The sequence below is a fragment of the Pyrus communis genome, chromosome 10 (genome assembly GCF_041283825.1).
Source record: "Pyrus communis isolate YQ-2024b chromosome 10, ASM4128382v1, whole genome shotgun sequence".
Classification (NCBI taxonomy): Eukaryota; Viridiplantae; Streptophyta; class Magnoliopsida; order Rosales; family Rosaceae; genus Pyrus; species Pyrus communis.
Window position 1 is genome coordinate 25,826,132 of NC_142574.1, and position 256,985 is coordinate 26,083,116.

At 36.6% G+C, this 256,985-nt stretch overlaps 22 protein-coding genes, 4 long non-coding RNA genes and 2 pseudogenes across 57 annotated transcripts; 10 read left to right on the top strand and 18 right to left on the bottom strand.

Annotated features, from left to right (window-relative positions):
* The first annotated feature begins 2,529 nt into the window (after window positions 1-2,529).
* On the top strand, window positions 2,530-7,459 carry LOC137729671 (ABC transporter D family member 2, chloroplastic-like). Its single transcript, XM_068468674.2, has 10 exons — window positions 2,530-3,125; window positions 3,214-3,403; window positions 3,511-3,578; window positions 3,976-4,302; window positions 4,394-4,558; window positions 4,791-5,019; window positions 5,682-5,920; window positions 6,020-6,344; window positions 6,436-6,707; window positions 7,091-7,459. The coding sequence occupies exons 1-10, from the start codon at window positions 2,985-2,987 to the stop codon at window positions 7,265-7,267; spliced, it is 2,133 nt and encodes a 710-aa protein (XP_068324775.2). The 5' UTR covers window positions 2,530-2,984; the 3' UTR covers window positions 7,268-7,459.
* A 4,514-nt stretch (window positions 7,460-11,973) lies between these two features.
* Window positions 11,974-18,217, bottom strand: LOC137727784 (uncharacterized). Its single transcript, XM_068466599.2, has 22 exons — window positions 17,799-18,217; window positions 17,351-17,550; window positions 16,585-16,664; window positions 16,378-16,464; window positions 16,206-16,256; window positions 15,995-16,112; window positions 15,827-15,883; window positions 15,619-15,683; window positions 15,355-15,438; window positions 15,216-15,266; window positions 15,069-15,131; window positions 14,910-14,956; window positions 14,697-14,766; window positions 14,541-14,603; window positions 14,342-14,431; window positions 14,180-14,218; window positions 13,840-14,067; window positions 13,662-13,747; window positions 13,468-13,516; window positions 13,269-13,349; window positions 13,074-13,167; window positions 11,974-12,548 (listed from the first exon to the last, which is right to left on the bottom strand). Exons 2-22 carry the CDS (start codon window positions 17,466-17,468, stop codon window positions 12,358-12,360), a joined length of 1,812 nt encoding a protein of 603 aa, XP_068322700.2. The 5' UTR covers window positions 17,469-17,550; window positions 17,799-18,217; the 3' UTR covers window positions 11,974-12,357.
* A 20,698-nt stretch (window positions 18,218-38,915) lies between these two features.
* On the bottom strand, window positions 38,916-41,433 carry LOC137728466 (protein SOMBRERO-like). 3 transcript variants are annotated; one of them, XM_088677419.1, is made up of 4 exons: window positions 41,300-41,433; window positions 40,598-40,811; window positions 40,147-40,427; window positions 38,916-39,836 (listed from the first exon to the last, which is right to left on the bottom strand). In XM_088677419.1, exons 2-4 carry the CDS (start codon window positions 40,767-40,769, stop codon window positions 39,171-39,173), a joined length of 1,119 nt encoding a protein of 372 aa, XP_088533545.1. In that variant the 5' UTR covers window positions 40,770-40,811; window positions 41,300-41,433; the 3' UTR covers window positions 38,916-39,170. The 3 variants fall into 3 exon arrangements, with proteins under 3 accessions (XP_088533545.1, XP_088533544.1, XP_068323347.2); XM_088677418.1 differs by lacking the exon at window positions 41,300-41,433 and adding an exon at window positions 40,963-41,193 and having other exon boundaries at window positions 38,916-39,839; XM_068467246.2 differs by having other exon boundaries at window positions 38,917-39,839.
* Window positions 41,434-46,483: 5,050 nt separating this feature from the next.
* LOC137730306 (uncharacterized) lies at window positions 46,484-51,612 on the bottom strand. Of its 8 annotated transcripts, none has more exons than XR_015952627.1 (8): window positions 50,953-51,523; window positions 50,807-50,859; window positions 50,624-50,683; window positions 50,441-50,518; window positions 49,197-49,326; window positions 48,936-48,998; window positions 47,826-48,011; window positions 46,484-46,868 (listed from the first exon to the last, which is right to left on the bottom strand). XR_015952627.1 is itself a non-coding variant. In XM_068469374.2 (8 exons), the coding sequence occupies exons 1-8, from the start codon at window positions 51,275-51,277 to the stop codon at window positions 46,713-46,715; spliced, it is 1,041 nt and encodes a 346-aa protein (XP_068325475.2). In that variant the 5' UTR covers window positions 51,278-51,612; the 3' UTR covers window positions 46,484-46,712. The 8 variants fall into 8 exon arrangements, 7 of the variants coding, with proteins under 7 accessions (XP_068325475.2, XP_068325476.2, XP_088534646.1 ...); XM_068469374.2 differs by having other exon boundaries at window positions 48,936-48,988; window positions 50,953-51,612; XM_068469375.2 differs by having other exon boundaries at window positions 47,812-48,011; window positions 48,936-48,988.
* Window positions 51,613-54,866: 3,254 nt separating this feature from the next.
* Window positions 54,867-61,191, bottom strand: LOC137727727 (uncharacterized). The gene is made up of 22 exons (XM_068466545.2): window positions 60,781-61,191; window positions 60,436-60,606; window positions 59,954-60,033; window positions 59,395-59,481; window positions 59,144-59,194; window positions 58,929-59,046; window positions 58,756-58,812; window positions 58,601-58,665; window positions 58,384-58,467; window positions 58,254-58,304; window positions 58,079-58,141; window positions 57,945-57,991; window positions 57,761-57,830; window positions 57,606-57,668; window positions 57,378-57,467; window positions 57,195-57,233; window positions 56,889-57,116; window positions 56,723-56,808; window positions 56,470-56,518; window positions 56,308-56,388; window positions 56,117-56,210; window positions 54,867-55,437 (listed from the first exon to the last, which is right to left on the bottom strand). The coding sequence occupies exons 2-22, from the start codon at window positions 60,551-60,553 to the stop codon at window positions 55,127-55,129; spliced, it is 1,932 nt and encodes a 643-aa protein (XP_068322646.2). The 5' UTR covers window positions 60,554-60,606; window positions 60,781-61,191; the 3' UTR covers window positions 54,867-55,126.
* A 42,773-nt stretch (window positions 61,192-103,964) lies between these two features.
* LOC137730006 (Peptidase M50 family protein) lies at window positions 103,965-108,273 on the bottom strand. 2 transcript variants are annotated; one of them, XM_068469065.2, is made up of 7 exons: window positions 107,780-108,273; window positions 107,521-107,668; window positions 107,355-107,435; window positions 106,762-107,211; window positions 106,348-106,671; window positions 104,950-105,115; window positions 103,965-104,490 (listed from the first exon to the last, which is right to left on the bottom strand). In XM_068469065.2, the coding sequence occupies exons 1-6, from the start codon at window positions 108,220-108,222 to the stop codon at window positions 104,957-104,959; spliced, it is 1,605 nt and encodes a 534-aa protein (XP_068325166.2). In that variant the 5' UTR covers window positions 108,223-108,273; the 3' UTR covers window positions 103,965-104,490; window positions 104,950-104,956. The 2 variants fall into 2 exon arrangements, with proteins under 2 accessions (XP_068325166.2, XP_068325167.2); XM_068469066.2 differs by lacking the exon at window positions 104,950-105,115 and having other exon boundaries at window positions 104,353-104,490.
* A 776-nt stretch (window positions 108,274-109,049) lies between these two features.
* On the top strand, window positions 109,050-112,624 carry DIS2 (Arp2/3 complex, 34 kD subunit p34-Arc). The gene is made up of 10 exons (XM_068468424.2): window positions 109,050-109,313; window positions 109,401-109,467; window positions 109,546-109,753; window positions 110,225-110,394; window positions 110,520-110,597; window positions 110,824-110,956; window positions 111,028-111,119; window positions 111,546-111,602; window positions 112,155-112,226; window positions 112,323-112,624. The coding sequence occupies exons 1-10, from the start codon at window positions 109,252-109,254 to the stop codon at window positions 112,353-112,355; spliced, it is 972 nt and encodes a 323-aa protein (XP_068324525.1). The 5' UTR covers window positions 109,050-109,251; the 3' UTR covers window positions 112,356-112,624.
* A 618-nt stretch (window positions 112,625-113,242) lies between these two features.
* Window positions 113,243-116,517, bottom strand: LOC137729464 (receptor-like protein EIX2). Its single transcript, XM_068468423.2, has one exon. It carries the CDS (start codon window positions 116,394-116,396, stop codon window positions 113,439-113,441), a length of 2,958 nt encoding a protein of 985 aa, XP_068324524.2. The 5' UTR covers window positions 116,397-116,517; the 3' UTR covers window positions 113,243-113,438.
* Window positions 116,518-117,475: 958 nt separating this feature from the next.
* Window positions 117,476-121,000, bottom strand: LOC137729967 (receptor-like protein EIX2). Of its 2 annotated transcripts, XM_088677268.1 has the most exons (2): window positions 120,480-121,000; window positions 117,476-120,197 (listed from the first exon to the last, which is right to left on the bottom strand). In XM_088677268.1, exons 1-2 carry the CDS (start codon window positions 120,820-120,822, stop codon window positions 117,607-117,609), a joined length of 2,934 nt encoding a protein of 977 aa, XP_088533394.1. In that variant the 5' UTR covers window positions 120,823-121,000; the 3' UTR covers window positions 117,476-117,606. The 2 variants fall into 2 exon arrangements, with proteins under 2 accessions (XP_088533394.1, XP_088533393.1); XM_088677267.1 differs by having other exon boundaries at window positions 117,476-121,000.
* A 13,691-nt stretch (window positions 121,001-134,691) lies between these two features.
* LOC137729878 (uncharacterized) lies at window positions 134,692-165,538 on the top strand. Of its 5 annotated transcripts, none has more exons than XR_015952162.1 (3): window positions 134,692-134,901; window positions 135,138-135,224; window positions 165,135-165,538. It is a non-coding gene; the product is annotated as an uncharacterized LOC137729878 (long non-coding RNA). The 5 variants fall into 5 exon arrangements; XR_011068050.2 differs by having other exon boundaries at window positions 165,143-165,538; XR_015952164.1 differs by lacking the exon at window positions 165,135-165,538 and adding an exon at window positions 142,413-142,682.
* Window positions 137,471-168,406, bottom strand: LOC137729877 (uncharacterized). Of its 9 annotated transcripts, none has more exons than XR_015952149.1 (7): window positions 140,504-140,812; window positions 140,122-140,232; window positions 139,965-140,036; window positions 139,776-139,876; window positions 139,498-139,557; window positions 137,928-138,526; window positions 137,471-137,857 (listed from the first exon to the last, which is right to left on the bottom strand). It is a non-coding gene; the product is annotated as an uncharacterized LOC137729877 (long non-coding RNA). The 9 variants fall into 9 exon arrangements; XR_015952156.1 differs by having other exon boundaries at window positions 138,481-138,526; window positions 139,498-139,567; window positions 139,798-139,876; window positions 140,504-140,796; XR_015952151.1 differs by having other exon boundaries at window positions 138,481-138,526; window positions 139,498-139,567; window positions 140,504-140,792.
* On the bottom strand, window positions 142,788-144,279 carry LOC137730111 (uncharacterized). Its single transcript, XM_088677545.1, has one exon. The coding sequence runs from the start codon at window positions 144,244-144,246 to the stop codon at window positions 142,900-142,902; it is 1,347 nt and encodes a 448-aa protein (XP_088533671.1). The 5' UTR covers window positions 144,247-144,279; the 3' UTR covers window positions 142,788-142,899.
* LOC148693785 (uncharacterized) lies at window positions 148,258-152,188 on the top strand. 2 transcript variants are annotated; one of them, XR_015952161.1, is made up of 4 exons: window positions 148,258-149,208; window positions 149,397-149,432; window positions 149,655-149,741; window positions 151,950-152,188. It is a non-coding gene; the product is annotated as an uncharacterized LOC148693785 (long non-coding RNA). The 2 variants fall into 2 exon arrangements; XR_015952160.1 differs by lacking the exon at window positions 149,397-149,432 and having other exon boundaries at window positions 148,258-148,557; window positions 148,851-149,208.
* On the bottom strand, window positions 152,289-155,452 carry LOC148693786 (receptor-like protein EIX2). Its single transcript, XM_088677543.1, has one exon. It carries the CDS (start codon window positions 155,083-155,085, stop codon window positions 152,401-152,403), a length of 2,685 nt encoding a protein of 894 aa, XP_088533669.1. The 5' UTR covers window positions 155,086-155,452; the 3' UTR covers window positions 152,289-152,400.
* Window positions 168,407-169,963: 1,557 nt separating the features above from the next.
* LOC137728467 (receptor-like protein EIX2) lies at window positions 169,964-172,844 on the bottom strand. The gene is made up of 2 exons (XM_088677542.1): window positions 171,716-172,844; window positions 169,964-171,619 (listed from the first exon to the last, which is right to left on the bottom strand). The coding sequence occupies exons 1-2, from the start codon at window positions 172,796-172,798 to the stop codon at window positions 170,111-170,113; spliced, it is 2,592 nt and encodes an 863-aa protein (XP_088533668.1). The 5' UTR covers window positions 172,799-172,844; the 3' UTR covers window positions 169,964-170,110.
* Window positions 172,845-173,201: 357 nt separating this feature from the next.
* Window positions 173,202-187,969, bottom strand: LOC137730086 (Serine/Threonine-kinase, putative (DUF1639)). Of its 3 annotated transcripts, none has more exons than XM_088677546.1 (5): window positions 187,630-187,965; window positions 186,379-186,906; window positions 184,978-185,425; window positions 184,810-184,887; window positions 173,202-173,348 (listed from the first exon to the last, which is right to left on the bottom strand). In XM_088677546.1, the coding sequence occupies exons 1-5, from the start codon at window positions 187,638-187,640 to the stop codon at window positions 173,241-173,243; spliced, it is 1,173 nt and encodes a 390-aa protein (XP_088533672.1). In that variant the 5' UTR covers window positions 187,641-187,965; the 3' UTR covers window positions 173,202-173,240. The 3 variants fall into 3 exon arrangements, with proteins under 3 accessions (XP_088533672.1, XP_068325252.2, XP_088533673.1); XM_068469151.2 differs by lacking the exon at window positions 173,202-173,348 and adding an exon at window positions 182,849-183,414 and having other exon boundaries at window positions 187,630-187,969; XM_088677547.1 differs by lacking the exon at window positions 173,202-173,348 and adding an exon at window positions 184,318-184,463 and having other exon boundaries at window positions 187,630-187,963.
* On the top strand, window positions 176,301-179,414 carry LOC137730084 (uncharacterized). Of its 2 annotated transcripts, none has more exons than XR_015952158.1 (3): window positions 176,301-176,480; window positions 176,920-177,004; window positions 178,165-179,414. It is a non-coding gene; the product is annotated as an uncharacterized LOC137730084 (long non-coding RNA). The 2 variants fall into 2 exon arrangements; XR_015952159.1 differs by having other exon boundaries at window positions 179,176-179,414.
* LOC137729876 (receptor-like protein EIX2) lies at window positions 179,466-182,483 on the bottom strand. The gene has a single exon (XM_088677544.1). It carries the CDS (start codon window positions 182,267-182,269, stop codon window positions 179,627-179,629), a length of 2,643 nt encoding a protein of 880 aa, XP_088533670.1. The 5' UTR covers window positions 182,270-182,483; the 3' UTR covers window positions 179,466-179,626.
* A 1,212-nt stretch (window positions 187,970-189,181) lies between the features above and the next one.
* Window positions 189,182-192,158, bottom strand: TAF11 (TBP-associated factor 11). Its single transcript, XM_068468355.2, has 5 exons — window positions 191,735-192,158; window positions 190,994-191,081; window positions 190,779-190,878; window positions 190,529-190,692; window positions 189,182-189,615 (listed from the first exon to the last, which is right to left on the bottom strand). The coding sequence occupies exons 1-4, from the start codon at window positions 192,094-192,096 to the stop codon at window positions 190,565-190,567; spliced, it is 678 nt and encodes a 225-aa protein (XP_068324456.2). The 5' UTR covers window positions 192,097-192,158; the 3' UTR covers window positions 189,182-189,615; window positions 190,529-190,564.
* A 4,356-nt stretch (window positions 192,159-196,514) lies between these two features.
* LOC137729218 (uncharacterized) lies at window positions 196,515-201,337 on the top strand. Its single transcript, XM_068468079.2, has 2 exons — window positions 196,515-199,376; window positions 200,591-201,337. Exons 1-2 carry the CDS (start codon window positions 196,751-196,753, stop codon window positions 200,926-200,928), a joined length of 2,964 nt encoding a protein of 987 aa, XP_068324180.2. The 5' UTR covers window positions 196,515-196,750; the 3' UTR covers window positions 200,929-201,337.
* A 2,518-nt stretch (window positions 201,338-203,855) lies between these two features.
* LOC137729006 (pre-mRNA-splicing factor ATP-dependent RNA helicase DEAH7 pseudogene) lies at window positions 203,856-207,843 on the bottom strand (annotated as a pseudogene). 2 transcript variants are annotated; one of them, XR_015952188.1, is made up of 2 exons: window positions 207,714-207,843; window positions 203,856-207,375 (listed from the first exon to the last, which is right to left on the bottom strand). The product of XR_015952188.1 is annotated as a pre-mRNA-splicing factor ATP-dependent RNA helicase DEAH7 pseudogene, transcript variant X1 (transcript). The 2 variants fall into 2 exon arrangements; XR_015952189.1 differs by having other exon boundaries at window positions 203,856-207,400; window positions 207,714-207,836.
* An 88-nt stretch (window positions 207,844-207,931) lies between these two features.
* Window positions 207,932-209,689, top strand: LOC137729613 (uncharacterized). The gene is made up of 2 exons (XM_068468591.2): window positions 207,932-208,068; window positions 208,564-209,689. The coding sequence occupies exon 2, from the start codon at window positions 208,576-208,578 to the stop codon at window positions 209,332-209,334; it is 759 nt and encodes a 252-aa protein (XP_068324692.2). The 5' UTR covers window positions 207,932-208,068; window positions 208,564-208,575; the 3' UTR covers window positions 209,335-209,689.
* Window positions 209,690-209,805: 116 nt separating this feature from the next.
* Window positions 209,806-214,421, bottom strand: LOC137729611 (transcription factor GTE1). 2 transcript variants are annotated; one of them, XM_068468589.2, is made up of 9 exons: window positions 214,281-214,421; window positions 213,849-213,956; window positions 213,380-213,583; window positions 212,067-212,144; window positions 211,468-211,692; window positions 211,188-211,286; window positions 210,948-211,006; window positions 210,475-210,625; window positions 209,806-210,314 (listed from the first exon to the last, which is right to left on the bottom strand). In XM_068468589.2, the coding sequence occupies exons 2-9, from the start codon at window positions 213,954-213,956 to the stop codon at window positions 210,102-210,104; spliced, it is 1,137 nt and encodes a 378-aa protein (XP_068324690.2). In that variant the 5' UTR covers window positions 214,281-214,421; the 3' UTR covers window positions 209,806-210,101. The 2 variants fall into 2 exon arrangements, with proteins under 2 accessions (XP_068324690.2, XP_068324691.2); XM_068468590.2 differs by lacking the exon at window positions 212,067-212,144 and having other exon boundaries at window positions 214,281-214,406.
* Window positions 214,422-215,510: 1,089 nt separating this feature from the next.
* Window positions 215,511-217,223, bottom strand: LOC137729977 (plasma membrane-associated cation-binding protein 1-like). Its single transcript, XM_068469030.2, has 5 exons — window positions 217,059-217,223; window positions 216,731-216,874; window positions 216,499-216,588; window positions 216,226-216,310; window positions 215,511-216,126 (listed from the first exon to the last, which is right to left on the bottom strand). Exons 2-5 carry the CDS (start codon window positions 216,842-216,844, stop codon window positions 215,771-215,773), a joined length of 645 nt encoding a protein of 214 aa, XP_068325131.2. The 5' UTR covers window positions 216,845-216,874; window positions 217,059-217,223; the 3' UTR covers window positions 215,511-215,770.
* A 2,915-nt stretch (window positions 217,224-220,138) lies between these two features.
* On the bottom strand, window positions 220,139-225,163 carry LOC137729794 (DNA replication licensing factor MCM6). Its single transcript, XM_068468816.2, has 18 exons — window positions 224,755-225,163; window positions 224,535-224,657; window positions 224,277-224,439; window positions 223,968-224,161; window positions 223,667-223,862; window positions 223,489-223,566; window positions 223,034-223,263; window positions 222,835-222,949; window positions 222,531-222,605; window positions 222,307-222,447; window positions 221,938-222,141; window positions 221,698-221,859; window positions 221,563-221,618; window positions 221,393-221,433; window positions 221,124-221,249; window positions 220,701-220,831; window positions 220,388-220,587; window positions 220,139-220,206 (listed from the first exon to the last, which is right to left on the bottom strand). The coding sequence occupies exons 1-17, from the start codon at window positions 224,982-224,984 to the stop codon at window positions 220,435-220,437; spliced, it is 2,418 nt and encodes an 805-aa protein (XP_068324917.2). The 5' UTR covers window positions 224,985-225,163; the 3' UTR covers window positions 220,139-220,206; window positions 220,388-220,434.
* Window positions 225,164-234,801: 9,638 nt separating this feature from the next.
* LOC137727355 (putative purine permease 4 pseudogene) lies at window positions 234,802-236,240 on the top strand (annotated as a pseudogene). The gene has a single exon (XR_015952053.1). The product of XR_015952053.1 is annotated as a putative purine permease 4 pseudogene (transcript).
* Window positions 236,241-247,232: 10,992 nt separating this feature from the next.
* LOC137729312 (ycf3-interacting protein 1, chloroplastic) lies at window positions 247,233-249,668 on the top strand. The gene is made up of 6 exons (XM_068468224.2): window positions 247,233-247,651; window positions 247,728-247,772; window positions 247,867-247,980; window positions 248,817-248,897; window positions 249,217-249,387; window positions 249,501-249,668. The coding sequence occupies exons 1-6, from the start codon at window positions 247,271-247,273 to the stop codon at window positions 249,588-249,590; spliced, it is 882 nt and encodes a 293-aa protein (XP_068324325.2). The 5' UTR covers window positions 247,233-247,270; the 3' UTR covers window positions 249,591-249,668.
* Window positions 249,669-249,821: 153 nt separating this feature from the next.
* LOC137729311 (uncharacterized) lies at window positions 249,822-251,175 on the top strand. Its single transcript, XM_068468222.2, has one exon. The coding sequence runs from the start codon at window positions 250,062-250,064 to the stop codon at window positions 251,022-251,024; it is 963 nt and encodes a 320-aa protein (XP_068324323.2). The 5' UTR covers window positions 249,822-250,061; the 3' UTR covers window positions 251,025-251,175.
* The last annotated feature ends 5,810 nt before the right edge of the window (window positions 251,176-256,985 follow it).

A 256,985-nucleotide genomic window follows, 5' to 3' on the forward strand; every position in this document is an offset into this window, starting at 1 on the left:
TTGTCCTCTAAAGCTACACTTTTCGTTTTGTAATCCATTTTTTGTGACAGTCTCGTACGTACCCTCCTACGATCAGGTTTCGCTTCATCATCGAATTGATTCGTGAACAGTTGCTCCGATGAGAATTATCAGCCTCTGTCGACCATTTCAATTGAACTCATCCACTATGTGAAGGAGGGAAAGATAAAGTTCAAGACTTTGTAGGCTACTATATGAAACACAAAAAATGAAACCTCTTACAAATACACAAAACTCTATATTTTAATTCCTTCGACGGTAAGTTAAGCACACTTGGTGCGAGAGCTACCACCTAAATCTCGAGCTAATTTTCTTCATTTTTAACGTATTACTTGAGGTTTGGGCCTGGGCTACATGTGGTCTTGAGCTTTATTCGACCTAAATTTCTTAGAAATTCGAGTGTATTCAATTATGATTTTAAAAAAGTTTATAAAATCCTAAGTGTTTTAAGTAGGAATTTTTCAAAGAATATTAAAAAGTTGAGAAATTTGAGAGATTTTGAGAGATTTTGTAGTGTATTTTTAGCATTCACAAATCTTATCTCTTCTCTTGAGATGTCCATGGAATTGAATCAAAATTTGACTTGAAATCTTTACAAATCAATTAAACTATAAGAACAAAACAAAACACATGAAAGGGAAAGGTGGGGATTTTTTGGAGATTAGCGGCCAGACTGAGTACAAATACGCACTGTGTCTACATGCTAATAAGGACGACTATATATTGAAGCACCATGAAAATAATAAAGAGTCCTTATACAAATTCGGAAGAGAAAAGCAATACCTTGAGGAATGGAGGAAGACTGTTCTTCTTTTGTTTGAGAGAGGAAGACTGTTCCTCTTCTATATGATGAACGTGAAAAGAAATCAAAGGAGGTAGAGTTGGATTCATGGCATTTAGTATTTATACCACACACCCTTAAATCTATCAAAATTGATCATTCATTAAAATCCTAAAAAATGTTTGGTATTCTCACTATTCGTACAATTGGGTGGATTTTTTAAAAAACGTAATTAACTAGCCATAGATTTGGATGTATTATTTAAAATCCTCTTAAATTTCAGCCGTAAGCAACATGAGAACTACTTATCTAGTCCGAATACTGGTGAATCAACACTCACTCACACACCTTTTGCCCTTTCCACTATTTTTCTTTATATTTTTATGCCTCGATTTGGTAAAGGGTCAGTTAAACTCATTGAATCTACCATGGAAGTGGTTGGTTTGTCAACAGAGTTGCAGATTGACTTGAGCTATGAAAATATTCCATTTCAAATCAAACCCAGAAGTTTGGTAACCAATTCAATCGGCAAAGTAAGATCAAAATTCAAAACCCATAATCTATAACGTAAGAACATATTGACCCACGGTAAAAAATCAAAACCAAAGAAGAAGAATTTGAGTTGCACCTGAAATCCAATTGAATCACTCGTCCATGCCCCGAAATTGAATTTGAATCAAAACCAATCATTCTTCAGGGAGACAAAAAATGGATAAAAAATTAAAAAGTGCGAGCAGATGCAGAATCATGTTTTAGCGGGCTCGAAGGGAGAAATTTTTTTTTTCTGTTGTTATCTAAATAAAAATAAAAACAATCTAAAGATAAATGAAAAGAAAAAACTATGCAAATCCATCAAAATCCACAAATAAAATCTATACAAATTCATAAAAATCTATATAAATCAGTCAAAACCTATATAGAATTGTAACTCCATTAAAATCTTTTGAAATCTATCACTTAAAAAAATCTATTAAAATCATTTGAAATTCAAATTGACTACACCCCTTAACTACCTACGATTTCAAACTCCTTTAAAATCCTTTTTTTAAATATTAATTGACTAAATCCAAATTTTAAAGTCTACCAAAATCCTACCAAATTCTAATTTAACTACACCTCTAAAATCTCTCAAAATCTCAATTGAATACGTCCTTCTAAGATAGAGAGCAGAGAAATAGAGGGAGGAGTGGACAAGGTCAACAGAGATTGACGGAGAAAGAACCTGGCTTCTCTGCCCTCCCAATTCCCATACACTCTTATTTTCTCCTATTTGTGCGGTCACGGTTAAACCATGTCAACATTTTATATCACTATTGTTTTTTGTCTTATTATTGCTATAAAAAAATTAATATAAAATGTTGATGTAGCTTAATTATGACCGTACAAAATAAGAGAGAATAAAAGTGTATGAGAACTAAAAGGGCAGAGAAGCCGGGTCTAGAAAGAAAACGAGAAGAAGATGGTGAGGTCCATAAAAAGTCATTAGATACAGACAGAGAAAATATAAGATAATATTATTTTATATTATATTTTATCTATTTTTGTTAATATAAAATAATAATCGTTTAATATCAATTGCTCGGACAATTTAATATTATTGTATATCATATTTTATCTATTTTTGTTAATTTAAAAGAATAATTTTTTAACATCAATTGATCGGACAATTTATTTTACGGAGGGGAAATGCACCCGGACAAATTACCGTTAGCGGTGTAATTGGTTCATTCGTACGACGAAAACTGCCGAACAGAATAATTCACATTTTCAGAGAATCTGCACTGCGGTCTGCCGTTAGCGGTGGCGCTGAATGATTGGTTCATTGTTACGACGAAAACTGCCGAAAAGAATAATTCATATTTTCAGAGAATCCATATGCAGGAAAACACTCATTTGACATTTTGCAATGCTAAACAAACTGTCACACAAGAACTTGTTTGGACGGAAGGAAAATCCCAGGGAAAATCAGTTCAATCACCGGAGAATTGAACAAAAAGAGAAGACAAATGGAAAAAATGATAATGCAGGCATACTCTGTCTCATTCTCCTCCTCCTCCGCCTATAACTCCCCCAACTACCGCCATTGCCGCCACGTTGGAGTGAGACTAATCGTCGGAGTCGAAAGAGGAGCAACACCTCAAATGCTCATTGGCTCATCTTCTCCACATCTCCGTCATTGTCCACCATGTCCACCACCACTAGAAGCGGCTGCAATTGGATGACGAGGAGGAGAGAGAGAAGCAAAGACGTCGAATCATCACCTGGGCGCTGTGCAGCTGCCTCGGGCGCTGCATTGCCGCCGCCAGTTCCGCCAGCTACAGAAAAGGTCCGCTCTCTCTCTTTACTTTTTTCTCTTTGATTTGATTATCTTTCTTCTTCTTCTTCTTCCTAATGAGCTGGTCGCATTATTGCAGCAAAGCGAGGTGCCTAAACTGCGGCCGCTTCTCCGAAGATTATGGAAGGTGGCGGCTCCCTATTGGTCCTCCGAAGACAAGGTGCAAGCGAGGATCCGGCTCGCCATAGTCTTCGCTCTCACTCTCGCCACCACCGGCATCAGCGTCGGCTTCAATTTCCTCGGCCGCGACTTCTATAACGCCCTTTCCGGTCTCTCTCTAATTTGTTAATCTTTTTGGTAATTAATTAAGTTAATTCTTTTACTGAAATTTGTTTCCTCTTTGCTTCCGTAATTGGATTTTGATGATAATTTGAAGACAAGAACCAAAAACAATTCACGAAGCAGCTGCTTTACTACTTAGCTGCATTTGCTGGTGGAATTCCGGTGAGTACTTCCCTCTGCTTAGTTTTTTTCCCCTTTTTTCGGGTCTTCGCCTTCATCCTTCTGTAATCACAAGAAAGGAAAATACAAAAAGGCAGTCGCTAAGATTTTGTCCAAAAGAAGACTACAAAAGAACAATGAATGATGAAACTAATGCCAGAGGTTTATGCCAGTGAACTGCAACCCACAGTGGAAAAAACTTAAAATTTGCTCGACGAGTATTAGCTTTTCGGGTATTCTGTTCACAAGTTTCCACTTCTTTGCAATTTGATCGTCGCCAATGGGTTCATATTCGTATGATTGTTGTTGATTCGTTTGCCTACACAGTTATGTGGACATGGGAACAATGACCTGGTCTTACTGATATATTTGTTTCCTGTGTTAACGACTTTTTGTGCAGATTTTTGTGTTGCGATATTATGCAAGACAAACTCTTTCTTTGAGGTGGAGAGCTTGGATGACAAAACATTACATGGACCGTTACCTAAGCAACCAAGCCTTCTATAAAATTCAATCCCAATCAATGATCGATAATCCAGATCAGCGCATTGTTGATGATCTAAATTCGTTCACAGGGACTGCCCTATCCTTTACTGTAACAATTTTCGATGCCGTGATAGATCTCATCTCGTTCAGTAACATCTTGTTCAGTATCTATCCTCCGCTGTTTGCTGTTCTATTTGTATATTCAATTGGTGGAACAGCCATAAGTATCTATCTTGGAAAGGTAACTCTACCTCTGTTTAACCAATAAGTATTTCCCATGTTGTATGCAATTGAAACTCAGTTTAATGAAAACGTTGTACCCGTGTTTTCAGAATTTGGTTTCTTTAAACTTCATGCAAGAGAAAAAGGAAGCTGATTTTCGTTACGGACTTGTGCGCGTCAGAGAAAATGCTGAATCCATTGCTTTCTATAGCGGTGAAGCAAATGAAATGCAACTTTTGCTACAACGCTTCACAAGTGCTTTCAAAAATATGAGTGTATGAATAATTTTATCTTCTTCTGTTTTCACTTCTCTGCATGCAGTTATGCTTAAGACTTGCTGTTTTTTCTAAAGTTACCTTTGGTACGCAGATGCCCACGAGGTTTGATCTAGAGCATGATGTTCTGTTTGCATTTAATATTTTTACTGATTCAAAATTACTATGCATGTAGATTGTTATGCCATGCACATCCAACTGATTGTGTTTTACTCATATTCCAACCTTGCAGAAATTGTTGATATGTTCAAGAAATGTCGACTTTTTCACCAGTTGGTACATCTATCTTGTTCAGATTCTTCCCGCTGCTGTTGTTGCCCCTATGTATTTCTCAGGCAAAATTGGGTTTGGTGTCATTAATCAGTCCACATCTGCTTTCAATCATATTCTTGATGATTTCTCCCTTATTGTCTACGAAATTCAGGCTATCAGTGCATTTGCAGCCGTAATTAATCGACTTGGTATTGCCTCTGTATCTTTATTTATATATTTGCTATAACGAGGATCTGTTACGTAACTTTGATTTGACCAGATAGAACTTCATAAGGAAGCTTTCTAATTTGCGTGATATAACGGGGTCTTAAGATTGAATGAATATGGATTAGAGTCTCACTAGAAAGACACGGACAAAATAATGGCACGTTTTCTTATCGATATTTTAATTTCTATTCATGGTTATTGCCTTCCTAGATTCAGTCAGAGAGTTACCGACATCATTTGCCCACATCGTATAACTTTTTGTACTTGTTGAGGCCATTTGAAGCCATCTTCAATAATATTTGTTATGACTAGGGATGCAGAAACTACTAGAATGTGACCAAAATTTCAACTCAACTTTTCTATTCTTCACCACAGCTTTTATGTTGCACTTACCACTTTTTTAAAACAAATCTTTTATACTTGAAGTTATGAGGTTAACTCTTCAAGTTAATTAGATTTATTTTATTGTCTACAGATTCATAATAATGTGTTCTTGTCATTTTGTCTGACCCTGTTAATATTTTTATCTATGATGTTCAATATGGCAATGCTCTCTTATGTCTCCGTTCAAGGAGATCTTTAATGGCATAGATGTATGTTAAATTTGAATACTTATTTGCCTAGTGATATCCGAAACATACAGGTGAATTTGACGATCTGTTGGATAGGAGCAAGTCGGAATGCCATTCTGACCCCTCAGAAGGGATAAGTTTAATATATAGTAACGTCAAAAGTTTACCGGAACCGGAGTCAAATGGATCCATTCCCATAGAAAAGCAACAAAAGTTGGTGGATATAGAACACTTGACTGTGGAGACTCCAAGTGGTACTGCATTGGTTAGGAATCTATCGTTGGTAATCAACAAGAATGAGCATTTATTGGTTAGTAACTCCATTGTTCTATTGAATTTATCATTAGTTTAGTAAGTATATCTTGACTGGGAGCTGAAGAACTTTTCCCGTATATGATCATTTGAACAGGTAACAGGACCAAGTGGGAGCGGTAAAACATCTTTGTTGAGAGCTATGTGTGGTCTTTGGAGTACTGGAAAAGGAAAAATTATATTCTATGTGAAGGACGGAGAGGATAATCAACCGTCCATTTCTTCTGGTGCAGTAGTTCTTGAGGTAGATACTGGTAGTGATAAATGTGGGGAACTTGGAAGGCCCTCGAATAGGAATTATGAAGGCATATTTTTCCTTCCCCAAAAACCATATATGGTATTGGGAACACTACGCCAACAGTTGCTTTATCCTACATGGGCTGAGGATGCGATTTCCACAGCAGACGGTACTAAACCAACTGGTATGTACTTCCACTCCTTTTGCCACATGGTATGCGCTGACTGCTGAGGAAGCCATAATCAGCAGTGACAATTGTTTTGTAATTCTTGCAGGGTCACTTCCTTTCTTGAAGCAGGCACCAAAATCAGAACATACGAGTGAAAAGCCTAGTAAGCCCACAACGGAGGACCTGATACAGGTTTTGGAGGATGTCCGACTTGGCAATTTATTATCCCGATTCGGCAGTTTGGATACTTCAAATGACTGGTCTAGTGTTCTCTCCCTTGGAGAGCAGCAACGCCTTGCTTTTGCGCGCTTACTGCTCTCCAAACCAAAATTGGTTCTACTGGATGAATCTACCAGTGCTTTAGATGAAGCCAACGAGGTATTACCACGCTCTTTCCTAAGACTTTCAAGATTCATTTGTTTTTCTCCCAAGTCCTTTATAGTAAAACCTTATTACCCGTTTACTGTCATGGAATGGATGCATGCATGCAACATTTAGCCAAATTTCGCACTATGCACACGAACACCTGAAACGAATAATCTGGTCTGTAAAAGTTGATACGCATAGGCTAATGAACTTGTTCCAAGTCTTTTTCAAGTATTGGTGTTGTACCACTCATTTGATATCATATGCATACATTGTCCACCTGCTTCATTTCTTTCCCATGAGGCCTAGAAGAGTAGTTGTTGAATCACTACGAGATAACAGGATATAATTCCAAGTTCTAATGACAATCTCCCGGTTATGCTTTCTGTTGGCAGGCTCATTTATATCAGCAGGTTGAAAAGGCGGGCATAACATATATAAGCGTTGGCCACCGGCGAACTCTGTACGACTTCCACAAGAAGAACTTACTGATATCCACCGTGGATCCCAGCAGCGCCGAACACAATTGGAGCATTGACTCCATCGATCGGGAAGCATCATGCAACTTATGAAACCTATAATTTTAGTTGCCTTTTCTTACATTATGTCACTTGTTTGTCCTCAAATCTGGAAGTTTTTTGCTTTCAAATACTGCAGAAGATGTATGAAGTTATTTTGATGGTAATGTACTAAATTTTATGCTCTTTTGAATTTCTTTCAGGGTGATTTTGTATAAAATCAATAAAAAGTTACAATATTAACAATTTATCAGCCATTTAGTACTACGGTCTAGTGCATTCCTCTTCACTTGTAAGTCAGAGGTTTTAGGTTCGATTTTTGCTACAGGCGAATTTGAACCAGCCCATTGTTAGGCTTAACCTACCCCTCTCTCTTAGTGTAGATAATATCATTTGCTCAAAATATATATATATATCTATTTATAAAGCCGGCAAAGCTTTTGAACAGTGGTTTTTGGAGTCACATGCTTCCCCAAAAATAAGTGGATAAAAATGCCCCTCAATCAAAAAAACTTTAAAAATAACCCAAAATAATGCATCAAATTTGGCAGAAGTATTTTCGTCATACAAACAATGATAAACATTGTTTTTAATATTTAACTATTTACTGTACAGTGATAAACAGTATTTTTAATATTTAACTTTTTCTTGTACAGTGTTTTTTTTATTTTTTATAATTAGTACTCACAATGGGTTAGCAATAATGTGATTCAATCAGTTGTTTATTAAATATTATTTTCTCTATTTTTAATGTAAATTCAATAGAATGTAGATCAAAACTGAAAGACTAATTTTATTATATGAATTCAACAGCTTTGATTGGTTTATGAGAGGTTTCTTGTAGCATGGTCTAATATTATTTATTTAAAACATGTAAGTCGCGCGTAGCACGCCGTAATTTAAAAAAAGTCTTCTGCACACACGTGAGCACGTGCATGAAGGCTAGTATGCATGTATGTATGTATGTGTGTATGTATATGCCTTTAAAATAGGTTAATCATATATTGTGATACTTAAATGCCTTTAAAATAAACAAAACTTACAAAATCTGCCACAACAGCTGACACCCACTCCAACTGACACCCCATTTCTCATTATTTTTTTTATTTAAGAATAAGTCAATACGGATCAGGCACTACGTTGTAGTATCTGTTCCTAATTCTGTTTTTTACATTTGAATTTAAACAATGCGTTGCAGTGTTCGTTTCTTGATTTCGTTTTTTTTTTCCATCACTCACACACCTCCTACATGTCCTTTTTTACATTTGGATTCAAAAACTACAATGCAGTTTCTATTTCCTGATTCTGTTTCTTACTTTTGGATTCAGATGTTGTGTTGTAGTGTCTGTTTCCTAGTTCTGTTTTTTCCATCACTTACACGTCTCGTACCCTTCACACCGCACGTGACTGTTGACTTTTCCATTTGGATTCAGACACTGTAATGCAATGTCTGTTTCTTGGCTTAGTTTTTTTAGATTTGGATTTAGACACTCTAATATAGTGCTTGTTTCCTGGTTCTGTTTTTTTTTTTTTTTTTTTTTTTTTTGTTAGTCTCAAAGATAGAATTTATTAGATTCCAATTGAAATGTTTACATCTTCCGTTCAGGATATTGAAAATAAAATCTGGGCCAATACAATCCCATAAATGGACATCTCCATACTTAGAGACATAAGAGGCAACAACATGAGCAGCGTGGGCACACTTGAACGTTGCATTTTGGAATGTTTGAGCGAGATTCCAGAGGTCGTGAATGACACCCTACAAAGGTGCATCTGTTCCAGTTTCCTTATTGATCATCATGCACGATCGGCTTTGCATCAGTTTCAATCTCAATAGACTGGGTATCTTCCCTTCACGTTCCAATGGCTCTCCCTTCAATGCAGTAGCTTCAGCCATTTCAGCGGAATGGAAGTACAAGTTTCCCATGCAATCCTCCTGCAGAGTGCAGTAGACCGGTAAAGTCCTTTATAACCCATCCCACTCCACCTTTATGTGATTGTGGATTCCAAACTTTATCACAATTCACCTTAAGTGTCATACACACTGGTATTTTCCATCTCACCTCAAATTCCAGTTCATTGACTCCTTCCATTGCATTTGTGGTTGTTGTGCTTCCTTATATTCAGACATTTGGATTCAGACACTACATTTGGATTCAGACACTACAATATAGTGTCAATTTCCTTGAGTTGAGTACACTCCTCCATGTAAAAGAAGGGCACGAGAGAGAATGATAGAATATTCATGTTCTAACTATTTATAATAGTTAAAAGCTTATATGACATTCATAAAGAGAGAAAGAGAAAGAGAGAGAATAATAAAAGAGTCAAGTTCAAACTATTTTTAATGATTTAAAGTTCATATGGCATTCATCATTGACTTATGCGTAATTAATAAAAATATATCATTGATTAAGTCCAAAACAAAAATGTCATTGATATATAGCTAAATAGTAAAGCTTTTATTGACTTTCAGCTTAATTACTTTTTTTTGTTAATTAAAAGAGAAGAGAAATCGATTCCTAGTTTTGTTGCTCATCTATTCTTTCGGTCCCTTCCTCTCCATCTCCCTTCCACTTCTTCCCTTGAAAAGCGAAAAGTAAGGAAAAAAACTTATCGAGTCATTTGATACTTGTGCACATGGCGAGGCAGGATTTTAGTCGAGAATGGTCTAAAAGTTCCAATATGAATTACTCTCTTATCGCACAAAAATAACTCTATCATGTGGTGAGAAACTGACCACCGTCATTTAGATCTTGTATGGTGTCATCCTCATTATCCTTTTCCTTAAACCTCAAGCCTCTCTAACTTTCTTCTTCTCTCTTTCCACTGATCCGCAGATCAGAGTTCTCAAAGCTTTCAAGCAATAGATAGACTGCCTGAACTCCATAAGAGTCACCAACCTCAAATTAAACCAGATGAACGAAGTTAAAGTAAAAACGTTGGTTTTGGATCCTGAGTCTACAAAAACCTTGAAAATCATAAACATAACACAATTTTTTTACGTGGAAAAAATGTCAAGATGGGGCCTGGGACTATTCTAGTCCCTTCATGACTACGCATTTGTTTATGCAAAGAAAATGCTAGGTGGGACCTAATTATAATAGCAGGTCCTCAACTCTATTAGAGAGGTGATACAATTGGATCCATCGTGGTCACCTTTGCAAGACGCTATATACAATGAAAGTAGCTTGGGGAATATGCTTCTTGTCTTTTTCTCAATCGTAAATCGTTGTAATAAAAGTATGGTTGGGTTGCGTACGGTTCGGCCAGTAGGCTAGGGCGATACGTTCACATCCTTTGCACTTGAGTTCAATCTCTCCGTAAATGACAGTTGTTTCAATTTTCAAGTTACTACTTTGCATCGTTCAATCATTTCCCTTTCTTTTCTGACACTTACTCTTAGAAGGTTTATGAGGCCTTTGAGCTTGTAAACGGACTTGAGAAGACAATACTTGGGAAGACCTTGGACCTTTTTAAAATGAAACCAATGGATGATAAGCCATTGAACCTTATGAACTAAAAGCTTGAGATTACCTTAGAGCTTGTTATTGTGGTTGTGGTTGTGGTTGTGGTTGTGGTTGTGGATTAAGAGTAAGAGAGGTAATACTTGAATTTGAATTGGCCAACTGTACACAATACAAAACAAAAACAAAATAAAAAATAAAAAAAATACTACCTTAGTTGTTATAAACTTTAAAAAGCCTGCAAAAGCAACAAAACACATCAAAAAACAAAAAAGAAACAAAGAAAGTTCTTTTACTTGAAATGATTGACTTGCCCAATTCAATCTTTTCATAGAAATTGTGGTCATCATCCTCCAAATTAAATTTTTTTTTTTTTATTTGCAGTATGATTGTATTCCAAATGTTCAAAATTGAAACTGTTTCAAAACCGCAAAAACAAAAATGTTCAACCCAATCTGATTTGGTCTATGTTTCAATTTCGGTTCCAAGTGCCCATCCTACTTTGAGATGGTCCTAGCTTGGAAATATAGAACAAGTAACAAGTCATTAGCCAAACTTGTCACACAATTAGACGAGAAAACGTGTAACACAATCCTAGTGACAAGATTGTCAAAAGACTAGTCTAAAGATTACTTTTCTAACCACAGATCCCCACACTATCCAATTGATCTCAAACAAAAAGGAACATGAGAAACTATCACAGGGGAACACAGCTCTTTGGTCTTAATAATTATTCAGATTAAACAAAACATGTTAATTCTTTAAAAACATATTGAAAATTGAAAATGTTGCCTGTAAACTCTTTTGCCAAGGCCAACACTGTCAATAGTCCTCAGATATATTGAAAGAAAACATAATAAAAAATAAAAAAAATAAAAAAACAACGAAAGTTCTTTTACTTGAAATGATTAACTTGCCTAATTCAATACTTTCATAGAAATTGTGGTCATCATCCTTCAAATTAAATATTTTTTTTATTTACGGTACGATTGTATTCCAATTGTTCAAAACTGAAACTGATTCCAAACCGCAAAAACAAAAATGTTCAACCCAATCTGGTTTGATCTATGTTTCGATTTCGGTTCCAAGTGCCCATCCTACTTTGAGATGGTCCTAGCTTGGAAATATGGAACAAGTAACAAGTCATTAGCCAAACTTGTGACAATTAGACGAGAAAAAGTGTAACACAATCCTAGTGACAAGATTGTCAAACGACTAGTCTAAAGATTACTTTTCTAACCACAGATCCCCACACCATCCAATTGATCTCAAACAAAAAGGAACATGAGAAACTCACAGGGGAACACAGCTCTTTGGTCTTAATAATTATTCAGATTAAACAAAACATGTTAATTCTTTAAAAACATATATTGAAAACTGAAAATGTTGCCTTTAAACTCTTTTGCCAAGGCCAACACTGTCAATAGTCCTCACATATATTGAAAGAAAACAAAAAAAACAAAGAAGAGTTCCATGGAGCAACATCAAACTTCAAGCCAAATCTTCTTTGGAGTTACCAGCTGTGTCATTCAAAAACTCAAAATCCAGCTTCCTCCCCAAGACAAGCCCTCTAGCACTACGCCATCTACCCATACTCAGCGTCTGTACACATAACCGACACCTACCAAAAGCAGTTCCGGAGAAACCAATACCACGAGGCCATCACCGACTTTTCTCTCAAAAGTGGACGCCATTACCGTTGCTATACACACCATTCAGGGAGCCATTGGATGGTTTGAAAGCGTGTCCATTTTGGTGGGCTTTAACCGTCCTGTGTCCATTACTCGTCCCATTTGCAACTGGCTTTGGTACATGGCCATTGATTTGTGGGATTGTATTTGGATGCCTGCATGCTGCTGCTATTAGTCCTGTGACAACAAGAAATTAATCCCGTTAGCCAAACTAAACGCAATTTAAAATCAAGCTTCCTTGTCACTGAAAACAGACAATAGTCAATGCTACAACCATTGTGGTTCTCTGACAATGAACCACTGTCGTACAAAAAAAGATAAAGTGAACTCTACACTTCATCCTCAGTGCATCCCCCATGTGCTGAGGGTTGATGTAAAGCACAATTGTCCTCACTGATGGCCAGCTTAGCGACAGAGCGGTCACCAGGACCGACGTACCCAAAATTAAGCATCTGGAGACTTCCACAAAGATGTAATCAAAATGCCACCTAGCCTCTCAAAATTGACCTATGGATGTCTTACTAAATCATCCAGAAAAGTTAATTACATAACAGAGTAACTAACACTTGACAAAAGAAATTTCTCGTTCTTGCAACTTTTTATCGATAGATTACTTGTTTCATAAATGTAATGCGGCCTGACCAAAAAATAGTTCAGAGCAAAGCAGAGGGAGGAAAAGGGAACAAAGAACCAAAAAAATACCTAAGAACAGAGCAGAAGGTTTCCCTGGCCTTGACTTATATTCAGGATGAAACTGAACGCCAACAAAGTATGGATGGGCAGGCAGCTCAACAATCTGCAGTTATTAAATAATTATATGTTCATAATTACAAGAAATGGAATAAACTAAATTGTTCAGCCACTTGGATTCATATACAGCTATCAACATATACTTACCTCCATGCGCCGACCAGTTTCATCTCTGCCAACAAACGATAAACCAGCATTTTCAAGTTGTGATATCATATCAGGATTGACCTACACATAACACAAAGTCTGTTTCATGAAAAAGAAGACAATTCCTTTTCTTTATCATTGTACGTGGGGTCTGTAGAATGCATGTAAATTACATGTGCTGACGATGAACTAAACTTACCTCATATCTGTGTCGATGTCGTTCATCAACAAACGCCACATTACCATACCTAAACATGAACCCAAACCGTATTGCTATGTTAGCATGACTTGAGAATGTACAATGGGGGCTCCATGAAGTTTATAGAAACACATACATCACATATATGTACTGTATATATAAGATGTTAGCTTAAATCAATTCAAAGTGCTCACAGTTTTGCAGATTTGCAGTCAGTAACCTTGAAGTAAGTCCTCCTAGAACCCAGACGCATAGTTCCTCCCATATGAGTTTTTGAACCCTTCCAGTTGAAAAAGGACAGTTTTAGAAAAACTAAAGCCAATTCAAGTATAAAAGTTATATCACCTTCTGAACGAGTATAAAATCGCATACCTCTGGCATAAATATGACACAAGGACTTGTAGTTTCAGAATCAAATTCTGTGCTGTTAGCATCAGCGATACCAAGAACAGATCGTGCAAACTCAATGACAGCAATTTGCATTCCCAGGCATATGCCAAGGTATGGCACTTTGTTTTCGCGAGCATACTTGGCCGCAAGAATTTTCCCTTGCACTCCTCTATCTCCAAACCCTCCTGGAACTAGAACACCATCAGCACCCTGTAATGAAGAGCATTTAGAGGATCAATGAAGGAACTACTACCTGAATATACAGCCATTATAACATTATGAAAAAGGACCATCCAACGCAAAAAAATTATAGAAGGATCACCTTCAATAGATCCCACGCAGCCTTATAAGCCTCAGGGGCCTGCAAACATTAAATTAGTAAATTAATAATATTAAGAAGGGAGCGGACAAAAATGCTATTCGTTGGGAAATGTTTAACTATACTAAATTTATGGCAATATGGTAAGTTAAAATTAGTGCTAACCTCTTCAGCAGTAACATCTTCAAGGTCACCTGCTGCAACCCAATCTACAACAAGTTTGCGGCGGCAAGCAACAGAAGCATGTAAAAGAGCCTGGAACAAGAAGCTAAATATTAGAATCTGATCTCATATTTTTATACTATGCAATTAATGTTCTAAGAGGTCTGAAATAAAATAAAAATGAGATTACAAAATGATTTACCTTTAAAACAGAGAGGTAAGCATCTGAAAGACCTGTGTATTTTCCAACCATAGCAATTCTGACCTGTAATGCATATAAACAGTTAAGATCAAGATACTGGTATTACATACATAAAAGAAATCAAAATCCAAAATTGAGGAAGTCTTGAAAACTCACAGGATCATGTAAATTGGCAGAAATTTCTGTCCTGGCTGTCCATTCCCTCAAATTTGGCTCTCTAGCAACACTGTTAATTAAGGGAAGGTTAAAAGGTAGTTTGAAGCAGCACAAAATTGTTACTGGAAGACCGTGGAATGGGGAGCATCCATGCAGCAAAATAAGAGAGCAAGATATTATATAGAAAACAAATAATTAGTTTGCAAGACAAACCCAAGAAGGTTGAATCCTTTCAAGATTGCTTCGTGCGCATTCTGATCCTATTTGTGACAACAGAAGAACAGAAGATAAGAACACAGAAAAAGAAAAACGAAAAAAAATCTTGCTGTAAATAAGTACAGCCAAATTTTGTTTCAAGAGCATTACACTTACTCTTAAAAGCAAAGGAATCTGCCAAATGTTTGGAACATCATAAAGAGTGACAATATTTTCAGCCTGCATAAGGTCGTTTCCTAATTAGTAAATTACAGTTAAAGTCAAGGGAAAAACATTAGCATTCATATTATATCGTTATGGTACCGGCACGTGGCAAAATTGAGCGAGTTTTGCTTTAACGTTATCCTCAAGTGGCTGTCAAAGACAAAGAAAGCAAACTTGAGATTCTGCAACCACAAACTACTAGAGAAAGAGATCAGCAGTGGAAAGCAGAAGACAAGACCTTTGTACTCCTACAAGCTAGAATATTAGGTGTCAAACCCTGTCCTCGGAGTACCCGAACGCTGTGCTGTGTAGGCTTTGTTTTCTACAAATTCAATATTTAAACAAAAAGTTAACTAGAGCAGGTATTTGACTGCAAAATTTAGTCAAAAATACGCATGAGTCATAGACTATGCCTTGACAGGTTCCATATTAGTGGAACTGACAACTACTATTGACCTGCACAATGTTTATAATACAGCACAATAGACATTGTTTCGATTACCTGTTCACCAACAACATTGAGAACTGGCACAAGACTGACATGAATCAAGCAGAAATTTTCAAGTCCTAATACAAGAAACATTTGCAGAAAGAACACCAGTTAAATAAAAGAGATAACAAATTTAGGTTACATATCCGTATCCGTGTGTCCGTGTGTGTGTGTGTGTGTGTAATACAAAAAACTAAGCTCATCAAGTTCGTGGTCTTACCTACACGATATGAAAACTGGCCAAGGGCCTCAATAAAAGGCATTGATTCGATATCCCCTGCAATATGGGAAGTGAAATGTTAATTAATCTATTTCGATCAGATTGTATTTTAATTATTTAGCAATAGGAAGATACCTCAACCTAAACAACTAACAGATTTTAATGTACCTATAGTTCCGCCCAATTCAATGACACAAACATCAGCTGGACCTTCTTTTCCATCGACAGGTACCATTGCCACACGCTCAATCCACTCTTGGATGGCATCTGTAATGTGTGGAACAACCTAGTGTGAAGGGAGAACCAAAGTCAGGTACAACAGGAACAAAAAAATTTCAAATACTGGAAAGATAAAAAAACAAAGAGTGTTCATATTAACCTGGACAGTCTTTCCAAGATAATCTCCCTTTCGTTCTCTGTCAATAACAGACTGAAAACAACCAAGAAAATAATAAATGAAGAAAGTGGTTTGGCATGGCTTTACATGATAATTTAGTTATATCAAAACATCAAACATGGCTACACAAAAAGAAAGCAGCAAGTAAAATAACCTGATAAATTTTTCCAGTCGTGATGTTGTTATCGCGGGTCAAGGTCAGATCTAGAAACCGCTCATAGTTTCCGAGGTCCAGGTCCACCTTCAAAAACAAAACAAACCGGTCATGACCAAAGATTCTACCTTAACAACAGAAACCACCAAAACCCACAAAAGTTAAACAAAAGCATGAAATATTAAATCCATTTATCAGGTAATCTACCTCACCACCATCATCTAAGACAAACACCTCCCCATGCTCAAAAGGAGACATTGTCCCTGCATCCGTGTTTAAGTAAGGATCTGCATACGTAGATAAAACTCAACATAAGCAAATACTGATGCATGAAGAAACACTAAAACTTATATTTCCATGTAAAATAAAAATACAAGTAAATTGTATTAAGGATGTGTGGTAGAATATCCAGTAAGTTTGACACATCATGAGCACGAACACTTCGATATAGGGCTGAGACTGAGGTGAAGTAGATCGTGATTGACTAATATAATTTCTCTATCAGAGAAATTGACATCCAAAATAGTATCACATAACTATATTCAAGAAATTAGGGTCTGTTCGGGATTGCTTCTTCAGAAAGCACTTCTAGCATATAAACACGTTGAAATTTTATTAAAGATCAGAAGTGCTGCCTGGAAAATCACTAGGAAGTGCTTCCTAAAAAGCATCTGGCAGGTGCTTTTGCAGAAAGTACTTCTATGATATTAAGCATCTTCAAAAAATGTATGCCTTCTGGCTGTCAGAAAGCTCTTTTATCCCTTCCAGAAGCAATCCCAAACAGGGCCTTATGCTAGTGGAAGAAACTTGTACTGTGACAATGTCGGAATTGATCGAAACGACACCGGTCCTAGTACAATAAAAAAGAACCTTGCAAAATTGTTTTATACGCACATCCAAAGGATAAAACAACACGAAAAGCTGCTTATTTAAACCAAAACCAGCTGAGAAAACACTATAAAGAGAAAAGTACCAATTTTGATGGATGTAACACGAAGGCCGCAGGCTTGGAGGATCAATCCGATACTACTGGCTGTGACCCCTTTTCCGAGTCCACTAACAACACCACCCGTCACCAATACGTACTTCATTTTGTCTATTTCTGTCAAAAAATTGTATCTTTTTCCACACACAAAAAAGGAACCTCTCTCTGCTGACTGCTGCTATCAAAATCTGAGAAAAACCAACTCTCTAAGACTGAGACAAACCCATAAAACGCAGAATACATGTAGTAGCAAGAACAAGTAAGACTAGCACTACTTATAATGCTTATCAGTTATAGCCAGCAAGACCCAGTTGTCTGACAAAACCAAAGAATAATAATTAAATTTTTCAACCAATGAGAGGCTAATCTGCCTAGCTATTAAGGGTACAGGCTAGATAATTAAGGAGGGGTGAAAAAAGAGAGAGAGAAATCAAACCTTGTTAACAATGGCGGTGTTTACAAAGGGCTCTGTCCTCTCCTACGCTTTGCTCTCTGGGATTTGATGTGGGTTCACAAACTATCAGATAAATACTCAACTGGGTATCACCAAAAATCTACACAGCGTATGAAACCAAAGCCAAAACCAGAGAAAACCGCAAAAGCAATGCAACTTTTTCTTTTTTGCTTCTTCTCTTATGCACTTTTTTTCTGTGGAAAAAATGGAAACAGAGGAGAGATTGGTATGGTTATCGTTAGTATAAACGCGAAAAGGAGGACTTTGGAATACAAGATAGACCCCCAAGGCCTCTCCTTTGTTCTCGTTTCACCAGGCGGCGGGTGGTGGAAACCAAGCGATTAAGGAGCAAAACGACCTTGGCTTTTAACTTGGGCAAAAAACCCAACTCACCCCATTTCTTAGATTTTTCATTTTCTCTCTTCTAAATAAAATAATTAAATAAAATAATTAAATAAAATAAACCTAGCAGTTATACATTTTAGGGTTTTCAAAGTGCTAATTTGGTATTCTTGTGCTTCTAAAAAAAATTATTTTTGTTGTATTGTGAGAATAAATAATTATAAATTAAAGTTGTTAAGTGTTTGGTAAACTTTTTTCTTATATTTTACAAAAGAAAAATAGTATTATAAATTGCTATAAATATATTAATTAACTAAAAAATATATGGCATTTAATATGAATAATAATTGACCATGAGAATAATGTAAAGGCAACGATTGTAATTTTGTAAAATTTGTAGAGGTATAATTACCATTTGAACATTTATTAAATGGCACTAATTACTATACTTTAAAAGAAAAAAAAAAAGCATGGTAGACCTTGTTTCTGTTTTTCTATGATTTTCTACTACTATTAACAGTAGTTTCTTTTTTTGTTTTACCAAACATTTAATGTTTTAGATTTTTTAATAAGCTTTTTTTTTATAAGCACCACAATTCCAAACCAAGGATCAAATTGGTATTGTTGTGCTTTTAAAAAATAAAAATAAAAAAAAAAACTTATTCTACTATGTTGTGTAAATAAATAGTTGTAAAATAAAGTTGATGCATGTTACATCCCACATCAGTCAGGGGAGTGGATCATGTAAGCCTTATATGTATATTATCATCTCTACCTAGCACGAGGCCTTTTGGGAGCTCACTGGCTTCGGGTTCTATAGGAACTCTGAAGTTAAGCGAGTAGCGCGTTAAAGCAATTCCATGATGGGTGATCCACTAGGAAGTTCTCGTGTGAGTTCCCATAAACAAAACTGTGAGAGTGTGGTAGGAGCACAAAGAGGACAATATCATGCTACGGTGGAGTCGAGTCTGGGTTGTGGTGGGGGTTCGGGCTGTGATGTGACAATTTGGTATCAGAGACAATCCTTTGCCGGAAGTGTGCCGACGAGGACGTCGGGCCCCTAAAGAGGGTGGATTGTTACATCTCACATCGCCCAGGGGAGTGGATCATGTAAGCCTTATATGTATATTTTCATCTCTACCTAGCATGAGGCTTTTTGGGAGCTCACTGATTTCGGGTTCCGTGGGAACTCCGAAGTTAAAAGAGTAGCGCGCGAGAGCCCGGGTTGTGGTGGGGGCCCAGACAGGGATGTGATAATGCGTATTTGGTAAACTTTTTTTTTTATTTGTAAAAATGCTTTTAACAAAAAAAAAAAAAAAAACAAAAAACAAAAAAAAATTAGCGTCTGATTGTTTGATAAACTTTCATATAAATTGTTGTGAATATGTCAAATGACTAAAAAATATATAGTATTTAATGTAATGTAATAATTGTCAAAGAGAATAATATAAGGGCAAAGATTGTAATTTTGTAAAATATGTGAGGGTATACTTATCGTTTGAAATTTTCTTTAAATGGGCACAAACAATATTTTTTTCAGAAGCATGGTAGACCTTGCTTCTAATTTTCTACTCTCATTGACAACCTTTTTTGAACCTTTTTTGAAAAATCACTTTTTTATTTTATTTACTAAACATGTTTTATGTTTCAGATTTTTTTAATAAGTTGTTTTTTTTTTTTAAAGCATCGCAATTTCAAACCAGCTCCAATCCTAAGAGGACCCTTGTGCTAATTGTCTCTAATCTCTATTTGCAGGTAGAAGGTATAACGTCCAACTTTATGTGAATGACAAATTCGTTATTAAATTATTTTACTAGTTTTCTCATTGTTGTGATTTAGCCTAAATCTTCAACTTTATGTGAATGACAACTTCAAGCTTTCTCATTGTTGTGATTTAGCCTAAATCTTATATATTGTCGTATAAAAAATAAATATTTTGTAACCATGTAGGGGAATTGAATTATTCTCACGTCCAATTCTTCCACATTTATTAAGACATAACAAATAAAAAAATGGAACAAAAGAATAATAATTCTACTTACTTATCACTAAAATAAAATTTGAAATCAGTTCAATGCCAATCAGACCAATTTGATGACTAAAATATTCTTTTCCTAAATTGTAACATCCCACATCGCCCAGGGGAGTGATCTTTAAATGTATATTCTCATCCTTACCTAGCACGAGACCTTTTGGGAGCTCACTGGCTTCGGGTTCTGTAGGAACTCCGAAGTTAAGCGAGAAGGGGGCTAGAGCAATCCCATGATGGGTGACCCACTGGGAAGTTGCTCGTGAGTTCTCAAAAACAAAACCGTGAGGGAATGGTAAGCCCAAAGCGGACAATATCGTGCTACGATGGTGGAGCGGGCCCGGGAAGTGATCCGCCCTGAGCCGGGATGTGACAATTTGATATCAGAGCCTATCCCTGGGCGGAAATGTGCCGACGAGGACGTCGGGCCCCTAAGGGGTGTGGATTGTAACATCCCACATCGCCCAGAGGAGTGATCCTTAAATGTATATTCTCATCCTTACCTAGCACGAGCCCTTTTGGGAGCTCACTGGTTTCGGGTTCTGTAGGAACTCCGAAGTTAAGCGAGAAGGGGGCTAGAGCAATCCCATGATGGGTGACCCACTGGGAAGTTGCTCGTGAGTTCCCAAAAACAAAACCGTGAGGGAATGGTAAGCCCAAAGCGAACAATATCGTGCTACGGTGGTGGAGCGGGCCCGAGAAGTGATCCGCCCCGGACCGGGATGTGACATAAATAATTTTTGGAGTAATAGTTAATAGTTAATGAGAAAGCTTGAAATTTCGAACATATTGTGAAAGCATGATGTTTAAAACAAATGAATTATTGATGGGTCATCCATGAATTAGAACATTTTGGAGGAGCAACTTAGGCCATCTCCAATCAAAGGAGGGCTAGAGGGTTAAAAGAAATTAATATTTTAATGAATAGTGCAGGGCTATATTTCTTACCATCTCCAACCGAGGGCCAAAAGGTCATAGGGCTCGTTGTAGCTCTGTCACAAAAAATCACCTCTAACCGAAGGTCAAATGGTCATAGGAACAAACATAATTTATCATTTAAAAAAATAAAAAAAAATAACGGTTAGCTGATGTCAGCTAGTTACCATTGGAATTCAAATTTTGGCCCCACCCAGGGGCGGCTGGATGGCTGGTTTGGGCCGGCCGATTGGCCATTTGGCCCTTTTTGTCCAATAGGGCCCACGAGCCCTTTGGCTTGGCCCTTGGTTAGAGACGGCTTTCGGGCTATTTTCAACCCTCTTACCCTCAGAATCCTTCAGTTGAAGATAGCCTTACCTGCACTTGATATGTCGTTATAGTAATATTTCAAGTTAACAACGCATTGTTTCGTAAGAAATTCATAACACATAACAACACATTATCAATTTGCAATACTCCCACAATAGCTCACCGGTTTAACTAATCATTCTCAAAATGAAGAGTTGAACTCCTGAAATTTTGTGGCCCCAAATTTTATTTATTTTTATTAGTTATAGTTGCATTGTTATATGTTTTTTTAGTATAGCGATAGTATTAGTAGGTGAAATAGTTAATAAGGGAAGAAAAAATGGTTGGGGTTAAATTCACACTAAGATATATAAACATGATTATTTTCCGTCATTGCTGTAAATCATCATCTACTTGAAAAAATCATTATCATATGGTTGGTGATGAGAAAATTAAGATTTTAATTTTTCACTTTATCATTTTTAAATAAAATTACAAATATCTAGCAGTTAAACATTTTAGGGTTTCAGGAGGAACACTATAATTGGTGGTCACTATAAAGATTTAGGGCTTTGAGGGGAATCAAATCAAGAGATTAAAGATAAGATAAAAAAGAGCCGAAGAGTATCACATCTTTTTATTTTGTTTCTTTCTTTTTACCATTTTAGCCATTCATTCACACCAGACAAATTAGGGATTTTAATACTAATTAACACAGAACCATACACGTGGCACTGACCATGTATCTAGGGTTCACTGAGTCACTGACAGTTGCATATGCTGCTCATGGAATTGGATCCTCCTGAGCAGGAGATCAGGATCCTTTGGATCCATTAACACGGATTGTTAAATTTTGATGTAACAGTTACAATTATTATAACTTTTAGAGGGGCCCCATATTTGTAGTCGTTGGATCAAAATCCAACGGCTTGTGTTAGTGGATCAGGAGGATCCTGATCTCCTGCTCAGGAAAGGATCCAATTCCTGCTGTTGATATACACCCCTATAGCAATTAGCAATGAATATGAGAGATTTTTCAGTATTCTAGAAACACGGCACGATACATCAAGTGCAATATTACAATTAATTGGACATTTAAAATAAAATAAAAAAACTTTAACCAATTGTTTTATAACACTTATATAGCAAACATGTTCTCAACACACTAAAAAATTTCCCGCCGTATAGGCCATCCCGTGTGCAGAACGAGTCCCTACTCCTTGTTGAATATGCTCTTTTGCTTAATTAATCTACATTATCCCTTACTTAGGTTACATCTTAGGTCTTTATCTTAATCCCCCTAATCACTTTTTATTTTTAATATTCCTTTGAGATTTGGCTTTTCCTATTAATCCAAAGCATGCTTTCAGACTGTCCCTAATTTTTAATTATTTTCGTTAGAAAAATTTAAACCCTTGGTAGTTATGTTAGGTTGGATGCGATGAATGATGCTCGAGTGTTATCTAGTCAAATTTTATCCGGTTTTCTTCAACGTATTTTGTCAAATACCTTTAATACTAATAAGTAGCACTCAAGCCTATTCCCCACTTCATTAATATAGATAATATCGTTTTTTCAAAAAAAAAAAAAAAAAAAAAATTAGTACTGATTTGTGATGTAAATTGGGTTTATATATATGGATTTGATATGAATTGCGGAGGCCCTAGGAGACCCATATTGAAGTCTAATTAAGGTTTTCCATATTTGTGCGACAAAGGCAAGCACTCAGTTTGATCAAAGCTTATAATAAGTTAGAAGGCTGGAAATTTTTCCTTTTGGCATTGTTTTTAATTGGAAAGTTTGATTTTAAAAGAAATTGTGGCGAGCAATTTTGCGTAGTTATGTATATATTCACTAGTTTGTGCGTTTTTGCTTTCTTAAAGTTTGTAAATCCACTTGAAGAAACTATGTAATTTGAGGGATTAGTTTTTTTAGACGAGCGATGCCACACCACCGAATTAGAAGATGATGCCCCTACTTAAGCTAAAGCATCCACAACAAAAATTAGCCTCACATAACATATGAGAGAATGAAACACTTTGAAATTGACAAGCCAACTTTTGGACATTATAGATAAGAGAGAGATGTCAGGGAGAAGATCTATCATTAATGACACCTATAAGGATCTTCAAATCCCCCTCCACCTCCTATCGCAAAAATCCCTTGTCTAACGCAATCTTAAGACCATCCACCAGAGCTTGTCCCTCAACCACAAGAATGTTAGATTTCTCAATTCTCCTAGCAACAACTACTAAAGGAATCCTTACATCATCATGATGACATAAGCACAAGCAGCTCCATTGTCAACAATAACCGATCCATCAAAATTGAGCTTTCTTCACAACACTATCAAGTAGGGATGGGCAAAATACTCATGGGTTTGGGTAATTGCGGTTACCCGCCCATTTAAAGTTCACGGTTACGGTTATGGGTAATGATTTAGATGAACAAACGGTTATGGGTATAACCGTTTATCCGTGAAATTTAAATGGGCAGTTTTGGGTATTACTCGTTGTTATAACGGGTATCCATCGGTTATGGGGATTACCCGCAGTTATAATGGGTATCCATTTACCTATTTAATTTAATATATGTAAAATTTAAATAAAATTAAAAAATTAAAAACCCTAAATTTTCAATCTCTAGACTCAGAGTTTGTCTCGTCCCCTGCTCATCTCTCCCTCCTTGCTGCCCTCTCTCTCATCTTCTCCGCAAAGCACAAATATACTAGGGAAATGCTTATAGAAAGATCAACTGGTCGGATAATGTGTCCAGTGCGCTTGACATGCCCATCTGTTTTGAATCGAAAACCGGAAAGATTATGCAGGGAGCAATATATGTAACTTTGTGGTCCAACTGCTGTGTATGCCAATCAGACGGTACTGCTTTGCACGGTTGCAAACTATTATTTTTGTAAGATTGTTTTTGTGCTTAGGTGTCGCAGAAAAATATCGTTCGTGAACTATTATTTCAATTATTGGAATTGTATGAGGACTTAAATTATTAAAATAGGAAAATGCATACTTATAACGGTGTTTAATTGTCAGAAAATGAAAATTATGACAAATTTTTCTTTTGTAATTTTCAAGTTGTTAAAAAAAAAAAAATAAATAAAAAACATGTAGACAAGTGAAAAAATGGGAAAATGGGTAAAAAAAAAGATAAACGGGTTCAAAAATGGGTAAATGGTTATGGTTAAATGGTTAAACTGTTATGGTTAAATGGGTACACGATTATAGGTATGGTTAACCATTTATAAACAGTTATGGGTATGGGTATAACTGTTTATGCAATTACCCAATGGGTAAACGGTTATACGGGTATGAACATAAACGATTATGGGTAAATAACCGCGGTTACCCGTCCGTCATAACCGTTGCCCATCCTACTATCAAGAGGGCTCCACCTAATCAAGGGGTTTAATTAATATACCAGAAGAAAAATTACAATTTCAAAAAGTAAAACCATTCTAGAAATGGAAGGATAACAACCACGAAGATTAGGTTCAAAAGAGAAGCAAAGGAAGATCACATGCTTTGAAAATTGTTTCTCACCTGAGTTTCTGTCTTAAGTGAGAGCCCTTTTGTCTATGTCTTTGAATTAATTTATTAAATTCTTCACTCTTATCCAACTCAATGTTGAAATTTGTTAATTAGTAGCTCTAACTTTTAGACTTTTTTCTCCCAACGTACTCTTTAGCCTAAAATTTAGGCTCCTAATCGGGAACAATGGTTCTGGCCACAACATGCTCTGAGCTGATTTCGAACCAGAAAAGCACCAGGGAATCCGCCAACTGAAGGTGGCAATTTGCCAATCGCACTTAACCTTGTGGTTTAACTTAAAAATATTCGAATTCGAACGAAGTATGAAAACACAAACAATCAACCCGTTCTAAGGCACACTAACCACATCAAGTTCATCCTACACCCACCATATTGGGTGTTCAAGACTCATATAGATGAGTTTTAGCTTCAAAATCCGTGCGAAGACTTCACATAGATAGAGATGTATGCTGCATGATGCATGCATTGGATAATAATCTTAAATTTCTAAAGGGTTATGTCCTTAACCCCATGGCGTGTCCAAGAGTCATATGGATAAATATATGCCAGCCACGATTTAAAATACACTTGCATATATAACGTGTGGAGAATCAACACACTCAACTCAATCACTAATCAACGAAAGAGAGTTTAATCGTAATATAAGGAAATCTATTTATTAATTAAAGTAAAGGGGTTGAATATAAAGTTGAAACCAAGAAGCCTTCTATATCGATGTCAATGGGGGATGGCATGCTTGCTTGGATTCAACAGAACCTAAACAAATATTTTCTTACCATGTCCACAGGTAGGCAAGATTAAGGGACGTATATGTATGTAATACATGTGGTTCCTGTTCCATAACTATAAGATTTGTAGGCAATATACATATACAAAGTATCAAAACAACAAAAGCCAACAACAAAAATTAAAACTATATCGTGCTTCTGAAAAGGCTAAAAACGCTTTATGACAACTAAAAAAAGCTTCTAACTGCGTTTGATGACATAAATACTTAGAAGTGATTTTGGCTCTGCATTTCTAGCTGGAAGCACTTGAATTTTTTTTAAAAAAATTAAATTTATTTATAATTAAAACACTTCTAACAGAATTACTTTCTAGAAAAAACAATCCCAAATAACCTTATTAAATACATGATATAACATACGTTTTGTCTAGAAATGATATTACTATTTAGCCTATCTTGTTAGCCCTAGCTATATTTCAGCAACTTATATAATTAGTCGAACATATGAGAGTTCCCTTCTGTTCAAAGGGAAGGAAAACTAGGAGGTTCAATTATTGTCTCTGGGAAATTTTGACCCATAATTGCAGAGAATTTTAAATAATGGAGTCAATGGTCGACTAAAAAAACCTTCATTGGGACATTTCTTTGAACACCTAATGGGCACTACTAATACTTATGTCGATAATTATTATTATTTGTAGGCTTGTGGAGGGTAGAAAGCATGGACGATAGAGGAAAGTAATATTAGACGAAGAAGGATGGAGTTGTAATTTGATTTGTCATAACTATTTATATGGGTTAACACAAATACAGAGAAATATACATGAAAATTTTAATGCTGTTGAGTTCATGATAAGCAACCAATGGCTCCATGCTGCATAATTGGTAACCTGGGTTTCGTGTCAACACCGCTGGCAAAATGCTCCGTAGGGACCTTCTACTCGACACATAATATGGGCAATTGCAACAAGATATGCAAAGACACGAGTACATATTCTGTGCCTATGTCGTATCATATTAGGCACGTCATCATGTCCCACTGGCATGCGTATGTCTGTTGAAAAAGTGAAAAAGAACTCAATTTCCCGTAGGGAACGTGGAGAATGTTGAAACCAATAATTTTTCATAGGATTTAAAAGCCTAACAAATTTAAAGTTAGTTAAGCCAAATCAAGCAAGAGCATCGGATCAGTTTGGGTGAGAATTCAATTCTCTTCCGTCGTAAAATAAAAAAAGACGAATCCTGGAAAGTTTTTTATTGGACCTTCTCGTTTTTCTTTCTCATTCTTTAACGATTATTAGAACTGTTTATTATCTTGATTACTAGTTAATTGGTCATCTCTGCAAAAAGTAAACTAAGTATAAAATTATTTAGTCATCTAATGGTTATCTAATAAATAGATAAACCATGCTTCTCACTTGAACACTGAAATTTGGTCAATGTTAATCGAACGGTTAAACAATTTCTGATTTGGTAAAATTTTTACAGTATTGATCTTTAAAGGGTGGTATAGAATGGTATAGACCATCAACAACATTGCATGATAAGAAGAATAGCCAAAAAGATAGAACAAAAAGGATGATATAGAATTTTAACACTGTTGATCTTTAAAGAGTGCTATATAAAAAGTAAAACGGTACAAATCATCAACAATATTTTATGATTAGCAGAATAGCCAAAAAGATATACAAAAAGTTCAAGCGAGAATGTTACCAGCTTCCCAACAAAAATGAAATTGCAACTCATCATAAAAATGAAGAGAGATTTTCACATGCATATGACCAAGTTGTCATTTATATTGTACACCTTGTCACAACTAGGCAAGATATACAAGAAAGTATTGCGATTCATGAAATGACACGCAAAGTAACAAAACAATTAAAGCTTTTCGTAGTGCAAAAGCATTCCTGGACCGAGCAAATGATGAACCCTAGCACTAGCATGATCGATGAAGGCTCAGTATGGAGACACACACACACACACACACACACACACACACACAGGGACGGATTTACTAAGGAACCAGGGTGGTCTCGGGACCACCCAGAAATTTGGATAAATGACTATGAGAACCTCCTAAGACCACCCAAGTCTGGGCAGTGGTACACACACAGGGGCGGATTTATTAAGGAACCAGGGTGGTCTCGGGACCACCCAGAAGCTTGGATAAATGGCTGTGAGAACCTCCTAAGACCACCCAAGTTTGGGCAGTGGTAGAAAAAGGCAACAGCCATGGCTGCTGCGCTGTGTAAAATTGAAGGAGGAAGAAGAAAGAGGGGTTTTTTTTTTAGAATGACTTGACCATAACGATGTCGTTTTGAGCTAAGTCATTAAAAAAATTTTAAAACCCACGTGATAGCAGTCACCATCTTTTATTAAAAAGTCAAACAATTTGAAATTTAATAAAAGCCCATGGATTTTCATTAGTCTGCTTTCAATCAAATTCAAAAATATAATATACTTAATTGTTTGCCGCTCCTATTCCTCACGCCACCCGAGCCAGCGAAGGCCATCAACAGCAATTTCAGAATTTCTATAAGTTTCGTAGTTTAGTGTTAGTTCATACTTATTTATTATTAATTTGTTAGGATTTTTAGTTTTAGTTTTTTATTTTGGTTTTTAAGAACATTAATTAAAAACAAAAGGCTGAACAGTGAATACATATATGTAAGGGTCTTTGATAATGGTTTTTGGTAAGGGTTTTTGATAAAAAGTCAAACAATCACACACTAACGGGTTTTAAACTAAGTTCAGCCTTATTCGTTGTTAATTTCTTAGGATTTTTTCATATCTATTTTAGTGTTAGTTCATACATATTTATTGTTCATTCGTTATGATTTATTTTCTGATATTACTTGAATTGTAACATCCCACATTGCCCGAGGGAGTGGATCATCTAAGCCTTATATGTATATTCCTATCTCTACCTAGCACGAGGCCTTTTGGAAGCTCATTGGCTTCGAGTTTCATCGGAACTCTGAAGTTAAGCGAGTTGGGAGCGAGAGCATTCCCAGGATGGGTGACCCACTGGGAAATTCTCGTGTGAGTTCCCAGAAACAAAACTGTGAGGGGCATGGTCGGGGCCCAAAACGGACAATATCGTGCTATGGTGGAGTCGAGCCTGGGAGGGGATGTGACATGAATTGTGTTATAGTGTTTTTTTTTTTTTTTTTTTTTGTCAAAGTTGTAGTTTGCCATTTATTTTTCAATGTTATTTTCGTTTTTTTTTATTCTGCAACTTTTATATTAGGACCACCTTATGTTAAAATCTTGGATCCGCCACTACACACACACACACCTAAAACTGTGAGGGGCATGGTCGGGGCCCAAAGCGGACAATATCGTGCTATGGTGGAGTCGAGCCTGGGATCGTTGGGGCCTGGGCAGGGATGTGACATGAATTGTGTTATAGTGTTTTTTTTTTTTTTTTTTTTTTTTTTTTTTTTGTCAAAGTTGTAGTTTGCCATTTATTTTTCAATGTTATTTTCGTTTTTTTTATTCTGCAACTTTTATATTAGGACCACCTTATGTTAAAATCTTGGATCCGCCACTACACACACACACACCTTATGTAACAGGCAGCTTCCACACACACATACATACATACATACATACATACGTGTGTGTATATATATATATATATATATATATATTCCCATATATATGAGAATATGACTTTAGCCCCTAAAACTTAATTTTCTCTACATAAAACCCGACATAAGTTTTTTTTCTTGACTAAAACCCATTGACTAGATTCCACATCAGCAAATTTATTAATTATGTTTGACTTCACACATTAAAAAAAAATGGATGCCTAAAATACCCCTATTTGAATTTTTTATTATTATTTTTTTTTTTTATAAACCCTATTTGAATGTTTGATGTACATAGTTAATGCCATGCAAATGAATGGTAAGGGAGAATTAATGATTTTACAAAAAAAAAAAAAACAATAATATTATAAATTCATTGCCTAATAATAATAACATACAACATGTCTAATATATGTTATTATACATGCTTAATTAATTCAATAAAATTATATTTTACATATTAATGTAGGTAAATTATTTCTCTCTCTCTCTCTCACACACACACACATATATAAATGCATGATATATGTAAATTCATGCAAAATAATTTACCTACAAAAAATAAAATAAAAAACATTTGATTCGAATAGTGCACCTACTATTAAAATTTTAAAATGTTAGACTGCTTAAAAAAAGAAAAATAATATACCCAGTATATGTAAAATACAAGAAAAATAATTTACCTACATAATAACAAACCCATATATGCAAAATACATAAAAACTAATTTACCTTATAAATTCATTGTTTAATTTTTAAAAGAAACTAATTTACCTTATAAATTCATTGTTTATTTGTCATAACTATTTATATGGGTTAACACAAATACAGAGAAATATACATGAAAATTTTAATGCTGTTGAGCTCATGATAAGCAACCAATGGCTTCATGCTGCATAATTGGTAACCTGGGTTTCGTGTCAACACTGCTCGCAAAATGCTCCGTAGGGACCTTCTATTCGACACATAATACAGGCAATTGCAACAAGATATGCAAAGACACGAGTACATATTCTGTGCCTATGTCGTATCATATTAGGCACATCATCATGTCCCACTGGCATGCGTATGTCTGTTGAAAAGGTGAAAAGGAACTCAATTTTCTGTAGGGAACGTGGATAATGTTGAAACCAATAATTTTTCATAGGATTTAAAAGCCTTACAAATTTAAAGTTAGTTAAGCCAAATCAAGCAAGAGTATCGGATCAGTTTGGGTGAGAATTCAATTCTCTTCCGTCGTAAAATAAAAAAAGACGAATCCTGGAAAGTTTTTTATTGGATCTTCTCGTTTTTCTTTCTCATTCTTTAACAATTATTAGAACTGTTTATTATCTTGGTTAGTAGTTAATTGGTCATCTCTGCAAAAAGCAAACTAAGTATAAAATCATTTAGTCATCTAATGATTATCTAATAAATAGATAAACCATGCTTCTCACTTGAACACTGAAATTTGGTCAATGTTAATCGAACGGTTAAACAATTTCTGATTTGGTAAAATTTTTACAGTATTGATCTTTAAAGGGTGGTATAGAATGGTATAGACCATCAACAACATTGCATGATAAGAAGAATAGCCAAAAAGATAGAACAAAAAGGATGATATAGAATTTTAACACTGTTGATCTTTAAAGAGTGCTATATAAAAAGTAAAACGGTACAAATCATCAACAATATTTTATGATTAGCAGAATAGCCAAAAAGATATACAAAAAGTTCAAGTGAGAATGTTACCAGCTTCCCAACAAAAATGAAATTGCAACTCATCATAAAAATGAAGAGAGAGTTTCACATGCATATGACCAAGTTGTCATTTATATTGTACACCTTGTCACAACTAGGCAAGATATATAAGATAGTATTGCGATTCATGAAATGACACGCAAAGTAACAAAACAATTGAACAAAAATCAGCAGCAGAAAATAATATTCTAAAGCTTTTCGTAGTGCAAAAGCATTCCTCGACCGAGCAAATGATGAACCCTAGCTCTAGCATGATCGATGAAGGCTCGGTATGGATACACACACACACACACCTTATGTAACAGGCAACTTCCACACACACATACATACATACATACATACATATATATGTGTGTGTGTACTAGGCAGCTTCCACACACACACACATACATACATACATACATACATACATATATGTGTGTGTGTGTGACCAGACACTTAATTCAGTCCTTGTTTAATTGTCTGTGGAAAAGAGATCATGCTCAGTATGGATACACACACACACACACCTTATGTAACAGGCAGCTTCCACACACACATATGTATACATACATATATATGTGTGTGTGTACCAGGCAGTTTCCACACACACACATACATACATACATACATACATACATACATATATGTGTGTGTGTGTGTGTGTGACCAGACACTTAATTCAGTCCTTGTTTAATTGTCTGTGGAAAAGTTTGACACATATATAAGGGAAAGTGCGGGAGTTGGAGATGGCGAGACACTTCCATATTTCCTCATACATATATAATTATTTAATCTTGAGAGTAAGGAGATGGAGATATCTGATATCTGACCTTTCCTTATATAGCTTTATTTTGGGGGCGGGCTTCCAGGCCTTAACCATCAATTTTGGTGGACCGTTCCATTGAGCCTAATTGGTGACCGAAGTTTATGCCTTGTCAATGTACATTTGTGCGCGTATGAAAACATGCTGTTAGATTATAGGTTTGTGCAGTGAATCAATGGAGATTGTATGAATTTCTAGAAGAGATGAAGAATCGCAGAGAGCATTCACTGTGATGATTGCACAACTGATTTCATTTCTCCAATATCTCTCTACAAAAGCAATTGGATATTACCGTTGCAACTGAACCACTCTCTCTCCTCTAATAGAAGGAAATGATCTCAGCCTTCCATGTTATCTATCCTATGAGACAGCCTTCCATGTTACCTATCCTATGAGATAGTTACATGTGTCACACTACATCACTTACTCTAACTTAATCTAGATCATCCATTTGGAATGTAATACAAGGGCTCTGATTTAAACAAGTAAAACAATTAAATATATTTTCTGCTAATACACTTATACTCTAACACTCCCTTCTAAGTGTTTAGCAGAAATCACCCCCAAAGCTTTCCTCAAGCATTCAAATCGATCCCTTGCTAAGGCCTTTGTAAATATATCTGCAATTTGCTTCTCAGTGCTGCAATGCACCAGATTAATCTCACCATTCTGCAGTGCATCTCTGATAAAGTAAAATCTTCGATTGATATGTCTTGTCATGTGATGTGCCACTGGATTCTTCGAAATTGCTATGGCAGAAGTGTTATCACACAAAATCTGAGTTGGTTCCACTTGTTCCTCACCAAAATCTGATAGGACAAACCTTAACCAAATAGCATGTGCAATTGCTTCTGCAGCACTCACATACTCAGCCTCTGCAATGGATAATGCTACACTACTTTGCTTGATTGAGGCCCAAGAAAATGCTTTAAAACCAAAACTGAAAGCATAACCAGAAGTGTTCTTCATGTCATCTTCACTTCTTGCCTAATCATTATCACAATAGCCAATAAGCACATCATCTTTTCCTTTCTCATCTGCAATTCCATAATTCAGTGTTCCTTGGATATATCTCGGCACCCTCTTTGCAGTTCCCATATGTTTTCTGGTTAGATTGCGCATGAATCGAGCTAGCAAACTTGCAGCAAACATGATATAAGGTCTTGTAATTGTTAAGTACAACAGACAACTATCTTCCTGTGGAGACTTTCATCAGCCATCTCACTCCCACCAACTTTCCTTAGCTTTTTATTTGCTGCAAATGGAGTTGCAACAGGTTTGTAATCCTTCAATCCAAATTTCTCCAGCAAGGTCTTTGCATACTTCTTTTGATGCAGAAAAATGCAGCCTTCTGTTTGAATTACTCCAAGCCCTAAGAAGTGATACAATATACCTAAATCTAACATCTCATACTTTTCCATCATTTCTGCCTTAAACCCACCAATCATTACACTAGAGCTTCTTGTGTATATAATGTTATCTACATACAAGGACACAATGAGAATTCCTGCCTCAGTTGCCTTGATGTAAAGAGTTGCCTCACTTGGACTTCTATGAAAACCAGAATCACAAAAATAGGAATCAATCTCTTTGTACCAGGCCTTTGGTGCCTGTTTCAAACCATTCAAAGCCTTCTTAAGCTTGTAAACCTTGTCCTCCTTACTTATAATTAGAAATCCAAGTGGCTGGTCCACATACACTTTTTCATTTAGAACTCCATTCAAGAATGTAGATTTTACATCAAGTTGGAACATTTTCCAACCTTTCTGTGCAGCAAGTCCAATTAGAGTTCTAATAGTGTCAAGCCTTGCCACATGGGCAAATATCTCATTAAAGTCGACCCCAGACTTTGAGAGTATCCCTTAGCAACCAGCCTTGCCTTATTCTTCTGTATAGTTTCATATAGGTTTAATTTTGTTTTGTAGATCCACTTGACACCCACTACTGGCTTATCAAATGGTATGTCAATAAGTTCCCAAGTGCAGTTCTTCTATATCATAGCAAGTTCTGCTTTTATGGCCTTTTGCCATGACTCATCTTTTGCTGCCTCCTCAAAGTTCTCAGGCTCAACTATGCATAAGTTGCATTTTGCATACACTTCTGTCAAGCTTTTGAACTTCAATGAAGTGTGATCATAGTCTTGGAGACCTGTACTATTCTGCATTGGAACCAATCTTGAGCCATTTTCAATTGATTCATAAGTTTCAGATGCTGGTATCAGAGACTCATCATTTACATCACATGTGTCACTTGAACTCCCTTCTTCCATTTGTTCACATATTCCCACTTCAGGCATTGGTACACTGATGTTCATCTCAGATTGAGATTTCAAATCCCAACAAGCATTTTCATCAAATATCGTATCCCTTGACACAATTATCTTCTTTGAAATAAGGTCATAAAGTCTATAACCTTTCTCACATATGCCACACCCTAAGAAAATGTATTTAACACTGGTTTCATCTAGGTTATGTCTAAGATGACTTGGAATGTGGGCATAACATATAGAACCAAAGATCTTCAAGTGTTTGATTCCTGGTTTCCTCCCACTATATGCCTTAAATGGGGTCTTCTTATCAAGAGACTTAGTGAGACATCTATTCAAGATATGCACTGCTGTGTTGACAGCTTCTGCTTAGAAATCAAATGGAACACCTTTCTCAACCATCATACATTTTGCCATTTCCACTATGGTTCTATTCTTCCTCTCAGCTACACTGTCACGCCCCAACCCCGACAGACGTCCAGAATTAACACGTGACGTCACCAAAAATCCATAACTATCATACCCCACCTCTGGGATATGTGCAAGCACAACTCAATAATCGAATCGTATAGTTATTTTTCATATGCATTATGGCTGCATCTAACCTCCCCGTTAGACTGCCGACTACATCATAAAAGTTGTCACGCCCCAACCCCGACATATGTCCAGAATTGACACGTGACGTCACCAAAAATCCGTAACTATCATACCCCACCTCCGGGATATGGGCAAGCACAACTCAATAATCAAATCACATAGTTATTTTTCGTATGCATTATGGCTGCATCTAACCTCCCTGTTAGACTGCCTAGGTACCCTAAACAGGGATCAAGCCATTCGTAGTTCGTCATGCACAATAATTGACATATAACACAGTCCGATTAAGTTGAGAGGTATAACATTTCTCAATCAATCAATAGAACTTGACAAGCATGAAATTACTAGACTCAGGGTTACATAACAAACCCACCTGAAAATCATGATTTCCCCTCCATTAATATATAGGTCATTATGTCGCAACATGATACAGCAATTCACAACATATATCATTTCAAAGAACCAACGATGTACAATACCATTCTCTAGCCACATTTATCAACAAGTCTAATCATAACAATAACAATGATATCCAACATAACAATCCCACATGACGATTAACATTTCCACTTCATCCATCACATAAATCATCACGTTTCCCACATAAAATCGCATTTCATAGCGTGTAACATATTTAAGAATTAAACAAAGTACATATTATTCTCTAGAAATATTAATCAACTAAAATACTTTTAATAACCACACTCATATCCAACGTCATTCCACAATCCCGTCAATTAATAATGTCAACCATCACATCATCAATAACACATACAACATGTCGAAACGCGTGGGCATCAAAGGGAATTTCGGCCGAAGACTACATCTTTGAAAAAGGGAATTTTGGATCACCCAACGGAACCAAGGCATCAAAGGGGATTCCGGACCATCACTCAACGTAATCCAAATCAGGATATGATTCTGGACCATCACTCAACAGAATCGCGGAGTAGAAGGGATTCTGGACCATCACTCAACGGAATCCAAGCATAATTCAGTTCCGGACCACACAACAGAACTGAACGGAAGTCCAAGAAGCATAAGAATGGCTCGAATGAGCAAGACATGATTCAAGTTACTCAATTCACGAAAACTCAACGAAACGAAACAATATCGAGCAACAAATCCACATCACAATGGGTTATCGGTCCATTACTAGACCTCATATCTCCCAAGTAATTCAATATGCATTACAATCATATGTCACAACCATTTCCAATACCCAAGTCAAATCACATTTCACTTCATCATACCAATCATTATGCTTCCAACATTATATCCCAATCCATAGCTTGTAACATATCAATGAATCATGAAGCACAATAATAATATTTAATTACGTTAATCAATCAGTGAGATAACATATCATTTCATGAATTGAATTAAAGAACTCTACATACACCATTTTGTTGTGGTGTGTAGGCCACTGTTAGCTGTCTTTCCATACCCATTTCTTCACAAAACTCTCTGAATTCAACAGATGTATACTCCCCTCCTATATCACTCATTAACTTCTTCAACTGGTAACCACTTTGTAACTCAACTGTGGACTTAAACTTCTTGAATATACCAAACACCTCAGACTTGTTTCTCAAGAAATAGACCCAACACATTCGAGTGCAGTGATATATAAAGGTAAGGAAATACCTATTCCCAGCCTTAGTAGGAGTTTGCATAGGCCTATAGATATCTGAGTGAATGAGTTCTAGAGGAAGAGAAGCCATCCATGATGCTTCCTTTGGAAATGCATCTTTGCAATGTTTCCCAAGGGCACATCCTGCACGTATCTCATCTGTCAACTTGAGATCAGGCATTCCCAATACCATATCTTGTTCTTTGAGTTGCTTCAGACTACCCATATTTAATTACCCTAACCTCTTGTGCTAGATCATAGAGGATTGGCGCACACTAACTTTTAGATCAATATGCATCTCAGGTTGAAGTTTCAAGGGAAAACTCCTATTTCCTTTCATTGGTATCTTGGCTACCAAGTTTGACAGAGAGCAATCATTATATATCTTTGCATTTGTACCACCAAACACCAGAAAGTAACTGGTCCATCATTTGCCCTACACCGGGCAAATTTTCTTTCAACCCTGGAACTAATATTACCTCTTTGATATACCTTCTCCCCATTTTGGTTTCAACCACCAAATTTCCCTTGCTTGTGACATCAATGAGCTGATCAGTGCCTATTTCAACTTTAACAGTCATTGTTCTGTCAATGTCAACCAATAAATCCTCAATTCCAGTTATGTGGTTGCTGCATCCACTATCCACATACCATATGTCTTCACATTTCTTCACAATGACATTGTTACAGGCATAAGACATTGTATGAGTGTCATTGACTTGGTTAACAAAGTTTACATGTTGGTTAGCTTTCTCCTTTTTGCCACGACAATCTTTTGCAATATGTCCCAATTTATGGCAATTATGGCATCTAGGCTTATCCTTAAACCAACATTCACCAAAATGCAATTTATCACTGTGTATACAAGGATTCTTAGCTCCTTCAGAGGTACCTGCAACTCTTCCAGCTTGATTTGCATGTCTATTATCTCCTTTATTCCCATTTGATTTCCAATTTTTCTGTGGCTTGAACCCTTAATTCCCATTATACTTATTTTGTTTTGGAGCAATATTGAGACTAACAAATGCCTTCTCAGTTTGAATCTCATCATGCCTATCAATCTTTGTTCATACCCATTTAGTATAGCCACAACATCTTGAACATCAACAATCTTTAGATCCTTAGTATTTTCAATCACAGAGGCAATACTATCATAAGATCTAGGTAAGCTTATCAGCAATTTTTGAACAATTCTTTGATTACTAATATCTTCACCATAACTCCTTATTTGACTGAACAAATCAAACAATCTAACTAGATATGCAGAGAAAGCTTCATTCCCACCCATTCTAGTATACTCAAAATCACAGCGTAAGCCTTGGAGTTTCACAACTCTTACTTGTTTATCTCCCACAAATTCTTGTTTCAGGACATTCCAAGCAAAATTTGCAGTCTCTTGGATGGCGATTCTCGGGAAGATCTGATCGGAACCCACCCCTTGGATGATTCCAAGTGCCTTTGCATCTTTGACGATGTTCTCCTTCAATAGCTTGCTCTTAGCTTCTATGAGTTCTTCATCCTTCTTCGCGGAAGTAGCGAAACCCTTCTCGACGATGTCCTAGAGTTCGTGAGACCAGAATATGGTCTTCATCCGAATCTACTAGAAATCAAAGTTGTCTCCATTGAACATCAGTGCTCAAAGATCAGCACCACTCGATCCAGCCATATGAGACATGATTCAAGGTCACTAAGATTTCTTCTCTGAATTTTCTTCAGCAATAGAGCTTGACGATCAATTCGAGTTCTTCGTGCAAGCTTCATAGATTCATGCCCAGTTGCAAATGATGCAACCTGGCTCTGAGGTGATGTTAGATTATAGGTTTGTGCACTGAATCAATGGAGATTGTATGAATTTCTAGAAGAAAAAGAAAGAGATGAAGAATCACAGAGAGCATTCACTATGATGATTGCACAACTGATTTCATTTCTCCAATATTCTCTCTACAAAAGCAATCGAATATTACCGTTGCAACTGAACCACTCTCTTTCCTCTAACAAAAGGAAATGATCTCAGCCCTCCATGTTATCTATCCTATGAGATAGTTACATGTATCACACTACATCACTTACTCTAACTTAATTTGAGCATCCATTGGAAATGTAATCCAAAGGCTCCGATTTAAACAAGTAAAACAATCAAATATATTTTCTGCTAATACACTTATACTCTAACACATGCACATGGACATGGTTCGAACTTCAATCCGCAAGTTATGCCCGAATTTGACAAGAAATATATCGAAGATCGTGTAGAACCTAACACTAGCTACCTAAAAGAAAAGAATGTACATAAATTTATATTCACTAAAATAAACTAGCAGTAGTCACTAATTATATGCACTAAAACAAACTAGCAGTTGTCACTAATATTAGTTGTACATAATAAGGTGGGTTAGAAGACAATCAGTAGCCATTGATATGTCTTTTAATTACTTGATTAGCTATTGATATGTCTTTTATACCCACCTCAATTTGTGAATTTTAGTGGTTTTAATCTGTTTTTCTTGTAGTAATGGAAATTTATTTCAAACGAGCTAGAATAATTAAATTTAAAAAATATATATATTGGAAGCTACCAGGTATTTTTGAAAGAGAATCTTGTTCTTCTTTGAATTTAGTTATATACATTTTGATGCCAAAGGAGAAGTAATAAATTAATTAGGAAAGGTATAGAATCTGAGCCAAATTTGTAACATAACTAACAAACAAATTAAGACTGAAAAAGACTGCCGCACAGCTTAATGACATAGGATGGACATCCATCCATGCATGAAGTGACTGTATCCATCGATCCGCGACTTTGCGGGTTCGTAGAGCCCTAGCCGCCTTAGCTAGCTACTTGGAAAATTTTAAGAAGTCAGTTCCGCACCCAAGGTATTGAAATGGGAATCTCTGCTGCGTTGATGATGAAGTACCCACATGATCATGATCATGAGAGTTACTAAGTTGTTGAGTCGATGAAGAAGGGTTGCATTTGGTTTGCGACGTTGAGTGATTAATATCAAGGTTCTGATGAGATGCAAGGACCTTGTCCAAGAATGACCAATCACCACCACTGATGAAGGACCTCTCCTGCTGTTGCCCGAGTCCACAACTACCAGATGCTGCTGCAGCTGCCGCGGCGGCGGCGGATGTTAGCCTTAACAGGTTTTGGGAACACTGAATGTCCATCGTGTTCAAGTTGATATTGTGTGGTGATACAAAGGATGAAGCAGCGACAGCCGACTCTGGACTGAACAGCTGTGGGAGGTGCATGGATCCAGCGTGATCAAAGCTACCAGGATAATCATATAGTCCTTCCAGATGATGGTGATTTTGTTTTTGCTGATGATAATCGTGATGATCTAGTAGTATCGGGACATGAGAACCACTTGCCTTCATGTTCGTGAAGTGATCGTGGTCTTGATGATCTTGATGATCTTGATGATGAGCAAATTCTGGTTGATAACCTCTGTTGTGATTCTTCTTCTTGAAAACCCTACATACCACCCACCCATCTTCCTGCTGAATCAAATTAAAGTATAACATATTAGTTATTTCGAATATCGACACGAGTAAACCGCATTATTTGATGTGACATGCAATCAGATTCACTTGTTGCATCAAATTAACATTCGATAAATTGACACATCATGTATCACATAAGGGAAATGGATTTTCACACTTTTTTAGACGCACACCTTCTTCCATTCGACATATGAACTGAAAAACTGTGCAGAAATTATTCTCCATCTCATATATAATGTGATTCAGTCAAGCAGTCTAATAAAAAATGTGGTGTTTAAACATTAATTGTACTTAAATATTTTACCTGAACTTGATCAGCAGTAATGTTGTCATCTTCGAGGCGATACTCGTGCATGATCCAGTCGGTCTTTTGGCCATGGGGAGCACGGCCAGTGTAAAAGACTAGGGTTTTCCTCATGCCAATTCTCTTGGAACTGGTGAGGTGGATCGCTTTGTCTCTCCCAGTTGCCTTCCAAAACCCAGCTGTGGTTGCGCGGTTTGTACGAGTTCCTGTTGGATATTTCTTATCCTTGTGGCTGAAGAAGTACCAGTCATTCTGAGGCCCTGACCCTATTCTGCATTTCTCTGCATGCACAAAATTAACAATTATTGCCAAAATTTACAGTCATATATGTCTGTGTAATGAGCTCAGGATATGTAGAAATATAAGAAAGAAATTGCATTTGGACATATGGAGTGTACAACGACTTTTTTGAAGTGTTAAGAACAGCTTATTTTGTGAAAAAACATCTCACCTTTGAGGTCCCAGGGTTCGAGTTTGTTGAGATCCACCTCCCTAATAACATCAAGGTCGATGGCTTCATAAGACACTTTCTTCCTGAGGTAATAGTAGAGAAGCTCCTCATCTGTCGGATGGAATCGAAACCCTGGAGGAACCGTCAATTGTCCATTTCCTGCAGCCATCATCCTCCTCCTTGATATATGCAGATTTATATGTAAATTTGCACCCTGAAAAAGAAAGGCATGCATGATATTATTTGTAGAATTTAAAAGGAACTAATTAATTGCACTCTCGTTCAAACAAATTTGTTCAGCTTCCAAGGATTTTTATCCCCCAAAGTTAACAAAATCCCTAAAAACCTTTATAATTAACCCTTACATCATATTCTATGGAGTTTCATCCCCCAAAGTAAACATGTTTGTTTTTAGATGTATGTAAGCAAAGGAAATTAGTTACGATACAACCTAGAAGTCCCATGAGATGTAAGACCTAGAAATCCAAGTAAATACTTATTTATTAATTTATCACTAATATTAGGGTTTAATTGGAGAAAAACTTCACATACATAGTTGTAAACAAGACAAAATAAGCTTCAAACGTAATCAATAAGAGATATAGGTCGAAATAAAGCTGGGAAAAAAGAAAGAAAAGAAGAAGGGAAACATATAAAGTGTAAAGATGCATGAAGAGAGAGAACAAAAAGCAGGTAGCATACCTTTTTGCGGTAGCTAGCTAGAAAGGCTTCCCAAATTCCCTCAGACACAAAGAAATGAAGACAACCGGTAACGCAGCAGACAGCTGAGAGAGCAAGCAATACTGCAGATTTCTACGCTTCAGGGCACGATGTCGTAGCTAGGTAGAGAGAGAGAGAGAGAGAGAGAGAGAGAGAGTTATAGATGAGTTTAAAGCCTTCCTTCTGACAGAAGAAGACGGGCACAGAAATAAAGAAACAAACAATAAACAATATAAAAACTACTGGTATTGTTATTGATACTTCAAAAATTTTATTTTACACTCCAAATTTTTAATAATTAGAAAGAAAAACATATTTGTCAGGAGTGTAAAATAAAATTTTAGAGTGCTAATAATAGTTTTCTTAATTTATTTGCATACACAAAATTGACATACTTATTGACACACTAGCAATACATGTGAGTCTTCCACCTGTATTGGAAGATGTGTTAGAAAGTTTGTCAATTTTGTGTATCCAAAGGTGTTAGCCCTCATCTATTTACAACTAGTGTTACTGTTATGAAATACGGAATAGAAGAAAATGAAAGTAGAAAATAATTAAGTTAAAGATTAGTAATGTCAAGGAGATAACTTTTTTGTACTGCATGAGGGGACAAATGATGCAAAACATCTAATAAGATAAATATATCGATTAACATGATTTGTTTACATAACTTATCACAATGGAATATCTATGTGGTACCAAAACACGATCTCTATATCATTTCTCTTAACTTAGGAAATGTTAGGGAGGTTGCATTTTTGTATCACATTGGTGTACCATGTAATGAGCCAAGTGATGTATATATATCATGTTAATTAATGAATTTATCTGATCGAATATTAGTTGTAGTAATTACTTGCCACATCATTTAATACACTAATATGATATAATTATGCGGTATTCCTAACATTACTATTTAACTTAACGTATGAAATGAAAAAAGGGTGTAAATTTTGGTAAGTTAATAATTTATGAGGGGGGCGGTGTCTTGTTTTCTCGTGAGGGTATGATGTGAAGGGGATTTGGTAAATGTCCATTGAACGGGAGACCTTAATCCTCAATATCGCCTCATTCAGATGAAGAAAATCTGCAAAACTGTCAATTTATTCCCATTTAGTACAATCAAATTTTTCTTCTTTCTCAATTTTAAATAATATTTTTCGTCTTTTTCAATCCAGTTTTATCCATTTGTCTTCAGTTACACATGCTTATGTACAGTACTTGGTCAGAGTCAAAGAGGAATTACAGAATTCTTTCTTTCATTCCTTTATATTCCAAACCTTGTTCATATCTGATCTTTTTTAAAACCATGTGACCCTTTTGCCCAAATATTGTTCATAAAAATACCTTATTTATAATTATATACATTGCACTAGTTCCTTTCATGCTCCATTTAATTATTAGTTTAACTTATAGAAGCTAGAATTTTTTTTTTAAAGCTGCGGTCAAACTCAAAGGATGGGTCATCGACTGAGTGCCCTGAAACGCGTTCATCAAGTGACAAAATTTGCATCAAATTCAGTGCAAGTGAGAAACTTGATAGGTTCCTAATTTAGTTGTTCAAAACGTGCATACATGCCATATTACTTATTTATCCACCCCCATTGCCATATTGGCATTGTTTTAGGGTAATGGGGTGCCGTGCTGCGTGCAATCGACGACCGTGATCCAGAACTCCGATGCATATAATGATCCCGGATCCTAGGCAGAACTATAAACTATTAAGTGTTGATCTGTAAAAGAAACCATAAAAACCACCCGAAACTGATGAAAATATATGGTGTGTCCTACCGATTGCAACCAAAGCCAAGGCTAGATACATATATCTCCGGTGATCCACTTGACCTGATGGTAATAATGTACCACATCACTTAAATCCTACTAGTGCATGTCATTCACAGTTTAACGTCGGTTTTTTATTTTGTTACAAGTTCCATGGAGAATGGAACTTCTCCTTAAAGAGTATGAACTCTATATATATATACAGTGCTTATATCTTCTATGTCACATTGTGATCAACAGTCTAACTACGTCGGTTTCTAATTTTGTTTAATATCTCAGTTTCTATTAATAACCTATTAGACCATTGACTCTTTCGTTCATCTAACTATCAAGTTAACAGTTACTTTTTTTATATATAACACTCGTTGGGTTTATTCTTTGATCATATTATTCTATTTAAAAATTAAAAGTCCTTGTATAATTGAATGAATAAATGAAGGTTCTATTACTAACTCGACTCATTTTACGAGACTATCTATATTGTTAGATTATAAATTTAAATTACATATTCAAATAAAAGGTAAAATTGATTAATAATTTAATAAATTACCAATTCATAATCTAACAACACAAGAATATGAGAAGAAAATATTTATCTAGTACGTATTCAATAAGAATGGAAAAAGCTCCCCCAATGGACCGGTTCCTGGCCTTGTGGGGTGAGGAGGTAATAAAGTTTCAAAAAACTAAAACATATAAAACAAAAAGAAATGAAGGAATATCATATTTAGTTATATATGAAGGATTTGGATCCTCTCCTGAGCTAATGGAGAGGATTATCCTCATCAATTATCGTGGACCGTTGGATAAAAGTTTCAAAAAATTAAAACATATAAAACAAAAAGAAATGAAGGAATATCATATTTAGTTATATATGAAGGATTTGGATCCTCTCATGAGCTAATGGAGAGGATCCTCCTCATCAATTACCGTTTGCCGTTGGATAAAAATCCAACGGCTACAATTATTATAACTTTGAAAGGACCTTCCTGTTTGTAACTGTTAGATAAAAATTCAACGATCCATGATGATTGATGAGGAGAATCCTCTCCATTAGCTCAAGAGATGATCTAAATCCATATATGAATACGGCCGATAAGAAAGCAGAATCCTTAAAGTCCGTGGCATTTACGCGTGCTTGTTCAACACATAATACACGATTCAAGGCCTCGATTAGCTTAATTTAATACCAAATGCAATACGTGGAGCCGGGATTCGGATGGCTTTGTTTCAATACCATTCAGACCCAAAGGGATTCCCACGCAATCTTCCATATGCACATATTTCCTGGTCAAACACGCTGAATGGATGGTGATATTTTTCAGTATTTTTAAAACACAGTCATATACGCTATATGTTATTATATAAGTGAAATAATACTTAAAAAAAAATGCCTCCACTTATATAATGATATATGCCGTACAATGTTGTGTTTCGAGCACATTGAAAAATCTCTCAAATGAATGCTCCTCTATTATATAAATACGCATATTACTTTATGCAGTAGAGGAGTACTACTGGTTTTGTGTATACCGATCTTGTATGTATTGTGTGTGTATATATATTGTATAATTATATATTGTTTACATACAACAACACAGCTGGTGCCGTTGCCTTTACGAACACTGCTACAAACTTCCCTCGCAGCATTAAATTCATCAAATATAGAATGGAATCCTATGGAGCATGGGAGCTTCTATTCTCCTCGCATCATGAACCCTAAACGCTCATTTCCATGATGCTTTTGGACCTCCAACAATCATTAATTCATGACTCTAGAGCTCTGGTCAGCACCCAATTAATTTCGAACAAGATTTCGCTGCTGAAATTTCGACAGGACGTCATGCTTACACCCAATCTCAAGTGAACACGTGTCATTCGGGATTGAGTTTAAGCAGGAATTCCTGCTGAAATGTTCAACAGGGAAGTTAATTCCATTAATTTCCATGGTCTAACCCCATGTGCATGCAAGTATGTATAATGCTAGGGAGATTAAATTTTTTAAATCAAATTACAAATCAAATGATGTATCATCAATAAGAAATAAACACGTTAATTGACACTTAATTAATAATTCAATCATCTGCAACCACATCGTTTAATTTACAAATTTGATTTAAAAAATTTGTTCTCCCTAATATTACTCTACAACTTCATGTATATATATTTTTGAGAAGTTTTGTATTCGTCCAATTAAACCACAAAGTTATTATCCACGCTCAACATGTAAATTTGGATATGGCCTTTGGAAATTGGGTTAATTATGAAATTTCCTGCTGAACTTTAGGTGTTGTACCACTTTGGTCCTTGAAAAACAAATTTTGGTTCCGAGTTGATCCCTTAAATTCTTTAAAGTGTTTCTAATGATGACAACAATAGTGTTAGTTACAAAGCTAAGGAGACTCTCTCAACTCAACTGTACGACTCTTCCTAAACTCTTTGTCATCTTATATTTTTTACATAATATTTTATAATATTGGTACGACAATTAACGTTAAACTATTAGGTGACTGAGAATCTATAAAAAGTCCGACTTTGAAAGACTCTCCTTAGCATTTCTGTTAAAGAATTATTGTAATTACGATTTACATGCAACAACGTACTGGCGCCGTTGCCTTTACGAACACTACTACTTTTATAAGTGTTGCATTAATTTCATCAATAAATATGTTATAATATGGGAATCCTATGGAGTATGGGAGCTTCTATTCTTCCTCGCATCATGTTCCACACACACACACACACACACACACACACAAACACATAGTACGCTCATTTCCATGATGCTTGTTGTAGCTCCAACTCCAATACTCATTAACCACTCCACTCTCTCTGCTCTGCTCTAAATTAATTTGCATGGCGACCTAGATGCATGCAAAGTGAATACTCTTATGGCGCGTTTTGTGCTCGTCCCTCTTTGGATATATCTTCTGAATTTAGCATAATCAAATATACTCGTCATTAGCATTACAGTCTAATGATATATGCCGTATATATTTTTCTTCACTTATAAGTGATAAAAAATGTAAAGTTTGACTAAATGAATAATGCATTTATTATCTAATTATTATTGCTTACTTTTGTTTGTCTTAGTCTTACTCTTCTTAAGTAAAAATATCGTTGTATAAACAAATTAATAAAAACTTAACTTCAAAAAACGAAAGGGTTACGTGTCATGATACATCTGAGATTCTGAATGTCAAACAGAGCTGTACTCCAATGACAAGCATGCAGTCAAAATATGGTTTTGCATATGAAAACTTGGAAAGGGACAGGAGCAACATGATTTTCTCTTCGCCATATGTATCTGCCGTATCTTTGGTTTCCAATCATATTGAAGAATCTAAATTTTGTGCAAAATTCAGGGACATAAAAAAGGTGTAACACTAACACTTGATCTCATCTTGTATATTTCTGATGCATGGAGCAAAAACTGATACATTGGAGCAAATCTTCAATTGACCAAGTTACTACAATCAAACAAGTTGTAAGCTTAAGATACAGATAATGTATACATCTTGGTATAGGCTGTTTCAACCTTTGCTTGTCGGATTAAACCTCAGCGGATGCAGCGTTCTTTGTGATCGTGCGATTTGGGGATGCACCGTAGTTATCTCCAAGAACAAGGTTCGCATGGTCTCCATTGTTTCACACTGTCTGTCAATGGACCTGTTACTGCAGCAGACCATGAAGTCACCTCTGGCAAAGGTCCCGTAAGTGCAAGATAATTTTCACCAAAAGTTTGTGGCATTTTCTTCCAGCTAACCTGTTCAAACATCAAACTCTGAGTTTTCTTCTTTATAAGAGGCATTAACCTATTAAATGAAACAAAAATATGATTTACTCAGAGCAGAGCGAAGACAATGAGAACCACGTACGGCTTGGAGAATGCATGCACAGAAAAGCCAAGAAGCGCAAATTAACGGTTAACAAATTGGCACCCAAAATTCTCATAAACATTTGCAGAATTGAGTGTAAGGAAGAAGCTGAAGTTGATCATATATATTGTGTAAATACTAGCTTGTTTTCTCTGTTTCATGTTTAGATATTTAGCAGCAGAGGACACTTCGGATGTTCAGTGGAAAGTACCTGTTCTAGTTAAGTGTTACTCAAAACTTAATTCCTTAAACCAAGGAAATGACCAACCACAACGAGATTCAAACACAAGCACTAATCAGACAGATAATCAGAGCTTCATTACCAAGCTAAGTAACCATTGACTAAAAAATGCATTTAAATTTGATCTAAAAGTTAACCGAACAACACAAGCTCAATCGTTATTATAATTTATAACAACACGACACACTAACAAGTTCATTGAGCTTTGTGCTTATGCACACACGCAAATACAGAGACAGGTGCATGAACACCGAACTTGTTAGTTCCAGCCATGATTGCAAATAACAGTTGAAAACTTTGAAAGAAGGTGCTTAAGAACTAAATTAGGATTGCAGCCATTCTAGTTTCACTGAACAGAAAAACATGCCCATTATATTTTCAGACTTCAAAATTTTCAATAGACAAGAAAAATAGCTCATCTTTCTCAAAGGCATTTGCATTTTAACAGTAGTTTTGTATGCTCATGTTATAATTAGTATCTAAAATTCGTACTTTCAGTTTGTAAATATGGTAAAATAAATAAATTAGTGCAATAATGATAAGTAATTAGATGTTGCAAGCTGGAAATACTTAATCAAAAGATTATCAACCTAACAAGCCCTACTTGTCCAGGGAATGCTTTAGATAATGCCTTGATAGTAGAATTTTGTAGCCAACTTTCATCGGTGGATATATGTTTTGGATGAGCTGCTTCCTTTCTGACATCAGATGCTTCATCTATGCCACCACAATTCACCATTAGGCGCCCATTCGGCATCAATTTATTCTTTATTTCCAACCAAGTTGTAACCTTTCATATAAAATACAAAACAAACATAACTTAAAACACAAGATAACGTGTGATGTGGTCATAATGGATGACAACGAAAATATCAAGGCATATAGGCAGTTGGATACAACATAGCTTACTGTGGAAGAAAGAACAGCTGTACGAATAATAGCCAAAATATAATTAGCAACTATGAAGGTACATGGTAGTCATTCCTAGCAAACTTATTAGGTAGAATAAATTCTAGGATCTATATTCTTACTTACCAAGCTCCTACCTTAACATGTAACTTGAACGTACATAACAGCTGGACATTTTGTTGGTTTCAATCTTCATTAGCTGTATTAAACCCTAAAGTCAAACCTCTGCAAAACGTCCTTAACTGTGTGAGCCTGTTGATTTTTGTAAAATTTACAATTTAATTGATCTTAAAACTTCGATGCCTTGTAACTGAGCTTTCAACTAATTTTGATCCTAAATTAAACAACATTTAACATCACTTTCCTATGGGTCCTTCAAGGTTTCCCTTTTCAATCTCATATCCATGTTTACAAGGGTTGTTTTCTCTGGCCAAGTCAAAGCAGTATTCTGAATGACATTTGAGGCTGGCGAAGTCAAGGCAGTATTCTGAATGCCATTTGAGGATTTCTTCTGCACATTCAAGATGACTAGGAGACTCTTTTGAGTCTAAATCCATAGGTGTTTCTCTCTCCTTATTTCCTTGCTCCTCCCATTATTCCTTGATTAAATAACTGCATTCTCTGCATAATTCTCCTTGAAATTTCACTACACCCTTTCAAAAACTACTTCTAGGTCTTTCTAACGAAACTCAGAATAAGGTTGTTCAAGTGGATAGCATTCTCTATATGTTTCCAGAATCCAGATAGCTATGCATAAAAAGTGGGCTTGACAACAAGATGATTGATAAGATAGCATTCTTCATACCTCTTGCAACTGTGACAAAACATTTCCATCAGAAAACAAGTCAACGACAATGCCTGATATTTACTGCAAGAACAAGTTAGTAATACACTAGGGACGGAACTATAGGGAATTGCAAAAAATGAGGCATAAACAATGTATGTACTTGGGAAGTATGCATGAGTACAAAAATTACAAAAAAACCCTTGAATCTGTGCACAACATCCAAGAAACAGAAGAATGTGCTCCAGGTAATACAATGAGCCATGTAGACAAGGATCTCACCAGCATATCCTCCAGGAATATTAACTGAAGGAGAAAGGGCATCGCCAATATGAATGTTAAGTGTGCCACCAGCTTGAGTATGCTTCTCAAGATCAGACAGCCCAAGATATTCTCTTGCTTTATCAATCAACTAAAATTTTTAAAATATTGAGTAAGGAAGCATTCACAATGAACACATCCTAGCATATAGCAAATGCAAATATGATTTTACCAAGATTAAACATATGGAAAAACTGAAAATTATAACCATGACGAATCCTACATATTAGTTTAATCATGCTAATCACACGTCCAAGTGCATATTCAGTAACAATGCTGCATAGCGACTTTAGCTGTCAGAGCTAAACAGATGAGATAGTACAACTTCGGAAGGTAACATTTTCAAGAAATTATTGCAGACCAAGCAATTTTTTTTAAGTGATATTTTTCTTGTCGGTGACCTTTACACTGTTAATCTAAATGTTGTTGACCTTGTGTTCATGACTTCTTGAGTAGTTTGGCATATTTTTCAGCTATTTGAGATAAGAATTATTTCCATAACTTATCAAGTTTCAAAAGGAATCTCCTTACAGCTAAATAATTTTCAGCACATGATACTCTGTTTCTGTATTTCTTCCAGAAAGAATTTGTTATGATTACTGTTCTTATAAGGTGCCGCTAAAGGCTAAGACCTTAGATCTCAGTGCCACTTGTTTAGTTTTCCATGAATATATGATTTTCAAGCACCAGTTAGGGAACAAGGGTGAACAATGAACTGCCTTACATGTTCTCTCCTAAACAATGGACAGAAAACTGTCCATTAGCAGGCCCACACCTTCAACATGATTTCATTCCGGTGTACACGATTTGAAGATTGCCACGACCTAGTCTTATGATTCCCATGACCTATAATTACACTAAAAATGCCATACAAGAGAATATAAGACCAACACTAAAGCATCTTGGCATTGCTGTAATAGAATTGCAGCCACCGGACAAATTACATCAGAACTGAAATAAAGATGAAGCACATAGAACTGCTTAGTAGTAGAGATGTCTTGGTAGATAATGCTTTAAACTGAAGGGAAGCGATTTTGAGTCCTTTGGTCAATAGTCCCAATGTGTTCTTTAAGTTACCATACCCACATGATATTAATTCAATGTCATGAATAAGCTTTCATTTATAAAGTGTAGTTCATGTGGTGCAATTATAAAAGATAGTTCAAACCTATGAAGTCAAGTCAAATACTTTTCAAAACACTCACAATTTGATCAATTTCCCAACCTTCAAGCTGCAATGACGGCCACAAGTCGAGCATCAAATGAGCAGCTGTTCCACCACCCTGACTTGAACAATTCAACAACATTTGTAGTCAGGAAATCACTGGTTACAATACAAAAGCTATTTCACAAGATACCCAACATTTGTTCAAACTGAAATGAATTACCAAACCAAGGATGGCAATAGGACCTTTCGGAACAATAGCAGGCAAGCTAGCAAACTCATCCTGCACAATGCAACACAAATACAAAGACTTTCTTTCACATATTCGAGCGATACTCTAATCAAATCTAAACTACGTGAAGGAAGATTCGAACTTGGGTGCATAAACACATTTAAATACACCTACCCAGTAGGAAGCAGTCCACTTCTGGTCCTTGTAAACAATGCTATGCACATTATCTGCACGAACCCAAAACAAAAACAACATAAAAATGCAGAACAAAATAATGGGTACTAATTGGATTGAGTTAAAATATGTAAAGAAACACATACGAGAAGAATCGAGGAGCAGCATTCTCGATTTCGGAGTGTCGACGATCACAATGTCGTTGAAACCGCTTTTCATGGCCGTCAGTACCCGAAATTCTTCTTCTTCTTCCTCCTCCTCATTTTTCTCTTCCAATTTGACTTCTTGGTTATCTGCGTTGGAGGCTTTGGTCTTGACTTTTCGGTTCCCATGACAGAACCGAAGCGAAACGGAGGATGTTGCTCTGCAGCGATGTGAATAGTTGAGATAACTCGTAGCAGCGGAGTGAGTTCGACTCAGACCGAGTTGTTGCGCGGGTAGGACTAGCAGGCTATTTATTAACAGAGCCATTGCTGTCTTCAATCTTCCAGCCCCAGCAGCTTCACTTCGCTGTTTCTTTATCTGTTTGTCTATTGGGGTTTTGGTATTTTTAATGGATGTGGTCACTCAGAAAACTGCAGGGCCACCTGCCGAACTGTTGTAAGGAAATTGTTCGGCTGTATACCACCGAACAGACTTTTATTTAGATTATTTTTCTATGTTCGGCAGGGGGCAACCGAGGATATATTAAATATTCGGGTGCTGGTTTGCTGAACATTTCAGCGAACCCAGAACTAAAATGTGGCAAGCAGTTGGATTGAGCACTTAAAACATTTAGTTTCATTCTGGTATGTCATTTAGTGAATAAATTCAAGCAACTTAACACCACTGTAATTTTAACATGCTTTTTTTGGAGTTAGGATCATGTGTTTTTTTTTTTTTGGACATATGTTTTTTCTTTATTAAATGACATATTGTTGATAACATGTCAATAACATAACGTATTGATATGTTATCGATATATTATCTTCAATATTGATATGAAATCCGTGATCTATGAAAGGACGAACATCGAGTACAAAACAATCCAAGGTATTATCTTCTGATTTAGGTTGTTGCAAGCCATGGTTGATTACAAAACGCACTGATCCAGAGAAAATAGTAGGCAATGGGAGTGCTAACTTGGGCAGAACATCTAACCCTATGGAGTTCGAGAAATTTTTAGAGTTACCTGACATTGTGTCAGGTGGTGTTCCCACTAATTGGAATTTGATACTTCGATATTCTTTTCTTTCATTTTAATCAACTAAAAATTGGTGTTAAGTGGGGAATATCACCTAACACAAGTGACGAGAACACTTAAAAATTTTATGTGTGCAATAAGGATGGCAATTCTAATCAAAACCAAAAACCATGGATAACCGTCCGAATGGATTAGATTTGGGTATGAAAATTCAGGTATATTTTGGGTATGGGGAAAAACTGTGAATATTATTCGGTTATGGTTTTGGATATAATTATAGGGATCTCCAATCCATATCCGTACCCAAATTCGAACCGAATAATATATAATATAATTGTATGTAATATTAAGGTATTATATAATATATGTATATGTATATGTGTGTGTATATATATATATATTCATTATTCACCGAATTCATTATCTTGAGAATACAAAAATTGTATTGTGTGAGTTGCATTTTATGGCAAAGTTCAATAGTTTTGATATGAATCAAAATCTATGAGAATTTAATGGTATTTATGTTCAATATCAAAGATCAACCAACACTATCAATGTTTAGCTTTAATTTTCATACTCCACAAGATCCATTAATTAAATCATTTCATACATCAAATATTTAATGACGAATTAATATTTACTAAATTATCATGTGTCAACTGGGCGAATATATTTTTTGTACTAACGAAGATGAATATAACTGTTAACCGATGTGAAATCCGTTATTTGGTGAAGATGAATATAACTGTTAACCGATGTGAAATCCGTTATTTGGTGAGTATGGTTATAGATAATACCTGATGGTTAATTTATGGTTATAGATAATAGCTGATGGTTAATTTATAGTTATAGATATGGTTAATTTTTGTGATTATAGAGATAGGTATAACATTTTCGTTCTTAAACCGATCCATTGCCATCCAACTGTGCAATGCATATATATAAATATATTTATTACTGCATTAAAATCAAGACACAAACAAAGGATGGAGAGCTGCATGGAGGGGGAAGGGGGGAAGGGGAAGAAGGGGCGACGGGCGACCCCTGCACAGTTCATCTCGATTCGATTCCTTCCCAAACCCAGCTTCCTTCCTCTGACCCCACTTCGAATCCGTCGACTCGTCACCGTTGAAATACCGGCTGTTTCCCTGATCGCTCTCATAAGTCTTGAACCCGCCGCCGAGCGGATTCCGATCAAGCTTCTCGGCGATTCGCTCGAGTCAATCAAGATTCAAGGAGCACCTTCAAAGCTTCCCCGACAAGCTTTGTGTTGCTTTGGCGCCCCTAAAACGCTTTTTAAAATACCAATTCCCTCCACCTTCTTCCCCATTGTTTCTGCTGTTTCTCCTTCTGCGTCTTCGCGTCAGTAGACATCGTCGTCTTCGTCGTCGCGGAGCTGCAATCAGCAGAGCAATGGAGCAGCAGAGCAATCAGAAGACTGCCCAACAACAAGACGAACTCGAAGAAATGCGGCATGGCCCTGTCCCTGTCGAATAACTTCAGGTGAGCCTATTTCGACTTCACACCCATTTTGAGCAAGTCAGCGGGTTCCCCATGCGGGTTCTTCTTCAATCTGCTTCGGATGGGGTTTTCTTGTTTAGATTCTTTGTTCCCTTCGAAATTTAAGAAATGGGTTGTCATTTTCTATGAAATTAGGTTCGAATTTCTGTGAATTGTTGTTAAAGATTCTATATTTCATATGGGTTTTGCGATTTACTGTAAATTATTGTTGGGCTTTGTTCTTTACCCACTAAGAGAAAACCTAGCCAGCAACAGACCTGATTTTGGCCACCAATTTCATATGGGATTGGTCATTTTGGTTATTTACAGATTGGTTGTTCCAAGCTTGGAAGAAATTGAGAATCTGGATTGTGTACCTTCACTTTGTAATGATAAATTTTGATCAAAGCAGCAATCTTTTTGCTGATGAAAAGTTTTAAATTTAAAGTTTTTGTATTCAAGGTGTATTTATCATAAATGATAACTCATATAGCAGTTAGAATAATTAAATGAAATCATCAGTAAAACAAGCCAAAGAGCTCCAATCAAAATCCTATGGGAGTTTCTTTAGAATTCTAAGGTTTTAGTCAAATTACCCCTACCAAGTTAGGGGAATTAGAACCCATGAAAGAGGCGTGGCTACTGTTAGTATTTTAAGATATTTCCATGGTGTTGAAGCTTACTTTCCGTTAGTCAAGTTAGTCTTTCTTGGTGACAACCAAATAGTATGGGAACTTCAAGGATTTTTGTTGTAGTGTAATTTGGTTTTAAAGTTTTGGGGCATATAAGTCTATTCAAGCACATTTTCTGTTATAATTGATAGTTTTTATAAAAATGGACATTTTTGAAATTGAGGGATAAGTTTTGATTATATATGATAAAATCTCGTGTCTGGCATAGCTTCCATTGACGAGGAAGAAAAAGGCACACGTCAAAGTACAATTTTACCCATGTATTAACAGATAGTTAACGGAAAAATCACTTTTGAACTAAATTTGATTACGGAGTATACTACAGGGGTTTAAATCAGAGTTTTTTTTAGCACAGGACTATCTTCCAAGGGATCATTTATCCGATTTGGCCTATATATGAATATATTTATTACCGCATTAAAATCAAGACAAAAACAAAGGATAGGGAGCTGCATTGGGGGAGGAGGAAGAAGGGGCGACCCCCTGCTCATCATATATATAAATATATTTATTACCGTATTAAAATCAAGACAAAAACAAAGCATGAGCAGCTGCATTGGGGGGCGGGCGGGCGCCCCGGGGGGGGGGGGGGGTGGGGGGGGTGGGGGGGGGGGGGTTGGTGGAAGAGGAGTGGGGTGGGTGAGGGAGGGAGGGGGAGGAAGGGGCGACCCCCTGCATACATAGATTTTGACAAGCTGAAGCCTGTTTTCCAAAAAACATCACAGGATTCAGCAGCTCTCCCCTCCATTCTTTCTAAAGTTTGTCTTTGGATGGCTATATATATCTAACCATGTCCCAAAAGACTGTACAAACCAACACTATCATAATATTATATATCATCTAAAGTCCCCTGTTAATTAGCAATAATAATCATCCCCTAAACCACACCACAAACAAAAGATTATCTCCTACTAATTATATTATATATAGAGGCATCAACTGCCTTCACAAGTGCATTCCTTTGAAAATGCTGTATTCACTGTCTTGTGCTCGATTGGCAAACTTCGTTACAGCTCCGTTTTGGTATGCTTTTGTTGCTCCTTTTGGGACATTCCTCCCGCATGCTGCTGGGAACACATGATTGCTTGCTGCATTTGGAACAGTGGTCCTTTGGGACAACATGTCATTGCTTGCTCCATTTGGGACAATATTCCTTTGGGACAACATGTCATTGGCAGCTACATTTGGGACGTTTCTTTTGCTTTCGGAGCCCGGAAAGAGATTGTCCAACTGTCCACATGCTGCAGCTATAAGCCCTGCATGATATTACAAAATCGATGGTTATTTACAAGCTTTTGTGTTACTTCTGCAATCTGATGCACAGGTCATGAGTAGAGAAGAGTTTTGAATTCGGGTTCTCAAAAACAGCATGAAGTAAGATTCGAATGATCAAACTGCTAAAGTAAGATTTGAGTGATCAAACTGCGGCAATGAGGTACACAACCTAAAGGCCCATCTTCTAGCTCAAATATGTGACAACACTTTTAGCTGTAAATTGGATCAGGCTGGTCAACTTCAGAATTTTTCACCTTATCATGTTGAGAGTGTGAATCCCACATCGAGGAACTAAAGTCTCGTATAGCGATTTAAATGATCTTGGGCCTCTCCACCTATAGATTCTTAAAGGAACAATTGAACTATATTGCAAATTAGTTAAGCTTGGCCTAATTTTTAGAGGAACAATATGTAGCACTCTTAGTTTCAAGCTAAGTACCAAGTTACGAACTACTATGAATAATCAGTTTTGGTTTATCTCTATCTATTTTTAGAATCTGAAGTGTAGAGATTGGATCCAACGGTTGGAAGGTTAGCGATGATCACAACTTTCAACTATAAACTAGTAGTACGCGCGGTGTAAGTCTCAGGTTTATGTAACGTAGTATAACTGAAACACAAAGCTGAGTGTACAAATTTAAGGATAAATGAAGCATGTACCTAAGAACAGAGCAGAAGGTTTTCCTGGTCTTGATTTAAATTCAGGATGGAACTGGACACCGATGAAATATGGATGATTACGCAGCTCAACAATCTGTAATGTCGATATACCAAATGTTACCTCAGAATTACGACAATATACCAATCCATTTTATTCTAAAGTTATAAAGACAAAGAATGAAAGTTTATACTTCCATGCGTTGGCCAGTTTCATCCTTGCCAGTAAAAGAGAGGCCGGAATTTTCAAGGCGTGCTACCATTTCAGGATTCACCTGGACATCCAACAGAATTAGTCGTCCCGACAAAAATAGTGTCATAGAATATACAACCGTTTGCATTGGGATGTTATGTACCTCATATCTGTGCCGATGTCTCTCATCAATGAAGCGTTTGTTTCCATATCTAACAAAACGGAAATTGCAAAAGATTAGCCAATATAGGCATCTCATCAACATGCTGGTATGTGTATCAAATCAAGTTACTGATTGATCCTTGCAGATCAATAAATTTTCTCAGAAGCTTTGATTCTTATGATAAAATATGAGTGAAGATACAAATAAATGTGATCTGTGAAAATCCAGTGCGTGTATTTCCTTCAATACTCACAGTTTAGCTGATTTGCAGTCTGCAGGCTGAAAGTAGGTTCTCCTGGATCCAACACGCATCGTGCCTCCCATATGTGTTTTCGAGCCCTGCTTACATGGTACGGAGATCAGATAATGGGAAAAACAAGATAAAGTTCCATTCGCTGTCAAATTCAAGAAATACAGACCTCAGGCATGAATATCACACAGGGGTTTTTAGTGTCAGGATCAAATTCTGTGCTATGAGCATCTTTCAGACCGAGAACAGATCGCGCAACCTCAATCACAGCAATCTGCATTCCTAGACAAATGCCAAGGAATGGAATTCTCTTTTCCCGGGCGTATTTTGCAGCAAGAATTTTCCCTTCCACTCCTCTGTCACCGAACCCTCCGGGAACAAGCATACCATCTGCACCCTGAAGATATAGACCAGTCAGAGGGGTAACAAAGAAAGCAACTACAACTTAAGAAGGCTATTAAACATCAGTTAAAACCTTCAATAACTTCCATGCAGCTTTATAGGCATCAGGGTTCTGCAATATGCACATTTTTTTGTCAAGTTTTTATCTAAGGTAAGATGTACATAAATTTTACGAATGAATATAAGAAATAAATAAATTTTATGAATGAATATATGATATAAATAAATTTTACGAATGAATATAAGATATAATAACCTCTTTTGCAGTTGCTTCTTCAAGGTCTTCAGCCGACACCCAATCCACGAAAAGTTTTTTGCCACGAGCAACAGAAGCGTGCACAAGAGCCTGCAGAAAGTAGTACAGATTTATATCCAGCACCATCACCAATTTGCAAACCATCCATATTATTTCAAAATTAGAGTGTCAGAATGAAAACAATACAATTAACACTTGCTAACAGAATTAAGTGGTAGCTAGGTGCACCTTTTGTACTGAAAGGTAGGCATCTGTAAGGCTTGTATACTTTCCGACCATGGCAATTCGAACCTGTTACACAAATGACATTGGAATTTCAAGTTTCCACCAACAGACAAAACTAAAAGTATGACATTAGGAATTGCTTTGGATTTGTAACCTACCGGGTCATGCAACTTGTCACAAGTTTCAGCCCTAGAAGTCCACTCTTCCAATTCAGGTTCCTTCGTTAATCTGCAAATTATGGATGAATGTTACAAAACTAAATGCGGCAGCAACTGATCCATAGGATTACATCCCAAAATTACATGGCAAAAGAAAAAATAGAGAAGAGTTCATGGGACAAACCCTTGAAGGTTGAGCACTTTGAAGATTGCTTCATGAGCTTTCTGATCCTATTTGAGAAGAAGCATGTGACAATTGGAGATTCAAAATGATTTAAGAAAGTTGATAAATTTCAGAATTTGTTGATAACAACTTACTCTTAAAAGTAATGGAATATGCCAGATGTTGGGAACGTCGTAGAGAGTGATGACGTTCTCTTTCTACAAAATATTTGGTATTGCATCTTCAGTAAAGTAAGCATCTTGCAGCATATTTCCAAGAAAGATAAAATTTCTAGTAAAATGCTTGAACTAAAGTTTTTCTAACATTTACCTGTACATGGCAAAATTGACTGATTTTCGTCTTCACGTTCTCTTCTAGGGCCTGTAATTCAGAACCTTAGGCCAACATGACAAAGAAAAAAGTCTGTATGTTTGATAGAGAGTGAGTGATATAGACAGACCGTTGTACTGCGACAAGCTATGATATGCGGTGTCAAACCCAGACATCTCAGTCCACGAACGCTGTGTTGCGTTGGTTTTGTTTTCTGAACATGATTTGATACATCAATTAGAGCAATTAAAGTAGTTTTTTTTTCATGACAGAGAAATTTAACAGAGGTTAGATCATATTTCTATACGAAAAAACTTGTGAACACAGAGTTATAAAAGAAGCTTTACCTGCTCACCAACAACATTCAAAACAGGCACAAGGCTCACATGAATCAAGCAAAAGTTGTCACTACCTGAAATGAAAAAAAGAAAAAATCAACCAAGTTTTCAGAAAGAATGTTACATAATTGTGCCATATGAAGTTTGCTATACAATTTGCTTACCGACGCGGTATGAGAACTGTCCTAGTGCCTCAATGAAGGGCATGGATTCAATATCACCTACAACCATGAAATTTTTCAGTTACTTGAAACAGCTTATGCTGCAAGACATCAAGAACCCTGTTGTGAATATATATATATATATATATATATATATATATAAAATGTATGTATACCTATAGTTCCACCCAATTCGATGACACAAACATCAGCTGCACCTGACTGTCCATCCACCGGAATTTTCGCTACACGCTCGATCCACTCTTGGATTGCATCTGTGATGTGAGGGACAACCTGCAGAAAAACGAAGGAAGAAACAATTATTAAAAAAAAAGGGGCTAAATAAATATAGTACAAGGGAGTCAGAAGTCAGAGGTACGTAGACAAAAACCTGGACAGTTTTTCCCAGATAATCTCCCCTTCTCTCTCTGTCAATAACATCCTGTGACACAAGAAAAGAAAAATCAACTCTTTGCTACTTGGTCATCAAGATTATGCAGAGATTTTTTGGAATATGGACTAGTAGGTATTATATAAATATAAAATACACACACACACACACACAAATATACATACATACATACATGCATACATACATACATACATACATACATATATATATATGTTTTTATATTGACTTGCCTGGTAAATCTTTCCAGTAGTAATATTATTATCACGGGTCAGCTTGATATCTAGAAATCGTTCATAGTTTCCAAGGTCCAAGTCCACCTGTGACATTGAAAAAAAAACAAATTAGCAAATTGAAAGTCTGTGAATCGCTCACATTTGTTCCAGATTTTGACACTCGAGTCCAAATTTCATATTTATAACTTTATTAGTTTTGAGTGTCACAGATAGCACAGATGTGAGTTTATAATAATTAGATTAATAAACAACAAATATTTCTCAATAATAAAGTTTCCACCTTATGCAGACGTATGTTAGGTCGGTTGGATAAGATAGTGTGCCTACCCTTTTGTACTCAAGTTTGAATTAATCCCCTCCCAGTAAATTAGAGTAATTTACAATATCCCTTAGTTAAAAACAAGTTTTCTGCCTTTTGATATCCAAAAATAGATTCATCAGCTTTTCTTCAGAAGATCCAAAGCTTCTTACAAATCACAGTTCCTCTCACAAACTGTCCCTAAAATGAAGGGGAACAAAATTATCGAGAAATGAGAAGGAGAGTAAGCGTATGTACCTCACCACCATCATCCAACACAAACACTTCCCCATGCTCAACTGGGGACATAGTTCCGGCATCGGTGTTTAGGTAAGGATCTGAATGACAAAAGAAACAGAGAAATCATGAAATGAAAAAGGAGAAATAAATTCCCACAAAAGACAAACAAATCCATATGACAATTGATTAGAGAATTGCTGCAGGCATTCAGTTTTTATCACTGAAATTAAACTAAAAATTTTCATACTCCCATTAAAAAAGAAGAATGTTTAATTAGCAGAAAAAGCTAAATCTGATACATCTTTTTTCCCTTAAAAAAAAAAAAAAGAAGAAAGAAAAAAGTGGATGAGCTTTCCAACAAAAAGGGCATAATGGGTTGCCTCAAAAAGTTAAAACAGCAGGGATTAGCAACATAAGATTAATAAATAAAATGAAACAAAAATAACAAGAACAAAAAGAAGAACAACAAAAGAAGAAGAAGAAGAACAGAAAAAAGAGACCAATTTTAATGGAAGTAACTCGAAGTCCGCAAGCTTTGAGAAGAAGGCCAATACTGCTAGCAGTCACTCCTTTCCCAAGTCCACTTACTACTCCTCCTGTCACCAAAATATACTTCATGCTTCTTCTCCCCTTGTTCTTTCAAAACACCAACTTTTTCTGTGTAATTATTCCTACACAAAAACAAACAAATCCCATCACCCCCAATTAGCATTTTAATCTCCACCATTGATCCTGTAAACCAAATGAAGAAGAAGAAGAAGAAGAAGAAGAAGACGAAAGAAAAAGTTGGATTTATTTATTTCTTTTCTTTGCTATGAACTTTCAACTCTGTAACAGAAACCCACCAGCCAGTAGTGCTTGCTAAATCTTTACTTTAAATTCTCCAGTTATTTCTTGGTAACTTTCAAACGTTATCTGATTTCTCTCTCCTTAAATCCAACAAAGAAGTTCAAAGAGGATGTGTTGTATCATACAAAATCCAAAGCAAGAAAAGACCAGTCACCAGCTTGTTAACAGCAACAGACGGAAAAAAAGGGAGAAGAGAATAATGTGGTAGTTAATTCAATGGGGAATTGGTTAGGCATATGACTGCCTTTTATAGACAAAGTGGCAATCCATCATAAAATAAAAAAAAGAAAACCATGTTCTTTTTCCCCTCTAAAAAAGGACTAATTATTTATGCTCTTCCATTTTATCAATTTTCATTTATCACGTCACAGCTACTGCAACTGAGCACCCAAGGTATTCCCCATCCCACCAGTAACTTGCAAATGAACTATAAATAAAACCACGACCAGTTATCTCCTTATTTTCATCAAATTAATTGTAATTTATAAGAAATTAAAATAAATTAGAAAACTGGTCGGTTGTGGATAAATATTCTTGATTCTTTTTCCCTTCAGTGTATGCACTTTTCTCCGGCCAACAAAATGTTTACTCTTTTCTGCCAACTAGGACAAATTGAAGGCACTAACCACTACTAATAACTATAATTAATAAACATATCCTCTTTTTATAACCACTTCTTTCCATTTGTATGTGTCAATCTCAACCTTCCATCTTGCAACCTCCTCAGATTGTTACCAAATATATGCATATTTACATGACCAAATAAGAGTTCTCCCGTCCCATCCATCTTCAAATTTAATTATGTATATATACAGTTACATGTACGTATGTATAAACGCACACCCACTGCGAGTACTTTTTGTTTACTTCTTCTAAAAGATATAAAACAACATAATTACAAATTAAACTTCAACAAGAATTTGTGATTAAACTCTCTATAATCGTAACATATGCATCTTTTCCATCTCCCCCAAATAAAAACAAAAAACCAAAAACCTAACTATATCCGATGTTCTTAATTACAAACTAAACCTAACTAATTCTCTCCCCTAAATAAAAAAACCAAAACCTCCCAACTATATCCGATGTTCTTACATATTAAACCTAACTAATTCTCCACTTCATCCATATCGAAGGTCTATTCTGTGTATAGTACAATAACATTAACATATAACTAATACCGTAAAAGGGAAGACGTAATCTTAGTTACAAGAGGACAATATTGTTTTACTACCAGTAAAATTAAATTATCCTTGTAACTTGGATTGGTTATGTATTTATTTTCTAGACACATAGAGATATTAATATATATATATATATATATATATATATATATATATAGATAATGTTATCATCTGTAATATTGTATTAGGTTTTCCTTTTTCGTTTGTCTTTGGTAATTTGCCTTCTTATATTTTCTTGGAAGAGGCCTGAACTTATTTCTGTTGTCAAAATCAAATATGCTGATACTATATAATAACAGTTGAACAAGACAGAAAGGGTTCCGGCGAAGATGGAGATGGCCAGCAATTTTTTTTTTTTGTCGTGTTAGGAACTTGGAGCTACGGTTAGTTTATGGAAAATTTTATTTGAACCCATATAACATCTTCCTACACCTAACTTACTTTTTACATCCATATTACTTTTAATTAAGATACCAGTATCTCTTTAAACCCAAATTTATTACCTAAACTATCCTCACAAATCCAATTCAATTTGTAAATTTAGCTATACACCCATTTATCTACAATGCAATCGCCAAAATCTCTGCCTTCAATTTTGCAAAACCTATCAATGTAGCACTGCCTCATGCCCAATATCTGCATCTACAGGCAAGGCAACCCCAAATTATTTCAGAAATCAAACCCACAACAAAACCTCAAAAGGTCCTCCTTGAAAATTTTGAATTCTTACAACATAATGTCATTTTAAGAGTTGGAGGATCTACGGTTCTATGGGTTTAAAATTTCTTTGAATTTTTTGCTCTTTAAAAATAGAGATTTCTGCTTTTTTAAATTTTTCTATCAATTGCTTCAATGAATTTTTATTTGATCTTTTTCCTAAAGTTTCAAATTTCCAAATGGATTTTGAAAATCCAACCCAACAGAGACCAGTGATGTAGAAAGATTTCCTGATTTGATCTTTTTCTTAAAGCTTTGTTTTTATTATAAGAGCTATTAGGGGTTTCGCCGGAATGAATGTAGAATAAACAATGAGTGATGGTAGAGTTTAATTATAGGGTGTGAGTTTATTCATAAATTTTAGTTTTATTGTTAACTTTATCTTGTACTTTATGGTAATTACGTAATAGAGTAAAAAAAACAATTTACATTTAAAATTTAAGTTGAGTATAGAGAGAGGTTATGTGAGTTTAAATAAAATTTCCCTTAGTTTATTCAGAAGTTATTGAGTGGAGAGGCCAACCTCAAAGTAAAATACTTTAGAATTATTGATAATTTTTTAGGGAATTGTTATTAGCACTCCAAAAATCTCATTTTACACTCCAAACTTTCCATATTAGGAAAGAAAAATACACTTGTAAGGAGCGTAGAATGAGATTTTTGGAGTGCCAATAACACTTCCTTTTTTTTATTGTTTTAATATACTCTTTAACATGAAATGAGGCTCTATTATATATACAACTCATGTGAGGGAACATGGGATTATATTCAGATCAAGTTAGGTACTTTCATATAGTGCGAAATGTTGTATACAGTTAAAAGTAATTTTTTTTGGAGTATGTAAGATAATTGGGCCAACTATGAAGGTGTGTACGCAGTGCCACCGCACAGGGTTTTTAATTTTTTTTCTTTTCTCCACATGTATATTAATATGAGTAATGTTATTCTTATCACAATTTTATATCATATTTATTTATCATATTAGGTGGCAGATGAGTTGGACAAGTTACATCATTTAATTTCAATCTTTTTAAATGATGATTGTAGTATACGAGAAATCTCCTTCTTCAACCTAAGATTATTTAAGTGTTTTAATTAATAAAAAGATTGAAATTAAATGATGTAAGTTGTCCAACTCATCTGCCACCTAAAATGGTAAAGAAATGTGGTATAAAATTGTGATAATAATAGTTTTACTCTATTAATATGCTATATTAATACATGTCATTCTTCACATATTTAGCGCCCGACGCAAATGGTATAGTGCTTCCTGATCGTTGCATGAGCTATGGGATCGATTCTTGCCTTATGCACGAAATCTCAAGACTTTTTAAGGGCTTCTAATTTAATATTGCACATAACTCTTAAAATCTTAGAGCCGATTCTGCTTTTTAAAAGCTTCCAATTTATTTCGCACATGACTCCTAAGATTTCATAACTAATCACGTATCATAATATAACATGTCAAATATGTGCTAGGAAACACTAACGTTTAAATATAGCATCCTTCTATCTTTTATGATCTAAAGATGACCGGTTTGCCATGCTTGAATTTGATGTTACAAAGGATGCAAATAAGATAGAAAGAGGTGGCAAAATTGGATGGCGGTGATACTGCTTTAGCCTTTAGTTTTTAGCCACGCGAGGTGTTACTTCCTTTTTTTGTTCCTTTCCATTTTAGTTCCAGTAAATAATGCTTTCACTTTTGCAACATCAAGTTCAATCTTTGAGGAGAAAGAATATTTCCCTTAATCATGTATCTTCCATGATTGGATAACAAGATTAAGAAACAAAATATAATTAACCCACTGCAAACCGACCCAAATCAAATTATCAAAATATAATTTGATAAAAAGACCTATTCCTTTTCCTTTTATATATATTTTTTCAAATATAGCAACCATGAATAAATAAGAGGTCCCGACCACCCACTAGCTAATTCCTTTCCAATTAATTAGAATGTCACCCCACCACGTAAGCCCTAAGGTATCTCCCGTGTAACATATCTATCATATGACAACAAGGGCTCCACCTTACAATTTCTTTATTTTTATAATTTTGTGACGAAAAATGCTAATTTATTTAGATGAGTAATTAAAAGTAAAGAAAAATGCTAATTTATTTAGATGAGAAGTTAAAGGAAAAATAACTTTGAGTTCAGCGTGGAAGAAAAGGATATTTTTCCATGCATTCACATTCACTTTCCGAAAGTGCCAAAATGATGATATAATAAAGAAAAACAAAGAACAAGAAATGGGGTCAAAATTCTTAGGATAAAAAGAACTTTGTGGAAAACTCAAAGGATAAAATAGCAGTCCAAAAAGGAAATAGAAAATCAAACAAGCATCCTTATATCCCAAGAAAACTACCTGCCAACTAACCAACCAACGGCCAACTAACCAGTCTACCACTCTCATCTTTTTTTAAGGTATATTCAGATTTTAGGATAAAAAATGATAAGACGACTAAATTTTCAGATCATCTTTTGTAGATTACATGATATGACGGGTAATGGTTGGGCTCATTTTTTAATGATTTTTTTTATTTTTTTATTTTTTGCTATATAAGAAAGAAACATTTTTTTAATGATTTAAAGAAGGAGTCTTTTGACCAAAAGTGTCACATCCCGCCTTCCCTCGCAGAGATATTGTCCGCTTTGGCATTCCCTGCCCTGGACTAGGTCGCAGACAGCAGGGCTACCGCACGGTTTTGTCTTTGCAAGCCGCAGCTCCAAAAGGCCTCTCTGAAAGGTACATGCAGGCATGGACATATAAGGCCCAAAGACCACGCCCTCACGGGCGATGTGGGATACTACAATCCACCCCCCTTAGGGAGCCCGACGTCCTCGTCGGCACACCACGACCGTGAGTCTGGCTCTGATACCAAACTGACACACCCCGACCGAGATCGGAGCGTGCTGGCCGTCACACAAAGGTGACGAAGCCATGTGCACGTGCGGAAGCTAATAAAGTAGTAATATAAAAGTACGAGTAATAAAAAAACTAGCATACCAGGTACTAAAACAAGTGCTAGTAAGTGAGATACAAATTCAGAGCAGGTCTATAGCAGCCCAAACAAAACGACAACAGTAGTACGCCCGAAGGCGACCCTACAATGTGGAGTGTCTGTTAGAACGCCGGAAAGCCCTCCAGGGAAAACCACCGCAACGGCTAAGCAACTAGAACCTGGAGGGGCGCAAAACAAAAGCGTGAGTGGGCAAAAACAAAGCTATTTGAAAACCATTTAGCAAAATACATTCTAACCCCTCGCCGTAAAACTTGTATACTTCCCAGAAAATAAACATATAAACGTATGTATAAATATGCCAAACATGCTCAAGGGTATATCATTCATGCTCAAGAATATGCCATGCCAAAGCCTCATAATGAATGTGAGTGCCCAGGTATAAATCATATCAACATCATAACATCTGGCAGCCGGAGTCACCTAACGTGACCTGTACGGCTGCATCTAGAGCTCAAATCTCAACTCTATAACTGAACCTGCCCACGAGTCGGAACCACTCAAGGTGGTCTGTACGACAGGCCTGGGTGTAACATACATATACGCTCTAGTGCTACGATCACGTGAAGACTGTGCGAATAATTGCGAGTCACCTACGAGTCGGAACCACCTTATGTGGTCTGTACGACAGGCCTATGCACCTAACTTGGATCCAAGCTGAGCGTGTGGTGCGGGAGGTGAACATCACGTGAAGGACTGTGCCCTACTCAGGGCGGGAGCACTAACACCGGGGGTGCAGGTTATGAGCTCTCTAGTCATCTCAAACCACTACTGAAACATAAACGTGAATGTCACTTACCTGGCACTTACCTGTGCGTCCACGGCACCCAATATGCATATGTATATGTATGACACCAATAATGCATGCAATGATGCGTAAACGATAATAATAAAGTGCATGGCATAATGTAAATAACCCTTTTTAATCAATTTCTGGGAATATAAATGTATATAGGTATATACGGAAAACAAAAGCCCACTCACTGGTATGTAGAAGGGTCGTAGCCCCCCTGTCTCGCGTGTGCACGCTCGTCCTCGGGGTATGTGTCACCTAAATGCGAAACAACTATAAAAACGTTAACTTTAAAGCACATAACCCATTTCTCGTAATAATTTCTCATACGTTGTTCAAAATGGACAAATGAATATACCCACGTGCTCTACACAACCTCAGGATCACAACCATATTTTTAAAATAATTTTTGGACCTCACACGCGCCCCCACGCACCAGAACAGGCACGGACCCACGCGCCCCCACGCGCGGCCACGTGCCAGGCACACTGACGGTGTCAACAAACGCCGTCAGGAATATTCCGTTAAACTGACGGAATATTCCGTTAAACTTAACCCCTGCCGTTAGGAATATTCCGTTAAACTTAACGGAATATTCCTGCTTCTTTTCCGATCAGTCCCCGACGCCGGCGCCGTCGCCGTCTCCGGCACCGTCGCCGGAAAACCTGCAAATCACTATATCTCACTCGTTTTTCCACCTTTTTCCACGTTTCTTGCACCAAAATCAACCCTAGAGCTAGTAGAACATGTCCCAACAAGTTTTAAGGCCTAAAATTACGAGATTATACTTGTCCAAAACTTCAAAACTCGGCCAACTCCACAACCAACGATCCTGACGTCCAAATTCAACCAACGAGCCACTCCCAAGCTCCTGGGAACCTCACAAACACAACTACAAGCTCAGAAATCCCAAAAACTCAATGTATAACTTTTGCATGAACAGTACTCGAATCGGCCATCGTCGAAACGACGTGAAAACGAAGGATTTCTCACCTGAAAAGGGTATGGCTGAGCTTGCCTCGACCTCACGAGCTCAAATGTGTCCTTGGTTTCCTCGATCTGCAAAGGTTTGAGGGTTCTTGGTGTGTGTCCGTACACTTACAGAAGGAAGAAGAAGAAAGAAGGGAGAGAGAGAGACACGGGATAGGGACAGAGGGAGAGGGAGAGTAAGTCAGTGTGTGTGTGTGGCCCTCCACTTGCCAACACCACCCAAGATTACCAAAACATCTCGAAAACCAACTAGGGGTAAAATTGTAATTTCACACGTACAATCTAAAAATCCCGGGATGGGATGTCACAATCTTCCCACCTTAAAAGAATTTCGTCCCGAAATTCAAAACAATCAAATATAACCCCTAGTGGTCAAAGAACAGTCGAGGATACAAATCCCTCATCCGATCTTTTGTCTCCCACGTAGCTTCTTCGACTGAATGATTTCTCCACAAAACTTTCACTAAGTTCACCGTCTTGTTCCTCAGAACCTTCTCTTTCCAATCTAGTATCTTCACCGGCTCCTCGTCGTACGTCAAATCTGGATTAATCTCAAGTGGTTGAGGAGGTATCACATGAGATGGATCAGCAACATAGTGTCGGAGCATAGACACGTGAAAAACATTATGCACTCTAGCCAACTCCGGAGGCAACTCCAACCTGTAAGCTACCTCACCAACTCGTTCTGTGACCACGTATGGTCCGATGTACCTGGGACTCAACTTCCCCTTCTTTCCGAACCGCACAACACCTCTCCACGATGAAAGCTTCAGAAATACCCAATCTCCGACCTCATATGTTCTGTCCGTAGCATGCCGATCCGCTAGACTCTTCTGCCTGTCCTGAGCTGCTTTCAGGTTAAACTTGATTACCTGAACATTCAGAGTAGTCTCCTCGACAATCTCCGGACCCACTAAAACTCTCTCGCCAACCTCTGACCAACACAACGGTGTGCGACAAGCTCTGCCATACAAGGCCTCAAATGGCGCCATGCCAATGCTCGAATGAAAACTGTTGTTGTAAGCAAATTCCATCAAATCTAACCGCTGGTGCCAAGCATCACCAAACTGCAACACCGAAGCTCGCAGCATATCTTCCAAGGTCTGAATAGTTCTCTCTGACTGTCCAACTGTCTGTGGATGATACGCCGTACTGTAAAGTAATCTCGTGCCCAAAACTTCCTGAAAAGCCACCCAGAACTTAGATGTGAAACGTGGATCACGATCCGGGACAATACTCACAGGGACACCATGGTGCTTCACAACCTTCGAGATAAACAACTCCGCTAAACGGCTCAAAGAATACTTCTCTCTCACTGGAATAAAATGAGCCGACTTAGTGAGTCGATCAACGATCACCCAAATGCCGTCAAAGCCATTTTGTGTGCGCGGCAACTTGTACACAAAATCCATGGTGATATTTTCCCATTTCCACTCTGGAACGGGAAGCGGCTGCAACAACCCAAACGGCTTCTTTCTTTCTGCTTTAACTTGCTGACAAACAGCACACCTGCGCACATATCTCGGCTTATGCCATGCATCCAGGAGCTACTAAAATGTATCATACCATTCGACCGTTTTATTATTGGCCGGGTATGAAGAGGGAGATAGCCAAGTATGTGAGCAGGTGTGCTGTTTGTCAGCAAGTTAAAGCAGAAAGAAAGAAGCCGTTTGGGTTGTTGCAGCCGCTTCCCGTTCCAGAGTGGAAATGGTGGACAAAACCGTGCGGTAGCCCTGCTGGCTGCGACCTAGTCCAGGGCAGGGAATGCCAAAGCGGACAATATCTCTGCGAGGGAAGGCGGGATGTGACAAAAAGGAAAAAAAAGTTCAATCATCGACCGTCACATAATGTGGTCTACAAAAGATGGTTTAAAATTTTGGTCATTTCAGCATCACCCTTTTAGGATAATTTCTGAGTAATGCTAGGTAAACTAATTTTTTAAATCATATTTGCAAACCATGTGATGTGTTACCAATAGAAAATAACTATGTTAACCAATAATCTAATCATCAACAACCACGTCATATTTACAATATATAGTTTAAATAATTGGTCTCTCTAACTTTGCCCATTATTTATTGTCCCATATCTAAATACATGATGTGATTACAGTAAAAAGTCAAAATAATTGTTTGTTAAGGCACTAAACTTATGATTAGTGAGCTAACTAAGTTGTATAAGCTAGTAAGGTACTGATAATTAGCATGCCATAAAAAGGAGATTATAAATGATTACCTGCAACTATATTGAAATAAACAACCCACGCCTAATTAGTGCACCCAACTATTGACTAAGGAGACTAAATTTGTAAACAAAATTTTGTAAACTAAGTAAAATGGAAGTTGATGATTGAATTATTACTTAAGTATTGATAAACGTGCTCATTCTTGTTTGTGCCACATTATTTAGTTTGCAAATTTCATCTACAAATTTTGTCTCTCTAACATTACCCTTTAACCAAGAAATCCACACTCTCTAATACAAATTAATTAAGCTATAATTTTAAATTGTTTTCCTCATACATGACGATCAATACCTCCAAATCATATGCACTGTTCATAGAAGTATGCCTAAGCACCTTTTGTTCATGGTTTATTAATCTGCATTGTCCCGTTCCATCTGTCCTAAATCTCTCTAGTCAATTTATGCTGTTGGGATGAAGGGAAACATCCGAATGATATATCCTATCTTGTTTTGTTGTTTTTCTTTCTTTAATTCCCCTTGTTAATTTGTTTTGAAAAAAATATATATGTGCACAAGAACGTCAACAAACTACTCGAATATACGTACAAATCGTAATTTAAAACAAATTGTCTCAGTATGGTCAGGTTTTGCAAGCTTAGTAGTACCAAGAGTTTACCAGACTCATCATCTCATGGTTCAAATGCTTCATTTTTGAATCAGCATTCATATATTGAGATGTAAGCATTAATATTATTTATTTATTTATACAAAATAAGATACTTATAACAATATTGTTAGGACGAGTAAGCAAATTAGACAACAAAGGTATACACTACCACAATGTGACCATTCACAATTAGCACTAAACTCATCACAAATTTATGTAGTCATCGCATCCATGTGACTCGAACCTAAAATCATTAGCAACCAAGTGAAAACAACTTTCATATACCAAAGCTAATTATTAATCAAGAAACTTAGAGTACTTATTATTAATGGAAGATTTTAGTCATAATTCTAAAGATTACCAGTTTCATCAACAATCACATCATATGGTTTATAAAAGATGGTCTATAATTTAGTTTCTTTAGCATTTTTCTTCACCTTATGTCACTCAACTTAGAACTTATTTATCATGCATTAAACTTGTGGGCGTTACTTGTTGGATAATACTCAAGTACTCACTAGCAAGTACTTTATATACTCACCTTTTGATTTTGGCCCAATGATATTTTAATACATGTTTCATTGTTTTATAAAATAATAGACATGCTAATTAATTTTTCTTGAGTTTTAAAAAGCAAAGAACATGTGACATTTTTTAATTGGGTCAAATCTAGAAAGTGAGTATGTAATGCCAGGGAGACCAACTGTTTAGACTAAATTTTGTAAACTGTCTGACATAGTTGTTGATGATAAGATTATTACTTAAGTATTGATTAATGTGTTTATTCACTATTAGTGGCATCATATGAATTTGGTCTAAAAAATTGATTTACCTAACATTACTCATATATATATATATATATATATAAAGTACTCACTAATGAGTACTTAAGTATTCTCCCTACTTGTCTAATAAGTTTCGAAATATACACACTAGGGAATAGGACCATTAAAGTGACTGATCATATAAAGTACTCACTAATGAGTACTTAAGTATTCCCCCTACTTGTCTAATAAGTTTCGAAATATACACACTAGGGAATAGGACCATTAAAGTGACTGATCAGTTGCACATATATATCCACTACATTGATCCGCAAATTAAGTAATGAGTAAAGAGAGTAACTGGGGGATTAGGATTGACGGGTGACTTTGAAGAAAGTTGAGGTTCTACCATAAAACCAATTGGCAATATAGAGAGTAGTCCAACCTCTTATAATCCCATACAAGGTCCCTTCTACCATCAATGTGGGACTCATTCTCAACATGCTCCCTCACGTGTGGTGAATTTTCGAGCCTAACACGTGGACAACACAACGGGGTGACGTGGAGCACATGTGGCTGTTTGGCTTCACACGTGGGACAACCTGCTCTGATCCCATGAAGAAAGTTGAGGTTCCACCATAAAATCAATTGGCAATATGGGGAGTAGCCTAACCTCTTATAAGCCCATGCAAGGTCCCTCCTCCCATCAATGTGAGACTCATTCTCAACATACCTGACTTGAGCAGGAAAGAAGACGAGGGCCATAGAGAAGAGGTTGTTGAAGGCCGGTGACGTAGAGGGAGGCAGAGCCAGTGGGTTTGAAGCTGGCGTATGTTTGCATGCATGCACAGATATTAACTAGCTTTTCTACATGCTCTTTTACGTGCTCAAAAAGTCTTTATTTTTATAACACACATGTGAGATACAGTTTTTTAGTGCATTAATCTATGCCGTCATTTATATGCACAAATATTAACTGATTGAAATTATGGTAGTTTTAGATTCAGTCTTAACTATCTTATTTTAAAGAATGATTTGAGAACAATTCCAACTTATATGTATACAGTACACAATGCACGACATGTAATACTAGAGGAATGTCTTTCTCATTTTTTTCTCAACGGTTACTTAACTAAAATCCAATCCAACCAAAAAAAAAAAAAAACCTACAATCCAAGAGGAACCGTATAAACAATGAAAAATTAAAAAAATAGAAGAAACTCAGTCGGTTCTTGTTTCCTCACTTGCTCCAAAACTTCCAATTGGAATGCATGCAGGCCAAACAACAAGAACGAGATTCGTCGTTATTATATTATTACTTCGAACTCATGCGTGCAGATGTTTGTTCCAATTTATATTGTGAGGGAAGCCGGATGTTAGACTGTATTTCCCAAAGACTCATTAGAACTCGTCGAGAATAAATTCTACGTTCATGGAAAAATGATCTTGCATAGGTTTATAAGTTAGTGGAATACTCTCTATATTGCTAATTAGTTTTATAATGAAACCTCAACTTTTCCCATGATATCAAAGCAAGTTGTTCCACGTGTGAAACCTAATAGTTGCATTGCTAGCTCCACGTCATCCCATTATCTTGTCTACGTGTTAGGATTGAGAATTCGCCTTATGTGAGGGGGTGTGCTGAGAATGGATCTCATATTGATGAGAGAAGGAATCTTGCATGAACTTATAAGTAAGTTAGGTCCATATTACCAATTAATTTTGCAGTCCAACCTTATGGGAAAATCAAACCTTTTTACGTATGATCAAACCATGTGGAATATTCTTAACAAAGAAATAAAAAACATGACATTTGATATTAAAACAATGCTGCCACAAATTTACGTGCAATAACCAGCAACACATTAACGTTCCAAAACAAACAAATGAAACATTGTTATATCGTTAGAGTTTATTTTAATTTTTGTAAAATAAAATTCTTTATTAAACGTAATACGATAACATATAGAATAACACCTATCAATAAATTTTTATTCTAGAAAAGAATAAACTTATATAGCCAATAAGCATCGGAAAAAAACAAATTATCAGTTTAGGGTTTTAAATTGATTAAGCATAACTAAAATCCTAACAGGTTGGTAACATAATTTAGAATGACGAAAGATTTGTATAATACGAGTACACTTCTACAGTAGTATCTCATGCTAGTGAATTATAGACGTGTAAGATTTTGTCCAAATTCATTAACACAAGACGTCAAGTGACAATATACATGTTAATTATTTTTTTTTCCCCTCTATATGGCATAAGAAATAGGTACTCGTGGTGCTGACTAAGCTTATCCTTCGTTGTAGGCCATGTAATACTCAAGTTGGGTGGAATTGTGATAATCATATATCTATTTGGGTAGGTACGGTGAGGGATACTCTCCGGATCCCTTCCTTCTAATCCATCAAGTTTAGGGATCTGTGCCGTTGAAATTTGATCCAACGGCTACAAACAGATGCCCATTTTAAAAGTTACAATAACTTTAACCTTTGGATCAAATTTCAATGACTTGAATCCCTGAACTTAATGGATTAGGAAGAAAAGATTCGGAAATGATTCCTTTCCGGTACGTACGTATATATGGTATGGTACTTTACTGTTGGACCCTTGAAGAATTGGACACCTCAAATTTACATGTCACCACGTCAGCGTTGACATTAATACGTGACCGACTTCATCTCCTCCTTGGGAGGCACGCCCTCCACCATGCATGCCCTGTAATCCATTGGCCTCCCTATGCACAACATAAAAACCATCACTTCTCATGCCGGCCAAAATTGCAGATGAAGTGTTCGTAGAAAGGCGTTAATGAGAATCTCTCATTGGCACCAACCATTTGGTCACTGTCTTTATTTTTGTGTCTCCATTGTATCTTAATTTTTCGACACTTGTCTATGACTTAACTGAGAGATAATTTTGTTAACTTTTTTATTTGTTATTTAAAAATTAAAATAAAAATTTTTAAAATACAGTGAAATATGAGAGCATATTCTTAATCGAAGTCAATCTCCTTCTCGATTCTCATCTCTCAAACCTTATCTGAGCGAGAAAGAATATTATGACGAGGTGACCGCAACTTGTACAATTGCAATCGGCGGAACCTTAGGGGTTCCGTCGGGACCGCCAATATTTTCGGTGAAGCACGTGCGGAGGTCGTCATCAGACTACATGGTAGGGTTCATAAGAGTTTCATATTTGTACAATCAATATGGAGTGTATTGGATTGTCTACTCTACTGGGTGAGGGGTTGAGTAGGAAAATGGAGGGCTTGACAATTATCGAAAGGGCAAATCGCCGAAGCTTATGCCTTCTCAATTGTTGGAATCAACTTGAAATCCTTGTTCTAAGTCAGGAGAATCCTAGTGGATATCTAGAAGTAGATATTGCATCCTCTTTAGGAAGGTGATTAATTGCGGCACACGCAATCCCTAGATCGTAGGAACTCCAAGACATATCAAGATCTGGCTGATTCCATACCAAATTAGATCTCATGTCTTGCAAAACAAGCATGCTCATTTTAGTGAAGTCACTCAAATTTCGCCCACAGCCCTAGAATAGGATGATAGTGGAACCACTGCTCCGTTAATCTGGCTCTGCTCGGAGCTGTTGAGTCCATGACCGAACTTTTGAGGTAACCATATTTTGATCAACCTTACTCCGGCCCTAGAAAATTATGGTCCCACATCAATCAATCAATGTAATGGTTCATGAAGACAATAATTTTTTATCTGACCTTTTATGTATTTTTTAGTTTTGTTTTTTTAAACATTATTGAATAATTTTTTTTTTTTTTTTTTGACAAGAAACTATAGCATAGTCTTTCATTAATCAACATCAAACAATTACAGAGTGTCATTGGGTACATAATTCCAGTGACCAATAAATTGATTTGGAATGAATTTTCACAAAACAGACAAATAACATTAAACCCCTAGTAGACACTCATAAGCTCAACCACACAGTCGCCAAGCGAACAAATCTACCAGTACAGATTTGTCACAATAAACGATAGCCACAACAGAAAGATACCGGCAGACACAACGGTGATTGTTGAATAGCGAGGCCATAAAAAGTCATCGCGAAAGTGCGAGACCACGTCAAAATCATCGTTAGCAAACGAGACTCACAATACACAACGCACAAAGGTGAAGACCAAATTAGCCAAACACCAACGCCACCGCGATGCATAAGGGTGAGAGGAACTAAACTACACCGAGAAAGATCCGATGTACAACTTAAAAACATGGGGAAAGAGGCACCCATGCCTAGGCCTCCTCCAAAATCCGGACAGTGGGACGCTGGTTTCCACGCTCAAGCCGAGCCGAGCAGCACTTAGACGAACACGCCAAGCTCCCAGACCAAGCCTATCCTTCAGAGCTGAGAGCACAGAAGCTATCGAGGAGGGAGACACCACCATGGAGCTGAGTTGATGATAGGGGGATCTAACTCACCTGCAGCACAAATCTAAACCCCAGACAAGGAAAACAAACGCTAAATCGAAGAGAATCTTGAAAAGGCATGGCCCGAGTCAGGGTATAGGGCATAGATCCATGGATATTTGCACCCAAAATGGTGGGAAATAAGCAAGGGAGGGGAGATGAGGAAGGGAAAGGACGAGAAAGAGGGGTTGACGTGAGGTGGTGGGAAGAAAAACGAGAATGGCAAGAGGTGAATGATGGCTAAGAGGGGGAAGAGGAAGGGATGAGGAGCTAGGAAAGGGAGGAGAGAGGCTGTGACCGGCCCCCAGCCATAGGCAGAGGCCGGTGGCGAAGGGGTTGACTGCTAGGGTTTGCTGGAAGAGGGAAAGCTTTTTGGGAGAACTCCCAGACATACTTGGAAGTCTTGAAGATATTAGGAAAACTCCCAGACAATTGAGATTTTAATTACTATAAAGAAAATAGCAGTGCATCCATGGAGAACAAATTGGGGCAGAGTTTTGCTTAATGTCACCTTTTTAACCAATAGACAGGGAGAAAAAGGGAAGATGGGTTTTGAGAAAGAAAAAGACAAAAATTATACAAGATTAATGGTGTTGTTATTGCAGTTATTAGGAGGGCAGAGATTCTGATTTAGAAGGTTGAGTTTTGCTAAGGTTTGAGAGATAGCGTCGAGAAGAAGATTGAAATACGCTCGTGTATTTTATTGTATTTTTGAGTTTTATTAGAAAATGTTACATGTCAAATAAAAGTGTATATCTATAAATTAAGATTATTAAATCATGAAACATGTGTCTAAATATTAGCAAAGAGCTATAATGTAGACACAAAAATGAGGAAAGCAGAACCGTGATCCAACCATTTGGGCATTTGAATTTTAACTTGTTCTCATTAGTTAGCTAGGATGAATTTTCCCACCGTTCGTGCGAATTTTTTTTCATTAGCAAATAGTAATTGCATTAGGCAGCCTTTATTTGCTTTTATTTGTTTTTTCTTCGGGCTATTAGAATTTCTATCCACCTGACTATATATATTATAGTATTCTCAAGTCAAAAAAAAATGTAGAATTAGTCAAAGCTTACCATTTGAGGCATGGGTTTTTGGTAGAGACGTGGAGGCATACTTAGCAAATTCCGTGACTTTAAAGGAAGAGGGAGTCAAACCCACCAATGGCGAGTGGTACACCCAAACGAGGAAAAGAAACCCCTATGGTTTTCTGTTTAAATTTGTGTGTGTGTGTGTGTGTGTGTCTCTCTCTCTCTTTCTGAAGAGACTCCATAAGGTGCTGACAGTGAAAGGTTTCCACATGGTTACGTCCGCGAAGGTGGTTAGAAACATAAAGCAACCAACTTGAAACTACGTGCGTACAGTTGTTTTACCCTAACGTCATTAGGGCAACCTTAATTTTTGGAGAACTGCTCCACAAAACACGCAGACGTAGTCTGTGACATATAGCTTCTTATCATGTTTATTGCGAAAGTACTGCACCTTAAAACTAACTAATCATACGGTCCCACAGTGTACGTAGAGAGGCAAACATGATAAGTGACAAGTGACAGATAGGGTCTGGACTTTGGATTTTTGGAACCGATAACCTCATGTAATTAATCAGAGCTGTTTGATACCATTTAATTGGACATAAATCCCAAAAACTTTAAGCTATCAGCATCCATCGCTAACGGGAATATGTTCACATATCAAATACCAGCAAACTATGATCAGATCTTCAGTAACACATACCTGTACCACAAAAGCAATTTGAATTGCGGAAACAGGTCATTTCCCGCGATGATAAAATGCTAAGATTGAAGAAACGGGAGAGAAAGAAGATTGAATTTCATTGACCAAGTTTTCTGAATGCCAAGAATATTGTGTCGAGTAAGTCGCTGGTATTGCTACAGTACTCAAAACTCTTAACAACTTAACAGCCTTGCTTAATTAACTCTATGAGATTATGACATTACCTGTCAAAATCTCAGCAGTACATTTGTCATAATTAACAAAATAGACAGGCACAAGCTCAATTAGTGTTATGGGAACCTGAAACAAAATTTCCTTAATCTGACCATCTTAGACCATCTCTAACCGAGGGTTGACCAGAGGTTAGCTCTCTGACCCTTCAAGATATTAATATTTTAATGAAAAGTACATGGCCATATCCAACAGAGGGCCAGAAGGCTCGTTTTAGCCCTGTCACAAAAAACCGTCTCCAACCGAGGATCATAAGGCCAAACATAATTTATTATTTAAATTTAAAAACTACAACAACTTAAATTTAAAAAACAACAACAACTTATATTTAAAAACTACAACTAAAATTTAAAAACGACAAATTAAATTTAAAAACTACAAATTAAATTTGAAAACAACATTAACTTAAATTTAAAAACTTCAACAACTTAAATTTAATATCCATAATCAACATCATCAGTCATTGTAGGAGTATAAAAAATATGAAGTTATAGGAAAAAATGGAATTTAAAAAAAAATATGAAAAATAGAAGTTATAGGAAAAATTTTGTAAATAAAAAAAAATAATAAAACTAAAAAAAATAAAAATTCAAATGCAACGGCTAACTGACGTCAACTAGCCGTTGCATTTGAATTTTTTTCTTAAGAATTCATGTTGGTTATATTTTTCTAGCCAGCCCCGGCAGCCAGCCCTCTCCAATTCCGTGGGGCCTTCTCAGATTCCATAGCCCTCTGGCCTAGCCCTCGGTTGGAGATGGTTTTCGAGCTATTTTCAGCCATCTGGCCCTCTGGACCCTTCAGAGAGATGGCCTTACTTGTACTTAACAAACAGTTATTGAATCAAAATAATGGAGGTAGATTGTCTGCCCTCTTGTGCCCTTCCCATCCTCTTTTATTTATGCGGTCACGGTTAAGCCACGTCAACATTTTATGTTCCTATTGCTTTTTGTCTTATTATCTTTATAAGAGAGGATGAAAAGGGCACCCAAACAGGAAGGCAGACAATCTGCCTCCAAAATAATAACTAAAAGCATGCTTTTCAAAGCTACATACACTATACAACAAACTAACTAGCGAATGAACTAATGGTAGCTAGTTGTCTGTTAATTTGATTGGACAAGATCAAATTCGATTAACTTGAATGTAATCACAATCAATATTTTCTAGTCCAAAAGAGAATATGTTGCACAACATGCATGAAACATAATATTATGATTCTGGAGATTAGCACAACTCATTTATTTGAATTTGTAATTTTTTCAATTTAACAGAGATTTTTCACAGGATATCGAAAATTATTGATAGTGGACATCTCAGAAAGATCATTTCAAGGTAATTTTGAAGGCTGTTGCCGGCAAGCCCTATGGCATCAAATTTAATTTCAAGGTAATTTTGAAGGCTGTTGCCGGCAAGCCCTCCCCACTCAACGTGGTTTATACTTAACAAATGTATCGAACATGAAGGAAACTTGATGTCTTTAAAGTCGTGACGTTACTTCTCATGAAACTAATTTCCCATTTCAAGAGTCCAATCGATCACATCGATAATAAACTCTTATCTTTCCTGCCCACGTCAACAATTGATGTTATTCCACATCTCCTAATAAACCTAGTACAAAAATTAATTTCGGCTTGTGTTATCTTTTGGAATTCATACCCACGAGTAGCATTTGAAAAGTTGACTTGAGCTAGAGAGTGTTTTTGCAAGCACCAACCTTTGTTTTCTTCAGAATTTTGGAATGGAGATTGGTAGTTGTAATATATTAGAATATATGATAAATGAGCAATACTTATTATTCAAATAATGTATATATTAGAATAATACAATTTGTATCACATTTACTGATAATTTTTTTTAATAAAAATGGATTCTACTTATATGCAGAGAGACCATTGTACTATATATTAAAATGATAAGGACGGATTCGTGGCACTACTCTTTTTTTTTACACATCTTTTGACACAAGTTTATGTAAAGACCACTACGTAATGTATTTCAACGATCTAAACTGTCTATATTTTAGAACATCATTCATAAATCATTCTTGCAAAACAATTAGAAAAATTCTTAAACCACTAAGGCCATCTCCAATCGAAGGAGGGCCATAGGGCTCGTTTTAGCCCTATGGCTCTCCAAGAAATTAATATTTTAATGAACAGTGCAGAGCCATATTTCTTACCATCTCTAACCGAGGGGCCAAAGGGCCACAAGGCCAAACATAATTTATTATTTAAATTTAAAAACTACAATAACTTAAATTTAAAAAGTATAACAACTTAAATTTAAAATCTAAAATCATCATCATCTTCATCATCTGCCATTATAGGAGTATAGTCGGAGGTAAACGACTACCGTCGAGCCATAATTTTCTTCTTTTTCCTATCAAAATAGGCCTTACTTATTGGAGTGTAATTTGAAGAGTTCCTTAGTATATTCCTATCGTCCATCTCTTCTTGTATTTGTTTGGCCCGTTCTTTATGCCTACGGTTCCTTTCTTCCATGACGTGGCATTTTGCTCTGCCATGAAATGCAAAGAGGCCATCATTTCCTATTGAAAGGCGATATCATCCTTCGCCTTGCCATTTTCCTTCAATTTTCAGTCTTTGTTTCGTCCCATAGCCCTAGGTATGGAACCTTCACCCGAAGACGGATTTTCTACCCTTGTTTCTTGAATGGTAGGAGATCCATCTTCATCCCCATCTACAGCTGAGGATGCAGTTCCGAACACTGGCGTAGGACGTACTCTATGTTGAGGTGGATCTTCAAATAACACCCACCATTTACAAATTTGCTAACAACTGTGATGCTGAAAGGGTTTCGAGTTGCCCTTCATATACAATTCCTCTATTTGGCGTACCTAGAAAATATAATTACAAAAATTAAAGGAAATTAATTTATGAAATTAAATGTACTATAATTAAATATTTAAAATAAATTGTGAAAACACTTACTACATCGTAGTAATTGGCGCCGCTTTCATGTCTACTTGTGGCTATTAACAGTGCTTGATGTCATTTATTCAAACTTGGATGAAGATGTTTCTTCCATCTTGAAGAATAACTCTCGTGGTTTCGGGTATTCGGTGGAGTGGTGCCTTCGTAGAACTCCAAGTATTTTTTGGACACACGAGTCCAAACACCTTCACTTGTTTGAGAAGTCCCCCTCACACTGTCTTCCAAGACCCATCTATAAGCCATGCAAAGAGCTTCATGTTCTTTTTGGGTCCAAGCCATACCCTTCATTGCAAATGCAGTCATATGAAAATTATTGAAAAAATTGAAGGAAAGATTATTGAAAGAGTTAAGAAAATAAAATGTGAAGAATTGAAATAGAATGAAGTGAAATAGTATGGAATGGTGAAAATTATGTGAGAAATGGTGTAGGAATGGCTTAGGCGTTTATAGGAAAAAAATAAAATTTTTAAAATTTAGTCCAAAAAAAAAATCCAATGGTATCTGACGTCAGCTACCTTCGGATTCAAAATTTCTGGCCAGCCTGTTGGGCCTTTTCTCTTTTTTTGGCTTGATGGGACCCACGAGCCATTTGGCCTGGCCCTCGGTTGGAGACGGTTTTCGTGCCATTTCAGGCTATTTTCAGCTTTCTGGCTCTCTGGCTGAATCGGTTGGAGATGACCTAAGACATTCATTTGTTATGAAGAAAATAGTTAAATACGTTTCTACAAAAAATCCTAAACCCTTAATCCAACGTTCTTATATTTTCAGATTTGGATGATAATTGGTAGACATGATCTTTTGGTGATAATCTAAAAGATAGACAGTTCTGATTGTTGAGATACTTTATGAAGTGGGCCCACAAAAACTTGTGTAAAAAATTCTATAAAAAAAGACCCTGATGCCATGAATTCGTAACTTTGTATATATTATCACATTTACTGATTACCCTTCTATATATTATCACATTCTTGTTCCAAAAGTATCTCACGTATTTTTGAATTGGTAACTTTGTGCATGTGATAGCACTCTATACATGGCAAATGTCGTCCTATTAGTTGAATGGAACAAGAAAACCGAAGTACTCATGAAATAGAATAATTTTGAATCTTAATCAAAGAATATCATCAACATTTGTGGTTAGGAGGGTTAACAGAGGAACGAATAATTAGGGGATTTCCCTTGTGTTTTTTTCCCTCTCTTTTCTACTTACGTAGGAATAAACCAATAAATGTTAGGGAAGAAGAAAGGAATGGATAAATTTGTTCTTCTTCTCATTTTTTATTGTAAAAAATGTTACAACATTTATACTATTTCTTTAATAAAAGTAGCCCCGCACCCCCCCCCCCCAACCCCCAAAAAAAAAAAAAAAAAAAAAAATTTTCATTACTAGCATTCATGCACTTGTTGAATCACGGCGTGCTACGCATGACTTATACTTTTTAAATGTATTTATATGCGTAAAATGACAAAAGAAAAGTCAAATATTTGAAGTAAATGAATAATTTTAGATCATGCTAGAAGAAATCCCTCATAAACCAATTAAAGCAGCTGAATTCACATAGTAAAATCAGTCTCTATAGAATTTACATTAAAAATAGAGAAAATAATATTTAATAAGCAATTGATTGAATCACATTATTGCTAGCCCATTGTGAGACTATGCCCATCCCCCTTTTAGTGTAGATAATATCGTTTGTTAAAAACAAAAAAAACAATCATTTGACTAGGGATGGGTGAAATACCCATGAGTTTGGGTAACCGTAGTTACCCACCCATTTAAAGTTTATGGTTACGGTTATGGGTAACCATTTAGACGGACAAACGGTTATGGGTATAACCGTTTATCCGTAAAATTTAAATGAACGGCTATGGGTATTACCCACGGTTATAACGGGTATCCATTTACCCATTTAATTTAATATATGTAAAATTTTAAAAAAAATATATTAAAAACCCTAAATTTTCAATCTCTCTGCCAGACTTAAAGTCTCAAATGCCCCGTCCCATGCTCATCTCTCCCTCATCGCTGCCCTCTCTCTCATCTCTGTCGCTTGTTTATCTCTCCTTGCCGCACTCTCTCTCATCTCCGCCACCATCTCTCTCATCTACGCTGCTTATCTCTCTCATCGCCACTCATCTCTCTCTCATCTCTGCCGCTCATCTCTCTCCTCACCCCTCAAGGTGCATTTTACCCTTCCTATTTCATACTTATCTGATTAATTATTGATTTATTTGTTTATGAATGCTTATAAGATAGTTTCCTTGGTTTTTGCTGTATGCAAATGAATCCATTAGAGAGGTGTAAACCTTCTGTGATCACTTATCTCTGTTGGATTCATGCTAATTGGTGTCGGTGTTCCTAAATGAGATACTAATTCGATTTATACATTCTTTTGTAGGCATCTTTTGGTGACAATGAGTCGATGAGACTTTGTGATTGAACGTACTAAAGCATTAGCGTTCGAAAGTGTTTAGTTTCGGAATATTTTGGAGCTTTGAATCATCTAGTATTCAAGATAATGACTACCTTTTGTTTTTAGAAGCTTTACTTTGTAATCATATGGATTATAATTAAAGACTTGCTTGGGTGTAGGAGAAAAATATCGTTAGTAAACTATTATTTCAATTATTGGAATTGTATGAGGACTTGAATGATTAAAATAGGGAAATGCATGCTAAAATGTACCTATAACGGTGTTTAATTGTCAGAAAACAAAAATTATGACAAATTTTTCTTTTTTTTTAAGTGGTTAAAAGAAAACAGTAGACGGGTGAAAAAAAGGGTAAATGGGTCGGAAAAAAAAAAAAAAAAAAAAGGATAAACGGGTTCAAAAACAAGTAAATGGGTAAACGGTTATGGTTAAATAGATACACGATTATGGGTATGGTTAACCGTTTATAAACGGTTATGGGTATGAGTATAACCGTTTATGCAATTACCCAAGGGGTAAACGGTTATGCGGGTGTGAATATAAACAGTTATGGGTAAATAACCACGGTTACCCGCCCGCTATAACCTTTGCCCATCCCTACATTTGATAATTAATTTAATCACATTATTATCCACGTGCGAAAGACCTTTTTTTATAACCGGTATTACACACCTTTTAAGATGTTTTGAACGTGTTTAAAAATAGAGAAAATAATATTTAATAAACAACTAATTGAATCACATTATTGCTAGCCCATTATGAGGCTAAGTCCACCCCTCCCCCTTAGTGTAGAAAATATCGTTTGTTTAAAAAAAAAAAAAAAAAAACAATCATTTGACAACTTATTTAATCACATTATTATCTGTATGCGAAAGAACTTTTTTATAATCGACATTACACGTCTCTTAAGATGTTTTGAAAGTGTTTAAAAATAGAGAAATTGAGTCACATTATTGCTAGCCTGTTGTGAGGCACTAATTATAATATAAAAAAAATTGTACCAAAAATTTAAGAGTGCTACTAGACCCACCCCAATGTCTTATTTTCCCACCCACGTTATAACCCCACCCACCACTAAAGTCAAAAAATTGAAACCCTATTTCCCCATCCACTATTATTCATAAAATAACCTTGTTTCATATAACAACAGCTTAAAAAACTCTAAAGCTAAAATCTTGAGCTTCATTATACATATTTGACACGAAGTTGTTATTGCTTGAAACTGAAAGACTTGTATCCTAACAAACAATCTTTCTCTCAAATTTGCATCTCAATTCCCCCATCTGAGCTGAATGGGGTTTTGAGGACATACATCACAACTACTGAAAAAAGGACTAATCAATTAAGGATTTCCAATTAGTGCATATATCCAAAAGCTATTTTTTTGAAATTGAAATTGAATAGTAAACTTAATCCTAAATCAAGTTATAAATCCAAACCAATGGTCTGCTAACTTGCTTAGATTTGTATGAAATATAGATTGTGTGGGAAAACCCAGCAAAAAAGTGCTTGCTATCTTACTGTTAACCAAAACAGACAAAATCCACAACCCCATAACCATCACCCAGTCTACCATCCATAATCATCCTCAGTGTTGCCACAACTAGCAAAAACCTAAATCCAAAACTTAACGAATCGGGTAGCCAACAAGCATAAAAAAGAAATTAGAAAGAAAAACAAATCGGATAGGAAATAGAAAAAGAGGATAATACTGTGCGGGAGATGAGGAAAAAGAAGTTGGAGAGAGCAAAGTTGTTATTTGGAACAGTGAAAATCAAAGTGTTGCACTTGGCCAGGCTTCTAAGTCCTTATACGTCATTTTCTCAATGGGTAAACTTGTGAATAAAATCTTTATTAAGAAGGGAGTGAGGAAATAAGACACAGAGGTGGAGATATCAACACTCAAATTTAATTATTAAAAAAAGTACTGTTAAAATGATAAAAATGCTCCTATCTTATTTGATGCATTATTTTGGGATGTCTTTGAAGTTTTTTGTCCAATTTTTTTGCTGAAGCTTGGTGACACCAAAATCACTATTCAACTTTTCCATTGGCTTCATATATAGATGTTTGGGACACGAGTTGTATACCACATGTTATTATATAAATAGAGAGAAGTTTTAATTTTTAAGTTAATTTATTTTTTAACATAAGTATCTCATTACTTGTATAATGATACGTAATGTATAACTCTATATTTTGAGCATACAAACTTTTTTTTCTTTCCAAATGTTGCATGAACGTTGCTTCACTTTTTATGCTTTAGTCTTTAATGTAAGCCTAAAATATTAAAGCAAAAAACCAACATAATAATGCTACGAGAGATTACCTATTTAAATCATCTTGATGTGCAATATAATATCTAAATATATAAATTTATATTAAATAATATAAATTTATTAATTAACATAACATATACTTATCACGATGGATAATACATAAAAAAAAATGGCATCCTAACCTTTACCAATCAAATATCTCTCCCACCGAATTTCTTTATGGCCCTTTTTGTTTAGTCGTCATTTATCTTTTTCTACTTTCCTTCTATGAGTCGGCCAAGCGTTGAAAATTTTATGTAATTAAATTCTTTTTAACATCTAGTTCTTTTGCTCTTTTTCTCTGTTTGTTTTTTTTTTTTTTTTTTTTTTCAAAGTACTTTTTCTCGTTGACAATAAAAAAGCTTTTGACTGAAAAAGAAAGCTTGTTGAATGTGGTTGGCAGAGCTACACGTGAGCCGACGCAGAGGACGAAGTCACGGTTATTGTCGGTTATGGCAGTTGCCACGTCAGGGACACGTGCTATTATATTCTGGTGTTGGTTAGGTGGTCCACCGAGCTTGACGGTTGACCGTTCCAATGTACGGCATTTGGCCGACTAATCCCAACTGCTGCCGACAACAGTTCTTTAATCATATCTCTCGGAATTTGTCAGGTATAGTTGTATTTTCTATACATTGTTTAGTACAGCAGGGTATCCCATTTGATTCTCGTATAATTTATTAATTTGGATAACAATAATCTGTTAACATGTTATTATGCTAAAATTATCGTGTTTTGTCATGGACTGGGCCACGAGGATTCAAGAATTGTTAGGTTTTTAATAGAAGTAGAACGCGGAACGCATAAAAAAAATTTTGATTTATTTATTGAAGTATTTGTCGAATGTTTAGTAAGTTTGTTGTCAACTGTCGAATTATGTTGTTCATATGTCAAGAGATATTGAAATATGTCAAAGCATCTGATGAGTGCTATCGAGTGTTATCGACACAATCTGTCGAATACTGCTAATATACGCTAACATGCATTACATTGAGAGGAAATGTAGCAATGGTCCCTCAATTTTAGGAGTAATGGTTTCTCAACTTTAATCCAATTGAAGTAATGGTCTCTCAGCTAAAAAACTAACCATTGGTCTTAACTCATTAAGACGTGTAGCTATGATCCTTTTTGTCAACTCTGTAAGAACTTCCATAAAAACGAAATGAGAAAAATTGTAGCACTGATTCCTCAACTTTAATCCAATTGGAGAAATAGTCCCTTAACTTTAAACTGATTGGAGCAATGATCCCTTAACTTTAACCTAATTGTAGCAATGGTCCTTCTAACATGACTCATTTTGACGAAATTATGAAGAAGTTGATGAAAAGGACCGTAGTCTCACATTTTGAAGAGTTTAGGGACCAATGGTCATATATTTTTAGTTGAGGATCAAATTAATCCAATTCAGTTAAAGTTGAGGGATCGTTGCTACAATTTTCTCTTATGTTAAACACTTGGTTATATAAAAAGAGCCATAATAAACATTCGTTAGGCCCTCTAAAGACCTTCACACACATATATATATATATATATTTTTTTTTTTTTGACTGCAACCACTTTAGTCCCAACAATGGCGGAGCTACTAAGAGACCAGAATGGTCCCTTACCCATCCTGCCTTTTTTTTCTTCTTCTTACTACTATAATAGCTGATGTCATTGCATATCAATCCAATACCCTTAAAATTGAAGTGTGTTCTCCATCCAAACTTTTTTCCGTTCCAGGCCAGACCACATTTTTCTTTTTATTCCTCTTATTGTAGTGTTGTCTTCACTTCCCTTCCTTATTATATCATCTTTTCTTTGGCTTTTACTTTTTTTTTTTTTTTTTTTTAAATTCCTACTAACTCCTTGCCTTATATTCGAGTTTCTGGTTTGTGCAATGTGTATAGTTTCCTCTATTGAATTTAGGATCTTTCAATTTTTATGCAAATTACTCCAAGCTCTCATGTTTTGATGAGTTCAAATTATCTATGTATGTGCAGGCCTCCCACACATAAAATTTTGGCTCCACCACTGAGTCCCAATATGTATCCACCACAACTAGTTGCCTTTTCTTAATGTTTTAAGATATTTTATCGAGCAAAAGATATTCGTAACTCAAGTTATTAAAAGTATAATCTGACACGAAAAAAATTGTGTTTTGATTCTTTTCCCTACTATTGTTTATAAATACATAAAATTAAAAAAAAAAAAGAAAAAAAAAAAAAGGTATTTCATTGATCACCTTAACCTTCTAAGTCAAAGAAAATATTAATACAATAGTATGTTAAATATTTCTTTACTTGGGGCCAACAAGATACTTTTGTTTCTTTTGATCGGTGCAATTACCTTATTTTTTGTCACAATTAAAGGAAGTTAAGAGTCCACTTTAAAACTAATAACATTTATTTCATGATCGCATTTTTTTTACGTGAACTTGTGGTCAATTTTAACTTGGTGAAGGCTTCATCACTTGACAAATCTACTATGACATCTTGAAGAAAGATGAAGCTTCATTCAAAAACTGATTGACGATGATGGCCGTATACCATTTTCCTGAAGAATATATTAATCAATCACAAACATTGAATCAGTCAATACATCGATGTTAATAAAAATAAGAGTTTGTTAAGATGTGCAGTTTGTAAGAGCTTTGATATGGTGCATCTTTTGTTTACATGTAGCCACGTTAGTTGAATTAGATAAGTTTTCTTTGTCGTTAATTGGTTCTTATATATGTCTAATCTTATGAATTCATGCAAAAATTTTTAGTTCTGAAGACTTTAACTTCACAACAATAATGTTCTATGCTGTAGTGAAGTTAGGATTTCATGTGTGAAGGGGTCTTTCACATATATAGGTAATTTAAACCAGACATGAGAGATTTGAATAATTTGCATAAAAATTGAAAGACATTCAAGATAGAACTAAAAACATTACACAAACCCAAATACTCGAACATGTGGGAAATAGTAAGAAAGAAATTTTTTTTTTTAAATATATGTTCAAGCCAACGAAAAGTGGATCGAATAAGGAGAGAAAGTGAAGATTGCACCACGGATGAAGAGAAAATAAGGCCTAGCTTGGAACATGAAAAAGTTGAATTGAAAACACACTTGAATTTGTACTAGACTGATATGCAGCAACAATATCTACCAGAGTAGCAAGAATAAAAAAAGGCAATTAGAGACTATTTTAGTCTCATAGTGGCTCCGCCACTGGTTCTATGTTCGGTCACAACTTGTATTAACTTTATCTTTTCATACAAAATTACAGTGACTTTTCAACTAATACTAAAACCTTTTTCCAAAATTTTTGTTTATTAAAACCTTAATTTAAAAAAGTTAAGTATTTAAAATAAAGTAAGTGTTGAGTTTTCGTCATTACATTGCATACGCATCACATGACATATGCACGACATCTAGTTCATATTATAAATAATATCATCTAGTTAATATTATAATAATAAATGAGTACGGTTTTATATTTTTTCATAAAATGGATAACATTAATTTTTAACTAAATTGGTTGTTTAATTTATACAATATCATACGTCACATTCATATATATCAGGACGTGATTTTGGTGAAGCTTACCGAGATGGGTTGACGATATAATTAAAAAAATTTATCTTTAGAAAGTAAGGAAAATTAATAAAAATAGCTTGAAAACTTTGAGTTTTAATGATAAGGACAAAAATAAAGGGTAAAGTGAATAGTACCAGGATTGACTTTTTAGTGTAAAAATGTGATTTTTTGTTAAAGTAAACAGTACCGCGGATTTTTCGTTAAAACTTTGTATAAAGTATATTAATAAAAAAATGAATATATACACATTATAATTTAAGTAAAAATATAATATGATAATATTTCATGTAGACCTTAAAATCTCTATCATGGTCTCCATCCTCTATTCTCTCCATGCAATTTGCAGTCGATTAGTCCAAAAGGGGTGGGATTAACTAATTGGTTTGGCTCAAGGCTCGATCAGTGCTCAATATATAATATGTTTTTGTTTCGTTTGTTTTGTTGGTTTCTTACCAACCTCAATTAGTCACAAAGCAAATAAACCACCTAACTCGTTTGGTCAACTGAAAATTTTGTATGCCAATACGTATGTATAGATGTAAAAATTACAATAAATCAATCCACATAAGATAATATATAAAGAGGCAAGTGGCTCTCTACCACAGTGCTAAAGAGGAGTGTTGCTCTTGCACTCTGGTGTGGGTTCAAACCATGTTAGCTCTCTAATCTAATATTTAATCGAACAAATTTATCGTTTGACAAAAAAAAAAAAGAAAAAAAAAAGGATAATATATAAAGAGATAAAGAGATTAAACTTTAAAAGAGAAAAGATAACATTCAGTACTACGGTCTGGTGACATTCCTCTTCACTTGTAAGTGAGAGGTCTTAGGTTCGAATCTCGTAGATGGTGAATTTGATACCAAATTAGGTTGCCTATTGTGTGGCTTAGCCGAACTGTTCCTCTCCTTAGTGTAAAATATGACCTCGTTTAGATGTGTTTTTAAAATTACTGAAATCGCTTTTGGTAAAAATATTTTTGGGTTTCAAAAGCACTTGAAGTGCTTTCTATAAGAAGCACAAGTTATATGCTTTTTTCAGGAAGCACTTTAAGTGTTTTTTTATGATTTACTAGCATTTTTTTTTAAATTATGTGATATCTTACGAGTGAAGAGGAATATCAAATTAGGTTGATATCTTTTTCCCCTTTTTTTAAGAAAGAAACACATATCTTATGCGCATAATTTTTACTAAGGATATCTTATTGGCAAACTCGTTGCACTTAAAAAAAAAAAAAAAAAAAAAAAAAAAAAGGGGTGGGGGTGGGGGGGGATATGAGCATAATTTAATTGCAAGGGTACTATCTTTTGTTGGAAATCAATTTCACTTTTGACTGCCCAAAAAAAAACCATCGAGTACTTTTTTTAACGGTAATAATTAAAGATGTATTAGTCTATTAGAAAAATATCATGAACGTATATAAGATATGCATGTTAAATGTAGCCAAAGGGTCACACATGTCAATAAGCACCACAATCTTACAATTACAAACTCAAAAAATACAATACAATTCGTTAATCGGTCTTGACTCGTATCTAATTATGTATAGGTCATAAACACTATAAAGACTTTCCTGATAGAATAATTGTCACATCCCGGTTCGGGCTCCCCCACCACATCCCAGGCTTGACTCCACCGTAACACGATATTGTCTGCTTTTGGCCCTTATCACGCCCCCTACCACGCTCTCATGGTTTTGTTTCTGGGAACTCACACGAGAACTTCCTAGTGGGTCACCCATCATGAAATTACTCTCGCGCACTACTCACTTAACTTCGGAGTTCCGATGGAACCCGAAGCTAATGAGCTCCCAAAAGGCCTAGTGCTAGGTAGAGATGAGAATATACATATAAGGCTTACATAATTCATTTCCCTGGACGATGTGGGATGTTACAATAAGAAAGTGACCACGGCAAAAAAAATAAAAATAAAAAAATAAAAATAAAAGAAAAGAAAAGAAAAAAAACTCTTCTCTTCTACCTAAAGTACAACAGAGACCGCAACTGGAGAATAAAAATGATTTGAAGATCAAAAAAACAAAGAGGCAAGAGACCAATAAAGATCGTCACCAACTATAGTTTTTTTTTTCTTTAATTCCCAAAAATTCGACATCGAGCACCTATTTTCAAAGATTACTTATAGTAAAAATCAAATATTAAAATTAACGCATGACTCACATCTAATTATTTTGGTCATTGGTGGTAGAATTGAAGATGAAAAACGACATGTTCATGAACTGACTTTAAGCTATCAATTGTGTACAATTATGTGATTTTTTTTATTTTTGTACTTACAATTGCCATAACTAATTAGAAAAAGAAGACGAAGAAAAATTCCTACGAAAAATTTAATATGTATACCTCTATCAAAAGAAACTTTACACTATGTTTGGATGAGGAAAATAAACTTGGAATTTGGATAAATTTCAGAATTTATAAATTTATAAGCACCATCTCTCTTGTTTGGATTCATAAACATAGACATTTAGAATTTCCTCGTGGAAAAAAAAAACTTGGAATTTGGAACCTCTAATTCTTAGTTTAAATTCCATGTAAATACACGTAATTTTCCAATTTCTATGATTGAGAGTTTAAAACTAACAACTTTCGTATTCAATTCCATAGTTCTTTTAGGTTAACCAAACAAGAAAATTTACAAATTCTAGACAATAAAATCTCGTCATTTCAATTTTTGTCATTTTAAAATTCCTTAATAATCTTAAATTTCTTCATCCAAACATAGCGTTAGTATATATGTAACCCAGGAAAAGCCAGAAAACTGATTCCGGGAGATCTTTATATAATGATTGGTCAACTTCACCACATGATCGGCTGCTTCTTTTGACTTGTCCGATTTGCTTTGGTTTGGTCAGTTAGTGTTTCTACGATGCATGAAATACATATGTATTTGATTACTCATGGCAGCCATTCATGTCGTTGTGCACTAAGACGCAGTGCACAGATGAAGGAGTCTCACCCTTAATTCAAGGATCGAAGAACCCCAGTTTGTCCGGCATGATTAATGATTTGTGTTGGGCATGCACTTGCAACTTTGTCAATACACATAGGCTGAAATTAAACAAAAAGGACAAGTCTTTCTTTGACTGCCATTTAACTGAAGTTGAACATTCCATTTCATGATCTAGAAATACTTTGAAAGTGTTAGTTTATAATGGTATCCAAGGCAAACATTTTGTACCCGAATTATAGTTGAAATGGTCACAAATATTCACCTTTACAGGTTGGATCAAGTGTTTGTTGATTTAAATGGATTAGAATTTTCTCTTTTATAAATAGAGAAAGGATAATAGCTCATCTAAAGGATAGTAGCACATCTCAAATGACTTTGTATCTCTTGTATAAATCAAGTGTATGTAGCAGTTCTAAATACTCTCTTGTAGATCCCAACTTCAATCCACATGAATAAGTAGTGACCATTGGTCTTGGGGCGGTTCTACCCATGTCTCTTTAGTTTCATAGTGTTTCATGTTCCTTTTTTACAGCTTTGATTGTATGAAAAAGGACGTTGATCGAGTCAATTTTGTCCTATAAAAAAGATGTAACAGTGTAAGACATAATTTCATAAAATAGTACTCTCATATATTACGTTACCAAATTGTAAAGAGAAATTTTATTTGAACCCATGTAATCTCTCTCTACACCTAACTTAAACTATAAATGTAAAATTACTTTATTACCTTATTGCATAATTACCATAAAGTACAAACTAATAATAAAAATAAGATTATAAACCCACACCCAATAATCAAACATAACCATCACCATCACGTATCATTCTCCTATGTTCTATCATGACAAAAATCATAAGACACTCTCATAGTGAAAAACAAGCCCTTTTGTATGGATGGATAGTAATTTTGAACCATCGACAATCTATACTAAGCCAACTACTCCTTCTCTGATACCCAGCTGAAATGGAAACCCATGGAGTGGATGGGAAAGGGAATGAGTTTTCTTTTCCTTTTATGTATAGAGGAAGAGTGGAGTGGCATGCATGTAGACACATCATATTCAACCCCTTAAAAGGTGGACAAATTTGAGGGAAGAAACAAATAAAAATCTTAATAAAGTTTAATGCAAGCTCAAATCGTAAACATGGGAACATAAACTTGTATGCAGCACATATGATGCACGTGAGCCTAATTTCAAAAACATCTTTAACAACTTAAGTCTTTAAATTCTACCCAGGATATGTCAAATAAGAACATGCATTGTGCAGCAATTATATTAGAAATTGGCTCGTGCAGGGAAACGAATGATTAAGCAGCAATTCAAGGACTCCCTTCAACAAATCTAATGAGAAAATTGACCAATACTATCAAGTCTTGACAAATACGAATTAAGTTGAGAGAGCAACGCTGTAGAGGATGATGGAGACTCCATTAAAAACAACTGTTGGAAAGAAAGAATGTCAGAAAAAGATTGCTTTGAATTTTTGGTTTTTTATTTTTCATATGGGTGTAAAAGATAAATTTACATATTGAATTGGACTTATAAGGGTAGTTTAGGTAGTAAATTTGGGTTTAAAGAGATATTGATAGTTTAATTAAAAATAATATGAGTGTAAAGAGTAAATTCGGTGTAAAGAGAAGTTAAATGGGTTTAAATAAAATTTTCCAATTGTAAATCAAATCATTAAACAAAATCGCGTATAAATAATTTTACAATATAATTACATGAATCTTTTGAGAGAACTAATAAATAACTAAATATGACCAAGCTAGTGACCCTCGAAATAAGTCAATGAGTAGGGAGATGAAGAAGCAAGCCCTTTTTGGAGGTGAGCAGTTAGCTTTGACTAAAGAGCAATATTTTGAACTCAAATGGCGATCAGGCAAGCCACCTCGTTGATGCGTGTCAATTGTACCAACGATCCGAACGAAATATATCACCAGTCATTAGATAATTTGTATCTTACAGACTTACAGTCACAGAATATTCTATTGGGGGTCAAGGCTTTAATTAGTGGAAGATCGATGGAAACAAGAGAGAACACGACAAAAAGATCGATGTATAAGAGAATTAACATCCATTACGGTATTAACTGTGACATGTGGGCATTAGACAAAGATTTGGATCCTGCTGCCCGCAGGAGCACAAGACAAGTGTACACATAATCAAAACATAAATATTAAAAAATAATTTTCTTCTTGTTCCATAACCATTCCGAGATTTAGACGGGTCCCATAACCATGGTCATATCGTTTTTTATAAGTACCATTGAGAAAGATTATACGAGATTAACTCTTCGGAAAAAAAAAAAGTAAGAATCGTGGTCATATATAAAAATTTATTACAGAGTTTATGTGACGCACAGACTAAGCAATTAGGGTTCTGCTAACATGAAATAAAGTTACGCCTTTTGTTGCGAAGTTCAATAACCGTTCGGCTTTCAATGTGTCAAACACTAAGTAACCTAGGTAACACCTTCTTTTCCTTTCGTCAGGGAAGCGAATGAAGTAACCTTGTCCAGCTAGAGAATCAAGGACTGCTCAACGACAAAGACTTGGAAAGGAAACTAACTAAAATAAAAGTAGTGTTGTTTAACCAAACTGAAAGTATTCCTAGGCCGATTGATTCTATGTCTCCAATAATGTTCCACCGAACTGAAGATAGCACCAATTTGTCAATCCAAGGTTGTGAACCTAATGATTTAGTGGAGTGGTTAGTGTTTTTCTTAGGACCTGAGAAATTTTCGTGTAAAGTTTCTTATAAAGCTTTTGTTTGTGTGTTGAGATGAGAATCCTCTTACGTTGCAAAACCACTTATATTTGCTTCGTGTGGCTTGTAATAGGGTTGGGCATGGGCCAGGTCGGGCCCAAATTTGAAAGAACAGGACCCTACTCGTTTTAAAATGTAACGGGGCGGGGCAGGTCGGGTAGAGTGATTTTGAGTTTAAGAACTGAACCTAACCTGGTTCGAGGCGGGTCTGCGGGTAGAAGCAGATCTGAGATCAAAATTTGAGGGCTTTGACGAAGAATTAGCAGAAGAAGCAGACATTGGGGCCGATTTGCCAGAGGGCTTGAAGCCGAAATCAGAGGCCAGGAGACCTTTAAAGTCATTCATGGTGATTGGAATTTCTGGGTCTCATTCTTTCTCTTTCCTCCTCCTTGTGTTATTGGTTTTTGGCTGTACAAAAACAAATGGAAGGATCTCTGAATTCTCTTAAAGGGTAGATGTGGAAATATATGAAAAGTTAAAGAGGTGATCTTGTTGCAGAAGAGAGCAGGGTCTGTGTGGGGATCTAAGGGAAAAAAACTTTGAGAGAGAGACATGAGGTGAGGGAGGAGGGTAGAACATGTATCTGGGATTCGATGTGAGGTGAAAGAGATATGGTAAATTTGACGAAATCAAAATCGTAAAATCAAGAAGATGGGTGGTGCGAGTGCCTGGGTTCTGAGATGTCGTCGAGGACTCAAGGAGGACAATCGAGGTTGTTGGGCCATCGTGGTGGTCGCCAAGGCCCAAACTCGCAACGGCGATGATGTCAAGGTGATAGAGGAAATAACTAACGGAGAGTGACAGAGTGTGGGTGGAACCGTGGAGGGGAGAGGACAACGCGCGAGAGACGGCAAGAGAGAATCAAGTTCAAGGACTCGAGTGATAGAGTCGAGGTCGAGGATGAGGAAACCTAGGGTAAAACTAACGGATAAAATTGGATGGAGAGATGATCTCTTCAATCTCGTCCGTCCATTGTAATTACAAATGGGCATGTCCAGGGCCCCATTTTTCTATACATCTGAAAACAAGCCGCCCCTAAAATTTCATCGACCTGCCTCACCCCGCCCTGTTTCTCTTATTAAAAAATTAGAAACGGTCCGTACCCATCCGGAACCTTGATCCCATACCCGTTTGCCCACCCCTAGCCTGTATAGTCGAATTGCAATTCTAGCTCGTTGAAAACCATTACAATATATTGACTCAATCTCTGCTAAAGTGACTTGAAGGTGCCCAATGACTGCGTGCTATATCCTTCAGTCGTCTACCCATGAGTTTTTTTCAAGATAGGACAAAGCTTATCACTCCGCATATTCTTTGAGGTTGAAGCTTATCACTTTGTGTTGCTAATTTCAACATAGGACAAAGCCTGTCATGTTATCAGTACCACGTGCCAAAACTCCCAAATCAATTCCAACTATACTGCTTGCTTCCCGTCTGCATTTATCTTGCATAAGAAAATGTCAAAGATAATTTCAAGATCATTTCAATAAATTTCAATAGTATAATATTATGATAAAAAAATACAAATATTATCTGTTAATAATAACGGAAAGTTATCTTAATATCTGAACAATCATCCAACGGCTTAAATCACATAAATAGATAGTGCAAAAGCGGATTCAAAATAATATCTAAATCCTATATAAATAGAGAACAACTTACATGATAGGGTACTCCATCACAATGATTTTCTTTGTCAATAAAATAAGATACGGAGTACGTGAACAAAAATATACACATGCTAGCTCTGCTTAAGCCATCTCTAGTCAAGGACTAGGTCATCTTTAGTCATGGAAGGCTAAACATAGCCCATGACCATATATAGCCCTCGAAAATTTAATATTTTAAAGACTACTTTTAATGCTAATTTTATGATCTCTAATCACGGCAATATATTTTATTTTCCTTCGCATTTTATCACTTATTGGTTGGAGATTAATTTTGTCAATTCTAGAACTAAATGTGACCTGTAATGGAGATGACCTTACATACGTAAGGGTCTTCAAAACCACAACAATTAAGTCAAAAAGTTGAACATGCAACGAGAGTGAATAGAAAAGCGCACACACACATTATCCTGCTTCTTTTTAATAGACAATGTAGAATAATTTTAATTAGAAAATAAATAAAATAGATTTAGTCATATCTTTCTAAGTAGATTCAATTTGTAGACTAAATTTTGTAAACTAAATGATATAGAAGTTGATGATTGGATTATTATTTGATCGTTGATAAACATACTCATTTTTTATTGGTGATACCTCATTTGGTTTGCTAATTTAGTCTATACATTTGGTCTCCCTATCATTACTCTATCTTTCTAGACTTGTTTTTTCTTTTTTTGTTTCTTCGAGAGGGTTGATGTGCTTTGTCAGTGACAACGCAGATTAAGGATAATTCAACGCTGATAACTGCATGCGCGTGCTTTGATTAACAAAATTATCGACATAATTAATCAATGCCGTGCTTGACTCTTCTTGATCAATTGAGTCTCATCAGTCTCACCGCGTTTAAGGAATCTAACTAACGTTAGTGTAAAATTAACTATTCAGAAGCGTAGAAAAACATGCAGATCAAAATTACCAACGGCTCATAAACAATTATTATACATCTACGGTATCAAAAACGACATATATGCATTTTAAAAGTTAAATTTTTTTGAACTATTCAGAAAAAACTATATCGTACTAGTGCATAATCATATAATATCCAAAACCAAGTGATAGAGGGAATTGGACTTTGTAAAAAACGTACCTAACCCTATCTATCGGTTGAAGATTTTATGCCTTGTGTAGGCAAAGCCATGTGGGTACTGGGTAGTGGTATTAGTGATACCCCATGTACCTTGTTTTGTTTCTAATTATTTTCCTGTCTCAATACTATCTCCGAATTCACTTGTGTGTGTGAATGATCAATATCTGCGGCTATCCTCTTTTAATTTTCATCAAACACCGAATGCTGAGTGTTATAGTTTTATGTTGATACCAAATTAACTCCTAGGTTGAAAAGTGTTAGGAATTTGGCTTGTCATGTTAGTGTCTTATTTTGTTTAGAATTGTCTTAAGAAAGCTAAGGTGCACAAATTCTTTTCCTAAAAAGCATTAGGAAAGAATTAAGTTTTCTTGTACAATTTAAATTTGGAATCCTCTAAGCTTAATTGGGATAGGAAACTACTTTCCTATCTCATATAGAATAGGAAACCCAATCAAGTTATAGGCATGTAAACTGCACCTTATACCTATAAATAGGGTGCAGCAAGGCTGAAAACATAGAGAAAAAACAGAGACAGCCGATAGAAGAGAAATATTAGTTATAGGTTTTGCAAAAGTACTGTAACTTTATTGTTAATCAAAGAAACTATGGTTTCTCTATCCAGATAAATCACAACCACAACTGAACGTAAGCAAAAGTTATGCCAACCCAGTGTATTTAAAACTTGTGTATTTCTAGTTATTCTATAATTTGCTAAATTTAACCTTTGCCGGATACATCAATAGAAAAATTCACTAGAAGAGAGCCAAAATTGTAACAAAAAGACCATTAAAAATACGTTGCAACATATTTAGGTAAACTATGCACAGAGACACATATTTGCCGTTTGTTATTGTCCATCAATGATTCAAATCCAGTTATTTAAAAATTATCAGATTACATATGTTGCGCTTGATAGAAGCCAAACTAGAAGAATAACTACGTATTCAACTAGGAAATCCAAAGAACCCACATGGAAAAGAACACTTGTTTTTTGTGAAGGGAAAAGAACACTTCAATGAGACAAATTGAGATATATTATTCACTGATAGATGAAAAATGAGAAACTAAGAATACTAGATGATTCATGAGTATGCTACGTAAATGTGATCCATATATGGATCCTGGATAAATAAATGCATACATCAACTGAGAGATACAAATGTGCGTACTTTATTTAACACGAAAGATGAACCTAAGCTGAAACTCTTAAGATTTTATAGATTGGCCAAGGATCTATCACTAATTATATCAATATTTTCCAGAATTTACACATCTCTCAATGCAATTAGAAGTTAAACCATTTAATATAAGTTGTAATAGTTTATTCACCACGCCTCCTCATGTAAGACCACTATTTAGTGAGCTAGACATGAAGCCAATTCCACATTAGTCATCTAAGGTAAACCCAGTAGTACGCTCCGATACCATATTGTTAAGATTCAAAGAGACGGGTCAAATGGTCCAACACAAATATTGTTTCCAGCTTAACCATCTACTCACCTAACATGAATATGAAATTTATCCTAAAATGACTCGGTGTAATTAAAAATAAAACCATTTGTTTGTACGAACAAAAACGATGAACTTGACTACAAATCATATACAGGCATTAAACCTAAGTAGATAAATGTACCAAAGCCTAAATGTGGAATGCATTAACCATGTGATAAATTCCCTATTAGTATTGTGTTTATTTACGAACATAATTTTCCTTTCTTAAACATTTTCATTTTAATCTTGAGTTCGATATTATTTCCTAATATCAAGTTGTGAATTATATACAATTTTTGTTTGTTTGTTTTGCAAGAACACAAGCATTGTTCTTAGAAGAAAAAGCTCACATGAGTGAGTTTTTTTTTCTTTGCAATATAAGTAGTAAAATTTCACTTGATGGCAGACAACTTGTTTCAGAATAAAGTTTAGTAAAAAAAAAAAAAAAAAAAAAAGATATTTTGGATGCGGTCTCTAATCCTTAACATTTTTTTTTATTAAAACCTTAATAATATTCAAAGTTTAATCAAGGTCCCTTGACTTTGTACACCTCATTATATTACTATTAATATTTATATTTTTATAGTTTTGACATTAATTGTTTGATATTTTATGAGATTTATAATCCTATAAATTTAAAATCCCTCATTATAATACTATTAGAAACGGTTACAATAAAAAAATTCAAACATTTTGATTGAATAAATGGATAAAAATTATGTAAAAATAAGAAATAATAAATGGCAAAAGAATGTATCCATAGTGTTAAAAAAAAATTAGTATACTTCACATATAACAAAGTGGTACATTAATAAAGAAGAATGGGTACATTATAAATAAATTAGGGTACAGATAAAAGATTAAAAATTATGAGTACAAATGAATTTTTAAAAATATAAGCGCTGAAAGAAATTAATACATGGGTACAAAATAAAACTAAAAAGAAAATACTTCAAATTTAAAAAAAAAAATGTTGCAAATTAAAAGTGGGTACAAACTAAAATATAAATATATGATACAAAGTTTAGGCATAAAACATAAATATACCATATGTAATTTTTCTATTATTGATTAAATATACAATGTCATGTGACAGTATACACATGGGTACAAATACAAATAAAACTTTAAAAAATATGGGCACAAAAAGAAACTAATATATGGGTACAAATTAAAAATGAAAAGAAAATTGGTACAAATTAAAAAAAATATTTACAAATTAAAAATAGGTACAAACTAAAAATAAAAATATATGATAAAAAATTTAGCCATAAACATAAATATACTAATTGTAACATTTTTAACACTAAAGGAATATATTTAAAATTAAAAATATTTTATTATTCAAATAATTAATGATGTTATTAATACCCAAGGACCTTGATCAAAAATTGAAAATGAATAAGATTTTAATTAATGGAGTAACAAAAAGAAGGATGTGAACCTAATTTTCCCAAAAAAAAAAAACTGTCATCTTGTTATATCTTGAGGTAAATGAAGGGGTTGTGATTTTCACACACCCTTAACTACTTTTCCCACACCCCTCCATATTTTTAATACTTAATTTGTATCCTACTATTTAATCTTCCATATATACCCTTCCCTATTTAATCTTTCATTAATTACCATAAAAAAGTAGGAAGGGTATATAAGGAAGATTAAATAGTATGATACCAATTAAGTATTAAAAATAGGAAAGGGTGTGGAAAAAGTAGTTAAGGGTGTGTGAAAATCACAACCTAAATGAAATGATGATTTCTTAACGACAATCGAATTCACAGTAATAAAAGGAAGATATATACATATATATATATACACACACACACACATGTATATTTGCACTGTATTTAGTATATTATGTTGCCGACCTATTAATTTGTTAACATAATATGTTGAATGATAGTATTATTCACACACCTATTTTTACCTTCTACACACCCTTGTTAACTATCTTCTTCAATTCATTTGATTCAACAACCCGAAAATTGAGAGGGGTGTGTGAGAATAAAAATGGGTGTGTGGGTAACACTAGTGTTCGATGGAAAAATAATAATATAATAAATGCTAAGTCCGGATAACTATCTAACTTTTAGGAGTAATTCTAAATTGGTCCTAACCTTTAAAAACATTGCAAATAACTACCTAAAGTTTTGAAAAATGGATGTCTATTAGGTTCACTTACGTTTAGTGATAACATAGATAAATATTAAACCTATCAAATGATCTATTTTCAAAATGTTAATCTGAAAATTACTTATATACATCCTATAAAATTAGGTAGTTTTTTTTATACTTAAAACGAATAATAAATATACATATTATAAAATTATTATAGTGAGTACTAACATGTTTGGTTTATGATATGATGAAATTTAAGAATCCAAAGTACGTGGCAGCTTGGAAGCGGAAAAATGATGATGAAGACCACATATATATGCCTTCCCCGTTTTCAAATCAATCAAGTAGTTAGTTGGGGAATCATGAAACCCTACTTTTAATTCGGGATTTTGAAACCAAAATAAAAGTGATATGATTCTTGTAATAACATAGAGGAACACATGGGGGAGAGAGAGATCTAGAGAAAGAGAGAGAGAGAGAGAGAGAGAGATCGTATATTAGAACTGTTCCAGAAGGCAGGTATGAATGATGGTGATAGCGTACTACTGCTTGCATATCTCTATATATTTAGCTCCATATGAAGGACCATGTGAGTGCATGTTACATCTGCTACCTAGTCAAATGGGTAACATGCCGACAACGTACGTGGCAATGATTCACCAAAGCCTTCGGATTCAATGATACTAGCTAGTCGGTTCATTGATATTGATATCATAACCTACATATTATGAGAGGAATTATATATAATAAGTGTCAATAATCACTTATTATCTGATAGTCTTTGAATTTTACTTAATTAAAATAATGTTGATAGTATCTAGTACTGAATACTAGATGACTAAAGATGTCTTTTTTAAGCGTCTAGATTTCTATTTCCGTATAAGAACGTAGTTGAAAATTTACTGTATCGATTAAGTGTACAACCTTGATAAACACATATAAAAGAAATGTGATTAGGTAAAACAGAGGTAAGCACCTAACCGACAATGACCTTATACAAAATAATAAACACAGATTTGGTGTATGATAGTTGGGGCCTCTCCTCTCTCCAACATGTTGATTTATTGATACTCTGTGCGTAGGGCGGGCGAGAGACATTTGAGGGGGAAGGAGTCAAATCTCAAAGACCCCATACAAATAATGGAAGGCTGTTGCATGTGATGGTTGGTGGGGAAGTTACGGTAGTTATGGAAGTTAAAGTGCCAGAACATGTCATGATAAAAGCAAACGCAATGCCTTCCCACCAACTTAATCCGGGCATGCAATTTTAAGGATGCTTGATATAAGCACGAAATTTCGAAACTTTATCCATCTTTCCCATAATTAATGGCTCAATCATCGTTTGTCTGTAAATTTGACATACACAGCTCGATTCATTACCTATTAACTTAAATCTTTCGAGACAACCAATTAGTTATCTCGTTCTATACATTTTTGTTAGTTTGTCAAGTTAAGCGACATTATCAGTTAAGTCGTTTAACACCACGTGTTTAATTGTCTGGTAAAATTATAAGCGTTTTTTCGGATTACATTAACTAAGATTACATGTCATCACTTGTCACCATTAGGGTTAATTGATTTAGTATTGTTGCGTAAACCACCAAATTATTAACCTATAAAATAAGTTAAAAAGTAACTGATCATATAAAATTAAGATACGAATCAATTGTTAATCGATCTGAGGGGAGGTCTAGTAAGGAGCATGATTAAGTACTGGACCACAATACCTTTAAAAATTCATACCAATAGGTCCTCCTCGGATTCCATCCGGCTCTGTGTGAAATATGCACATATAAACTGATCGAAATATAAAAGTAATTGCAAAAAAACTATAAAGTTGGCAGTTAAAGTTAGGTGGTTTTGTCAAATTTTAAATAATTATTGGGGTCGGAATGGAAACAGAAGGTTGAAGAAAGGAAATCTCCTTTGAGCCTATTGAAAGTCTAAAACCCCTTCACGTGTAAAGAGGGACAGATGAGTGCAGCAAATGTAAAAGCCTTATCCAGAATGCATGCCTATATTAATCAACTTGATGGTGACCCTTAAGATGTTTAGTGAGTAAATAGTCTTAGGTCCAATGGGGTGAAACCACTCAGCATCCTTACAATGAATCCACGTGCACTTTTTGTATTAGGGAGTAATTGTCCTCGTCGTTTTTCATTTCTACACCCTTCTTAATGTTGGTCCTTCGTTCTCTTTTGATTGTTCAACACAGTTGCTGGAAAAAAAAGGTGTACATGTGATGAACAAGAGATCTGTAGAAATCATTTCCCTTATTATATGGTTTGTTTCGATCATTTTTCAATTTTCCCTACTATTGGATTTGATTAAAGAGTGTATTACTCGGTTTGATTAGATTAAAATATTGCTTCAATAAAGGCAAAAAATTAAAATTTCTCTCTTTTTCAGTAATTATCTTATGTTTTATTTTATCATTATCTTTTACAGTTGAAATCCAAGGTAGGTGGTGGTGTCAACCCAGAATAGTGGCCTGCTGCTTTCATGCTTGATGACCAAATTTAGGCTTAACAACAAGAAGCACAACAATCTCTACTTCTGTTCATGAATAATTAAATATTTATATGATTTGAATCATGAATAATTAAATATTTATATGATTTGAAAAACTTGACAACCTTCTTTATATCTTTCAAAAGGTTCATTGGATTCCCACATTTTGCAACCCCTACAGCTTTACAGCTTTTCCCACCATCTGCTTTTGCCTGGGTGGATCCATTGGTGGGCTGAAAACCAATACCTCTTATCATTTTGTTGGGAGAAAGGCATGTTCTTTTGGGCCTTTTTCTTCTTCTTTATTTTACTTCCATTGGCTGAATAACGTCCTACATAACAACTAACTCTTAGTCTAACGGTAATTATCTTCTCGTTCATGAAATTTCGATCAAATTGTGAATGTATCAACCAACTCTATCAATTTCGTTCAAAGGCTGTAAACCCAAAAAAAAAAACAAAAAAAATAAGGCCCTCGTTAAAGTCTGAATGCACAGCTGCATCCATAAAAGCAAAGCCATGCATCAAATGAAAACTTGGGCTCTGCCTCCAAATGCATCACATAAAATTTGGGATTTTATTGGAAGCAACCAGAATGTACAAACAAGGTTCTTCATTATATTGTTCCAGAAAAATGAAAACCAATAAGCTTAAATCGTTTTACGATCTATGTGTACAAATTGATCGTAAGCCACCAAAACTGAACTGGGTTGTTCCCAGATAAAATGACAAACGCACCAGCGTTTCTTCGTTCTATTGAGGATCCCACAGACGGTTGAACAAGTTAAATCCTCCGAGTAACCTTGATCTATCTTCTAGACTACATAACTCACGGATTTGATGGAACAAAGTGGAATACCAAGGCCAGCCGATGGTTTGATGCCCCCCCGCTCACTATTCATCAGGAAAGGCTCAGCTTCAGTAACTTGTTTCTCATAGCCTGAAGCACAACCTTCCTAGGTAAAGTGTGAGGCATCAGAGAAAATGTGTTTTGCTCTCTATAACGATAATGCCATTGAAAATGGACATGCAGCAACTTCAGGGATTTTGAGCTTCTCCGTGCTTTCTCTAAGGCCAAGGGTCACTGTGTATGAATGAGAAATAAAAGTGAGAAATGGAAGGCACATACCCTAACAAGGATAGCCTTCCCGACATGTATTTCATTGTAAACAGACTACGAACAAGGAGAAGTTGATGCTCCAATTACATTGAAAGCTTAAGTAAACTTAGTATAAGTTGCCCCTGGTAATTAATATTCACAAGAATGCATATCACATCCACCCAGTCAAAATTCCACATCCATTAGAAATCCATTAGGTCAACTAGTTAGTGTACTGTATAACTTTATCTTGTAAGCTTGTATCGTAACAAATGTAATTTTATAGTCCAGATTGAGTAACAAACTTTTGTCACATGATAGATAATGAATTACATTCATCCTGAAGCTCATATGTCACATAAACAACATTCTATAATATAAAACGAGCATATATAAAGCTACGTGGTAGTTTTCACATTAATAAAAAAATATCACACTGCTTACCTATGGCTTACAAAGTATACAAAGCGATCCTAAAGAAGGCTAGGACTGAAACGAGTGTTCCCATCAAAAGGCAAACTTGAAGAACTTTCCTTCTCTTCCTTTGGCACAGAAAAGCAAAGTGACAAAGAGTCGACTCTAAAATAGATTCTCCATCCAGAAAGTACACCTACAAAATATAATTTTAGCAAAAAACACTTGATGACTGACGAAATAGCACAACTTGTATCGTTGTTTATGTACCGACCACAGACAATGTAAGTGGTTCAGCTGAATAGACACTACGCCAACATTAATTCACTCCCAAATTGTACAAACTTAGGAGGTACTAAACTGAATGAAAATGATAGCAATACTAAAGGCTAAAGCATCCCAAAACCTATCACGGGACAAGCAGAACTAAACTTTAGTCTTGAACTGGCTTGGTCATGCTAAGACCACAAAGAAAGATCTCAGCCTAGAGGTGGCAAATCGACCCATTGGGTTGCTAATGAGTACCCATTGAGACCCATTTAGTTTGATTTCATCTTACACTATCACCACCACTACCAATCTCACCTCTATATTAAGGTGATATCAAATTAAACGGGTCTTAACGGGTACCCATTAACAACCCAATGGGTTGATTTGCCACCACTACAGTCAGCCCATGGTCAGCTTGATGGATTAATCAGGGTAAAAGTTGGAGCAGGCTTATAACAACTGAGCTAGGCTTAGCCCAAGCTCATCGGGATGAATTTTGGCCTCACGTACATGAACAACCTCAGCCAGATCATTCTCAAAGTAAGCTCAACTAACAGCATCTTAGGCTGCACAGAATAGGACCACCTTAACAGGAAGAATATGAGACCAAACTTGTTTCTCTTGGGGAATCTTTTAGGCTAAATTTACAATGTTATGGCCGACTAAGGGTGATAGGAAGGCCTTAATTTCATAAAAAAAAAAAAAAAAAGTCTATATTTGCATGGATCTGATGTGGCTAAAAGCATTATTAGATAAGCACGGGTATTGTGTTGTCTTTTCTCTGTTTGGAGCAGTCTGGGTTACACTCAGGTTCTATTGATGGTATCTTTGTATATCTTTTGGTGCTTATGGAGTGGAAGAAAGAGCAGGGCATTGATCAAATAGATCTCCATGCTCTTAGCAGCAAATAAGCCTACTGCTAGCCATGTGAGGTAATTTCGCAGAGGAAATGTGGAATTTGAGGTTAATATCTACGTGATTAAATACTATTGGTTCCTAGGCCTTACAAAACCTTCCTCAAATAATCCCTCTGCAAGCCAGACGGTATGCATGCATGGACATTCAATTTTGATATCCATGGTCATGCAGGGTTCTGATCAGGCTTGAAAAATCTTAATAAGACAATAGTAGAATAAATAAAATAAATAAAAAACTTACGGGCAAACTGTTGAGAAGGGCAAGTGTTAGAGAGACTTGGAATGTGCATATCAAAATCCTCTCTAGTACATTTGGAAGATATGTAACCAAGGGAAATGATCGGCGAGGTCGATATGCAGTTAACTGAACTGAGCGTGCCATGAAGATAATGTCCCCAACAAACACAAAAGTCCCGCCACAGTTAGATTCCATGCCTTCAGATGTTCTTGAATCCACAAAAGATTTTCTTCTAACTCGCAAGCATTCCAGAGAATAGGGCCTTGAATATGTGACCTCAACCCATACCAAGCCTGGAATTGGAATTGGACTTGAGCAGGACTCGTCCTATAGGCATCAACAAATTGAATTTATTTGCATTGAAACAAGTGACTGAATTCCTAAAATTGCATCTTTTGCAAACAACAAGATACCGACCTCTGAACATATGCAGTTGCTGCCATTTGTTATAATCGCCGCCCATCCGTCACCGCACTTATTAAGTTTGATCACATCCTTGGCATTCAAGCAGTGGGCTTTCTCAATACTAATTGGATGATCATCACCTAACAAGCTTGCATAAGCACAGGGAACAGTTGTAAATGCAGTAAGATCATTGGGACAAGAAGACTGGTTATCAGCTATGATAATCTGCTTGCTTTCTTCCATCATAGAATTAGGCACACAGTACCCCTTCCTTCTATTGGCTGTCCCAAAGCCTGGGACATCTATGGAATGGTTTCTATCTCCAAGTGCCAATTGATTTATCAGAGATGTCATCTCCATCCATTCTTGGACATTATGGATAGGTACACCATCCACCGACACAATCACATCACCAGGTGACAAGTAACCGGACAAAGGCGATGTAGAAGGTACACCCAAAACCTATTTCCAGACAATCACAAAATATAGAAACAAACAGGTGATCAAAATTGTATTCCTTTCGGACCATTTTGATATCGACATTGTCACAAAAACATAACATGAATTCATTATACAATTCAATACGCTAGTAGTCAGTGATGTACCATGGGGCTGTCACCATGTACGTAAAACGGAAACAAGATGAAGGGCAGGAGTAGTAAGGCGAACCCACAAGCCGCACAACACTGCGAAATTCGAATACAAATCAGCATTCAATTCTGCAAACAAATTAACCCTTTCGATAAATAACCAAAACGCAAGTAAGCATACCACTGCGTTGTGCCAAATTCCAGCACAATATATCCGCAGAGCAGCAAAACAAGACAACTGATGCAGAGACTCCGAATCGAAAGCCACCAGAGCACCGGGAAACAGAAACGCAACGAACACAGCAACATACTCCATTTGCAGGCACTCACTGCTTGCAATCAAGCCTACGTTTCGCTTCAGAATAATCAAAAACAAAAACCCAAAAAGCACCAAATGCATAAAAGGTTAGGACTAAGAAAGAAACAGGACAAGGAGAGACCTTGCGGCCGCGAGAGCATGACCCAGTTCGTGGACAGCGACTGAAATCACGGTGGCGGTGATAACATAGGCTGCGTCGGCGATTGAGGTGCCGAAGGAGGAGAAAAATCTCGCTGCCAAGTCGACGAAGAAGCTTCCATGGAAGAGATTGAGAGCTCTGCCGAGCTCCCATATGAGGAGGAGGGAGGCGGAGAAGAGCAAGGTTAAACCGAATCCAACACCGACGGAGAACCAAGCCCTGAGAATCCGGCAATGGGTCTTGCCGAAATGGAAGAGGGGTTGGTTGAAAGCCCAGAATTTGAAGTCGCAGTAGCAGCAGGAGACGGTGGTCGAGGAAGGAGGAGGCGGCGGAGATGAGTTTGCGGGGGAGTGAAGGGGTAGAAGACTGCGATGAGTGTGAGGTTGTGATCTTGATCTGAACCTTCTCACTCGCCTCCCTTCCATTGTTTTTCGGTTCCTTTCACCTCTCAAAGACCAAGTTCCCCCCTTTTGTAATTTGGTCAACCTTATTTATTTACGGTGGTTGGATTAAATAAATGGAACAAAATTGACGATTAAAATTAAATATGATTGTGTAAAAAAATTAGAAAGGTGTGTAAAACTCACTCTCATTTTTTTTAATTTGGTGATTAAAATTCTAAAATTCACTCAATTTTTCCCTAAAGTCCTTTATTTTAGATGGGATGCTCTGCTAGTTTGTCCCTAAATTTTATAGGCATTTTCAACTTACCATTAACTAAGTTTTTGGAAAATTACATCATTTTCTCAAATCAGAAATTTAAAGTTTTTTAAATTAAAAGAGTGGAGGTTTTGACATTGAGAAGAGATGATATTACTAGACGAGTAACTAATTGGTGAAAATTTCACAGTTTAATTCATTATAAGATCTATTACTAAACGGCAAAATCATAGATAATCACATGTTGAAATTTGAAATGTCACAATTTTAGGTAAAATAACAAGTGTTTTGTTCTCATAAATGCTTGAATTCTATATATCTGATTAAATTTAGTAGAAATTATTGTAAATTCAAAACAGAATTATTGAAAGCGATGTGTTTGAAATAATGTTTGACAAGAATGTCTAAAAGAAAGAAAATGTTTGACAGAATGTCCCATGGACATATGAAGCCAAGAGCAACTGCACAAAGTGGCATAACGATAAGAAGAGAGGGTGGGAATTTGGAATATAGGAAAGAATTAGGGTACCATTCCGGCATCCAAATTCCAAAAGGACCAAATAGCAAAAAAAGAGAGGTAAAAGTTGAAGGAAAAAAAAAAGGTAAAAGCCAAAGACTTTGACGCTGTTGGAACTGCAGACTCCCTGAGCGACACGCCATGTCAAATTCTCAAGTGCAGATCCATCTCGGCCATTTCTGCATTTTCTGAGCTCTCTATCCCACGCACAGATACTGAGAGCAGAGGCCACAGACGTCACAAAAACCCTCAAATCTTCAAACCCAATTCAGTCCCAATGATTCTGTTGCAGTCCCACTCAAGATTTCTCCTCGACACCTTGCTCAATCGCCTCCAAAAGTTCGTTCCTTTTCCCAATTCAACGGTCCAATTTCTTCCTTTTCTTCTTCCTCATTGTCACCCTCTCATTTTTGTATGGTTTTGCAGCATCGAGAAGGCGGTGGAGGCGGACTACCACTGGGCCGAGTTCGACGACGTTCGTTACCACATTCAGGTGATAACCCAGAATTCAATTTCGGATTTTGAACAGTTTTGGTTGGACGGGTTGCGTAATGGCATTGATGTTATGCAGGTGACGATGAAGAACCCACATATATTGTTGCTTTCGGTATCGCTACCGACTCCGCCTCCGGAAACTGTGTTCGTGGGCGGCCTTCCCTCCGGAGCTATAGAGGCTATAAAGGCTGCATACGGCTCGGTGGTTCAAATTCTTGACCCTCCAAGAGATGGGTTTAATCTTACCTTGAAGCTCAATCTCAACAAACTTCCTCCAGATGAAGGTTCAACGAATTCCTTTTCTAAGGTCATTATAAAGCTTGCCATTGCCATGGATATATGTTTTCAAAACATTTATGAGATCTTGTTAAAGCCAGTCAAGGCAATGAATAATAGTCGTCGGGGTGTTTTTTCTAGTTGCTAATATTATTTTCGAAGTTTTTGTGTTTTAGTATGCATTTAGCTTGTTGGACAAGATTGGCTTGTTTCCAGATAACCTTAGCTTCTTGGACTTGCTTGGTTCATCGGTATAAAACCCTTATTGGACTGCTTGGTCCATTGGTGTAAAACCGAACATTGTCTCGCTTTATTTGGGTTGCTTTGGATTCTATTCTACTAGATTATCCTCTTTCGGGCGTTCCTTTTTCTTATACATTCCAATTTTATATATTTATCTATTGATTTTTTTGGCTGACTTCCAAGTTTTCCTTTTTCTTTTTTTTTTCACTTTGTTATGTGAATGCGATTTTGCGTAGAGTACAGACATGCTCTTTTGCTAAAGATTGCATCTGTAAGAGAAGTGGTGCTAGGCGCTCCATTGCGAGGGGTTCTGAAGAAGCTTGGTGCAAGGAATGTTGCGTCCAATACTGATGGGCTTGTCGCTCTTTTGCATCGACCAAACGAGTCCTTTTTCCTTATTCCTCAGGTAAACTTACATATTAAGGCTAACAAATTATCATTTTGCTCTTCGTTGCTTTTATGTTTTGCACTTTAGCTACTTAGAGAGCTGTTGAAACCTTATTCTGATAAACCTTGCGATGTTTTTTGCAGGTAGACAAAGTCACTGTAGTGTTCCCGATGAGATTCAAGGACTCTATAGATATTGTTCTTGCAACTTCCTTCTTGCAGGTTTGATAAGTATATGATCTTAAATTGGAAATATGAATTTTTTACCCGGGAAGAGAATGTGAAGTCTATTAATTATATGTTGATGAAGCTAATAAGGTTTGCTAGATACCTTCGATAATGCTAGCTTGTTGAAGTCTGCTACCTTCAAGCTATGCTGCCTTGGATCTATACACTCTTGTTTTGATGTGTTTTAATTGCTAAGTGTGATGGCTTTATTACCATTTAGGAATTTGTGGAAGCAAGACGTGCTGCTGGACTTAATAGCGCCCCTCCTTGTTTGTGGTCTCCTACCCCTCCTTTAGAACTAAAGGAAGCTCCCACTGAAGCACTGTCTGCCAATGCAGGATTTGTCACTTTTGGTAATGTCAGGGAAATGGGCAGTTTGTTTTTTATTTTTCACTTTAATAAAATGTACGGTGTACCAATGCAGTTATTTTCCCTCGTCACGTGGAAGGCAAGAAATTGGATCGAACAGTTTGGAGTTTATCAACTTTTCATGCTTATGTTAGTTACCATGTTAAGGTGACCTTTTTCCCCTAAACTTGTTACTTCCACCTTTTGTCCTCATCAACTGAACAAATTATGCCATACTACTTTCTATTGATAACTGGATATGGTATGATCTGGAAATCTTATAAAGTTAGTAGCTTATGTGCAGGAAGTAAGATTTTTTTTCTTTGTTGTACATGTTTTTGCTTTGTCTGATTTACTCTTGTTTGCAGGCCATCGTTCTTGTTTACTTCATTTATTAGTAATGTTGGACCAACTTTTTCATGCTATTAGTGCTTGTCCTGCACAACTTTTTTGTCTGTCCATCTCTGTCCGTCTATAACATACTGACTATGATTGCTGCTTGGAAGCGCACTATGTCTTCACTGATTAATATGTATGTATTTCTTCATTTGATATGTTTGATCTCAATCTCCTTTTGTGCATATTCTTTTGCAGTGTTCAGAGGGTTTCATGCATACAAGGATGAGACGTCGCGTGGAATCTTTGATTGAGGTAGTATTTTCCTTTTCCAGTATAGTTTAAGCTACAGTATCTCAATTTCTTCGGTTGCTTGATAATATCTTGAGTGGTTCTATATTAAAACCCCAATGTTCTAAAATTTTTAAATTGATTTTACCCTGAGAAAAGAGATCTTGAATGAAAAATGGAATTTTTTTCCCCATCTTCCACCCTCGCCTTCTCCCTCTCTCAGTACATGCACATGTTTTGTTAACTTGACCGATCAGTATTTTGTATCACAAGCAAAGAGATCGAACACAGCTATTCTTTTACTTAGGTTTGATCCCTAGTTTGCAATGAATCCCATCTGAAATGAAATAGCACAAATGGAAACTCATAGCCTCAAATGATGCGAAGACACGGAGCCAAATGTAGAGGATTGGTTTTTAGGACTGGGGAGACAAACTGTGTTGAGTCTGAGCTTAGTTTGCATTCTGTAATACAGCATTTTACTTTAGTCTATTATAGTGCGGCAGATAAGTTCTCTGCCGTTTTACCCGGTTGCATTGACAAATGTTTAAAATCTACATTTTTTTTTTCCCTCAGGCTCTTGATCGTGCTAAACCCGGCATGGAAGATGGAAAGAACGCTGCTCAAAGTAGATCCTTCAAACGGCTGGTTTGTAATCAATTTAATGCTTTTTCAAAAACCATAGTGATGAAATCGGTCTACTCTTGCTGAAAGATGGATTTCTCTTAATGCGTTGCATTGTAGAGCCTGAAGGAAGCCAGGACCAACTCAAGCTAAAAAGGGCATGGTAACCAGATGGTAAAAGGGACATGCTCCTACCGGACCTCAAGAAAGAATGTCGTCAAACGAATTGCTCGAAGATATTAGAGAACCATTGTTGATGCAAGAACAAGTGGTATGTGATTTCTCTAGAAGTGTAAAAGAGAAGAATATATACGTGCGCTTATGTACTTTATGAACAAATCGTTATTTTGTTAAATTGCAACATTGGATGGTCTCATATATTATTATGCGATTGATAAGTACAAACTAGAATTTTTATTTAATTCCAGGTTAATACATAAATGTCTGTGGGAACATCTTTTGAAAGATAGAGTTCCTTTATTTGTATCATAGATTGCAAGTACAAAAGACACAAAGCAGAACGTAAAAAACACCACATATGCATGGTACTCTCAAACTCAGAGAAAAAAAATCTTTTTGAAATGGGCCACTTTCAACGCGATTGCAAGTGTTATCTTATGTCCTCCACTATGTCTTTAACATATGAAGACTAAGGTCAAGCGAGGATAAGAAGTTGCCGAAGATTGCAAATGTTGGGAAATATGTCTGCTAGAATAGTTGGACCATAACCATAGCATATACAACATGAATACATTTCGAGTGTCCAATCAATTGTATTATTTCATTTGGCTGTAATAGGGCGTGTTTGTGACACACTAATAGGGAATAGTCATTGTAAAATAGTCAATCATGGCCCACCCAAACGAAAGCCTACCAGAAGTATCATAAAATAGCCATTGTTACACTCGTCGTTTTCTTATTTGTTATTCACTAATAGGAAATACGAATTTTTCTATGGAATGATATGGGTGGCCGTGGAAGTCTTGGCACACCAATTAGTATTTGGTGGAAAGGGTTTGGAAGAGAGAAGAGAGAGGCAATTGGCAATGCAATTGAGGATCATATGTTTTTTTAATACTAGCAATATTCCAAACTTATTCATCAAACATCCAGTGCAAGTACATTCGTAAATTCCAACACAAGGAAGAACAAAAAATAAAAATCACACAGTACATGTATTTTGTAGTTATTTAAAATTTTCGGAGTTCAAGGACAACATTCATATTTCTACTCTAATCAAAACTTCCTTTGAAAACGAGCTTTTTGCACTGCAATTGCTAGCAGTACCTTATCTTTAATGGCATCGAACCATCCAAAATAAGCATACCTCCATGTCTTCTTGACAACTAATGTGCCACAGACACCCCAAAAACCTACGATAAATCCAAGTGCCATGCTAACGTAGAACCAAAACTTATCATTTCCATCTTCATGATCATTGTCTTTTGTAGGAGTGTGATCATCTCCGGGACACTTGGTTGAAAGAGGAACCCCACACAGCAACTGGTTACCCTCGTAAATGGATGGATCCATGAGTGTCTGAAGCTGGTTGCCCGAAGGAATTCTACCAGTCAAGTTGTTATAAGACAAGTTCAAGTGAGACAAGAACGTCGGAAGTGAAATACTTTGAGGAATCTCTCCTGAAAGGTGGTTGATCGAAAGATCAAGAGCTTCGAGCAACTGCAAGTTCCCAATCTTTGATGGAATGCTTCCTCTCAATTGGTTCATCGACAAGTTCAAGTTATGCAGTTGAGCGAGGCTGGATATTTCTTCAGGGATTTCACCTTCGAGGTTATTCGATGAAAGATCAATGCTTCTTACGAACATTATAGTCTGCGGCTGATAGTCGAGTTGTCTTACTTTCACCACTGATGTTTCTTGGTCATAATAAGCATACAAGTCATAAGCACTGAAATTTCCATGCGTCAGAGCACTCAGTTTATTCAAGCACTTAGGAATAGTCCCTGAAAAGTTGTTGTGTGCAAGGTCTAGGATATGAAGGTAGCCAAGATTGCACAACTGTTGGGGGACTTCTCCGCTGAAAAAATTGGACCGCAGTCGTAAGATCGATACCAGTGGCACCTTTGATCCTATCCATGAAGGTATTTTTCCAGTGAATTTGTTATCTCCGAGATCAATATGCCTCAGAGAAGTGCAATTTTGCAAGGAAAGAGGAATTTCACCATCGAAGTTGTTGTTGTTCAGCTTCAACCCGAGAAGAGCGCCCGGGACACCAATCGAACTAGGAAGTTTGCCTGAGAGATTGTTGTGTGCAGCATCTATGACCAAGATCTCATGCAACTGACTCCATTTTTGAGGAAATTCTCCTGATAACTCATTGTTTCTCAGCGAAAGGACTAGCAAGTTTTGCATGTTGCAAATGGAGCTTGGAATAGTACCATTCAAGCGATTCTCCGCGAGATACAATGCCACCAGTTTTGGAAACCTTTCGTCCAAATTCGAAGGAATGTGCCCGAAAAATGAATTCATTTTAAGCTCAAGCCGGATCACGTGGTTACCAGACCAAAGTGGGAATGGCCCATCAATTCGATTGTTACTCACATCCAAAATTAGAGTATTCCGAAAATTCAATTCTAATGGAAGGTTTCCAGTGATTTGGTTGTAAGATAAATCCAAATATTCGACCTTGGAAGATAGTTTCAAGAACCAGTGCTTTGGTATAGAATCGGAGATCCCAGTACCCCGAAGTTTGACAAAGACTAGTTCAGTTTGAGATTGAAGCCATACCCCAAAGGCTGGACCTACTTTACAGTACCCAATGTTGATTGTGTGAAGCATGAAAGGAGGTACCCAATTATAAGACACATTGAAACTGAGGTGAATAGGTAGAGTTGGGTATTGATCCACTCTGCCTAATGCAAAGTATTTCAATTTTGTGAGGTTCATGAAATGGGATTCAGTTAAAATGCTTACCCACGAGTTGAATGACAGATCGAGATGAACTAGCTCAGGGAGTTGCCCTAAACTTTCAGGAATAAACCCATTCATAAGATTGTTGTAGAGGCTGAGATACTTCAAATTGCGTAGCATCCCCAAAGACGCCGGCAAATTGCTTTGCAGCATATTAGAAGACAAATCTAGCGACTCGAGTTTACTATTGGGACAACTTGATAATCCGTCGAACAGCTCTTGAATCCCCCCATCAAATTTGTTGCTGGCAAGATTTAAGGTCTTTAGACTGCAAAGATTTTCAAGCATGGGAATTCGACCTTCAAGTTCATTGAAAGATAAATGAAGGTGTTCGAGTGATTTGAGGCTCTCAAGTTCAATGGGAAAGGGACCAATCAACGAGTTCCCACTTAAATCAAGTTTTGTGAGGCTACCAAGACTGAAAAACCAATCAGGAAATGGAAACTTCAAATCATTATACGACATATCAAGGACCAAAAGTGATTTGAGGCTAATGTTTTTGAGTGAGAGTGGAAGGCTTTCGATTTGGCATGATGGTAAGTGTAATTCTAGTAGGGAGGGAAGCATGTTAACATTATGTAGCCAACTTGTGTTGCTAAGGTCCAACCCTTCAAGATTGAGGTATTTTAGGGAATAGAGACGAGAAAGCCAATTCAAGTTTTCGGAAGGTAGTTCAAGTAAGGAGTAGTCAGACTCTTCACTGAGATCAAGATAGTTCAAATTTGACAAGTTACCAAGATGAGGTGGAATCTCTCCTCCAAATGAAGCTGAGGAGAGATTGAGATACCTCAAATTTTTTAGCTGGCCAAAGAATTCGGGAATGTGAATCCCTCGAAAATCATTCCGGCTTAGGTCTAAGTAATTCAAATGCTTCAAGCTAAGCAAAGAAGGATTTATCTTACCACCCAACGACGAGTACTCCATCTCATCTTGCGCTGCATCAAAGACCGATAGTGTATATATGTATGGATTCTGGAGACTCATCTTTTCGACATGACCTGTGTTGTTGTTACACGAAATTCCTTTCCATTGGCAGCAATCGCGACCGACCCAAGAAGAAAGCCTGCCGGAAGGATCAGTGAGATCTTCTTTGAAGGCGAGAAGCGCACGTCTCTCTTGGTCGATGCAGTTGGCAGTTGGAAGTGCATCACCAAGACAGACTCTAGGAGTGTGTAGATATGAAGAGGCCAAAAGCAAAAGGAGCAAACAGTGGGCAATATTGAGGTGATAGGTGGGATTGCATAAATTTGCAAAGCTAGACATTGTTCTAAGAATCAAGTTTTCTTTGCTTTGTTTGGTGCAAAATGCAGATGGCTACTGAGCATAAGAACCGAGTTTTTATGGAGAGGTCGAAATTAGCCGCCGGATTTCAAGTGTTCTATCCACTTGCATGTTTGCCACTTGCTAGTCCACTGAATTTGACTAGATTAGCAAATAGGGATTAAAACAGATAAGAGTCGACCATGTAAAGTTTTGGCATCAAAGTCTTTGTTGGGTTGGTGGGTTTCTGAAAGAGAAACGAGTAACCATTTTTAATTAGCACTAATCAGGACTTATTGACTTAAAGTCTTGGTAAATGGCATATCACTAATAGTTAATCATAACTGAATCTTTGTAGTAAAAAATAATTATTATGTGTGGAAATTCAGGAATAAAGTCTAATTTAGTTTTGCTCATGGTGGATTGTCCTTGCAGTCGGATAATGTAGCCATTTTCAACTCACTGTATCTCGGATTCAAACATTTCCCTCACACTTTTGTGTATATCACTTTTCAAGTTGGTCTTTCTGTGTGCATTTTCCTGTGTGCTTCTCATTCAATGAACTTACCTCTCCTTCCTCTGCCTTTTTCCCACTTTCTCTAGAGTACTGAATTTTTGGTGGGGGCATCTGCATTTTTTATATGTGAACACTTGTATTCTTGTTGGAAAATTTGTGCAAATTATCTAAACAGAAAAAAAGAAAGGAATTGCACGCCAAGCTGACATTTTTGGTGCGTTCTTTCAAGTTGGTCTGTGTGTGCATTTTCCAGTTCCACTCATCTTTCTCTTGAACTTTCAACTGAGTTCCAATTTGATCATAATATTCTTTGAACTTTCTTCTCTTTCCTATGTCGTCTTCCACTTAAACTTTCAATTTCTCCACACTATATGTTCATGGTTCAAAGGCATTGTTCCAGTATTAAATTTAATTTACTCTTTTTAACAAAATTGCAGACACTACAATTCGCGTAATTTCTCATACTTCTTCCCAAATATCCCCAAAGAAATATGCACGATGTTTGCCTTCTATGGAACTTGTATTCGAATACTTACTGGAAATTTCAAGAAAATATGGAAAAACATGATTTATTTAGTAGCTTGCAGTACATTACACATACATGATATTCATAGATAAACTAAATACGTAGTACATGAACTTGGTAGTTAGCACTTGGCTTGTCGTATTTTAATCTTGAGAGATTTTCTTCTCGAATCAAAGTTTCCTTTGAAAACGAGCCACTTTGACTGCAATTGCTAGCATTACCTTATCTTTGATGTCATCGAACAATCGAAAATAAGCATACCTCCATGACTTCTTCACAAGCAATGTACCACAAACACCCCAAAAGCCTACGGTGAAACCCAGTACCATGCTGACATAGAACCACAACTTATTATTTCCATCTTCGTCGCTGTCTTTCGCATCTGTGGCAGTAAAAGTCTCATCTCCTGGGCACTTAGTTGAAAGAGGAACTCCACACAGTAAAAGGTTGCCCTTGTAAATGGAGGGATCTTCGAGTGTCTGGAGTTGGTTCCCAGAAGGAATCTTTCCAGCCAAGTTGTTATAAGAGAAGTTCAAGTGAGATAAGGAGGTTAAAGAAGACAAACTTTGAGGAATCTGTCCTGAAAGGTGATTGTGTGAGAGATCAAGAGTTTCCAGCCAACGCAAGTTTCCGATCTTGAAAGGAATGTTTCCCCTCAGTTGATTTCTTGACAAGTTTAAGGTACTTAAAGCAATGAGGCTTGTTATTTCTTCAGGGATTTCACCTTCTAAATTATTCGATGAAAGGTCGATGCTTTTCACCAAGAACAGAGTTTTGTTATATACGAGTTCCCTTCCCTTCAACGTCAATGTGGCTTGCTCAATATAGCTTTCATAGTCAGTGGCATTGGAAAAACCTTCCACCAAAGACGTCATATTCTTCAAACACTTGGGAATGGACCCTGAGAAGTTGTTGTGACTAAGGTCTAGGATGTCAAGAAATGGAAGATTGCACAACTGGTCGGAGATATGTCCGCTTAATAAGTTGGATCGCAATCGTATGAAAAACAAGTCGGGTGCATTTGATCCTATCCATAAAGTCATATTTCCTGTAAATTTGTTACCTCCAAGATCGATACTCCTCAAAGAAGTGCAGTTTCGCCATATAGAAGAAGGAATTGTGCTCCCAAGATTGTTATCATTCATCTTTAATACATGAAGTGAGCTTGGGACACCCATCGAACTTGGCATATTACCTGAGAGATTGTTGTATCCAACGTCGACAATAAATATTCCGGGCCACACACTCCATTCTTGGGGAAATTCTCCGAATAAATGATTATTTCTCAGAGAAAGGATTGACAAGCTTTGCAAGTTGCAAATGGATGGTGGAATTGTGCCTTCCAACTGATTATCAGAAAGATACAATCCTTGCAATGTCGGCATCAATTGGTCAATGTTCGAAGGAATTGGCCCTGAAAATGAATTGCTTTCAAGATTAAAGATGGTAAGATTGGCGGACAGAACTGGGAGTGGACCATCGAATCGATTATAGCTCAAATCTATATGATATAGAGTTGGACATTTCAGTTGGAGTGGAAGCCTTCCTCTGATATGATTGTATGATAAATCCAAATATTTGAGCTGCAATGATACCTTCAACAACCACTCTTCTGGTATGGTACCCCAGATTCCAGTACTACGAAGGGTGACATCGGAAAGTTCAGTTTGCAACTGAAGCCATGCAGGAAACTTAGGACCAACACTGCAATTTGTAATGCCAACTGTGTAGAGCTTGAAAGGAGGAATCCACTCATGAGTCAGTTTGACAATGAGCGACATAGGTCGATATGTAGACACATCAATAGATCGTAATCTTGTGAGATTTGTGAAATGAGATTCTGTTAAAATGCCATCCCATGAATTCCCGTACAAATCTAGGTGAACTAGCTCGGACAATTGTCCCAAAGTATCGGGAATCGGTCCAATCATATTGTTGTAACTGAGGTTTAGAGTTTTCAAGGATGACAACTTTCCAATAGATTCTGGGATTTTACCCCAAAAATTGTTGAACTCGAGGTTTAGAGTTTTCAAGGATGACAACTTTCCAATAGATTCTGGGATTTCACCTGAAAATTTGTTGAACTCGAGGTTGACATATTGCAAGTTGTGTAGCATCCCAAGGGAGTCAGGCAACTCATCTTCCAGCTTATTAGAGGACAAATCCAGCGATTCCAATACACTATCTATACAGTTTGAGAAACCACTCAAAAGCCCTTGAATTCCCCCATCAAATTCGTTTCCTTGAAAGTTTAAGGTCTTTAGCTTGCAAAAGTTTAGTTTGGGAATATGACCTTCGAGTCCATTACCAGAAAAATCAAGGCCTTCCAGATATACGAGCCTTGCAAACTCACGAGGAATCGGACCAGTGAAATAGTTGAAATCTTGTCCACTCAGATTGAGTTTTCGAAGACTAGTAAGATTAGAAAACCAGCTAGGTAGTGGAGAACTGATAGAATTCATTGACATATCAAGTACCAAAAGTGAAGTCATATTTACCTTTTGGATTGAGAGTGGAATCCTTTCAATTCTGCAAAGGCACAAATGCAACTCTAACAGCGAAGGAAGCATGTTAACTGCAGATAGCCAACTTGCTCCCGCGCTGTGAAGATTGAGAAAGTCGAGATTGAGGTATGTTAAGGAAGAGAGGCGAGGAAGCCAATTCAAGCTTTCGGAAGATATTTTCAAGTAATTCCACCCGAGATCAAGATGGTTCAGGTTTGACAGGTTTCCAAGGTTAGGGGGAATTTCTCCCCGAAAACCTGAGAAGGAGATATCAAGATAATTCAAACTCTTAAGCTGGCCAAAAGACTTAGGAATTGGATTCCCTTCGAAATGATTATTCGAAAGATCGAGTGTTTCCAAAGACGACAAGTTTCCAATAAACTCTGGAATCTCAGCTCCCTCAGATGATAATGCAGAGGAGAGGTTAAGATACCTCAAATTTTCAAGCAGACCATTGAATTTAGGGAGTTCGAAACTGTTCCCGCTCAAATCTAGGTAATTTAAATGCTTCAAGCTAAGCAAAGAAGGATTTATCTTACCGGACAATAAAGAGCGTTCATAAGCCAACTTGTCGTAGCGATATTCGGGATCAGACCATACTGGAGATGGATAAGTATTCCGAAGGTCCACCTTTGCAACATGACCCGTGCGGTTGTTGCACAAAATTCCTTTCCATTGACAGCAGTCGCGTCCTACCCAAGAAGAAAGCCTTCCCGAAGGATCAGTAACATTTTGTTTGAAGCTGAGCAGTGCTCCTCTCTCTTCCTCAATGCATGAGTCCACACCGCTTGGAAGTCCGTCACCCATCCGCATGTAGGAAGTGACCGTAAACAGAAAGAGAAAATAGTAAACAAGATTGAAATTTGGATAGCAGCTACCCATTGTACGAAGATTTCTTTGCTGCCGATGGTTACTGAAAGCATGCAAAGTAAAATTGTAGGGAGGCAGCAATCAGCTCAAAGACAGATATTGAAGTCAATGGTGCACAGATTATCCAAATCCTCAGCACATTTTTCTTGACTTCGGTTGCCAAAGCAAGTCTGTATCCCCTCAAATGTAGTCGAATTGTTTACAATTTCTTGACTTTTGGAGTTATGATTATTGATTGTTACATGAACAATTATGCGTGGGTACACAGGCCAAGGGACCTGCCATCATCGAGCGGGGCCAGGTGAATCCCCACCCATCACGTGGGGCACAGGTCTGTTGTTTGACTTTGATACCACGTTAAATTATCAAAACAGACCAAATGTTCACTTCCAACAACATTGATATTGTCCCTAACTTATTAAGTGTAAGATTTTATCATCAAATACATCGGTATTAGTTAAAGTAATATTAAGATATTTACTCTTCTTTTTTTCCTTCTCTTGCGGATGTAGGATATTTAACATTACCTACCTCGGAAGACCTTTTGGAAAGCTGCTTATGAAAAGACCCAACCAGTATGAGCCTGGACTTTCGTTCTCATGACTTACATGGCGCGTTTACGTAACGGTAATGAAAATAGAAGGAACTGAATTAAGAAAGAATTGAATTAAGAAGGAGTTGGAATAAGGAGAAGTCAGAATCGGATTCCTGTTGAAACTATTTACTTAAATGTTCTGGAATCGGAATAGAATTCCATAAAAACTGTTTACTAATTCAGCAGAATCGGAATATCAACCAGTATGATTACTAAAATGCCCTTGTCCCAAATCAAATATTTTATATACTATAAAGGGTTTATAAAGAATAGTCTTGGAAATAAAAAAAAGTAAGTGAGGGCATAAAGGGAACAAAAGTGTCATTCCGATTGCCCAAACAATACCACCTATATCTAAGGAATCCAATTCCACCAATACAAGGAATTGAATTCCAAATTCTGTGTGGGCCCCACTGCTTTTTTTATTCCTCCATGTTTAGTAAACACCGGAGTACTCCGTAATCGGAATTTACTTCCATATTTTCATTCCGATTACGGATACGTAAACACGCCCACAGTGTTTTGTTTCGGGTTCTAGATGCTAGACTGGTCCCACGCAAAAAACAAAAAAAAAACTATCGGGAACCAGCTGCAAAAGTGTTGGAAAGAAATAATTAATCCCTTGAGATCAAATCTTCTATTGGAAATGGCTTCCGGATCCCTTCATCTTAATCCATCAAGTTCAGGAATTCGGACCGTTGAAATTTGATCCAACGGCTAAGTTTATTATAATTATAAGCCTTGTTTGTAGCCGTTGAAATTTGATTAAACGAGAAAGAGCAAAATGTTGAGGTGAAAAGTAGGGTTGAATAAGCAAGCATGGAACCTATCCATTTTTATGAAGTTGAAGCTTGCTAGGAAATCGATGAGGTCGAAAATTCCAGGTCCTCGGCCCAAACGAAATTTAGTTAAATCTCAACCTTTGCTTTTCGTGTTTTGGTGTGCAGTAAAAGCATCATTAGCTTGGAAACACTTTTAAAATGATTGAAAAACACATTTAGAAAAAATAATTTTTAAGTTCCAAAAGCACTTCTAATTCTCTTTCCCGCACCATTTTTCACAAATGAATTGTTGAGATTTGACCAAACGAAATTAGTTAAATCTCAACCTTTGCTTTTCGTGTTTTAGTGTGCAGTAAAAGCATCACTCGTTTGGAAACGTTTTTAAAATGATTGAAAAACACTTTTAGAGAAAATGATTTTAAGTTCCAACAACATTTAAAGTGCTTCCTGAAAGAAGCCCCAGTTATGTATTCCTGGTAGAAAGCATTGCAAGTGTTTTTTCAAAATTCACTTTGCATTTTTATTAAGAATTAGTTTTAAAAATATTTTCATCAAAAGTCCGCACATTGTTGTAGACATCGAAATTTCAGTAAAACAAATGTTCACCCAACGCATTAAAGTTTTGACGTGTCAAGGCATACATGGCATACGCCACGTGTCGTACAAATTGTACACATGGCATGTGACTCAACAAAATAGGAAGAAATACCCTTGGATGATTAAACAAGGTTTTTCTTCTCAATTTGGGCAATGACAAGGTAAGCACACTTCAATCCATTACGGATCAAAGCAAGTTTTTCTCATTTGGGCAATGACAAAGCATACACATTTCAAGTTTAAAATGGTGTTAAGTGGGAAATTAGGCCATAAGTTAGACCACTTCAAGTTTAAAATGGTATTAAGTGGGAAATTAGGCCATAAGTTACACCACTTCAATTTCAATATTGCATTAAGTGGGAAAATTAGGCAATGGTGCTTGGAAAGGAAAAAAATATTTTGTGGTGGTGATTCATTCTCAAAGCCTATAAATAGGCTTCTCCATCAAGGTATCAAGCATCAAGGAATTCACAAATACATTTCTCTACTCCCAAATTGGAAGAGAATTCCCCAAATCCTTGAAGCTTTGAAACTCCAAAGCTCTCAAGCATCCAAATTCCCAAGAATTCCGAAGGATCAAGAAAGCACTCTTCGTTCTTCGTCAAATCAACCTTCAAGATCAAGCCCAAAAGCCCTTGAAGAAATCCACACAACCATTATTCAAGATTAAGCCCCGACGGCCCTTGAAGAAAGTGTTCATCGTTCATCCTAAGATCAAGCCCCAACGGCCCCTTGGATCAACAGCACAAACAAATCCACACATCCAATCGTTCTTCAAGACTAAGCCCAAAAGCCCTTGAAGATCCGCTCATCCATCAACCTTCAAGATCAAGCCCAAAAGCCCTTGAAGAAATCCACACAACCATTATTCAAGATCAAGCCCCGACGGCCCTTGAAGAAAGTGTTCAACCGTTCATCAATTGTTCATCCTTAGATCAAGCCCCGACGGCCCTTTGGATCAACAACTCATCCACAAACCTACACCCTACGAAGATAGAATCAGAGGACCAAATTAGAGAGAGATCGTAACCCCAAAATCATAAACACAAAAATATTATTTTGTACACGTTATTCTGGTTTCTTGTTTCAAGGAATCTTTCGTGTTCACAAATTTGGCACGCCCGGTGGGATAATCTCTACCTCTCATCTCTGTCTCCGTTCAAGATATTCAAGCACAGTCCATGGCTTCAAACAAAGAACAAGTCATGACTATCGGCACTACCTCCATTGAAAGACAGCTGGTTCAGATGAAGGAAACAATTGCAAGGCTGATAAAGACTGCAGAGGAGAAAAACTTGCAAACCGCCGGACTCATCAACCGTCTGGAGGCACAGCATGGCGTCAAAGTGAAACCAAGCTCTCTTCCAACTAAGAAGACCGAAGAAGGCTTTAACCCAAATGCCTACGAACTCATGTCAAAGGCTAGGCATGACTTTGCTTCCTCTTCAAATCTTGGAAAGAAGGTTTCAAACACCGTCAACGACAAAGATCGTGACCTCACCAAAACTCAAAAGAAGTTGAAGGAGCAGGGTTACGGAGTTGACAACAACCAAAGCACACCTCCAAAATCAATGGCATCAAGCAAGGGACAAGCCGTTCTTGCAACCACCAAGGGAAGAAGCATAAGCACTTCCGCCACAAATGGAGCATCCATTGGTGCCACAACCACTCCTCAACATGCTGCTGCAAAGTTGATACCGCCAAGTAAGCAAGAGCAGCACCAAAGGCGCGAGTCGGTCATCAACCTAACCATGCTGGCGGCACCAAAACATGCTATTGAGGCGCACAAGATGACACCCGAAAACGGCCAATGGGGTTCTTCATCAGCACTATGGATGTCTGAAGGAAAGTCGTGTCTATTGGTTGCACAAGTCATGACCATCGGCGTCACCTCTGTTGAAGAACAACTGGCTCAAATGAGCGAAGCAATTGCAAAGCTTACACAGACTGTGGAAGAGAAGGATTTGCAGATCGCCGCACTCATCAACCAACTAGATGCGCAGCTCGACATGAAAGTCGACCCCAATGTTGGTCCATTAAAGAAAGAAGTCGACGAAGAAGAGGAGCCTCCAGTGGAGAAAGTCGAAGAGAAGCTGAAGCTAGACCAAGCAACGGCGTTCATGGAATCTCTCTCTATCCAGCAGCTACAGGAGATGATCGCAAGCACTGTCAAGACACAGTACGAAGGAAGCTCGCATGACTCCGTACTGTACTCAAAGCCTTACTCCAAGAAGATTGATGCTTTGAAGATGCCAAGGGGTTATCAGCCCCCAAAATTCATGCAGTTCGATGGAAAAGGCAACCCGAAGCAACATGTCGCCCATTTCATTGAAACTTGCAACAATGCTGGGACAGAGGGAGACTACCTTGTCAAACAGTTCGTACGTTCGCTGAAAAGTAACGCTTTTGACTGGTACACCGACCTCGAACCCGAGTCTATCAACAGTTGGGACCAGCTAGAAAGGGAATTCCTCAACCGTTTCTACAACACTCGTCGTACTGTAAGCATGCTAGAGCTGACCAGTACGAAACAGTGGAGAGATGAACCTGTCATCAACTACATAAATAGATGGCGCTCCTTAAGTCTGGATTGTAAAGATCGGCTTTCTGAAACCTCTGCCATTGAGATGTGCGTTCAAGGCATGCAGTGGGGACTACACTACATCCTTCAAGGCATCAAACCACGAACATTTGAGGAGTTAGCCACCCGCGCCCATGATATGGAGTTAAGCATCACCCGTCATGGGAAGAAAGAACAGATCGCCGACTACAAGAATGACAAAGTTTTGGGGCCAAAGGTGGATAAGGCTGCGTGGAAACCCACCAAGGAAGCAATGAAGGTCAACACAACTCCAGTCAAAACCCATACACGAGGCAAGGCGATTCAAACCGAAGCTTTTCGTGATCAAGAGATACGTAGACGCACTTTGAAGGAGCTTGAGGAGAAGACTTATCCATTCCCCGACTCTGACGTGGTTGCCATGTTGAAAGACTTGCTTGACAAAAAGGTGATCGACCTACCTGAGTGCAAACGGCCGGAAGAGATGAACCGTACTGACAGTCTAAGGTACTGTAAAATCCACCGCTTCATTGGTCATCCGACAGAAAAGTGCTTTGTGCTAAAAGATCTCATCATGAAGTTGGCTCAGAAAGGGATCATCGAGCTAGATCTTAATGATGTGGTGAAGTCAAACTATACCACCGTCACTTCTGGCTCTTTGAACTCAAAATCTTCACCTCAACCGCTGGGGGCATGCTCCAAAACCATGTCAGTCACGTCAAGTGAAGTTGAAGGATGGACTTATGTCACTCCAAAGAAAATGCACAAGAAACATAGGTCTCCTCCACAAGTTCACCAATCGGAAAAGGGGCAAAGCAGCTACCGCCAACCTTCAAAGCTACATGAAAATGTTGAGGATGATGAAATTATAAGCCTTGTTTGTAGCCGTTGAAATTTGATTAAACGAGAAAGAGCAAAATGTTGAGGTGAAAAGTAGGGTTGAATAAGCAAGCATGGAACCTATCCATTTTTATGAAGTTGAAGCTTGCTAGGAAATCGATGAGGTCGAAAATTCCAGGTCCTCGGCCCAAACGAAATTTAGTTAAATCTCAACCTTTGCTTTTCGTGTTTTGGTGTGCAGTAAAAGCATCATTAGCTTGGAAACACTTTTAAAATGATTGAAAAACACATTTAGAAAAAATAATTTTTAAGTTCCAAAAGCACTTCTAATTCTCTTTCCCGCACCATTTTTCACAAATGAATTGTTGAGATTTGACCAAACGAAATTAGTTAAATCTCAACCTTTGCTTTTCGTGTTTTAGTGTGCAGTAAAAGCATCACTCGTTTGGAAACGTTTTTAAAATGATTGAAAAACACTTTTAGAGAAAATGATTTTAAGTTCCAACAACATTTAAAGTGCTTCCTGAAAGAAGCCCCAGTTATGTATTCCTGGTAGAAAGCATTGCAAGTGTTTTTTCAAAATTCACTTTGCATTTTTATTAAGAATTAGTTTTAAAAATATTTTCATCAAAAGTCCGCACATTGTTGTAGACATCGAAATTTCAGTAAAACAAATGTTCACCCAACGCATTAAAGTTTTGACGTGTCAAGGCATACATGGCATACGCCACGTGTCGTACAAATTGTACACATGGCATGTGACTCAACAAAATAGGAAGAAATACCCTTGGATGATTAAACAAGGTTTTTCTTCTCAATTTGGGCAATGACAAGGTAAGCACACTTCAATCCATTACGGATCAAAGCAAGTTTTTCTCATTTGGGCAATGACAAAGCATACACATTTCAAGTTTAAAATGGTGTTAAGTGGGAAATTAGGCCATAAGTTAGACCACTTCAAGTTTAAAATGGTATTAAGTGGGAAATTAGGCCATAAGTTACACCACTTCAATTTCAATATTGCATTAAGTGGGAAAATTAGGCAATGGTGCTTGGAAAGGAAAAAAATATTTTGTGGTGGTGATTCATTCTCAAAGCCTATAAATAGGCTTCTCCATCAAGGTATCAAGCATCAAGGAATTCACAAATACATTTCTCTACTCCCAAATTGGAAGAGAATTCCCCAAATCCTTGAAGCTTTGAAACTCCAAAGCTCTCAAGCATCCAAATTCCCAAGAATTCCGAAGGATCAAGAAAGCACTCTTCGTTCTTCGTCAAATCAACCTTCAAGATCAAGCCCAAAAGCCCTTGAAGAAATCCACACAACCATTATTCAAGATTAAGCCCCGACGGCCCTTGAAGAAAGTGTTCATCGTTCATCCTAAGATCAAGCCCCAACGGCCCCTTGGATCAACAGCACAAACAAATCCACACATCCAATCGTTCTTCAAGACTAAGCCCAAAAGCCCTTGAAGATCCGCTCATCCATCAACCTTCAAGATCAAGCCCAAAAGCCCTTGAAGAAATCCACACAACCATTATTCAAGATCAAGCCCCGACGGCCCTTGAAGAAAGTGTTCAACCGTTCATCAATTGTTCATCCTTAGATCAAGCCCCGACGGCCCTTTGGATCAACAACTCATCCACAAACCTACACCCTACGAAGATAGAATCAGAGGACCAAATTAGAGAGAGATCGTAACCCCAAAATCATAAACACAAAAATATTATTTTGTACACGTTATTCTGGTTTCTTGTTTCAAGGAATCTTTCGTGTTCACAAATTTGGCACGCCCGGTGGGATAATCTCTACCTCTCATCTCTGTCTCCGTTCAAGATATTCAAGCACAGTCCATGGCTTCAAACAAAGAACAAGTCATGACTATCGGCACTACCTCCATTGAAAGACAGCTGGTTCAGATGAAGGAAACAATTGCAAGGCTGATAAAGACTGCAGAGGAGAAAAACTTGCAAACCGCCGGACTCATCAACCGTCTGGAGGCACAGCATGGCGTCAAAGTGAAACCAAGCTCTCTTCCAACTAAGAAGACCGAAGAAGGCTTTAACCCAAATGCCTACGAACTCATGTCAAAGGCTAGGCATGACTTTGCTTCCTCTTCAAATCTTGGAAAGAAGGTTTCAAACACCGTCAACGACAAAGATCGTGACCTCACCAAAACTCAAAAGAAGTTGAAGGAGCAGGGTTACGGAGTTGACAACAACCAAAGCACACCTCCAAAATCAATGGCATCAAGCAAGGGACAAGCCGTTCTTGCAACCACCAAGGGAAGAAGCATAAGCACTTCCGCCACAAATGGAGCATCCATTGGTGCCACAACCACTCCTCAACATGCTGCTGCAAAGTTGATACCGCCAAGTAAGCAAGAGCAGCACCAAAGGCGCGAGTCGGTCATCAACCTAACCATGCTGGCGGCACCAAAACATGCTATTGAGGCGCACAAGATGACACCCGAAAACGGCCAATGGGGTTCTTCATCAGCACTATGGATGTCTGAAGGAAAGTCGTGTCTATTGGTTGCACAAGTCATGACCATCGGCGTCACCTCTGTTGAAGAACAACTGGCTCAAATGAGCGAAGCAATTGCAAAGCTTACACAGACTGTGGAAGAGAAGGATTTGCAGATCGCCGCACTCATCAACCAACTAGATGCGCAGCTCGACATGAAAGTCGACCCCAATGTTGTGGTGGTGATTCATTCTCAAAGCCTATAAATAGGCTTCTCCATCAAGGTATCAAGCATCAAGGAATTCACAAATACATTTCTCTACTCCCAAATTGGAAGAGAATTCCCCAAATCCTTGAAGCTTTGAAACTCCAAAGCTCTCAAGCATCCAAATTCCCAAGAATTCCGAAGGATCAAGAAAGCACTCTTCGTTCTTCGTCAAATCAACCTTCAAGATCAAGCCCAAAAGCCCTTGAAGAAATCCACACAACCATTATTCAAGATTAAGCCCCGACGGCCCTTGAAGAAAGTGTTCATCGTTCATCCTAAGATCAAGCCCCAACGGCCCCTTGGATCAACAGCACAAACAAATCCACACATCCAATCGTTCTTCAAGACTAAGCCCAAAAGCCCTTGAAGATCCGCTCATCCATCAACCTTCAAGATCAAGCCCAAAAGCCCTTAAAGAAATCCACACAACCATTATTCAAGATCAAGCCCCGACGGCCCTTGAAGAAAGTGTTCAACCGTTCATCAATTGTTCATCCTTAGATCAAGCCCCGACGGCCCTTTGGATCAACAACTCATCCACAAACCTACACCCTACGAAGATAGAATCAGAGGACCAAATTAGAGAGAGATCGTAACCCCAAAATCATAAACACAAAAATATTATTTTGTACACGTTATTCTGGTTTCTTGTTTCAAGGAATCTTTCGTGTTCACAATTGTTTTTTAGTATGCTCTAATTCTCTTCCGCACAATTTTTATTCATGGCGTGTAAGACATACTTCTGGTAAGAAGTTGAAGCTTTAGGAAATCAATGGGATCGAAAATTCCAAGTCCTCAGCCCATTCTACAAGTTAGCAAATTCCACTCCGTTTGACTAGACTTGGGGCTAATTCTCTTTCCCGCACCGTTTTTCACAAGTGAACTGTTGAGAAATACCTTTACTTTTTGTGTTTTGATGTGCAAGAGCAGCATCACTCGTTTATAAGTGCTTTTAAAATGAATGAAAGCACTTTTAAAGAAAATGATTTTGAGTTCAAAAGCACTTAAAGTACTTTATGCAAGAAGCACCAATTGATAGGAAGCACTTGAAGTACTTTTTCAAGATTTGCATTTTTATCAAAGATTAGTTCCAAAAACATTTAAATCAAAAGTCCGCACATTGTTTTTAATTAGTATGCTCTAATTCTCTTCAACACAATGTTTTACTCATGGCGTGCAATACATACATCGAAGCATAGTAAAATTTTGTGTTTAATCCTCCGCCCGTTCTACAAGTTAGCAAAGTCCTCTCAGGTTGACTAGACTTGGATCTAATTCTCTTTCATGCACCGTTTTTCATGAATACACTGTTAAGATTTGACCAAACGAAATTTAGTTAAATCTCAACTTTTGCTTTTCGTGTTTTGGTGTGCAGTAGAAGCCTCGCTCGCTTGAAAACGCTTTTAAAATGATTGAAAAACACTTTTGAAGAAAATGATTTTGAGTTCCAAAAGCACTTAAAGTGCTTCATGAAGGAAGTACCAATTATGTACTTCTGTTAGAAAGCACTTGAAGTGCTTTTTCAAAATTCACTTTTGTATTTTTATTCAGAATTAATTTAAAAAACATTTTCATCAAAAGTCCGCACATTGTTTTTAGTATGCTCTAATTCTCTTCCGCGCAATGTTTTACTCATGGCGTGTAAGACATGTTTCTGGTAAGAAGCTGAAGCTTTGCGAAATTGATGGGATCACAAATTCCAAGTCCTCGGCCCCTTCTACAAGTTAGCAAATTCCACCAAGTTTGATTAGACTTGGGGCTAATTCTCTTTCCCGCACCGTTTTTCACGAGTGAACTGTTAAGAAATACCTATGTTTTTGTTTTTTGGTGTGCACGAGCAATCGTTTGGAAGTGCTTTTAAAATAACTCAAAACACTTTTAGTAAAAATAATTTTGAGTTCAATAGCACTTAAAATGATTTCTACAAGAAGCACCAATTGGTAGGAAGTACTTGAAGTACTTTTTCAACATTTGTATTTTTATTAAAGATTGATTCTAAAAATATTTACATCAAAAGTCCGCACATTGTTTTTAGTACGCTCTAATTCTCTTCAGCACAATGTTTTACTAATGGCGTGCAAAACATACATCAAAGCATGGCAAAATTTTGTGTTTTATGAGGAATCAGTAACAAAGAGAGAAGTGAAAAAAGACCAAAAGATATTTGTAGCCAACATTAATTAATCGAGGTCAGAAAGCAATAAATTTAAATAAAAAACACCATTGAGAAAGAAAAAGAAAATTCTAGTTAATATTACTTTTATCTAATCGCCGGAGTTGGGTGGCGTCCAGAGTCAGACGACTCAGACCGAGTCATGAGGCTGAAACCTGCCCTTTAACTATCCCCGTGCATACGCTTGCTTCTCACTTTCTCAATCAGTGACCTCTGCTGACCAAAATGCCCCCACCATAAAGTCCAAAATCTCACAACAACCCCTGATTGCCCAAAGAACATCTCAGCCGTTGATCATCCAAATGACACAACCATCACCATCGACATCGACGGTAGGAACATTGTGTCCTACAAAGCAAGGGCAGGTGGACTACGAAAAGGCCGGTGAGTGGGCCCTTACACCCTGACCCGGTAACAGTATTTGATTTTTGATTTTCTGAAACTTGGGGGCTCAAGTCTCACTTTTTTTTCTTCTCTTTTTCTGTAATTTGTTTGAATAATTATACAATTTTTGGGAATAAAATAGTCAGATGGCTACTCGGAATCATAGTCGAGGCTGTCCATTCCCTTGAGTCCCCTTCGCTTTCGCTGCATATGCACGCACAGAGGTCGACCAAAATATTATGTGGCGTTTACTATTTTATAATTTTATTTAATACATTTACCATTTAAAGATTTGAATTCAAAAGAGGAAGGCTTTTGATCCAAAATGGCGTATGAATTGACATAACTCTTTTACTTTTATTTTTGATATTCAAAATCGATAGAAATGGTTCTTCACCGTTCCATGAGATATCATTGTTAAATTGAGTGTATTTTTGTCGAATCAACCTCTCCTCTTGAACTGGTGGTTTATTCAATTTAACAAAGATTTTTCACTAAAAGACCAACATAATTGACAGTGAAAAATTTCAAGAACCACTTCTATCAGTTTTAAATCTCAAAAACCAAAATGAAAACTTACGACAATATCATAAATCATTTTAGCTAAAAAGACAGAGGAAAATCATGTCATTGACACCAAAAAATAGAATGTCAAAATATACTTCCATAAATAAATCAAATACAGGCTGCATTTCACTTTTCACCACTATATGAAATAATATTATTGTTGGCATGAAAAGACAACATTAAATATTATTATTATTATTATTCTCCACTTGAAGCACCTAATTATTCGCTCCACTAAGAAAACAAAAGTGAATGACAATTCATCACCAAGTTTTGAGCATGTCAATTATAAAGAAATGAATTATACGGATCGTGTTTACCATCACGTAAACTTACAGTCCAATAACAGATCATTATGTATAAGTTTTTTTTTTCCACATATCGATACATTTTTTAATCGAAACGCGACGATAGCATTGAATCCATTTCATATAACACCTGACCTCAAATCTAGTTGGATCTTGTTCTCTAGCAAAAATATATTTCCTTTTCCATATTAATGAAGGTGTGTGGAAATTTAAAATTTATAAAAAAACTGAGGAAAAAGACAAAAGAGGAAAACAGCAGGAAAGAGCAGCATATTACCTTCTTCACACATTTCTTCTCCCTGACCTCATATCGATTCATTGTCAAGTCAGACAGCCACATCCCTGGAAAACAATACTGCCAACAAACAATACTGCCAACAATAAAATACATTTGCAAGATAACACATTAATCACTTCGTACATGCAAAGAATACAATTTAGGTACCTCCATAGCTATTTGTCGTCTTGCGAGAGTTTTTTTACTCTTGGATGTTGACTTAGACTTTTTTTTGTTCAAGTGGGTCATTCAGTCGACCACGTGGACGTTTGACTGTAGCTTTTCTCTTAACTCCATAAACAATTGTTGTTTCACAATTATTGGGCTCAACCATTATCTCAACATGTTTTTTACCAGTTGAATCAACCTTTTTGAACACCACTTGCGCAATCTTTTTCACCAAGGCTTTTCTTTATTTCTTCCAAGTCTTTAAGTATCTCAATTAAATGTGTGCATACTCAGTTAATGTCACATCCTGATCCGGGCCCTCATCACATTCCGGGCTTGACTCTACCATAGCACGATATTGTCCGTTTTGGGCCCCGACGCCCTCACGGTACTGACACGAGAACTTCCCATTGGGTCACCCATCTTGGGATTGTTCTCACGCGAACTCGTTTAACTTCGAAGTTCCTACGGAACCCGAAGCCAGTGAGCTCCAAAAAGGTCTCGTGCTAGGTAGATATGAGAATATACATATAAGGCTTACATGATCCACACCCCTAGGCGATGTGGGATCTTACAATCCACCCCCTTAGGGGCCCGAAGTCCTCGTCGGCACACCTCGGATCATGGATTGGCTTTGATACCAAATTGTCACATCACGGCCCGAGCCCCCACCACATCCCGGGCTTGACTCCACTGTGGCACGATATTGTCCGTTTTGGGCCCCGACCACGCTCTTATGGTTTTGTTTTTGGGAACTCACATAAGAACTTCCGAGTAGGTCACCCATCCTAGAATTGCTCTCGCACGAACTCGCTTAACTTCGAAGTTCCTACAGAACCCGAAGCCAATGAGGTCCCAAAGGCCTCATGCTAGGTAAAGATGAGAATATACATATAAGGCTTACAGGATTCACACCCCTAGGCGATGTGGGATCTTATAGTTAACTTGTCATGTTCTACAGCTAAGGAAGCAATTTCATGAAAATTGCTACACAAATGGCTATAACGCTTTCCCATAGATTCTTTAAGATTGTCATGAGCACCCATTCCATGGTGATCTTTCATACTTCTAGCCTTTGCCACTCTTGTCCATCGATTTAATATGTAATGTGATGAGATTTTTTTTTTCACATTATTCTTATCAAGCACTTTGATTGCAAGACCACATAAAATCCCTATGAGTTATTATGTATGGTAGTCAAATTGTTTTTTATGTTCTATTGAATTTAATTTAATGGTTATACTTTATCCTCCTATGAGTTATTACTGTTATTTTTACTCTGAGTAGGATTTGTTGAAGGACAAACTGCAAGGACGTTTTCTTAAACGAATATGATATGCTATGAAACCGAATGAAGTTTATGGTCGTCTATTCCCTTTTGTTAATTTCTTGGTAAGTTTCTATAACACTGATTAGTTATGTCTTCGAGGTTCTAATGGCTAGAAATGCTAATGTAATGAACTGTGGAATATTGTAATAGTTTATGGTTAATGTGATCCCATATCTATTTGATTGAAATATTGTTCTATAACAAGTTTAAACTTTGTTACAAGATATGTTGCAACCTGTGCTTTGATAAATTGCATTCAAATTGATACTGCTTAAGAATGCATTTGAACATGTTGAATTTCACGTCCGCAGCATCGCGAGGCAGCATTGCTAGTTAACACTATTCATAAGCTACAGTACAAATCCCCTGATTTTGATTTATTTACCAAATTGCCATTCTACAAAAAAATTTGCTTTGTTATGGATTTTCCAGGTTCGGTTTGCATTCAAAGGGCCCAGACAGAGGCCTAAAGGCCTGGACCAAAACGGCCCAGTCCCAGTCTTGAAACAAGCAAAACTACTCTTTTGCCCGTTTGGATTTCAGATCGGACGGACAGGGGGGACGATTGTGGGGGTAGTTTTGTGATTGGATTCCAGACCATGTTGTCTGCTTCATTCGATGGGATTGAGGGAGTGTTGTTGCACATGGAGACGAAGAGAGAATGAGAGGTCCTGCAAACAGACGGAGGTGCAGCAAAGCAAGCAGCGGCATGGGCTGCACTGAGAGAAGGAGAGAGAGATATGCTGAGTTTAATTTTGGCCTGTTCGTTTCTAGGGTTTGTCTTTCTCTGTTCGTTTTCTTATTTGTTGAGTTTAATTTTGGCATTTTGGTTCTCCGTTTCTTAATTTTTTACCCTTCATGTTTATGCTGCTTTTGGATTCAATTCGAATCAAATAATGTAGTTTATCTTGATATGAATTCTCTCTACAACAATAATTAGGGGTTTTTGTTTAAATTATCGCCGATTTGTTCTTTGATTTGGCATTGAATCTTTGTTAATTTGGACTGCAGGTGGTTCTGATATGGAGGAGAAGCTGCAAGAGCTTATGATCTTGCCGACTTAAGTAGGGTCCTTCTTCAACTCATATAAACTTTCCGGTACGGTTCAAACTCTTAAGAGTTTTATGATTTTGCAAAATCCTGTCCGCAGATGTTCTCTCTTTAGTTGCAGTTGCATCATTACATTATTACACTATACCACTGAATCTACTTAGAAGATATGTAGACCACTCTCTGTAATCCAAGATAGATGAACTCCGTCAAAACTTAAAAGATTGGACCATAACATGATCTATCTGACATCCTCAGCGGTACCAATTTAATCGATAAATTGATGACGCCACCAATACATTTACACCTTCAACTGATGCAATATTAAACGTTCACTTGTGTGAGAGATGAGGATAGTTAAGTACACCGACTTCCAGAGGCTGTTGATATATGGAAAATCCAAAGAACTAACCCTAATAGAAGGAGAAACTTCACTTCGAAAATAAGGATCGAATATGGTAGGAAAGATATAATATTTTGACAAATTAAAACAAAGCAATCACATAATTAGTAGTTCACGCGAAAGTTAATGAGGAGTTCATGCATAACACGACTCTAGGAACAGCTAGGACCAATTTTAATGCAAGAGAACACTACATACTTAATGAATCAGTGACCTAAATTTTTCTCGAGCACTCAATCTATGCATAAGATACTACAAATAAGAGCACAGTTCAAACCAAATGCAGGGCAACAATGTGCATTCTATTCCACAAATTAATTCCTAAAAATGAAAATCTGTCATAAAATCAGAATGGTGTTTGATCTCATCTTCCTAAATCTAACGGACACCATCAATCTCAACGAAATAATAAATCACATGATTGACATTCTCTCTTTCGAAATAGCTAATTCAGTTGAGTTCTTATACTAAAAAATGTAGGGAAAAGAAGCTTACAAAAAGCATATACATAACACATATTATAAGACATTTATACTAAGTATCATCTGCTGTAGTCAATCCGGTAAAAACTTGACAAAATTCAGTATCTACATGCATTTAATCAGAGACAAGCTGTGGTAGTCTCCATCTTCATTACCTTTTTACTACTGTTTGACCGTTGGGAATATTAGAGAAGGTTTGCTGGCACGAAAAACCTCTAACCATACAAACAGACTCTTCTTTATTGAAAAGCTTTGAAAAAAAAAAAAAAAAAGTAGAATATTTTATCCCAATTACAATTGGAATGATCAGCTTCATCTTTTTCATGTTTTTTTTTTTTAGAACCAAAAGAAAAACAATAAGGTTCAGGTTAAATAAACATGCCGGCTAATGTACGAGACTTTGTCCCATCAATCAATCTGAGGTGCATCTTCTAAATCATCAAAATCCTCACCGACACTCAAACATATAAGCGAACTGGAGCCATTGCAACTTCGGTTAACATATACTTCCGAATTCGCCATTTTGATTGTATATTGATTTTTTTTTATGTCAACTTAATAGAATATTGATGCAAACTGAACTGCTTATTTTATCACATTGATCGACCTATCTCTTGGTTTTTCAATTATTTGGAGATGACTCTATTAATTTGTGGTTTTGTGGGAATTACTCAAGTAAAATGTGCTTTGTCTAATTACTGCATTTGAGAATGCGATTGTATTGCTGCAACCTTTTGAGTGAATTTTGCTGTAGATATTATTTATAACTGTTGTTGGTTATAGTTTGAAAACCCGATACAGAGAGCGGACATTTTTCTAGTAATGCCAAAAGCCCACATCTCTTTTTCCTCCTATTCCCAATTTCCTTTTTCCTTCCATCCACAACCTACCAACCCTCCACGGATCCACCACCTTCTCCACCTCTCTCCTGTCCACCACCACCGAATTTCTTAATTTCTATTTTTCATTTTTGATAATGTCCTAATTTTTAAATTTAACTAAGCTTTCTAATCTTAGCCCAAATTAATAATACAGGATGCTATTGAAATAGATGTATAATGGATGAAATTTTTTGAATTTCTAATAGATTGTAGTTACTGCTATATGCTTATTAGATTGTAATTTATGATTTTTTTTACTATTTGATTTGATCATGTGTTAGTTAATACTAGTAAAAATGCTCACGTGTTGCTGCGAGACTTGAATGCACACCTTAACCACATGAATAAGACACATTTAACCTAACGGAGACTACGGTCATTCATTTTTTATGTGGGCGGACATCTTCTGCACTATAGCTAAAAACATAAATAGTAATTTAGCAAACACTGGTATGACGGATGTTATGCAGGCGCGCGTGTGAAAAGCAAATTGTAATTTATCTATCTTTGATTTTTTTGGCTTGAGACTTTGTTATGAGTGCGAAAGTAAGATTGCATAAACAATTTTACACTCAGAAACACAAATCATATAGAATCACAACCGATTTAACAATAAGAAAGCATATAATAGCTAAGACACTTTTGGTTGATCGAAGAGCAGGCTAACAGGATTAAATAAATTATCACATATTACAACAATGAGAAAATCCGAAGATTAAAGTTTGCATTCACTATGTCTGATTCCGTAGATGCTGGAAAACATTTTCATTAAATCTGTTCAGGGAAACTTGACAATATCAAAATCGTTTTTGAAACCGTAATATAGGAAGACATGAATAATTTCGACAGAAAGACACACAAATTGTTGAGGGAGGATGTGAAGCTTCTGTACGGAAGGTTTCTACTCTTGTACATCTAAAACAATAAAACGAAGCAAGATAAATTCAACCAAAAAACTTGAAAACCCTTGCCCAAAAAAACTCACCAAATTCAAAGGGCAGCATCTACACCGAGTCACTACATACATTGCTCAGTTAGGACTCTGTGACACTCATTATCCCTGATCAATGTAATCATATATTTCATAACTACACTCCCCATTCACATACATTGACATAGCATCTACTTTTTTGCTAACTTTATTCGCTCAGTTAAGCAATAACCAACATACACAATCTGACAATCATAGCAGCTACACCAATCATCCATAAACGGCAGAAATACAAATACAATTCTAATGGAGTTTAGAACAAATAAACCAATCATCCAATTCGAATATTGTCTGGAACAAATACACCAACCATTCAATTGGAATGGGGTTTGGTAGAAATATATCCTTAGTTATCTCAAGCTTTACATAAATGGATAGATACAGATACGTGCACAAAATAGAAAGAAGCTCATTTCCATTCTAAGCTCAAACGAAGAAAATTGAATTATATATTTAAAATCCAAGCATGAAAGCTTCACAAAGATAAATAAAAAAACGTCGATAACTAATTAGGCTTTGAAAAAAATGAGGGCGTATAATTATATACCTCAAAATGGCATGGAACCAACTTCTTCCTCCAACAATCCAAATTTCTGATATTTGCAAACAAAGTAAATTTGTTAGCAACTTAGAGACTTTCAAATTCGAAAACCAAATCTAATGAAATTTTAGTTAAAAGACCAAAAGCACACCAAAAAAAAATTAGAAATATTTTGAATCCAACACAACTAATTTGGCCTAACAAAGAATATGAAAGCTTAAGGCATAGATGAAATGTTCAGTAAACTGCAAGGGGCCTCGGCCAAGGCCATAATTGAACAGTCATGTCATACAACTCACAATTACTTCAATGCATTTGATTTTAAAGGAAAACTAAATTAGTTCAATTTTGATATAAAGAACTCAATGCAGGAACAATTTTTGTGCCTCAATGGCGTGAGAAGTAAATAACCAAGTTTATATACTGCAATTCGAATAACATAATTATAGGTTCATAACACTCCAAATAAACTTCACCCAACCAACATGAAATGACACGAAAAATGAGTCGACTACATAACTTTTAAATAATCTTGTGCCAAACAGCTTATGCTAGTATGCCCTCTCATGTTTAAGGAGGAATTGAAAGAAAATAGTTCATGAATGTCGCGCTTCCGCTGGTAGTGCAGTGCATCGAACGGATAGAATAGATTAAACTGAAACATGTATAGACAGAAACGACCACCTCATCATACAACATTACAAATAAAGCAACCCACAAATGAGTTTGGTTTGTTGCCAAGTTGCAAGCAAGCAACAACAGGTGAGATTTGAAAGCAATGAAACATGTAGTGTGGATCAACATTATGTCAACGAAAAACTGCAGATGGTGAGATTTGCATTCCTAATAGTTTGATACGAAAAGAAATTTTGCGATCTTAGTATTTCCATATGACTAATCATTTCGGCATGATATTTGTCTTCACACAACAAATTGGAATGTGGGATTGCATACATTTGGGATTTTAACAGTAACCAGCAGTTATTCAAAATTTACGAGTCACAATAAGAGCTTAACTGATACCTTGATTACAGTCATCAATCCAGCCAGAACACCTATGCCATCACTTTTCAGGTCCAGATTCTGCACGATACTATAACCATGTGTTGTAAGCATTGTGTGTAGATATGTAGAATCTATTTACATAAAATATGTAGAATCTCCCCATCAGTGTTTTCTAAGAATTTGAAAGTGCAACAATAAGAAAAGACATACTTGTATGTACCAATAACACGAAGGGAAAAAAAAAGGGAGAAACAAACGAAGTTGGAAGGGTAAAAACAACATCATAAGCATTTAACCTTTAATCATCTCTATAAGCACCTTTGGCATACAACGTTACTACAGCTTGAATTTGAACGACGACCCCAACAAAATTGTATTTCTAAAACATGGTCTCAACCTGAAATGTCAAACAACACCAAATCATGAGCCAACAATGCCACAATATTTATTATGGTACAGAATGATTACCAAAACAAAAAACAAACCATTTTTTCACGCTTCTTCGAAGGATTAAGAGGCGGGTCTGTGAGTAAAATCTGACACTCAATAAGATCTATCTGTTGACAGAAAGTACACAACAGAGTACTGTTATGAAACTATATATAACATCGAAATTCACAATCAAAGCCAGCAAGGACTTACCTTTAGCTCACTGTAAAATGCAAGGATAACTGAAGGAAATAAAATGTATGAATATGCAGATAAAGTTTTCCCTTGTGCTTGTTTCCACCTACTTGGAAAATACTGCAGAATCTGTAATTCATAAAATTCATAAGATGCTAAATGAAAAAACCTGGTATTTAACATCTGGAACTCAAAAATATTAAGAACAAAGACAAAAGGTTGAAAATCAACAATTAATCCAAATAGTGATTCTTATACAAAAACAACAAATACTCAGAAATCAAATACAAAATCTCATCTCTTTGAGGTTATTTCTCTTAGTAATACAATAAATACAAAACCCTTTACCGATCAAACAAATAAAAATTAAAATGAAAATGAAAAACCAAAAAGCGTATACCTCGGGATTAAATCGGTGGTGGTTTGGAGAGGATAGATAGTTAGATGACAGGGGGCACGGCTGGCGGCGGAGAGAGAGAGCAGACGATTACAACACTAGAATATTGCTCTGAAATAAAAGAACTGATCATTTGAATTAGACTAATGTCCTCTTCAATGATTGTCTATATTGTTTTTAATTTTTAATGTTATAAATATGGTGGATGGCCCAAATGCAGAATTTGAAAGCTGATAATTGCAAATATTACTGTGCACATAAAGACTTTAAGCCTGATAATTCAATTGTTTACTATTTACATGAAGACTTTGTAAATAAGGTTAGTTTGCTTCTTGTAATTGTCAGATGAAAAACCTGTTGTAACATCACTGTGCACATGAAGACTTTAAGACTGATAATTCAAGTCTTTATTGTTTACATGAAGACTTTCATCCACATGGCTCCAGAAACATTTGTCCCCATTTGTCCTTTTTATTTTATTTATTATATTTTACTACTATTTCTAGAGTAATACCATTCTTACCATTTTTTTATATCATCTTAAGTAGCATTTGATGTGAACAGTCACATTATTTGAAAAATTTGCAAAACCCAAGAAGAGGAAGGAGAAAGACTCCTCGTATACCATAATCATCATTTAATTAACTAGTTTTTTTTAATTATTAGTTTATTAAATAATGAACTAAATTTAAAAATTTGATTAATTCAAATGATGCGGTTGTCTACATCAAATGTTATTTAAGATGGTATAAAAATATGATATGAATAACATTACTCTTGTTTATATGGTGATGCACTGTCGATGCGCCTCTTCCCTTTTATTATTTTTTCCTTCACCTTTTCAAATGCACCATCCTTTTTATTTATTTTTTTTTTTTCCATTCCTTCTTTTCAGTTGGTGCCCATGCACCATTCCATAAGCTTTGTCTTTTTCCCTGCATAGCCACAAACTGCAGAAATAATAGGAAGAAGTGAGGAAGAGGCAGGGTAGTGGTAGTCTCGTAAAGACTAAAACGTTAAAATGATCTTTGAGATTTACATAATACAATACTTTAGTCCTTAGATTTCAAATCAATAGAAGTAATTCCTGAGATTGTCCACCATCCATTATTTTGGTTATTCCGTTAAGTGTCCCGAAGCTCTTGGTCGGAAGTTTGGACAATTTTTAAAGTTTCGTAACTCAATCGTTTCTTAACCAAATTCGACCCATAATATATCAAAATGAAGATAAGAAAGTGTAGAATAAGATTATATCTATTTGGAAGCCCAATGGTTGCCAGAGATGATTGGAAAATAGCCTCAAAGTTGACTGGTCCGAGGGAAAACTGGTAAACTGGCTGGAAATTGGGTAAACTTTAAATGTTCATAACTTCTTCAATACTCAACAAAATCAAGTGATTCAAAAACGAAAATCATACTTCTCGATGAGACGAAGAGAATGATACCTTTTTTGACGGCTAACTCAAGACCAAGATAGCCACTTTCGAGTCATTTTCCGGCCAAACCTTGGCCATTTAGTAGTCGAAAAAGGTACCATTCTCTTCGTCTCCTCGAGAAGTATGATTTTTGTTTTTCAGTCACTTGATTTTGTTGAGTATTGAAGAAGTTATGAATGTTTAAAGTTTACCAAGTTTCCGGCGAGTTTTCCAGTTTTCCCTCGGACCAGTCAACTTTGAGGCTATTTTCCGGCCATCTCCGGAAACCATTGGGCTTCCAAATAGGTTTAATCTTATTCTACACTTTCCTATCTTCATTTTGATATATTATGGATCAAATTAAAAGTATGGAACGATATGTGTAGAAATTAAAAGTATGGAACGATATTAACACGTGAAAACATTATCGATTAGTTTGGACAATATTATTTCTCATAGTTTAACTCCAAATTTGGATGGTTCTGATCCAATTTCAGATACTTCAAGTCTGATACTAGGACCATCCAATGTTAGAAGTCTGGATCCATTATTGCCACGAGGTGCTCGTAAGATGTTCCTGGTTTTGTGCCTAATCGGAATCTGCCAAGGTCGGGGGAGGTGGGCACTCATCCAGATCTCCAGGTTTTGGGAGTGGCTCAGATTTGATTTAGATATATGTTACACAAGACATGTTCCTTTGTAAAGTTATTCAGCGTTTTGTAAATCCACATTTTTGTTTTGTTTGAATAGCTAATTAAGTCCTTGAAGGCAACTGTTGTTAGACCATTATTATTTTTATCTGCATCAAATTTGAATTTCAAACTTCAGACAAACAATTGAAGTTAAATCTTAATCAAAGCAAATAACTGAAGTACTTAAAACAGAACACATCGTGTCCTAGTAGCCTATTACACATTATAAAGACCGACAGAAAGCATTACGCATGGTAAGAATACTATATGAGTTCAGTACATTTTTTTTGAATCAAATTTTTCTTTGCAACCGAGCCACTTTCAATACAATTGCTAATGCTACTTTATCTTTCATTTCGTCAAAGAAACGAAAATAGGCATATCTCCATGACTTCTTTACGATTAATGTGCCACAAACTCCCCAAAAACCTATGATGAAGCCGAGTGTGATACTGACATAGAGCCAAAGCCTTCCGTTATCATCTTCATCTTTATTATCTCCTGCATCACTAGGGCGAAAAGGCGGTGTTTCATCTCCCGGACACTTGGTTAAAAGAGGAACCCCACAGAGTAATGGATTGCCTTCATAAATGGATGGGTCCTCGAGCGTCTGAAGTTGGTTGCCCGACGGAATTCTTCCGGCCAAGTTGTTGAAAGACAAGTTCACATGAGCCAAGAGCGATAAAAAGGAGTAACTTTGAGGAATTTGTCCCGAAAGGCGATTGTGTGAGAGATCAAGAGTTTCCAACCAACGCAAATTTCCAATAGTTGAGGGAATGTTTCCCCTTAACTGATTTCTTGACAAGTTCAAGGTCCCCAATGCAACGAGGCTGGTCATTTCTTCCGGAATTTCGCCTTCTAAATTATTTGATGAAAGATCAATGCTATACACCCATCTCAAAGCAGTCTCGTAATAAACGAGTTCGCTTCCTTTCGTCGTGACTGTTGTTTGCACCTCATCATATGAAGGCACTGTATAATTATTGTATGGAAAGAAAGTCAAAGCAGTCAAATTCTTCAAACACTTGGGAATAGTCCCTGAAAGATTGTTATGGCCAAGGTCCAGGATGTGAAGGTAGGGAAGATTGCAAAGATTGCGCGGGATATTTCCACTTAAAAAGTTGGAGTGCAAACGCAGAGTAGACAACTTGGAGTAGTTTGATCCGATCCATAAAGGAACACTTCCGGTAAATTTGTTGCCTCCAAGATCAATACTGCTCAAAGAAGTTGCATTTTTCAACTCGAAAGGAATTTTCCCGCCAAAATTGTTGTTGTTCATCTTCAATATACGTAGAGAACTCGGGACACCTGCTGAACTCGGAATATTACCAGAGAGGTTATTGTCTGCCACATCAACAACCATTATATTTTGCCACACACTCCATGCTTCTGGGAATTCTCCATATAACTGATTGCTCCTTAGGGACATGTGTAACAAGGTTTGCATGCTGCATAGAGAGGATGGAATTGTACCATTCAAGTGATTCTCCGCAAGATTCAAATATGATAATTTGGGCATCAATTGTCCGAAATTTGAAGGAATTGGCCCGGAAAAACTATTACTTTTGAGATGAAGGACATGGGCATCAGAAGATAAAAGAGGGAGTGGACCTTCAAATTGATTATGACTCAAATCCATATAATATAAATTTGGAAATTTGAGTTGGGATTGAAGCTTTGCACGGATTTGGTTGTGAGATAAATCCAAATTTTCAACTTGGGAAGATAAGTTCAAGAACCATTCTTCTGGTATAGAATCTGAGATTCTGGTGCTACTAAGGGTGACATCAAGTAGTCAGTCTGAGATTGAAGCCATACAGGAAAGTCAGGACCTACACTACAATTTATAATGGAAATTTTGTGGAGCTGGAAGGGGGGAACCCACTCATAACTCACATTGAAAATGAGCGGCATAGCTCCATCCGTGGAAAGAACAATAGATCGCAGTCCTGTGAGATTTATCAAATGATTTTCTGTTAAAATGCCTTCCCAAGAATTCTCAGACAAATCCAAGTCAACTAGCTCAGAGAGTTGGCCTAAACTTTGGGGAATAGATCCGTTCATGTTGTTGCCCCTAAGGTTTAGACTTTTCAAGGATGACAAGTTTCCAAAAGAAGTTGGAAAAGAGCCCCAAAACCAGTTGGCTTCGAGGTCAAGGTACTGCAAGTTTGTTGGAACTCTTAAGGAGTCAGACAATTCTGTTGCAAACTCATTGAAAGACAAATCTAGTGACTCTAATCTGTTATTTGTGCAATTTGAGAAACCACTCAAAAGCTCTTGAATCCCCCCATCAAATTCATTGACAGCGAGGTTTAAGGTCTTTAGTTTGCAGAAGTGTCCAAGGAGTTTGGGAATTCTACCTTTGAGGTGATTCTCAGATAAATCAAGGTGTTTCAGAGATTCGAGGCTTGCAAGTTGGGGAGGAAAACGACCGGTGAAAGAATTTCTACTTAGGTCAAGTGTTTTGAGGTTAGAAAGGTTGAAAATGCTTTTGGGAAATTCAGATTCTCCCCCAGATGATGCAGATGAGAGGTTGAGATATCTCAAAGTTCGAAGTTGACAAACAATGTGAATACCTTGGAAATTATTGTAACTCAGGTCTAGGTAGCTCAAATGTTTCAAGGTAAGCAAGGATGAAGCTACCTTACCTGCCAACCAAGACCTTTCATAAGCTGACTCGTCCCACTCTTCATCACCTCCCAACCGACCTGGATAAGTATTACGGAGGTCAATTTTTGTAGCGTGACCAGTGCGGTTGTCGCACGAAATCCCTTCCCATTGACAGCAATCGTGACCGACCCAAGAAGAAAGCCTACCGGAAGGATCGGTGAGGTGTTGTTTAAAGCTGAGAAGTGCTCATCTCTCTTCCTCGATGCATGATTTCGCAGTGACAGAAAGATATGAAAGGGCCAAAACCAGAAAGGGCAAAATGTTGAGGTGAAAAGTAGGGTTGAATAAGCAAGCATGGAAACTATCCATTTTTACCAAGTTTTTCTTTTTGTTGCAGATGGCTGGCTACTGAGGTGAGCATACAAGTCAATATATAAGAAGCTGAAGCTTGCTAGGAAATCGATGGGGTCGAAAATTCCAAGTCCTCCGCAAGTTGGCAAAGTCCTCTCAGGCTGACTTGGGTCCAATTCACTTTCCTGCACGTTTTACACGAATGAATTATTGAAGGGAGAATTACAAAAGCATGCTTTGCATGAAAAAACACCAAAAGCTATTTATAGCCAACATCAATTAATCGATGCCACGAACCAATAAATTTAAAACCATCAACATCGACATCGACGGCAGGAACACTGTGTCTTACAAAGAAAGGGCACGTGGACAACGAAAGGGTTGGTGAATGGGCCCCTACCCTCTGATCCGGGTAACAGTATTTGATTTTTGAATTTCTCATTTTTGTTTTTCTTTTCTATAATAATTTTGAATAATTATACAATTTAGGGGAATTAAAATAATAAGGTGGCAACTGGCTACTCGGAATCACTGTCGAGGCTGTCCATTCCCTTGAGTCCCCTTCTCTTTTGCTGCACATGCAAGCCAAACCCAATCACCACAAAGGTCGACCAAAATATTATGTAACCTTTACTATTTTATCTATTTATTTGTTGAAAAATACTAGTTACTTTCTCTATTTGACTTTTCCAATCTCAGTTGACATGTGTATTTCACTAGCAAATTAAACCATATGATCCATACTTTTAAGGTGAAAAAGTGGAATTTATGATTTCAATGCATTAATTATGTAATTTAATTGGCTAGTGGAATATACATGTCAAAGGGGGTGAGCGAGAAATATAGATAGAGAACGACAAATGGGGAGTGTCGGAATATATGTGTCAGCATGATGTCAGCTACCAAACGCTAGCTGACGTCACCTAGCCGTTGGATTTGAATTTAAGTTGTAGTTTTTAAATAATAAATTATGTTAGGCCCTCGGTTGGAGATGGAGGCAAATATGACCATGTATTGTTCATTAAAATATTAATATTTTGGAGGGCCAGAGAGCTAAAATGAGCCCTCTGGCCAGCCCTCGTTTTAGCCCTCTGACCCTCCAAGATATTAATATTTTAATGAACAGTACAGTGCCATATTTGCCTCCATCTCCAATCGAGGGCCATAGAGCTCATTTTAGCCCTGTCACAAAAAATCGTTTCCAACTGAGGGCCAAATGACCAAACATAATTTATTATTTAAGTTTAAAAACTACAACAACTTAAATTTTAAAACTAAAACTAAAATTAAAAAAAATACAACTTAAATTTAATAACTACAAGTAAAATTTAAAAAATACAACTTATATATTTCAAGTCAAATGTGAGAGGTTTTATTTAGAGTAAAAAAAAGGAAGTGGGTGGGAGAGTCCCACATCAGCTGTGGGAGAGGAAGTAGAAAAAAAGAAAAATGGAAGTGGGTGGGAGAGTCCCACATTGGCTGTGGGAGAGATTTGAGTAACCAAACATGCTTATAAAAGCCACATCCCAACGCCCATCTTTGAACAAATCACAATTGGGCCTATAATTAAATATAATTTTTTAAATATCGGCATAGAGGCCGTGTTATGCCAAGAAAGCCACCACATCGCTTACCTTAGTAGAGCTTTATCATAACGAAATCTTGCTCTCTCCACTTACGACAAAGAGCTGTTAGCTATTGTCTTTGCCGTCCAACATTGGAGACCATATATGCTAGGCCAACAATTTTGTATCATTACAGATCACAAGCCAATCAAGTACTTTCTTGAGCAACGTATTACAACTCCACATCAACAGAATTGGCTTGTCAAACTTTTGGGGTATAACTATTCGGTAGAATACAGACCGGGGTCTCAAAATCAACAGAATTGGTTTATAATTATACACTTAATATGATGATAAAATTTTCAGTGTGATACATAACAGTATGTAAGATTTGATTTCTTGCTATTTGTTAATCAATATGTAGTTGCTATATGTTGGTTGGGGTTTTATAGTCTATTTATACATGTCAATCACGAATAGGCATAGGTCTCATTTGGTTAGTAGGCATGTTGAAGTTATAACTTTCCTTCATGACCAGGTTCCATTACATATGGGGCTAACAAAAAACATTGAATTGACACAAAGATGGCCGTAGTTACATATTTTTTGCAAGGGGGATGATGCATAAAGAAATACAAGGTTTAAGCTGATACCATGCATACCTAAGGTTAGTATATGCAATAATTGTTGTAATCCAATTGGAAAAGCATTCTCGGTCTTATCCCGTCATCCTTGTCAAAATGTACACTTAACACACTATATGTGACACCATTTATTTGAAAAGGAAGAACGTAGCTTTACTGATGTTGTTCAGGTATTTAGATCTCGAACTCAGATTAGTTTTATTTTAACCTTTCTTTGTTCAACTTCTTAAAATTGAGTAAATGCTATCATTTGATATTACTTTGGACATGAGTTTTCGAGTTCGAGTTTTGATTGTGTGTATTGGTACTGTAGAGTTTTAATTTTTGTTTATTTGGATGTATGGTTGGGAATGACATATCTAAAACTTTTGTGGAAAAATTAGTGGCCTCGAGAGGGCAATTTGATAAACATACTTAATTACTTGAGGTGATGATAATTATGTTAGTAAAATGACTACAATGATGGCAACTACTAATGATACAAGCACCTGAAGTTAAAGGTGCATGATTTTGGTTATATGTTGCACTTGTTTGTACGTTTCCATGCTTCGTCGAATTAGTAGAAGATTGAAATTATGTTCGTAATACTGTGTATCTAATTTTATTCGTTGTATTATGATTGAGTTTGTAATCGACGAATCTTGCATATTAGGCTCTTTATCGTAAGTCTCATGAACATGACACATTTATGTTTGAACAACACGGTAGAGAAGATAACATAGACAAGAAAGAAGATGAGGCACCTCAACAACCCAATGTGAGAAGAATGAACATCTCTTGGTACACCATCTAGCATGTCTAGTAAATATATATCCGCCTAACCTTTCATATGTAAATAGTATGTACAGTTAGTTGTACACACATTCAAATGTTATTTTTTGTATGTAAATAGTACTGTAATAGAATTTCCAATCCCGCACCATCGCGTGTGCATCCTCTGCTAGTTACTATAGTCCAAAGTTGAGGAGGAAATTTTGACACTTTTCATAACCTAAAGTAAAACTACCCTGATTTTGATTTATTTACCAAATTGCCTCTCTACAAAAAAATTTGCTTTGTTACGGATTTGCCAGGTTCGGCTTGCATTCAAAAGGCCCAGACAGAGGCCTAGGCCTGGACCAAAACGGCCCAGTCTTGAAACAAGCAAAGTTACTCTTGGACCCGTTTAGATTTCAGATCGGACGGACAGGGGAGAAAATTGTGGGGGTATTTTTGTCATTGTATGTTTGGGATTTGGGGATACTGTCTGCTTCGTTCGATGGGATTGAGGGAGTGTTGTTGCAGACAAGGGTACGGCCTGCAGATAGAGAAGAAGAGGGAGAGGGAAAGAAGGAGAAATCTTGCAGACAGACAGAGGTGCAGCAAAGCAAGCAGCGTTATGGGCTGCACTGAGAGAAGAAGAGACGGAGAGATATGCTGAGTTTAATTTTGGTCTGTTTGTTTCTAGGGTTTGTCTTGCTCTGTTCGTTTTCTTTTGCTGCTTTTGGATTCAATTCGAATCAAATAATGTAGTTTATCTTGATATGAATTCTCTCTACAACAATAGTTAGAGGTTTTTGTTTAAATTATCACTGATTTTCTTTGATTTGGCATTGAATCTTTGTTAGTTTGGACTGCAGGTGAAGCTGTAAGAGCTTATGATCTTGCCGACTTAAGTAGGGTCCTTCTTCAACTCATATAAACTTTCCGGTTTAGGGTTTAGGGTTTAGGGTTTAGGGTCCTTCATGTTTATGCTGCTTTTGGATTCAATTCGAATCAAATAATGTAGCTTATCTTGATATGAATTCTCTCTACAACAATAATTAGGGGTTTTTGTTTAAATTATCGCCGATTTGTTCTTTGATTTGGCATTGAATCTTTGTTAATTTGGACTGCAGGTGGTTCTGATATGGAGGAGAAGCTGCAAGAGCTTATGATGTTGCCAACTTAAGTAGGGTCCTTCTTCAACTCATATAAACTTTCCGGTACGGTTCAAACTCTTAAGAGTTTTATGATTTTGCAAAATCATGTCTGCAGATGTTATCTCTTTAGTTGCACTTGCATCATTACATTATACTACTGAATTTACTTAGAAAATATGTAGACCACTCTCTGAAATGCAAGATAGATGAACTCGGTCAAAACTTAAAAGACTGGACCCTAACCTGATCTGACATCCTCATCGGTACCAATTTAATCGATAAATTGAAGAGGCCACCAATACATTTACACCTTCAACTGGTGCAATTTAAGCATTCACTTGTGTGAGAGATGACGATAGTTAAGTACACCGACTTCCAGAGGCTGTTGATATTTGTAAAATCCAAAGAACTAAAGCTAATAGAAGGGGAAACTTCACTTTGAAAATAAGGATCTAATATGGTAGGGAAGATATAATATTTTTACAAATTAAAACAGAGCAATCGCATAATTAGTAGTTCATGCGAAAGTTAATGAGGAGTTCACGCATAACACGACTTTAGGAACAGCTAGTACCAATTTTAATGCAAGAGAACATTTCATACTTCATGAATCCGTGACCTAAATTTTTCTCGAGCACTCAATCTATGCATAAGATACTACAAATAAGAGCACAGTTCAAAACCAAATCCAGGGCAACAATGTGCATTCTATTCCACAAAGTAATTCCTAAAAATGAAAATCTGTCATAAAATCAGAACGGTGTTTGATCTCATTTTCCTAAATCTGACAGACACTATCAATCACAATGAAATAATAAACCACATGATTGACATTCTCTCTTTTGTAATAGCTAATTCAGTTGAGTTCTTATACTAAAAAAATGTAGGGAAAAGATGTTTACAAAAAGCATATACATAACACATATTATAAGCCATTGATACTAAGTATCATCTGCTGCAGTCAATCTGGTAAAAACCTGACAAAATTCAGTATCTACATGCATTTAATCAGAGACAAGCTGGGGTAGTCTCCATCTTCATTACATTTTTACTACTGTTTGACCATTGGGAATATTGGAGAAGGTTTGCTGGCTTGAAAAACGTCAAACCATACAAACAGTCTCTTCTTTATTGAAAAGCTTTGGAAAAAAAAAAAAAAAAAAAGTGAAGAATATTTATCCCAATTACAATTGGAATGATAAGCTTTATCTTTTTCATGTTTTTTTTTTTTCAGAACCAAAAGAAAAAGAATAAGGTTTAGGTTAAATCAACATGCCGGTTAATGTAAGAGACTTTGTCCCATCAATCAATCTGAGGTGCATCTTCTAAATCGTCAAAATCCTCACTGACACTCAAACATAAGCGAACTGGAGCGATTGCAACTTTTGTTAACATATACTTCCGAATTCGCCATTTTGATTGTATATTGATTCTCGATGTCAACTTAATATAATATTGATGCAAACTGAACTGCTTATTTTATCGCATTGATTCACCTATCTCATGGTTTTTCAATTATTTGGTGATGACTATTAATTTGTGGTTTTGTGGGAATTACTCAAGTAAAATGTGCATTGCCTAATTACTGCATTTGAGAATGCGATTGTAGTGCTGCAGCCTTTTGAGTGAATTTTGCTGTAGATATTATTCATAGCTGTTGTCGATTATAGTTTGAAAATCCGATACAGAGAGCGGACATTTTTCTAGTAATGCCCAAAGCCCAAATCTCTTTTTCCTCCTATTCCCAATTCCCTTTTTCCTTCCGTCCACAACCTACCAACCCTCCACGGATCCACCACTTGCTCCACCTCTCCTGTCCACCACCACTGAATTTCTTAATTTCTATTTTTCATTTTTTGATAATGTCCTATTTTTTAAATTTAACTAAGCTTTCTAATCTTAGCCCAAATTAATAATACAGGATGCTATTGAAATAGATGTATAATGGATGAAAAATTTTGAATTTCTAATAGATTATAGTTATTGCTATGCTTATTAGATTGTAATTTATGATTTTTTACTATTTGATTTGATCATGTGTTAGTTAATATATATATATATATATATATATATATATATATATATATATATAGATATGTTTGTTCATTAACGGATATGATTTTTTGTTTTAATAATTGATAATGTGTAGAAATTAGAAGTATGGAACGATATTAACATGTGAAAACATTATCGATTAGTCTGGACAATTTTATTTGTAATAGTTTTAACTCCAATTTTGGATGGTTCTGATCCGATTCCGAATACTTCAAGTTCAATACTAGGACCATCCAATGTTAGAAGTCTGGATCCGTGATTGCCACAAGGTGCTCATAAGATGTTCCTGGTTTTGAGCCCAATCGGAATCTGCCAGATCTCCAGCGTTTTGGGCGTGGCTCAGATTTCATTTGGATATATGTTATACAAGACATGTTCCTTTGTAAACTTATTCAGCGTTTTGTAAATCCACATTTTTGTTTTGTTTGAATAGCTAATTAAGTCCTTGAATGCAACTGTTGTTAGAACATTATTATTTTTATCTGCATCAAATTTGAATTTCGAACTTCCGACAAACAATTGAAGTTAAATCTTAATCAAAGCAAACAACTGAAGTACTTAAAACAGAACACATCGTGTTCTAGTAGCTTATTACACATTACAAAGACCAACAGAAAGCATCACGCATAGTAAGAATACTATTATGAGTTAAGTACATTATTTCGAATCATATTTTTCTTTGCAACTGAGCCACTTTCAATGCAATTGCTAATGCTACTTTATCTTTCATATCATCAAAGAAACGAAAATAGGCATACCTCCATGACTTCTTTACGATTAATGTGCCACAAACTCCCCAAAAGCCTGTGATGAAGCCGAGTGTGATACTGACATAGAGCCAAAGCTTTCCATTATCGTCTTCATCTTTATTATCTCCTGCATCACTAGAGGGAAAAGGCGGTGTTTCATCTCCAGGGCACTTAGTTAAAGGAACCCCACAGAGTAATGGATTGCCTTCATAAATGGATGGGTCCTCGAGCGTCTGGAGTTGGTTGCCTGAAGGAATTCTTCCAACCAAGTTGTTGAAAGACAAGTTCACATGAGCCAAGAGCGACAAAGAGGAGTAACTTTGAGGAATTTGTCCCGAAAGGCGATTGTGTGAGAGATCAAGAGTTTCCAACCAACGCAAATTTCCAATCGTTGAGGGAATGTTCCCCCTTAACTGATTTCTTGACAAGTTCAAGGTCCCCAATGCAATGAGGCTGGTCATTTCTTCAGGAATTTCACCCTCTAAATTATTTGATGAAAGATCAATGGTGTACACCCATATCAAAGCAGGCGCGTAATAAACTAGTTCGCTTCCTTTCGCCATGACTGTTGTTTGCATATCCTTATATGAAACCACTGTAAGACGACCGTTTGGAATGAAATTCAAAGCAGTCAAATTCTTCAAACACTTGGGAATAGTCCCTGAAAGATTGTTATGGCCGAGGTCTAGGATGTGAAGGAAGGGAAGATTGCAAAGATGGCGCGGGATGTGCCCACTTAAAAAGTTGGAATGCAAACGCAGCGTAGACAAGTAGGAGTAGTTTGATCCGATCCATAAAGGAACACTTCCGGTTAATTTGTTGCCTCCAAGATCAATACTGCTCAAAGAAGTTGCATTTTTCAACTCGAAAGGAATTTCCCCGCTGAAATTGTTATTGTTCATCTTCAATATAAGCAGAGAACTCGGGACACCTGCTGAACTCGGAATATTACCAGAGAGATTATTGTATGCCACATCAACAACCATTATATTTGGCCACACACTCCATGCGTCCGGGAATTCTCCGTATAACTGATTGCTCCTTAGGGACAGGATTTCCAAGTTCTGCAAGTCGCATAGAGAGGACGGAATTGTACCATTCAAGTGATTCTCCTCAAGTCTCAAAACTCTTAATTTGGGCATCAGTTGTCCGAAATTTGAAGGAATAGGCCCGGAAAAACTATTACTTTCGAGATAAAGGTCAGTGGCATCAGAAGATAAAAGAGGGAGTGGACCTTCAAATTGATTATGACTCAAATCCATATAATACAAATTTGGAAATTTGAGTTGGGATTGAAGCTTTGCACGGATTTGGTTGTGAGATAAATCCAAATTTTCAACTTTGGAAGATAAGTTCAAGAACCATTCTTCTGGTATAGAATCTGAGATTCTGGTGCTACTAAGGGTGACATCAAGTAGCTCAGTCTGAGATTGAAGCCATACAGGAAAGGCAGGACCTACACTACAATTTATAATGAAAATTGTGTGGAGCTGGAAGGGGGGAATCCACTCATAAGTCATATTGAAAATGAGCGGTGCAGCTCGTTCCGTGGACAGATAAATAGATCTCAGTCTTGTGAGATTTATCAAATGAGTTTCTGTTAAAATGCCTTCCCATGAATTCTCAAACAAATCCAGGTCAACTAGCTCAGAGAATTGGCCCAAACTTTCGGGAATAGATCCGTTCATGTTGTTGTTCCCAAGGTTTAGACTTTTCAAGGATGACAAGTTTCCAACAGAAGTTGGAAACGAGCCCCAAAACAAGTTGCTTCCAAGGTCAAGGTGCTGCAAGCTTGTTGGAACTCTTAAGGAGCCAGACAATTCTGTTGCAAACTCATTGAAAGACAAATCTAGTGACTCTAATCTGTTATTTGTGCAATTTGAGAAACCACTCAAAAGCTCATGAATCCCCCCATCAAATTCGTTGCCAGCGAGGTTTAAGATCTTTAGTTTGCGAAAGTTTCCAAGGAGTTTGGGAATTCTACCTTTGAGGTGATTATGAGATAAATCAAGGTGTTCAAGAGATTCGAGGCTTGCAAGTTGGGGAGGAAAATGACCGGTGAAAGAATTTCCACTTAGGTCAAGTGTTTGGAGGTTAGAAAGGTTGAAAATGCTTTTGGGAAATTCAGATTCTCCCCCAGATGATGCAGATGAGAAGTTGAGATATCTCAAAGTTCTAAGTTGGCAAACAATTTGAATCCCTTGGAAATTATTGTAACTTAGGTCTACGTAGCTCAAATGTTTCAAGGTAAGCAAGGATGAAGTTACCGTACCTGCCAACCAAGACCTTTCATAAGCCGAATCGTCCCACTCTTCATCACCTCCCAACCGATCTCGATAAGTATTACGGAGGTCAATTTTTGTAGCGTGACCAGTGCGGTTGTCGCACGAAATCCCTTCCCATTGACAGCAATCCTGACCAACCCAAGAAGAAAGCCTACTGGACGGATCGGCGAGGTGTTGTTTAAAGCTGAGAAGTGCTCCTCTCTCTTCCTCGATGCATGACTTCGCAGTGACTGAAAGATATGAAGAGGCCAAAACCAGAAAGAGCAAAATATTGAGGTGAAAAGTAGGGTTGAATAAGAAAGCATGGAACCTATCCATTTTTACCAAGTTTTCTTTTTCGTTGCAGATGGCTGGGTACTGAGGTGAGGATACAAGTGAATATATAAGAAGCTGAAGCTTGCTAGGAAATCGATGGGGTCGAAAATTCCAAGTCCTCTGCCCATTCTACAAGTTAGCAAAGTCCTCTGTGAATATATAAGAAGCTGAAGCTTGCTAGGAAATCGATGGGGTCGAAAATTCCAAGTCCTCCGCCCATTCTACAAGTTAGCAAAGTCCTCTCAGGTTCCATGCTTGGGTCTATATCACACCGTTTTTCACGAATAAACTGTTGAGATTTGGTCAAATGAAATTTAGTTAGATCTCAACATTTGCTTTTCGTGTTTTGGTGTGCAAAAGGAGCATCACTCGTTTGAAAATGTTTTTAAAATAATTGAAAACGTTTTTAAAGAAAATAATTTTGAGTTCCAAAAGCACTTACAATGCTTTTTCCAAAAAGCGCCCTTCTAGTAGGAAGCATGAAATGCTTTTTTCAAATTCAAAATATATTTTTACTAAGAAATTGGTTCCACACAATGACAATGACATGTAAGATATACATCGAAGCATAATAAAATTGTGTGTTTTATGAGGAATTAGTAACAAAAAGAAAAGTGAAACAGCTTTGATATATGAGGAGAGTTAAAACTGATGCAATTTTAATGCAAGAGAACACTACATACTTAATGAATCAGTGACCTAAATTTTTCTCGAGCACTCAATCTATGCATAAGATACTAAAAATAAGAGCACAGTTCAAACCAAATGCAGGGCAACAATGTGCATTCTATTCCACAAATTAATTCCTAAAAATGAAAATCTGTCATAAAATCAGAACGGTGTTTGATCTCATCTTCCTAAATCTAACAGACACCATCAATCTCAACGAAATAATAAATCACATGATTGACATTCTCTCGCTTGGAAATACTTTTAAAATGATTGAAAAACACATTTACAAAAAATAATTTTAAGTTCCAAAAGCACTTCTAATTCTCTTTCCCGCCCCATTTTTCACGAATGAATTGTTGAAATTTGACCAAATGAAATTTAGTTAAATCTCAACCTTTGCTTTTCGTGTTTTAGTGTGCAGTAAAAGCATCACTCGTTTGGAAACATTTTTAAAATGATTGAAAAACACTTTTAGAGAAAATGATTTTAAGTTCCAAAAGCACTTAAAGTGCTTCCTGAAAGAAGCCCCAGTTATGTATTTCTGGTAGAAAGCATTGCAAGTGTTTTTTCAAAATTCACTTTGCATTTTTATTAAGAATTAGTTTTAAAAATATTTTCATCAAAAATCCGCACATTGTTTTTAGTATGCTCTAATTCTCTTCCGCACAATTTTTACTCATGGTGTGTAAGACATACTTTTGGTAAGAAGCTGAAGCTTTAGGAAATCAATGGGATCGAAAATTCCAAGTCCTCAGCCCATTCTACAAGTTAGCAAATTCCACTCCGTTTGACTAGACTTGGGGCTAATTCTCTTTCCCGTACCGTTTTTCACGAGTGAACTGTTGAGAAATACCTTTACTTTTTGTGTTTTGATGTGCAAGAGCAGCATCACTCGTTTATAAGTGCTTTTAAAATGAATGAAAGCACTTTTTAAAAAAAATGATTTTGAGTTCAAAAGCACTTAAAGTGCTTTCTGCTAGAAGCACCAATTGGTAGGAAGCACTTGAAGTACTTTTTCAAGATTTGCATTTTTATCAAAGATTGGTTCCAAAAACATTTAAATCAAAAGTCTGCACATTGTTTTTAATTAGTATGCTCTAATTCTCTTCAACACAATGTTTTACTCATGGAGTGCAATACATACATCGAAGCATAGTAAAATTTTGTGTTTAATCCTCCACCCGTTCTACAAGTTAGCAAAGTCCTCTCAGGTTGACTAGACTTGGATCTATTTCTCTTTCATGCACCGTTTTTCATGAATACATTGTTAAGATTTGACCAAACGAAATTTAGTTAAATCTCAACTTTTGCTTTTCGTGTTTTGGTGTGCAGTAGAAGCCTCGCTCGCTTGAAAACGCTTTTAAAATGATTGAAAAACACTTTTAGAGAAAATGATTTTGAGTTCCAAAAGCACTTAAAGTGCTTCCTGAAGGAAGTACCAGTTATGTACTTCTGTTAGAAAGCACTTGAAATGCTTTTTCAAAATTCACTTTTGTATTTTTATTTAGGATTAATTTCAAAAACATTTTCATCAAAAGTCCGCACATTGTTTTTAGTATGCTCTAATTCTCTTCCGTGCAATGTTTTACTCATGGCGTGTAAGACATGTTTCTGGTAAGAAGCTGAAGCTTTACGAAATTGATGGGATCGCAAATTCCAAGTCCTCGGCCCACTCTACAAGTTAGCAAATTCCACTAAGTTTGATTAGACTTGGGGCTAATTCTCTTTCCCGCACCGTTTTTCACGAGTGAACTGTTGAGAAATACCTATGTTTTTGTGTTTTTGTGTGCACGAGCAATCGTTTGGAAGTGCTTTTAAAATAACTCAAAACACTTTTAGTAAAAATAATTTTGAGTTCAATAGCACTTAAAATGATTTCTACAAGAAGCACCAATTAGTTGGAAGTACTTGAAGTACATTTTCAACATTTGTATTTTTATTAAAGATTGATTCCAAAATATTTACATCAAAAGTCCGCACATTGTTTTTAGTATGCTCTAATTCTCTTCAGCACAATGTTTTACTAATGGCGTGCAAAACATACATCAAAGCATAGCAAAAATTTGTGTTTTATGAGGAATCAGTAACAAAGAGAGAAGTGAAAAAAGACCAAAAGATATTTGTAGCCAACATTAATTAATCGAGGTCAGAAAGCAATAAATTTAAATAAAAAATACCATTGAGAAAGAAAAAGAAAATTCTAGTTAATATTACTTTTATCTAATCGCAGGAGTTGGCTGGCGTCCAGAGTCAGACGACTCAGACCGAGTCATGAGGCTGAAACCTGCCCTTTAACTATCCCCGTGCATACGCTTGCTTCTCACTTTCTCAATCAGTGACCTCTGCTGACCAAAATGCCCCCACCATAAAGTTCAAAATCTCACAACCCCTGATTGCCCAAAGAACATCTCAGCCGTTGATCATCAAAATGACAAAACCATCACCATCGACATCGACGGTAGGAACATTGTGTCCTACAAAGCAAGGGCAGGTGGACTACGAAAAGGCCGGTGAGTGGGCCCTTACACCCTGACCCAGTAACAGTATTTGATTTTTGATTTTCTGAAACTTGGGGGCTCAAGTCTCACTTTTTTTTCTTCTCTTTTTCTGTAATTTGTTTGAATAATTATACAATTTTTGGGAATAAAATAGTAAGATGGCTACTCAGAATCACAGTCGAGGCTGTCCATTCCCTTGAGTCCCCTTCGCTTTCGCTGCATATGCACGCACAGAGGTCGACCAAAATATTATGTGGCGTTTACTATTTTATAATTTTATTTAACACATTTACCATTTAAAGATTTGAATTCAAAAGAGGAAGGCTTTTGATCCAAAATGGCCTATGAATTGACATAACTCTTTTACTTTTATTTTTGATATTTAAAATCGATAGAAATGGTTCTTCACCGTTCCATGAGATATCATTGTTAAATTGAGTGTATTTTTGTCGAATCAACCTCTCCTCTTGAACTGATGGTTTATTCAATTTAACAAAGATTGTTCACTAAAAGACCAACATAATTGACGGTGAAAATTTTCAAGAACCACTTCTATCAGTTTTAAATCTCAAAAATCAAAATGAAAACTTACGACAATATCATAAACCATTTTAGCTAAAAAGACAGAGGAAAATCATGTCATTGACACTAAAAAATAGAATGTCAAAATATACTTCCATAAATAAATCAAATACAGGCTGCATTTCACTTTTCACCAGTATATGAAATAATATTATTGTTGGCAAGAAAAGACAACATTAAATATTATTATTATTATTCTCCACTTGAAGCACCTAATTATTCGCTCTACTAAGAAAACAAAAGTGAATGTGAATGACAATTCATCACCAAGTTTTGAGCATGTCAATTATAAAGAAATGAATTATAGGGATCGTGTTCACCATCACGTAAACTTACAGTCCAATAACAGATCATTATGTGTAAGTTTTTTCTCCACATCTCAATACATTTTTAATCGAAATGTGACGGTAGCATTGAATCCATTTCATATAACACTCAGACCTCAAATTTAGTTGGATCTATTTCTCCAGCAAAAATATATTTCCTTTTCCATATTAATGAGAGTGGGTGGAAATTTAAAATCTTTAAATTTTGATATACCTACAGAGTTCTATCAACATTTTTGGTCCTTTTTTTGGGTCTCTGAGGGAGCTTTGTGCCTTCCATTGCAAGGAAATCATCTTCCTTCTCCTTCCTCGACAGAGCAATATAAATTCTCGGCCACTACACCACTTCGTAGTTCGCATTCTCCGCTGCTGCAGCGGCACCAGAATTAGCCGCCGCTCCCGAACCAGCCGCCAATTGATCCGATTGCAACAAAGTAGAATCAACATGATTCACAAGATCAGCTTGATCTCCATTTGGCTTGCTGTCATCTTTGGCTACTGCTGACGACCTGCCTGAGCAAGCTGGCACCTTTCTCTCATTTTTCTCCGGCGGAAGAGATCGTTTCCCTGCCGTAGATCTAGAAGCGGCTCGGCCGTTGCTGCCACCAGTAGGGTTTCTCGATGGCGACCCATTAACGCTGGCAGATCGATCTTCCAAATTCCTGGTCATGGCCAAAGAGAAGAGGAGATTGTAATAAATGGGTGAGTTGGGGAGATTTACATCTCTGCCACTGACAGAATTTGGGTCTTTTTGGGCCCCAAGTGGGCTTCGGTGGTGTCCATTGAATGATTAAAGCCCAGAACGTTAAATGCCTATTTTAGCCCTGACTACATTCCAAATCCGACGGACCGGATTGAGGGAGCAGGTGAGGGATGTGCCGTTGTTGCAGAGGGTGAGGGAGGAAATTGAGGGGTTTTGTGAGGATTCCACTTATTGACTAGCAATACATTATTCCTTCAAAGTAAGGCAATACATGTAGCTTGAAAATGTTGTTCTGAACCAGTACCAACATTGACATATCCCTACATTTATGTTTAAAGAGTAAGTTTGAACTCTCAAGCTCAACTCTTATGCCTAACAAATAAAATTTTGATATAACTTTATTAACATTAAAAGAGTTAAAAGTCCTTACTTGAGGTAAGCTATCAAATAAATGAGCCTCATGTCCAATATCCAGGAGTGTTTGTGAACTTTCACATGTGCAAGTAAATTCCTACAAAAAATTTTGACCAAAAAAATAAAATACATTTGCAAGATAACACATTAATCACTTCGTACATGCAAAGAATACAATTTAGGTACCTCCATAGCTATTTGTCGTCTTGCGAGAGTTTTTTTACTCTTGGATGTTGACTTAGACTTTTTTTTGTTCAAGTGGGTCATTCAGTCGACCACGTGGACGTTTGACTGTAGCTTTTCTCTTAACTCCACAAACAATTGTTGTTTCACAATTATTGGGCTCAACCATTATCTCAACATGTTCTTTACCAGTTGAATCAACCTTTTTGAACACCACTTGCGCAATCTTTTTCACCAAGGCTTTTCTTTATTTCTTCCAAGTCTTTAAGTATCTCAATTAAATGTGTGCATACTCAGTTAATGTCACATCCTGATCCGGGCCCTCATCACATTCCGGGCTTGACTCTACCATAGCACGATATTGTCCGTTTTGGGCCCCGACGCTTTCACGGTACTGACACGAGAACTTCCCAGTGGGTCACCCATCTTGGGATTGCTCTCATGCGAACTCGCTTAAATTCGAAGTTCCTACGGAACCCGAAGCCATTGAGCTCCAAAAAGGTCTCGTGCTAGGTAGATATGAGAATATACATATAAGGCTTACATGATCCACACCCCTGGGCGATGTGGGATCTTACAATCCACCCCCTTAGGGGCCCGACATCCTAGTCGGCACACCTCGGACCATGGATTGGCTTTGATACCAAATTGTCACATCCCGCCCCGAGCCCCCACCACATCCCGGGCTTGACTCCACTGTGGCACGATATTGTCCGTTTTGGGTCTTGACCACGCCCTCATGGTTTTGTTTTTGGGAATTCACATGAGAACTTCCCAGTAGGTCACCCATCCTAGGATTGCTCTCGCACGAACTCACTTAACTTTGAAGTTCCTACAGAACCCGAAGCCAATGAGGTCCCAAAAGGCCTCATGCTAGGTAAAGATGGGAATATACATATAAGACTTACATGATTCACACCCCTAGACGATGTGGGATCTTACAGTTAACTTGTCACGTTTGATAGCTAAGGAAGCAATTTCATGAAATTTGCTACACAAATGGCTATAACGCTTTCCCATAGATTCTTTAGGATTGTCATGAGCACCCACTCCATGGTAATCTTTCATGCTTCTAGCCTTTGCCACTCTTGTCCATTGATTTAATATGTAATGTGATGAGATTTTTTTTTCACATTATTCTTATCAAGCACTTTGATTGCAAGACCACATAAAATCCCTATGAGTTATTATGTATGGTAGTCAAATTGTTTTTTATGTTCTATTGAATTTAATTTAATGGTTATACTTTATCCTCCTATGAGTTATTACTGTTATTTTTACTCTGAGTAGGATTTGTTGAAGGACAAACTGCAGGGAGGTTTTCTTAAACGAATATGATATGCTATGAAACCGAATGAAGCTTATGGTCGTCTATTCCCTTTTGTTAATTTCTTGGTAAGTTTCTATAACACTGATTAGTTATGTCTTCGAGGTTCTAATGGCTAGAAATGCTAATGTAATGAACTGTGGAATATTGTAATAGTTTATGGTTAATGTGATCCCATATCTATTTGATTGAAATATTGTTCTATAACAAGTTTAAACTTTGTTTTTCCAATACCTTATCACAAAATAATTCCACAATGAACAAATTACAAGATATGTTGCAACCTGTGCTTTGATAAATTGCATTCAAATTGATACTGTTTAAGAATGCATTTGAACATGTTGAATTTCACGCCTGCAGCATCGCGCTGGCAGCATTGCTAGTTAACACTATTCATAAGCTACAGTACAAATTCCCTGATTTTGATTTATTTACCAAATTGCCATTCTACAAAAAAATTTGCTTTGTTATGGATTTTCCAGGTTCGGCTTGCATTCAAAGGGCCCAGACAGAGGCCTAAAGGCCTGGACCAAAACGGCCCAGTCCCAGTCTTCAAACAAGCAAAACTACTCTTTTGCCCGTTAGGATTTCAGATCGGACGAACAGGGGTGACGATTGTGGGGGTAGTTTTGTGATTGGATTCCAGACCATGTTGTCTGCTTCATTCGATGGGATTGAGGGAGTGTTGTTGTTGCACATGGAGACGAAGAGAGAATAAGAGGTCCTGCAGACAGACGGAGGTGCAGCAAAGCAAGCAGCGGTATGGGCTGCACTGAAAGAAGGAGAGAGATATGCTGAGTTTAATTTTGGCCTGTTCGTTTCTAGGGTTTGTCTTTCTCTGTTCGTTTTCTTATTTGTTGAGTTTAATTTTGGCATTTTGGTTCTCCGTTTCTTAATTTTTTACCTTTCATGTTTATGCTGCTTTTGGATTCAATTCGAATCAAATAATGTAGTTTATCTTGATATGAATTCTCTCTACAACAATAATTAGGGGTTTTTGTTTAAATTATCACTGATTTGTTCTTTGATTTGGCATTGAATCTTTGTTAATTTGGACTGCAGGTGGTTCTGATATGGAGGAGAAGCTGCAAGAGCTTATGATCTTGCCGACTTACGTAGGGTCCTTCTTCAACTCATATAAACTTTCCGGTACGGTTCAAACTCTTAAGAGTTTTTTGATTTTGCAAAATCATGTCTGCAGATGTTATCTCTTTAGTTGCAGTTGCATCATTACATTATTACACTATACCACTGAATCTACTTAGATGATATGTAGACCACTCTCTGTAATCCAAGATAGATGAACTCCGTCAAAACTTAAAAGATTGGACCCTAACATGATCTATCTGACATCCTCAGCGGTACCAATTTAATCGATAAATTGATGATGCCACCAATACATTTACACCTTCAACTGATGCAATTTTAAACGTTCACTTGTGTGAGAGATGAGGAGAGTTAAGTACACCGACTTCCAGAGGCTGTTGATATATGAGGAGAGTTAAAACTGATGCAATTTTAATGCAAGAGAACACTACATACTTAATGAATCAGTGACCTAAATTTTTCTCGAGCACTCAATCTATGCATAAGATACTACAAATAAGAGCACAGTTCAAACCAAATGCAGGGCAACAATGTGCATTCTATTCCACAAATTAATTCCTAAAAATGAAAATCTGTCATAAAATCAGAACGGTGTTTGATCTCATCTTCCTAAATCTAACAGACACCATCAATCTCAACGAAATAATAAATCACATGATTGACATTCTCTCTTTCGAAATAGCTAATTCAGTTGAGTTCTTATACTAAAAAATGTAGGGAAAAGAAGCTTACAAAAAGCATATGCATAACACATATTATAAGACATTGATACTAAGTATCATCTGCTGTAGTCAATCCGGTAAAAACTTGACAAAATTCAGTATCTACATGCATTTAATCAGAGACAAGCTGTGGTAGTCTCCATCTTCATTACCTTTTTACTACTGTTTGACCGTTGGGAATATTAGAGAAGGTTTGCTGGCATGAAAAACCTCTAACCATACAAACAGACTCTTCTTTATTGAAAAGCTTTGAAAAAAAACAAAAAGTGAAGAATATTTTATCCCAATTACAATTGGAATGATCAGCTTCATCTTTTTCATGTTTTTATTTTTTTTTTATTTTTTTTAGAACCAAAAGAAAAACAATAAGGTTTAGGTTAAATAAACATGCCGGTTAATGTAGAGACTTTGTCCCATCAATCAATCTGAGGTGCATCTTCTAAATCATCAAAATCCTCACCGACACTCAAACATAGAAGCGAACTAGAGCCATTGCAACTTTGGTTAACATATACTTCCGAATTCGCCATTTTGATTGTATATTGATTTTTTATGTCAACTTAATAGAATATTGATGCAAACTGAACTGCTTATTTTATCGCATTGATCCACCTATCTCTTGGTTTTTCAATTATTTGGAGATGACTCTATTATTTTGTGGTTTTGTGGGAGTTACTCAAGTAAAATGTGCTTTGTCTAATTACTGCATTTGAGAATGCAATTGTATCACTGCAACCTTTTGAGTGAATTTTTCTGTAGATATTATTTATAGTTGTTGTTGGTTATAGTTTGAAAACCCGATACAAAGAGCGGACATTTTTCTAGTAATGCCGAAAGCCCACATCTCTTTTTCCTACTATTCCAATTCCCTTTTATCTTCCATCCACAACCTACCAACCCTCCACGGATCCACCACCTTCTCCACCTCTCTCCTGTCCACCACCACCGAATTTCTTAATTTCTATTTTTCATTTTTGATAATGTCCTAATTTTTAAATTTAACTAAGCTTTCTAATCTTAGCCCAAATTAATAATACAGGATGCTATTGAAATAGATGTATAATGGATGAAATTTTTTGAATTTCTAATAGATTATAGTTATTGCTATATGCTTATTAGATTGTAATTTATGATTTTTTACTATTTGATTTGATCATGTGTTAGTTAATACTAGTACAAATGCTCACGTGTTGTTGCGAGACTTGAATGCACACCTTAACCACATGAATAAGACACATTTTAACCTAAAAAAAATGCAACATAATCATAAACGAACAAAAATGATAAATGAGTGAACGGCGTTGGTAAGATAAGCAGTTCGGCTTTTATATACATTGAACAGAGCTGATTACAAAAGATATGGTTGCAAAAAATGTTGAGAAACAGAAGCAACATGCATTTTACACATATATTGCTTTTCAAGTTAAGATGGCAAAATATTTTAGCAGTTAAACAAAAAAAGGCATAAAAGTGTGTTCTTGTTTCAACAACTAATCTTTCAAGCATTAATGTTCAAAGCAAAAAAGATGCAGGATGCTTGTTTCCATAAGACACTGAAGAAACAGAAGCAAGATGCAGCCCACACATATTTTGCCCTTGTAGTTAAGGTGGCAAAATACATGTCCTGCAGGCCAAGCACCTATTTTAGCAGTTAACAAAAAGCATAAAAATTGTACTGTTGTCGATTCAGCAAGGAAGTTTTCAAGCACATATGTTCAATGGCAAAAACATGGAGAATGCCTTTGTAGCAACTGATAACGGAGACTACGGTCATTCATTTTTTATGTGGGCGGACATCTTCTGCACTATAGCAAAAAACATAAATAGTAATTTAGCAAACACTGGTATGATGGATGTTATTCAGGCGCGCGTGTGAAAAGCAAATTGTAATTTATCTATCTTTGGGTTTTTTTGGCTTGAGACTTTGTTATGAGTGCGAAAGTAAGATTACATAAACAATTTTACACTCAGAAACACGAATTATATAGAATCACAACCGATTTAACAATAAGAAAGCATATAACAGCTAAGACACTTTTGGTTGATCGAGGAGCAGGCTAACAGGATTAAATAAATTATCACATATTGCAACAATGAGAAAATCCGAAGATTAAAGTTTGCATTCACTATGTCTGATTCCGTAGATGCTGGAAAACATTTTCATTAAATCTGTTCAGGGAAACTTGACAATATCAAAATCGTTTTTGAAACCGTAATATAGGAAGACATGAATAATTTCGACATAAAGACACACAAATTGTTGAGGGAGGATGTGAAGCTTCTGTACGGAAGGTTTCTACTCTTGTACATCTGAAAAAATAAAACGAAGCAAGATAAATTCAACCAAAAAACTTGAAAACCCTTTCCCAAAAAAACTCACCAAATTCAAAGCGCAGCATCTACACCGAGTCACTACATACATTGCTCAGTTAGGACTCTGTGACACTCATTATCCCTGATCAATGTAATCATATATTTCATAACTACACTCCCCATTCACATACATTGACATAGCATCTACTTTTTTGCTAACTTTATTCGCTCAGTTAAGCAATAACCAACATACACAATCTGACAATCATAGCAGCTACGCCAATCATCCATAAACGGCAAAAATACAAATACAATTATAATGGAGTTTAGAACAAATAAACCAATTATCCAATTCGAATGTTGTCGGGAACAAATACACCAACCATTCAATTGGAATGGGGTTTGGTAGAAATATATCCTTAGTTATCTCAAGCTTTACATAAATGGACAGATACAGATACGTGCACAAAATAGAAAGAAGCCCATTTCCATTCTCAGCTCAAACGAAGAAAATTGAATTATATATTTAAAATCCAAGCATGAAAGCTTCACAAAGATAAATAAAAAAACGTCGATAACTAATTAGGCTTTGAATAAAAATGAGGGCATATAATTATATACCTCAAAATGGCAAGGAACCAACTTCTTCCTCCAACAATCCAAATTTCTGATATTTGCAAACAAAGTAAATTTGTTAGCAACTTAGAGACTTTCAAATTCAAAAACCAAATCTAATGAAATTTTAGTTAAAAGACCAAAAGCACACCAAAAAAAATATTTAGAAATATTTTGAATCCAACACAACTAATTTGGCCTAACAAAGAATATGAAAGCTCAAGGCGTAGATGAAATGTTCAGTAAACTGCAAGGGGCCTCGGCCAAGGCCATAATTGAACAATCATGTCATACAACTCACAATTACTTCGATGCATTTGATTATAAAGGAAAATTAAATTTGTTCAATTTTGATATAAAGAACTCAATGCAGGAACAATTTTTGTGCCTAAATGGCGTGAGAAGTAAATAACCGAGTTTATATACTGCAATTCGAATAACATAATTATAGGTTCATAACAATCCAAATAAACTTCACCCAACCAACATGAAATGACACGAAAAATGAGTCGACTACATAACTTTTAAATAATCTTGTGCCAAACAGCTTATGCTAGTATGCCCTCTCATGTTTAAGGAGGAATTGAAAGAAAATAGTTCATGAATGTCGCGCTTCCGCTGGTAGTGCAGTGCATCGAACGGATAGAATAGATTAAACAGAAACATGTATAGACAGAAACGACCACCTCATCATACAACATTACAAATAAACCAACCCACAAATGAGTTTGGTTTGTTGCCAAGTTGAAAGCAAGCAACAACAAGTGAGATTTGAAAGCAATGAAAAATGTAGTGTGGATCAAAATTATGTCAACGAAAAACTGCAGATGGTGAGATTTGCATTCCTAATAGTTTGATACGAAAAGAAATTTTGCGATCTTAGCATTTCCATATGACTAATCATTTCGGCATGATATTTGTCTTCACACAACAAAAAACAAAAAACAAACCATTTTTTCACGGTTCTTTGAAGGATTAAGAGGCGGGTCTGTGAGTAAAATCTGACACTCAATAAGATCTATCTGTTGACAGAAAGTACACAACAGAGTACTGTTATGAAACTATATATAACATCGAAATTCACAATCAAAGCCAGCAAGGGCTTACCTTTAGCTCACTGTAAAATGCAAGGATAACTGAAGGAAATAAAATGTATGAATATGCAGATAAAGTTTTCCCTTGTGCTTGTTTCCACCTACTTGGAAAATACTGCAGAATCTGTAATTCATAAAATTCATAAGATGCTAAATGAAAAAACCTGGTATTTAACATCTGGAACTCAAAAATATTAAGAACAAAGACAAAAGGTTGAAAATCAACAATTAATCCAAATAGTGATTCTTATACAAAAACAACAAATACTCAGAAATCAAATACAAAATCTCATCTCTTTGAGGTTATTTCTCCTAGTAATACAATAAATACAAAACCCTTTACCGATCAAACAAATAAAAATTAAAATGAAAATGAAAAACCAAAAAGTGTATACCTCGGGATTAAATCGGTGGTGGTTTGGAGAGGATAGATAGTTAGATGACAGGAGGCATGGCTGGCGGCGGTCGCGGCGGAGAGAGAGAGCAGACGATTACAACACTAGAATATTGCTCTGAAATAAAAGAACTGATCATTTGAATTAGACTAATGTCCTCTTCAATGATTGTCTATATTGTTTTTTATTTTTAATGTTATCAATATGGTGGATGGCCCAAATGCAGAATTTGAAAGCTGATAATTGCAAATATTACTGTGCACATAAAGACTTTAAGCCTCATAATTCAATTGTTTACTATTTACATGAAGACTTTGTAAATAAGGTTAGTTTGCTTCTTGTAATTGTCAGATGAAAAACCTGTTGTAACATCACTGTGCACATGAAGACTTTAAGACTGATAATTCAAGTCTTTATTGTTTACATGAAGACTTTCATCCACATGGCTCTAGAAACATTTGTCCCCATTTCTCCTTTTTATTTTATTTATTATATTTTACTACTATTTCTAGAGTAATACTATTCTTACCATTTTTTTATACCATCTTAAGCAGCATTTGATGTGAACATTCACATTATTTGAAAAATTTGCAAAACCCAAGAAGAGGAATCATCATTTAATTAACTAGTTTTTTTTAATTATTAGTTTATTAAATAATAAACTAAATTTAAAAATTTGATTAATTCAAATGATGCGATTGTCTACATCAAATATTATTTAAAATAGTATGAAAATATGGTATAAAAATATGATATGAATAACATTATTCTTATTTATGTGGTGATGCACTGCCGATGCGCCTCTTCCCTTTTATTATTTTTTCTTTCACCTTTTCAAAAGCACCATCCTTTTTATTTATTATTATTTTTTTTTTCCATTCCTTCTTTTCAGTTGGTGCCCATGCACCATTCCATAAACTTTGTCTTTTTCCCTGCATAGCCACAAACTGCAGAAATAATAGGAAGAAGTGAGGAAGAAGCAGGCTAAGAGCTTCGGAATGACCAAAATGATGGATGGTGGACAATTTCATGAACCACTTCTATTGATTTGAAATATCAATGACCAAAGTGATTTATTATGCAAATTTCAGACATCATTTTGGCGATTCAACCTCTTGTAAATAAAGTGTTTATGGCAGACGAATTTTCCATTTTGATGTGATCCTTTATATATAAAAATTTATTAAATTACTTTGTGATTAGTTTTTTTATTATATCTTTTTGGTTGCTATCAATTTACTCGAGTCACCGACAGAGACTAGGAAAGCTAGGAGGAGAGAGGGAGGGGTGGGATGAGCAAACAAACTCCAGTAGCCCAAACACACGAAGCCAACCAGTGGCATGGACGTAAATAAAATGAAATCAACCCAAAATTGCACAGTGCCATCCTCCCCCTACTTTATACTAAAGTAACACACACACACACACATGTTTGTTCATTAACTGATGATTTTTTTGTTTTAATAATTGATATGTGTAGAAATTAAAAGTATGGAACGATATTAACACGTGAAAACATTATCGATTAGTTTGGACAATATTATTTCTCATAGTTTAACTCCAAATTTGGATGGTTCTGATCCAATTTCAGATACTTCAAGTCCGATACTAGGACCATCCAATGTTAGAAGTCTGGATCCATTATTGCCACGAGGTGCTCGTAAGATGTTCCTGGTTTTGTGCCTAATCGGAATCTGCCAAGGTCGGGGGAGGCGGGCACTCATCCAGATCTCCAGGTTTTGGGAGTGGCTCAGATTTGATTTAGATATATGTTACACAAGACATGTTCCTTTGTAAAGTTATTCAGCGTTTTGTAAATCCACATTTTTGTTTTGTTTGAATAGCTGATTAAGTCCTTGAAGGCAACTGTTGTTAGACCATTATTATTTTTATCTGCATCAAATTTGAATTTCAAACTTCAGACAAACAATTGAAGTTAAATCTTAATCAAAGCAAACAACTGAAGTACTTAAAACAGAACACATCGTGTCCTAGTAGCCTATTACACATTATAAAGACCGACAGAAAGCATTACGCATGGTAAGAATACTATATGAGTTCAGTACATTTTTTTGAATCAAATTTTTCTTTGCAACCGAGCCACTTTCAATACAATTGCTAATGTTATTTTATCTTTCATATCGTCAAAGAAACGAAAATAGGCATATCTCCATGACTTCTTTACGATTAATGTGCCACAAACTCCCCAAAAACCTATGATGAAGCCGAGTGTGATACTGACATAGAGCCAAAGCCTTCCGTTATCATCTTCATCTTTATTATCTCCTGCATCACTAGGGCGAAAAGGCGGTGTTTCATCTCCCGGACACTTGGTTAAAAGAGGAACCCCACAGAGTAATGGATTGCCTTCATAAATGGATGGGTCCTCGAGCGTCTGAAGTTGGTTGCCCGACGGAATTCTTCCGGCCAAGTTGTTGAAAGACAAGTTCACATGAGCCAAGAGCGATAAAAAAGAGTAACTTTGAGGAATTTGTCCCGAAAGACGATTGTGTGAGAGATCAAGAGTTTCCAACCAACGCAAATTTCCAATAGTCGAGGGAATGTTTCCCCTTAACTGATTTCTTGACAAGTTCAAGGTCCCCAATGCAATGAGGCTGGTTATTTCTTCCGGAATTTCGCCCTCTAAATTATTTGATGAAAGATCAATGCTATACACCCATCTCAAAGCAGCCTCGTAATAAACGAGTTCTCTTCCTTTCGCCGTGACTGTTGTTTGCACCTCATCATATGAAGGCACTGTATAATTATTGGATGGAAAGAAAGTCAAAGCAGTCAAATTCTTCAAGCACTTAGGAATAGTCCCTGAAAGATTGTTATGGCCAAGGTCCAGGATGTGAAGGTAGGGAAGATTGCAAAGATTGCGGGGGATATGTCCACTTAAAAAGTTGGAGTGCAAACGCAGAGTGGACAACTTGGAGTAGTCTGATCCGATCCATAAAGGAACACTTCCGGTAAATTTGTTGCCTCCAAGATCAATACTGCTCAAAGAAGTTGCATTTTTCAACTCAAAAGGAATTTCCCCGCCAAAATTGTTATTGTTCATCTTCAATATACGTAGAGAACTCGGGACACCTGCTGAACTCGGAATATTACCAGAGAGGTTATTGTCTGCCACATCAACAACCATTATATTTTGCCACACACTCCATGCTTCCGGGAATTCTCCGTATAACTGATTGCTCCTCAGGGACAGGTGTAACAAGGTTTGCATGCTGCATAGAGAGGATGGAATTGTACCATTCAAGTGATTCTCCGCAAGATTCAAATATGATAATTTGGGCATCAGTTGTCCGAAATTTGAAGGAATTGGCCCGGAAAAACTATTACTTTTGAGATGTAGGACATGGGCATCAGAAGATAAAAGAGGGAGTGGACCTTCAAATTGATTATGACTCAAATCCATATAATATAAATTTGGAAATTTGAGTTGGGATTGAAGCTTTGCACGGATTTGGTTGTGAGATAAATCCAAATTTTCAACTTTGGAAGATAAGTTCAAGAACCATTCTTCTGGTATAGAATCTGAGATTCTGGTGCTACTAAGGGTGACATCAAGCAGCTCAGTCTGAGATTGAAGCCATACAGGAAAGTCAGGACCTACACTACAATTTATAATGGAAATTTTGTGGAGCTGGAAGGGGGGAACCCACTCATGACTCACATTGAAAATGAGCGGCATAGCTCCATCCGTGGACAGAACAATAGATCGCAGTCTTGTGAGATTTATCAAATGAGTTTCTGTTAAAATGCCTTCCCAAGAATTCTCAGACAAATCTAGGTCAACTAGCTCAGAGAGTTGGCCTAAACTTTCGGGAATAGATCCGTTCATGTTATTGCCCATAAGGTTTAGACTTTTCAAGGATGACAAGTTTCCAAAAGAAGTTGGAAAAGAGCCCCAAAACCAGTTGGCTTCGAGGTCAAGGTACTGCAAGTTTGTTGGAACTCTTAAGGAGTCAGACAATTCTGTTGCAAACTCATTGAAAGACAAATCTAGTGACTCTAATCTGTTATTTGTGCAATTTGAGAAACCACTCAAAAGCTCTTGAATCCCCCCATCAAATTCATTGACAGCGAGGTTTAAGGTCTTTAGTTTGCAGAAGTGTCCAAGGAGTTTGGGAATTCTACCTTTGAGGCGATTCTCAGATAAATCAAGGTGTTTCAGAGATTCGAGGCTTGCAAGTTGGGGAGGAAAACGACCGGTGAAAGAATTTCTACTTAGGTCAAGTGTTTTGAGGTTAGAAAGGTTGAAAATGCTTTTGGGAAATTCAGATTCTCCCCCAGATGATGCAGATGAGAAGTTGAGATATCTCAAAGTTCGAAGTTGACAAACAATGTGAATCCCTTGGAAATTATTGTAACTCAGGTCTAGGTAGCTCAAATGTTTCAAGATAAGCAAGGATGAAGCTACCTTACCTGCCAACCAAGACCCTTCATAAGCTGACTCGTCCCACTCTTCATCACCTCCCAACCGACCTGGATAAGTATTACGGAGGTCAATTTTTGTAGCGTGACCAGTGCGGTTGTCGCAGGAAATCCCTTCCCATTGACAACAATCGTGACCGACCCAAGAAGAAAGCCTACCGGACGGATCGGTGAGGTGTTGTTTAAAGCTGAGAAGTGCTCCTCTCTCTTCCTCGATGCATGATTTCGCAGTGACAGAAAGATATGAAAGGGCCAAAACCAGAAAGGGCAAAATGTTGAGGTGAAAAGTAGGGTTGAATAAGCAAGCATGGAAACTATCCATTTTTACCAAGTTTTTCCTTTTGTTGCAGATGGTTGGCTACTGAGGTGAGCATTCAAGTCAATATATAAGAAGCTGAAGCTTGCTAGGAAATCGATGGCGTCGAAAATTCCAAGTCCTCCGCAAGTTGGCAAGGTCCTCTCAGGCTGACTTGGGTCCAATTCACTTTCCTGCACGTTTTACACGAATGAATTATTGAAGGGAGAATTGCAGAAGCGTGCTTTGCATGAAAAAACGCCAAAAGCTATTTATAGCCAACATCAATTAATGGATGCCACGAACCAATAAATTTAAAACCATCAACATCGACATCAACGGCAGGAACACTGTGTCTGACAAAGAAAGGGCACGTGGACAACGAAAGGGTTGGTGAATGGGCCCTTACCCCCTGACCCGGGTAACAGTATTTGATTTTTGAATTTCTCACACTTTTTGTTTTTCTTTTCTATAATAATTTTGAATAATTATACAATTTAGGGGAATTAAAATAAAAAGGTGGCCACTCGGAATCACTGTCGAGGCTGTCCATTCCCTTGAGTCCCCTTCTCTTTTGCTGCACATGCCAGCCAACCCAATCACCACAAAGGTCGACCAAAATATTATGTGACCTTTACTATTTTATCTATTTATTTGTTGAAAAATACTAGTTACCTTCTCTATTTGACTTTTCCAATCTCAGTTGACATATGTATTTTACTAGCAAATTAAACTAGATGATTCATACTTTTAAGGTGAAAAAGTGGAATTTATGATTTCAATGCATTAATTATGTAATTTAATTTGCTAGTGGAATATACATGTCAAAGGGGTGAGTGAGAAATATAGATAGAGAACGACAAATGGGGAGTGTTGGAATATATGTGTCAGCATGATGTCAGCTACCAATGGCTAGTTGACGTCACTTAGCTATTGGATTTGAATTTAAGTTGTAGTTTTTAAATAATAAATTATGTTTGGCTCTCGGTTGGAGATGGAGGCAAATATAACCCTGTACTGTTCATTAAAATATTAATATTTTGAAGGGCCATAGAGCTAAAATGAGCCCTCTGGCCAGCCCTCGTTTTAGCCTTCTGGCCCTCTAAGATATTAATATTTTAATGAACAGTACAGTGTCATATTTGCCTCCATCTCCAATCGAGGGCCATAGAGCTTGTTGTAGCCCTGTCACAAAAAATCGTTTCCAACCGAGGGTCAAAGGACCAAACATAATTTATCATTTAAGTTTAAAAACTACAACAACTTAAATTTAAAAACTACAACTAAAATTAAAAAAATACAACTTAAATTTAATAACTACAAGTAAAATTTTAAAAATACAACTTATGTATTTCAAGTCAAATGTGAGAGGTTTTATTTAGAGTAAAAAAAAAAAAAGGAAGTGGGTGGGAGAGTCCCACATCAGCTGTGGGAAAGGAAGTAGAAAAAAAAAGAAAAATGGAAGTGGGTGGGAGAGTCCCACATCGGCTGTGAGAGAGATTTGAGTAACCAAACATGCTTATAAAAGCCACATCCCAACGCCCATATTTGAACAAATCACAATTGGGCCTATAATTAAATATATTTTTTTAAATATCGGCATAGAGGCCGTGTTATGCCAAGAAAGCCACCACATCGCTTACCTTAGTAAAGCTTTATCATAACGAAATCTTGCTCTCTCCACTTACGACAAAGAGCTGTTAGTTATTGTCTTTGCCGTCCAACATTGGAGACCATATATGCTAGGCCAACAATTTTGCATCATTACAGATCACAAGCCAATCAAGTACTTTATCGAGCAACGTATTACAACTCGACATCAACAGAATTGGCTTGTCAAACTTTTGGGGTATAACTATTCAGTAGAATACAGACCAGGGTCTCAAAATGATAAAATTTTCATTTTATAATTATACACTTAACTATTCGGTAGAATACAGACCGGGGTCTCAAAATCAACAGAATTGATTTATAATTATACACTTAATACGATGATAAAATTTTCAGTGCGATACATAACAGTATGTAAGATTTGATTTCTTGCTATTTGTTAATCAATATGTAGTTGCTATATGTTGGTTGGGGTTTAGTCTATTTATACATGTCAATGACGAATAGGCATAGGTCTCATTTGGTTAGTAGGCATGTTGAAGTTATAACTTTCCTTCATGACCAGGTTCCATTACATATGGGGCTAACAAAAAACATTGAATTGACACAAAGATGGCCGTAGTTACATATTTTTTTGCAAGGGGGATGATGCATAAAGAAATACAAGGTTTAAGCTGATACCATACATACCTAAGGTTAGTATATGCAATAATTGTTGTAATCCAATTGGAAAAGCATTCTCGGTCTTATCCCGTCATCCTTGTCAAAATGTACACTTAACACACTACATGTGACACCATTTACTTGAAAAGGAAGAATGCATCTTTACTGATGTTGTTCAGGTATTTAGATCTCGAACTTAGATTAGTTTTATTTTAACCTTTCTCTGTTCAACTTCTTAAAATTGAGTAAATGCTATCATTTGATATTACTTTGGACATGAGTTTTAGAGTTTTCATTGTGTGTATTGGTACTGTAGAGTTTTAATTTTTGTTTATTTGGATGTATGGTTGGGAATGAGATATCTAAAACTTTTGTGGAAAAATTAGTGGCCTCGAGAGGGGCAATTTGATAAACATACTTAATTACTTGAGGTGATGATAATTATGTTAGTAAAATGACTACAATGATGACAACTACTAATGATACAAGCACCTGAAGTTAAAGGTGCATGATTTTGGTTATATGTTGCACTTGTTTGTACGTTTCCATGCTTCGTCGAATTAGTAGAAGATTGAAATTATGTTCGTAATACTGTGTATATAATTTTATTCGTTGTATTATGATTGAGTTTGTAATCGGCGAATCTTGCATATTAGGCTCTTGATCGTAAGTCTCATGAACATGACACATTTATGTTTGAACAACACGGTAGAGAAGCTAACATAGACAAGAAAGAAGATGAGGCACCTCAACAACCCAATGTGAGATGAATGAACATCTCTTGGTACACCATCTAGCATATCTAGTAAATATATATCCACCTAAACTTTTGTATGTAAATAGTATGTACAGTTAGTTGTACACACATTCAAGTGTTATTTTTTGTATGTAAATAGTACTGTAATAGAATTTCTAATCCCACACCATCGCGTGTGCATCCTCTGCTAGTTACTATAGTCCAATGTTGAGGAGGAAATTTTGACACTTTTCATAACCTAAAGTAAAACTACCCTGATTTTGATTTATTTACCAAATTGCCTATCTACAAAAAAATTTGCTTTGTTACGGATTTGCCAGGTTCGGCTTGCATTCAAAAGGCCCAGACAGAGGCCTAGGCCTGGACCAAAACGGCCCAGTCTTGAAACAAGCAAAGTTACTCTTGGACCCGTTTAGATTTCAGATCGGACGGACAGGGGAGAAAATTGTGGGGGTATTTTTGTCATTGTATGTTTGCTATTTGGGGATACTGTCTGCTTCGTTCGATGGGATTGAGGGAGTGTTGTTGCAGACAAGAGTACGGCCTGCAGATAGAGAAGAAGAGAGAGAGGGAAACAAGGAGAAATCTTGCAGACAGACAGAGGTGCAGCAAAGCAAGCAGCGTTATGGGCTGCACTGAGAGAAGGAGAGACGGAGAGATATGCTGAGTTTAATTTTGGTCTGTTTGTTTCTAGGGTTTGTCTTGCTCTGTTCGTTTTCTTTTGCTGCTTTTGGATTCAATTCGAATCAAATAATGTAGTTTATCTTGATATGAATTCTCTCTACAACAATAGTTAGAGGTTTTTGTTTAAATTATCACTGATTTTCTTTGATTTGGCATTGAATCTTTGTTAGTTTGGACTGCAGGTGAAGCTGTAAGAGCTTATGATCTTGCCGACTTAAGTAGGGTCCTTCTTCAACTCATATAAACTTTCCGGATTAGGGTTTAGGGTTTAGGGTCCTTCATGTTTATGCTGCTTTTGGATTCAATTCGAATCAAATAATGTAGTTTATCTTGATATGAATTCTCTCTACAACAATAATTAGGGGTTTTTGTTTAAATTATCGCCGATTTGTTCTTTGATTTGGCATTGAATCTTTGTTAATTTGGACTGCAGGTGGTTCTGATATGGAGGAGAAGCTGCAAGAGCTTGTGATCTTGCCGACTTAAGTAGGGTCCTTCTTCAACTCATAAACTTTCCGGTACGGTTCAAACTCTTAAGAGTTTTATGATTTTGCAAAATCATGTCTGCAGATGTTATCTCTTTAGTTGCACTTGCATCATTATACTACTGAATTTACTTAGAAAATATGTAGACCACTCTCTGAAATGCAAGATAGATGAACTCGGTCAAAACTTAAAAGACTGGACCCTAACATGATCTGACATCCTCATCGGTACCAATTTAATAGATAAATTGAAGAGGCCACCAATACATTTACACCTTCAACTGGTGCAATTTAAGCATTCACTTGTGTGAGAGACGACGATAGTTAAGTACACCGACTTCCAGAGGCTGTTGATATTTGTAAAATCCAAAGAACTAAAGCTAATAGAAGGGGAAACTTCACTTTGAAAATAAGGATCTAATATGGTAGGGAAGATATAATATTTTTACAAATTAAAACAGAGCAATCGCATAATTAGTAGTTCATGCGAAAGTTAATGAGGAGTTCACGCATAACACGACTTTAGGAACAGCTAGTACCAATTTTAATGCAAGAGAACATTTCATACTTCATGAATCAGTGACCTAAAATTTTCTCGAGCACTCAATCTATGCATAAGATACTACAAATAAGAGCACAGTTCAAAACCAAATCCAGGGCAACAATGTGCATTCTATTCCACAAATTAATTCCTAAAAATGAAAATCTGTCATAAAATCAGAACGGTGTTTGATCTCATTTTCCTAAATCTGACAGACACCATCAATCTCAATGAAATAATAAACCACATGATTGACATTCTCTCTTTCGTAATAGCTAATTCAGTTGAGTTCTACTAAAAAAATGTAGGGAAAAGATGTTTACAAAAAGCATATACATAACACATATTATAAGACATTGATACTAAGTATCATCTGCTGCAGTCAATCTGGTAAAAACTTGACAAAATTCAGTATCTACATGCATTTAATCAGAGACAAGCTGGGGTAGTCTCCATCTTCATTACATTTTTACTACTGTTTGACCATTGGGAATATTGGAGAAGGTTTGCTGGCATGAAAAACGTCAAACCATACGAACAGTCTCTTCTTTATTGAAAAGCTTTGGAAAAAAAAAAAAAAGTGAAGAATATTTTATCCCAATTACAATTGGAATGATAAGCTTTATCTTTTTCATGTTTTTTTTTTTTTCAGAACCAAAAGAAAAAGAATGAGGCTTAGGTTAAATCAACATGCCGGTTAATGTAAGAGACTTTGTCCCATCAATCAATCTGAGGTGCATCTTCTAAATCGTCAAAATCCTCACTGACACTCAAACATATAAGCGAACTGGAGCGATTGCAACTTTTGTTAACATATACTTCCGAATTCGCCATTTTGATTGTATATTGATTCTCAATGTCAACTTAATATAATATTGATGCAAACTGAACTGCTTATTTTATCGCATTGATTCGCCTATCTCATGGTTTTTCAATTATTTGGTGATGACTATTAATTTGTGGTTTTGTGGGAATTACTCAAGTAAAATGTGCATTGTCTAATTACTGCATTTGAGAATGCGATTGTAGTGCTGCAGCCTTTTGAGTGAATTTTTCTGTAGATATTATTCATAGCTGTTGTCGATTATAGTTTGAAAATTCGATACAGAGAGAGGACAGTTTTCTAGTAATGCCCAAAGCCCAAATCTCTTTTTCCTCCTATTCCCAATTCCCTTTTTCCTTCCGTCCACAACCTACCAACCCTCCACGGATCCACCACTTGCTCCACCTCTCCTGTCCACCACCACTGAATTTCTTAATTTCTATTTTTCATTTTTTGATAATGTCCTATTTTTTAAATTTAACTAAGCTTTCTAATCTTAGCCCAAATTAATAATACAGGATGCTATTGAAATAGATGTATAATGGATGAAAAATTTTGAATTTCTAATAGATTATAGTTATTGCTATGCTTATTAGATTGTAATTTATGATTTTTTACTATTTGATTTGATCATGTGTTAGTTAATATATATATATAAATAGATATGTTTGTTCATTAACGGATATGATTTTTTGTTTTAATAATTGATAATGTGTAGAAGTTAGAAGTATGGAACGATATTAACATGTGAAAACATTATCGATTAGTCTGGACAATTTTATTTGTAATAGTTTTAACTCCAATTTTGGATGGTTCTGATCCGATTCCGGATACTTCAAGTTCAATACTAGGACCACCCAATGTTAGAAGTTTGGATCCGTCATTGCCACAAGGTGCTCATAAGATGTTCCTGGTTTTGAGCCCAATCGGAATCTGCCAGATCTCCAGCGTTTTGGGAGTGGCTCAGATTTCATTTGGATATATGTTATACAAGACATGTTCCTTTGTAAACTTATTCAGCGTTTTGTAAATCCACATTTTTGTTTTGTTGGAATAGCTAATTAAGTCCTTGAATGCAACTGTTGTTAGAACATTATTATTTTTATCTGCATCAAATTTGAATTTCGAACTTCCGACAAACAATTGAAGTTAAATCTTAATCAAAGCAAACAACTGAAGTACTTAAAACGGAACACATCGTGTTCTAGTAGCTTATTACACATTACAAAGACCAACAAAAAGCATCACGCATAGTAAGAATACTATTACGAGTTCAGTACATTATTTCGAATCATATTTTTCTTTGCAACTGAGCCACTTTCAATGTAATTGCTAATGCTACTTTATCTTTCATATCATCAAAGAAACGAAAATAGGCATACCTCCATGACTTCTTTACGATTAATGTGCCACAAACTCCCCAAAAGCCTGTGATGAAGCCGAGTGTGATACTGACATAGAGCCAAAGCTTTCCATTATCGTCTTCATCTTTATTATCTCCTGCATCACTAGAGGGAAAAGGCGGTGTTTCATCTCCAGGGCACTTAGTTAAAGGTACCCCACAGAGTAATGGATTGCCTTCATAAATGGATGGGTCCTCGAGCGTTTGGAGTTGGTTGCCCGAAGGAATTCTTCCAGCCAAGTTGTTGAAAGACAAGTTCACATGAGCCAAGAGCGACAAAGAGGAGTAACTTTGAGGAATTTGTCCCGAAAGGCGATTGTGTGAGAGATCAAGAGTTTCCAACCAACGCAAATTTCCAATCGTTGAGGGAATGTTCCCCCTTAACTGATTTCTTGACAAGTTCAAGGTCCCCAATGCAATGAGGCTAGTCATTTCTTCAGGAATTTCACCCTCTAAATTATTTGATGAAAGATCAATACTGTACACCCATCTCAAAGCAGGCGCGTAATAAACTAGTTCGCTTCCTTTCGCCATGACTGTTGTTTGCATATCATAATATGAAGCCGCTGTATGATTACCGTTTGGAATGAAATTCAAAGCAGTCAAATTCTTCAAACACTTGGGAATAGTCCCTGAAAGATTGTTATGGCCGAGGTCTAGGATGTGAAGGAAGGGAAGATTGCAAAGATGGCGCGGGATGTGCCCACTTAAAAAGTTGGAATGCAAACGCAGCGTAGACAACTCGGAGTAGTTTGATCCGATCCATAAAGGAACACTTCCGGTTAATTTGTTGCCTCCAAGATCAATACAGCTCAAAGAAGTTGCATTTTTCAACTCGAAAGGAATTTCACCGCCGAAATTGTTATTGTTCATCTTCAATATAAACAGAGAACTCGGGACACCCATTGAACTTGGAATATTACCAGAGAGATTATTGTATGCCACATCAACAACCAATATATTTGGCCACACACTCCATGTGTCCGGGAATTCTCCGTATAACTGATTGCTCCTTAGGGACAGGATTTCCAAGTTCTGCAAGTCGCATAGAGAGGACGGAATTGTACCATTCAAGTGATTCTCCGCAAGATTCAAAACGCTTAATCTGGGCATCAGTTGTCCGAAATTTGAAGGAATAGGCCCAGAAAAACTATTACTTTCGAGACAAAGGTAAGTGGCATCAGAAGATAAAAGGGGGAGTGGACCTTCAAATTGATTATGACTCAAATCCATATAATATAAATTTGGAAATTTGAGTTGGGATTGAAGCTTTACGTGGATTTGGTTCCGAGATAAATCCAAACTTTCAACTTTGGAAGATAAGTTGAAGAACCATTCCTCTGGTATAGAATCTGAGATTCTGGTACTACCAAGGAAGACATCAAGTAGCTCAGTCTGAGATTGAAGCCATACAGAAAAGGCAGGACCCACACTACAATTTATAATGAAAATTGTGTGGAGCTGGAAGGGGGGAATCCACTCATAAGTCATATTGAAAATGAGCGGCACAGCTCGTTCCGTGGACAGATAAATATATCTCAGTCTTGTGAGATTTATCAAATGAGTTTCTGTTAAAATGCCTTCCCATGAATTCTCAAACAAATCCAGGTCAACTAGCTCAGAGAGTTGGCCCAAACTTTCAGGAATAGATCCGTTCATGTTGTTGTTCCCAAGGTTTAGACTTTTCAAGGATGACAAGTTTCCAAAAGAAGTTGGAAACGAGCCCCAAAACAAGTTGCTTCCAAGGTCAAGGTGCTGCAAGCTTGTTGGAACTCTTAAGGAGCCAGACAATTCTGTTGCAAACTCATTGGAAGACAAATCTAGTGACTCTAATCTGTTATTTGTGCAATTTGAGAAACCACTCAAAAGCTCTTGAATCCCCCCATCAAATTCGTTGCGAGCGAGGTTTAAGGTCTTTAGTTTGCAAAAGTTTCCAAGGAGTTTGGGAATTCTACCTTTGAAGTAATTTTCAGATAAATCAAGGTGTTTCAGAGATTCGAGGCTTGCAAGTTGGGGCGGAAAAGGACCGGTGAAAGAATTTCTACTTAGGTCAAGTGTTTGGAGGTTAGTAAGGTTGAAAATGCTTTTGGGAAATTCAGATTCTCCCACAGATGATGCAAATGAGATGTTGAGATAGCTCAAAGTTCGAAGTTGGCAAACAATTTGAATCCCTTGGAAATTATTGTAACTCAGGTCTAGGTAGCTCAAATGTTTCAAGGTAAGCAAGGATGAAGTTACCTTACCTGCCAACTGATCTTCATAAGAATTATGGTTACGGAGATCAATTTTTGTAGCGTGGCCAGTGCGGTTGTTGCACGAAATCCCTTCCCATTGACAGCAATCCTGACCAACCCAAGAAGAAAGCCTACCGGACGGATCGGCGAGGTGTTGTTTAAAGCTGAGAAGTGCTCCTCTCTCTTCCTCGATGCATGACTTCGCAGTGACTGAAAGATATGAAGAAGCCAAAACCAGAAAGAGCAAAATGTTGAGGTGAAAAGTAGGGTTGAATAAGCAAGCATGGAACCTATCCATTTTTACCAAGTTTTCTTTTTCGTTGCAGATGGCTGGGTACTGAGGTGAGGATACAAGTCAATATATAAGAAGCTGAAGCTTGCTAGGAAATCGATGGGGTCGAAAATTCCAAGTCCTCCGCCCATTCTACAAGTTAGCAAAGTCCTCTCAGGTGCCATGCTTGGGTCTATATCACACCGTTTTTCACGAATAAACTGTTGAGATTTGGTCAAATGAAATTTAGTTAGATCTCAACATTTGCTTTTCCTGTTTTGGTGTGCAAAAGGAGCATCACTCGTTTGAAAATATTTTTAAAATAATTGAAAACGTTTTTAAATAAAATAATTTTAAGTTCCAAAAGCACTTACAATGTTTTTTTCAAGAAGCGCCAGTTATGTATTTTTAGCAGGAAGCACTTGAAATGCTTTTTCAAAATTCAAAATATATTTTTACTAAAAATAAGTTTCACACAATGGCATGTAAGACATACATCGAAGCATAAGAAAATTGTGTGTTTTATGAGGAATTAGTAACAAAAAGAAAAGTGAAACAGCTTTGCTATTGAAGGGAGAATTACAGAAGCAAGCTTTACACACCAGATTAGCATAAAAAAACTCCAAAAGATATTTATAGCCAACATCAATTAATCGATGCCAGAAACCAACAAATTTAAATAAAATAAAAAACACATTTTAGAAAGAAAAAGAAATTTCTAGTTTATCTAATTGCCGAGTTGGGTGGCGTCCACAGAGTCACAGACAGACCGAGTCAAAAAGCCACGTACACTTCTCACTTTTCCGGTCAATGACCTCTGCTGACCAAAATGCCCTCACCCCAAAGTCTAAAATCTCATAACTACCCCTTAGAGCTCAAGAACATCTCAGCCGTTGATCCTCAAAATGACAAAAACCATCATCATCGACATCGACGGCAGGAACACTGTGTCCTACAAAGCAGGGGCATGTGGACTACGAAAAGGCCGGTGAGTGGGCCCTTACCCCCTGACCCGGGGTAACAGTATTTGATTTTTGAATTTCTCACACTTTTTGTTTTTTTTTCTATAATAATTTTGAATAATTATACAATTTAGGGGAATTAAAATAAAAAGATGGCTACTCGGAATCACTGTCGAGGCTGTCCATTCCCTTGAGTCCCCTTCTCTTTTGCTGCACATGCAAGCCAACACAATCACCAAAAGGGTCGACCAAAATATTATGTTACCTTTACTATTTTATCTATTTATTTGCTGAACAATACTAGTTGCCTTCTTCATTTTGCTTTTCCTATCTCAGTTCACATGCGTATTCCATTAGCAAATTAAACTATATTATATAATTCTTAATTTTATGATTTCAATGCATTAATTATGTAATTTAATTTATTAATGGAATACCCGTGTCAAGTGATTTCATTTCCTCTTCTTTGTTATCTTAAATTTTGTATACTTGGCATAAAACAAATAAAAGAAAATTTGGAGTTATTAGGCGTTACAAAGAAATCAAAATTTGAGAACTAGTCATGCTCCTACAACATTGTATTTTTGGAATTAAAAGAGGAATTTTTTTTGTTTTTTTCCAAAATTATTTATAAGATTGACATAACTCCTCCCTTGCATCCCTAATATTTAAAATTGATATAAATTGTCCAAAGTTTGCCCACCGTTCCATGAGAAATCTCTGTTAAATTGAGGATATTTTTGTCAAATCAACTCTTCCTCTTGAACCGGTAGTTTCTTTAATTTAACAAAGATTTTTTTACTAAAATACCAAAATGATTGACGGTAGACAATCTCAAAGATCACTTTTATCGGTTTTAAATCTCAAAGATTAAAATAAGGAGTTATAATAATTTCAGAGACCATTTTAAAAATCAACTCTTCCTCTTGAACAGGTAGTTTCTTTAATTTAACAAAGATTTTTTACTAAAATACCAAAATGATTGTCAGTGGACAATCTCAAAGATCATTTTTATCGGTTTTAAATCTTAAATATTAAAATAAAGAGTTATAATAATGTCAAAGACCATTTTAATTAAAAAGCAATAACATGTCTAAAACAGTAAAAAAAATAGAATGTCAAAATATACTTCCATAAATAAATCAAATACAGGCTGTTTTTCACTTTTCACCACCAATAGAAATATTATTAATGTTGGTATGAAAAGACATTGTTAAATATTATTATTCTCCACTTTAAGCACCTAATTATTCCCTCCACTAAGAAAACAAAAAGTGAATGACAATTAGTCGCAAACTTTTGAGCAATGTCAATTATATACGAATACCTTACATGAATTGTGTCTATCGGCGAAGTTTCAGTCTAATAACATATTATCATGTGTAAATTTTTATTTATATATCAATATATTTTTGAACTGAAACGCTACGGTTGCATTGAACCCGTTTCACATAACAACTGACCTCAAAATCTAGTTGGATCTTGTTCTCTAGCAAAAATATATTTCCTTTTCCATATTAATGAAGGTGTGTGGAAATTTAAAATTTATTAAAAACTGAGGAAAAAGACAAAAGAGGAAAACAGCAGGAAAGAGCAGCATATTACCTTCTTCACACATTTCTTCTCCCTGACCTCATATCGATTCCTTGTCAAGTCAGACAGCCACATCCCTGGAAAACAATACTGCCAACAAAAAAATATATTTAAATTATTAAACCCAAAAATTACAATTAAAAATAAAATTGAAGAACAATGATTTAAATTTTAACATACCTGCAGAGTTCTATCAACATTTTTGGCTCTTTTTTTGGGTCTCTGAGGGAGCTTCGTGCCTTTCATTGCAAGGAAATCATCTTCCTTCTCCTTCCTCGACAGAGCAATATAAATTCTCGGCCACTCCACCACTTCGTAGTTCACCTTCTCCGCTGCCGCAGCGGCAGCGGAATTAGCCGCCGCTCGCGAACCAGTGGCTAATTGATCCGATTGCAACAAAGTAGAATCAGCATGATTCACACGTTCAGCTTGAGCTCCATTTGGCTTGCTGTCATCTTTGGCTGCTGCTGATGACCTGCCCAAGCAAGCTGGCACCTTTCTCTCATTTTTCTCCGGCGGAGGAGATCTTTTCCCCGCCGTAGATCTAGAAGCGGCTCGGCCGTTGCTGCCACCAGTAGGGTTTCTCGATGGCGACCTATTAACGCGGGCAGATCGATCTTCCAAATTCCTGATCATGGCAGAAGAGAAGAGGAGATTGCAATAAATGGGTGAGTTGGGGAGATTTAGATGGATGAAAAAGGTGGCGACTTTTGGAAGTGGGAGGGATCAGACGGAGGTTTTTTTTTTTCTACACTTTCCCAGAACAGAGATAATTAATCAGAGGGAAAGACAACAGAAATGGACAGGATTTAAGACCCAATGAAATGAAGAAAAAGCATGATTAACCTTCTATTATATACTAATTAATTAGATAAATACTCTCACTATCTCCAAGAATATCTAAAAACAGTACCACAAATTCCAATGAGAAAAAAGGTTAATTGGGAGGGAGGATTTTCAAGGAAGGTGATGAGATTTTCTATAAATCCACTTCACAAAAAGTGAAAAACAAAGCAAAAAACAGAGTGAGCAAAACAGAGCATTTGAAACTCTTTGGTCTCCTATGAGAGATAAAAACTGAAAGACCATGAGAGAGTTGGATGATTAGTGAAATTTTATGTTGTGTCCAGGGGTAAAAGGGTCAAACAAATGAAAAATTGTAAAAAACCGTAGTTTTTGAAGTTGGATTGAACAGGATCAGTTGGACAAGAACATGGGTTGGTTGTACCAAAAAGGACCCAAAGGGTTTGTAAATTTTAGATCTTGAACCAAGGGATTAAACAGTCTCTGAAGAAACAAAATCTCAGCCTGCAAACCCTAATTGGAAAAAACCCCAAATAAAATCATAGCATATATTAGGAAAAAATGGGAGGACCAAAAAGTAAAACCAACGTGATTGGATGACTGGACTTTAAATATTTTTGACAAGAACAGATATAATGCAAGATCTACCAAGTGATCCGGAGCAGTAAAAAATGCATTAAAAGTGGTAAATATTATTAATCCGCAGGGAGAAAAAAGGAAAGAAATAAAAACAAAATAATGGAAGGCATTGAAACTTGGAAGGTTGGTATACGTTACCTGCTAGGAAGCGACCCGGAGGCTTCCTTTCTCGGTCTGCCGCCATTAGAAAACGACGACGTCGTGGAGGAAGAAGATGGAAGGGGCGGCGGCGGCGGCTGCATGGACTTGTCTCTCCTCTGCAGCTTTGAAGCCTGCCTCGCTTGGGCTGACGAAGAGGACTCATCGGTGACAGCTCGGATCTCAGTCCTGGAGACTCTCGACCTCTTTCTCTGGCCCCACTGCAGCAGCACGTCGCCGGCGCCGCGGATTGGGCTGGGAGTCCGGCTGGGACTCTTGTCCAGCCGCTGCTGGGTCTGGTGGTGGATTTCGCCGTCTGGGGAAGTGGGTCGGGCTCCGAATTGGGATTGTGTAGGGTCTTGAGGCGTGGGTTGGGATCGGAATCTGAAGGGTTTGGTGGGTTCTAGAGATGTGACTACACTGTTTGTTGTCACGGTGTCTGTAATCCCGTCGTCTTTGGATATGGTTCTCACGGTTGGTTTCTTGCCATTGCTCAGAGGAACGCAATCTGGGCTCACTCTCAGGTACCTAAAAAAACAAAATTCAAGAACCCATTAGAGAAATCTAAACGCAAATCCGTTTCCGCAGCTGAATTCATTAAATCGAAGAACAAATCGACCTCAATTTGGACGAATTGAGAAGGAAATAAGTAAAACGAACTCAGAATTTCTGGTTCCAAGATCAAATTTCTGGGTAGGATTATCTGTTTTACTGAAGAGATGATAAAACCCAAGATCTTAGCTGTAATTTTTGGAAACAATTTTGCAATCTGATTGAAAACGGGGAATCGAAATTGGTCAACAGAAGCTGGGTATTGGTGAGAGTGGTTTGAATGTTGGTGAGGAGTGATTCGAAACCGAAACCAGTTTTCAAACACCATTTTTCTGCAGCTGACAACAGAAAGCTGAATCTGAAGAACGGAGACAGAGAGCTCTGTTATCTGCGGGAGCCGAAGCATTTCTGCATCAGCAACCGAATCCGATTGGAACCAGAAGCTGATTTCTACCCAAGTGAAAAAATCAGAGAGAGAGAGAGAGGAGAAGATCTCTCATCCAGTAAACAACCGATTGTTCAGAAAATTGAAAAAAATAAAAATTAAAGTTACAGAAACAGGAGGAAATGATGAAGCCTGATCCCAAGAACCAACAAGCCAACAAAACCAATCGACGGTTCGGACTAATTCGCTGAGAATCGCACACCAATCAAGCAAACAAAAACCAAGAAACATGAAAAGAGGAGCAGCAGGCAGACCTCATCATCATCCGGTGAAAAATTCTACCTCTCGGACTACCAACTCACAGCATTAACATCTCCTTTTTGGATACAACCCAAATGAAGAACCGAGTCAAAATTGTTGTCGGAAATCAATTGTTTGTTTCTGAGGATTTGTTCATCAACAATGGCACGAACAACGACGGGGAGGCTGAAGAGCTAGAGAGAGAGAGAGATAGAGGAGGAGGAGAAGGCAGGTCGAAAGTCTGGCGAGACAATCAGAGAGAGAGAGAGAGATGGGAGGCAGAGAGGCAGGCAGAGGCAGAACCCAAGTGGGCGATAACATAAATTTATACAACGCGACTAAAATATGGTTGCCGCTGGAGGCTAACAACAAGACGCACTATGCACTTGTACCAGTGCTTAGCAGACTAGCTGCAATGGCTGGGTCGGCGCTCTGGACACGTTTACTTGGTTTGGGCTTCTCTGTATTCACACAGCCCATTATACAAACATTGGAGGATTGGGCCTAATCTCTACTTAGATATGAACTTACCCAGGTAAAAGGGTAGCCGCACTTGTGCTCTCGCCAATTGCATATTCGGCGAAGACTTAATTGAGTTGTAGTTTGGGAAAATTTTGATAGTACATCTAAGACGTGTTCAACAACGAACCTCAGCTCCATATCTCGAAAATTGTGGATTTTTATTTTTATTGTACCAACTACACTTTGCTAATGTAATTAATTTCATACTTTTCTCAATAGATAAACGAGGTCAACAAATAATTTCATATTTTGACATAGACATACAAACGCTTTTTCTCTTCGTTAACAACTCCTTAAAGCACAAAGCGTTGATTGACTTAACTCTAAAACATAAAAATATATTTTGACCTCAAACAAAATAAGCTCAAGTCTTAAAACACAAATTTGTGACCTCGACCAAAAGAAATACAAAATGTTGCGACACTTGCTCAATTGTTGGGTATGCTAATGAGGGTGCATCAAACCATGGGCAATCATGCAATTTAGTTTTCAACTTTTCAATTCAACAAATATAAAAATCAAGGAAAATACACACAAACATAATGAGTTACATATTTTTTTTAATAAAATATAAAGCTAAAGCAACAATCAGCGAAATATAAACCACAATTTAATCCCCTTTTATTAGCAACTTAAGCGTCCATCAAGTTTTATTACTTAGTACAAGTGATATTTCTCTTCACTTATACATGAAAGATCCAAAATTCACATATCATCGAAACTAAATTCAAACTAAACTACTATTTCCATTGTGTAGCTTAATCTAAGTTCCCTACCTACTTAATGTAAATATGATCTTTTTTCCCCTTTTAAAAGGGGAACCAACCGACCACAATCCATCTTACCGGGGGCGGGCTGAAAAAGACACAAAAGCTCTCCTGGCCACCATCGTGCGATCTACCAATTCTAGAAATCGAACTCAAAACGTGCCACCCCATGGTGGTTATCATTGCTTACCAAAAAAAAATACATTCCATTTTCCCTTTAAAAGCATGTAAGCATTTTCATTTGGGTATTTCCAAAAATAAATAACAGCAGCGGAAATAACCAATGAATTCCAAGTCATATATTTTCGACCCGACCCAGTGACATTCAGTATCTTTATAAACTCATTCATCCACATGCAAAATATTTTAATGTATCAGCAACTGAACGGTACAAATTACAATGACTACACAGGTCCAATATCTTATAATACATCCAATCAGTCGCTTGGTTGCGAGAAAAAATATGCACCAACATAGCACGGACGGCAAATTACTAGCATAAGTGTCATGGGTCACAAGTCAAAACGGCAACAACAAACGAAGCTGGCAACATCATCGTTATTGTGCTTTAAATCGCACCTTCATTGTCTCCCAAAAAACGCGATCGAAGAGGAAGAAACTACCACAAGTGATGATGAAGTGCAATACGTCTGGTCTTTAATCGTATGGTATATGTACTGCATCCCAGCTCCAACTTCCAGATATGTCGACCTTCAAATATGAGCAGAAGAAAGACCGATTTAGAACAGAAGTAGAACAACACAGTAATAAATTTCTTCACATAATAGTATATTTTACAGATTTCATCAAACAGTTTTGTGTCAGGATAAAATGAAATGATTTGTAAACTGTAAAGCAATGTGCCACCAAATAGCCTTCTACTCAAAGAAAAACGAAAAAGAAACAAATAGATGTATATACCATGTTTGGGGTTGCAAAAAGCAACATGAGAAAGGACTTCCTATCTTCAGTATGCTACAGCTAAACCAATTATAAAGAATGAATCATCGGCAGCTGACATTTTTAACTCTTCACGGAATAAACAAACAATGGGATCGTGATCTCATCCTTTGTTCTTGAGATCAGGAGCCTAGTCATAAGATCACATTTCCATCATGGGCTGATATTCCCGTGTATTCCTAGCACACATTAATCAATGCTCAAACTAACCAGACGTGTTTTACTCACGGGCTGATGTTTCTAAGTCTTCCAAATAACCTTCAGAAAACAAACCTATCCAACAACCAGACACCACTTGTGATATTTTTACCTTTCAAAGAGACGGGGAGGATCTCAAAAACAACTTTAAGAGAATAACAGTGGCCTAACTTATGAAGGTTAGATGACTTTGAACTTGACAATCACAGCATCATGTTGCAGAGTTTTGAAGCAACTTTACTTCATATAGATGAAAACCAGCATTTTTGTTCTAGGTAGAAAAACACCCTCGTTCTATAACAAATTCTCTACCTGCTTCTCTCTTGTTTTCATATGTTTTCTATTTGCAGTTTTCCTTTTGAAGGGTTTGGTGTTCTCAATTCGACTGCCTAAAAGGTAGGGGATGAGAATGCCATCAAACACACAATAGATTTCCATGACATCTAACAAGGTTATGAGTAGTAACCTGTCCAATGAGCACCAGAACGTGAAATTGGTCATTCTACCGGAAGAGCCTAGACGGTGATCTCTTTGGTACCTTCCCTTCAAGCTTCAACCTTCTGTATGCTTCCCTAAGGTGGCATGGCCTGATTGGCCCAGACTCTTTCCTCTCCGACATCACTATTCTGGCTGCAAGTGAACATAGAGGCTCTTGGTAAGCCAAATAAATGTTGGGCCATTAACATTCATGTTACTTTAAATTTTTTATAACATACCTGTCTCAACAAGTTCACCAACAAACATCTTTGCTATCCCTGACACTACAATATTCATTGGCGCAGATATTTTTGGAGTTCCACTAATGCTAGTTAACAACTGCAACAAATAATGCACACAAACATTAATGCCAAATGGCTACTGTTGAAAATATGAAAATTCTATACAGGTTCCAGAAATGCCTTCTTTATGGAAAGGTAACAAGGAATCACACCCTTTTCATGTTGGCTCTCTGAAATCCAGCTCTGCGAAACGACTCGTACCTACTCATCTGTTCCTCTGAGAACTGCGATAAAATAGCCCTGAAAGATTATTCAAATCTAGGAGTTTAGAAGGACAAGAATAATCACCAACCAGATGTATTACATGAGATACAACGCAAGTTAGAACAAGCTCAAGGAAGCAAGCATACTTAGAAATTAGAATACTGCAAAGTACATCTAGCAAGCTTACAACTTTTGTTTCAAACTGTTGTCATTCAAAACCTACTTGGACCCTTCATACCCTAGTCGAGTTGCCTCACCTTCCCCCTTGTTTTACTAAACCCGAAAAAACACCCCAACGACGATAAGCTTTATAACAAAAACACTTCAACAGCTCAATTGGAGAAAACAAAACCCTCATCTATACACTAGTCATGCTCTAATCGATTCTTAGTTACGAAATCCCTTGGTTTTACAAAGTAAGTCGGGTTTCTCTTTAAATATCTGAGTTCGAAGTGTTTCCCCTTACTGCTATAAATCAAAGTATGATGAATCTGCTCCATAAAGTTACAAAGCACTTTTATCTACAAACCCTAATTAGTAAATTGATAAAATAGACACTCAATTTCTTGAAGAAAAAAAAAAAAAGCTGAATTACGAATTGGGGTTTATGAAAAAGTGATTAATTACTAAAAAATAAGGTGAATTATGAAATGCTGTTAAATAAAAGTGAAAATTGGAAAGCAACATACTGCATCTTGGCCATTTTGTCAGGATCACCGGTGGCGGAGAACTTTCCGAGCTCGACATCCATGTTGTCTTCGTCGTCATCGTCGTCGTCATCCTTGTTCTTGACAGCGGGCCGAGCAGAGGCGGAGGGCGCCGTCGCAGAAGAAGTTGGCGTTGTTCTTGTTCTGGTAACTGCTGTTGCTTTCGGCGCTGCAGCTGATGGCGCGGACGAAGATGACGGGCCAGGAACAAGAAGAGGGTCGTCCTCTTCTAGGGCACCAAAGGCGGCGCGCGCGGCTTCAGCGACGGCTGGAGAATCGGGCGGTGAGTCGTCTTCTTGCTCCTCGAACGCCGCTTCGAATGGGTCCTTGGATTGCTGCTTCATTGTCGATCCCTCTGGAATTTGGGAACTTTCGTCCGACGAGACACTGTTCTATTTCTTTTTGTTCAAATTTCAAATATATAATGAGCAAAAGATTGGTGTGGGCCGTTTGGGCTTTCCATTGGTATGGGCCTTTTGGGCTTCCTTTGTTTAGGCCTTTTTCCTTCCAGGAATCCTTTGGCCGACCCAAAAAAGAAAGCCTAATGGGGAACAAATTATGCAAAGAACATGATTATTACAACTGTAATGTTAGTTGGTATTCTTTTTCACTTGTAAGTGAGAGGTCTTAGGTTCGATTCTCGTCAAAGGCGAATTTGAATCATATTATTGCTAGCTCATTGTCAGGATAAGCCTACCCCTCGCCCTTAATGTAGATAATATCGTTGTTCAAAAAAAAAAAAAAAATTAGAGGCGGGCATGGTTAGTTTAATTCGATTTAGGACTCATACAATACTCAAAATCAATGTAACATCACGGCTCAAAATGATTTGATTTGATTGATGCCTCAAACTAATAGCATAATCGAACAAACTCAATTCAATTAGCGGTCAGTTTGGTTAAGTCATTTTTTTCCTAAAGAGATTTGGTTCAGAGTAAGAGGACAAGTAGGTCAAACTGAACTGACCAAATTGTGTGCTCGGATGGTTTGAATGGTTTAAGCCGTATTTTGCACACCCCTTCACCAAAAATTCCGAAGAATGACTAATGTTATGTGGTATGCATGACGTCATTTCTAGCGTTACATCAATGGTAACTAAAATTCTTAGTAAATTTAACAGGTAATAAGGGATTAAACGTAGTTAGGTGGTGGGAGTAGTACAGCGATGTGATATCCTCAGCAACATCAACCAAATTATGGCACTAAGGAGGTAAGCGATTGGTTTCTCGACTAAAGCTAAAGAGATGATTAACATAAAGCCACTTTCTTTTCAGATATGGTGATTCAAAGGCAGATCTGGTGATGCCAATATCACTGCGTTCGTCCATATCCTTAAAAAGATATATATATATATATATATATATATATGTCTATATATATAGATATATTGACACGCATATGTAAAACATTGTAGGGCAGTTTGTAGGGCAGTAGTGCTGCTGCATTGACACTCCACCAAACCCTAATCAGTGTTTGTTTCTTTCTTTTTGTGATGAGTCAGTCAGCCTAACTGAATCAGTCATCACTTTCATTCTCTCTCTCTGCACGTACTAGACTTGTTATTTATACTTAACCACCACAATTTTGTGCTCATTCGGAGACCAACATACGTGTCATCATTGATCTCTCACCGTTGAACTTGGACTTCAATGGTGGAGAATAATCAGACGTATTTTGTGTTTTACTTTCAACCCTTAAGTGATCACAAATGTCTGGTGGAGAATAAATATATGTGTTTTTAATGCTATCATTAAGCATGGATGTCTTCGGGGCAAGATATTTGACAAGATACTTCAAAGAGGTTAAGGCATGGTAGCTAAATACAACTAGGCAAAGTGGCGTGTGGGCTTCATCTTGCTCTGAGAAAAAAAAACTTACAAGTCTGCAACTATCAGCCATGCATCGAAAGTCCCGTGTTCGACTCCCTAAATCATACTTATATTGATGTTTGCAAGAAAAATTCCTCAACAATGTGAATCCAAATGTTTGTTCAAACATGTTGGAGATGGAGTTGAATATTGGTGACTTTAGGAGGGTCATTAGTTATGCAGTCCAATGATCCATATAATTATTATTAAGGCTAAAAGTAGCCAACTAGCAAGGAAGATTCCGCTGCTGATGATGATTGCGATGATGGACCATTGGTGCATGAACCAGCATCATCATCAAAGTGTGTAGAGGCATGGAAGCAAGCAATCACCTTACACGAGCTCAGACACCATTTCCATTTGGGGGAGGATCAATCGAGTGTTTTGTCTTCTTTTTTCTAAAAATTGAATCATAATATAAAGCAGTAGTTTTTTTATCTTCTTTAGTGTCCCGTTTGGTGACATTGTCAATTATTGTGGTCTTTTTAAACCAAGGCAACCTTATGATATTATCTCAAGGGTTCATTCCACTTGAGGAATCTACTTTGTGTACGTATTTATATGTGTATAGATCGGCCTAGAGTCCTTCAGTTCAGGTGAAAAAGATTCAAACATGTCAACAAAGAGAGGGAGAAGGGGGAAAGCGTAAGGAGGGAAGGAGGGGGAAAAGAGATCGGTTTATGACGAACTTGAAGAAAGTTGAAGTGCTACTATAAAATCAATTGACAATATGAGAAGTAGTATAATTACATATAAGCACGTGCAAGGTTTATTCTTTTCTCGATATGGGATTCATACTCTCAACATGTCCTCTCACATGTAGTGAACTTTCAAGCCTAGTATGTGGACAACAAAAATGGGATGACATGGAGCACGTGTGTTTGGGCTTCACACATGAGACAACTTGTCCTGGTACCATAAATAAAGTTGACGTTCTCTTATAAAACCAATTGGCAATATGAGGAACAACTCAATTACTTATAGGTACATACAAGGTGAGTCAGAACATGTTGTTCGAGAGGGTAAAACGAATCACTGTGAGTTTCAGAGGGCAATTTGAGGTTTAACATAGTTTCAGAGCCACTGGCATAATTAAGCCTATATAAAGAAACTCATATTTACTTACAAATCATAGCTTGATAGATATACAAAAGTAATTTGTTGAATCATAAAAACAAAAGGTTATGTCTCATATATCAAACTGCAATTTGTCTGTTTAAAGTTCTTTTTCTTTCTAAATTCAAAAATACTTATTTACAAAAACAAAAAAATCAAACTTAAGTGCAACAATATGACAACCAACTGACCAAACTCATATCCCTCAACCTAACGAGAGTTGTTGGTTTAAAGAGAAAATTGAACAGTAATAAGCTTCCCAAACCTGACTTTATTGCATTCATAATTATGCTTCCTAGGGAGAACTACATATTATAACTCATTGACCAAATAAAAATAAAGAAAGATTCAAAAGAGGCCCACAAAAAGAGAGGGAGGGAGAGCGAGGAGACTGACATAGATTAAGGCGATGAATCCCAACATCTCCAAAATCAATCCATATGCTTTTTCTTTTTTCACGTTCTGGTCTAAAGCAAAAGTGGAAGGAGGAAGGACGGAGGGCTCCTCCTCCTCCTTAATAATATACTAGAGTACTGTTAGAGAATGAATTTTAGATTGAGGTGAGAAGGAATTTTGCATAAACTTATATATAAGTTGGTCTACTTGCTATATTACCAATTAATTTTATTGTGGAACCTCAACTTTTTTCATGGTATGAGAACAAGTTGTCTTACGTGTTAAGCTCCACGTCACTCAATTGAGTTGTGACGTGTTGAATCAATCCCACATCGGGAAAAGAAAGGACCTTGCATATACTTATAAGTAATTTGGCTACTTCATGTATAACTAATTGATTTTACGATGAAACCTCAACTTTGTTCAAGTACTTTTGCTACATATTCCAATCAAAATGCCGAGAGAAGGAAGATGGTCTAAAAGAACCCAATTAATGTGTCCACTTTAAAAGCTGGAAATCATGGAGCTTTTATCTGCTTCTTCTCCCAACTTGATCATATCTTTCTTTGGCTCTTAGTTAATCATCATTAGTTCAACCCAAAAAGACCCCCTCATCAATCCTCTTGGCCTCATTTATAAGTATAAATGTTGGTGTAATGCAACAACGTTTACACAAGAAGTTAAGGTATCTGATCAAAGTGATGAGTTTGTAGCTGAAGCGAGTAAAAGTATTAATTCGTACACCAAAGTCATATGTTTGGTTTCTTTTACTGATATCGCATGTATCAAACAAAGTATCCAACCAGAGAACAAAGTGAGACCTAGAAGAAAAGTCAGGTTTATTGTATCCATCACAATAACAAAATTAAGTGATCGTTTGATAACCATATCACTTTTTAGCATTTAGTTTTAGTATTTGTACTAGAGCTAGAAGGAAATACATGGGAGAAATGAGAAATGAAAAAGGATGAAGGGCGGTAGTAGGAGGAATAAAAAAGAAAAGAAGTAGATTATACGAAAACAAAAACTTGAAAGTGAAAAAGAACATGTAATTGTTTTCAGTTCGTCGTTTTCATTTCATCTTTCTTTCTTTTCATATTTTTCAACCAAAACCAAAATTATATTACAATGCAATGGTTGAACTATGGTTGAAACGAACATGAATTGGAATTAATGCATATCAAGCCTCCAATCAATTTGGTTTGATGAAATGATTTCCTCCTTATGATTGTCACTTTAAAATTCTCACTTGGGTCTAATCTCTTTCTTTTTTTTTTTTTCAATTAGATGAATAATAAGTATAAAGCAAAGGACTTTGAAGGGTAAAGCAAATTTTGAATATTGGTTGATCAAACGGTCCGCTGTTGCTATGAATCTCTTTATATGCAAAAAATGCGTGACGCTGCTTTTGCTTTTTCCTTTCTATAAAGTTGAAAGATGCAACCAAAAACATGCTGTGCTACAAAGACCTCCAAAATTCCAAGCCAAAGCTGAAAGCTTCTTACTAATAGTATCCAAGGTCATCTCTCTCCCTCTCTCTCTCTCCAAAAAAAAAATAAAAATCAGATCACACATGAATGGAATGGTTGCAGTTGTTCTATAATCCAGAAACCCTTCAATGGCGAATTCCGAAATGATGTCTGTCTTCCTCTGCTCTCTCTTTCTGTTCCTCACTTGTATTTCTTCTGTTTCATCACTTAATCCGTCTCTCAGGAGGCAAGCATCAATTCTTGTTTCTCTCAAACAAAATTTCGAAGACTCGAAAAATCCTTCTTTAAGTACTTGGAATGTGTCAAACTACATGTTCCTCTGCTCTTGGGCTGGCATCAAGTGTGACAGCCTCAACAGATCAGTAGTCTCACTTGACATATCCAACTACAATCTCTCGGGCACCCTTTCGCCAGTGATCACTGAACTCCGCACCCTTGTCAATGTTTCGGTGTCAGGAAATGGATTTTCGGGTATTTTTCCTCCTGGTATCCACAAACTAGCCGAGCTACAAAACCTCAACATCTCCAACAACAGGTTCGGTGGAAGCTTGGATTTGGAGTTTTCTAAGTTGGAGGAGCTTGTAATGCTAGATGCTTACAACAACGATTTCAATGGATCACTTCCATTAGGTGTCACTCAGCTTCCGAGGCTGAAGCGGTTGAACTTTGGCGGGAACTACTTCAGTGGGAGCATTCCTCCTAGCTATGGAAACATGGTGCAGCTTGATTATCTGTCAATTGCGGGAAATGACCTGAGCGGTTACATACCGAGCGAGCTCGGAAACCTCACTAACCTACAGCAGCTTTTGTTGGGATATTACAACGAATTTGAAGGCGGAATCCCACCAGAAATTGGCAAGCTGATCAATCTGTTTCATTTAGACCTCGCAAACTGCGGTTTGGAGGGGCCAATCCCTCCGGAGCTAGGCAATCTGAAAAAGCTAGACACTTTGTTCTTGCAAACAAACCAGCTCAGCGGTTCGGTTCCTGCTCAGCTGGGAAACTTGAGTAGCTTGAGGTCTCTTGATCTTTCGAACAATGCACTGACGGGAGATATCCCCGCTGAGTTCTCTAGCCTCCACGAGCTCACACTACTGAACCTCTTCATCAACAAGTTTCACGGTGAGATTCCTCGCTCTATCGCGGAGCTACCGAACTTGGAAGTCTTGAAGCTGTGGCATAACAACTTCACTGGAGCCATTCCTTCAAAGCTTGGTCAGAATGGCAAACTGATTGAGCTTGATCTTTCGAGTAACAAGCTCACCGGGGTTGTCCCAAAATCTCTTTGCTTTGGGAGGCGGCTGGAGATCTTAATTCTGCTCAACAATTTTCTCTTTGGGCCTCTACCTGATGACCTTGGCAAATGTGATACTCTAGTAAGAGTCCGAATGGGGCAGAATTATCTCACTGGATCAATCCCCCCGGGCTTTCTTTACTTGCCAGAACTCTCACTAGTAGAGCTACAGAACAATTATCTCACTGGACAGCTTCTGCAGGAAAGAAGCAAACAACCCTCAAAACTCAGTCAGGTGAATCTGTCAAGCAACCGCTTATCCGGGCGCCTTCCTGCATCTATCGGAAACTTCTCAAGCCTGCAGATTCTTCTATTGAGTGGAAACCAATTCACCGGAGAAATCCCATCTGACATAGGCCGGTTGCAAAGCTTTCTCAAGTTGGATGTGAGCAGAAACAATTTTTCGGGCACAATACCTCCGGAGATTGGAAACTGTATCGCTTTAACCTACTTAGATTTGAGCCAAAACCAACTCTCAGGTCCAATCCCAGTTCAGATTGTTCAAATCCACATACTGAATTACTTCAACGTGTCGTGGAACCACTTAAACCAGAGCCTCCCAAAGGAGCTAGGCTCCTTGAAAAGCCTAACGTCTGCTGATTTTTCACACAATAACTTCTCCGGTCCAATCCCACAAACAGGGCAATACTTGTTTTTCAACTCCACATCCTTCGTCGGTAACCCTGAGCTTTGTGACTCTTCTGCGAATCCATGCAACTACTCCTCAGCCTCATCATCAAAGGATCACAACCAAACCGGCATGCGCTCTCATGTCCTTGGCAAATTCAAGCTTCTCTTTGCTCTAGGACTCTTGCTTTGCTCGTTCGTGTTTGCAACATTCGCAATCATCAAGACCAGAAAGGTGCGAAAAAATTCGAACTCGTGGAAGCTCACAGCATTCCAAAAGCTTGAATTCGGAAGTGAAGACATCTTAGACTGCGTAAAGGATAACAATGTGATCGGGAGAGGTGGAGCTGGGATTGTCTACAGAGGAACAATGTCGAAAGGCGAGCAAGTAGCTGTGAAGAAGCTGTTGGGGATCAACAAAGGCTCGTCACACGACAATGGCCTCTCTGCAGAAATTCAGACACTGGGAAAAATCCGCCACCGGAACATCGTCCGATTGCTGGCTTTCTGTTCAAATAAAGAGACCAATCTGCTGGTTTACGAGTACATGCCGAATGGAAGCTTGGGTGAAGTTTTACATGGGAAGAGAGGAGGGTATCTCACTTGGGAGACTAGGTTGAACATAGCCATTGAAGCAGCAAAAGGGCTCTGTTATCTGCACCATGATTGCTCACCATTGATTCTTCACAGGGATGTGAAGTCCAACAACATTCTGCTCAACTCAGAATTTGAGGCTCATGTCGCAGATTTTGGGCTTGCCAAGTTCTTGCAGGACACCGGAACATCAGAATGCATGTCTGCAGTTGCTGGCTCATACGGTTACATTGCTCCAGGTAATTCTATTGCTACATCATTACTCCAATTCGAGCGGAGATTCTTGCATGTAACTGGGATGTATCCTCATTCATCACGTGAATTACTGTTTTTCTATCTCACACATCATGTGAGTCACGTTATGAGTGAGAGATAAACGGAATGTCTCCGGTTACACCCTAATTTTGCTCTTGTTTTGAGATTTTTTATTTTTTTAATATTAAAATCATGCAATTTAATAGGCTACTAAGTAGGCACAATAAGCTAAAATTGACCTATATACTTTGATGCAGCACTTTGTTAAAGTAATTAAAGCATATTCCATGTGTCTCCTCTGACTTGGTGGATTAAGTCGGCCGCTTTCAATAACAAAAGAGAGAATGATTACTTCAGATCTTGATTTGTTTTGTTCAATTTGGTATTAAAATATTAATAGATGAATAGAGGATAGGAAAACGTACGCATACAAAAACAGGTCACAAATTTTTAATCAAAAATAAAGTTCAAAAGGCACTAAGATGTGGAGGAAGAGACACAAAATCAGTTTTATTACGCGTATTTCTCTAGAAAATACATGTTTCCTTTCATATGTATGTACTTTACTTTTTACCAAAGTAGCAAAGTAGGAGTGGCATATGGATTCCAAAATAGGCAAAGGCTCCACTGACATAGGTAAATTCTCCTTTTGCTTTTTATATTGCTCTCTACACACAGTGTAGTGTAATGCAGTATACATGTCTTGAAACCATAAAATTCCATGTTCCTTCGGCCCAATCACATACCCACTTTTTTGACCAAAAACCCATATGAACCCAAAATCCACAAAACTCCATACAACCCATTAAGAATCTTGCTTGGGATCCAAGCTTTACTTTCCCTAAACCCTAGAAAGTGGCACAACTGTAAAGAATATGGCATAACCCTAACTTTTTCTTTTACACCCACACCCCCATTGCTTTACCTTACCTGTGTTGTTTGCCTGTGTTGTGCAGAGGAGTAAAACAAAATAGAACAGTGGATATATCACGTCTGTATGAGTCATTTTTCACATGAGACTCGTCTGTATTTTAGTCTCATTCGACTCCATGTTGTCTCACTAAATGTGAGAACTATCATAGTCAAGCGGCTTTACCGAAGTCTCTTTTAACAAATCAGTTTCACTTTTTCACTTGTTTTGTGTATGTTATGAACTTTTACAACCAGCTAAACTTTTTTACTGTGCCTCATGGAACAGAATATGCGTACACATTGAAAGTTGATGAGAAGAGCGATGTGTATAGCTTTGGAGTTGTACTGTTGGAGCTCATCACAGGAAGAAGGCCAGTTGGTGGATTTGGGGAAGAGGGAATGGACATTGTTCAGTGGACCAAGATTCAGACCAACTCACAGAAAGAAGGGGTGATAAAGATCCTCGACAAACGACTAGACACTGTTCCGATGGACGAAGCAATGCAAGTGTTTTTCGTCGCGGTTTTATGCGTTCAAGAGCACAGTGTGGAGAGACCAACCATGAGAGAAGTTGTTCAAATGCTTGCACAGGCTAAACAACCAAACACATTTCACATGCAATGATTCAGTACCTGAATCAGATCATGGAGCAGCAACATTTTGGTGACAGCGACAAAAATGTCACGAACATGTATAATAACAGATGATTTTCGGATCAAGTGGCGAGCACGGTTGAGTAACTGGTATAGCAGTACCAAGCTGGGAACCAAAAGTAATAAGTGAAGAAGGCAGCCAGTCCACATAGTATATACAATGTTTTATGTTTTTTTTTCTTCTCAATATTTTTGGGTTTTTGTTTGGTATTATTGTTGTATTTGTTAGAGTGAAGGTAGATCTGTTGTGGTGATTAGTGGCAGGCAAAGGTGGCGATATTGGTACTGGTTAGTTTGTATTATTGTGTCATCATATAAATGTATGACCAAATGATTTGACGTTGCCTTTATTATACTGTAATAAACTTTTAGATTTTGTACTCGAACGTTTTGTGCTTTTTCTGATTAGCTAAATCCCACTTAATCAGACTGATGTCCTCAATCATGCCTGATTGGGGAACGCACTAGATGTGGTTGTAATTAGACGTGTCAAATCGACTTATTTGGGTTCTTCAAAAAATCGACTTATTGGGTTGTTAATGGTACTTGTTAAGATCCGTTTAATTTTGTCTGACTTTGGTAATGGTGATGACGGTGTCAGATGAAATCAAAATAAATCGGTCTTAATAGGTGCCCATTAATAACCTAATGGGTTGATTTGCACCTCTAATTGTAACTCTGCAACTTACAAACCAACTAATCAGTCTTTTCTTCTTCTTCGTAAGATTTTCAAAGAACATACACAAATGTAACTGGTTACAAACTTTGAGTAAAAAATGGAGCTCAAGGGACACTAATATGTCGATAAACGGGACAAAATCCGATGTTCATATACAACTAGTTGAGCACCATTTAAGGGCTCTTATAAACCTTCTCAAACTCTAGATATAATAAGGTAACAGGAAGTGAATATATAGGGTAACAATCATCACATGTTGTAGAACAGACTAAATTAAGTAGGTTTCAGACAACATTTTTCAAGATCCAAGATCAATTAACACTTCTTCAAACCAAAACAGACAACATTCTTACTACTTATGATTCCTGGACTTTCGTCTACCACGACTCGAGCTTCTCTCAGATACTCTACCCCTTGAATCAAGGTTTGAGGCAGAAGTATTATCTGAGGTTTCACTAGAGTATCTCCTGCGCCTCTCTTTGGCTTAAATGACACATGATATCGTCGTATCTGATCGAGCTTGTCCTTTCCAGCAGAGAGTGTGTGAAAGCAGTCACCCAAGCACTCCAACTTTCTGGCAACGAACACATCGTCATCGACGCCCTTGTGTCATCTTCAAAATTGACATTGTTAAAGGACAATTTAGTAGTTATAGCTTCGAACTTGCTCATATGCTCGTTGCGCGCCTTCTTTCATCTTCAGATTCATTAACGGTTGCAGCAGTTGCACCTTACTGTACGCTGTTGATTTCAGCTCAATCACGTCAGTCCGAGCAGCCATTACACCTTATGTGGTCTTCTCATTTGCTGTTCTTAGGGCAATGCTCGTTGATAGACAGGCACTAAAAACTATCTGTGCGACATTGTCAAACTTGACGTTGATAAGGACAATTGAAAGATAATGTAGTTGACGTTGATAGAGGACAACTGAAAGATAATGTAGTTGAACTTGCTCAAATGCTCGGTTGCGCTAGTGCCTGCTTTCATCTTCAGAGTAACTGTCGTGTGAGTTGCACCTTATTGTACGTGGTTGGTTTCAGAGCGTACAAGTCAGCCAGAGTAGCCATTAGACCTGCTGCGGTGTTCTCATTCGCTGTTCTTTGCACAATTTTCTTTGAGAACCTCGCACGGATAATTTCTAATGCCTGCGCATCAAGGAGTTCCCATTCGAAATCCTCCATACTTTCTGGTTTCTTTCCTTTAAGAGGAAGATTGAGATCATTTACACATAGGTAGGCCTTGATCTTAATCTTCCATGTCTCAAAGTCTGTACCGTTGAACATGTTAACATACTTCCCGACTTCTTTAACCATTGATCCTCTGCAAAAAAAATTAGTGAAGCAAAACTCGGATACTAGCTGTTTGGAGAAAATTCAGTATCCAAATCAGGAATATCCAAAAGCAATCGGGTAAAATTAGGGTTAATAAATGACATTATATAGGGTTAATTAAAAACAGAAATCTAGCAGTACAAAACGAAATTTGGTGAATTTAAGGAACAGAATTAGGGCACAATTACATTAAAAATTTTACACATAATTAACAGGCCACCAATTGTGCTCGTTAAATTATACAATTTGATTAATTTTCATGGAAAAAGTCTGAAGATTAACAGGAAATTTTTTATAATAAAAATATAGACGAAACTAATAGAGAAACAAAGAAAGAGTGCACTATGAAAACTAGGGGTTTTGTGGGATGGTGATTGAAGCTGAGTTATGGGGTTTCTTACCTATTTCAGCTGTTGCTCTCTCTTGGACTTCTCATAAATTATAAAGGAAAATTGGTAAAGAAGAGGATTTTTGGACTCCTCCCCAGCATGAAACAGTGCATTAAACCCATAAAGAAAAGAGCTTTAAATATTTGGTCCAAGGTCTTGTAATATTTGGCTCGTTTGGAAGTGTTTATAAAATGATTAAAAACGTTTTTGGTAAATATGTTTTTGAAATCAATTCTTAATAAAAACGCAAGAAGCACTTCAAGTGCTTTTAGAATCCAAAACATTTTCTTTAAAAGAGCTTTTAGTTATTTTAAAAACAATTCTAAATCAGTTCGCGTCATCGGGAGCATATTTTTGTATCACATGATGAGTGCTGCACTCACATAGATACACGAATGAAAAATTTACTCCGGTGACAATCAAGTCTTTGGGGATTCGACATCATGTTTGCAATTTTGAGTACAATGACTATCCTTGTGAAGAAGCCGCATACAACCTCATTTCAAAGAACTTGTTATCATTAAACAGAAACGTCCGCAATGCCAAAGGAAACAAGTATGATTGCAACCCAAATAAACTCTAAACTGATCAATCGTTTGTACAAAATAATTCACATTACAAGCCAAGTTTCTTCGGCCTCAAGTATGTAGAAGAGCCCTGGTGCGAACCCGGCATTGAGACGACTTGCTGCTGCTGCTGCTGCTTGGATCTCTTTTCCCTCTCCTTCTGCTTGCTTGCTTTCTCTGCCTCTGCTCGAGCCTTTCTCAGATTCTCCATTTCCGCCTGCATCGCTGTCTTTTCCCCCTTTTGTCTCTTCTTGTGCTCCAACATTGAGTTATCCGACTCCTTCACATAATAGAACATGGATCCGAACTCAGCCAACCATTGCGGTTCCACTGCAGTGGCACACTGCATATACTCCTTCCTTGTCAAAACTAGCTCATGATAGACCACATACTCTGGATTGCAGCCCATGCCATAAAGCGCACTGCTCGGGTGTAAATAGCATGGCATTCCAGTCCGGCAGTTAACATATTCCCCCACACCCTTTAGTCTTGCTGCATTCTGAAAGTACGCAGAGCAAATAGCTTGTCTCACCTTATCAGTATCAGGCCAACAGGATGTGAGTGGGACTTTGACTTTGAGTGTCTTTAGTATCTCTAGCAGTTGGGACCTCACCTCTCTAACCTTTCGCAGCCCTTTAACTTGCAAAAAGTGGTCATCACACCAGTCCCCACGATACTGATGTTGTTCCCACTGCTGATAAACATTGTACAACGTCAAGTGGTCGGACTCTGGGAAGGAGAATTTCTCCCTTGCAGCATCACTCTCCTCTGCCCTATCTTTGGGCCTAAAGAATACCGAAGGCACTGAAAGCATGGACACAATTGTCAAAACCTCATCTAAACATCCTAGCTTTTCACCCATCAATAGCATTTTAGCGAGTGGAGGGTCCAATGGCAATTCCACCATTTTCCAGCCCAGGTCAGTTAACCGCCCCTCATTGTTAAGAGCACCCAACACCCACAACTGGTACAAAGAATGGAGAATATTATCCTTGGGAGGTGGGTCTACGAAATCAAAATCTAGTATCTTATCAACCTGAAGTGATTTGAGCAACAAGATCACATATCCGAGGTTGGTCCTCTGGATCTCTGGCACAGGATTGGGCAGCATTTCATTTAAGTACGCATTCTCTGTGTACAGCCGATAACATGTTCCAGGCTTAGTTCTGCCAGCACGCCCAGAACGTTGGTTAGCAGCAGTCTGACTAATTGGAAATACTTGAAGAGCATCCATACCCATTTTCGGGTTGTATACTTTCATTTTACCATATCCCGTGTCGATGACATATGAGATTCCATCTACCGTCAAAGATGTCTCAGCAATGTTGGTTGCCACAATACATTTACGAGCCCCATCTTCAGCTTTTTGGAATATCTTTGCTTGCAAGTCAGCAGGCAACTGTGAATATATAGGGAGTATCAAAAGTTTTGGCACCTCTTTAACCGAGGTGGAGATAATTTGTTCCATCCGCTCTGAAAGGGCATAACAAGCTGCCTCAATCTCATCCTGGCCGGTCATGAAGATGAGGATGTCACCTTCAGTGCCGGTGATATGAATAGTTATGGCCTCCTTCACTGCAGCTTCAACATAATCTTCACATGGGGTTTTACTATACCTGATACTTACTGGAAATGTTCTCCCAGGAATTTCAAAAATCGGTGCACTTCCAAAAAAGTTTCTAAACTTCTGAGCATCTAGTGTTGCAGATGTCACGATGAGCTTAAAATCACGCCGCCGGGCAACCACTGTTTTCAAAATCCCAAGCAGCACATCCGTGTTCAGTGACCTTTCATGAGCTTCGTCCATCACAACTACGCGATACTTGTCTAGATCAGAATCTCTTAGTGTTTCATGCATAAGTACTCCATCAGTCATGTATTTTATTATGGTATTTGGTCCAGTCACATCCTCAAACCGAATAGCGTACCCAACTTTATCACCAAGCTCAGTCTCCATCTCTTCACTAACTCTCTTTGCAACACTCATGGCTGCCACACGTCTTGGTTGGGTGCAACCCACAATGCCGTTTACAGTGTAACCCTCTTCGTGCAGATACTGTGTCAGTTGAGTCGTCTTTCCAGAACCAGTTTCTCCAACAACAACAATAACTTGATTTTCTCGAATTACCTGTAGTAAATCATCCCTCACAGAATATATGGGCAAAAACTGTCGTTGCTGTGAGATGGTTTTTGACTTTGCAAATTCACTCGCTGCTTCCTCATTCTTCATATGCTGTGCAAACTTGGCATCTTCTTTGAAATCAATTTCACCGTCTGCACCTGCAGCAGCAGTATCTGCATCAATCTGCTCCGCTGTTTTCTCAACACCAAGTATATCGCCTAGTTTAGAACCTGCAAGCTCCCAAAAACGTTGACGCGATTTGTTCATATTTTGCTTCTCATGAATTTTCCGAATGAGAGCAGACCCTTTGCGAGAAATTATGGCCATATCAGACGTGGAATCCTTTATTGGCATTATCGTCTCTGCTCGCTTGGTAAAAACAACAGTTCCGTCCTTTCCAATTACACTGTCCTCAAGGAAAGGAGGCTTTAAATTTGTATCATGTACAAGAAGAATAACTTTGTGCTCTTCTTCATCATCGAACTCGGTCTGCACCTCAGTCCCTCGAACAGCACCAGATCTTATAAGTTGACGATCCTCCCACTGCGCAGTATCAGCAGTGAGCTGTGACAACTTTCTGCTCTGAGCAAGGGTCATCTTAGTTCCATCTCTTCGAACCAATCTTTTCGCCAACTCCGCTTCCTTCTTTTGAAAAGAAGCATCATCTCCGTAAAACAAAGACGAGCTATCAACTGTATCGAACATTGTGTTTCCTTCTTCCCTATCATACCATGCTCGGTCAGAATTGTATTCCATCTCTAGACGCATGCTTTCGCTAATCTCATATTTCTGTTCTTCATCCAAATCAGCCATGTCTCCTTCTCCATCCTTGAACGATTGTGAATTTTCCGAGTGAGAAGCAACTTTACGAGGACTCACACCATGTTTCGAACTTGAAGATTTAAACGCATCTCCAGAAGGACAAATTCGAACTGGAGACGAAGAGATGAGATCCCACGGAGAAGCATCAGATCCAGAAAAATTACATCTACTCCGCTTTCTTCCATATTGTCCACCACATTGATCATGTTCATATCCCTCACATGCTTTCCTTCGACGACAAGAATCCTTAGCATAACTACCACTCCCATCTTTGCAATCTCTCCTCCTACCACCATGCTCTTCCCTGTCATAATCATACCTACCCTCACAATCTCTCGGTGCCTCGAATCCGCCATCAACGCCCCTAAACCCTTCCCGTTTCGCATTAGCGTTGACATCGAAGCCCAAGACAGATTTCTTCTCCGGACGCCTAAAAACAACTCTGTCCTTCCCTGAAACATATAATCCCCGACCACCACTGCTATTCTTTTGTTCCATTGTCACCCTTGCCTTGTCCAAACCAACAGATTCAGACCTTTGTTTTCAATAGAAAATCATAAACAAACAACTTATACAGCAAGAAACCTATATATATATATATATATAAGGACTTTATAAAAACCTGGTACGACAACCTAGTCCCTCACAATTGTCTAAGAAAATTGGATAAGTTTTACGTGGGAAACTTCTGGAAACAGAATTTGGGCAGAATTCAACAGCCCCAAATCAATTTTTTTTTTAAAAAAAATTATATAATTTGTTTGATTTATTAAAAATATCTAAATGCCAAAAAAATAAATCAAATCAAGAGTGATAGATTAGAAACAGAATTATGAGGTCTCTCTTACCTTGGGGTGGATTCAGGGCGGCTGTCGAATTATGAACATAAACCCAGAAAAGTATTCAACTTTGTAAACTGTGTTCGATCAGAAAAGGTCAAAACTTTGGTCTGAGTAGCAATATTAGGCTGGATCCTGTTTTGGGTCGGTTGTACTTTCTCTATTTGGTCCTTGGGCCTTTGTATTGGGTCAGCACAGCCCAATGTGGTAAAAACAGAGGCCGCCCACTAGGCACCAACCTCTGCAAGTTCCCGCTTTCACCTGGACTGAGTAAACAAACACCAGAAACCCTAGAGAAATATTGCCAAGCAAGAAGAGGACGCAGCAAGCAACCCAGTCAGTCCTAAATATTTGATTTCTGAAGGTACGTTGGGGTTTTTTATTAAAGGTGGCTCCTTTATTTCAATCAGTTATTTTTAGGCTGCAATTTCTCATACCATTGTGCTTTTATTTATTTTTTAATTTCCTTCCCAACTCTTATGCTATCTCAGATCATAAATTGTAGTTTATTGGATTACCCAGATGCTTAATTTTTTATTTCTTGAGTAATTCGTGCCTTCACTAATTGAACATTGAGTTTTTTTCTTTGATTATTATTATAATTAAATTAAAATTCTGGTGTAATTATTTAGTTAATTTTGTGAATTTTGGTACTCAGAACTGGAACCCAGAAAATATTGTTTACTTTCTGTCCAAACTACTAGCCAAGGTAAGAATGGAGTAATGGGCAGGGAAGGGGATTGTAATTTGTAATTCATTCAAACAATCAGACTCATAGATTTTGGTTCTAATTTGTTGAGTTTATTATCCCAGTTGCATCAATGTTTACGTCTACCTTGAAATTACTTTGTTATGGTAGGTTGTACACAAGATGGCCTCCAGAATCGCCCAAATCCGCCTAGTCAGTTCTCACCCCGAGGTTTATGAACCGTGTGATGATTCGTTTGCTCTAGTAGATGCTCTTTTAGCTGATCGAACAAACCTGTTGCAGCACCAACCGGCATTGTGCCTGGAACTGGGTTGCGGCAGTGGCTATGTCATTACTTCTCTAGCTCTTATTGTTGGCCAGGAGGCGCAGTATATTGCGACTGACATTAACCCCCATGCGGTGAAGGTGACTCATGAGACGTTAGAAGCACATGGGGTTCATGCGGAGTTGATAAATACTAACATTGCATCAGGACTGGAGAAGCGTCTGAAAGGTTTGGTTGATGTAATAGTTGTGAACCCGCCTTATGTGCCGACCCCTGAAGATGAAGTGGGACGCGAAGGAATAGCATCTGCTTGGGCTGGCGGGGAGAATGGGCGTACTGTGATTGACAAGATGCTGCCGGTTGCTGACACTCTTTTGTCAAAGAAGGGCTGGTTGTACATGGTCACTCTTACAGAAAACAATCCCTCGCAGATATGCCTTCAAATGAGAGAGAAAGGCTATGCTTCCAGAATCCTTGTCCAGAGATTGACAGAAGAAGAAAATCTACAAATCATCAAGTTCTGGCGGGATTCCGATTCGCAAGTAGTGGAAAAGGAAAACAAAACAGTGTCAGTTCCTGCAAAGGACATGGAGTCTTTGCTCTCTCAGTTCCATATATTCCCGTTTCTGAGAGGCAGCAACAACGACAGTAGCTGATGGATAGAGAAGAGGGGAAACGTAAGTTTCTTAGCATGTACATGATGGGAAAATGGTTCCTATTCTCATAATCTTATGAGTTCTGGAAACCTTTGTCTGAGCTTGAGATGCACACCATTGAACTGTTTGGTGCCGTCAGATGGTGCCGTCGGGGACTTTATCATTTTCTACGAAAATTTGTAAGTCCCGGATTCGTGTTTTCACAAGCATCTGCAGAACATGTTCATCATATTGTCATAGTTTTATACCAAGTAATTTGGGTGTAATTCTTACTAGTACGCTACAATAGGGTGCAACTGAAGAGATTGCTCAAAAATGTCAATGAAGACGTGATTATTTCGTGTTGCTTGAAGTACTTCTGGTGATTCTTTCTACACAAATTGTCTAGGAATGTCAGGTGCAATCCTTCCAGGTTTAGGTTTAGTCGAGGTTCGAAATGATAGCAGAAAGTAACGAATGGAGAGCCGCAAATTTCTTGAACGGGTATTTCTTGAATGCCAAGGTAACAAGTACGGTTTACAACCCAAACAAACCCCAATTGCTAGAGAACAGAAATAATATTCATATGATCCATTCTTTTGCGAACAGGCATCCTTTTAGAGAAAACCGACAAGTTGATCCATATAACATACCTATACAGAAAAACGATCCGTAGTTCTTCCATTAAGGAGATTTACAGAGCTGTCCATGGTAAAACCTGCACAAAACTACGTTTCAGTTTCTCTGGTACCGCACTGAATGAACAGTCGTTTGACGTTCAAGCGAGATCACATATTAGAGATCTTTTTGGTCCTCCTTACGGCAGTCTTAGCAAGAGTATCACAAATCTCTCTATTCCGCTTGGAGCCTGCAACTTTGTTGCCGCCAATGGCTTCAGAAATCTTCCCCTGGACTTTACCGCCAATGGCTTCAGGACTTTTCCCCTGAACTTTTAGTGCCTCCTTTACAAAAACCTTTAACCTCCATAATGTGCATTCATTCTGTGTAGGTGGGATGGAAGAAATGAAAGAATAGACATCTCAATTAGCATCATGCCAAAAGAATTTAAACGTAAATACGATGGTTTGATATTGTACTACTACATTCAATTTAAATGACTGCCAGATCACAGCAAAAACAAATAGATAAATAGATAATGACCTGAGCATCAATGTCAAGATCCACTTCTTGCGCAGTTGCTTGGAAGTTGGGGTTACTCTGTGCAACAATTTCTAGAGCCTTGCTCAGATCTTCGGCAGATAACTGCGAGAGAGCTGTTGAGAGTTTTCTTTTATCATCCGAAGACATTTTCCTAAATCAATCCACAGTTAGACGCTTCACAGATGCCAAAATGATCAATGAAAAATAACAGACACAACAAGACCATGCCCATGCAGTTGCAAGAACAATGCTGGATTCAGCTGTTGCAAGAACAATGCTGGATTCAGCAATTCAGTAAGGCCCATTCACAGTTTAACCACCCAACTAACATAAAGCTACATATCCAATTTTGTCGGTTGCAACACGGCAATAAAATGCACTTTGATTTGAAGTTTCTAAAACTATATACAAACCCAAGCAAAAACACAAGCAATTTAGTTTAATTGTAGAGTGGATATGGGTTCTTAACAAACCTGCACTTCTGAACCACTGTTTGTCTGAGGTTCCTCAAATACACATCAATCTCAAAAAGCTGAAAATGATTTCGTTAAAAAAAAATGTAGATCATGAGTCAGAATTTACTCCTAAAAATAATCGAACTTTTGATTGGCATTGTGTATGTAAATGCATGTTGCTATTAAAAATTAGAATAACGAGAGAAAATTGAGAAGCTTCGTTACAAATTACTACGAGGACTCTGAAATTTGACAAACCTCATTGCTTAGATCCTTAGCTGTGCTGGCATATGCAGCATCCTGAGATAGTTGCATGTTTCGCCGTGCCTCTGCTTCCTCATCTGCTCGTCTTGTTTCCTATGAATAGTTAAAACTTAGGTTGAAAGTTAAAAAACTATACTGAAACAAGAAGACAGGCAACCTAAAACACATCCATTCACAATGAAAGGCTATTGAATTCGTTAAAAAAAACAAGTGTTGGTAACAAGGTCCACGAAGTCCTACATAAGATATTTTCGCATTAAGAATAGAAACTTACCTCTTCAACAACTTTAGGCAGAAGCTTTAGCCATTTTTCTTCAAATTTTTTCAACAACGATTGGGCCATCACATAGACATCCTCACCTTCATCATTATATTTCATTGCATTCTTGAAAACCAGCCTCACATCAGCATATATCTCCCTGACATTCTTATACTCACTACCATCCTTGGCTTCCATTCTATTTTTTATGGTACCAAGGTCCATGGGCTTCTCAATGACCTAATGTAAGACATGAAACAAATTAGGCAGACCATCAAAAGGAATTTTCTTCTTTGTTGAAAAAGAAAGATGTATAATAAAGAATGAATGAACACTACGTGAAAGACGACGGACCAACAACAGAAAAATCAGTATGATACAAGTAGATATATGCATCTTCAAGTCGACAACTAAAAGTTCGACAATTTTTTGCTTTTTTAATACTTTAATGAGGACCTTTGGAAAGGTACAGCGTGTCCTCATCAGCATAGTGAGTAAATTTTGAAAACAATTAAAAATGTACGAAGTCTTTTTGATAAGTGAACAAGATAATAACATTTGCCCATAAAGGAAGAGATTACTAATCAGAAAATTCTAAAGGAAGAAAACTTTACTTGATAATAGTCATGCAATCCAAGACGTTCAACATCTACAGGATCCATAAAGGGCCACGCCCATTCAAGCTTAGTGATCTGAACAGTGCCAAGTGAAGCCATATTAACTAGTGTTAACCCAGATAAATCATTTTTATTACTGTTTTAGCAACAAAGCATCTAATTGAAGTTTTAATGAAAAACCATGTACAAGTTAGTGAATGCGAAAAAAATCAAAGTCCACTCAAATCTGCAGCTGGTACTTCACCCACGTAGATACAGCATAAATACCAGATATCAGAATATTTTCCTACATTAAAAAAAGACAATTTTCTTCTAGCAAGAAAAAATTCAACATTTTATAAGTCTCCTTGCTTCTGCTTTTTCTGAAAAACATTATCCACCTAAAAGAAACTGTGCAAGAGGGTCCGGACTCTGACAAGTAACAACTAAAGTTTCTCATTTAGCTTGTATGTGAAATTAGAAGTATCACTCAACATGAACATCTGGTCACAAAAATTGACAATGGCGTCTAGCTTTTTATAGAAATTTTATAGTAGTAAATTAGAAAAGGTGCAAAATGGGTAGAGGAAGACCTGGATTGTGCTCTAAGCAAAAGGGGTAGATCAAGACCTAGGAAGACTTGGATTGTGCTCAAAGCAAAAGGGGTAGAGCAAGACCTAGGAAGACTTGGAAAGAGACTTTAAGAAAAGACATAGAGTACTTGGAGCACGCAATTTTATAAGGTTTTGTTGTAGAAAAAAAAAAAACACCCCGACAACTATAAGTTTTATATAAACCGTTCAAGAACTCAAGTGGAGAGGAAACAAATACTTCATCTATCCACTTGTCATGCTTTAGCGGATTCTTAGTTGTGAAATTCTTATGCTGCCCTGCTCCCATTACAAAATCAACAGGATCTTTTTCCCTAAAGTATTGGGTTTTAACTATGAAGTGTTTTTTCCCTAAAATGTCATGTTATCAAGGGCCGATATGTGAAAAGCTCTTCTAAAACTGCTGCTATTTGTTCCTCACAACAAGTCCAAATGACTGTCTTTTACCAAGAGAAGGTATTAATTAGGATGTTATAATTTGACCAAACATATTCGATTTTGCTCCGCTTCCAACACTATATCATCTGACTTTTCCCCTTCCCCAGGAAATTACTTCTGAACTTGCTTCAAAAAATCATATATCCAACAATATTATAAAGAAGGAACATAATTAAAAAACATGTGAAGAATTAGTTAAAGAAAGAACCCTTAGATGTAAGAAAATATCTTCATTAAAATATACCCAAGTACTTGCATCCATTGCAAAAGTTTGGTGCTTGCCTGACGGAACATTGCAGAAAATTGGCGCATAAGCTCTTGCATTCTCTTTGTAGCAGCGGCTTCCCTACGTGATGCATCTTGCTGCTGCTTCTTAGAAGCAGTTAACTGTCTATCCTTCACGACTGCAACACCTTTTGAAGTGGGTAGATTCAGATTTCCCGTAGTCAAGTAAAACCGTTCCACCTCATTCACTCTTTTCTCAAGCTGCAAGTAAAAGACAAGTTAGTCAATCTTGTTCACAAGTTTTAAAATTTTGGACAGATTTCCCATAAATGAAAAAATTGCACAAAACCATAGATGTAAAAGTAAATTCCATAGTAGAAGCTGACCAACATATTGATAATTAATGACGAAAAACCAAACTATTGGAGTGGAAAATCATATAACACCAACCAGATTAGACGACGAAACTAGAACTCGAATTACATAAAGAAGATGCCGGTTTATAATTAGTGAAAAGAAGCCTCACCGTATCGACCTTTGCAGAAATCTCATCAACAGAACGATTAAATCCCTCCACTACAGCTGCACCATCAACACTTGTAAAATCTGGGTTTGATGAACTTGCTGGCTCCATCTGTTAGGACAACAAAAAGATTGAATTTAAGCAAAATCATTCCAGAATTTATTCCCAATTTCTAACTATCTGGAATTTTTCAACTAAAACAATTCGAAAAGGCTGAAATAAATTAAAAAAAAATTGTGAATTTGATCCAAATTAACTAGATCATTGGAAAGAAACAATTAAAGATTGTATCTTGATCGTTAAAACTCTAAACCCCTTTTCGTTGCATCAATCAAATAAGAGAGAGAGAACCGAATTGAACCCAACAAGCGTAAGCCTTCCTCTTCCCTAACAATTAAAAAAATACAGTTGTTCAGGATATAGATATGGGTGTACCTGGAAGAGCAGAGACGCATACCGAGTCGGAGAGAGAGACGGGAAGAAGCTGAAGAAGAACGCGATGCCCGATCACCAGTTGTTCAGTATTTGATCCGAACGAACTCGAATATTTTGAAATTGGGCTGTTTATTTATACTTATTGGGCTCGTGCCTTTTGTCTTTCTCGTTTTGAACGGCCCAATATTGCTTTTTAATTTATTCAACTTAATAATCGTGAATAATCAGAGGTGAATAAAGCCGAAAGGGAAAAAGGAGTGAGGAGATCACTTCTCTAATTTTACCACAAGAAACTTGCCTCAGATGAAGCTTTTAAAATGTCAACTTCATGTTTCATTCGTTAAAAATAATTTTTTTAATTAAAGTGCATATAGTTATATTGTTTAGGGTTTTGTTTTACAATAGAGAGTGAGAATGACTTCGAGAGTTAAACAAGATAAATAATCTTAGGATATAAGCATTCAAAGTGATTTGAGGTTGAAGTTATAATTGCATATTAAGGTGTATAAGTAAGTCAGTAATAATTTTAATTGTAAAATGTATTTAACAATAGGATGATTTTATATAAAATCAATAAAAAAATCCGTATTTAAAATATTTCATTCATTCTTTTATTTTTCGATTCAAGTACACTTACATTTCATTGTTTTTTTCTACTTTTTTGTGCTTTTTATAACATATTGTAAATCTACCAACAATTTAGTGTCTTCGCATCGGCATGAGCTGGAGATAACCAAGTGCCGATGGACCAATTAATCAAGTACTTGGTCTACTTTTTGTGTTTTTAGTAGATCTCTTCCAATAGATAATGTCCTCCCATATGCGTATGCTCTGATAGGAGATTCTAATCAAGGACAGAGGCAGCTAAGCCCCGTCGAGGGCAGGTGCCCCCACTGGACTGCTGAAGTTTTGTGTAGGGGAAAAAAATCATAGAACTTGAATTTATCATATTTAAGTGGTTAGTTATTTATTATTTAAGTGCTTTAAATGATTAGTTGAAATTTTCAAATAATATGTATAGCAAGCTATAATTGTGAGAAAAAAAAATGTCTACAAGTTGGCTTAATGAAATTTGAGAAGAAAAGAAAAGCAACGAAATTATAGAAAAAATTCAACTATCATGAATTTTTTTTTCCTCAAGTCTGAAAGTTAAGGTTGCCCCACTAAATAAAATTTCTAGCTCTGACCCAAAATGTGATTATGTAGTGAGGAAGGGGCAAGTGATTGGTGTGGATAGAATAGGTTCAAAATTTGATTGTCTTCAATGTAATAAGATTGATACATACATACGCAAACTGATACACAATAAATTACACATAAATGAAAATTTTTGGAAAAACAAATATTCCGAAATAGGTTACAAGTATTGAAGAATAACAAATCAAATATATTTTACCAAATTATAACACTTTTACGCAGAAGTCATCACTGACTTGGGGAGGAAGGACTTGAAAATTTTTAACCCATGCATGATTGATTGAATGTTCTTCCTAAAGCTTTGGTGGTTCTGCAGCAGCAGATTCCTCCACCTTGGGGGGAGGAGCCTCAGCAGCAGCATCTGGCTCAGTAGGTTTAGGTTTCTCAACCTCCTCCTCTTTCTCCTCCACCACTACCTCTTCTTTCTTCTCCTCCACCACCTCTTCTTCAATCACTATCTCCTTTTCTTTTACACAACCACTTGTTTCCTCCTCAGTCTTTGCTGCTTCGGCTGGCAGCGGCGGCTCCACCTTCTCCTCAGTCACAATGAATGTTGACACCTTCTCAAACACAAAGAAAACTGGACCTGAAACGTAGGCTGGCCCATATTTTGAAGAGGCTTCTGATACTGGTTTGGATCCTGGGAATTCTGTTCATGCATATAAAGTTATAACCCAATTAAACACACGAGAATTTTGAAGAATTAAACCCAAAAATCGTTGAATATGTTTTAAATAAATTGCAATACCAATTTTAGCCAACTCTTCAAGGAACTTCAGGACTGCAGCTGAATACTTCTTCAACCCTGACTCCTTGCGCTCCTTAACCAAAGTCTGTTTAAGATGAAATTAAGTTTATGCAGAAGAGCTAATTAGTACTTAATAATTGGTCTAGTAATTCCCTCTTTCATTGTTTTATCTCTTAATTTGTCTTATGCACGAGATTTTTGGTGTGACAGAACAGACAGACTTATTTTGTATACAACTAATGATAAGACATATTTTCTCATCAAATATGTTACCTTGATTTCAGATGAGGAAGCTTCATATAATTCAATTACTTTTGCTTGAAGCTCAGCCTTCTTTTCCTCAAACTCCTTGGTTATTTCCTCCTGAAAACAGATGCATATATAGTTATACACCACATATATATAATTATAAATTGTTCTATTTGTAAGATCTTCTGCAGAAAATAAAATAATTGGACCTAAACATAAAAACAAGAGAAAGAAAAAAGGAAGAAATATAACAAACCTTGGAGTCATCAAAGGACTTGCAAGCCTCAGCAGCAGCAGCCTTTTTTGTACTGGTTTTGGTCTCAAACACCTTCTTGATCTTTGGAAGCACCTTTGTTTGCCAATAACCCATCTCACTTCTCAACTCAAATACCCCTTAAGTCTAAAAACCGAAAAAAAAAAAAAAAAATAGCAAACCGAGAATCAGAAAAACTCAATTATAAGAATGAAATGGTTATCAAATGAGCTTTTAAAGTTACGCAACAAAAAACTGAAATCAAGTACTGAAACTTTGAAGAGCACAAAGAGATTGATAAACTAAGTTAATAATAATCTCTATATCTTACCTGCTTGGGTGATTAACTCTCTTCCTTTATTTCTCTCTCTTTCTCCTCCAATCAAACTCTCAAGGTCCACCTCAATTCTCTACGAATGTAGCAGCCAACTGTCTCTCCAAACTAATACCACAAAAAGCTTGAGAACCGGCACATCAACATATAGACATATGCTTCAAACACATAAATACCCCTATGGTTCGATTTTAATTGCCAATTACCTAGTTATTCACTGATAGCAGCCAACCTTCCCATGCAAATTGCCTAAACTACCCTCCACCGTCGGCTTATATAATTAAATTCCAAGGGCTATGACAGCACAAAAATTCACAGGTAGGTTTGGCTATTGTTTCACAATTCGATATGTGATTCAAGGCCAGGGTGGTCAGTGGCGGGGTTGTAAATTAGCGGGGTATATGGGAGAGAGAGACTCACCTACACTTTGACACATTATCGTACTGTATCTCAAATCAATAACGCATTATTGATGAAAAAATTAAAGTATATGACAATACGTTATTGATTTAAAATATTGTCACAATTGTAGTTTGGACATAAATTTATTTTCTACATGTGGCGATGTGTGTATTTTTATAGGAGGTAGGATTCGAACTCAATACTTCAAACACAATGAAAATGATCTTAACCAATCGAATTACGAATTCTTGACGTGAAAGATTAGTTTGAAATATCCATACGGTTGCATACTAGGAGAGTTTGTAAGTTTCTCTATGAAAATGCAGATGGGATTGTGGTGAGCCTTTGTTAGGGGAGGTGACAGCTGGCAATCACCTCAAGGGGGAGTAGAGAAACGTGGGACCCTTGAAGGGTTTTGCCAATTTTGGATGTTGATCTGTAAATTTAATTGTACGTGTGCCAGTATATGCATCTTCTTCTTCTTCTTCTTCCTTTGACTTGATGGAAAATACTTGTCACGTGGCTTCGCTGGATATTTAGCAATCACGCCGTCAATGACTGAGAAAAGTTCTTCGAAACAAACCAGCCCCCCATGGCCTCATTTGCAAACAATGCAGACAAAAATTCATGCCATGTTACTCTCTGCTTTCTTTCTTTTTTGTCAAGCCATGTTACTCTTCGTTTGATTGTATGTGTATACAAAAAACCAAAAATTATTAAATTAAAATTAAAAAAAAATTAAAAATTAATAAAATACAAAAAAAAAAAAAAAAAAAAAAAAGCAAAAATATATACAGATGGCTGCCTAGCCTACCACATGGAGGTTGATTATAATTTTATATATTTTTCTTTTTTAAGGTTTAGGCCATAACAAGGAGTGCGATAGATGTGTCTCTTCCAATCCTCGTAAAATGGGAAGTCTAGTTAACTTGGATCGCCCTTGTTAAGGTTTTGGCCATAACAAGGGGTGGGAGACCAGAAAACTTTCTATTAGTTTCGAAGTGGGGCTAAGACAGGTTTAATTAGCTGCATATGATTTGGTTTTGGTACTACAAAGGTAAGTGCTGCTGGTACGAGACATCATATACATTAATTTTGAATTGATGACAACGTTCTGGCTTTTGCTGTAAGAATAATTGTATTTTTGTTTGAAGACCAACTAATTCGTCTTACTCATTTGCAAATTACAATCAGAACCTATGCAAACATAACTCGACAAATCAAAGAAAGAGTTTTCACACATATGTCAAACCGTAATTTACTGTTTGTACGACAGGTAAAAATTGATATTCAAGTTGAACTCTATCTGAAACAGCATTTTTGGTTTTACCAAAAAGAGATTCTGTGTATCATGTATAGTAGTTGGACTAATTTGCCACCTGAGTTTGTTTTACAATTTTGATATTATATATTTTTCAGAGAAAAAATATTTATTTATCTGTGAAACATCCATCTTTGCTAATCTGTCAGCCACCCATTTTCCTCAATTAATATTGAAGTTTAATCTGACTGTTGGAAAATTCTCCAGCATCTTGAAGTTTAATCTGAAGAATTTGTAGTACATTTGGTTAATCAGATTGATCATTGCATCTGACGTTCCGAGTTCAACTCTCTTTCACTATCGCTTGACTACTATTAAGAAAAAAAAGCAATTCTTTAAAAGGAGAAGCATGTTGCACGACTTGGCTAAACCCATGTTTGTTTTTTGAGTCTTCTAACAATTTTTAATTAGATTGGACTTGAAAAATAAATGAATAAGCCAATTAACAGTAGTCAGCTAATTATAAATTTATGAGAATTAAAACAAACCAAAGCAATCTAAATATTTTGAGTATCATAAGTTGTAGTGTTGTTGTTTATGAGGTATCTTATGAAGTTGGTGGAGTTATAGAATTTTATTCTCCTTCAGGACAAAGCCTCAAAGACCACGACAGAGGCCATATTAAAATATTTATATAAAAAGGATAATTAGTGAATTAAATTTGTCATACTTGAATTAAAATAATGTTTTGTCCGAAAAAAAGAAAAAAATTACAACCTCAACTATTCTGTCTCCAAATGAGAATTTGGACCAATTCATTGTAAAAATAAATAATAAAACGAGTGTTCACTAATTTGAATTGGATGAAGTTATGTTTGTGAGCGACATAGTTGTCTGTGTTGTTTTTACCTGCTATAACTTTGTGTTTTGCAATTTTATGTCTGTTGTTTTGTTACTCTACGAAGTGTGATATTTTTTGTCTTGTAGACGTCGTTGTTGTAATCCCGAAGTTTATCTACTGAATTTTTTTGTCATTTCGATTGAAGGGAAAAGTTTAAGTAGTCTTCGTCAATGGCTTGGGCAAGCTTAAACATGAGAAGCAAAAATATTCAAGAAGACAAAGGATGAAGTGGAGGGTAACGTTTGAGTGCAAAACTCTATTGAAAATAACATAACATTATACCATCAACTCTATGTCACTCTGACAAAGAAGGTGATTAGCTTTTAACATTAAGAACCTTCACTAATTAATATTTGCCTTATCCAACCCTGAGGTATTTCCAACTTAAGTGTCTTCCCGAAAGAGGAGAAATTCTTCCTTGCATACAACAGCTCTCATAAACGGGTGGGACCCACATGCAGAGGGTCTAACGTTACTGGTGTGTTGCCTTATCCAACAGCCGGCACGGTAGAATTTCACCTCAAAAGAAAGCCTCTAATTCATTTATTAAAGCAAACATGAAACTGTTAATCAGTCTTCATCTGCAAAGACCATAATCCGTAGTTCATTTCATTTGTAAATCGCGTTAAACTACATTACGAACATTTCAGCTCTAATAAATTACCGATCTCTCTTTCTGTAACAAATTTTGCCGCAACACGGCAAAGCCAAACTAAGCTCAAAACTGTGCAACAAGTTATAATCGGGGGATTGTGAACTTACCAACTAGTGATGGTTTGATGGTTTCCTACTTAAATAGTATCACCAGATCAATCTATAACATAGTTGGGATTCACAGTCAATATTCTTTCTTTTCTAGATTTTTTTGATGGTTGCCCTACACCTTCGCCTTCACCCTCGCCTTCTGCTGCTTGACTACCGTCATCTAGTATTATCAGATGTCCTTCTCTTGTTATCAACCACTGCATTTCACGTGTTTATTTTTCTCTTTTAGTAAAAGATAACTGCTATTATGTCCAGATAATATAGCAACTTTTACACTAACATTGCGGGTGCAAGGTAACGGTACTCTTACCTCTATTATGGCACTGATTATGGTGACTTCACGCTCCGCCTCCTCCTTGGAACTGTAAGCATTTTTCTCGTCCTGCTGTCTCACATACCATTCAATCAAATCCCTCTGCCTCATTCCAGCCAGCCCTGTCCCTGAAACAAGGAACCCGTTAATTATTTTAAGAACTTTCTAGAAAATGAATACAAATTACATGGTAATAATTACAAATAACGGTTAGAGTCCATTTGGAAGAAGTGGTTTCAAATCTAGAGATTTAGCTAAGATTCTACAGTTGGATTGCTTGATGGGACTATCACAATGCATAAACATCTATCTTTACATTTATACAGAATTGGAACCAACATTCCAAAGGAAAACTGATCTAACATTTCATCATTATCTACACGTTAACAAGAAAAAAAATACGCAGGGTAGATGGCTTACCGCTTTGCCTAACATCTTCTTCATGCTGTCTAAGACGCATGACAAGGGCCTGGGCAATCCTCTGAAAGTATTCATCACTTACTTTAATCTTTCCTTGGTCAGCTGCACCATCATCATTTGCTACACCTATTACCCACATAAAGTGATCATGTTAAGATAAAGTTTGAAGAAAGCACATAATTAAAAAAAAAAAAAAATTAAAAAAAAAGGGTCCTATAATAATGCCAGCATCCTCAGAGGCTGGCTCAGCTTTGGCATTTGATCATCACCTTGATCAAAATCGGACAGATCAATCTCACTAGACTCCACACTGAATGACAAAAGAACACGCACGTTATTGACGCAAAGACTCAGAATTTGGAGAGTGTGTGTGTGTGTGTGTGTGAGAGAGAGATGATACGAGAGGAGGATATTCAACATAGTCTCATAGATTTCATACCTGATCACTGATGTTTTCAGCAATCTCACTGCTAAACGGACATGGGCCGGTTTTACCTGCAAGAATTTGTTAAGAGTTAAAAAACATGTATCTTATCTTAAACCCCGATAAACAACTTGCCACAATATTAGTCACCTGAAGGTCTAAATGACTTCGAGCAATGGCTTCAGACAGTCTAATCAATGCCTCTAGTTGCCTAACTGTCATGCGATAAGCAACTCTACTACCAGGAGCAGTATCACCTCTTCTGAGAGCAACATAAGATTCCACCAACAGCTTTCTAGCATCGGAGTTTAACTGCGTGATTTATTCTGCTCTGTCAGATACAGATAGAGAGGGGGTGAGGTTATGGTTTTGGAAGTGCAGAGAGAATACCTTAGGTTTCAGAGTTTTAGCAAATGCAATATAACGTTTCAGCTGTGCAGTAGTGAATTCAGGAGTGAGTGCCTCTTCACGCTTTTGATGTACTCTTACAATGTGGTGGGCAATGTGGTAATCAGTTTGATCATCTGGGTCATCAATCATAACATATACCAGATCAAACCTTGAGAGGATAGGAGGAGGAAGAGCCACATTATACTGGAAAACACAAACAAAAAGGTGAAAAGTCCATAGCCTCCATACAGAAAATCTATAAAACATTTCCATTTCAAAATAGTTTTCCCCTACGGAACGTCACCCAGGGGAACAACACCGCACTTATTAAAACAGTTCTTAAAGTTTAAGTTTCAAGCATATATATACCTTGAGTGGTTTAGATTTATCATAACGTCCGCCTGTGGGGTTAGCAGCAGCAAGAATTGATGTTCGAGCATTCAGTGTTGCCTGTATTCCTGCTTTTGTAATGCTTATTGTCTGTTGTTCCATGGCCTCATGAATCGCAACCTAAAGTCCATTACATACCAGTTAATGATAGTTTATGCATCTAGCTCACGCCATCGAATTGTACCAAAAAATAAAACAGTTACCTGATCCCTAATGTCCATTTTGTCAAATTCATCAATGCAACAAATACCATTGTCAGCAAGCATTAACGCGCCTGCCTGAAATGAAATCACAGGTGACAAATCAGCATTTCTGGAAACAGATTGGTAAAGAGATTGCCAAAAGAAATAGGATGCCGAGGTATGTACTCCCTCACAATTCACAAAAAATATGACAAAATCAACCTGAAAATGCAGCACTGAAAATCTATTAAGTGAGCTATAATTCCATAGAAACAAATAGATATGTGCAAAATGGTTAATAAGCGTCCATAAATTTAGATGCTACCTCAATACAAAATTCTCCTGTTTCTGGTTCTTTGGCAACAGTTGCAGTTAAACCAGCAGCAGAGGAGGATTTCCCAGAAGTGTAAACGGATCTTGGAACTATTCCTGCCGTATACCTACAGTTGATAGAACAACATAAAAAATGTGGATGTGTCTATAAACTAGGGGAACTGAAATGATAAGCAGCAGAAGGGACATACTTGAGGAACTGAGATTTTGCACAACTGGGGTCCCCCACTATACAAACATTGATGTCTCCTCTCAAGTTGATGCCTTCATGAGTAAACTTGTGGACACCACCCAGGAGCATAAGCAGAATTGCACGCTTGATATCTTGATGGCCAAAAACAGTTGGGGCAATGCTATCAACAAGCTTATTGAAGAAATCAGGGGTATTCCTCATTCTTTGAACTTCATCTTTCTCTTCTTCCTGCCAAATTAATGAACAATAAAAGTGGGTCAGAAAATTGTTGCCCAAAAATACTAAATATCCATGCAGAGTTCCAAAACATAGTGAAGTCTTAATTTCGAACAATAGCCAGATGAGAAGAAAACAAGTGAAGGATCAAAAGTGAAATCCGAAATGACATTGAACAACAACAACTAGAGACTAGCAGATGGGAAAAAAGCACAGAAGGTTGTATCAGGAACTAACAGTGAACTGCTGGTTGTCATCGTCGTCAGCATCCTTCTTTCTATTCCGGACATCAGTATCCTGTCTACCATCAGAAATCTGGAGGAAAAGAACCAAAAATGCAATTGTAAGGCAAGGATCATAGAAAAAAACCAATCACATAACCAGAAATACTAATCAAATCTACTCAATGGAAAACCTGAACTGAGTTGGCAATAAAGGCAAGGCGATAGGAGAGGTCTCTCACTCCCAATGCTTTTAGACCCCTCACTCCTTCATGTCCAGCCATAGAACCATTGCGCTGGGATGCTTGTCGAGAACACTCTGCTCTGTCTCCAGGGGAGGCCAATGCCATTATGTCTGGTATGACAACCACTGTGCCCGTGAAAATGACCCTATGAGTGCACAAAATGAAACAGACATGGAGCTTAGATACATGCTACTAGTATGCTGAAAAAAAACACTAGTTGGAATCAAGCAAAGGGGGTGACTTTGCTTACGTGTCACCAGCCCTGGCCTTCTCAACAATCTCGTGGCGGATAATAACATCCAGTGATCTAGGAAGGGAGCCCGCAGGTATCTCTTTGGACGTCTCCTGCATTCGTACCCTCTGCCAGTCTGCAAATTTGCTCTCTTGCCGAAGCAACGCCCACCTTGCTCTATTAGAGCAGGTGGCATTGACACAGATTGTTGGCTTTGAACCCACAATTAAAACAAAAAATCAGAATCACCCACCAGAATGCTCAAAACAAACATTAAACTATTGGAATAAAAAAAACAATTGTGCCATTAAATGTAAGCTGGCTGACCTCGGTGTACTTGAATTGTTGTTCGACATTCTTGATGACGCCTCCGCACTCCAAGCACTTGAATGTCCCGTGGAGAAGCTCTGGTCGAACCTCACTGGTCCGAGTCACCACACCCTTCACCGATACCAATTTCCCAATTTCTGCTGTGGTCAATTCCCTCAACCTAGAATGAAAAAAAGTTCCATTATTTTCCACGTCCCATTTGGAAGCTCAATCAAATTCTGTAATATTAAGTAAAGAAATCAATAAAAAGCACACCTCTTGGAGACGGGAAGGTTGAAGAAGGCGACATTGATGTCCTTGTTCGTATCGTCGGAGATGAAGTTGGGGCGGAGCTGCGTCACGAATGTCTTGCAAGCGTTCTTCAAATAGGGTTCAAACCTAATCAATCAAAAAAAAAATTCAATCGATTTTGAGTGAACGCACAAATCAATCAAGTTGGGGGATTTGGGGGTTTTAGGGTTTTCAGAAAATGGACCTGAGAAACTCGTCGGAAATGGCTTTCTGGAGGAGATTGTTGAAGACCATAACGTGGGAGAAGTCAATGAACATGGTGCTGGATTCGTTGGCGGCCATGGCTTCGATCTCCGCCTCGTAATACGCCTCTCCTCCTCCGCCGGCGATCCTGAAGTTCTTGAGGAAGTCCACGAAGATGGACTCTACCCTCACCGCCTTCTCATCCACCAAGTATCCTCCGTCGGCCTCCATTTTTGCTTCCTCGCAGTCTCTCAGTCACTTCTCTCACTTCTGAGTTCTCTCTCTCCTCTTTCTCTACAGTTCCCTTCTCACTCCGTGCCGCTTTCTGGTTTCTGGCGCCAAAATAAGACCTGCCAGTCTGCCACCACAACGCCTTCCCGCCAAAAAGCACCTAACAACTTGGGCCAACTGTATAAAATGGGCCTCCATCACCATTTACCACTAGTCCAATGCAAATTTGAATTACCTAGCATTTGAAGTCTCATCCTTGTTTAGTGCATCCAAATATATATATATATATATATATATATATATACACATATATAATGGTTTTTATAACAAATGGTCTCTGAAATTGACAATTATCATCGAGATGGCCTTTGAAATTAAAAATTAATCAATGTACTTTCTGAAAATAGGTATCGCAAATCAATGTGGTCATTTCATCACAATTCTATTAAAAATTCCATTAAATGCTGATGTGACATATAAATGGACCCACAAGATTTACGGATTTTTATCACAAATGGTCCCTGAAATTGACTAATACCATCAATATGGTTCTTAAAATTGAAAATCAATCAATGTAGTTCTTGAAAATAGGTGTCGCAAATAAATATGATCATTTTGCCACAATTCTATAAAAGAAATTTGTTATGTGTTGATGTGAGTTTAATAATTAATTAAAAAAGTTGTCTAAATACCTTTTTGCACAATGAAATTTTTTTTTTCTTCTTATAGTAGGGCCTACTCTGAAGATAGATCTCTTCCATGTCGTTGTCAATGGGCCAAGCCGTCACCAAAGGTAATCTCGATCTAGGTTCAATTCAATGAATAGTGTTGAAGTGTGTAAAGATGTGTGTATTGAAATTATTTTTTAAAGAATAGAGAGCAAATGAGGTATAGAAATGTGGAGGGATCAGAGGTAATTGCAAGACTAGGTTTTTGGGTTGACAATTTTTTTATTAACTATTAAATTATTCAGCCTATTTTTAATATTTTTTTTTAATTTAATCAGACTTGTGTGACCCATTTATATGTCACATCAACACATAACAAATTTTTTGACAGAATTGTGACGGAATGACTACATTGATATGAAACACTTACTTGCAGGACTACATTGATCAATTTTCAATTTCATATACCATTTTAATGTCGCGTGTCAATTTCATGAACCATTTTGATGTCGTGGGTCAATTTCAATGACTATTTGTGAGAAAAAAATGACTTATAGGACCCATTTATATGCCACATCAGCACTTAACAGATTTTTTAAATAGAATTGTGACGGAAGGACCACCTTTATTTGCAACACCTATTTTCAGGGACTACATTGATTGATTTTCAATTTCATGGACCATTTGTGATGAAAACCAAAAAAAAAATAAAAAATCCAAACTACACTAAAGAAAGGAGAAAGATTTTGAATCTAAAACGTAGTGGGTTGAAGAGAATACCATAACCATAAGAATAATCCACCACTTACAACATCAAAATTATTTATATGTGAGTTTTTTTTTTTTCTTTTAAAAAGGGAGACAATTTGTGGCAAGCCATGGTTATCCATCACTTTCAGGGGCCAAGAATACTCATAGAAAGATTTCTCCCTAATATGAGTTATGTTAATTGATTGATCAAACTCATTAAAATAGCGTATATGTCATTTTGTACCTGAAATTTTATTTATCATGCTAATTAACGACTCTCAGTCGCACACGCGTCCTGAGCGAACATCCTTCTAATTGGTACGTGTTGCTAATGCTATTCTCATGTAAATGTAATTAAACTAGAAAAAAAAAGGTTAATATAAGAATGGAGGATGAGTTTACTTCCAATCCAAGCATGCACCAAAGGATGACTTGCCTGCAATTGGAATTTTGAATTAGTCACCAAATATGAATGAATGTACAAGAAAATGAATTTTTAATGACCCTTTATCATGGACTTTTTGCCGTCTCACAATTTAACGTCAATTCTCATGCTAACATTATAAAACATTGTGTCAAAAACATGAAATGATAGAAAATTCATAAAAAACCCCACTTTAAAATAATTTCCTTCACATTTCTCAATCAAAATATGCAATTATAGGACTGCATACCATATTGATATACGTAGAGGTTATATTATGAACCTTATCAATATGGCTACGACCTACTTCTGAACTCTGAATTTGGCAAAAGCTTATCAGTCATTGCTAGCTAATTTAATTATATTAATTTATTTTTAAGCTCCTTGATGAAACATTTACTGTTAAGTTCTAAACTTTTATGTAATCTAGATCTACCATAACGCATGGTGTAAAATTATTTTCCTTTTAAATTTCTTTTCCCTCTGGTTCAAGGATGGAGCCATCTGGGGCCCAGTAGGGGCATCCGTCCCCACTCATGTCTTTTTGGTGAAAAAATGTACATACTTATGACATTAGCAAGTTGTATCACTAGTTTACTTGTTTGTCGCATTAGCATTAACTCTTCTAGTTGTTATTGTCAATGTTGAAAGAACATTTTCGACCATAAAATTTATGAATAATCGATTGAGAAATCGAAATGGAAAATCAATTTATGAATGATAACATGGTTATTTTTAGAGAAAATGATATTTGATGATACTGGTAATAAAGATTTCATGCAAGGGTTTCAAAACACGAAAACTCGTCGAGGGATATTGTAATATGTCATTCCGTACAAATCTCTGGCTTCATCCATGCTCCACTCTTTTTATTTTGAATAGTCACAATTAAATTACGTTAACATCTTGTATAGACATATTTATAAAAACAAAAAATAAACAAATGAAAAAAAGAAGAAACTGAAGAATAAAAAATTTAGAAGGAAGAAAATCTTACACGATAACTTATATTGCTGCACACAGTTCATCTCATGACGGAGTGCATTGTCCATGACCTTTTTGGCCAAAGCATCCAATTCAAATTATAAATTTAATCGTAGTCCCACAAAAATCCCCAGTTAACCACCGATATTGGCTATATATTTTCATCTCATGACGGAGTGCATTGTCCATGACCTTTTTGGCCAAAGCATCCAATTCAAATTATAAATTCAATCGTAGTCCCACAAAAATCCCCAGTTAACCACCGATATTGGCTATATATTTTCAATGTAGGACATTCAATTTTCTCTGAAGCAAAAAGTGATCAAACGGATGAATTTTGGAGTGATTCCAATTGGAGGATGTTCGTGTGCCTTTCAAGATGATTGTATCAAAATTTCAAATTTTTCTACCAAACCGTTTGATCGTAGCGATGAAATAAAGGCCCAACGTGCAGCTTTACCAAATTGACGTTTTTGGACGTTTTGGGTATTTTGAAGGTCAAGCTGACATATTTTGAGGAAGATTTCTTCTGAGAGTTTGTAGGGAACGTCTTCAGTTTTAAAAAGAGACATTTTAGGGCCAAATCGAAGTTGATTTGGTTGGTCAAAAGTCTGATTTTCTCTGCAATCCGAATTTTAGTTTAAATAGAAAGCCTTTTATTTCATAGTTATCTTATTCTATTGTGTTGAAGACCTTTTCTAGTAAGGATTTTATTTTATAGTAGTATAAATAAGGCTTTTTAGCCATTAGGAACAAGGGAGGAAATGCACGCACACTTTAGAGAGCTTTGAAGTTTATTTTTCAAGGTGTTTTATTTCCATGTTTTTAATAATATTTTGTTTTATGATTGTTAGTAACTAGTTTCGTTTTCTAGGGCGAGGCTACGAGCCTTAACAAGAATATGCAGTTTCTTTTCAATTTACTTATGATATTATGCATACAAGTTTTGAATTATTAATCACCGTGTTGAAACTATCTAATTGTCTTGATGATTGGCTACCATTAGGATATTGATGAGTAGATTTTATATTATATATTTTAACCCTATTCTTAGTATATTTTGGTTATTATTTTGGAAGAATTTTGATACTTTGAATTATATTTTCAATATAGGACTTTCGACTTCCTTTGACACACCCCGACCGAAATCAGGGCGTGCTGGTCGTCACGTGAGGGTGACGTAACCATGTGTACAGTGCGGAAGCTAAGAATATTAATAAAAGTACGAATAAATAAAAACTAAACTACACACAAAGTAGTTAACATACATGTGCACGAAAAACAATATTCAGAGCACAGAGAACCTAGTGCAGTCCAGAGGAACAAACACTAACTAAACACACCCAGAGGTGGTCCTACACTGGTGATAATCTGTCAGATATGCCGTGGATTCCTCGTAAGTCACCAAAAGAGCAAACTAACTAGAACCTGGAGGGGCGCAAAACAGAAAGTGTGAGTGGGCAAAAACAAAGCTTTTCAAAATCATTTCATTATCAAAAGTTATAACCTCTCGCCGTAAAACCTGTATAGTTTCCCAGAAAATAGAATATACACATATATCAAAAACATGCTCAGAAATATGCCATGTCGAATGCCTACACATAAAATGTAAGTAACCCAGGTAATGTCAATCAATGCAAATAACATGTCAACCGGAGTCACCTAACGTGACCTGTACGGCTGAATCTAGAGCTCAAATCCCCAAGTCACTAACTGTACCTGTACACAAGTCGGAACCACCTAAAGTGGTCTGTACGACAAGACTGGATGTAAATAAATACGCTCAAGTGCTACGATCACGTGAAGACTGAGCGAATAATTGCGGGTCACCTACGAGTCGGAACCACCTATAGTGGTCTGTACGACAAGACTGTGCACCTAACTTGGATCCAAGATGAGCATGTGGTGCGGGATGTGAACATCACGTGAAGGACTGTGCCATACTCTGGGCGAGAGCACTAACACCGGAGGTGCAGGTTATGAGCTCTCTATGCATCTCACATAGCCACTAATTCGCAATCATAAACCATAAACTTACTTGACACTTACCTGTGCGTTCGCAGCACCAAACATACATATGTATGCAACCACTAATGCATAACTAAATAGACAAACACTATGCATGACATTTAAAACATATAAGCATTTCATATCATTTTCTGGGAAAAACCACAAGTATACAAGTATATACGGAAAACCAAAAGATCACTCACTGGTATGTGGAAGGGTCGTAACCCCCTTATCTCGAGTGACTGCGCTCATCCTCGGGATAGGTCTCACCTATATGTAAAACAACTATAAAATCGTTAATTTAAAGCACATAACCAAAACTAGGTAATAACTTCTCATACAAAGCTCAAATGGGGTGTGTGAATACACCAACGTGATCTACTCAACCTCACGAACATCCCCATATTTTTAAAATAATTTTCTAACATCACACGCGCCTCTACGCGCTAGCCAAGGCACGGTCAGACGCGCCGGGCAAGCGTAGGCATGTGTCTAGCACACAGACGGAATCCCTAACGGCGTTAGGGAATATTCTGTCCAACAGCAAGCATATTCCGTTAAAACTAACCTGATGCCGTTAAGAATATTCCGTTAACTTAACGAAATATTCCTTTGTCTTCTCCGGTGAGTCTCACCGGAGTCGCCGCCGTCTGCGTTGCCGAAAATTGGGAAAAATTTCAAAACTTCGTATCTTTTTCATTTCTCAACCAAATTCCATGAAATTGGTACCAAAATGAAGCTTACAACAACTAGAACAAAACCTTACCACTTTGAAGCCCTAAAACCAACGGAATCTCATCGAAAAAACCCACGATATTCTGGCCAACCTACAACTCACTGAAACTGGGCTTTCTGACGTTCAATTCGTTCCAACTTTCTTCCCCGAGCTTCGTGAGGACCTCCTAAAGCACCATGTGATCCTTAAAACTCCTAAAAACATCATGACCACGTGTGCATGAACAGTGCACAAAATCGGGATTCCCTGGTTCTCGGGTTTTCGAGGGTTTCATGTCTAAAAACTGGTATAGATGAGTTCGTGATGACGAGATGAAGTTGATGGCACTAAATATGAGCTCGATCTGCACATAAATGGGTTGGTTTGGTGTTGTCCGTACAACTTGTACGGATGTTGCATAAAATCGAAATAGGGAAGAGATAGAGAATGCACGGGAGTGATATGGGTGTGTGTGTGTGTGTGTGTGTGTGTGTCTTGTAGAGTCAACCCCCAAAAACAACAAAACAACACCCTACAACACCAATTAACGTCCAAGGGCATTTTAGTCTTTTCATACCTACGGTACAAATAATCCGGGACGGGCTGTCACATCATCTGGAGCAAAACGTGGTCAAACGGACAAATTTTGGAGTAATTCTAGTTGGAAGAAATTCATGAGTCACTTGGCTTGATTGTATCAAAATATCAAATTTTTCTACCAAGAGATGATTTTCTGGCAATAAAATAAAGGAGCAATTCGCGATGCTGGAATAATGACGTTTTTGTCTTGACTTGCATTTTTTTGAGCCCAAGATGACCTTGGATGGGTTAGTGGCCTTCTAGAGAGGTGTTCAGAATGTCCCGATCTTCAAAACAAGCTATGCGCCAGATTTGGAAGATATTTGAGACTAAAACATGGCTGGACAAGTACTTGGCAGATTCTCCTAGCTTAATTAGGACTTTATGTTCTAATATATTTTATTATTATTCTTAGTTTCCTAGTTGGAATAAGGACCTAGTTTTTAGGGTTTGTGCGATAGCTAGAGGGGATTTTAAGGCTTTTGCAGTTCTTACTTTGACGGGTAAGCTTTCTTTTATGCAACTTTGGAGACAAAGTAATTGCTAGGGTTCTTGGAAATTTTCTACTTTAAGGTGTTTTCATTCCTTTTATTCTTAATAATATTTTCTATGATTTTAATTATGAATATGCGTAACTAATTTTTTTTGCTAGGGCGAAGCCTTGAGCCTTAGGATATTTGAAAAAGTAATTTGATCCAATTTTGGTTGGAAGGTTCCTGAAATTGACGCTGACTTCTTGTAGTTTATAATTGTAACTTCACTTAAGATGAACCCTAGCAATTACTTCTCCAAGAACCCTAGCAATTATTATGATTGATTGATTGCGTGCACACTTTGAATTATTAAACACCGTGATTAAAACTATCTAATTGTCTTAATGCCTGATCACCGTTAGGATATTATAAAAAAGTAATTTGATCCAATTTTGGTCGGAAGGTTCCTGAAATTGACGCTGACTTCTTGTGGTTAATAATTGTAACTTCACTTAAGATGAACAACACGTCTTAAGGGTTGCATGGTTTTTCAAAGGGTTTTCATAAAACTTAATGAGTCTCTCATGTTCATATTTGATCTGAACGTCTGGACAAATTGCATATTAGATATACATTCTATGTTGGAGGTTTCAAGTAGGATATATATTAGGAAAACCTAACCTTCAAAGTGGCATGTGTAGATCATAAATAATTGGTAAAAATGCATAGGATTGCTAGGTGATGGTGGAACCCTAGTGCTTTTGTAAATTGGTATTTTAAAAACTATTTCTTTTTCTTCATCTTTAATATTGCATATTAATTTTTTTTATTAGTTAAATTCGTTATATTAAATTAGGTTGTAAAAATAAATCATATCAACTTTCTATTTTACAATAATTAATTGGAATTTGATTTGCTTTGAATTATTTAATAATCCATGTAGAGAACGACCTTACAAGAACCATTTATACTACAATATCCTTGTCATTCTGGCAAGTATTATAGGAGTTTTTAACCCATTTGCATGTGTGGTAAATTCCCTATCAAATATTTAGAAAAGTAATTTGATGCAATTTTGGCAGATGATTGTCCCTGAAATTGGTGCTAGCTTCTTGTGATTAATATGTGTAACTTCTTAGGATGAACAACACGTCTTAAGGGGTTATAAGGTTTTCAGAAGGTTTTCACAAAACTTTATGAATCTTGCATGTTCACATTTGATCTGGCCATTACGAACGGTTTGCATGTTAGACATACGTTCTATGTTGGAGGTTCCAAGTAACATATATATTAGGAAAACTTAACCTTCAAATAAGCATGTATAAGTTATAAGTAATTGGAAGAACTACTTAGGATTGTTAATGTGACGATGGAACCCTAGTGCTTAAATTTATTTTCAAAACTATTTTCTTTTGTTTTCTTTACTTTGCCAATTTATTTAATTGTTTTTAATTGAATTTATTTTTAATATTTTAGGTCATTAAATCACCTTTTTTCTAAACTTTATTTTCAAATAATTAATTAAGATTTGGTATTTACATAAATTATTCATTCAATCTTTGCAGAAAACGACCTTACTTGAGCCGTTTATACTACAAATACCTTTTTCTCTTGCAAGTATTTTTAAGTGTTTTTATCCCTATTTTTGTAGATGGTAAAATCCCTAACAGCATGCATGAGGATGTGCTAAGTGGAGGCCACGAGGAGAACGGGAAGCATACAAAATTACAAACGTAGCCGTTTTAAGACTTCGAGTCATAACGAAAGCACATTATCTCTTTCTCCCTTTTTCTTTTAAAGGAAAACTAATGAAAATGGCTTGAAAACTTTGAGTTTTAACGATAAAGACAAAATAAAAGGTAAAATGAATAGTAATAGAATTGACTTTTTAGTGTAAAAATGTGGTTTTTCGTTAAAGTGAATAGTATCGTGGGCTTTTCGTTAAAACTCCCTTATTTTCATTTATTTATTTACGATGTTTTATATAAATTAGAAGGACATAAATAAACAATGAGGATGTGATAGAAAAAGATAATGTCAAGAAGACCAAATTTTTAGAAAATAAGTACTTTAATTAATACTTAAGTGATAATCGAATTATCAACAAGTACATAATTTGATTTACAATATTCGATTTAGAAATGTGGTACCTCTAATATAGAAAAAATGGGGTGTTGTTGTGGATTTTGTCAGCCAAAAGAAGAAATTGCGACAATTAGTTCAACATATTACGTAAAACACTTTTGACTAGGATAAGAGATTATGGAATAAAACGTTGTGTGTTAAATAAAATATGAGAAAATTTGATATAAGTCCAATTTTTTTAGGTAGGAATAGTCCTATTTATTAAAATAAGTCCAATTCCTTAAATTTAATTATTTAATTATCAATAATTATCTATTCAATGACAAGATTTATTATAAAAAACAAATTTCTTCCTAATTATCTCTTTGATTATTTCTTTTTCTTTTTATTTTTTGTTATTTCTTGTTCTTCCTCCTACCCATTTATATATTTTATTTTTAATTTTTATCATAGTCGTGGAAATGTGTTGAGCTATTACATGACGACGTGGGTTCAAATCCCGTCCATAGCTAATTTAACATCTAATTTAATAAATTTTATTGTTTGACCAAAAAAGGGCTAAAATACACTATGAAATTCCTCTAAAACCAATAAACTTCTTCACTATATGATTTGAACAAAAAAGATAGTGTAATATAAATTATTTAAAAATACGTATTGAATACTCTCAGATAACAAGTGCTTAATTTTTTTTTCTTTTTTCAAAAGAGGTGTATGCGTATGTCCCCCTCTTTTCTTGTATTTTATTTTCTTGCTCTATAAGGAGAAAGGTTTATATCCTTCTGACGAGATTTAACTTCTTTTTTCATATCAATAAATTTTCCTCATATCGTCGACCTTTATTTTTTATTTTTTAAGAAGAGTACTATTGAATACTCTCAAATTTTTTGGATTTTTTTTTTTTAAATTCTAATTGAATAAATCTCTATCCTTTAACAATTAATATTAACATATTTGAAAATTACATCCAAAATCCAAAAAGCACAACCAAGTTTTTTGTTTTATTAACCTTCTATAAAAAATAAAAATAAAACCTCACTCTGGATGTAGTCATCCGGATATTGAGTACAAGGATAAATAGCACTGAAACTCTAAGTCCACTCTATATGTATCTCATTCTCATTAAAAAGAGATTCACCTCCTCACCTCCTCATACCTCTTCAGCTAATTACAATTAATGGAGAGTTTAGTCCAATCTTCACCCCAAAACTCCCCCAAACCCCATAACCACCAACACCACCACCACCATGATCACGACTGCCCCACCCTCACCACCACCACCAACCACCACCTTGAACAAACCAGAACCAATTCATCAACATTATTCATCAACAAGACCACAGCAACCCAACTGAGCAACAAGGGCTCGATGATCAAACGCAACAAGCGCTCCATGCCTCTCCTGGTGATCAACTACTTGTGCCTCTTCATTGGATCAGTCTCTTCAAGCCTCCTCTCAAAGTACTATTTCATCCACAAAGGCTCAAGCATTTGGGTGTCCACCTGGGTTCAATGCTCCGGCTTCCCTCTCCTCCTTCCATTTATTTTCATTCCTTATCATCTCCTCCATTGCACCCAAAGAATACCCTTCTCTCACTTCACCCCCAAAATCTTAGTCCTATCAGTTCTCATAGGACTTATGCTGGGTCTAAACAACCTCCTCTTCTCTTGGGGTAACTCCTATTTACCAGTCTCAACCTCCTCTCTCCTCCTCTCCTCACAACTCGTTTTTAATCTCATCCTCTCTGTGATTATTGTCAAGCAGAAAGTAACTTTCTCAAATCTCAACTGTGTTATCCTCCTAACCGTAAGCTCAGTCCTTCTGGCCTTGGGGTCCCACCATGACAAGCCACATGGCCTTACACGTAGCAAGTATTTCCTAGGGTTCTTCTCAACAATCGGGGCAGGTTTGTTGTTTGCTCTGTACCTTCCGGTCATGGAGAAGATATACAGCAAGGTTTACTGCTACGCCATGGTGATCGAAATGCAGCTGGTAATGGAGGCTGCGGCCACGGTGTTCGCCACGGTGGGGATGGCCTTGAACGGCGGGTTTCGTGAGATGAAGGCGGAGAGCGAGAGGGTGTATGACAAAGGAGAAAACGTGTATTGGGTGACTTTGTGGTGCAACGTTGTGACGTGGCAGCTTTGCTTCATGGGGACAGCTGGCATGGTGTTCTTGACCTCTTCGTTGACGGGTGGGATTTGTATGACGGCGCTGATTGGGATGAACGTGTTGGGAGGGGTTCTGGTGTATGGGGATTCGTTTGGGGGTGTGAAGGCGGTTTCCACTCTCTTGTGTGGGTGGGGTTTCTGTTCTTATGTGTACGGCCTTTACATGAAGGCTAGAGATATTGGGGAAGAAGATGGCGGTGAAGGAGATGGAGACAAAGAAGGAACCCACCAAGAGATAGGGATGGATGTGCATAAATTAAATGATAGTAGTGTTTGATTTAAAACTTTTATGATGCTTTTGGTGAAAATTGGAATTGAGTTTTGTTTGTTTTTGAGACAAATTTGGATGTGTGAAATCATGGCTTAATTGCTTAAGTACATAATTGGTTGCTATCATTGTCAATTAGTCTCGTCACTTTAACACTAAACTCCACTAAACCACATTTCATTTAAGTTTTATCTATTGAATTTTTTAGCTAACGTTACATCAGTTATCGACAATCGCTTATACACAAGCATACGTTATTAAAATCCATCTTACAATCTACACAAATCGACTACCTACCAACAATTAAACTCTACAATTTCATCAACCATATGGTTGGATATAATAAAGTTCCGTTTACAATAAACTATTTCAAAAGTTTAATTTAGATAGGATTATTCTCACAAAATCTAGAAAAACAAAATTTAAAGGTGATCTCATATCAAAAGTTAGGATGGATGATGGTTGTGCATTCATTGCTTTTTATGTATATATTCCCCCACTACTCTTTGCACTCAAAACAGTTGCGTTCTTAATTTCTACATAAAGGAAACTTAAATCTGAATATCAAACATCTAATCAGTAGCAGACTGGGGGTATGCAGAGCCAAACGTTACACTAGGAATATAGAACGATTAAATGCCATGGTGCAAGTGAGGACATTGTTAGTTTGGTTCACCCAATCTCACGTTATCATGTATGATGTAGGAAAATATATTAAGTATTGCCCTACTGCTGATAATATTATATGGTTGGGATAATTGATTAATTATATCAAAACAAACATAAATGGTGGGATTCACTCATTGCACATACCCTAATTAGAGCGATTAAGAATCTTGATGGGGCACTAAGTTGATCACCTCATCACACACACCTTTTCGAAAAATGGAAGTGATCTATCATGAAGCATAATTGTTCCCTTTTGTTTCTGAACATTTTTATAATCTGAATATATTTATGCTGCTTATATAGTTAATTTTAAAAAATCGGTAGTGATCACAAGATGAAATGTGATTGATCCTATCATATATAACTGTTAGAAGTTGATGATAATAAACTACAAATATCTGTATAATATTAGTGCTGATAACTAACTAGTTACTAAGATAGTGCTACATTTGACCAATAATATTGGATGATATCTCAAGTTCGAATCTCTCATTTCTTATTAAAAAACAACGTAGTGTATATACATGCAAACGGATCAAAGGTTATGGCATATGTCATAATTGTGTTATTAGATTTGAATTAGGAAATTATTCGTACTCTAATAATCATATGTACTCTTCTCCAATTTAAAAAAGAAAATGAGCACATAATACGTAACTATCACCGATAAAAAGTTCTCTTAAATTATTACTGATATCCAGGTAAACATCGATTCAGGAAATCTTACGCAATCTATATGTAGTACATACTGTTGCAATTTGGATAGATACAAAGCTTGTTCATTCTGTCCACATATAATATTGTGGTTGCTTTCATGTACAGTGAAGGGCAAAAAATGGTGCAATCTTTATAAGTACACGCGGGATTAAACTATAAGTTGAAAAAGGTCATGTGAGTAGAGATTTTCACTAACCTTCTTAAAAGTCTTTGCATGCTCGAGATTTTCACTAACCTTCTTAAAAGTCTTTGCATGCTCTCAGCCTGTTGGAGCTGAGAAATGTCTTTTCTGAAATCTGGCATCGTTTGTTTGCATGAAAGAGATTTCTTGTTGGACGACTCGATCCGCTTTTAGCAGGGACTTCCACTTGCCAAAGAAAATGTTGAAGCCTATTAGTGGTAAAAATTTTGCAGATATACATTAGAAAAGGATGTTTGATATTAATAAAAAGCAAAAAGACTTATGTTTGTGTCTTTGTTTTTGAAATGACTGTGTATCATTTACCATTTTGATTAGGTCTATATAACAAAAAGCCATGAGTTTGATACTTTGTAGCTATAAAATCTACTTAATCATAGCCACATGTAGGATGCAATTCCTAAATAGCCTCCTCTGATCCCGAAATTACTATCTAATCTACTAGACTACAATTTAATGGTATATTGCTCGACATTACTATTGGTGTAATTGACTTGTCTAAACTTTTTCAAGTGAAAACAAGTTAGTCCCTCTCGTTAGTCTGGTTTTTGTTCCTCATGGCTTTTAGAGTCCTTTCTTATTGGTAAGAAGTGAGTCATAAATAATAAAAGTAAAAAACACTACAAACTAGAAAAATTACTTTGAGAAAAAACAATGATAAAGAGAGGCAGAGATCATAGAGGTGGATCCCCCATTTTCTTATAGTTTAATCAGACCTATAACACAGTTTAATTATAGTTTTCAAGTGAACTCAGAAGGACTGTGAATACTTCCATTGCGGGTAAGCTAGGAAGACCATCTATTTATATTATATTTTGTAAATGGCTAAACTACCAAAATGATCCCTGAGATTTGCATAACACATCACTTTGATCCCTGAAATTTCAAATCAATAGAAGTGGTCCTTGAGATTGTCCACCATCCATCATTTTGGGCCTTCCACTAAAAACTCCGTTCAGTGTCCTGGAGTTTTTGACCAGAAGTTTGAGCAATTTTCAAAACTTCGTAACTTACTTAACCAAATTCGACACATAATATATCAAAATGAAGATAAGAAAGTGTAGAATAAGATTATACTTATTTGGAGGCCCAGTAGTTACCATAGATGGCCGGAAAATAGCCTTAAAGTTGACTGGTTTAAGGGAAAACTGGAAAACTCACCGGAAACTGGGTAAACTTTAAACATTCATAACTTCTTTAATACTCAACGAAATCAAGTGATTCAAAAACAAAAATCATACTTCTCTATGAGACGAAGGGAGTGGTACCTTTTTAGACTGCTAACTCACCGTGTTTTGGCCGGAAAACGGCTCGAAAGTGGCTATCTTGGTCTTGAGTTAGCCACTTTTGAGCCATTTTTCGGTAAAACCACAGCGAGTTAGCCATAAAAAAAGATACCATTCTCTTCTTCTCATCGAGAAATATGATTTTTGTTTTTGAATCACTTGATTTCGTTGAGTATTAAAGACGTTATGTATGTTTAAAGTTTACCCAGTTTCTGGCGAGTTTTCCAGTTTTCCCGCGGACTAGCCAACTTTGAGGCTATTTTCTGACCATCTCTGGAAACCATTGGGCTTCCAAATCAATATAATCTTATTCTACACTTTCCTATCTTCATTTTGATATATTATGGGTCGAATTTGGTTAAGAAACGATTGAGTTATGAAGTTTTGAAAATTGCCCAAACTTCCAGCCAAGAGCTTCGGGACACTTAACGGAGTTTTTAATGGAAGGACCAAAATGATGGATGTTGGACAATCTCAGGGACCACTTCTATTGATTTGAAATCTCAGGAACCAAAGTGATGTGTTATGCAAATCTCATGGATCATTTTGGCAATTTAGCCTTTGTAAATTGTATGACGTGATAGTTGATGATTGTATTATTACTTAATGTTGATTAACATGTTTATTTTATATTGGTGACATATCACATGATTTACAAATAAAATCTAATAAGTTGGTCTACCCAGCATTACTCATTTCAAGTATATTTGTCCTCTTTTCAAAACCATTCCTCCAAAACATATATGCATCTCTCGTATATATAATATCCTTCCATCCAATTAAAAAAAGTTCGGCATTTGCACATCCTATTTTATCCATTTGCATTCTTCTCTTTCATGTTTATGTTTTGATAATTGAAGTCCAAGTGGACAAAATAGGAGGGTGAAAATCACCACCTAAAAAAAAAAAAAAAAAAAGTTGGTGTTATCCACACGTTCATTTTTACTTCTCACCACTGTTCTAAGAATTCCCGTCTAGCGCCGCTTAGGCGCTAGGCAGCTGGTTATCGCCCCGATTAATGCATAAGCGTTTGGAAATTAAGAAAGGGCACCTAAACCTGCTAAGGCGTCTGCCTAGACCGCCTAGGCACCCGCCTAGATTGCAACTCACTTAGACAAAAAATAGATAACTTTCATTTTGAATTTTATTTTTTTCAATAAATTGTAAGAGACTTGTTGAATACTTAAATGAACACACATTATAGGCTTGTTCCCCATGTTTTTTTGTAGTTTATAATGAAATAATATACATTTTAAATATAAAAAAACATTTATTTATTTAAAATATAATAGATTTACTTAAATTCACCTAGTTCACCTAGGCGCCCACCTAGGCCCCGCCTAGGTGCCCACCTAGGCGCTAAGCCCCAGCCCGCTACCCAACTAGCGCCTAACGTTTTTTAGAACCTTACTTCTCACACATTCCTTGTTAATTTCTGTCATTTGACATTGTTTAATTCATTCAATAGATGGCCGAAAATTAAAAAAATGATGTGTGATCAGGAGGCCGAAAATTAAAAAAACAAATCCAATTTGACGCTTTAATCACTTACATTATTTTCTCAAAAAAAAGGTCATTACCTATAAAAATGCAAAATTTGTCATAACATATGGCGTAAATATTAGCATGCACATATTTTTCGTTCATTAATTTGAGAAAACAAAGATAGATCATGTCATGGAATGTATCTATGGCTTGATGCTTTGATTCCTCCTTGTATAATCTATTATTTATATATAAACGACTGATTTTATAAACAAACAAAGAGTGGCACCTCTTCGATCTGTTTTACATATCATTGGCTTTTCTTTTCCGTTCCAAACAATATATATGTTATAAACAAAGAAGAAGCATGATTTAATGGAGAGGTGGTCCGTGTATGTCTACTTTTGTTGATTAACAAAGTTATTTATATTTACAAGAAGCCAATGACAACCAAAAGGTCAACGAAAGTATCCTTGTCCCTTTTTCCAAAATGTGAACCTCTGATGAATTTTCACGTTGCTTTGTGGCATGATATGATCGAGGTCTTTGCATTTTTATTTCTCTTGAATGCATCATTTATAGACACCAAACAACTAAGTGTATGCGCGCGAGAGAGAGAGAAATAGAAAGAAAGATCCACTTATTATGTTTGCACAATCTTTTAAGATTATTTTTAATTTATGGGATAAAGTTTAAAATATAAGTTTTAAAATCCCCTCAAATCATATCTAATCATTGGGCTAAAATAAGTCATGGAGAAAAAATATATCTTTGGACTAAATTTTTCTAGGAATTAAGCCTAACTTAAATTATTCTAGACCCACCAAACTGTCATATTTCAAACTTTTTTTTTTGTTTTTTTACTTATAATCCAACGGCTGTGATCAAATGAAATCAAATCTAACAGTAAAAAAAGAAAGATTTGACGGCCCAAAATTAAAAAAATTATTTAAATCAAATTTCACTTAAAACTGTATAAATACCTATGTATATGTATGATTTTAAATTACTTATCGGAATTTAAATATATATATATTTTTTTTAACAAAGTATGTTCATAAAAACAAATTAAGATAATCTACATAAATTTTATTTTCAAAAAATTACCGGAAAAAAAAAGCTAAAATCATTATTTAATAATTTCAGGCTAAAATTTTAAGCCATAACCATTGGAGAAGAAAAGTAGTTATGAGTTATGGCTTAAAATTTTTTGGCTTACATTTTTACCACAGATGGTGTTTTGGGGTATGTTCAGTTTCAGGTCTACGCCGTCGTCGGTACCGTGTACAAAGCCAGGGGTCAAGTCGTTCTTGGAGAATGATGGGGAACTATGCCCGTACCATGTCATGGAAGCAGCAATATCTGGCCAACACCCACTGGTTGCAGTGGACTAAGACTAGTGACTCGACTCAGGGATCATCATTGTCATCATCACCTGTTTGATCCGAGACCATTACTACCCCATTAAAATTGGTTACTGTGTTCATTTCATATTACATCATTTTATATCATTTCAAGTACATTATATCTAATTCTTTTGAAATAAAATAAAAAAGGTGATGGCTACTCGTTAATTATCTTTACGATTTACTACTACCATACTTTCTCTTTACAAAAAAAAAAAAAAAAAAAAAAAAAAACACTTAAATAATTGATCATGCGCGTCTACATTTACTATGTTTCTTATTTTTAATGAAGACGAGAAATTCGAACTTAGAATACCATCCAACATTTGATTAGATGTAATTTCCATTATCCTTGTATAGCTACTTATTGGCTATGAGCACTTCAATTGACATTTGGGAAAATGTCATTTTCTAGAAAGTAAACTGAGAGTTTTTTTTTCCTCCCTTTGTCAAAATCCTTATAATTGAACCTTTTTACATGCGAAAAAATCATGTAGTTTTATGGGCCTTGATTTTCACATACTTTGTTTAACTTCTTACACATCCTTTTAATTTATAATCATCAAATTAAATAAATTTAACAAAAATAATAAACAAAATTAAACGAAAATAATAAACAAAATTAAACAAGTGAGAAGATGAAAAGTTGCGTGTTTATCGTTGCATTCAAAACATTTGCTTAGTTATCATTGCTCATGATGATTCTTCAATTGAATTTGGGACTGGTTTTTTCTACATCATTTTATATCATTTCAAGTACATTACATCTAATTATTTGGAAATAAAAAAAGGTGATAGTTACTTGTTAATTATCTTTAGGATTTATTGCTACCATACTTTCTTTTTACAAAAAAAAAGGCGCTCAAATCTTTAATCTTTAATATTAGAAAGCCAGAATGAGAGTTTGGTGTCTCAAAGCTTTACTAAAAAATTTTGGACTAAAAAGCCCCCCAAACAAAAAAAATCAAAACTGACAGAAAAAATACATATAAAAACCCCAAGGGTAATTCTGTAAGAAACATAAATTTATATTTCATTTTATTAGGAAAAAAAAAGAGATAAAAAAGGGTACGTGACCAACTCCACTCCTCCTCCATTTCGGAGAGAGATGGACTAATATTTCATAGAAATATTGTTAAAAAAAAACCAGAAACTTAAAATTTGTTTTATTGAAAAAAAAAAAAAAAAAAAGAAGAAAGAAAGAGGGAACGTGCTGAACCCCTCAAATGTGGAAACTGGAAAAACTGATAATTAAAATAAATAAATAAATCATGACAATTATCCTCTAAAAAAAAAAAAAAAGCATGACAAGTATCCTCTAAAAATTAACAGTTATGAAGAGAAGAGACATCGTTTTAAGAAAGAAATAGTAAAAAATAAAGTAAAAAAAGACGACATGGTGAATAACTGCTCTCCATTTTAGGAGAGAGAGATATTAAAAAGAAAAATTAAAATTTGTTATATTGAAAAAAGAAAAAAAAAGAAACAAATAAAACAACAGAAACGGAACTTCTCCTCCATTTTAAGAGAAAATATTAATCTAACAAAATTATATTAAAAAAAATATCTAAGAATTTTATATTAAACAAAAATAACGTAATTGCTCCCAATTTTAGGATAGATATTTGTTTTATTGGAAAAAAAAAGAAAAAAAAAAGAACATGAACGTATCTCCTCCATTTTAGGAGGAGATATTAATATCTAACAAAATTATAACGTGGGAGAAAATGGGTAGAGGTTGTCGTCAGTTTAAAAAAAAAAACGGTGAAGTTCTCCCACTACCAAGCAGTAACTCCCCAATTCCCACGTATATTCCCATTTTTTCCGTTGTGGCTACAATATTATTATACGTACTCCCCATCTCCTCCAATTATGTGGCTGAATCTTATACTCCCCATTTTTTTGCTCTGCCTTCTTCACATGCGATGCTATTTGAATTAATTTGGTGAGATTCTTGACTCAAAAGGCTTTTGCCAACCATTCATATCCATCTTTTGTGAAATCTTGGTGCTTTTTATTTCAATTTTCCTATTCTTACTTTCTCCTTTTTGTTATAGGGTCAAGACAATTCTATTAGGGTCCAAAGTTCAAAGGTTTAAGTAACTTTGGGTAAATCTCAATTTAAATTTACCTTTTCGATTTTTAGGTGTTTTTTACGATTTATCTTTTAGGTGATGAATTTGATGCACTCTACTGCAGCTTTGAGGACGTATATATGAGTTTGTATTTAGTATTTCTAAGTCAATTTTAGTTTTTTTCACTTCTTCCTTTGAAATCTTCATTGTGCGCTTTTTAAATTTTGGTCAGATTATGAGTTTCAATTTTGATTATCTTAATGTGCTATACGTGTGCTATGGTAATTAAAAAAATTATTTGTTTTCATTCTCAGGATATCGACAAGAATACCCACAAAAAATGAAGAAGGAACTATCTATTGATAAGATCCCAAACATACATGTCTCTATTTTTACACCTGGGTGAGAGATATTTGTCGGAGTAAAAACTATTGATCTAAGCCAACTGTTTCTCAAAGAGTGGAAAAAGAAAAGCATGAGCAGTATGTATTCTAAATTCTTTATTAAATTTGTTACAAGAAATTCTAACATTATATATATACCTTCAATGTATAGATGGCGCATGAAAAAGGTTATAGAAGAATTAAAACCTTCAACAACTCCTCACATCATACGTATTTGGAATAAAGTCCAACAAATTAGGTACAACACTATTTCTTACCTATTTATTTTTAATGGCATTCTCTATATGAGTTTCATGTGAAAATGCATGCGAAGATTAACATTAAGGAATAAAACACAAACATTAATAATTGAAGCCAAAAAAGTATAACATATATGCGTTTGTACATGCATGCACACAACATATGAAATTGTCAGGTAAAATGTCCACGATCTTGCCAGTATACATGTTTGAAAACCGAACGTATATCTTCCACCAGGTCATCACTACATTATCTTTAAAGGTTGATTGGCTTCAATCTCAATTAAGAATTATCGCTAACTGGAGTAAAAGTATTGCCATGAGAAAAATGTCAAAGTAAAAGGTATTTAGGTTAAAATATTAAATTGCTTATAATCTTTATATTTGGGATTGTGCATTATAGTTAGACTTCTTATCTTATCATCATTGCTTGCAGATTAACCATGAAAATCTAAAGCATCAAGTGCAAGTAAATGGGTGGCAAACATGGCTTTGATTTCACACATAGACGCTATGTTTGCATATGTACATGTTGTCTATATTTTGCTTTGCTAGCATATAGCTTTCACTGAAAACTTATGAATCTGAAAATTTTGATTTAAGGACATTAAATGTTATTAGCATGTATCTAGAAATGAAATTACATGCCATATTTTCATATTTTTTTAATAGTTTCTATTTTCCCATTTTATCTTCGTTGTTGTTTTAAAGGAAAAATAGTAAAAATTGTAAGAGAGATTACTCACATATGTGCAAATTGGATGAAATATATGTTGCTCAATTTATAAAATAATCACTTAAGAAATATTAGAATATCTAAAACAACACATCTTTGGGGCGCGTAGCACCCGTGATGTAAAAAAGCCTCTCGCACACGTGCAGAAAGACTAGTAATTGATTATGCACGTCTACATTTACTGTGTTTCTTATTTTTAATGAAAGCGAGAAATTTGAACTTAAATTACCGTTCAACATTTGATTAGATGTAATTTCCATTATCCTAGTAAAGCTAGTTATTGGCTATCAGCACTTCAATTGACATTTGGGAAAATGTCATTTTCTAGAAAGTGAACTGAGATTTTTTTTTTTTTTTGGCTATGAGCACTTCAATTGACATTTGGGAAAATGTCATTTTCTGGAAAGTAAACTGAGAATTTTTTTTGCTCCCTTTCTCAAAATCCTTATAATTGAACATTTTTACCTGCGAAAAAATCATGTAGTTTTATGGGCGTTGATTTTCACACATTCTGTTTAACTTTTTACGCATCATCTTAATTTATGATCATCAGATTAAATAAATCTTAACGAAAATAATAAATAAAATTAAACAAATGAGAAGATAGAAAAGGTGCGTGTTTATCGTTGCATTCAAAACATCTCATTATTCATGATTTTTCGATTGAATTTGGGACTGGTTTTCAGTTTTCTACATCATTTTATATCATTTCAAGTACATTACATCTAATTCTTTTGAAATAAAAAAAAAGGTGATAGTTACTCGTCAATTATCTTTACGATTTACTGCTACCATACTTTCTCTTTACAAGAAAAAAACACTTAAATAATTGATTATGTGCGTCAATATTTACTGTGTTTCTTATTTTTAATGAAAGTCGTAGATTCGAACTTAGAATACCGTCCAACATTTGATTAGATGTAATTTCCATTATCCTAATAAAGCTAGTTATTGGCTATGAGCACTTCAATTGACATTTGGGAAAATGTCATTTTCTAGAAAGTAAACTGAGAATTTTTTTTGCTCCCTTTGTCAAAATCCTTATAACTGAACATTTTTACATGCCAAAAAACCATGTAATTTTATGGACGTTGATTTTCATGCACCTTGTTTTACTTCTTATACATCCTTTTAATTTATGATCATTAGATTAAATAAATCTAACAAAAATAATAAACAAAATTAAACAAGTGAGAAGATAAAAAAAAAGTGTGTGTTTATCGTTGCATTCAAAACATTTGCTTAGTTCTCATTGCTCGTAATTCTTCAATTGAATTTGGGACTTGTTTTCTGTTTTCTACATCATTTTATATCATTTCAAGTACATTACATCTAATTATTTTGAAATAAAAAAAGGTGATAGTTACTCGTTAATTATCTTTATGATTTACTGCTACAAAAAAAAAAAAAGCACTTAAATAATTGATTATGCGCGTTTATATTTACTGTGTTTCTTATTTTTAATGAAAGCAAGAAATTCGAACTTAGAATACCGGCCAACATTTGATTAGATGTAATTTCCATTATCCTAGTGAAGCTAGTTATTGGCTATGAGCACTTAAATTGACATTTGGAAAAATGTCATTTTCTAGAAAGTAAACTGAGAATATTTTTTTTGCTCCCCTTGTCAAAATCCTTAAAATTGAACATTTTTACATGCGAAAAAATCATGTAGTTTTGTGGATGTTGATTTTCACACTCTATTTAACTTCTTACACATCTTCTTAATTTAAGATTATCAAATTAAATAAATCAAATGAAAATAAGAAACAAAATTAAACCAATGAGAAGATAGAAAAAATGCGTGTTTATCATTGCATTCACCTAATCTTGTTGAAGCCCAGCCCGGCCCATTGACAAGACCCATTAGTAGAGCAGGAGAATGAGGGATGGAATTTGCCAATGCGTGTAAATTCCAGTCATCTCAAATGCCAAGAAACTTATGCAGGATTTCAACTGCCATTTAGTTTTGAAAGTGGCGATGGGTTTGCAAGTTCTCCAAGTGGCGCCACCGCCACCACTCACTTCCTCCTCCTCATCTTCTTGTCGGGTCCAGACCCTCCCACTCTGGCTCAACCAACGCAACTGCCACTGCCGCCGCTCGCGGCCTCAGCTTGCTCTTCCGCCCCGCCACTCGTACAAAAGAACCGCACTCTCGCTCCTCGGTAGGAAAGATAGGAAATTGCAAGCTTCTTCATCATCTTCTTCAACTACCCAACAAGACCAGGATGATGAAGAAGAATATGAAGACGACGAAGGAGATGAAGAAGATGAATCGGACCCTGACCCGGAAGACCTCGAATACGTTGCCCAAATCAAAAGGGTATCTTGCTTTCTTCCATTCTTTTATGGGTTTTTTTTTTCATTTCAGTAATCCACTCAGTGTTATCGTTGGTTAGGTTTTGGAGCTTCTCCGGAAGAACAGAGACATGATTTTCAGCGAGGTGTGGTGTAATTCAGTCAACCCATTTCTCCATTTGCTTTAAAGTTCAGAAGTTTGAGTCTTGATCGAGTTTGGGTTGGTGTGCAATGTGATAGGTTAAGCTCACTGTTATGATTGAGGACCTGCGAGAAGTTGAGCGCAGGAGGCTCCTCGGAATTGAAGATCCTGATGCCCCTACTAGGGAGGAATTGGCCGATGTTCTTGAGGAAGTAAGCCCTTCATTTTAATTCCCTTGCTACAGTATGCTATGTTAGGCGAATTTCGATGATGTGATTCGTGAAACAGTGAATTTAGCATGTATTTCCATTGTTTAGGTGGTATCATACCTTCACACAATGAATTCATGAATGCAAAGTAGCTAGCAACATCAATTGAAGGATCTTCAATTGGTTTGACAAGCACAAACTGCAACCTTTTAGCTAGGTAGTTGATCATTATAATAGAACAACCTCTAGTAGATGCATTTCTTCCATTACTGTTAGATGTCAGCCACGAAAATTTGCAGAAAACCGACTGATGTTGACCATTAACTAGATATGCATCTTTACTAACTCCAAAGCACGCATGTCGTAGGAGAAAATCTCTCCATCCTCACTGGTTTGCGCAAGTCATGAAATTTATAATCCTTGATCCTTAGATGCACCCCAGCTACAGAGTGTTGGAACTTCCGAGTTTGATCATTCACATAGATGGACTCTGATTTGATATGCTTCTTTACAGATGCTACTTTTGCTTCTCCATAGGTGACCCTCTCTTTATGCTAGACAAAATGATTTGTGCAGTAACCCTTCGGAAATTCCTATGATTATTTACATAGGTGATACTTTGGAAATTCCTTCTTCACTGGATATGCTTCTTTATGATTTGCAGAGTGTCCTGAATCTGATTAATTTGTACGTTATGTCATTACAACTCTTTGCTTCGATACTTATACCCTTCTCAAATCATGAGAGTGGAAAAAATTTCTCTAGCATCTGTAAATTGGTAATAATTGGAAAAAGTTATTCTATTTATTGTGACACTAATTTATGATTCTGTCATTTAGGTGAATGAAGGAAAAATCCCAAAAAATCGACTTGCTCTTAAACTGCTGGCAGCGGAAATGAATCAATGGCCTAATCTAGAGGTATTAATGTAATTCAAGTATAAAATGATCGATTTTAGAGATGATTATTTATGTGTAAACGGAAAAAGAACATGAAGCTCTACCAAAGGATACTAGGATAAAGAGCCAAGCTCTGAATTACAATTAAATAGTTTGTAAATCCAGTTTTGGTGTCTCAAATTTTGGTGGTCAGAAATTTTGTTCTATTTCATCCTTTATTTTCCGGTTTTGAAAGCATATGTAACAAACAATACCACAGATTTTTCACCCTTATCTATGTTTCTAACTAAAACTGGATATCAATTTGCTAATCTGTTCCTATGTTTTGTTTATGGTACAGGTTCAGATTACACCAGCGAAGAAAAAGCCTGGTAAGTCCCTATATGCAAGAGTGACAGACACTGGTATTGATCTTCAAGAGGCTGCAAAGAGACTGAAGATTGATTGGGATACGGCTGCTGAGATTGATGATGGTGATCTTAAAGATGAAAATGAAGTGCCTTCGGTTTTGGTTTGTTTCCTTGGCTTTCTTGTGACAAAATGATGTTATCATGTTCCTGCTGTCATATATGCACTGGTTTAGCTAATCCTCGGGTTCCTAATACGTGGTTTCTTATCTTGCAGGGCTATGGCGCGCTGTACTTAGTCACGGCTTTCCCCGTCATTATTGGTGTATCAGTGGTATTAATTTTGTTTTACAATTCGCTCCAGTAGAAATCTTGTCTCGCTGTCATACTTCACTGTAAAGATATCTTATTCCTTGCAATATACCGAATATCGTTCTGATCTTCACATGAGTTTTGTTCATCTAAATGCTAGTTAGAAATATCAAATATCATGTATGAATCTTGCATATGGTTTTATGCAAGCACATCAGATCTTATCGTTTAGTTTTATTTTATTCTAGTTAACCACTTAAACCGTTGCAAGTCAACTCTTCCATGAAGATTTACATTATTAAAAGCAAGTTATCATATGGATTAGCAGCTAAACTATTCTTATTACACTATTAAATTTTGCTGACCCTTGTTTATATGGAGCAATTAGAGAACATGGATATCACTACTTGGTTTGGATTAGTGGAGAATATGCTGCTCACGTCTAGGTTCTCATAAGTCTGTTTTCCCTCCCCTTAAGTAGTCCAAATCCCAGACTTGATCCTCACGACTTCTGCTTTTCTCTACCATGGATTATCCGTTTTCGGGCGAAATGAGTGACTATTTTACTCTTGGAGACCTAGAAAAGCAGATTTCTGTAGATCCAATATCACTGAAAGAATCTTATAGAGAGGTGAGTGCTGCCCCAGTAGCGGTGGTGCCTGATGTTGCTGCTCCAAAGCTGAATGCACTTGACCAACTACCGCCCCTGTTGCCGCCCTCAAAGCCCAAGTTCTTAAGCTTCAGCCTCCCAAACTCAGCAACCTCATCGCCGCGAGTGAAGAAGAAATGGAAAGAAGAAAGCCAAGCGTCTCCCCGGCTGGAGAATCTGAGCCACCTGCAGCAGGAAATTGAGTTCCGGCGGACCAAGTCATGTGGTCAACGAGCACTTGCCCCATCAGATAACTTTGATCTCTGGTTGTTCAAACCGAATGCCGCTGATAAAGTCACCACGTATTACAGCGGCCTCTCCAGAGCTAGGTCCAACAGAGGTACTGATAAAAATGGCAAGAATAGGGACCCACATGATGATGGATTCACGTGTGGGGCCCTGTGCTTGTTCATTCCTGGCTTTGGTGGCAAGGCAAAGCCAGTGAGAGCAAGAAGGGTAGAGCCTGATGAATTGGGAAATGTCATATCCAGGACAGTTTCCTTGGAAAAGTTTGAATGTGGCTCATGGGCTTCAGCTATGATAAATGAGCAGGAAGATGACACCACCGGTCACTACTTTGATCTGCCATTGGAGCTGATACGGAGCAGCATCAACGAGGCAGATTCGCCAATTTCAACGTCTTTTGTGTTTGGCACGGATCGAAAGGGTGCCCTGAAGAACGGATCAACAAGAGCACAAGGCCGGAAATCGCACGGCTCGTCACGCCACGTTCGGTTTTCTACATCATCAGATGCTACATCACCAACTGCTTGCGTTACGCCTCGCTTGCGCAAAGCAAGGGATGATTTCAAAGCTTTCTTAGAAGCAGAGAGTACATAACTTACTCTGCTTTTTGGTATATTGAGTGTATTTGCTAATTTTCAAAATAATGCTAGTAGATTGTAGTTATAGTCCTTCAACTATTACTCCGATTATCACTTTTGTCTCTGAATTAAGCAATTCATATAGTCTGTTTGTTTTTCTATCTAAATTTAGGGGTCTTGTGTCATCAAAACTTGGAGCTGTTGTTCTTGAACTATATGGTGTGAGTAGGCCTTTTTGCACTTAAAATGGTAGAAACTGACAGGTTTTGATGGTATGATAAAAAAATTGGGTAATAGTTTAAGGACTATAGCTACAATTTACTCGGAAAAAATGCAGACATGGAAGCCGGCTATGTTGTTATGGCTATGGGCGTTCTCTAGTCTACTAAACCCAAAAGACAATTTCCAATTTCCCAAGGGAATGGCCCCAACAGACAAAGATTGTGTCCCTCTTGCTACTCAAGACCTTTGCTTGAGCCCTTGGCAACTGGACACTACAAGGTTTTCCCCGACCTGTTGGCAATTTTTTTTCATCGTGTTGTATTCAAGTTAATTCAGTTTGAGTTCATACCAAGTAGACAAATCAAGTCTAACTCGAACTATTATAGGATGGTACTCTATAACCCTACATATTTGCCATTTTTCTTTGTGTTGTGAGCCATTCGAAAAGGTGAATTGTCATGATAAAATCACCGGCTGGTCCTATTTTTAAAGGAAAAAAGAAAAAAAAAACAGAAGAGGATGATACTCTACAACCCTACATATTTGCCAATTTTCTTTGTGGTGTGGGTGGTTTTTGGATGATTGTTACGGTTATAATGTGTCACGTAAGTTGGATAAAAAAGTTGGGACAAGCAACATTTTGTTAATTGTGCGTAGATTTTGTTGAGTGACATGATTCTAACCTACTCTGCTTGTTAATTGTACGTAATCCATCCCTCTACTCTTATGTGCAGCATTTGGGCGACTGTCTCAAGCACTTTTCTTACCCATAAAAAAACCTTGGGCCTAACTACAAATAATTTCAAAAAGTTTTCCACATTCTTACTCAAGAGTGTGAAAGTAAAATTTATTTATGTGGTTCAAAAAAGTTTCAACCAAGAGCTTCAACAAAAATTTTAAAAAGCCTTCCACATTTTTCTTAAGAGTGTGGAAGCAAAATCTATTTATGTGGTTAAAAAAAAGCTTCAACCGAAAGCTTCAACAAAAAATTCAAAAAGTCTTCCACGCTCTTGCTCAAGAGTGTAGAGCAAGAGTGTAGAAGCAAAATCTAATTATGTGGTTCAAAAAAGCTTCACCTACAAAGTTTCAACCAAAAAGGCTTCACCTATAAAGTTTCAACCAAAAAGCTTCACCTACAAAGCTTCAATAAAAAAGCTTCACCTACAAAGTTTCAACAAAAAACCTTCACCTACAAAACTTCAACCAAAAAGACTTCATCTATAAAGCTTCAACCAAAAAGGCTTCACCTATAAAGCTTTAACCAAAAAACTTCACCTACAAAGCTTCAACCAAAAAACCTTCACCTATAAAGCTTCAACTAAAAAGGCTTCACCTATAAAGCTTCAAGCAAAAAGTTTCACCTACAAAGTTTCAACAAAAAAGCTTCACCTACAAAACTTCAACCAAAAAGACTTCATCTATAAAGCTTCAACCAAAAAGACTTCACCTATAAAGCTTTAACCAAAAAACTTCACCTACAAAGCTTCAACCAAAAAACCTTCACCTAGAAAGCTTCAACCAAAAAGGCTTCACCTATAAAGCTTTAAGTAAAAAGTTTCACCTACAAAGCTTCAACAAAAAAGTTTCACCTACAAAGTTTCAACAAAAAAGCTTCACCTACAAAATTTCAACAAAAAAGCTTCACCTACAAAGCTTCAACCAAAAAGCTTCATCTACAAAGCTTCAACCACTCAAGCTATATTCCCAAAGGAAAAAGCTTCATCTACAAAGCTTCAACCACTTAAGCTATGTGTCCAAAGAAAAAAGCTTTAACCATTCAAGAATATCAAGCTACCTCCTTCGGCTATCCTCTTCGCTTGGAAACTTGGGGGACTCCCATTATATGCTACTACACTTCGGTACTCAGAAGTTTCATGATTATTCAGTGACTTGGATTTTTCAAGTCCCTAATCGAGAAACTTTCCTCACTCGGGAACTTAAGGGAGCACTGTTTGTACCATACTTGACCAGTCCCGAAACTCCCAGGCACCGGTCAACTTCATACATTCAAGGATCCACTGAGGGGTTTATTCTGAGGCACCCTTGCCGAAGCACAAGAGTTTCCTTCCAACTAGGAGGCCAATCACAACACGTCACATGTCAACTTTAGAATAAAGTTCATAGAGTCCCACATCGACTGCGGACAAAAGCTGGAGACTCTCCTCAATTATAAAAGAAGATCATTCTCCTACAATGAATCCCTAATGTCATTATTGTACTTAAACTAGTCATTAGTACCCACTAATGATGATTATGTTTGAACCGATGTATTTGTGTAAACCTTTCACTATTAATGATAAATCCTCTACTTCGTGGACGTAGCCAAACTTAGGGTGAACCACGTACATCTTGTGTTTGCTTCCCTATCTCTATCTCTTTACATATTATCCTCACTTGTGACCAGAGCAACCGAGCGAAAGTGACAAACTTGACACTTTACGTTGTTCCAAAGTCTTCACTGATTTTGTGCATCAACACACATATTGTTAACTCTAAAAATTACAAAAGTCTACGTGGCGCACATGCCAAGTAATTATGAGTTAACTACGTCTTTCTTGTGAAGCGGGCATGCTAAATCGCAGCTGAGCTCGATTGGGCAAGTAGAATTGACGTGGTGGTAGTGTCGAATGCGCTTGCTGACTTCTGTACTTGAGCGAAAGAACACATTTCAACCTAGGGGTCTAAAACTTGACAACAAGGTTGCGTAGTTCATTGCAAAGTTCTAGATCTCCTGCACCAGGTTCGGTTGCCTCAACTATATTAATATAAGTGCGTCCTGAAAGTAATCAATCATAAAACATTTCACTTCGATGGGAAGCTAATAAAATGACCTCTTTCGGCACAGGAATTGAATATTCTCCGCCGGCTGAGACTTTGATAGATAATCAACTGAACTATAAGTAATGTTGTTCCACCGAATTGAAGGTACTTCCAGAGCGATTAGTTCTACAGGACTAGTGATGGTCCAACGAACTGAATATGTTGCCGATTGCCAACCCCAATGATGTTCCAACGAACTGAATAGTGTTGATGGAATAGTTATGATAATTAGTTTTTCTCAAGGTTGATGGATGGTTTCACGTAAATTAAGTGAGGACTTTCGTATAAACCGTTTGAGTTGTTTGTTGTTTAGAGCTTTGCATTTACAGGACTAAAATCCCCGAAGTCCTCTGTCTGTATGAACTGACGCACATGCGTGTCCATCACCTTGACATACCATGCTTCTTTCAAATACCATTTTGCTTTTTAAATATGAGAGAGAATCCTTGCCGAATCCTCTTTGTGAGGATCCCGGAGATTCTCCAATCACATCATTTCATTGTACATCGTGCGGCCAGTTTTTTGTCTATACTATTTCTATTTCATTTTAAATAAAAAAAAATTACAATGATTTTTGACCGCACGATGTACTATAAACAGATGTGATTTGAGAATATCCGGAATCCTCACAAAGAGAATCCGGCAAGGATCCTCACTATTTAAATACCACCTGCGAGACTTACTTTTCCTCACATAAAAGTCCATAGGCTAAGGCCTACCTTCAGATTCTTCACCACCATCCTAACCAGACCACGTGCTAAGACTCCCAATCCAACTATATCATAATCTCATGTTGCTCCAATCCACACATCCACATGGTAACAATCTCGAGTTACTTTGGACTGAATTGTTTGCTCCCATATTGAAGATATACCTTGCATCCCATTTATATTGTTGAAAATGTCAAAGTAATTCCGATACTCTTAATAGATAATTATTATGATTAAAAATTCACAATATTATCTATTAACAATAACCGAACATTAACTTAACATGTTTTTCTATTCATCGGCATAAAATTCTACTCATTCAACAACATCGATTGCACGGACCGAGGGTGTAATATTAGCTCCACATACCTACAAATCCTAGACCCTGGTAAATTTCATGGTCACATATCAATGCTGCATGCTTCTGAATAAACATTGGCTTGGTAAAGTAATAGTCCGTGTTCAATTCGTGCTACGTAATTTTTTTTCTCAGTTAGCGTAGCTGCATTGGTTTAATTACAGTTGAAGCCTAACAGGCCAACAGAAATGGAAAACTAGACATGGGTTTGGTACGTACACCATTTCAATTCCACCATGTGTTCATCTGATGTGTGACCCCCCGCCCTTTTGACCATTTCTAATATATAAGGTAGGTATAGTCTGAAGCTGGACCAGGAATTCGTTATATCTTCCCATATACAGAAAACGTATTAGAAATTCATGATATTGCTCAGAAGATTTTCACTACAAAAATAATGGGTATTAGGGATAGCAGTTTTTCAGGCTCTCTCTCGAGAATCGAACTTTAATCATCCGTCACCTGTCACTATCAAGGTAGGGAACTATCTTATCATCAAAAATTGATAGGAAAGATATTTAAATGATACATCATCATCACGAAGGTTGTGAGATCCATCGACTTATCGTGAATCGTTAGAGCAATGGGCAGAGCTTGCACCTTAAATCTAATAAATGCATCCCTTCCAAAAGTTGGGGTTTGTTGCACATATTAACTCTAGAATTATTATGGTTATCCGAGTAGCAAATACCATCAAACAAACTATAACTGATTTAACGAGTCATTTGCAATTTTACAGTTTGAATAAGTTAGGGATGGAAATATAGATTCAAGACCGCGTAGTGGCATCATTTGGTCAACAAAAAAACCTTGGTGATTATTTTTGGTATTAATTAACGTTACAAGATATTATGATTGCGTAACTCACAAGTCACAACATCTAATTGTTGTTGTTGTTGTTTCTTGTTTAAGAATCCGTGATTAATAAATATATTAACGGTGGTTAATACATCACGAAAGTTGAAAGCGAAGCCGGCAGAGCCAGCTGCTCTACAACACAGAAACATCAACCGTTGCTTCCTCATGGGCCTCATATTTGCAAATTGCACGGGGAGACCGACAACACTCTCAAATAATTCAAATACTACACTCTATACACCAAAAATTGTCAATAAAATACTAATATGTTCTTATATACAACAACACAATTAGCAGGAATGATCAGTTTTTCACACTGGTTGCAGAATTGATCAGTTTCTAGTAACGACAATATACTTTTTATATATTAATGACTCAACGATGACGTAACAATCACTCAACAATAATATTATAATCACATAATAAATACTGATCATTTCTACAACTAAATGTCAAAAACTGATTCTTTTTACTAATTGCCCAAAAATTAATATATTCAACCCAAAAGTACACATGCAATCAGCCCGAAAACTAGTTATTGAAGTCGGATTTGGATCCTCTCCTGAGTCCAAGGAGATGATCCTCCTGACCAAGAACTGTGGACCGTTAGATTTTCATCTAATGACTATAATTATTATAACTCTAAAGAAACCCTTTATTTGTAGCCCATAATCCTTGATCAGGAGGATCCTCTCCTTGGATCAGGAGAGGATCCAAATCCATTGAAGTCGTAGTTCATAGAAAATTGTGTTAGAACCTCCACCGCTAGTTTCTTGTTCCAATATATATAACAAGATTGTTGTCCCAGTCATGATTCACTTATCTTATGATTTATTTTAGTAAATTTTTTTTTTTTCCTTGACAAAGCAATCACAGCCAAAGCTTTGCCAATCAGCGTATGAGGAGAGCCGGAGGCAACGCGTTTTTAGCACATGTGACATGACTAAACATATTTACTCTACTCTTGTATCCCATGTTGACATTGAGGAGCAAGTCCAGCGGAAGCTTT

Bases quoted from the DNA above. Each gene is read 5' to 3' on its own strand.
- LOC137729671 (XM_068468674.2), top strand. From the start codon at position 2,985: ATGTCCACCACCACTAGAAGCGGCTGCAATTGGATGACGAGGAGGAGA. The intron at 3,404-3,510 runs GTCTCTCTCTAA...GATAATTTGAAG, and splicing joins CTTCTATAACGCCCTTTCCG to ACAAGAACCAAAAACAATTC. The intron at 5,020-5,681 runs GTATTGCCTCTG...CGAAACATACAG, and splicing joins AGCCGTAATTAATCGACTTG to GTGAATTTGACGATCTGTTG.
- LOC137727784 (XM_068466599.2), bottom strand. From the start codon at position 17,468: ATGAAGTACGTATTGGTGACGGGTGGTGTTGTTAGTGGACTCGGAAAA. The intron at 13,517-13,661 runs GTGAGCACTTTG...GTTCATGTTTAG, and splicing joins GACTGCAAATCTGCAAAACT to GTATGGTAATGTGGCGTTTG. The intron at 13,168-13,268 runs GTAAGTATATGT...TAATAACTGCAG, and splicing joins AAACTGGTCGGCGCATGGAG to ATTGTTGAGCTGCCTGCCCA.
- LOC137728466 (XM_088677418.1), bottom strand. From the start codon at position 40,769: ATGATGGCTGCAGGAAATGGACAATTGACGGTTCCTCCAGGGTTTCGA. The intron at 40,428-40,597 runs GTGAGATGTTTT...TTGTGCATGCAG, and splicing joins CGAACCCTGGGACCTCAAAG to AGAAATGCAGAATAGGGTCA. The intron at 39,840-40,146 runs GTAAAATATTTA...AATTTGATTCAG, and splicing joins TTACTGCTGATCAAGTTCAG to CAGGAAGATGGGTGGGTGGT.
- LOC137730306 (XM_088678519.1), bottom strand. From the start codon at position 51,277: ATGGCTCTGTTAATAAATAGCCTGCTAGTCCTACCCGCGCAACAACTC. The intron at 48,012-48,935 runs GTATGAAGAATG...TTTATATGAAAG, and splicing joins TTTTGTCACAGTTGCAAGAG to GTTACAACTTGGTTGGAAAT. The intron at 46,869-47,825 runs GTAGGGCTTGTT...ATGTTTGAACAG, and splicing joins CTAAAGCATTCCCTGGACAA to GTTAGCTGGAAGAAAATGCC.
- LOC137727727 (XM_068466545.2), bottom strand. From the start codon at position 60,553: ATGAAGTATATTTTGGTGACAGGAGGAGTAGTAAGTGGACTTGGGAAA. The intron at 58,468-58,600 runs GTAAAGCTTCTT...AATCATGTTCAG, and splicing joins TGAATGTTGTTGGTGAGCAG to AAAACAAAACCAACGCAACA. The intron at 55,438-56,116 runs GTACATGCTTCA...AATATCATGCAG, and splicing joins ACCTTCTGCTCTGTTCTTAG to GGCTTATAGCTGCAGCATGT.
- LOC137730006 (XM_068469065.2), bottom strand. From the start codon at position 108,222: ATGGAAGGGAGGCGAGTGAGAAGGTTCAGATCAAGATCACAACCTCAC. The intron at 106,672-106,761 runs GTCGGTATCTTG...TGATGCCTATAG, and splicing joins GCAACTGCATATGTTCAGAG to GACGAGTCCTGCTCAAGTCC. The intron at 105,116-106,347 runs GTAAGTTTTTTA...TATATTTTGTAG, and splicing joins CCCTTCTCAACAGTTTGCCC to GTGTACTTTCTGGATGGAGA.
- DIS2 (XM_068468424.2), top strand. From the start codon at position 109,252: ATGATTCTGTTGCAGTCCCACTCAAGATTTCTCCTCGACACCTTGCTC. The intron at 110,598-110,823 runs GTTTGATAAGTA...ATTACCATTTAG, and splicing joins TTGCAACTTCCTTCTTGCAG to GAATTTGTGGAAGCAAGACG. The intron at 112,227-112,322 runs GTTTGTAATCAA...GTTGCATTGTAG, and splicing joins GTAGATCCTTCAAACGGCTG to AGCCTGAAGGAAGCCAGGAC.
- LOC137729464 (XM_068468423.2), bottom strand. From the start codon at position 116,396: ATGTCTAGCTTTGCAAATTTATGCAATCCCACCTATCACCTCAATATT.
- LOC137729967 (XM_088677267.1), bottom strand. From the start codon at position 120,822: ATGGGTAGCTGCTATCCAAATTTCAATCTTGTTTACTATTTTCTCTTT.
- LOC137730111 (XM_088677545.1), bottom strand. From the start codon at position 144,246: ATGGATTTGAGTCATAATCAATTTGAAGGTCCACTCCCTCTTTTATCT.
- LOC148693786 (XM_088677543.1), bottom strand. From the start codon at position 155,085: ATGGATAGGTTCCATGCTTTCTTATTCAACCCTACTTTTCACCTCAAT.
- LOC137728467 (XM_088677542.1), bottom strand. From the start codon at position 172,798: ATGGATAGTTTCCATGCTTGCTTATTCAACCCTACTTTTCACCTCAAC. The intron at 171,620-171,715 runs GTGAGTCATGAG...CTTCAATCTCAG, and splicing joins CTATGCCGCTCATTTTCAAT to ACTGAGCTGCTTGATGTCAC.
- LOC137729876 (XM_088677544.1), bottom strand. From the start codon at position 182,269: ATGGATAGGTTCCATGCTTGCTTATTCAACCCTACTTTTCACCTCAAC.
- LOC137730086 (XM_088677546.1), bottom strand. The intron at 184,888-184,977 runs GTATGTTAAAAT...TTTTGTTGGCAG, and splicing joins ATGTTGATAGAACTCTGCAG to TATTGTTTTCCAGGGATGTG. The intron at 173,349-184,809 runs GTAATATGCTGC...TGGCATGTGCAG, and splicing joins AGAAGAAATGTGTGAAGAAG to CAAAAGAGAAGGGGACTCAA.
- TAF11 (XM_068468355.2), bottom strand. From the start codon at position 192,096: ATGAAGCAGCAATCCAAGGACCCATTCGAAGCGGCGTTCGAGGAGCAA. The intron at 190,879-190,993 runs GTGTGATTCCTT...TATTTGTTGCAG, and splicing joins AGAGAGCCAACATGAAAAGG to TTGTTAACTAGCATTAGTGG. The intron at 190,693-190,778 runs GTATGTTATAAA...GTTCACTTGCAG, and splicing joins TGGTGAACTTGTTGAGACAG to CCAGAATAGTGATGTCGGAG.
- LOC137729218 (XM_068468079.2), top strand. From the start codon at position 196,751: ATGGCGAATTCCGAAATGATGTCTGTCTTCCTCTGCTCTCTCTTTCTG. The intron at 199,377-200,590 runs GTAATTCTATTG...CTCATGGAACAG, and splicing joins ATACGGTTACATTGCTCCAG to AATATGCGTACACATTGAAA.
- LOC137729613 (XM_068468591.2), top strand. From the start codon at position 208,576: ATGGCCTCCAGAATCGCCCAAATCCGCCTAGTCAGTTCTCACCCCGAG.
- LOC137729611 (XM_068468589.2), bottom strand. From the start codon at position 213,956: ATGGAGCCAGCAAGTTCATCAAACCCAGATTTTACAAGTGTTGATGGT. The intron at 212,145-213,379 runs GCAAGCACCAAA...GGCACTGTTCAG, and splicing joins TTTCTGCAATGTTCCGTCAG to ATCACTAAGCTTGAATGGGC. The intron at 211,287-211,467 runs GTAAGTTTCTAT...AACTATTCATAG, and splicing joins TGCCTAAAGTTGTTGAAGAG to GAAACAAGACGAGCAGATGA.
- LOC137729977 (XM_068469030.2), bottom strand. From the start codon at position 216,844: ATGGGTTATTGGCAAACAAAGGTGCTTCCAAAGATCAAGAAGGTGTTT. The intron at 216,589-216,730 runs GTTTGTTATATT...ATCTGTTTTCAG, and splicing joins AGTCCTTTGATGACTCCAAG to GAGGAAATAACCAAGGAGTT. The intron at 216,127-216,225 runs GTATTGCAATTT...ATGCATGAACAG, and splicing joins TGAAGAGTTGGCTAAAATTG to AATTCCCAGGATCCAAACCA.
- LOC137729794 (XM_068468816.2), bottom strand. From the start codon at position 224,984: ATGGAGGCCGACGGAGGATACTTGGTGGATGAGAAGGCGGTGAGGGTA. The intron at 223,264-223,488 runs GTTAGTTCCTGA...TTAATTTGGCAG, and splicing joins ATGACAACCAGCAGTTCACT to GAAGAAGAGAAAGATGAAGT. The intron at 221,434-221,562 runs GTATGAAATCTA...TTTGTCATTCAG, and splicing joins CTGAAAACATCAGTGATCAG to TGTGGAGTCTAGTGAGATTG.
- LOC137729312 (XM_068468224.2), top strand. From the start codon at position 247,271: ATGCAGGATTTCAACTGCCATTTAGTTTTGAAAGTGGCGATGGGTTTG. The intron at 247,652-247,727 runs GTATCTTGCTTT...ATCGTTGGTTAG, and splicing joins ACGTTGCCCAAATCAAAAGG to GTTTTGGAGCTTCTCCGGAA. The intron at 247,773-247,866 runs GTGTGGTGTAAT...GCAATGTGATAG, and splicing joins GAGACATGATTTTCAGCGAG to GTTAAGCTCACTGTTATGAT.
- LOC137729311 (XM_068468222.2), top strand. From the start codon at position 250,062: ATGGATTATCCGTTTTCGGGCGAAATGAGTGACTATTTTACTCTTGGA.